The sequence below is a fragment of the Falco punctatus genome, assembly GCF_963210335.1.
Source record: "Falco punctatus genome assembly, chromosome: 3".
Lineage (NCBI taxonomy): Eukaryota > Metazoa > Chordata > Aves > Falconiformes > Falconidae > Falco > Falco punctatus.
Window position 1 is genome coordinate 95,683,632 of NC_137582.1, and position 251,720 is coordinate 95,935,351.

Genomic DNA, 251,720 nt, shown 5'->3' on the forward strand with positions numbered 1-251,720 from the left:
AGACAGATATTTGTATCACCCACTGATTGTAGAATCAGTTTTAGGTAAAAACAAAAAGTAGTGAGGTCTCCTGGTAGCGAGACCCCCCCTGACGTCAGTGGGGGCAACTAGCTGATCTCCTGGGGGATGCACTGGAAAGGAAACAGGAGCAGTTATGGAGCTTGGCCACCCTGTGCTCCACAAGTTATGGCCTCAGGTGCCGGGGTGCTGGCAATACCCCCTGCACCCCAGCAGCACAGAGGCTCCAGAAGCAATTTTCTCTCTCCAAGCAGGGCTGCGAGGGGCATGTAACCACAGCAAGCCACCACTCTCCCCTGACTTGCAAGAGCTTCTCCTTGCCTAGCTGACTTATCTGACTCACTCAGAACCAAATTCAGAGAAGAAAGACTGATCATGCCCTCACTTGCCTGGGAGGCATTGCTGAACCATCATCGGAAATGGCCTGATTGCTATGAACAAGGGGAAGCACATTTTGAAGAGGCCTAGGCAGGGATGCCAAGACATATCACGCTGCTCACTATGTTCGGAGTCCTTTTGTGGACTTTTGTTCACAGGAGGCGCTTAGGGACAGGACGAAGGGCAATGGTTGAGGAGCCACAGGTCTGTCCATCACTCAGGGGACCCTACGGAAAAGGCTGCCAGGATGTGTTCTGCCAGCAGAATTCATGTTGAAAACCGGAGACTGGGTCTGGGGGAGGCCACTGAGTTTAGGGGCAAACAACCCTTGTGAGGAGCATCCAGAGACATGTGACAGAGCTGCAGAAGAAATGCAGCAGTAGATGCATGCAACTGTTCCCACCCTGGACACTGCCAGGGCAACAGCAAGAAGGGAATCTGAAGTGACAGTACTGCTTTCTCGCTCAACAGGGTGAATCCAGGACACAGGCACAGCTTAAAATGTTACTTCCCCGTCACTTTGGGTTCAAACCTTGGCATTATTTGTAAGCAGGGTTGTAGGGTTTGCTCCCTTTCCCTGAGAACTTTTCCTTCTCATGAATTTTATCAGTAAAACCAGAAGAGAAGGATCTGCTGGTAAGGGTGTGAGGCATGACTCGATGCCTCAGCAGCTCAGCCTCTTTGTCCAGATCTCCAAAGGCCAAGGCCTGGGAGCGGCTTTCCTGAAGTGAGGAGTCCCCCCAAACTCAGTGGGTACAGACTGTCCCGCGTATCGTCATCTGCAGGATCCAGCTCTCCATCTGGCACTATTAGATGCTCCCCCAACAAAGGTAAGCTTGAATAGCATAGACTCAAAAGTATCCTTTTTGTCTTTATTTTCTAACTTATACTGAGAAACAGGCCAGTGAGTATTTTTGGTAAAATTTTCATCTGCTTCCAGGTCAGTTACTCTGATCTTAAGATAAGGACACAGACACACAGGGATCAGATTTTTAAAGCACTGAAGTACCTGAAAGTGCAGAGAGACACCTAGCTGTTTCCCATTGCTCTCAGTGCAGAAGAACTGGGAACAGACTAGTGAATTTAATCCCAGTACCTCTATACTGGAAAAATGTGAAAAACAAATCATAGATTACAGAAGAGACACAGTGCCTTTCGTTCCTCTGAAGTGACAACATCTTGCAAGTCGTGTTTTGCAACTTAATTCACACCAGCCAGCCACGTGTGTTGGGGACAATCTTAGTAAAGACTCAAATAGACAACAAAAGCATGGTACTTGTGTACCGTGTTATTGATGCCATCTCCTCCTACCTATTCCCTACAACAGAAGTAACAAAAGAGAGTGTAGCTCTCCCAGGTCCCAGTCTGGTTCCCAGTCTCCCTGCCTCCATCACCTCCATCACCTCCATCCCCATCCCAGCACACCCACCAAGTCATCAAGCTGGCCAAGAGGTGAATGAGCAGCCCCACTGAAAAAAAGCACTGCCCATGCAGAACGTGCCATGAGTGTTCATAGTAATAAAAATGAAATGTAGACAAGTTTGGGCCCTAAATATGTCAGCATTTATTGTTATGGTTTAACTAATAATTGTGTATAACATTGGTTAAGAAAATTTACATTTATCTGTGAGTAATGCATAAACCAATACTCACGAGAGAAAATTTTTACAAAATAGAAAGCAGTAAAATGCCTCAAAATTATACTGGCAAGGGAACTGCAACCGTCATGGCAATTAGACACAATGTTAATCAGATACAAGCAAAATGAACCAGAAGATTATTCTATTAGCCTGGGAAAGATGGTCAAGCTCCTTCTGGTTCTCATTTACCATTTTCTTTAAGGTGAGATGATGATGATTTTATTATTAGATGAAAATTCCTCCTGTTGTTTTATTTCGAGAGTCTGACTGGCTTTACAGCAGGGTAGTTACTTAAGTCCCTCTCTCAAGGAATTAACCGTGTACAAAGCTGCTGCTGCACAGAATTCCTTTTATTTTCAAATCCATCTGTGCATTGCTATTTTTAATGTACTCACCTTGATGAGAATGACACCCACACCACTACAACGTGCCTTACGCAAAGGCGACTAAGGAAACACACGTCAGCTTCTCCCAAATCAGCATTCCAGGCTGCGAGCTTCGCTTTACCTGCCTTTAGGAGACAGGCAGGGTGCTGTGGGCACCCTCGTGGCTTCCCGGTCAGTTCCTAAATCTCTTGGGCACCCTACCACAAAGAAAGCCATCACAACATCGGGGCTGCCTCACAGCACACAGGATGCTTGAAGCCCTGACCAAAGTAGGGTTTCTCCCCTAGCAAGACCTGACAGCACATCAATCAGCTGGGTGCAGGAGCCTGCACGCCCTGGAGGGATGCAGAGCAGCATCAGTTCCAGAAGGTGTGTGGGCAGCAGCCCTGCAATGCCAAATATCAGGGTTCAGCTCCCCTGGGGGCACTAGCCAAAGACCACCGTGGGATTCAGTAGTATGAACCTACACGTGCAAGCGGGAAAAGCAGCAACAGCATCCCTCCTTCTCCAGCCCTGCCAGCGCACCCCGCGAAGGGCGGCGGGATCGCTCTGCAGGTGTTCACTGAAAACAGCACATAAATGTTTCAAATGCTGCCGCATAGGTGTCACACCAAAGCCATAAAGAAAATGGAAGGTGGAGTACCCCAGCTCAAGCCTCAAATATCGGATATCCTTCTCGCCCCTGTATGATTTTGCAGGCTGAGGAGCGATGCGACTTGAAACCTCCATTGGACAATTTTTTTCCTCAAAACCTCAGCATAAAACCGGCCTCAGAATTGTTAGCGATGTTGCCTAGAGAAGACCTCTTGGATTTACAGGCAGAAATTAATGGTTAACCTTCAGCTCCAGCGAGGCAGCTGTGCTGCGGGGTTAGTAGGAGTCACCATGTTGGTAAACGATAATTGCTCTGCACACACAGCCCTGAGCTGAGCATCCTACAGTTAGGGGGAAAGGTTTCCTGGGCCTCTTGCAAAGGCCCTCAGGTTAGGAAGGTCCCACCAGGCAAGCTGGAAACACCCTTCTCCCTGTGAGACAGACTCTAAGGCCAGGGTGGCCTGGGCAGCAGAAGCCTCTGAGGACAAGGCACAGACAGGACCTGAGAAAGAAAGATTCATCAGGCCACCCATGCCCTGCTGGTAGCAAAAGCAGGGGGTGCTCTCTGCTATGTTTATATTTAATACCTTAGGTTGATCTATCAGACCAGTTGAGGGGGATTAAATGGGACATTGAGCTCAGGTGTAGTTTGCTCCCATGATCGCCATGGAATGAGAGAAGCATTACTGCCCTCTCTGTTTCGTCTTCCACCCCAACTATGTCCCTTCTCTGGGGTGGGAGTACCATCCGTGGGTCTCCTCAGCTGCTTTGGCTGAAGGAACCGCTTCACATCGCTTGCTACACTGGTGGATGGGAATACCTTGGGTGCAGCCCGAGATGCCTGCAGGCACCGAGAAAATCTCCTGCAAAGATGAGCAAGGGTCAGTGGAAAGCAGCGACACTGGTGACTCTTCACAGAAGACCCGTCTTCTTGACGCATGGCCAAGTGTGGCTCCTCTGGAAATAAACCAAACAAGCATTAAGAGAGGCTGTCTACCCTAAGAGCCAAGGAAAAGACAGTTTGCCTACTGTTAAATATCAGTAATACCAGCCAAAGGCCAATACCAGCCAAACACCACTGTGAATAAGGGGCCAAATCACAAAGCCCTGAAGTCGTTCATGAGTCTCGCATCTGACCTCCCTCATACTGCAGGCTGTCGTGTTCTACCACATCATCTCTGTATCGAGCCCAGTCACTTGGATTAGACTCAGTCACATCTTCTGCGGGGACATCCACTCCCCTGCCAAAATACAGCGAGGAACTGACCCACTGCTGCCCTCAGAAGCTTATTCACATGGTTAATCGCCTGCATGTGCCTTATCTTGCATTTGAATTTGCCTGGCTCCAGCTTCTGGCCTCCAGTTTTGGAGAAGGTCCCTTCTGTGAGAGGTATTTTCTCCCCAGGGAGGTATTGTCATGCAGGGCACTTGTTGCTCACCCCAGGCTCCCCCTCCCAGCCATGGCACCAGCCCCAAAGGCAGGAGCCCAGTCACAACCTGACACTAAGTAAACACTCTGGCTCCATCTGAATGGAAGGGCTGTCCCAGTGGCCTCCAAAAAAAAATTATCTTTTTTTTTTAAAAAAAAAAAGGCTTATAGGGCTCTGCCGTATTTGTTTTAGCCTCCCTTTGCTGTCTGAGGGAAGGAGGGGACAAGGGCCCCTCAGCCCCTTTCTCCCAGCCCTTCCAGCCCTGGTCGGGCGTGCGTCCATCCCACCCTCATCCCTGTGCCGGCTTTCGGCTCCCCTGGAGCTGAATAGCAAATAAGACCTCTCGGATCTGGCCTCTAAGCTGATAATTGCAGCCCCTTCACTGGCACAAGGCGGCTCTCATGCCATTTTGACCCAAACTATGTCTTCTTTCTGTATATTTTTAATTAGACTCAAGAATGCAGAAAAACCAGCGTGAGACCCTTTCATTCCCCTTTGTTTAATATCTGTTATTATGACATTAAGTGTAGGGTTTTGTTGTGGTGGAGAGTTCAAAATCCCCCTCGGTTCTGCTGCTGTAGCCATGGGTTCGTGTACATTAAAGTGGTCATTTTCGGATTAGCTCTTGCTTTCCCTTTGATGCGCATGAACCGCTGAGCCAGTTAGTTGGAGAAGGCATTTTACCTCTTTTGTTGCCCTTCCTCACATCCAACGGCAGGGAGAGGGCGAAAGCCCCCTGGCTCTCTTAAATCAGAAAGGAATTTCCAAAGGGTTTAAAGCTTTAGTTGCCACTTCTGTCTGGGGTTGCCTGACAGAAAAAAAAACCCCAACACTCTGTTGTTTTGGTTGTTTTTTTTTTTTTCCAAAGAGGAGCAGGCGACAAGGAGCCTCGTGTTTGCTGCTGCTGTTGTCGTAATTGCTCCTGTGCCTGTTCCCTGGGAATTCAGGAGTCCCGAGAGCAGGACCCGGGCTGAGCAGCAGCGCAGCTCCAAACTTTTCTCTGGGATACACATTTTAGCGGTAGGAATCAGCATTTTAGGGCAAGCAAAGTTATGGGGTGTTTTGGTTTATTTTTTCTCTTGTCTCTTCCTTTTTTGTCTTTTTTTTTTCCTTTTATTTTTGATTGCCAGTTAACGGGAAGCAGAACAAAGGTTTCGTTGAACAAATCCGAGATTTCATTACACTTTACAGATTACACCGACAGCCCTGTGATTTCTTCCCATCTATATTAGACCTACACTCTGAACGGTTACTTCTGGGGGATGTCTGATATTTTCTTCCAAGGAAAGAACATTTTTCCAGCCTTGAGCCCTTCCCACCTTAACCATTCATATCATTACAACTAATCCTAAGGGCTCTCGATTAAAATAAAATTGAGTCAATTGGAAAAAATGATAGGGAAAAAAACGGTTAATTAGAAAAAAAATAATAAATTCACGTGAGCAACTTTTCTGCCACCCTGGAGATCATCCCAAATATTCGTGTGAAAGCCGGGCTAAACGGGGGGAGGGGGGGGGAGTAGGAGGTCGCGGGGGGGGGGGGGGTGGGGGTGTTTATGTCAACACCGCTCGGTGCTGGAATAATGCGCCCCAATGTGAAGTCGCAGCCGCGGGGCATGTGAAGTCACAACTTCTCCAGGTGACAGGTGCTGCAGCAATTCTAATGCGAGGGAGCCGCTCCTGGTGTCCCCTCCCCCCCCCCCCCCCCGCCCCCAGGCATCAATAACAGGGGGCCGGGGGCTGCCCCTGCAAACGCGGCTCCTCCGCTTTACACACAAACGGGGGAGCAGGGCTCAGGAATTATTCCTGATCCACCAGAATTATTGAATTATTTTTACCTTGAGAAACCTGCTTCCTTCCTTTTTTTTTTTTTTTTTTTTTTAGGCGCTAATACATGCCTAATCAGCGAGATATGTTTTAATTTAAAAGCCAATAGACTGCAGCTGAACTGCGCTGCAGAAATCCGATGTAAGGATAATTTGGAGTATTCAAAACCGCTGAGTCAGCGGCGGAGCCCATCTCCGTGGCTGGAATATTGTTACTAACTCCCGCTGCTGTGTTTCGCTTACTGTTATACCGATTGTATCGTGTAATTATTGTTTGTTTTCCAAAAATGTAATTACTTTTTTTTTCTTTTGTTTCCTTTGCAACGTTAAATCTGCCAAACGCCTGACTAATATAGTTGCAGAAAAGAAAAAGGAGGAAAAAAAAAAAAGAAAAAGCTGGTGAAAGGGGAGGAGGTCGCTTTCTCTCTCTTTAGCCAAAGATTTTCTCTCTCGGGCACCTTCTTACATCGACGATTTAATAAAAATACCGGCACGTGTAGGACTAAGTCTTTGGAAAAGCCCAGCCCGGTGTGAGGGAGATATCGGCTGCCGGGCAGCCCCACGCGTTTCTCGGGGGGCTTTTCCCCCCGCCGCGGGCCCGGGGGCGGCCGTTCCGCACCGCGTAACCTGTGCGGGGTTTAAGAGTCATAACAGCAATAATAGCGCTATTGACAATAAAGTTGTAGAGCTGTTTCCAGCCTGGCGCTGGGACCAGGCTGCACGGCGGGACCGGGTGGCCTGGGGCTAGGGGAGCGGAGGGGGGTTGGGGGGGGTCCTCGTGCGCCCGCCTCCCCTCGCCGCAGGCACACGAGGGGGGCGCGAGGCGGCTGCCCGCCGTCCCCAGGCGGGAGGCGACGGGGATGGGCGAGTGATGCTGCCTCGCAGCCAGGACAGCGGGTCCCGGCACCGGCCGCAAGTTTGGCTCCCGGGCCGAGGAGGAGGGGGGATGGAGGATGCTGACCTCCCGCCGACACGGCGCGTCGCTCTCCTTGAGGCAAGTTTAGAGGGGCGGCAGCCTGGGCGCAGAGAAGGAAGGGGCTGCCGAAGTACAGGGGGTCCCTCGGCTACCCCAGCGCCGCAGATGTCCCGGCGGCAGCCGGAGGTGTAAAACGCCCCGGGCGGTGGTCAGCATTGCGCCAGGAGAGGTTACTCGCCCTTCCCTCTTCTTTAATGTGGGATCCGGGAAGAGTGAAACCGTGTAAGGTCAGCTCTCCCCATAAATTACACCTGCTTTAATCAAAACGGCGGAGAAGGGTCAGATCCCCACACACACCAGAAAACCTCCCCGGCGACCCTCCCTCCAGAGCTTGCGGAACGCACCGGGGGACCAGGCGGCGGGCGACACCGCACCGCACCAGCACCGGATCGTGCTGCCGGGATGACTTTGCAAAGGGGATGGAAAGGGGATGGAAAGGGTGGGAAAGCTCGCCCTCGCCTTGCCTGGGTAGGAGGATCAGCCGCGGTAACTCCTGTCCTCAGGAGCGTGGGTCTGGGGTTCCTCAGCATGGAGAAACAGTCCCTGAAACCGCAGATTTGATTTCTGGCAAACAATGCTCCCCCCAGCCAGCGTTTGTGTGCGAGACGAGTAATTGTGCTCCCTTGCTTAAATAAATCATTGATGGGTGAAATTACACATGCTCACTTAAAATGTAATGTGATTAAGAGATTATGGGATCGCAGTTAATATGTTGCCTCACAGCTTCTGGACCCAATTCCTGACACCAGAAATCTATCAGCCACAACTGTCCCTCCGTGCGGGGAGGCGGCTCCTCCTGCCACCGGCAGCCGTGAGGGTTGGAGGGGGGTCCTCCGCCGCTGCCCCCCGCGGGGGCCAGAGGTGAGAGGGAGCGTCAGGTTTGCGTTCAAATAAATAAATAACTTGTTGTTGTTGTTGTTGTTTGGGGGGAGGAGAGAAAAAAAAAAGTTAAATGGAAAGGCAATGGAAAGGCAGGAGATGGGGGGGGGGGAGAAGAGTGAGGGGCTGGGGCTGCGCCTGCAAGCTGATTACCTCTCATCTGAAAGCTGCTCCATTTCCTCACACATCGGGTAAGTCCTTTATCATGAGGTGGCACAAGCCCTGCCGGGGGCTATTGGTCGCCCCGAGGAAGGAGCCGGGATGGCAAGCGGGATCCTATCATCAGGCTGCATAATAACCCCGGGCTCGCCACAGCTGCGCTGTGACCCTTTGTGATGGAGCCGATAGCGCTCCCGTGAAATAATGTCCTCCTTTTGGGTGTGAAATCACCATGTTTATTAATTGAGCTAGACATGAGGGTTACCTTTTTCTTTCCAAGCCATGAAAATTTGTGATTCAGGGCAAATGGTGTGTGTTTCCCTCCCCCCGACCCCTCAAGTTGTGTTGCCAAGGGGTTGAGAGAGCAGGACCAGCTGGGAAGAGGAGCTATTTTGGAGGGTCAAGCGGGACTGGGCTCCATCGCAAGTCCACGGCAGATTCACGCACAAACACCCCACACCTCGCTGAGCAGCAAAAGCAGCCCCCCCACCACCACCATCACCTCCGGGCAAGCGCAGCGGGGAAATGCAAAACGCACCGCAGAAGGATGGAGGCCGCGTGGGGAGGGATGCGCACCGCACCGCGTGGGGATGAGCGGAGCGGGGTTCCGCGCAACCCCACGCACGCACTTCGGGAGGTGTGTCGTGCCGAAAGAGTACGGCTCTTCTCCCTCCCCACGCACTTTTTTTTTCTTCTTTTTTTTTTTCGTTGCAATTAGGCTTGTAACGAGCTTACTGCAGTATGTGTTTCTGGGCCAATAATACTTGTATTTAACCTAATTAAAGCCGACCTTTTAAAAGATCTGAAATATAAACACGCCTTTTCTTTTTTTTTTCCTATTCCCCCCCCCCCCCCCCCCCCTTTCCTACTCTGGTTTAGCAATTTAACGTTTGAATCTCTGGGCTGGAACACGCAACCTTTCACCAGAGTACAGAGGGAGGGAGGGAGGGAAAGTAGCAAAAACCTGCGAATGAGGCGGAGGGACTGGCTTTGCCCGAGCATCCGCGACAGCCTTCCAGGTAGGCAGCTACCCCCACCCCACCCCCGCCTCCTGGGGCGAGATGTCCCCCCTTCCTCCTCCTCCTCCTCCTCTGGGCGGCAGGCAGGGAGCAAGCCGGGTGCCCCCCTCAGGAGTCGGGGTGAGCACCGCCACCCTGCTGGGGGCTGGGAGCTACCAGCTCCCGGGGAGGGGGGCGGGGGGAGCTTGGGGAAAGAGAAGCGCAACCCGCTGCGCGCCAGCAGCCGCGCGATTTTCAGCTGCGCGCTGCCTGCCGGGGGCGGGCGCAGCTGCGCGGGGCCCGGCACCAGCCTCCCGCCGCCCCCCAGCCCGGGGGGGGGAGAGGCTGGGGCAAAGCCCCCCACACCAGTCGGTGACCAGTGTGTGTGTGTCAGTGCCTTTCACGTCCCTCACGCAGGGACGGAACAAGCCCATTCCCCGCACAAGCTCACCCTCGCAAAATTTCAGCGCGTTTTTTATCCGATCAAGGGGAAATTTAAACTTTTTTTTTTTTTCAGGGCAAAGCCTAATATGCGGATTTTTAAATTTTTTTTATTTTACTTTTTTTTTTTACTGGGTAATCAGAATTATCCTGGGATTTATTTTTTTCCCTGCTGAATGACATTACAAAGAATTTTGTTAAAGAAAGCCAGACTAATTGCTGCCAGAAGAGTCTTTTCATAGAAAAGTCTGGTTTTCATAAGGCAGTTTCTGTGGGTGTTGCGGTTAAATCCTAACCTAGTGGAAAGGGGATTTCCCCCCCCCCCCCCCCCCCTTTTTAAGGCGATTTTTCTCAGCAGCAGGAAAGCCCCACGCTTCAGTAAAAAACTATTCAGGGACTGCTCGGGACTATTCAGTTTCCTCTCATTGCGAGGAGAAAACGTCGGCTCAGTCCCGAGCCGGCGCATGTTTGCCGGGCTCTGCCCCCGCAGCAGCGTCCCCGGTGCTGCAGCCGCCCCCCCGCCCCCGGCCGGTGTGTCCCGGCGAAGCCCCTCGCAGCTCCCGCGGCGTTCCGCCCGGGCCGGGGCCGTGCGGGGTCCCCCCAGCCCGGGGCGGGGAGGATGGGGGGACGGCGGGGTACCAGGGGCGGGCATCCCGGCCGTCCCCGCACACCCCGCTCTTTGGGAAAGCCTGGCTCCTCACCTGCGGCCACCCCAAAGAGCTGGTGGGGGAGGCAGGACCCCCTCGGGCCCCCGCCCCCCCCTCACCTGGCTGCCAGCCCGGCTCCCCAGCGGCAAAGCGGGGTCAGCAAGCAGCCCCCTCCTCAAGGAGCGCAGCGGCCTTCCCGGGAAAGGTGGGCCGGGGGTAGGGGCTGCCTGCCCCCCTCAGCCATCCCGGGCAGCCGCGCAAAAAGAAGGTGAGAAAGAGCTACACAGCCCCACAGGGATGTAAAGATACCGCACATCTTTTTTTTCCTCTTTTCCTTCCCCCCCGCCCCCTTCTCATTTTAAACCTCCCTCAGTTAACCGTCCTGCCTTCCTCTCCTTTCGATCCCTCAGCTCGCCGCTCCTGGGGGGAATTTTTAAGCCCCTTCGCAACATCCACGACCCCCTCGCCTGAAGGCGAAGGGAGGGGAACATAAATACGAGCTGGAGCCCTTCGACGCCGCGGGGCAGGCTGCCCCCCGAGGGTCCCCAGCCGGCCCGGGGGGCAGGGACGTCCCTGCCCCCCCGCGCTGTCCCGCCGGGCTGCGGCTACCTGCGCCGGCCCAGGGGGCCAAGCCAGGGTGAGGGTACAATCCTGCACCCCCCGTCCCTTCCCCCGGCCACGGGGAGTCGCGGGAGTTTTCCAGCCGCTGATTCCCAGCCCTTGGCCTGTCACCAGCACCAGCTCCCGGAGGTGGGGGGCTCACGCGCCCTCCCAGCCCCCCTCCCTGCCCCGGAGTGCGCGGTGCGGCCGGGCCGGCTGCCGGAGCTGCCCCTCCGCCGCGTCAGGGACAGAGCTCCGCCACCCCGCGGGGTGGCTGTTCTTTTTTTTTTTTTCTCTTTCCTTTTTTTTCTTCCTTTTTTCCTTCGTTTTTTCCTTTCTTTCTTTTTCCTTCCTTCCTTCCTTTCTTTCTTTCCTTTCTTTTTTCATTTTCTTTCTTTTCTTTTTTTTTCATTTCTTTTATTTCTTTTTCTTTTCTTTTTCCTTTCTTTTTCTTCCCTTTCTTTTTCCTCCTTTTTTTCTTTCTTTTTTCCTTTCTTTTTCCCTTTCTTTTTTCTTTGTTTTCCCCTTTCTTTCTGTTTTTCCTTCCTTTCTGTTTTTCCTTTCTTTCTGTTTTTTCCTTTCTTTCTGTTTTTCCTTTCTTTCTCTTTTTCCTTTCTTTCTGTTTTTCCCTTTCTTTCTCTTTTTCCCTTTCTTTCTGTTTTCCCCTTTCTTTTTCTTTTTTCCTTTCTTTCTGTTTTCCCCTTTCTTTCTCTTTTTCCTTTTCTTTCTGTTTTTCCCTTTCTTTCTGTTTTTCCCTTTCTTTCTGTTTTTCCCTTTCTTTCTCTTTTTCCCTTTCTTTCTTTTTTCCCCTTTCTTTTTTTCCTTTCTTTTTTATTTATTTTTTTCTTTCTTTTTCTTTTTTTCTTTTCCCCAGCAACAACAACATACTCAAACCCTTTGCAGGCAGAGCAAACTCAGCCCGGTGCTGCTCGGTGGCCCTTTTGTTCCCGGCGGGGGGACGGGGGACCCGGTCCGGCTCGGCCCCGCCGGGGCTGCGGGGAGCCCGGTCCTCCCCTCCCTCCTCTTGCCGGAGCGGGGACGTGATAAAAGGAGACAGGGCTCTGAAAGGATTTGATTGAAATGGCGTGTGCCAAGCTGATGGGAGCCAGCGAGGGACAAAGCGCCGAGGAGCCATGGACACTCGAGCAATTATTCCTCCACGCTGAAGGTGGATTAGTGCAATGGAAAGAAGCATATGTTCGGCCTGGGGCGACACTCCCCCTGGCTGGGTTTAGAGAATGAGAGCGAGGAAAGAGGCTGAACCTGGAATATCAACTATCCGGGAGACAGCCCACCCCACCCCCTCTTCTCCCAGCCTCTCCAAAAGTCTCGGGGATGGAGACATAAATACACACGCCCATGAAGATAAATAGATAGATACACTACGCACATACACACAAACACCCATAAAGACAGATGCGTGCACACCTCTAGACACAGCCGCGCGTGCACGCAGCTCAACACACGGACAGGCAGGGCAAAAGGCGCCCTAGGTGGGAAACCTCCCCGGGTATGACAGTGTGAACAAATAAAACAGCCGGCCTCCAAGAGGGTAGTAGCAGCAGCCAGTACTGCTGGAGGCTCCAGTTTCCCCAGCCCTTTCCCAGGAACTTTCCAAAAGCAGCTGCAGCGATGGACGGGGTGACCTCCATCCCCCCTACCAGGGCCCTGTCCAGGCTTTCCTGGAGACTCAAGGCAAAAACCTCAACTGCCCCTTTGCTAACTGATTGTCTTCCAAGCCACATCCACCTCCTACTTCCTCTCGCTTTCCTCAGCTCCCTGTAAAACCCTGTATTGTCCAGCAGGATAGCTGCAAGCTCTTACAGGGATGGGAAGACGTCCTCACCCCAAACACCAGCACCCCAGGAGCAGCCTGTATCCAGGCTCTGTGGCAATGGGAAACCCATCAGCTACTGGCCTGGGTCATCTACGACCATACTACAAGCCACAGGCTCCAAGACCTGGGCAGGGATGGCTGGAACACTTTTGCAGCACTATTAGAGTACAGTTAATTAGGCCTAATGAGGATAGGAGTACTGGGGCCAGGCACAGACCCTGCCTTGCCCCCCAGTGCTGCCACACTGCCCTTCCCCTGCCAGGGTGCACCAGCATGTGCTGCAGCATGGAGTGTCTCCCCAGCTATCACCCAAACTGTCCTACTTGCAGGGTGGAGCGATAACCTCCATCACAGGAGAGGAATGGCCACAGCATCAGAGAAGAGACAGGACAAGCACCAGGAGCAGCATCCAGCAGCAAGGCAGAGGGCAAGGAGGACGTGCTGGAGGGAGGTGAGACTGCCAGCAGGCTTAAAAGGGAGGGAGGGAGGGAGGGAGAAAGAAAAAGAGAAAGAAAGGGAACACAGCTCTCCCTTTCTGCTGGGAGCTTCAAAAAACACTCTGCTCTACAACCAGAAACATGCCCCAAATATTTCACACCTCCACTTCTTTATCCTCAGCTTTGGGGATCGGGGTGGATCATACACAGAAAGGAGGGGGCCGGCTGTGCCTTAAGCAGTGCCGAGCAGGAAGTTTTGCAGGATCAACGAGCGGGTAGGAACATAACCAAAAACATCGTCTAGAAGCAATATACGTCCATCAGCCTCTGAGTGTAACTGCACAGCCCACACTCCCGCTAGAAAACAACTCTCTATTCAGAGCCCCTGCATCTGCTTTCAATAGAGTGTTACAAAGGGAATTAACTATCCCACAGGCAATAACAGCAATGGGGCTTGAGAGCATCTCTGGACAGGGCAGGTCTTCATGTAGGTGCTGCAGATCTATAGAAACTGGGACGTGTGTGTGTGTGTGCAGCACGCTCGAGGACCGATGTGGTGAAATGGCTCGCACTTCACACCCAGCAGCCCTCTACCCTCCTGCTCTGAACTTGAGATGATTTCTTCCTCACCTAGGCTATGCTTTCCCACTTTACCCTCCCTGCACCAGTTTGAAGATGCCCGTGTAAATAAGCTCCTTACCTACGAACAGGACAATCACCACAGAGCTTGGAGTAACCTCAGGGCCCTGGTTTCAAGAGGGAGGGACTCACATACTTGCACGGGGAAACCACAGGCTTTGGGTGCCGGCACTTGCCTTGCAAAATCAGAGCCTAAAAGAAAAGTGCCACTGAGAACCAACGGGTCCCTCCTACCCTGCCGGAAAGCTCTTGTTAGTCTTACTTTGATTTCCACACTGCCTTCACTCAGTGAAGCTGCTCTAACCACCCTGTTGGTTAGTTAAGAAATTTTGGCCCTTTGGGCCACCAAAGTTGAACTCAGCATCAGAGAGAATGACTACAGTGGTTGTAAGAGGGAATAAAAGACCACAGGTCTGTCGCCTTTATAGCTACAGCACTGGGCACCAGAACAGAGGAGTGACAGTTCGGGGACACAAATATCTACTGCCATCATAAGCTATATTTCTGTTCAGCCTGCCTGAAACATCAACTGTTTTAGCCATCCAAGAAAGCCTAGGAAGTTCATCTAGAAGAGAAACAAGACCATTTTGCTATTCTGAAGCCTGTAAGGCTCCACTAGTAACAAGTCATGAAAGACTTTCACTTTTCCTCCATTTCCAACCGCTTGCTTTAAACTACTTATTTCAGGGAGTTTGGGTTACTGAACTAAATATTGCAAATAAAGAGGCTGTAACCTATGCAGAATAAATGATTTAAGAACTGGCCTTGGCTGATTTCTTTTCTCCTTCGTATTGGAGATAAAAAGAAGGAACACATTCTAGTAATCCCTGCTCATTTTCACAGCCATTCTTGCACCTGTAACTCAAATAATGAAGCCATTTGTTATTTATATTGCACTTCCCACTCCATTCTAGATTTCTAACGATCTGACCCTGTTTTATGGCCCTGACAAAGCCTTAAACCGGTGTGGACTTCCAATAATTGAACGATATAGGGAAAAATCTTTAGCTAGAATGAAGCAGATGTTAGCTTCATGCAGTCCCCTAACTTGATTATTCTTTGGACACGTTAGACAAGCATTAGTGATTGATAATGACGCTAATTAACCCCTTTGCTTTCCAAAACAGCAAACCAACGCCAGCAGGATTCTGCAAACAACACACACAAAGTACAGCATATATCAATATCTGTTCAAAGTGGATCAGTGACACAACTCCAGCGCCCAGTGCTCAACAAAAATCTTCTCCCACCAACACCGAGCCGGCTCCAAATCCACCCTAAGAGTTAAGAGCCACTTGCAGGGCAGGGAGCAGACATGTAGCCCTTCGATTCAGAAAAGGTGCACAGGACAGAATCAGAGGCACCATTTATTTTTTACGCTCCCAACCTTTCACATTTGATTATCGAACTGGTTTAAATCACTCTGCCCTCACTAGCTAGAATGGGATTCCCGTTGCTCCCCATCGGAAGGGCATTTGTTACTTTAGCTACACTTTGCGAACGCGAGGGCTGATGCTCTGGGAATCTGGTCTGGGCTGAGACATGCACGTACCGAGGAGGGAAAGGGAAGTGCACATTCTGGAATTTAAATGCGAGGCAGAAGACGAGTAAACAAACAAGGAGCTGATCTGATTACGCATGAATTTATCATGGACAATAAAGAAATCGCCTTTAAATGTAAGGGTTTGGATAAATGAATACTCCTAGCAAGTGAATAAAATGTATTCAATTAACTAAAAACCTTGTGCACTTCTGAACTGAAGTGGAATCGACTGTAATTGATTTATTTGAAACCAGAGGTTAAGGACTGAATTAGCTAAGTACAACTGGGTATTTCAAGCCACTGACTTCTCAAATGTCAAATCCCTTCTATTTTAAATATTATTTCAGCTGCGGGGCATTGCTGTCCTGATGGCTGTTCCACCAGTTAAATCTCAAATTATATTAATATTTGATTTTTGGAGGGTGGGGTAAATTATGGTACAAAGAGGAGGGCTGTCCTTGTTCACGGCAAAAGAGCACCGAGCTGTATTTTGGTTCACATGGAGGAATTAGCTTAGCGTGGCAGCAAGGGTCTAACATTCAGCCACCACTCACCCTCATTTCAGCCAGTCTGGGGGGGGGAAAAATAGCAGATTTTTGTTTAGTGTATAAAAGCATGACCTAGAATTTCACTGCTGTGCCTTGATCACAACGTTAAAAACGCATCCAAAGAATGCTAAAGTAATTAGCACATTTTAGTAACTGCATATTGGTCACAGCAGAGGAGGCTGAACCAAAGCTAGTCTGATTTCCATTATCGCCTGTAAAATCCTGCCTTAGAAATAATAGTAATAAAGAAATCTATGCAAGGTCATTTCATTCCTGTTTTCTGGTGGCTTGCTAATGCAGCAGCAGGATACTTAAAATGTGCTCTCCTAGCATAAAGTAGCTAATTATATCTTTAAAACATTATTTATTATGACCTTATAATGTTCTAGCATAAGACTGCTTTATACATTGCCCAGTATAAAACGATTATATTGGGTACAGGTTTCAAAAAGTAACAAGCATCTGTAAATCCAGATATGAATGAATGGTATTTAATAAGATTGTTTTCGTTTAAAAATGAGTATTTATGTGTTGCTGTAGAAAGAGCAGCAATGTATTGCTGTTTATGAATGCTATTGTGCCTGAGGTTAGGATCCCACACACAATCTGAGATGCAGCCAAGAAAAACAGCCCTGATAGACAATGCTTCACTTCACCTGCTACAATACTGTGCATTTCATTTATGTCAAGAATATGTACAGTTAGGGTTCATTCACCTCATTATTTTGTTACATCTACTTTACAGTTAACCAGTCTCTCTTGGAAATAATAAATAACTGTTTTTAAAACAATTGCAGCTTTGCATTCAAAAGATCCACTTTCAATTTATAGGGAAAAAAATATTCACCATTTTTATAAACTGGCTGGCTCTCGAAAATAGAATTTAGACTCCACCAACTCTCTTTCTGCTTGGCAAGATTGATTTTACACTGCCTTCCATAAGTAGATTACCAAAGCAAAATGAAACATCTTGGGCTTTATCTAATGCTTTGCTTCACCAGCCCTACCAAACGTCAAAATATATGAGCAAATGTTAATTCTCTTTGCAGCTTCATTGTAAACACCTCCCTCTTAACCTCCTCAATTTCTGCCTGAGCAAAAAGAAAAGAAAAAAAAAAGGGGGGGGGGGGGGGGGTACGATACATGGACGGACGGGGACAGAGCGAGTCAGGGAGGGCAGGAAAGAGAAAGAGAGAAAAATCAGCTACCACCACCAAAATATCATCAGCACTTAAAGGAGACCATCTCTTTAAAATGCCTTTACATTCTAAAATGCATTAACCTCCTCTCCTATGATATAATATAATATAATCCAGCCTGATCCCGACTTCACCTACGCCCTGGGCCAAAGAAAATAGAGTCAAAATCTGAATTCTCGCATGTTTTTACAGCCCATCTTCAAGACGTGCACTCCATTTTTTTTTAAAGCAAACTTCCCTATTTTACAACTGGTTTCCACAAGAAGAAACTCAAGATAAAAATTTCAGTCCCTTATAAACTGACACAACCATCTCAAAATGTCAGTCTGTGCATTCCACTAAAACACGAACCATCAATCAGAAATAATCTGTCTCCTGCAAGATTTCACTAAAGTTCACAACCGTGAGATGATTTTGTTGGCATCAGCTATGGAGCTTTTCTTTTTTCTTGAGGGGGAGGGAGCACCCAGCTCTGATTCACCAGTATATAGGTTTTTTCATAGCACCTAATTTTCGGTATTTGCTCGGTAATTATTCTTTTGAAAATGTCCTTCTCAAGATTTTTTTTTTTTTTTAATCTCTGCTCTCCATTAGGACAACTACATGTACAAAATTTTATAGGCTTATAATTCTGCATGCTATATATGAACATAAATAAAAACCTAGAGGTCAACATAAATAAAATAAAACTTTATTTTTTAAATAAAACTATGTTTTGGTTAAAGAAAAGATAGTGTGTCATTTTGTTAGTAGTACAGACAATTTTTTATCCAAAAGAATACATTGTGCTTTATTGTGTCATTTGTCTGAATACAGACTCAGTGGAATATCTAAATGATACCCTGCTCTGAACTCCAAGTTGAAAGTAAGTTTTTATTATACTTGAGGGAAACAATGGGTTCAGCTGCTTATTGCAAGGAGCAATTGTCAAGGGAGAGTTAAACTCAATTACTGTAACCATACTGAATAAAAAATACTGCCAAGAACAAAAATACGCCTGGGTAAAGACAGCCACTGAATAAAAAAATCGACATAAAGCGTATCAAATATTTATTTATCTGGGCAACAAAGGACTATGATACATTGATAGGCATGGAAACTACTGCCGGCACAACTCAATACAATACAACTATAACTGCTTCCAATATGGCCAGTGGAAATACAGGATACCAGGTGGTCCCAAATGTTTAAAGTTCTTTGGGAAAAAAAAAAAAAAAGAAGAAGAAAAAGAAAAAAAGGAGAAAAAGAAAAACAAAAGAAAGGGAGAAAGAAAAAAAAAAGGGGGAAAAAAGGAGAGAAAAGCTAAATCTTGTTTTAAAAGACAATATTAATTTATTGCTCTGATGGTGCTTTCGGGAGGAGGACAGTGGATGAAAATAACTTCTTTCATTTTCCACAACACATAAGGGTTGTAAAACCACTAACATGTTTAAAAACCTTGCCAGGGTCCAACATCACTTTATTTTATCTTCAATGAGAAACTAAATGTCATACTAATTATATATAAAAATTCATGGTTTTTTATTTGTTCAGCTGCTTCATTGTCGCCTTTAACATGCTACAACAGGGCTAAAAATGATGAATCCCAGAGAAAAACCCCCAAAAAACCTCTGATATCTAAATAAGTACCATGAACCACATGATGAACTAAGAGGGGAAGATTTAAAACCCACTAAACAAGAGGTAAACGAGATCACCAGATAAATAAAAAAAGGCTTAAAACAGACTCACCATATTTACAATTCCCATTAAATTACACATAAATAAATATATACATACATGAACACTGATTCCCTTATATAATAACCGTGAATCGTGTTGCAATAGAAAGTTCAAGTTGGTCGCTTTACCTTGGACAGGAAAAAGTTCTACAACTGAAGATATGACATGGAACTGCTTGTGTTTTGTGTTCAAGTTTATTCACAATACTGATAAAATGTCATCAGTCCTTTTTGCCTTTTGTCTGTTTGCTGTTGCTGCTGTACCTTTATCGCTTTTTTCATTTTTAATATGGCTACAATCTTAACTGAAGTTTATGTAAGGGAAGGTGGTGATTCAGTCCGGTGAAGCTCATAGAATTTTTTAAGTATTATTTATTTCTTTTTGGTTTTTTTTTTTTTAATTTTTTATATATTTTTAGAAAAAAAGTCCTTTTCTTTTTTTGTTTTCTTTTTTTTTTCCTCCTTTTGTTTTATTTAAAAAAAAAGTTCACAAACTCAAGACAGAACTTTTTTTCTTTGCTGGCTCCGTCCCCCTGTTCTGTTCTCTTAGGCTCCAAACTGGGGTAAAACGATGGTGGCAGCGGGGAGAGGGGAGGAAGTTAAAAGGGAGCAAATGGAAATGTGGATGCTGGGAAAGGGTGTGGGGAGAGGGCTGAGCAGTCCTGCAGAGTCAGAGAACAGGATTGGCAGAAGGATGCTCATTCTGTTGCTGTAGCCTGGGGTGCTGGGTGCAGGGGAGAGGGAGGAGGGAGATGAATGGATCGATGGGCTATGAGGGGGGAGGGAGAGGAGTGTATGTGGGGGGGAATCCTCACTTTCGGTGCTTCTCCTCTTTGTCGCCGCTTTTGGTGCTGTTGTCTGTGTGGCTGTTGGGATTGTTGCTGAGGTACATTTTGTCCATGGCCTTGAGTGCCTCGGTGAGATAGTTCTGCAGGGCAGTGACGGCAGCGCACACCGCCGGGCTCCCGAAGCCGTGCGAGATGAGGTTGAAGTGGGTCAGGCAGCTCTGGATGCCCGGCTCCAAAATGGGGTTGGGCCGCGAGTTCCCCAGGGGAGATCGGTCCTGAGCCAGCAGGTCGGTGAACTCTTTACAGATCTGTCTGTAGCACAAATGGAGCAGAGAGACAGAGGGAAGGAGGCAGGGAGGGAGGGGAAGACAGAGGGAGAGAAATGAACCATCACTGGCAGCAGCAAAGCCTGTGCATTCTCCCTGCTAGATTACACAAGCCCCTGGATCAAGGGGGCTGCTGCCCTCGAGTGCACACACGCTCCGCTCTCTCTCCTCTCCCTCTTCTCTCTACACATCCTTCTCCCTAATTCTCACACTTTGCCAGCACGCACAAACCTCTTCCTTCACCTCGCTTGCCACACACATCACGCCCCAGCTACAGCCAGCGCATGGGCAAACAGGCACGCAGATACCCACACATCCCAACTGCCCCCACCAGTCCCCTTATCGCAGCCCCCTACACCCTCCCCACAAACACCCATCCTTCCTGCCCAGTTGGGTTTTGGAGCAGATACACAGTTCAAAGTTCCCAAGCAGAACAGAAGGGAATAGATGGGGTGCAATATCTAAAGGGAGGTTCAGGGATTTAACCATGTCTTGGAAGATTATTTTTTTATTATTTTATTTCTTTGAACTGGAAAGAGGCACGAGCCTCTTCCTGCACAAGGCTAAAATGCGGCTGTTTGTCAGGAACAAAGAGTGAGGGCAGAGAGGGGAATCGAGGCTTTAAATTAGGATATTCTGAAACATTTATACATGTACGTCTACATCTACAAATCCAAAGGGACCTTCCCACAGAGGGGAAAGCTGATGCTAACCCAGGTCTGGAAATTTCCTTCCAGGGAGGTGGGAAGAAAGGCTACAAAGGCATGGCACAGAAGTTCAGTTATATCATCCACTCCCTGCACAAATGGTTGGGGAAATAACACACCTTAGAGCAAGAGAGCTCAGAGGCGTGTTGAAACAGTTTGTATTCTAAAACCCATGTTAATGTCTTCCAGTCATAAAGCGGCTCCCATCTTCTGCCTGCGTCCTCTGGCACTGTGCCCTTTGGTGACACCTCCATTGGTAATTAAGGGCTACTAAACAACCCTTTTAATTTCCAGCAAACATATCAAAACAATCATTTTCTTTTCACGCACCACCTGGAAGTCTAGGCAGCACCACCAATGATAAACTCCACTAGCACTTTAACTGCGTACAGATTGTCATTTAAAATATATTTTTAATATCCCCATATTCACTAAGTAACAGAGCTGCTTAGGCAGAAAGAACCATTGCCGATTTTAATGAACTGAAATCAGTTTAATGTGCCAGTTTTATTTTACTGTCAATGGGAAGCCTTCCCCTTCTACTTAAATTGATAAGCTAAGTGAAAAGGCCCAGGAAATGTTTTGCTCTGAAGAATTACTGCTTTTTCTTTAACTAAACATCCACCCACAATTTTCACGACTTGCTTTCAAGGTAATCTGCACGAACCGACTTGATAGAAACCAAGCTGGGTTATAGAGTTTTCCTATAGCAGGAGAGCAAATACACCCCCTCACAACGTGCAAAACTATCAGCCACTGGCTATGTGGCAAATGCTCACAAATAAAAGCCCCAAACCCAGGTTATTTGCCCTCCCCTGACTTCTGAGCAACATGCCAGGAAGGTAAATGTCTTACTTTGTAGCTAGAAGCATGTTTTTTCTTGTAACTTGCTCGTTTGGATCGGAATGTTGTCGGTTGAGAAATTCAGCTACTGCTTTGGCAGGAAATTCTGTCTCACAAACGTACCCAAAATCTCTAGCTAGATGTACTGCTTCTCCTGAAAAGGGAGGCACGGGTGGGGATGGGAAGGAAACACACAGCTCATCAGTACACATAGCACAGAGGCAAAAATCCATTAGAAAAAAAAAAAAAAAAAGGCACTAGATTCTACTCGGGCTTTTCTTCTAAAAGGCTTGGACTTTCTTTGAAAAAGGTAAGGTAAGAAATGCTAATCACATCTTATCTTGCAGGAGTTTTCTCTGCTTCAGTCAAGGCAATGCAAATGTGTATTTTCATGACAATCGTTACAAGTGAAATCTCGCATAAAAAATTTGTAAAGTTTACATTGACTAACAGATACTTTTAGACAGGCAGGCTCCATCCACCTAGTATGTGTGCTTAGATTTACATATCCATACCTATACGCAGCCATTTAGGTACATTTCATTCACAGCTATTGACTCTGGAAATGTTTGTTCACCTCAGCCCCATCTCTATATTCTTTTGCAATGCATCAATGATTAATATTGATCATAATTACTCCTAGAGCTCTTCTAAATAAAATGCATTAAACAGCTAAGTGTTTAAAATTTAACTTGATCGCATATAATTATATGTTCACCCCCAAACGATTAACCATGAGAATTTTAGGGTCATTCCACTGAGTCTGTCTGTTTTGTTGATTTTCAAATCTTTGGTTTTAATTTCCTGAACCAGTTGGTTTTTACTGCAGGGCTTCCTGCCATTAGCTCTAGCTCCGGAAGAATGCATGCGCCAATTAGAGCTTCAAAGCCTCAGTCCAGTGAGCTTGTTTCCATAAAATGGAGCGGATCATAAACAATAACAGTACTCTAGAAACTGTCTCATCACTACAGGACTCAAAGCCCCAGCAATGTTTACGCTATCATCCCCCCCAAAATTAGCCACCATCTCTAAATTATCTGGAGATCAGGCCTCTAGTTTTGTTTCTCAAAAAAATCATCCTTTTAAAGCCATTGTATGTGAAAGCCAAACAGAACAATAGATTACCATAAAACCTTCTCCATATTCATTAACATCACAAATAATGTTAAGTATCTACCAAATCTAGACTTTTTACAAGTTTTCCCCTTGTGATTTTTTACTACAGTGCATCGATGCAATTGCAAAGCTTTTCCAAAGACACGAAGACACAGTAATTTTCACGCAGTATAAATATAGTGCAGCCACTAATCCTGATGTTTAAAAAAATGAAGCCTGGCATTGCGCAGCGCTTCTTTCCCCATCCCTTTGAACATGAAACATTTCTTGCAGAATGCAAAGCGACAACAAAACAAAGCAACACATTTCCTCCTACACAACCAAACTTAAGTTAAACCTGCACAGCCCAGGCTGAGCTTAAAAGCACTTTGCAGACTGAACTGGTCTAAAATGCACATAATAAGTGAGGGGAAAGGAGGAGGATCTATTTGCTGGTCTTGGGCTTACTTTGTGCCAGTGTGACACAGCAACTGCTTGAAAACTAAATGACTGCAAACTCTTGAGCTTCCCACCTTCCAGTTCTAACAGCATAGGCCGTCCCAAGGCTTTAAAAGTAAGTTGCACCTTTTCTGGCCAAATGAGAAAAGAACAATATAGCCAAGGGAACACGTGTCCTGAAAATGAGAACCAAAAGGGGTGGGGGGGTGCAACTTTGAGGCTTTCAGGACACCATTAATTCATGGCTGAGGTCAAGGATTCCCAAATGAATTCAGGAAGTAATGGTCACGCATTTCTCAAATGCAGATGTCAGAAGACTTAAATGATTTACTGTTACGTGGCTGCAGGCTGGGAGGGAGAACATACTTAAAGTAGCTGCAGTTTCTGACATTTAAAATTGGTTGGCTGTCCACCTGCGGCAGAAGGACAGCAGTGAAGCATTACGAGGCTCTGCTCCCCGCAATTTCCAACTGGATGTTCAGGGGTCTTGTACGGCACTGAGCCCACAGCCCCTGTTTGCAGTGATCTGGCCCATGCTGCTCCCAACGAGATCCGGGTACGCTGGGGAGGGATTGCTCACCTGAACAAGGGAGCAAGACGGGGCCTTGAAAACATCTAGCTCATAGCCTTGAAAGCAAATACATGGTAGAATGCAATGCTGAGTCTGCAGGACTCATGGAAGCCCACTTGGGGTTAAAACAAAAAGCAAAGGCAGACATTTAACATTTTTTTCCCCAAGGCATAGAAAGTAACACCCTTCCAATTTCCAACAAGCAGCACTGACTTGAGGGGGGGGACAGGATGACCAACCAACCCAACACCATAACTTCTCCCATCAGGCAAAAGCAACAGGCCATTTTCCAAAGGAGCCCTCCCCGCTCTTTGAGTCACTTACCCTCCACCAGCGACGTGAGCAAGGTGACGTTAGCAGCTTTACGCCTCCCGGCTGGCAGGTTTAATCCTATTTTGTCCAGTTTCTCCCTCAGAGATCTCCCTCCGTTTTTAGACTTCGCCCTGGTCCACACAGACAGGCATTGAGAAACAGGGCTGGCTTCGGCTCCCGCCCAGATCGCCCCGACCCATCGCCTTCCCGCCAAGGGGGTACAGGGGTGGGGGTGCTGGGGGGCTGGGGGGGGCTGAAGAGCGAGCACAGCTGAAAGCTGTTTCAGACATAGGGATGGGGCTTTGGATGGCTCCATGTCTCGGCAACAGGGGCCCTCGCTGAGGTCCGGATCAGCCCCCAGCTGGCGGGCCAGCTCAGAGGCGCCTTGGGCCTGGGGGCAGCTTCTCCTCACAGCGCCGGGGCAGCGGCCCAGCCTCACCCCGCTCCCGCCGCGCAGCACGGCCGCCCTCACGCTAATCCCTGCGGCCCATCTGCGGCTTTTCGGCAGAGCCGGACGGAGCCGGGCCGTGCAGGTGGGAGCTGGTTTAATTAATCGTGGATATTATTCCCTACCCGGGTGCTGCGTAATTGCCTGGCTGAGGCTGCAGGCCCAGGGCAGTGGGTGGCGGGGTGGGTGCCCATGGCGGAGCACCCACCACTAGCCTCCCTGCTCCTGGGGGTGTGGTATGTAGGGGGGTCACCCCCTTGATGGGACAGCATGGCGCGGGGAGGGGGGAGACACGGGTCCTGCCGGGGGGGGGGGGGGAGGGGGGCACACCAGCACGTTGCCATGGCTACAGCGCCCCCGCCTCGCAGCGCTGCCCCGCCCCCTAGCGGCGGGCGCCGCACGCCCTCCCCCACCCCCGCCGCCCCGCGTGGGCTGTCGCCGTGCTCCCACACCCCGCCCGGCACGGCACGGCACGGCCCGGCCCGGCAGCGGGCGTTATTCGCCGCCGCCACCCCGCCTCCTGCGTTCCCCCGCCCCTCACCTCCGGAGCACCCCGCCCAGCAGGGAGGCGTTGAGGCACTCGGGCGGCGAGAGGCGTCTCTGCACTTCCGCCACCGTGACCTTGTATTTGGAGGTGGAGCTGAGCAGCGAGAGGCGGCCCGGCACCGAGCAGAAGACCTCGTTGGGGTTCACCACCCCGCCGAAGAGCGTGTCCTTGTTGATGGGGATGGAGGAGACGGCGTTGTTGTTAGACTTGGAGAGGGACACGGGGCCTGCAGGGAGGGAGGAGCAGGGAGGTGAGGGTGAGGAGCGGGCGGGGAGGCGGGAGGGGGGGCGCGGCGGGCCAGCCCCGGTCCCGCACCGCCTACGGAGGGCAGTGCGGCCGGCGGGGCAGCCCTCGGCTAGCCGGGGGGAGCAGGGGGAGACCCTCGACCCGCAGCAAAGAAATTAAAACAAAAAACCAAAACAAAATAAACCCCGACCCTGCGCCCCCCCCCCCCTTCAGCCCGGTGGGGGGCTGGCGGCTGTTAAAGCACGTCAGCACCGGCCGTGTCACACGCCGCGGGCGCCGCCGGCCGCCCTTGCCGCGGAGGGCGGGCAGCGCCCGGGGGGCGGCGGCAGCAGCCGGGTGGCACCGGGGTACGCGCCGCCAGGCTCCCCCCGGGACGGCGCCGGCCCGCCCGCCCCGCCGCCTCCCCAGCGCGCAACTTTTGACGTGGAAACCCGTCAGGCGGCGCGGAGCCGGGACGCGTGTGCCCCGGTGGCGGGGCGCGCACCGGGATGGAGCCCGGTCTCTCCCCGCCGGCTGCCTTGCGGTGCCCGCTGGCCTCGGGTCCCGGGCGGGTCCGCGGCCGCCTTTGCCTTCCTCCTCCGCCCGGGCCACGGCCCAACCGAGCGGGGGGCTCTCTGCCTTTTGGATAGATCACTTGTGACATTAATAGCTCTGGGAAGGCTAATAGATACAACAGGAGTTAAACGAACTCTTGAGATTACTAATAAAAGAGCCAATTATCATGTCGACTTGGAAAGAGCATCTCTTAAGATTTATCCCTTGCACATCTAATTTGACGTGACAAAGGCTTTACGGGGGGGGGGGGGGGGAGGGAATGAAACTTTGAGCTCCTTGGCTGCACAGCGATTAGGGTTGGCAGAGAGGAGAGCGGCCCTGCTCAGCACCTCGCTCCGGTGGCGGCCAGGGTACCCCTGTCCCGGGCGGCCGAACGGCCGTGGCACCCCCCGGCGCGGGCAGCAGCCGGCGACCACCCGCTCAGCCCCGCGAATTTTGCTCCAGCAGCAGCTCCCGACAGAGGATCCAAACGCAAACCGACCGCTTTCCACCAAGCAAACCTCGTTTGCAAACTGCCCTGTGCCACCTTTCCCAATCTTTCGGTCTTCCGAAGAAAGACGGGAAAAGGAAATAGATTGCAAACACGCCATAAATATTTTGTACGATTTGAGGACCAGCATCCAAGCAATTCAATTCCAAATGAAGCAAGCGCACAAAGCCAACGAAAACCAAACCACCCTGACGGACAGCCATCAGTTTCCAGAAACTCGCCCCTAGTTCTCCCGACAGCCCACCTCGTCACCGCCGTGATTTAAATAAGAAAACCCGAAGAAGGAGGAACAACGTTTTCTCTTTCACAGCCCAGTTTACCAACAACGATTACACCTCGCCGCTCAGCCCGATGCAAGGGGCAAACCATGAAACAGAATTGTTTGCTAATGCACTAAAACACCGGCTCGGATTTTCTAGATCATCTGCTAATGTTTTTTTCCCTCCCTAATGACAACAATAATTAAAATACCCGGCAAACGCGGCCATTTAAGAGGGCAGTTTTCAACCCGCATCGCCCGTTTTCTTTCTCTGCCTCCACCCTTTTGACCAACAGTACGTGCCAAAGGAAGGAGCCCGGGGCCGGGGGGCTTGGGGGGGGTGGGGGGGGGGGCGGGTAAGTCCTTCCCGCCAGCAGTCCCCAGCCTGTGACGACATGTTTGGTATGCGCAAAACGGCTTACCTTTCTTAATTACAGTTTGATCTGGGATGTTAATACCGGGGTCTTCTACGTGCTGCAACAAAAGGAACAGGCAGGGATGTAAATGTACAACCACAACAAAAGGCAGGGAGGGGTGGGTTGGGATGGGGTGCGGGAGAAGTTGTGTACCCCCTCCCCAGGCAAGCTGCGAGGAGGGAAACAACAGATCCTGCTGGGGAAGAGAGGGGGGACGGGGATGGAACACGGGATTTGGGGGGATTTCCTTTATCGGGAGGAATCCTGCATCCCTCCCCGCTCTTCCCCCGTTCCCCAAGAAATAGAAAAAAATAGTAAACCACCCCCACGCCCCCGGGGCTTGCCCGGCCGAGCCCGACTGGCGAGTGGCCTCCAGCTTCTGCGGGGTCTCTCCTCCCTTCCCTTCTTTTCCCTCCCCTCCTCCCCGGGAAGCGGCCCCGGCCCGGCCCGGCCCTTCCCCGCCGCTGCGGGCGCAGAGCACAAAGGAGCGGGAGCGGTGCGGAGCCGGGGGGGGCCGCACCCCGCGCCCCCCCACTATTGTCCCCTCGCAGGTTCCGCGGTCGCGGCTACAGCTGGGGTTCGCGCGGCGGAGCCACGACGTGATTAGAAAGTCAAATGAAATCATGTTTTCTAATTCCAAAAACTGACAGGCAATATAATGTCTGGCTGTGTTTACAAATTAACACCAGTGCTGCTGAGATAGAAGATTTCGCAATCGTTACAAAACCCAGGCATTACCATTTAAAAAACTATTACTTCCTTCTCTAGTCTTTGTCCAACAATAATACTGATTCTAACATTTTCCATTCTGTCTTGGATTTATGCTCCTGTTAATTGTGCCTGATCTCAATGATTCCGGGTGGATGGTACTAAGTTGCTTTATTACAGGTTTTATTATACTCAATGCTCTCATTTGTAACTTGCCTAAAGTGCTTCTGGATTTAAGTATAATTAAATTGAGAAATGTTCAGAAATGACTACTGCTGCAGTTCTTGTGTTTTAACTATATGGGGAAATATGATCCCTTTATGCATGCACCCTAAACCCATAAAGTAAATGTAGTGTGGCATAATACTTTTATTTGTGTTATTTCTACACATATTCCATACAGGGAGGACTGTTAAGTTTAAAATCCCACAGAGATATTTATGATTAAATAATTTTCACCGTCTACTTGATTTTCTTAAATATTTAGCGGTCGTTTTTATTAAAGGTTAACTGTTGCAGCAACAGAAAAATTCAAAAACGACTCTTTCCCGACCCAGATTTCTGTAAAGGGCAGTTTGGTTGTTTTGTTGTTGGCTTTTTAATTTTTTTTTCCTCCATAACTAGATAAAATATTCTTAGAGAAGATACATCCTCTTATTTTTATGCTTTCCTTCATGCAGCCTGCTGATTCAGTTTTACAGAGAGAGAGAGGAAAAAAAAATGGCTGGGCTGGTTTAAGGATTTAAACCAGATGGCATTTGGTTTTCACGAAGTATAGCAATGCTATTAATTCATAGATCTGCAGAGGAGGCTTCCCGAATCAGCCCACTGCCATGGAGCACAATTGAGGAGAGGGAGAATTCAACAGAATATTTTAGGTCATGTTCCTCCTACAGCAATCAGGGGCTTGCAGTCAACAAATTAGTTTATTCTTACTATTGCCTTCATGTTATTTTATATCAAGTTTAAAGAATCGACCTGCTTTTAACGGATCCAAATTGCTGACTAAATCCTCCACTTTGGGAAATGTATGCGTTTATTGCAAAACTGCTAAACATAACCAGCAATTTTCTGTGGCTAATTTAGCCAGATGAGGGCTGTAATAAATTCACTATTTTCCCCGAGTATAATTTACAAAAGATTTCAAAATGACCCCCAAAAATAGGTAAGTTCATCTGAACATTATCCTTGCAACACGAAACTGTACTCATTAAACTGTCAGCAAATATATTGTTGTAATATTTGATCCTGTAATTTGGGATGGCATTTCAGCAAAAATCACATCCAGATACCACAGTTCCCTCCCTCCTCTTTCCTCCTGCAAGTCGAGCAGCTTTAGTCCCTCAGCACAAGCTCTGTGGGCTTTAATAAATTTATTGCCATGTTCTAATTCCATTTTCAGGGAGAAACCCTGAAACATGAACTTTGATCACGACCTATCACATTGCATAAGGCCACTTTCCTAACCGAACAATAGCCCTGGCTTGCTTTGTAAATAGCCCACGCGCTAATGTCATGCTTAATTAGAAATCATTTTTTAATCTCTATTTATCGATAACAGAATTAGGTCCCCCAAATAATGCATCCTCCAATAGGCTCCCAACATTTAATTTAATCTAGGGTGTAGCAGGTCTGGCTCGAATTTGATAACCTATAGCTAATGATTTATGAGGTCATCCCTTTGCACCGCTGCTAAAGGGAGGCGGCAGCGTTTTAGTATACCTCTTGCCTGATTTGTCAATTAATTCCTTTAGAGAAGAGGATCTGCCGGTACCCTCTTACAACTTTGGATGTCGTTATCCCAGATGCCGATTCTGTAATCACGGGAAACCGATTTTTCCTTCTTAGGCCACTTTCACCCACTTTTTCTTTTTTTTTTCCTTCCCCCTTTACGTTTGCCTGGGAGGACATTTAATGAGATCTCGCGTTTCAGACTCGTGTTTTTCCCAAGGCAGCGAGAAATCCCCATATGCACGGCCCTGTGGTGATATTATATATTCTTCCAATCGTAACAGCTTATTGTCATTGAGAAGGAAAGATATTGTTAACGATGACAGTAATTTGATTTATTTATATTTTAGCGGGCACGTTAGCGGGGAGGCGTCGCGCAGGGACGAGCTGCGAGAACCTATTGTTCTAGGTGGGGGCTTCGCCTTTCCCGGGGGGGGTGTCTTTTATTCCCTCCCCCCCCCTTTTTTTTTTTCTGGGGGGAGGGGGATCCCCCTCCCTCCCCTCCCCCCTTCGAAGTTCAGCTCCCGCGGGGAGGGGGCCGGAGGACGAATGGGTCGGGGGGCAACCCCTTTGCTTACCGGCACGTCCTCGATGGCGTGGGGGATGGAGTGGAGGGGCAGGTCGGCCAGCCCCGAGCCCAGCCCGTGCGGGGCATGCAGCAGGTCGTCGTGCCGCCGGTAGTCCCTGCGTGGGTCGAGCCCCGAGAGCTGGTGGGGCAAACCCCGGTGCGTGTGAAGTAGCCCCGTCTCCTGGCTCTGCCTCTGTCCCGGCCATCCTGGGTGCTGGGGCTGCGGCTGGGCATGGAGGGGGTTGAGGCTGTAGGGGTCGTTCACGTGGGAGTAGGGGTCCTGAGACTGGGGGTAGATGGGCTGGTAAGGGGGGGGGAAGTAGGGGGGCTGGAAGTCGGCGTTGGGGGTGTGGGAGAGCGGCGGGGCGCTGGTGTAGGGAGACTGACCCACGGTCCCCAACTGGGGTAGCCGGGCTGTCCCATTGCTGGTACTGTCGTGGCGCTCCTGAGGTGGGGGGGCGGCGGGGGAGCGGGGGGGGAGGAGGGAGGGGGAAGGAGGGAGAGAAAAGAAAAACAAAGATAATATCAAACTGTTTCTCCTCAAAATCGACTTGCGAATTTCACCTATGGGGCAAAGATGGGCAATCCGTCCGCTCCGAGGTGGAGAGAGCAGATCTGAGGCTTTCTCTGCCTCTCATTTCCCTTCGCACGCAATTAAGAGGCAGTCTCGCTTTTTCAGTAATAATAATAACGGCAGTAATGATAACAGCAATAACAGCAATAATTATAACAGGACTGCTTACAATAATTAATAAAACATTGCGGCGATACAGAGTGTGCTCCCGACAGATCGCGCCCCGGCATTTCAGGAGCAGGTATTTCCCGCAAATAAAAAGAATAATTCATAATCAGGTATTATTAAAATCGTAATTCTACCACGACCCAAAATCCTCCCGCTGGCCCTGGCTAGAACCGAGACAAATACTGTCGCTAGGATTACCGGCAACGCATCCCAAGAAAACCCTGGAAAACCCAAGCCCACTGCCATTTTGTTACCAACAAACGCCGAAACAGGCTCTAAACAAACCGGTCGTTCCCCCCGCGAGTTTTACAAATGTTTGGGGGCGAAGGCACCGCCGCGGCCCCCCACCTACGGGGAGAGCGGCCCCGGTGCCTGGCCGAGCTGCCCGCTCGCCACCGGGCGGTTTCGGCGCGGAGGGGGCGGCGGCGGCGGCAGCCGAGGCGCCGGGGAAGCGGAGGAATGTGCCGGGCAGGGGGGGGGAGCGCCGCCCCGAGTCCCGCCGTCCCGACGGGCCAGCGGCACCGAAACGCGCCCGGCTGGGTCGGCACGGCTCGGCCGGCTCCGGTAGCCGGGAAGAAGAGACTACAGGTATGTCCGGGGAAAAAGGTATGGCCTCCGAGGAGGAGGAGGAGGATTCAAGGGAAAGAGCCACGATCCCGAAAAAGGGAAACGAGAAAACTGAAAATATCCCGTTTGCAGGTGGCAAGGTGAAGAAATCGAAGCGGTAGGGTCCAAGCAAAGCCTTTTGCCTTTTGCGCGAAGCAGACCGAAAAAAAAAGGGGGGGGGGGGGGTAAGAAAAAAAGAAAGCGAGAAGGGGGGGGGGGGAACCAAAAAGGTACACCAGCGACTTTATAAAAAAGAAGGAAAGGAAAAAGCAAAAAAAACACCCTCTCTGGAAAGCTGAGTGCGAAACCCCGACCGCCACCGCCGACAACAATAGCAACATCCAGCACACACCAAACCCCCTCCGAGAGAAACGTGAAGCAACTCACCATAGCCGAAAAACTGTGCACTAACATCTGCGAAGAGTCGGGGGTTACAAGTCAAGGTAGAAAAAAAAAAAAAAAAAAAAAAAAAAGGCAGAGGAAAGGGACCGGCGAAACGCGCAACCCCCGGCGGAGCCCCGCGGGTGCGGGCGCGGCGCGGGCGCGGAGGGAGCGCGGCCGGAGCCCGGCGCTAGGCGCGGGCGGCGGGACCGGGGCGCCGGGGCTGCTCCTGCACCGCGGGCGCGCCACTATAATCCATCAGAACTTGCACCGATCTCTGCTGCCCTTCATCGGGTGTTGCCAAGGCGAGCGCTCTATCCTGGCGTGGTGTGAGGAGTCAAAGTTGGTTGCTTTTTTTGTTTTGCTTTTTTTTTTTTGCGTTTTTTTTTTTTTTTGCCTTTTTTTGTTTTGTTTTTAGCGTGTGTGTGTTTGTTTCTTAATCCTTTTTTTTTTCCTCTGTCTCTTTCTTTCTTTTTCTCCTTTGACTTAGCTGCTGCTTCACTTGAGCTCCTAATAACAGATCTGCTGCCTTCCTGGAGACTCCTAATAGCAGATATTCATGACTATTAATATTACACGAACACTTAATAAGGGAAGAATGGCTGGAAATCGAGCGTGAAGCGAGAAGGCAACTCAAGGCAGAGCCTGTTCTAAATGACGTCCATTGAATGAAGAATCAGTGTATCTAATCAGAGATGGGGGAGAGGGAGAGGGAGAGAGAGACAAAAAGGGAGAGAGAGGGAGCGGGAGAGAGAGAGGGGGGACATGCTGCTGCGTCTGACGAATCACAGGAAAGGGGCAACATTTTAAAAGGTTGCAGGGCATGCAAAAGTGAAAGAGAAAGAGATCCGGAGAGAGGGAGAGGGTGGGAGCCGGGGGGTGCGGGGGGGTGGGGGTGCGGGGGGGGGTGGGGTGGGTGGGAGAGACGGGCAGGAGAGAGGGGAGGGGGCGCGGGATCCCCCCTTCCTTCGCTTCCCTTCCCCTCCCTTCCCCCCGCCGCCGCCGCCTCCCCATGCCCCCAGCCCCGCGGTCCTTCGCGGGCGCACCTCGGGCTGCGGCTGCTGCGTGTAGCCGGCCTCAAAGCCCAGGGAGAAGAGCGGCTGCTGGCTCCCCGCTTGGCTCTTGCCGCCCTCGGCCGTGCCGCCGCCTTTGCGCGGGGTGGGCTCCGCGGAGCCGCCCGCCGCCGCCGCCCCGTCCATGCCTCGACGGCGCCCCGCCGAGGGGCTCCCCGCGCCGCTGCCCCCGCGGCGGCCGCCCCGCGCCGCCGAGCCGGCTCGCCTCCGTGCCCCGCGTCCCGGAAACCGGCTGGGAAAGTTTTTTTGGGTGTCTCCCCTTTCTGGGTGTCAGCCCTCCTCCTCCTCCTCCTCCTCCAGTCCGAGCCCAGCACCGAGGCCGGCGGGCGCCCGGGGTGGGGGGCTGGGGAGCCCAAGGAGCATCCGCCGGGCTCCCCGCGGCCCCCCTCTCGCAGGATCCGGGAAAAGACGGGGGGAAAAGGCACGAGGCGGGGAGGGAAGGAGGGCGGGGGGGACGCGGGGGGGAAGAGGGAGCCGGGAAAAGAGGCAAGGCGAGCGCTTCACCCGGCCCAGACAAGCCGGGGCTCCGGCGCAACCCGTCGGACTGGCTGTGCAACTCCCAAACAACTCCCTCAAACCGGCACCGCTCCGCTCGCCGCCGCTGCCCCGCCGCAGCCTCCGCGCCGCCGGCGCCCGGCCCCGCGCTCCGCCCGCTCCCGGCCCCCGGGCGCTCAGCGCGGCCAGCAGTGCTTCCAGGGCCCCCCCTCCTTTTTTTTTTTTTTTTTTTTTTTTAAAGGCAGGTCCCGTCCCCATCAGGGCGCAGCCACCCTCTTTACCATCCTCCCTACAAGTCCCCTCGCATCCGCGCCCGGGGAGAGCGCGCAGAGCCGACCGCACACGCATGCACAACAGCCAGCGGGGCTACGGCGGAGCGGCCGCTGCTCCCCCCGCGGCCGGTAGCACCTCGGTGCGAAGTCCCATTAGCGCAAGGCAACAAAAGCCATTTGCGATGAAATCCACACGCTCGCACGTGTGCACACTTGAACACCGATCCTGGGGGGAGGGAGGGGGAGAGACACGCTTTCCTCCCGAAATCCAGCCGAGGAATATGTATCTCTATTTTTTTCCGGCTTAAAAAAAAAAAAAAAAACACCACAAAAAACAAACAAGAAAACAAACCAAAACCAAACAGAACACCCTTATCAACTCATTTCTAGAAATCAAGCATCCGCCAGCGAGTGGATCTAAGAGCTCAGCTCCCGCACCAGGAGGCAGCTTTTATCCCAAACTCCTCGATCCGGGAATAAACCACCAAAACCATTTAGTCGGCGGTGAGTCTGGCGAGTCCTCGGTCCCTTTCCTAAGCTACAAGCATCGCCCAAAGCAGCGGCAGAGTCGAATGAGAGCGTGGCCCCCCTTCGTCCCAGACATGCATGTCGGCAAGGCTCCGCCAGGCTGGGGGGAACCTTCCCGCGTGGGTCACGACCAAATAACTGCGTTCATTTGCCAAGTGGAGTCCTTTATTGAGAGGTTTAAACGCACCGCACCGCACTGGCAACTTTTGCGAAACGGGTGACAATGGTATTCGTTGGTTTGAGACTAGGCATGGGGTCCTGGGCATCGCTCTTCTTTTTCCTCTTCTCCTTTTTGTCAGATTAAAAGACACTCGCCTCTTTCTAAAAATATGGATGCACACACAGACACAGAGATGCGCGCACACGATCTCTGCTGAACGGCTCCCAGACCAAATTAGGTGGATTTTAATTTTTTTTCCAAGCGGTTAAAATATTATTTCTCAAACCCGTGAGAGTGTGGCCCTGAAAATTACGAGGCTGGGGGAACACTGCTCCCAAACCCGTGATTTCAGTTCGGCAGCTGACCCTTGCAAATTTGTGCAGCTCGGTATAATCGACCCGCAGCTACATCGAAAAGGCTGAATTTAAGCGTCGGTCCTGAGCCAATTTACCGGGATGCCTCAGGTACCTGGCGTGTAAGAATAATTCTCTTCCCTTTGTCTCTTTGCCCTTTCATTCATTCATTCATCCGTCCATCCATTTCAGTCATGCATCCATATGGATGAGTGTAGCGTCTTACAGAGCCTTATCTACGCAGGATCTACCTATAGACCAGACTGCTGCTGGATCCTGTTTGCCTTTCCTCATACACTTCCGACAAAGCCGGGTTTCCACAAGCCCCGAAGTTCCTGGGGAAGGACCCCAGCCCCTCTCCAGCTGCAGGACCGCAAGGAAGCCGGGCGAAGGAGCAGAACTTTTCCTAAACGAAATTGAGAGACGGAGGGATGCTGCAGGTTCCCGCTCGCAGCTGCGGGGCCGGGGATCTACCCCGGCCGGGGGAAGCGCTTACCTCACATTCCTCATACTTGATATTATCCGTCAGTTTCCAAAGCATTTTCATGGATTGGCGTGAGAGAGAGGATTTGATTCTCCCTGCCTTTCCCTACGGTGGCGGTGCCGGGGCGGCGTGGGGAGCGCGGCTGGCGGAGGCTCTGCAGCTCCCGTTCGCGCTCGGAGATCTCCCTCTAATGGTGGAAACTTTTCCCTTTTCCAGCTCTTTACCCACAGCCTAATCGCCTCATTAGCATATCAACAACAGCCCAATTGCTCGCCAGCACAACAACCTGCAGCCATGGACACAGGTAGAAAGGACCCGCGAGGAAAAAAAAAAAAAAAAAAAAAGAGGGGGGGGGGAAGAAGAAAGAAAAAAAGGAGGGGGAAAGAAAAAAAAAAAAAAAAAAAAAAAAAAAAAAAAAAGGTTTCTCCAACCCGCCGAAGACCCGGCACGGGGGGGGGGGGGGGGGGGGCAGCGGGCCCTGCCTGGGGCGGGCAGGCGATGGAGCTGGGCTCATCGGCCGCCGCTCCCCCCACGCCTCTGCCCACCAGAGGGGAAGGAAAGTGGCCAGCGAAACCAGAGGCGACCGTCCCTTCATCTGCAGAGTTTGGGGCTAGCCATGAGGGCACCCCCGGGCGTTCTCCCCCCACACTTGGTTTGTTTTTTGTTTTTTTTTCCACCGGGTTTTGAGAAACCGAAGCGAGGAGAAACGAGACTCGGGTCTTGCTCTAACGAGGTTATAGTCTGCGGAGGCTTCTGTTGCCCTCTGCATTTGATTTGATCTTTTTGGTGGATATTTGAAAAGCTTCTTTCTTTTGCAAACTATTTCGTTCTTTTCGGCTCTGCTGGCTATGGGTCTTCAAAACCAACCCAAACAAACCCCATATAACCTCCCAGATAGGAGTGGGCGAGCGGTAATGGGAATGTAGCAGGAGGCAAACCGTCTTTTGCAAGCACTTGAGCAAAGGGACAAAACAATGACCATCATAAAACTTTGGTACTTTCTTAGGTGGAGCGCTTCGTTTGCTTAACAATGCAAGCGCTCAGCCCGCCCTCTCGGGGGGCTGCTTTTCCACCCTTCTCCTCCTTCATTCCCCACGGTGCCCAGCCTGGATCCATCCACCGAAAGGGTTCTTTTCCCCCGATTTTCTTCTTTTTTTCCTCTCGGATCCCGCGCCGCTCCTAACGCCGAGGCGCTGTCCCCTCCGCGGGGCCGACGTGTCGGGCCTGGCGCGGCTCCCCACGCCCGTCGAGCCCCCCAGGCGTCCCCCGGAGCCGGGCATCCCCACGCGGGGCGAGCACCTGGCTGCCCTGCCGCTCCCCGAAACTTCCTTCTGCCAACCGCAAAACCTGCCCTGTCGGCCTGGGAGACCCTCCCGGGGCCACCCCCACCCCCCCCACCCCACGACGTCGGAGGAAAATTTACTGCCTGCAGCAGCGAACGGCCCCTCCACGCCGCGGGGGGCCCTGGGGGGGGGGGGGCACGGCACACGCGTCCCCACGCCGGGAAGGGCGGCAAAGCCCCCAGGCTCCCGGGCCTGCTCCTCCACACACACATCTCTACATCCCCAAAATAGTTTTTTTCTTTCCCCTTCCCCCCTCCTCCACCCCCCGATGCTCTTTTTTACCAGCGTTTTTGTCTGCAAGTGGCAGGAGAGTAAATTGTTGTTTTTACTCCCATTTAGGTTCAAATAGAGCTGGCAGATTAAGCCTAGTTAATGCCCCGGGGGGGCTGGGGTGGGTGATGAGAAAAAGAGGAGGGGAGGAGGTTAACGAAGGGGCCCATCGCCCCTTGGCACAGCCCTGGTGGAGCCGGGCCGGCAGCGAGAGCCTCCCGCCCGGGACAGCTTTCCACCCGCAGCCGCTCGGGGCTCCCGGCTCTCGCCCCTCCCGTCCCTCGGCCCCGGGCCTGGGGTGCGGGGGCAGGTGGGGAGGGGGAGGCTTTCCCCGGGGAACCCGCACGGGCAGCGGGCGGTGGGTGTCCCCGGCCGGGCCCTGTGGCCAGGCACGGCGCGGGGGGGCGGGGGGCAGCGCCGGGGAACCGGAGCTAGGAGGGCCGGGGTGTAAGGAAAAGTCGGGAATAGATTTCAGGGCTGATAGCCCATAAGAGTGATTACTTAAGAGTTGATTCAGTGAAATAAATAAAAAAATTAAAAATCCTGGTTTGATCGTTTCTTCGCCCCGACCTGATAAAAAGACGCCAGTTCTAACTTTAAAAACAATTAAAAAGATACTTTTGTTTACTGCATTCCCCCCCCCCCCTTTATTTTTTTTCCGATGACTTACTGCTACCCCCAAAAAAATTAAATAAGGCGGTCGGGAGAAAGACTTAGTCGAGAGATCCCAAAAGTTGGGAGCAAAACCAGGAGCTGGGCTCCCGCCTGGAACTGGACAGTCCTGGGAGCTGGGGGGGGTCGGTTTTGGCGATGAAAGCCGGGGTGCCCGAACAGGGCGGTTCGCCTTCTCCTCGCCCAGCCGGCGCAGCGCGGCCGCCCAGCCCAGCGGGCGGGCTATAGGGGCTATGGGGACCCCCTAGCGTCCCCCGGCCTGGCAGCCGTCGGGATTCCACACGTGTCGCTTCGCCCGTGGTGCCAGTGGGTCCCCCCGGGTCCGCGGGGCTGGGCGAGGCCCCAGCGGGCCGCGCTTTCCCCGCCCGGCCCTTTCGCTGTTGGGTGCCGCTTGCCCCTTCGGCTCACCCCGCGGAGCGCTTCCACGGACCCTCCCGGCGCGCCTGGTCCCACCCGGCAGCTCCATTTTCCCGCAGGACGGGCTCGAGTGGGAGTTCGCAGCGACGCTGCAGCCCCGCGGCCCTTCCCCGAGGCGCGGCGGGGCCCTGCCACGCGTGGGAGCCCGCCGGCTGTGGGGGCAGCCCCGGGGCTCCGCAGCGAGACGGCGGCCGCCAGCCCCGGGCCGGAGGACGGCGGGCAGGGGGACAGCGGGACGGCACACGCCGCCCCTCGCCTGCCCACGGCGCCGGGCTGCTCGCCCCCGGGCCGGGACACCCCGAGCAACCCTCGCCCCCCCCGGACCCGGCCGGCCGCTCACTACCTGTTGCGGCCGGGCCTCGCCGGTGGCCGGCGGCGGCTCCCGGCACGGGCAGCCGTGAAGTCGCCGAGCCTGGCGCCAGCTCTGCCCCCGCTCCCAGCCCTGCCTCCCGTCCCAAAATAACGATACCCCCCCCGGGGCAGGAGGGTCGCCTTACCTGCCAGTCTCCCATTTTGGCGAGGATAGACATCCTGGCTGCGGGCTCCGGGTCCCCAGGGCCCTGCTGGTCATGGACTGCGAGGGCAAGCCGCCCGCCCGGGATGCCTGTGGGTAAATCCTCCCCTTACCTGCGCCGGGACTCTCTCACCTGGCCATAAAGAGCTGGGTGCTCCTGCCCGCGCCTGCGCGCTGCCTCCGCGCTGCCTGCGCGCTGCCCCCAGCCACCGCACTCCCACGGCACCCGGCCCGGCCCCGCGGCCCCCCGGGGTGCTCCGCCGCCAGGCCCCGGGCAGCCTCCCGGGCGTGCTGCAGCCGCCGGGCAGCTGCCCGCCTCGCTGCCCCCCGAGCCCCCCCACATCACCCCCGACCACCCCGAGCGCGACCACCCCGAGCGAGGGGCAGCTCTGCCCACCCGGTGCCTGCGGCCGGCGTGCGGACAGGCGCGCCCCCCATCCTCACCTTCCCCCGGGGGTGCGGTAGGTTTTCCTCGGGGCCAAGTTGCCAGCTCGTAGTAATAATCATCATCATCATAATAGCAGCCCCAAAAGACAAACCACCAGGGGGGCTGATAATGGGTAACGGAGGAGCTTGCAAGTGGCTGGGATAGTCCAGGGGGAAAGGAAGAGCCCCCCCCAAATGCAGACGGTCTTCCCAGCCCGTGGTACGCGGGCCGGGGGGCTGCAGCACCCAGGGTAGCAGCACCTGATGGGCCGGGGTCTGGCCGCTGGGCCGTGCGGGGTGAGGGGTGCTGCGGTCCCCCCAGGGGAAGCCAGCCTGCCAGAGTGTGACCCTTGGACCTCTCGGTGTCCGCACCCCTTGTCCTCGCCCGTGCTTTTTTTTTGCCCTGGGGGATTCAAGTGCCAAAGTGCCCTGGAAAGCTGCCAGGGTGTAGCAGAGCTCTGATTTCACAGCCCGAAAGAGAAGGAGCACTGCTCCTGCCTCATGTCCAGGGGCGAGGCACGGGGGGAGGGGGTGGGGTGGGGGGTGCAGTACTCCAGCTATGGGATTTCGGGGAGGGATGAAATTAATTTCCATTTTGCAGTTGCACAGCAAGACCTTCGCATTTCAGAGACGGGGAAAGGTGACATCGTGTCCCAGGTGTGGGTTATTTAGAGGCTTCTTAGGAGTCGGGGTGCATTGCCCCCCATCTACGAGGCCGTGGTGAGTCGAGTCCTGGGGTCCTGGGCTGATCTCAGCCTCCAGTAGAGGGAAGCGGAGCGCACCCCATTGCCCCGCCCAAGAGCTTGGGGTCAAGGACCTTGCAGAAGAGAGGTCAGGCCCTGTCTCCAGGCAGGTGGGAAGGGGGAGGCGAGAACCGGCACCCGCAGCCATGCGGCCCCGGGGGAACACCAGACCCGCGGGCAGGTGAAGCCTCGGCTCCTGCGGGACTCCTCTTCCCGGCCCCGGGCTCGGCGGGGACCGGCGGCTCCTGCGCGGTGGCGGGGCGGGGCGCGGTCAATGGGCCGTGCGAGGCGCGCTGCACACCGCCGCTCCCAGTGCCTGCCCGCGGTGTACAGTTAGCGTCAAATTACAGCAATTAGCCGGGCACCGGAATTTAATTACCCGGCCCTGCCCCTTTCCCACCCCCTGGGTCCGCGGGGAGGCTCCTGCTCGGGGGAGACGCGCAGCAAAGACAGCCCCGCGCAAACTGGGAGAGGGAGATGGGGAAGATGCGCGAAGATGTCGTGGCTCTGGGACCCTGCCCCTCCGAGCCCTCTCCGGGAGTCGGCAGTTTTGGCCCCGGAACGATTATTTAAAGTGCTACTTTTTTATTATTATTATTTTGTCGGAAGGGGTGGGGAATAAATGCAATTTGAAGCTGGCCTTCGGCGAAACGTCCCCGGTAAACTTGGGTGTCGCGTTTCTGTCGTCCTCCCGGTGGGACCTTTCCCTTCTCCCTGCCTCCATCGCTCCCCACGCAGGGTTAAACCTCCCCGGGCAGCGCAGCCCGGCTCTGCCCCGCGGTACGTGGCAGAGGCGGCCCCAGCACAGCCCACCTGCGGGGCGGGAGCCGCTATTTTGGGGGGTACGGGGCAGCCCTTGGGCTGGCATCGGGCTTATCCCTACGTTTTTTTTAGCCCAGGGAAGGAGGGCACGGGCTGGGCGTGCTGCAGAGCCCGGCGTTGTGGGGCGCTCCTTTTCCCCTCCCTGGGGCGCTTGGTGACCGCACTTAATTCAGTTAACTGGCCCGGGCGTTTGGAGGACTCCTCTCCCTCGCAGCCTTGAGGGCAAATCCGGCACGTTAAGGTGTACGGAGCTGAAGCCACCGCACTCTGGGCTACTGCCATCCCTGAGGTGCCAGCTCTGGGTGTCCTCGTCCTGCCTGCCCTGCCTCCTCCCCGTCCGGAGGGAAGATGAGGCGGAGGAAACATCTCTCCCCAGGCAAAACAGTCTCTTTTAAATCAAAGACACAAGACACATGACATGCAGGTGGATTTTTTTTCTTTTTTTCTTTCTTTCTTTCTCCTTTTTTTTTTTCTTTTTTTTTTTTTTTTTTTTTTCCCCATCCCTTTCTTTCTCTCTCCCCTCTCTTTGATACACCGTCTGGTTCACAGCTCGGCAGTGACTTTGGCGGGTGGATCGGAGAATCACCGTGGAATCCATCCCCTCTGATTTATTGCTGATGATGCAAAGCCCTGCCCGCTCGCCTTCCCCTCCACCAGCAGCACCCATTTGGCTAAACCCTTCCACGCATCCCTTCCAAGCCAGGAAGGGGGGAAGAGATGCTCGGGGGAGGGGGGGGGCTTTCTCCTGCCCACCGTCGAGTTTCCCCAGCCGGTCTGTTACCGACCTTACACCCCTGAACTGGGAGTATCCCCAGCTGCCGGCCAGATCCTTCCTTCTCCCTCCTGCTTGTGCTGCCTTGCCCCCGGGGCGAGCCCGCAGGAGCAGGGGGAGAAACCCGGCTCCCGATGCTCCGGTTATTCCCCGTATTGCTGCTTCTCCTTGCCCCAGCCCCAGTGCCATCCGGCTGGGGAGAGGCTTGGCGCAGATCATTTCCACCGCCTCGCTGCCACAGAAATATGTATTCATTTTTTTTAAATTAATTTTTTGTCAGTGGCCGGCTGGGGCAGGGGCAGCCCAGCCAGCCCCGGGGCGGGCAGGGGCGCAGCTCCGCGGGGCTGCGCGGTGGGCTTGTCCCCCGGCGGGGTCGGGAGGGACCCTCCCCGGCAGGGAGCCTCCCCCGTCCCCTGCCCAGGTTGAACTCCCGGCCTCGGAGGGAGAAAGGAGAGGTGCAGGTCGGGGTGGGTCTGCTTTGGCTTTACCGGGGTGGGGGTAGCGGCTGCCCCCGGGATGGGGTTCGCCTCCTCCCTGGGGACCAGGCGTCTTGCCGGGCACACCTTTGGGCAGAGGGGGGAGCCGAAGGAAAAAGGCAGAAAGCGGCAGAACATATATATAAAAGAAAACACCACAAGCCCGACACGCCGAATTCTACAAAGCCAAGACAAAAAGGAAAAAAAACAAGAAGAAAATAGACACTCCCCGCCCTTCCTCGCCTCGCACTTTGCGGTCCAGTAGGATTCAATTAGTTTTGGGATGCCGATCCCGGAGAAGGGGAGGTGCTGCAGGTCGGCTGTTAGCGGAGAGGTTGTTCCTCGGTGAATGTAGGGGTCTGTGTCTCGTTCTTATGCCCTGCTGCGGGGGGGGGGGGGGGGGGGGGGAGGGCGGCTCCCGGGGCGGAGCGGCCTCAGCCCTCTCGCCGGTGGACCCGGGGAAGCCCTCCCCCTGCGCTGCTTGGGATGCTGTGGAGGAGGATGGTGTGAAGGAGGGGAAAGAAAGGGTAAGAGAAGAAACCTGCCTGCGACCCGACCCGCCTGCCCACCGTGCTGTCTCCCGGCTATTCATTTTAGCGCAGTTTGTTTCCTTTCAAGCCCGTTTCCCACGGGAGAGAAGCTCACCGAGTGCAACAGGTCTCTTCAGCCGCTCCCGGGACCTCACGAAACAAATGCTCCTTCCCTCCCCTTCCCTCTCCCTGTCGCCACTTTGCTCCGGGACGCGCTTTGGAGGGGGATGCGGGGCGTCACGCGTGGAGCGGGAGGAGGAGGATGAGGATGCTGTTCCCTGAGTACGGCACTGCGGTACCTCTCCGCGCATCCTTGGCTGCCGTCCCTGCTCAGAGACCCCCAGGACTCCGGCGGCGTTTGAAGCCCCAGAGTGTTGTTAGGGGGCTGATCAGTTTAGAAATCAGCTCTGCATATAAATAGCTTTTTTTTTTTTCTCTCCAATGCCAAATGAAGGGGCAGGAGGGGCGTCTGAGTGCAACTTTTTGGAAACGAAATGAAAAGTTTGTTGGGTTTTGGTTTTTTTTTTGGGGGGGGAGGAGGAAGAAAAGGAAAGTTTTTCCAAGAAGGACGTGGGTCTCACCTGCTCCTTGAATATTTATTTGCTAAACTAACTACACTAAGCAACTAAACAAGCAAACCCGGGAAGTAACTGGGAGTTAAAACTGAGCGCACACTGTGGTGCCAATGCAATCCAGCTCCTAAGGACTGGCCGGTATTTGCATGAGCAACCACACGGTCCAAATTCCCATGCTGTAGGTGTCCTACGGAAATGTAACAGGTACATTCTGCTTCCCCAGATAATTCTTTCTCAACCTAGACCCTTTAAGGCTAGGTACAGTCATTGCCATCTCCAGAAAAAGAACTCCTAAAAAGATCATCCCTATGAATAAAAGCATAGGTGCAGTAAACCTTTGTGCTTCAGCTTGTTTTTTGGGATAACTCAGGGAGCAGATGTACGGTCTCAAATACAAATGTTTGTGAGGAATTTCTCTTTTTTGCAAAGCACAATAAATCCATGCTAAAGCCACCAGGCACTTTTGTCTTTAGAAAAAGAAACCACCATAAGCATGTCAAGATCTGATTATTTATTTACTCCAACCTATCCACTTCTGTTGTACATTTAATTTCCTAAACAGAAAAATCCACCCAGTTTTAAGAAAATAGTTGCATTTGCAGGTGGGACATAAAATTGGAGTATTTTCTGGGCAATTCTGACTGCTCACATGACATCTAAAAAAGCTTTTGCATTTGAAACACAGGCAACTCTTTCGCCAATGATCTCATAGCTGCAGCAGATTGCAGTTTCACTGACCATGCTGCCCAAAAATAATTACAAATAAGTTTTATTTGACATTTCTTTTTAATTTTTCATCAGTAAAGTTGTCATGTGAAATCCAGGAAAGAGTATATTACCTAAGGTCCTTCAACATGACCTGCCTGATCAAAGCATTATTGCTAATATCAACGTTTTAGGAAAGGCTGTTTTTCTTTAGGCGAAGCTTCACTGCCTTCACTCCCCCCCTGCCCTAAAATCCACTGATGCAACTGCACATATCCACCCAACTGCACAGATCCTGAGTACGAAACACAAAGTTATGCTCTAGTGTTAAGTCTCTACGTGGGGAGTTTTGCTTGGATTAAGATTTCGAAACTGAGCCCATAATAAGATATGCCATAAAACCTCAAACAACCCTCCTCCCCCAGGGATATTTATCTTACACATTTAATTGCCCAGTAAAATAAATTCTGTATGTGTACACTTATATGGGAAGGATTTTGATCTGGTAATTTCAGTGTATCTTCTGATCTGTAGCAGCTTAGAATGAGTCTGTACTAACATCCTCAGAAACTGTGCCCTGCTAAATAACACCTATTCAGCTGCTAAATATTTACACATAGGCAGGAATGAGCTTTCCTTGTAATGGTATCTCGTAACTACATGTTAGCATTCAAGAAGAAAAACAAATGCAAGTCATTTAAGCATAGGCCAAATCCCTGCTTCTGCTAAAGCAAATAACAGAGCTCCACTGACTTGCATGGAGCAGAATGGGGCTCCTTCATGTTACCTTCATGTCATATTAACGCTGTCATTTTTATAATGACTTCCCTCTCAGAGCACTCGCTACTGTATAATAAGCTTCAACAAACCCCCAAGAGGTGCAGTGTTATTAGTTTATCTGCTTTACAGATAAGTAAACTGATGCCAGGGGAAGATAAGGAATTTCCCCAAGGTCTTGCAGCTGGTTTGCTGGAGATCAAGGGAAGGAAAGGAAAGGGAAGGGAAGGAAACCAAGAATTGGGACTGAACTAATGACCAGACCGGTATCCGCTCCTCCTACTGCTGGTGACAACTTGTCCCATTGCCTGGAAAGTGATATTAAGAGGAGCAGCAGGTGATCAGGATCTCTATAAAACAGGTAATTTCCAGTCAGGTGCCTGATTGTACCCTTTGATAGCTAAACTTGGACACCCACGTTTGCAATTCTCAATTTCTCTAATGATACTTTGATGTTGCATCCATCCCGGCATGATATGATATATTGGAAGTGGAATTTCATTCTTTAGTGCATTGAATAAAACACGCTAATAATTCCAAGGCATGTTTAAAAAACAAAGCCTGGTATTACCCACAGCAGAGTTTATATAAAATCTACTTTGATATGTCTATGCTAACATTGGAACTGCTGTCTGCAAAGCATATATTTAAAAGTGTTGAATAATTACGAAAAGCCATATTACCGGAAAATGACTGTTGGAGGCTCTGATGTCCAAAACAAAATTAATCTGCACAAAAAACTTCTTAAGTAATTTTTTTAACAAGAAGCTTCCAGGGCTGTAGTCTTTAATCTAGCCCAGCTTGCATGCAGCTGCAATGCATTTAGCCTTTAACATTAGCTCTAGCCATTGTCCTACCACATGCCTACACCCCACGACACTGTACGGTATTAAAAGCTATGCTGTATGGCTAGAGCAACTTGTCACTAAGATATATCACTTGGTGGAGAGCAAAACAAAACAAAACAGGGAACAGCATGATTTTTTTTTTCTATGTCAGCCTATACTATGGTTCTAGTTTGCTTGGCTTAGTTGTGTTTATGTGGTGTTTTATACCAACATGTCCTACCCGCCTCCCTGACAACTATGGAGCAAAACCTCTGGAAGTGAGTGAAAGAGCAGGCTGTGTACTGGATAATCCAGTATAATCATTCCATATAGCCACTGAAGAAATACCAACCCGCTATATGTATAACCTAATGGCAGCTGAGAGCTGATGCAATTGCCCTTACACTAGCCTCCTCCCTATGTTGCAGGGAAACGAGGGTGCGGGTGGAGGTTACGGCTGACGTGCACCCACATTACAGTCGTCCTGGGGATTTTCACCTTGGCCTTCATCACAGCAGCTGCAGCCACCACCACACCAGGTTCAGCCCATAAGGACAAGCTGCCCAAACAGAGATGCCGACCACCACCATCACGCCCAGCAAAGCGTGCAGTTACTCGGACACTGGACAGCAAACGCTTTATTTTCCAAAGGGTGGTATTATCATCCTGATACAATGGTGCTTTTCCAGATTTAGCTGGGAAATTTGTTCCGAGCAACTTTGGGGCTGTTGTGGCGAGCACTGTGCAAGGAGGACCAAAGCGATGGATGCACCAGCCTTGGTGGGGACCAGGCCCCCACACCCGGGCACGCAGGGACCCCTCGCTGGCAGCAGCTCCCGGGGCTCCACAGGGTTGTGGGCAGCCAGCAGCCACCCAGCCGGGTGACACCGGGCGAGAATAAACGATTGCGAAGCCCCAGCACGTTTGCAAATGGAATGAGGCCCAGGCTGATAAGCTGCTCCCTGCACACCCTCCGCTCCGGAGCAGGAGCAGAGCCCTCCGACCTGGCAGGGTGAGGAGCCTGCCCAGCAAGGAGCCATGCAGAAAAAGGCTCAGGTATAGCTTTCTTTTTCCTAAGTCTTTGGCGCCCCTGTGTGTCTCCTTTTTTGGGAAATTCTGTGGCAGAACAACCCAGACTTACCTTCCTTTAGCAGCACAAACACCGGGCTTGGACATGGGATTGCTCTGCCAGGGCAGCCTGGACAATGCAACCCCACAGCCTGACCTCAATTCGAGCCATGCGATTTCCACACTTTACCTAGCCCCCTTTGATGCCAGAATTGCCCTCTTTGGCAACTTTATGCAAAGTGACTAATGTTTTTAAAGCACCACTTCCTGAAGTCACGACATTTATTATCGTCTTTTCTACATCCCTATATCTCCCAGCATACGTGAAGAGTAGACTGGAAAGAGCCTTACAGATAAGAAATAAAAATAAAGTATTTGAAGTATTCTAGGCTCTCAAAGGGTCAGATTGACAACCTGGACAGGCAATACAGTATTAGTGGGAAATACACATCTGTATCTCTACATCAGGATTGCAATATAAACCCCTGTGCTCTTCAAAGGTGAAGGCAGAAGAAATTTGGCATAAAAACTTAGGAAAAAACTAAGAGAAACTGTAAATATTTTTCTGTGAAGTAGGTGGCATTATTTGTCCCGTATCTTCAAGATAACTGGGACATAAAGGAATGAAGTGAGTTGCCTAAGGGTGCAGGGCTGTGGTGACACCTGGACAAAGAGGAAGGAAACACAACCAGCCTGAGTTTTGGTGAGATTTACTCTGTCAGAGCTCCTGGTATAAACGGGCTCCGCAGAAGTGCGTCTCCTTTCCTTGAGACAGTCTCCAGCTGTCAGTACTTATTTCAAAACGTGTAAGAGATGTGCATGTCTGAGGGGTGTGGTGTTTATTTGGGGCTATTCAGAAAAAACACACGCACACATGCACACACTCTGCAAATGTCACTGGAAAAATATGGCATGCAAATGCAGACAGGCTATCACATGCCCCAGAATCAGCATCACCTGCTTCACACTTAACCTCGCTAACCTGAAACAGGCCCTCCTCTCCTGACACCCTTCCCTGCTTTTAGACAGATGGCCCCAGCTGTAGGCGATGTAGATGTAGGCATGCCCTGCCTATATTTACGGGTGGGTGGGGATGCCCTGATTTTGTTTCCCACCTGGAGTGTTTATTACTCTTTTCACCAGCTCTTCCAGGCCAGCCTCCCTTGTCGAAGGTAAATTGGGCCCCTAAGGCCACAGTTTCCCTATGCCAGGAGGAGCTGTCCTAAAAGGCATCTTTCACTCCCCTTTCCCCTCATTTCTTGTTCTGTTTCCACTCTTCCCTTCCCCTGGTGCTGTATTGTGTTGCCCCACCAAAGCTCTTCATAAGGCTTGCTGCTAAAGTCAGGCAGCCACCTTAAGAATAACCCTAGAGAAAAAAGGAAGGGGGTACTTAGATCAGGGGACTTGTCCTGTGCAAGGACCCAAGACATTTGCCTGTTTTCCTGCTGGAGATGGGCATGTCTTAACCCCTTGCCTGGTCTTGCATGCCGTGGGTTGTTTCAAAACTTGAGAATAAGCTAATTCTTAATCTCTGTTCAGACCTATTGAGGAACCTGAGCTTTGTTCATAGTCCAGTGCTCATGTGGAGCCTTCCCAGGAGGAAAGCCTTTCCCTGTGTTCCTGGGAATCCCATTAGTGGCAGCACAAATGGTGGGAGAATAGCCTTCACATCAATGGTGTGAAGCTCTTCAAGCTTCCCTTCGTTTGTGCTCTTCCTGCACGGTGGGGAAGTGGTGTTCCTTCATTTCAGAAGGCCAGCATCGCTTGCAGAAGCTGGTGGCTAATTGAGCAGGTGAGTGTGGGGTCAAGCTCAACCCTGTGATTGTGTGAGCCTGATTTCCAGTGCAGGAAAAGGGTTTCTATATTTTTCCCCTAGAAGAGGGCCCATTAGCTAAATGGGGGATATATCCTGCTTGTGAGGGAGCACAGCGCAAATACAGCTTCTAAGGGCTGTAAGCCCCAACTGCTTACGCTAATGGGTCATGTGTTGGCTTGACCCGGTTTACAGGCTGTTGATTGAGCATAAGAATTTAGAGCAGGAACAAAAAATTGTCCCATAAATAGGCTGTCTGCATTTTAAACTAAATTAGCCCCACAGTGAATGGCCTCCTCTACTGAATTACAGCATGACTGAGCCTGTGTTGGGGATTGAAAGGGATTCATGTGGCTGGTTAAGAGCAGCATTATTAAGACTATTATTGGGGGCTGGATCAGGCCCAATATGAATGCAATTATTCAGGACCTTTGAGCTACAATTATGTGTGACAGAAGAAGTCTAAGTAGCTGATGGCATGGAGTATTTGGCCTTCACGGCCATGTAACTCATATACAAGCAGACAGGGCTTAGGGCACTGACAGACGGGTTGTGGTGAAGCTTGCTGTGCTGGTTGAAGATGTTTCCATCTCCAGCCGCTCACTCCAATAAAAGAGCTGGCAGAAGGGAATTGGTTCCTGAGCCCCAGTTGCTCCAGGGAGAAGCTCAGCACCTCAGGCTGTGGTTTCACACCATGGAGAGTTCAATGACAATAGCAGCCTTAAGGGATTCACACCCTCTTCCTCAGACTCTTCTCAACTTTTTGCAGACCTGCTGGACTGATTCAGTTTGTTAAAGAAAAAAAAAAAAAAAAGGTGGTGGTGGTGATTACCCTCCCTGCCAAGTTTAGGCAGATCAGTTCCTGAATCTGACTACAGTCTGGGTCAAGCTCTCCAGCCCATGGAGCTGAAGGTGTAGGATGGGGTCAACCACCAATTTGGAAACAAAGACCTTACCTTAAATTGCTGCCGATGGTGTTTTTCTCCCAGTCTCCCTTCCACTCCTGTGCCTGGAAAGTAGCTTGGCTGCTGCTGGAGAGGCTGCCCACAGCCCTTCTTGGAAGACAGGAGCAGTCACCCTTGCAGGCAATCTCTTCTGGCTGGACTGTGTCCTGCAAGCAAAGAGACAGAAAGCATGTATGAAATAGGAGTGGAAGCAGCATGGAAGAGAGTGTGTGGAACAGCATGAATTTTCGCATGTGTTTTCATCTCCAAGTTTGTCCCAGCTGGTTTACACACAGCATAAAACACTACCTCTTTATAATGGGTGACTACCTACAATTTATTGGAACTGAGCTGTTGCTAAACACATGGAGTAGCGATGTATTAACACATTGTAAAAGGCTGTTTGATCACCATGGGATTCCAGATGAGCTAACAACAGAAAATAAGCCGTGATTCACAAATGACTCATTTCAGCATTTCTCTTTGATGCAGCAGTTCAAGCAAGCCCTGTCTATGCACATTCAAATGAGTTCACTGAATAGTCATTGAGCCCAGCAATGCCATGCTTACAAAGTCGTTTTTACAAAGTGTAAGTACAGTTTTTAAGTATAAAAATTGGGCAATTTCTAGCAAGCCCAGCCAATCTATGACTCTTAGTCACCCCTGCCGGCAACCCCTTCCTACACTTAAAACCTCCAAACCGAATATTAGTTTTCCATGATTTAAGTCCTCCAGCTGTGGGTGTGCTGAGGAATCACCCCCCTGTGCTTCGTGCATCCCCTGGCTGGTTGGGAGTAACAGCACAAGGTGCGATGTTCCAGCGGGATGCTCTTCCCACGAGCTTGGCACGAGGGTGCCCGCTGCTGCCTTGCCCCTGCCCGTCTGCCAACCCTCCTCATCCTCCTCCTCACCCCGGTGTCTCCGCTCCCGGCCCCGAAACGTCGGCGATACGTTAGTCAGCATTGCCATCCAGTGGCACAGGGGACAAATGACAGCGGAGAGGCTTGCGGCTGGGAGGGGGGACCTTCGTCGGCTGAATCGCGATACCCGGTGATGATGCGGCTCGGCAGGCGGGCAGCGACCTAATGGCTGGATGTGACATGTCACGGATCGATGGATGACGTTATCGAGCATCGCGGTCCAGCGCGGCGTGCTGGGAGCTGGGATGCTGTGGAGCAGGCGGTGAACGCTTTGTGTAACCAGGGGGCGGAGGGCTAACTGAGGGGCTCCTGGCTCAATTCAGAGACTGGTTGTCAATGGATCCTAAATTCTGCCTGTATTTGGAGTCTTGGTGGGCTTTTTGGTTTTGCACCCCGCCCCCCGTAAGTTCTCAGTGCTTTAGTAGGCAGAAGTGTGCTTTATTACTACTCCATAGATTCCAGAGCTGAGTAAATTACAAATGGTCTCTCTAATGCACTCATCTGGCCACAGAATTTTTTTTCTGAGATGCTGCTAGCCAGGATGCTCCCCAAAACATTAAGCATTAAGTAACCAGTGCAGAAGACTATTGGTAAAAATAATCTGCAAAAAAATAGGGTCATTCTTTTCCCAAGAAAGCTTATAATATTTACATTAATCTAGTCTGGGCTTTGGAACGTATCTGTCACTCACCTGCTCTTCATGGCTTGGCCACGCTGCTATTTCTTGTTGCCCAGAGGGAAAACCTCTAAATCAGCTGGGTTGCAAGGGACCAAAGCCTAACCCAAAGGAGCCAATGACAGTCATTTGTCACTACTAATTAGATGAAAAAAACCCAAACCCAACATTTTGGGTTTAAGTGGCTGGGTAAGAAGAGTCAAAAGGACTGTTTTCTTTTTGCAGACAGCACAGAGGTTACTCTACAAGCCCCAGCACAGCTGCTGGCCCCACATGGTAAAGCAGGTCCTGCTGCCATAGCAGAGGTCATCACCATGGGGCAGAAGGGGCTGGCTACCGAATGCCAAGGACAGACTGCTTGGGGACAGTATGGTGGCCTGCAACAGTTTTGCCAGAAAGAGCTGATACACAACCCCAGTGTCTATGCAACTGAAACCAGGGTGAAATACATGATACTTAAGACCAGGCAGCTACCACGAAGAGGACCACCCTCCTGGTGTCCCTGTGGAAGCAGTCAAGTCCCAACAGAAAGTGAGAACCTGCAAAGGCTTCAGCCATAGGTTGCCAACTGACTACAGAGTTTTGCACGTTGGTGTGGCGACAGCAGGGCTAGCTGAGGGAAAAGAGAGCAAGGATCCACCTTTGCAAGAGAAAGGTGAAGCAGGGGGACATGGACAGACATGGTGTGCTTTTAGACCCAATTGAGTAGGAGGTAAAACACCACAAATTTCATGCTGTACACACAGTGGCATCACTTGAGTTCAGTCCCCGAGCACGCTGGATATTAAATTGATCAAACTGGTAATGAAAGTGGGAATTACTCCATCTCAGCCGACACAAGGCAGGTGACCTTATTAAAAAATATGCCAATGTATTTAATGGGGTAGGGCAGTTTCTTGGGGAATTCATGATTAATGTGGCTATAACTCTGGAGATCCCACAGCTAATGCCCCTGGAAAAAGTCTTACTTCCACTACGAGATGGCCCGGCTGAATTTTTTTAGATGGGACTGTCTGACTACAAGTGCATGAATTCAGCCACAATTTTCTGGCAGAGAAGCCTAGTCACTGAAGAACTGCTGCATTGATTAGAGGACGTGGTGGTCTCACGCTGGACGCCGCAAGCTGGGTGTGTAAGAAACCTCAGAGCCTGCTGAAGGATGCAATGTGCCTCTGCGGGCTGTTCAGGCTAACCACCGGGAGCAACCCAAACTCCCACACTGTTTAGTCATCACTGAAACAACAGAAGCCACTGTCCGAGACACTGACTGTATGTAATGTCCTGAGCAAGACCTGACTTGGAGAAACCTCAGCCTCCACTGACAAGCAACAGCCTGGAGCAGGGCAGCATTTGCAGCTGTCTTGAGCTATATGTATGCATGTGAAAAGGATGGGAGAGTGAGAAAAGCAACGGTCTGTGCACCTCTGAGAGGGAGCAGGAACTTAGGAAGGTCATAACCTCCCAGCTTAGTATTGTGTCCTCAGCAGGTGCTAAGGCCTGTGGAAGAGCAAAGAAGCAGGGAAAACGAATTGTGGCACTTTTCCTGACACCCTTCCAGCCTCCAACCATTTGCAGACCAGGGTCTTGTGAGACAGACATAGTTGCTGTGTATCTAAGAACGATCTTCTGCCATGAACTTGTCCAGTCAATTGAACAGAGCTCACACACAGATGGAGCAGCAGAGGCTTAGGTGTAAAGCTGCCTGTTTTCCTCTGCTTGCTGTAGGTGCAGGGCAAAGCAGCCTTTATGCACGTTCTTTGTGAATGAAAAGGAGTATAGCAAAAACTAACCTAAATATAGGCTCGGGGTTGAGGCCAAGGCGTGTTATCGATGTGAGCAATTGGCAACAAGCTGTAAGTAGATACCAAACAGAAATTGAGCCAAACTGGAAGGAAAGAAACACACGTTTGCAGAATTTTGAGACTGCAGAGTGGACTGCAGAGTCCAGGCATGCTGCAAAAGGAGAGTCCCAGAAAGCGCTGTGAAATAACCCATCACAGAACAGAAAACCCATGCCAGGGTACCAGCTGCCAGGTATGTATGGTAAATGGGGAACCCAATAAGAAAACCCTGGCCTGGGAGAGGCAGTTTAGCAGGAAGGGACCAGACAAGATGAAGCTGGCTGCTGGAGCTGAGGAATGTGATGTTGTGCAAGGCAGGAGATTTCCAGTAGTTTTCTAGCCTCTTTACAACCTTCCAGTCACCCAATATGGGGAGACTAGATTGTCCCAGCTTCAGTAATGCCATCAGAGTCTGTCTTCCATCCCATGCTGACTGGTGATTGCAGCCACTGCCCTTCCCGTAAGAGAGCCATAAAAAGTTTTTGCGAAAGCAGTAGAACAAGGGACCAACACACAAGCATGAGCCTCCACCCAAAGGAAAAGCAAACAGGAAGGCGCTTGGCCATTTGGAACACCCAGGAGTGGAGTTTGAGGCTTTCACTGAGCACTGTTTTGGATGTGCATCAGCAGCTCTAGAAGATAATTAGGAAAAAGACATGGAAATGGATGTGAAAACTTGAGAGAGCCTGAAGCAGGGCTCCTTCTGAAAAGAGTGATTTGGTTATTTGGCAAGGATGGCAAGGACAGGGATAAAAAAAAACTGTCTTCACAGTAGGACAGTGGCAATTTTAAGCACAAGTTTGGGGCTTACACAATGTGAGGTAGATGGCTCACCAACACAGATTGCTTTGCCCGGACTGTTGGTTATACAAAGAGGAGACCTTGGCATACAGTAAAGCCTCCAAAGGGAAAATGAGGCAACAGAAGTTGAAAATCTTAGGCTAAACCTTAAGAAAAGCATTGCACTTTGGGCTACAAAAGGCAGCATTTCTGCTGGTGGGAAGCAAACTTCTTTCCCAGTCTGACAGCCAGCGTTTGTCACCAGTGACTTCTGCCAGTGCCTTGTCATTACTCACGAAGAATCTAGCAGGCTCTAATGGTCATGGATGTCTAATATTATCTCCTGAGCAGACCTGGAATGCAGTGTGATGGGGATGTTTTCAATCCTAAAGCCCTTTGGGAGGCTCCGGAGCCCCACAAACTAGGTGGCACCTCCCTGCTGCTCACAGCCTGGTAGGGTGGGAAAGAGACTTTTTCAAGGCAGGTCCTGGCTTGGCTCTACTTGAACCTAATAAAAAGTCTGTCCCAGGCAGGAGGACATTAAGGACACCAGATACCTATCACAGCCCTTGGAAAGAGGATCCTGATAATTCACTGAAAGAAAACTAGGAAAAGAGATGGCACAGGCATCAGATTAATTTGTTTTATGATGAGAAAAGACATGAGAGGTGACATGCTTGTCAAGAGATAAACAGTTACATGTTTATCATTTATTAAATTATATTTCTTTATGCTTAAGATGAATCACAAAAGTATCATACAAATGCTTTTCCTTCTAGAGGGGTTCACAACTATTCTGAGCTTACCTAAATTGCAAAGTTTATGGTAATTAGCAGAGATGATGAGCGTATTTCTAAATGATGACAAAATCCTTTTGTTACAGTTTCTAGGTGGAATAGGATCCCCAGCCCAGCTACAGCCAAGCTAGGTGAGGCTGTAATCACAGGAAAGAGAGCTGAAAAGACCTAGAGAATTACCAGGTCCGGACCAGTATGACCTGCAAAACTGCTGAAAAAGCTATGCCTAACTGGCTCCTGAAAACCCTCAGCAGGAAAATTCCAGCCTCTCCAGACAATCTAATCCACATTTAACTGTTTATCACTACAAAGCTTCCCTAGCGTCTGATCCTCACCTCTCCTGATGCTATCTAAGATGATTAGTTCTTGCCCTATGCACAGAGAACAGGGAGAATCAGCTACTCCCTTCCTATTTGCATCAGGATTTGCTTCTGGTTTTCTTTTTTTTTTTTACATATTTGCAGATTTTATGCCCATTTACTTTTTCCTTTTTTCCATTTTAATAATAAAACGACCATGTGTATTTTTCAGTCATTCCTGATGGGTGATGTTTTCTAGATCCCTATGGACTCTTTGCTCACTTCATACCTGGCAACAAGTTATATTGCCAGAATAAAGAGCATGATGATGCTAGCTGTTTAGTGGAGCTATTAGAAATTAAAGGAATGATCCATACAGCTGCTCTCTCTGGCACAGCCAGTCACCTGTACTAGCAGGCAAGGCTGTGGTTAGCCTTGCTTTGTAGAGCATGTTACTCCCAACCTGCAAATGGAGTTACTTTACTCCTCTAGCTACTAAGACACCTGCAGTTGGGAGTGAGCTGTTGGCCAGGCAGGGACTGAGATGCAGGGACACTGCCCTGACTTTGCACCTCCCTAAAGGTCTGACACCAGCTGCCCCACTTCACCCACTGAGGGGAACACCTTGGGTTCATGTTTATAAAATTAGTAAGTTCCCCAATGTTTGCAACATCCAGTATATGCTACCTTTGGACACTCCTCCGGTGCAAATAATAGCTGCACACATCCATTTGTACTTTACTGTACACTGATGAGTACAGTAATCTGAAAAAAAAGAGAACAGGTCTCTCTCCATACCTTGACTACACCGGCGTCACCTATAGAATCAGTCATATTTAACAGAAGAAACCCAGCTTCACCACCACAGCCTGCCCGTTCTATTAGGACATGTTTAATTACGTCTTGCTTTCCCTGTGCTGGAGGATAAATGAGCAGGGAAGAGAATGCCATGCTGTTGCTCCTGAGCAGCTGATGAGGAGCAGCTTGCACAGAGGTGAGTACGTATCCCTGCTGGAAATTAATTGGAGAAGGAAGCAGCAGAGCGCTCTGCTTTGGACCAGTAACAAGTCTGACTTCCCAAAGCGCTCTGCTAGGGACTAGGTAGCTTCCCTGTTCCTGAAACCTTTGTACCTGGAAGTCTGCTGCGGATTCAGACGAGCAGTGAAGCTCCTGCGGCGTAAGAGGCTCTGCATCTGGGGCTTGAGAGCACCGCAAGACAAAAGTGGATGAGGTGGTGTGTTGTCTGGCCCCTGCTGTTTGTGCAGACAGATGTGCTCACTGGCTGCGTACGATTAGATTACTCCATGATTTTACTGGACCATGTGAGCTGAGCTAGCATTTGCCTTGATGTGTCATTTCGTCTCCTCCCATTTGCTGCCAGTGCTGCTGCGTTGTGACTCTCCGGTGTCAGTGCATCTGCCTGCGAGCTCCTGTTTCAGGTAGGTTTTCTGTTTTCTTCCCTTTGAATAGTCAGATTAGGGGCTGGCTGGGAAGTGCAGGAATGGCAGGGACTGCTCTCATCAGGATAAAAGGGAGAGCAAAGGAGAAAAGACAGCAATAAACTTTAACTACTCCTGTGCTCAGACTCTGCTTTCTCTTTCCCTGTGTTATACAGTGCATATAAACCTTCCAGCTCAGGTGGGACATGTGAATAAGGCACATGTTAGAGAAGGCTGCTGCCAGGCAGGCTGCTCCAAGAGGAGGGTTTTGAGGAGACTGTGCACATTGCACGACATCCCAGAGCAGCACAAGACCAAAGAATTTTCATCTCAGTGCAATAAGGTGTGAGGGATGAGGAAATCCTTTGCTTGGGCACAAGACAGTGGACTGTGGCTACCTGGACTTGCTAACCATAAAAGCCACACTGAGGAGAAATTGTTCGCTCACGACAGTCTCACTGTGATTGTAATAATGGTGCCAATTCAAACTGACAGCTTTGCACGAGAGGCTCGCAAAAAGGAATGTCATGATGCAGAGGGTTTTGTCCTAACAATAGAATAGAAAATGCCAAGTGACTCCCAATAGGCATGAAATGCATAATATTGTCACTATTGACCCAGACCAAAAAGGAACTCACATCTGATATGCAAAGCCGTGCATGTTGCTTTTAAATTAACTATCAAATTAGCTGAAACCTATTGCCTATATTTATTAAGGCTAGGAGCAGTTTACTGAATACTAACTATATTCCTAAGATAACATCTTTGTTGTCTGGAAAGGTCTGTTCCCATTCATCCACAAGGAAGACATTTCAATCACTAATTTTACCGGGGAGTGTGTTTCCACTACAAGAGCCACACCAAAAGCTCCTTGGATGCTAAAATGAGAATTACTACAATGCAGGTCCAAGGAACAATAAAAAAGAGCAGCACTGCAAATCTTAGCCAGCAACAGTTTTAGTTCTATCAGCACAGACCCCTTTTACACAACCTCTGTCAAACAGCACAGTAAATATGTTACGTTTTTGTCCAGTAAGTCTGTTCTTGCACCCAAAAGATGCTGAGGTCCAATACAATCCACAGCAGGAGAAGCCATGGGCATCATGAGGTCTCCTGTCACCTTGATGCTTTTTCACTGATACTTACCGTAATATGGTTCAGATTTACATGTAGATCTGGCTGCTCCTTGCAGCTGAATTTCAGATGAGTCTGTAAAATTGACAGCTCACCAATACCTAAGAGTTTTTCCGTTGAGGTGGCTCATGTGACTTGTACACTCTATTTCTTTGTTTTGCTGTGCCCCCCACCCCCCCAGTTTCTGCCTATAATCCAAAGAATGGATCTTATTTCACAAAAAGCAGCTCAAGGTAGAACTAATAAAAAAAGAAGACCACAAAAAACCCACAAAAAACCCCAAAGGTTCTGAGAGCTTGGTTTTCCACAGCAGTCATTTCCATGTGTGTTTTCAGTTTTTTAGTTGTTTCACTGTGCCAGAGAATCACAGCACCAGGATTAAAGAAGTAGCACCAAGCATGCAGCCTTCTTTCCCTGAAGTCTGGTAGTACCAAAAGATCATGGTTAGTCTGGATTGCTGCAACACCCAATGTCTGTGCAAGAAAAAAAAAAAAAAAGCCAAAACACACAAAGCAGAAGTTAAATCTTGCATTTCACTCCTATGATGGTCTATCTCTGTTTTTTGCATGTAGCTTACCAGTTTGTTTGGACCACGTTACTAATGCAAACTTCAACACCTAAGAAAAAACAGTCTCCTTTGATATATATCTTATATATATATATATATATCTCAAGTTCTTAAAACTTTTCCTAGCTGTGTAGCAGGTTCCACAGTGCCCCAGATAGTTTTAAAAGCATCTGAGCAGACAGTTTCAAAGGCATCTAACTGCCTTGGAGTACCTCTCAGCCCTTTGGTACTTTGGAAAAGCTACTTGTGTTCTCTGCCCCCACCTGAGGCTCCTCCAAGGAAATCCTGACTTCTGTAGAAATGCTGGCACCCGCCCCTGGTTTTCCGCCTCCCACATCTTCCTAACTCCAGCTGGAGGGACCTGTTAAGACCATGGCACAGGGGAAGAAATGGTCTTGCAGCCAGCTGGCCCTGTGAGCAGGTAGGAAGGTGTTAAACTCAACGGCCTGTGGAGTGCACAGAGCAGGAGGCTGCTGTCATGGCAGTTTGCATCACCGAGGTGTCGGGGGGGGGGGGGGGGCGAGGGGGTGGGGGTGGGGGGTGGGGGGTGGTGGTGGTGGTGGTGGTGGTGGTGACTGCTGTTTGCTCCTGGGGAGAATTATTCACTGTAACAATCAAATTAGGAAGGAACAGGGGTTTGAAGCAGGTTTGCGCTTCCTAGGACAGCATTCACGAGTAACTGAGCTGGGACACATCTCCCCCTCATGGCAGTGTTTGCTGTGCGTTTCTTTGCTAGACTTGGAGAGTGGTCTCAGCTCAGCGTCTGCTCACCTCTCGGAATCCTTTATTACCAAGCTGTACTGCTGGGCTGTGACAGCATTTCCCAGACGACTTCTCAGCAGTGCTAGGTGAGTCTCCATTACTCCCTGGTGCTTTGCACACCTCCATTCCAGCCCCTCGGCTCTGTTGGAGCCGTCCTCCTTCCAAGGGCGCTGGTGTCCACCAGGCAGGCTGTGCTGGATCTCCAGTGTGGCCACAGCTCTCCCTGCCTGTCCCTGCTGGCTCCCAGGTGAGGAGTGGCTCTGCTGCCCAGTAAGCCTGACTGTCAGGTCTGTCCTGTGCTGGTGCCCCTCTTGGGGGACATTCTGGCCACAAGTCCTTACAAAGCTTCTCCAGCACTCCTCATTGCAGGTAGTGACCTACCTGACGGGCTGAAGCCACAGCCTGCAGCCTGTTTGAATGGAGAATCCCAGAGCCTGTGGCCAGGACAGGAGGAAAGTGCAGCTTCTGGGAGGGACCTGCCAGTGCTTGAGGTGACTTGTCTGCATGAGCTGGAAGGCAGCTGATAGTATTTCTGACTCCGTAGCAGGCTGGATTGCTCAATCAAAACATCTATTGGCATAACCCCAGATCATCTGATATTGCCTCAGCATTACTTCGCATTAGAGCAAAGGAACATGATGTTGGAAAAAGTTTATATGCCCCAAACATGTTGTTTCATGGCAGGAGATCCACACGAACAGACTCACAGCTGGAAGAGAGGGAGTTACCGAGTATTTCACTTTAGTCAGAGCCACGCCACAAGGTCTCATTGCATAAGCATGTTGTTATACCAAGTGCATGCATGGCTTTTAGAAACAAGAATGTCTCATCAGAAAATCTAAGGTTAGCTTAAGTAGTTTAAGTAGCAGGTTTTGCTAACCCAGTTCCTTGTGGTGGATGTAAGCCTGGAGCTCATCACAACTTGTCCATGACACTTAGCAGAAACCATTTGGCAAATTTCAAATTTAGAAATGAAGAAAACATTGCTGCAAAAAACCTGATGGCTCTGACATAACTCTACACAGAGGCAAAAAATTATTTTCCTGCTTCTTATGTGTTAGTGCTGGTGGCCTTGCATGGTAGCGTGGTGTGCTGGACAGCCTTTCATAATTCTGGAACAGTGATGACTGATAGACTTGGGTGGTTCGAAAAAACACCAAGTTCCTGTAAGTGAAAAAATAGAATTAGAGGTAAACATCAGATCTTCCTGTCACAGCATGCACACACAGGAAGATTTACAGCTATATGATAGACACAGGGAGAGTGGGGAGGAAGCAGGTAAGAACATACCCATAAGCTGAATTCAGGGGCACTGAAATATCATATAAATATAATATAATGCTAGTAACTATGGAATATGTCTGTTTAATCTTCAGGGTGCTGTGGAGCAGCTTCCATCTGCAAGCGGTTCACTACTTAGGCTGCTTCCATGTCAACAATGGCAATGCAACTATTAATATCAAAAGTAAGAACAGCAGCTACCTACTATGCATCAGACAGATGCATGCGTTCTGCAGCAGAAAGGAAGCACGACAGCAAAACAAGCTGTTTGTGGTGTGTGATCTGATCTCTTTGCAATATGCCAAGGGAGACTCTCTCTGAGCAGATGACTACACTCAGGTATTGCTTCTTCACTGTTCTGATTCTCAGTGTTTCTCTTCCATTTGTTTTCTATGCTGTTAATTTGCATGCACAAAGATCTCTTCAGAGGCTCAACTTCTCAGTGAGCGCAACTTTAGCAGAAGCCTGTAAAGCACTTATTGAAGACAAGGTGTTCTTTCTGAAGGAAAATGCTTTAAAAACATCATTCAGGGAATCCAGTTGCACAGAGTACGTTGCGCAGAACCACTACATGACCCGCACCCTCTCGGCTGAGGAGGCTGCCTTCCCCATCGCCTATGCCATGACCTTGCACAAAGAGTTTGAGACCTTTGAGAGGCTATTCAGGGCGGTTTACATGCCCCAAAACATCTACTGCATCCATGTGGACGCCAAGGCACCGGCCTCCTTCTGGCAGGCGGTGCGGCGCCTGCTGAGCTGCTTCCCCAACGCCTTCCTCGCCTCCCGGTCAGAGCGGGTGGTCTACGGAGGCATCTCCCGCCTGCGGGCTGACCTCCACTGCATGAGAGACCTGCTGGCCTCGGCCGTGCCCTGGCGCTACCTGCTCAACACCTGCGGCCAGGACTTCCCCTTGAAGACCAACCGGGAGATTGTCCAGTGGCTGAAGGGCCTCAGGGGGAAGAACCTCACCCCTGGGGTGCTGCAGCCCCCCCACATCACCGCCCGCACCAAATATGTGCACAGGGAGCAATTATACTCTTTATTTTCTTTCATGCTGTGGACATTTGTACGCAAGCCCCCTCCCCCGCACAACCTGACCATCTACTTTGGCTCCGCGTACGTGGCCGTCAGCCGGCCCTTTGTGGAGTTCGTGCTGGAGGACCAGCGTGCCATCGACCTGCTGGCCTGGTCCGAGGACACCTACAGCCCCGATGAGCACTTCTGGGTGACGCTCAACAGGATCCCGGGTGAGCACACTTTCACTTTTTGTTCTATAGGTGCACACGTGCACGCAGAGGTGTGCACGTGCACTCGCACACACACATATCTGAGGCTGACTTTGACAAAGCCTTGGTGAAAAATGTGATCAGATCATAACTGATGTAAAAGGCTGATCTATCAATAGGCTTATTGCCCTTTTTGATCATTGAGGGAGGGCGGACTGCACCGTGCGTGATGTGCACTGCCGTTCTGCGTCTGAGCAGCAAGAAGCTCAGGGCATCCAAGTTCAAATTGAAATTCTTGGACATTTCAGCTGGCTTAGAGCTTTTATCAGTAAAAATTGAGATGAAGAGAAAAGAAGGAATAAAGATTCAAATATAGAAGCTGTGTAAACATAGTAGTGAAGGTGTTTTCTGCAGGATATTAATTTTTCTGAGGGGAATTTTATTTTTCCACAAAATTTTATCTCTATCTATTATTCCAGAGCCAGAAAATCTGAGTTCAGGCTAGAACCTTCTTCTAGTCTTCATGTGCTTTTCTGTGGGCACACGTATATGCACACACACCAGCTCTCCCATAACGCCTGCAAAACCCCCAGGTGCTCATAGCTGTTGCCTGAACTCCATTGTACACGGTCAAGGATTTGTTCAGAGAAACAGAATCAGAGCCAGTATTTTCATCTTTGCCTTATGTATCTACAATTAATTTTACTTCGTTCATATGATTGTGAAAGGATCAGAAGATGCACAGGCCTTCTCCTAAACGCACGTTGCTTTTAGAAGCACCTGGTAGGAATTTACTGCTCCTGACTCCCTAGAACTTCACAGCAGCCCAAAGCAGGGATGTGAGGAATGGAAGCAAGGATACATTTCTTCTCTTGACTTTTTTTTTTTTCCTTTCCACTTTCTCCCTACTGTAATTGCGGGAAATGAAAATGGGGCAGTAACAGAGAGGCAGGGCATGTCTACTTTAATCTAAGCAGCAGACACTGGGTTCGTTTTGCAAGGCCAGTCTGCTTTCAGATTACCACATAACCCTCTACAAGAACAGTGCTTGCTCTTCCCATAATGATATTCTGCATCTGGCGTGCACAAGATACACAAATGGTGTAATCATTAGCATATATTATTTGTAGCTAGCTGGCTTTTCCAGGAAGCTGGTTGCTGTGATCTTGTTATAGCTTATTGCCTCAGAAGCAATCAACCTGGGACCAGAGATGTTTTCCACAATCAGAAAACTTTAGGTGGTTGCCATTTGCTGTACTGCACTGTGTACAGTACAACAACATGTGTACAGTACACATGCAACATTTCCATGGCAGGTATGTTTTTTTCCGCTTCCTTGTTTTCCCTGCCATTACATTAGGGATGTAAAATGTGGCCATGAAGCTCTGACAGAGGTACTCAGGAGCTGCTGTTGTCCAGGATTTTGAATCCAATCTTGTAAGTGTAGCACAGGGTGTGAGACACTCCTCTGAATGTGTCTGAGTCAGATCGAGAGCTCTGAGTGATGCTGGGGTGAGAAGTCATCCCTCCCAGTGCATGGGTGTTAGCCTGGGACTCAGTTCCTGGCTCTAACAAAAACCTCTTGTCCAAGTTTAACCAAACCATTTTCTTTTAGCTTTTCAGGCATATCAAAGGGAGATAATGGTATCAGGCAGCGGTCTAGCTGTTAGAACCAATAGCTGGAGGCCTCCAGGCTAGCAGAGAGATCATTTAAGGACCAGTTTGGATGGACAGCATATCATGAAAGATCTAAATCAAACAGATATTTGTGGTTTCAGACAGCTGTGATAATCTCAGTTCAGATAAAAGATTAAAAAAGACTGTTTGGCCCCCAAATCTTTAAATAGCATGCTTATTACCCAGAGTCATGCAATGAAGACCAAGATTTCTTTTAGCCCCCTAAAGGCTAAAGACCTAGAGGCTCAGAGGAGACCTCATCGCTCTCTACAACTGCCTGACAGGAGGCTGTAGCGAGGTGGGTGTCAGTCTCTTCTCCCAAGTAACAAGTGATAGGACAAGAGAAAATGGCCTCAAGTTGGGCCAGGGGAGGTTTAGATCGGATATTAGGAAAAATTCTTCACTGAAAGGGCTGTCACGCTTTGGAACAGGCTCCCCAGGGAAGCGGTTCACTCATCATCCCTGAGATATTTAACAGATGTGTAGATGTGGTGCTTAGGGATGTGGTTTATTGGTGGACTTGGCACTGCTAGGTTTATGGTTGGACTTGGTGATCTCAAAAGTCTTTTCCAACTAAATGATTCTATGATTTTATGACTTTCAATTCCCATTCAGTTGCTTTTCAAATAACAGTCTTATCTTTGGTATTTACCTCAGGCCACTTATCTCCCACATGACTCCCGTGTGACAGAAAATTTTTGAAAGTCACTTTTCAGATAAGCAAGAGAAGCACGGGGCAGTTAAAGAAAAGCATTTGCAAAATATGTAGGCCTGAAGTGGCTGGCCCTAAATGACTTGCCCCAGGTCTCACAAGAAACACATACCACCGCAGTGCAGGTTAGTGGTCACGTCCCAGGCCAGCAGTATGAGCACACAGAGCAGAAACGGGGTTCTGGTTGCCGTGGGAGAGGCGTGCATCCACAGCCCATGCTACAGAGTCCTTCAGGGGAACTTTCCTGAATCCTCTTCCGAGCCAAAGTCCTGTCTCCACTTCCATGCGATATGGTCACAGCATATGCATGACTTGGGATGCAGGCAGTCTCAGGTGATAACCCTTCATACTCACGGACACACACGTTGATGCACACATACGCTGGTCCCCTAGTAACTTACACATTGTTCAAGTGGGAAAATAAAGGTCAGGAGAAGTAATAGCAGCACTTCTCATACAGATGTGAGCGTGCAAGATGCTTTTACAAGGGGGATCGGTACTATTATTTCCCATTCACAGCAGCAGGCAGAAAGGGGTGAAATGGTATTCCCAAGGTCTTCAACCGGCACTGGAGCACTGACACCTGACTCCCAGTCTAATGCACTGGATTCAGCTGCTTTTTGGGAATTGGCTCACCTGCAAGATAACACATGTGGTTGCACCGGCACTTCTGCACTGGCCCCACTCCTTTACCAAGGGTGAGTGTGCACAAGGTGGCTGAGCGCTAACAGCTCGTTGTTGCCAAAACAGGAAATTTTCTCCTGCTCATCTCTTTCCACTCCCTTCTGCCCACCAGTCCTGTGCGAGGAGCTTTGCCAGTTCAACTCACTAGATCTGAGGAAAAACAAGTCTCCTTTTCCTTCTGACTGAGTGTATGAATTGAATTGACTTGGTGGAGGATCTGGCCAGCACTGAAGTCAGCACAAATTAAAGCTGGGGGCAAACACGCAGATGTGAGCAAAAAGGAGAGGAAAATGGGAAGGAGAGGAGGAACAAGAGCCAGACCTTCCCTTTTCAGTGACAGTGAGCCATGAGCCTGGCTCATGCCACCTTCTACAATGCCACCTGTGTACAGATATTTTTTTAACATCTGAACTTGGAAGGGTAGGGCAGGATATTTAAAGGCATTGCACGTGTTTTACCAGTACTAACAGTTTCTCTACAATTTTCACCCCAATGCAGATGAGATGTATTTGGGGAATGCAATACTGCTAACTGAACATATGTTTGTTATTGCATTTAAGACTTTTTCTAGGAAATGAGGATATGGAGATACAAACTTTAAAGTCCCATGGGTTATATCACTCTTGCAAACTTTGCCTGTTTAAAACTCACATGCTCAGGTCTTTGTGCTACAGATTTTGTCTATAGGAAGTTCTTTCACGTTGATCCCAGCGAAACAAGTCATGGCTTTGTCTGTTTTAATCTTCAAGATTATCCCATGCACACCCTCCAACTGACGAGTAAGCTATAAGGAAATATTAAAGAGTGCATCCTCAATGCCAAAATAAATGTTAAAAGGACTAGCCCATAGTCTGATGAACAAATGTCACCTGTGTGCCACAGGTAGTTTACTGCAATATCCTGTAAAAATAGCATCTATTTTCCACTTTGACCTTTCTGCTAGGGGTGCTGCTGGCATCAGGTTCATCTGTACAGATGATCTTTGTCTTAAATGATCTGGGTTAACACCAGCCTGGAAAATGTAAAAGAGTTCATTTGTAATCAGTCATTGCCCTGGATCACTACGTATCCTATAAATGGCTGTGCTGGCAGGACCGAAAGGGCTCGGTGGTTATGGGAACAGCCAGGGTGTTCCAGGGACAGGGAATAAATCAAAGGCCAGCAGTATGTATTTAGGTAAGAGGCTCATCTCCCAGAGTACTTTAACCACTATCTTCATCCTTTCTCTCAAAACTGTGACTGAATACACTTGTGCACATGGCAAATATTTCTCCTAGTCTCCTGCACCTGTTTTGCAAATTTCTTGTTCAGGTTTCTCCCAAATTCAGGCATACCAAGAATGTCCTATATTATCCAGACCCTTTCCGTGGTCCCTCTTGACAGCATCTTGGCAAGCTGGTCTCTGTCCTCTCTGCTCTGTTGCAAAGAGACCAGAACTATTACTGCAGGCTGGGAAACACAGCCGAGATGCTGCCTCCTACCTGCTTCACTAGGTGCAGTGTGTACCAGGCACTGCCTCTGGCTTCAAAACATCACCAACACGCATGGAGACGCTGTACTGAAAAGGAAAATGAGGTCTTAGATATTTAGTCACAAAAAGATGCCGGCAGAGCATTCTCTCCTCCACAGGCTCTCTGACCAGAGCCAGCCCTGAGGTGCCCTTCACTCTCCTCACTAGAGGTTATGAAGGATCTCGGTTCCTAGGGAGAGCTGCTACATCTGAGGCCACGGCTACAGCTGGATTTAGAAGTGAACTGCAGTCAAAACTCAATAAACCAGGTGAAGAAGCAGAGAAGTTTGGGGGAGACTCTTCTGCGAGCACACTGGACAGATGCCATGGAGTGTTGCGTGGCGATGTCCACGCTGGCCAAACACTACAAGCTTTCAAGGCATAACAAGAAACCCAGCTATGACCAGGAGAAATTGGGTTTTGCATCTGCACTCTGATGCTTTTGGGGAAGGATTATTCCTAGCAGGGTGCTGCTCCCCCTGGGGTTCGCTCTGTGGCTCCACAGAAATTGCATCAGGGCAACTGAAGGGCCTGTGCGGAGCCATGAACAAGAGGAGCAAGAACTTCAGGAATATGCTTCATGTGGCGTTGTCACTGAGGGAGCTGAGGAATCACCACCATGCAGCTAGCTGGTGTGCCTCCAAAAGGCACGGCGCTGCTGCACAGACACAGCATAACACTCTTGACGCAGGCTTTGCACAGACACATTTACTTTGCTGATTGTGGAATGAAAATGAACATTTTAGTTGGGAGCAGAAGCGTGCTTCTGAAGTGCTTTCCATCCAGCTGTTCCCCTCTTATGGTACGCTAGTTTTATTCAGATAATGGTCTTAGTGCGCAAGTGGATTCCTTCTTTGGTGGAACCAAACCAAAAGATGTACATTAGCAGCACATCCAGTGCACTGCAGCAGCCAAGAGGGACACAAAGATCTCAGCTGGGGAACAGCCTGCACCACTGCCAAGCACAATGCTGGTCCTAAAAAGCACACTAGCAAGTATGTGCCAGTAGAAGACTCCAAAATGTCATGGGCTCATGTTGCATAAGTAGCTAGGTGATGCCTGCTCTGCCGCAGCTGCTGTCTCCTGCCAGCATGCCATTTTGGTTGGTCCTTATTTAGCTCTACGTTTCTCCTGCTTCAATATCCTTTCTTTGCTCTCCATCTCTTGCCATTTCCCCCATGCTGAACTTCACCTGTTTTTCAATGTTCCCCTTTCCTCTTGCTTTCCTTTCTTGAGGGTAAGTGTAAGAGATTGCAGGTTCTGGCGCTCACCCAGGATCCTTGTTCCTGGATACCACAAAAAACCACCCTGCATGTTGGGGTCTGCAGCAGGTCACCAGGGTCTGACACACGTACTATCTAAGATATAGAAGCCATATGTAAAAATAATAAACGCCATTTTGGCCATTTTGTCAGAACCCAGCCACATAGATACAGTGTTTTTATGTCTGTCTCGACTTGCGTTGCCACATCTGCATGAGAACATTCACATCCAGACACTGCTTCTTCCATCTCATCCCAAGTCCAGCACCAATAACCCCATCCCAGCACCCATGCCTTCCAACTCAGGTGCACGTATGGCAGGGAAGTGTGGCAACACACTAGGCTACTGGGGGATCGCTTGTCTGGGGCATCAGTCTTGGTTTTGCCGAGGTGTGATGAGTGTTGCAAGCCCTAATATAAGAGCTGGTAAATCCCTAGCAAGCCCTTCAGGCTATGAGCTGCAAGAGAAAGTCTGCATGTGGCAACTGGCTGTTACAGCAGTCACCCACCCATTCCCTGCCTGGTACAAGTGCCCAGGTACGTTCTGGCAACTGGGCAAGGCTGCAGATGCATCCTGCCATGTTAGAGCAGCCCTTCTAAGCTTCCATGACAAGACCTTAGCATGTGGTTCTTTTCTCTCCCTGAAAATGCTGGCGATGTAGCAATGGTGCCATGCTCAGCATTTCTTTGTTCCCTGTCACTGCAGAGAGCAACAGCAACTAGCCTGAGGTGGTTTGCCTTCACACGGGGTGCGAGGTGGTTAGCTACAGTAATGCACCTCTCATCCCCACTCATTCTGGCTGGCACAAAATTCACCCAGCCACGCACGGGCAGTACGGTGCCACCTCTGGGTTGTGCCTTGGTCACACACATCCCTCCAGAGAGATCAGGAGTGGTGCTTGGCAGCCACTCGGTGTAAGGGAAGCTAGGGGCTTGCAGGGAAAGTGCCAGGGCAGAACCACATTTATTCCTGGTTTCTACAAGAAGCCTTCAGAATGGGGACCAGGTGTGGATCACGTGTCTTATAGAAGGGGGGAAAAAAAGGAGCACCTTGCCACTTTTGCTCTTGTGCCAGCCCAAAAAGGTCATTGGGTGCACAGCATGCCATCGCTACCTGCTGCAAAACCAGGCAAACTTTCGCATCAGCATGAATACCAGGCAGGTGATTACTAGAGGGGTAGCCCACAGTGTCCTGTGCAAGCCCACAAACCCAGACCGCTCTCTGAGCTCGCTGGGCAGGCCACAGAACCACGGAGCCTCCAGCAGCTTCCCATCGAGCACAGGCACCCAGGGACATTAGCAGCCTCAACCCCCTATCTTTGAGTGAAGTTTTTTCTCCTGTTGCTGCTAATCTGGCACAGAAACTGGGAATCTATGGAAGGTGACGTTGCATTCCAGCTGGTGCTTACTTTTCCAAGAATTCATTCACCTGTGCCAACCACCATTTTAAGTGTTTTGGACGCAGTTGTATATTGGGTCTAAGGGCAATGTTTCTCAGCTCTCTCCAAGCGGGATGAAGGTTGCTGACATCTTCATTCATTTTACCAATGATCGGGAAAGAATTAAAGCAGGTGGATAGTTTTCTTTGGAGTGTTAAACCACCCCCAAACCGTGAAAGTGTATCTGCACCATCCTGCTGGCAGGTCCTCAGTTGGGAGCTGAACAGTAGAGGGAAAAATGAGGAGGACAGCTGGCACAGTGTGTCTCAGGTAGTGGCAGGCATGTGGTGGGTGCTGCTGGGGGTCAAGCTGGCAGGCTGTCACGAGAGGTGGGAGGTGTCCTTGCAGTGTCACTGCAGTGCCTCTGAAGCAGTAGCTTTACACCCAAACAAGAGCTGGTGGCTCTCAAGGAACATTCCATTCACATCCCTTGGGTGTGGATGTGAGGTCCGAGAGTAAGACCGGATAATTCTGACTAGCATTGCTAGCACGTTCATCAATCACATTAGCCAATTCCTTATTTTTAAGTGTTTATATGGCCATTTGCTTGTACAAGCAGGCCTGTGGGGGTTTTTTTCCAGACGATTTAGCTTGCACTGAGTTTCTCACTACAGCAAATCATTCAAAACTACTTTGGTATCTTGTATATTCGGTATATTGTAGACAGGTCTTTGGAACAACCTTCTCCTCAATGCATGCATCATACTAATATGCACTATTGGGGTTCTGTTCTGCCTGGTAATGTTCCTTTTCCTTAGCTTAGTGCCCACCCTTCAAAAGACAGACAGAGACGCAGAAGCTTTTAGTATTGATTCCAGACTGTGATGCTCGCTGGATAAGCCACGTTCTAGAAAAAAGGTATTTTGTATCTGCGTCTGCAGCATTACTCATATAACTAATCCTTGTTCTCTCGTTCATATTCTCCATTATTATAATGAGACTTCCTGGTTGAGCAAGAACTTCTCATAGGAGTAAGGCATAAAAAATAGGGATTTTCCTGTGACTGTTACTGAGTTTCATGCCCACAAAGCTGTTGTAATCTCATAGTTAAAACCTTTCTCCTTTGAAAAACTTACTTAACCGAAGGTGTTGCAACACAGTTGCAGCAGTCACAAAAACTCACCTTCTTCACAGCAGAATTCCCTGAAAAATTACTCTTGTCCCCTGTCCACCAGATATTTGGTTCATCTGAGAAGATATAATTTAAAATAGCCTGTGGTCTCTGTGCAGTCTGCAACCGCTGGATTTTAAGCACTGCTTTCAGTAGGAACAATACTTTGTTTTACAACCAATTGTTTGCTTCTTACTAAAACACTACTTGGTGATGACAAGAGAAGGAAGGGTATGTCTTCAACAGGTCTTTTTGAAAAGTCACAGCTAAGAAATGGGCTTGTGTTCCTTTACTTGATTATCTTTACAACTATCAGACATTGGTATAATAAGATTCAAACAGCACAAGCCCTTGAAGAACAGAATCAGATGGGAGTAATTTAAGGAAGAATTCTTTTCTTTCTAAATTCTGGCATCAGGTAATGTCTGTTCCCACTCCTGCATGTAAGCAACTAAACTTCAGTCCAGCTGCAGTAACAGAGACTTGTCTTGACGTTCCCAGATGCTGAGTTGCCAACATCCCTTGTTTTTGTTAGGGGGGAACTCCAGTCAGGCTGCTTGAATCTGTCTCCTTCCACCTATGAGCAGATTCATCTCCTAAAGGTACGTTACACGTGTTGAGAGACAAACCTGGCTGCCAGCACCCTGCCTGGGCAGCTGAGGTGGAAGCTGGCAGAACCATGCCTCATGGTGCCGGGGTGGGCACCGGCAGCTCCTGTGGAGCAGCAATCCCACCGGCTGTCCTCAGCGCCCAGGGTGTCCCCACAGGTCCAGCTGGCTCCCACTCTGGGAAGCAGGTGTCTCCTGAACAGCCTTGTGGAGTTCAGCTCGTCTCAGGTGGGACTGCAACCCTGCCAAAGACCCTGGGGTTAATCTATGGGTCAATAACTGCTCAGGAAAATGTCTTTCAAGATGTATCATCAAATGAAGCTACTACAGCTGAGACCTTCTCCTTCTTATCCATCAGATGATTCAACACAGGAGCTGCAGTTTGGAAAAGAGCTGGATAGAAGTACAGCGAGCAATTCATGCCGAAGTTTCTGTTAACTTTCACCATCAGCACCACTTCACAAACAAACTGTATTTATAAGAACAAGCCCCCAAACAGTGTACGAATTTGAAATCAGTTGCTGAAACAAATATTTCAAGGAAAATATGGTAAATCCATTTTTTTCCCAGTGCTGAGCTATGCTTTCCCCCGCTCTTTAATTAACTTCCAGAAATGCCTAGTTTACTCAATTTGGGTGATGGTGAATAATGTGGAGTCAGTAGTTCAGTATTTCTGGAAGGCAGTGCCTTCCAGTGCTTTTGTGGATGTCCTGGGGTCGTTCCTGTTTTGTCAGTCATCTTTCTGCTTTCCCACTGTGTCAGCATTTACCAAGTCTATCCACACACCACATTTACTACCATCTGTTACAAACAGGTTTTTAATTTGGGATGGTAATGCACATTCCAGCCCATTTAAAGTGTTTATCCCCTGCCATCACTGCCTCTTTTTGTCTTTTATAAAGTGTTATCTTTAGCTTAATGCTTTCTGTGGAAGAGTAACTTTTTCTGAATTTTCCCCAGGACAAACCCACACTTTTTGGCATGTTATTTTATTTGCTAATGACCCAATATACAGATATACAGAGGGGGAAAAACAGAGTCATGAAGTTCTGGTTACAGCTGCCGCCTATCTCTGTTTATGACAAAGTGTTGTGGTGGTTCTGCTGGAGGATCATACAGTCTTTTTGCATCTGATATAAAAGTCGTGAGTCGGTATTTGCAAACCACCACCCTTACTTACCAGGAACGAGCTATCCTTAAAAACACAGAGCAAAGCAAGCAAACAGAAAAAAACCCAGCCCTGATGTTTAACCTTTCTCCCATCCATTTTCTTAAACCCCCCCCCGAACTCCAACCCCAACCCCCCCCCCCCCCCGACACTGTTCAGTGCCTTTAGGGTCTCATTTGTCCCTCACTGTGCTTCTCTTCAAGCTCACAAGCAAAATAGTTGTTGGGTTATAGTAACTTCAGAGGTACTGTACTTGTTGCCGTCTAGGAAAGGAACAGAAAAAACGCAAAACAGTAACAAAATCTCACTTTGCTTTCACCTTTTATTTTCAGAAAACACCAAGGTTAGGATGATGACACACTCTTGGCTGCTGTTTCAGCACTGAGGGTTTCTTGTGTGTGCTGCAGTCACCAGCTGAAACTGCGCTTTACAGAACTGCTGGCAAATCACCTCATTTAGGATTGTGGTTAACCAGCAAAATAAACAGCCTACATTAGGAAGATGAGCTGATTAGAGTTAAAGAAAGAGAGAGGTCAGAACTGGAGATTAAAATGTCAATTTTATTTTAGTTAAAATCATGTTTGAAGGGCTCAGCTTCCTTGTCTTTGCACAGGTCCCACAACCCCAAACCGGTGCTATTATGCATTTTGTACAAGCTCGGAAAGTCTTTGTTATCATCGCAGAGTAAATCAAGGAAAATGGCTGTCTTTTCTGTGTAGGGAGTTAGTACAAGTGACAGATAATACTACAAATGTTATGAAGACGTCTTCATAAAAAGCTGCGCGGTTCCCTCCCTGCCACTCACACAAGCATTCCCCTTGAAGGGAAAACAGGAGGAACCAGGATTAACAGGCTTTAAATGTCCCTTTTAAAAATCTGGAAGAAAAATACTTGAACGTGTCTAGCTTTTCAAACAGCTTAACTTTTGCATCAGCTACAATTAGGCTGATATCAGGGGTTATTAGTATTTATTAATACTTACTATTGTTATTACTGGTGGAGTCCCCACTCCCTGTGTGTACTACAGATTGATGAAAATGACTGAGTGTTGCCAGGGAGGAGGTGCTGGGGGGGGCTTGGGGGGGTGCTGAGCAGGTGGAGGCAGCTCACCTTGTCCCCCAGCTCACCTTGTCCCCCAGCTCACCTTGTCCCCCCTGCTCCAGCCTCCTGCTGCATCGGGGGGAGCGGGGAGCAGCTGCCTTGGGACAAATCCTGTCCCCCCTGGCCACTGCCACCATCAGTGCTGGTGCACTTGTTAAACAGCTTGAGCCCCAGGTACGCCCCGGCGGTGACACTCGCAGTAATTCTTTGCATTTGAGCAAGTCAGTCTTTTTCATTTGCTTTTCTGCTTTGTTATGGGAAAGCAGAAACGACGCCGGCATTTTTGTACTTGCTGGCATGCCACTTGGCTCGCCACGCCTTGCCTGCTCTGCCTTCTGACAGCTCAGGTGCAGCGGGGGGCACTGCTTGCTGGGCAGGAAAGAGTACAAGATGGGTAGGTTTGTCCCAAGCAGGTGAGTAAGTTGCACGCAGGTGTTTGTGCTGCCGTGAGAAACTGGGGCTTTTCAGCTTTTCTCGGAGAAGCGGCTTGTCCATTGGGTGGCGGTTACAGAGTCTGTATCGGCTCTTTGTTCTCCAGCAACTGATTGAGCCAGTAAGAAAGACAAAATAATTTGTGGAAAGGCATGAGTTCATAGAAAGCTTTTATTATTTTATGCCTTTGTTTTTTTTTGCTTTGTTTTTGGTTTTGTTTGTGGTTTTTTTTTCTTTTTTTTTCCTGTATTCTGACAGCAGTTTTAGGAAATATTTCAATAAACTTCTATCACTGAATTGAATACAATACTGCAGTGCAGATCAGGCCAGGCGGTCTCCTGAGCTGTACTCACCTGATCTGCTCTTGCTTTCGAAGGCAAACACCTCACCCCGTGGGCACGGTGCTACGGTTACTGCCTTGTGCTGAAGGTACGGCAATTCCCCCGACTCACAGCAGCTGCCTACACGTTGCATCCATGTTGCCTGTTTACTCTTCAGCTATTACCAACCACTGAATGTTCGGCGTTTTCCCCTTAATGACTCAAAATGAGTGTTTGCCAGGTTATAGCTGGACAAAGAGAGGCACTCTTACTAGTTTATCTTCTAGATAGGTCCTGTGATCTGCCTAGGCTTGTATACATTATTATGTAACTTTATAGGCTACAATTGAATTTCAGTGGTTCCATCCAGTTGGATCACGCTTGAATTTGTTCTGTTAGTCTCTTCTTAAAAAAAAAAAAAAATTACCACTAAATTCATGTGAAAGCATTTTATGTCGGTGACCCAGTGTTCAAATAGCACTTGGAGGGCCGTGCGGGTTGGGAAGACTCCGTGGGCGACTACACACGCATGTGGTATCGTAGTGAGGCTGTTGCAAAAGAGGGATTTTATTTCTCGTGTGAAATGTCTAGATCTCTTGAGTTGACATTGTGTTTATGTCATGAAAGTTGCTTTCATTGAAGAAACTTGACAAGGTTAGCAGCCAGACATCTGTTGATGCATATTCCTACGTATTGCACCCCAGCTCTGTAGGGAAAGGTCCCAGAGAGCGGACATACACCTGAACACATAGCTGCTGAAAGGATTAATTATCTGATTTTCTGTTGCCTAATTGCAGGTGTCCCGGGGTCCATGCCCAATGCATCGTGGGAAGGTAACCTGAAAGCGGTGAAGTGGATGGATATGGAAGAGAGCCATGGAGGTTGTCATGGTAATGTGTACATTTTTCTCCATTTCTTCTACCTGTTCATATAGTAAAAACCACGTGACTGCTGCCTTTGTATTCCTACAGCCTCTAACCATAATGTGAGCAAGTCTTTAGACAGTGCTTCATCAGCGAGATGACATTAAAAAGGAATCATCTCCTTCATAGTCTGTATGTGAACGATAGCAGCCACATAAACAGAGAGAAAGCTGGAAAGTTGCTTCTTCATCAGTAGTTTTATAAGATATATCAGCCTTGGGAAGGTGGATATTTAGCAGCACTTAAGGCTCACATGAGTTTTAGCCCACTATTTTCTTGAAAACCTTGTGGGAATTTTCTTGCAGGTGGGTGGGAACAGCCCACACGTGTGTTCCGTGCTGGGATGCGGTTGTGCTGCAGCCAGCAGCAGCGCGCAGGACAGGTGTCCTGGGTGAACCTGGACACATCTCAGCTCTCAGCTGGGTACCATGCCTGCTGGAGCCACAGCTGACGGGGAACCTATGGAGCTGTGGGCTGATGGTGATGGCTGAGCTTTGAGTTTTCCTCTGTCCTGCTACTTCAGGACATGACATTAGCAGCAGATCATCCTCTGTACGGCACACTTAATTTTTCAGCCACTGGTTTGTACATTACATGCTGCTACTACTTCTGACATATCCAAGTGCGACAAGAAACGGGATACCAAAATGCTAATGATACAAATTTTATTTCAAGAATTCTTGATCTATAACATAGTTGTTTCTATTAAGGAGAAAAATTTTGAGAACTTCAGTCAGCTTCAATTACAGCAGTTTCACATTGACATTTCTACATTGAAATCAGTGAAATTACACCAATATCACCCAGAATTAATCAGTGGAAAATCTAGTATGAGTAAAAGTATTGGTTTCTCTACACTGAAAGAAGGACATTTCCCTTTGCTGTGTTTTGTCCTTATCTGAGAAAGACTTTCAAGTATTAACACTTTTTTTCTGAGTTACCTCCTTATTTTGCTCATTATTTATTCTGCAGTAACTTTCTTCACTTCATCCCATCGTTCACAGTTATTCTCTCTGCATGCCCAGTAGGCCTGCTAGCGTGTTGGCTCTGTAGGTTATTCCTAGAGGCTTTGCAGATAAAACTTCTCAAAAAGAATGATTTGGATCCTTGCTTCTGACATTGCTTTTTTTCTTTGTCTTTTGGCAGGCCATTATGTCAGAGGCATTTGTGTATATGGAACAGGTGACCTCAAGTGGCTTTTTAACTCCACCTGTATGTTTGCAAATAAGTTTGAGCTTAAAACATATCCCCTGACTGTAGAGTGCCTGGAGCTGAGGCATCGGCAGAGAACCTTGTCCCAGAGTGAGGTGCAGGTGGAACCCAACTGGTATTTTTAGCTAGCCCAACCCCAGGCTACGACATCCATAAAAGCGATCAAGAGAATAGCGGCAGCAATCTTAATTTCGGCTGTGCCGGAGGCATAAACTCATGAGACGGGTTTCTTTAAGATGTTCTGTAGATGCAGCTTGGATTGGCTTGTCCCGCACTGCCTGCGAATCTCACCACGAGGTGCAATTTAACACCTGGAGGCCAAAATGTGAAAGATCCAACAAGAGACATGAGGGCAAAGCTCCTCTTGCAGCTGGAGGAGCTTAGCACTTTTGCCTTTTTGCATGTGCTGTTTTCCAGCCCCAGCTTTTGTCTTGCTCTACTGCCATCGCCACCTTTTACTATCAAAATATAAACAGTCATGCATCTCTAGCGCTTCTTGTGTCTAAAAGACAAGCGTGCACATTTGGTAAGCAAAAAGGTCACAGTCAGCAAGATCTCCCAAGCAGGAACACAGCTGCTGGCCGTACGTACAGATACCGTTTTGTCAAAGATACTGGTATTTACTGCAGAGAGCTGATGGAAAAGTACTGGAAATGGAATAAAGACACTTTGCTTCCCAGATCATACCTGTTCTTTCAATATCTGTCACAGCAAGCTTTGTAAGAGAAAACAGCATCTTTTACTAGATCTGTGGGTGTGACAAGAAAAACCAGACAGGCTTTCAGGCACAGGAGCCCTTCTCTGTGTCTGAAAAATGGGGGCTTCCATATTTGTCTTATTTGGCCAACTAACAGAACTGAATCACTTAAAAAAGCTCTCTACACACAGATTTCAGCTCACCAGTGTCCTTAGATTGTCAAGTGTAAAGACACAGAGGGAGAGATGGAAAGCGGGGAAAGCAGCAGCAATATTTTGAAATTTGAAAAAAATACATATTTTCAGGACTGCAAGAGCAGTAACTGAGCTCTGGTGATAACTCAGTAATTCTTTGTCACCTTTTGGTAAGGCATGAGTGTTCTTCCCACGTTTCCTTCCTTTCATCTTCATATAATGGTTAATGCACATGCTTAACCTTGGGGTTTGCTTCATCACAGCCCTGGTTTTATTCCCCAATAACAGCCACTAGAGGGGGGGCATCAAGTACCTGAGCAGATTTTCCCTTCCGAGTCTGCATAAAAAAAAGCAGACAAACTCTCCACAGACTGGGCGTGCTGCAGCGGGGGAAAAATATCAGCGCTCGGGGGGTTTGAATATGGCAAACAGAAGGTAAAAGTTACGGGTATGGGTCATCGTGTTCTTAAGAAGAAAGCAAGGAAGCAAAACTAGGAATGCTTCTTCTGTAGCTATGATGTTTGTATTTACGGGGCACATCAGCACCCTAGTCAGCCATAAATAGGGATGCCTGAACCTAAGGAGCGTGCGCTGCTCTCCCGTCTCCTGGACAAGCGATGATGGCTCAAAGAACACCTCCTGAATAATAGCACAATTTTACCACCAACTTTATTAAACCATTGCTAATTTCAGGGTCTTCTAACAAACTGGATTGCAAACTGTTCCGAAATGACAGCACATCATATTTTGATGTCCTGAAGCATGGCTGGTGACCCGCAGGGAAGGTTCTGGACAGGTAGGATCTGCCTTAGTCAGCTTGTTCTGCATTTATAGCTCCAACACCTAATAATGCAGATCCCTGCAGAAAGGCACCGAGAATTTACCTCCAGAGCAGAACTTTGGTGGAAATCCTGTTCAGTTTTTTTGGAGGGGAGAAGAGGGCATTGCTAACTTGCTGCCGTGATGGCAGCTGAAGACAGAAGTATTTCAGAGAGAACTTGATCTTTTAAAAAGGGAGTTTTAAGGCATCTATCTTGAGAGGTCTGGACCCAGCTTTCCCTTCCCCAAGCTGACTATCCCCCAAAACTGAAACATCTCAAACAAAATAAAGGCATTCGCACCATTTTATATAAATATTTAAAGCAGCCCAGAGTACAAACACGGTTATATTTCACTGTTCAAACTCCACAGGCAAGTGCCAAAATATCACCCAACAGCAGAAGCAATAAGCGTGGCAGTTTGAAGCCATGGACATAGAAGGGTATTGTACTCTGAGCCTGAATAAATATAGATATTTTAAGACTGAGTTATATTACCTGTTTATGTAAGAACCCAGAAAAACCTCGCAGATTTCTGTCCAGCTGTGGTTTAGAGGCTTTGTTTTCATGAATGCTATTCCAGGTAATTTTTTTTCTGTAAGTAAATTCGTAAGTTTTCATTGTGTGACTGATTTTTGAGTGCAACATCTGCCTCATCAGCCTCTTCTTTCTTGAAAAAGAAAGAATATTACAGTTAGTCACTGTAGGAGAGAGAAAAAGAATTTCTGGCAGCCGAGCTTAAGAAATACATCTAAACCAGTGAGACCTATTGGTACTAGTGGTACTTTGGGATAGCAGTAAGATAGGAAAAGGTGGAAAACTGGAGGAGGAAGGATGGTAGGAAGGATGTTAAGGAGGGTTTGCCTCCCGTGCACAGCAGTAACAACGACTCAGTTCAGCAGCCATGGTGCAGCTCCATGGAGGAAGCTTGGTGCTCTGAGCAACCCATACCCGTACTTCCTTGTTTTCTACAATTTTGGCGAGGGGAAAAAAAAAAAAAAAAAAAAAAAGTAAACTCTTTCCCAGTGCTGCTTGTGCTGCCTTTCTGAATCAGTATGAACAGCAGAGCAAAGTTTTCAGTTCAGTCATTCACTGAGATGCTGACCGGGATGGGACATGCTGTCTCTAACGGGATTTCCAAGCAAGTTGGGCTTACCACTGAAGTCAGTTTGACTCGCTTATGTGACCCACTGGCTGCCTTTCTGTTTGTTGAGCTCCTAGAGACTTTTTATACACCTTGCCCAAGGAGCTGCAATCTCACTGTAAGGTGTAAGGCATGTGCAACCGCAGCCTTTTGACTCCGAGGAGAGTGGCTGCGCAGGGGGGCTGTGCACTCTCCATCTTTGGAGGGGCTCAGGACCCCACAGGACATAGCCCTGAAGTCACAACAAGTACATGGGCACAGGCTGTCATCACTTTGTGATTAGGATTCAGGCCCATGAACAAAAATCATCAGTCTCCTTTCCCCAACCTTTGTGCATTCCTAACATTGAGGATGTTTTTCCATACCGTATGATGCTGTAGCAGCAGCTCCATGACCCTGCAGACTTCTGTGCCTGTTCTAGATACTGCAATGCTTTTCCTCCATTCCCTGGCATCTCAGCTGAATATTCTAAAAACAAAAGAGAGAAGCAGCACTCATTCCTCCTATGGCACTCCATACGTGAGGTAGGGAGGAGAGGATATTTGGAGGAGCTAGCACTGCACCTTCTGTCAGTGGCAGGGAAGAGACATCACCATTGCTTCACCCCTTGCTCGCTGTCACTTGGCCTAGGAAAACTCAGAGTTATCATCAGGGTTTGTTTAACTGGTCTATTAATGCAAGTAGTCGTGCAAGACATGGAGTGCTCCTCTATATGGCTCTACAGCATAGTAGTTGGCTTTGCAGTGGGACATATGAGCTGACACGGCTGGTGCTTGCTAAGTCTCAAATTAAGTGGAACTTTCTCCTACTGGGTTTTAAAGTACCTGTTGGATGTGGGAGTTGAGAGTTTGTTCCCAAGTTTTTATCTTCCTAAGACACACTATTTCTTCAGGTCCAGTAGGCACCACCAGGTGCTCCTTTTCCACCCCACAGCACAGCACGGGTAAGTTAATTGAGAGCTGGGATCCTGGTTAGCTCCCAGGGGCTGAGCCAAGCCACAGGAAGGGCTGCAGCCCAGGCTGAGCTGGGGCAGGTGGTGCTCAGCGTGGGGTGATGAGCAGAGCTGCTGCAGACGGAGACCCCGTGGCCATGCATTCCCCAGAGCCAGCCAGCATCAGCAGGAGCTGCAGCTTTGGGATCAGCAGAAGCTGCAGCTTCGGGCTTACACAACGTGTGTGCCCACAGGTCTGCTTTCCCTATTGTGAATAACTTGTGGGTTTGACGTTATTTCCCTTTCAGCTGAACGCATCCAAATACTTCCAAAAATCGCCCATCCCTAGGAAAATGTATGTTCCATGTGTGCCTGCAGCATCAGAGGTGTGCACAGCAGCCAGGAATGCCTGGCAGTGCATGCCAGGCTGCAGCAGTTGCGAAGGAGTCACTGGGAACACAGCTGTGAGAGTGGATCCAAGAAAAGCCAGATACAGTGCCGTGCCTCCCTGCTGCAGGGCTTCAGCCTGCTATTGCAAACCGGGCATCTGTGCAAATCCTGCCCCAGGGCTCTGGTCTAGAGGCCTGGATTAAATTCCTGGACAGCAGGTGCACAAGCAGGATTTTTTGAAGAGAAGGGAGGGCAAGCCTTAGACCTAGCTCACGGCTTGATATCTGGTGGCAGTGCTGCAAAAGCCAGCCTAAATCAGCAGGCTCCCCGTGCTCCCATTCCCACTCCTGCTAGATTTATCCACATTCTGGCTGTATCCATTCCTCCACCAAGAGGCCAAGCAGAATTTATGCCAGCCCAAAAGGAGCAGCAGAGACAATCCCAGCACTCGCAGCCAGGCAGCTGCTGAAGCTGAGCCTAGTAACAAAAAAGAAAAAAAGGACAGTAAAAGAAAGAAGAAAAAAAACCCCAAACAAACAGAATAAGGAAAAAAAAAAAGAAAAAAGGAAAAATAAAAAGCAGAGGCTTACCAAAATATCCTTTTAAGTGTGCTCAAGCTGTTGTCTGAAAAGTGAGTTTGTTACCCAGTGTGCAAAATCAGGAAAAAAGTTTTAACAATATGAGATACTGCTTTTAATACAAAGTTGTGCAAGTTTGGGTCCTAGGGTGAACTAGCACACCTTGACAGTTTCCAAAATCAGATTTATACAATTACACAAATATTAATTTGGTAACTTCCGAACCTCTAACACTGATTGAACGGCAATCTATATAAGGGTTACGCAAACTTACCAGTTACCTACGCATGCTCATTGGGGAAGGGTCTCTTTGTGGGCCAGGGTATCTGGTGTGAGGGGGGTGATTTTTAGCATTATAATGAAGGTAGCGCGCTTAAGGACACATCTTTGGCTATTTGTCCAACAAGTACCAGATCTATCTTGCTTACAAGAATCTTGTGTTGCCAGCTTCCCAGGATGTAATTGTTCTTCAAAGTTGCCTTGTCCTAAGCAGCAATTATTTCAGTTAATCATCCTTGATAGTTCTTTGCACGGGACATCTTACGTTGAAATAATGTGTGCGTTCTGTTTCTTAAAGAATATGTGCGGACTGTTAAACAAAACCGTATGTCCATATAGTATTTGTTAGTTAGCTCATACATTCTGGTTACAAAATTGGATAACAAAGAAATGAAGGAATGTGGATGTATTCATGTTTTCAGTTTTACCACTACTATTAGTTATCACCTTAGGGGTCATATAGTCCCCAGATAATGCAGGTCCAATACTGGACATCCCCCCTCCAAGTGAAGAACAGAAATGGTATAAAAGAAAGGAGAGGCGACAATAAAATTGCAGAACAGAGCAAAATCCAACACACTTTAATGGGCTCGTGATCTGATTTAATTTGCTCTCTTGCAATATCCCACTCCTCTGTTAAAGCACACTGCCTTGTTCTGCAAGCCTTGTCTCAGTTTATTTGTGGGTGCCACAGCTATGACAAATCCCCTGCTTTGGCACCCACAACTGCAAGACTGAAGCTTTGCTGCACATGAATAAATCATTGCACAGCCACAGGAGGCGTTAAACTAAAGTAGCTGGTAGGTCTATCTTCTCACCAGCTTCTGAGTCAGTTGCTGGCTTCTAATTAAGTTAAAGTGACAAAGACTGGTGAACCTGACTTCTGTGAGCTGTGAAGCCAGCAGTGACATCAACAATGAATAAAGTCGAAGCTGCAGGTGCTGCAAACGTCATCGAGGATGGTGCCAAGATCTGCTCGTTAGCACACACTGAATCAGAGATCAAGACACTGAAGGGGTTATGCCATGATATGCAGGAATACAATAACATCCTCAGCTTCCCCCATGTCGTGGTTTAATCCTGGCCGGCAACCCAGCACCATGCAGCTGCTTGCTCACTCCGCTCCCCCCCCTGCCCCAAGGGATGGGGAGGAGAATCAGGAAGGGATGTAAAACTCAAGGGTTGAGATAAGAACAATTTAATAGGTAAAGCAAAAGCCACACACGCAAGCAAAGCAAAGCAAGGAATTCATCCACTGCTTCCCATGGGCGGGCAGGTGTTCAGCCATCCCCAGGGCAGCCGGGCTCCATCACGTATGATGGTTACTCAGGAAGACAAACGCCATAATGCCAGATGTCCCCCCCTTCCTCCTTCTTCCCCCAGTTTATATATTCAGCATGACATCATATGGTATGGAATACCTCTCTGGCTAGCTTGGGTCAGCTGTCCTGGCCGTGTCCCCTCCCAATGTCCTGTGTCACCCCCAGCCCTCTGGCTGGCAGGGCCCAAGGAACTGAAGAGTCCTTGATTTAGTGTAAACGTCACCCAGCAACAACTAAAAACATCAGTGTGCTATCAACACAGCCAAAACACAGCACTGTACTAACTACCAAGAAGAAAATTAACTCCATCCCAGCTGAAACCAGGACACCCCAGGAACCAGCCTGTGAACACACAAATATCTAATGAATGTAACATCTTGACATAAGGCTTAAAAAAAAAAGTTTTACTGGCGGCACTCCACAGCAGAATGGCACTTTTGCTGACCCTCTGCAAATAAATCCATTCTTCATGGATTTGAATGAAGATGGATTTTTGTTGCTCCAGATTCACGGTGCCACCCTACAGCTAGGGTTTTGCTTGCCATCTCCTCCCTCTCCCCATGCCAGAGAAGCCAGGGAACATTCAGGCCTATGCTCACCAAGGGCCATCCAAGGAAAGGTCTTTGCCTAGCAAATCCTGCTGGCTCATGGTGGCTTTTAAGGTGTCATGGTGGTGGTTTGCTGTGTGAGCATGAGGGCTCACTGGTAGGAATGGCAAACAACTTGCTGGTGTATGAATGCAATTTTTGGGCAGAGCAGCTGAAAAGAGGCACTAGAAACAGGCCTGGAAATAGGCACTCAAGGCAAAACCGTGGCATCAAGTACATAGTAGGTAAACCTTAGCCTCTGATTTGATTAGGTATTTCAAACCAAAAGCAAAGGTCCTACTTTAAGCAAAGGAGCCAGCCTGGTTTTCATCAACAAGTCATTGCAGACAGTCATTAGCACTATACTGGCCAGATGCTTCAAGCTCCACTGCAAACCCTGCTCCACTGCAAACAAGTATTTGCAGCGCATCTAATGTCACAAAAATGCAAATCAAGTCGTCTCCATGGAAGTCCGCAAACTTCAGCAAATGTGATCCACAGTCATCCATGCACCTACTATTAAGGGCAGTAGAGAAGGTCTTAAGAGCTCAGATTATGGAGCTCAGAGCAAGGGGGACCAGAGAATACGGGGAAGAGGAAAACTGAAAAGACAAGAGAAAGCCTTAGAACAAAAGTGGGGAGCCGGTAGGAGAAGGCAAACAAAGATGGGAAAAGTTAAACACAGCACATACGAGAATGAACTGAGAATGCGAAGAGCCGAAAAGCTGAACAGGGTAAAAATACTGTTGCGGTGTCATTTGTCCCGCGTAAGCCTCTTTTCCAGATAACCTGGGGCAAACCGCTGGTTTGCTGTAGAGCTCATAGAACTGCGATAGATGCTCCCTTCTGGTTTGGTTTTGTTCGTTCAGTGAAAGGCTGTCAGCCATTATTAGCTTTATTTTAGTTGAAATGTTTGTGCTACTCTCTTAACCAGTCACATAGAACAGAACAAAGGTCTAGCCTGCCCATGTCTTCTTCATAGTCTTGTATGGAAGCAAGTGTGACAGAAAGTTCATTGCCTTCTGAGGGACTTCGTCTGACCATAGTTTGCGGCATGCAAGCTTCAGATCTGATATTTTTTTTCCTTGCAAATATATCCAGGCCCAAACACAGCTACCATCAGTAGTGCAGTTGGGAAAAAAAAACACCCCACAAAGCAGAAAATATGATCAACAAGTCATCTGGGTTGTTCTACAGGCAGGTCTTGACACTTGCCAGGTTTGGTAAACCTTTGGGTACACATTAATGAACAAGCTCTGCCAGGGGTTTGCTTCTTGTGTCAGATGGGCCTCATGATATTTTCCTTTCTATAAAATACATAAAAGATCTTTTCATAAGCACAGATCTCGGTGCTCAGTTCTCAGAGCACTGCTGGGATGGAAGCAGGCACCGATTGGCTGGAAAACTTGTGCCAATTTCACAGAGCTTGTGTCACAGAGAATCATGGACCAGCTGAGTTTGGAAGGGACCTCTGGAGACCACGGAGTCCAACCCCCTTTCTCAAAGCATGGTCAGCTTCCTCAGGGCTGTGTCCAAGTTGGGTGCTGAGTATCTTCAAGGATGGAGACTTCATGGTCTGCCTGAGTGCCTCTTTGGCCACCTTCACAATTAAAATGACTTCACGTACGCTTAAATGAAATTGCCTGTTCAACTTGTGCCCATATTTAATATGCATTGATAAGATACCCCTGAGCCTCCTCTCCTCCAGGCTGAACAGTCCCAGCTCTTCCAACTACCTCTTGTATGAAAGATGTTCCAAACCCTTAACGATCTTCAGAGCCCTTTGCTCGTTCTGCTTCGGGCTGTCCATGCCTGCACCAGTAAGCCCAGCACCCCAGCTGCGCCTCACTGCAGAGCAGCGGGGAAGAATCACCTCCCTCGACGTGCCTCACGCAGCTCAGCCTGCCACCCACCTTCTTGGCTGCAAGAGCTGCACCCTCCCTGTGGGGCTGGGGCTGCACCCAGCACCCACCACGGTGCCAGGGCAGCTGCTCTGTGTGGTGCCGGGGACTGTGCCCTGTGCCCATCACCACCATCGCTCAGCAAGTGCCCACACTCCTCAGCAGAGTTACTGGGGGATCCAGACGCCTTCTTATTTTTAAGCAAAGGAGCCAGCCTGGTTTTCATCAACAAGTCATTGCAGACAGTCATTGGCACTATATTGGCCAGATGCTTCAAGCTCCACTGCAAACCCTGTGTGCCTAAAACACAAGTATTTGCAGCACATCTAATGTCACAAAAATGTAAATCAAGTCGTCTCCATGGAAGTCCACAAGCTTCAGCAAATGTGATCCATAGTCATCCATGCACCCACTATTAAGGGCAGTAGAGGAGGTCTTAAGAGCTCAGATTATGGAGCTCAGAGCAAGGGGGACTTAAATATAAGCTGCCTTCTTATATTTACAGAAAATACATCTGTATTGGGCTTACACAGCAAGGTTGTGGCAGCGGGGGGTGGGGTGGGGTGGTGGGGGCGTTCAGGGGTGGCTTCTGTGAGAAGGCACCAGGAGGTATCCTCATGCTGGGCAGAGCCAGCTCCAGCCGGCTCCACGATGGACCCACCGCTGGCCAAAGCTGAGCCATCAGTGATGGTGGTGGCGCCTCTGTGATAACGTGCACTGCGCGGTGGCAGCTGTGGGAGAGGAGGAAGAGAAACAGCCCTGCAGCCCCCCAGGCCAGGGCAGGAGGAGGCAGGGGGGCTCCAGGCGCTGGAGCAGAGGTTCCCCGGCAGCCCGCGGTGAAGCCCCCGGCCGGGCAGGCTGTGCCCCCAGCCCGGGGAGCCCCCGGGGGAGCAGATCCCCCCCCGCAGCCCGTGGGGACCCCACGCCGGGGCAGGGGGGGAAGGGCTGCAGCCCCTGGGAAGGGCTCACCTCGGAGCAGGTCGGGGGGGCTGTCTGCCGGGAGGGACCCACGCCGGGGCAGGGGGCGAGTCGGGCTGACCGAGACCCCCTCGCCATCCCCGGGAGCCCCCAGCGCCGCTGAGGCTGGGCAGCCGGGAGAGGGCGGTTTGGGTTCGGGTTGTTCCTGCCCGGCCCGCTGTGTTATTCACGGCGAGAAACCGAATGCGCCTCCCGGAGCGGAGCGGCACTGCCCGGCCCCGCCACTTTTTGTCACCGGTGATTAAAGATCTCAGGCACCCGCGGGAGCGCTGGACCGGGACAAGCAGCTGGCACGGACCCGGCCGGGTGCCCGTCACTGCCGGTGGGCGGGACCTCCGGGGGGCGGGGGGGGCGGTGCCTCCGGGGGCGGGCGGTGCCTGCGGGGCGGGCGGTGCCTGCGGGGGCGGGCGGTGCCTCCGGGGGCGGGCGGTGCCTGCGGGGCGGGCGGTGCCTGCGGGGCGGGCGGGACCCCGGGGCGGGCGGTGCCTGCGGCGAGGGCGGCCCAAGGTCGGAGTGGGGCGGCGGGGCCAGGCCCGGCGCTGCCCGCAGATGGAGTACGACTGGCTGGGCTTCGGCTACGCGGCGCTTGTGGCGGCGGGCGGCGTGGTCGGCTACGCCAAGGCGGGTAGGTGTCGGCGGGGGGTCCCGGTCCTGCCCGCGGGCAGCCCCCCTGCCCCGGCGGCTGCGGCGGGCCCGGGCGCAGCGCTAAACCCTTGCGGCACGGGAGCGCGGCTGGGCTCGGGTCTGCCGGGTGTCTCGGTAATTAACCCCCCACAGGAGCCAGCAGCCGCTGTTTGCGTTGGCTGTGTGGGAGTTGCAGTCGGGCCGCGTCACTGACGGCTTCGTCTTGTATTTCCCTCAAGGCAGCGTCCCCTCCCTGGCGGCCGGGCTTCTCTTCGGGGGCTTGGCGGGGCTCGGCGCCTACCAGCAGTCCAAGGACCCGAGGAACGTGTGGCTCTCCCTCGGTAAGGCCGCTCGGCTCCCGAGCACGGGCAGCAGCGGGAATAGCAGCCTTTTCCCTGGCACGTTTCGGCTGCTCCGTGCCCTTCGCTTTGTACCAACGTCGTAAGCAGTGGCAGGAGCAGGTTTGTGTCAGGGCACGGTACCAGCTCCTGAAACCTCCATCGCTCTCCATGTGGTGTCGGGGACTGTGCCTGTGCCCATCACCAGCATCGCTCAGCACGTGCCCACTCATAGTGAGAAATGTTGGTGAGAAATGCTGACGTCCTCTGCACTGTGCTGAACTACCGGGGGCACGAGAAATGTTGCGTGCGAAATGTTTGGTTTTTCAGCCCGCGGTCATGGCATAAGCATTTTAGCCGTGGTGGCAGCACTGGGACAAGCAGTACTATGGGTTTTATGGGATACTGGTTTGCACAAGCATGTCAGAAGAGCCGTAGATGTTTTAATGCATCCTGCACTGCAGAAGAAACAGTCTGAAATATGTAGAAGGAGGCAGTGAGCTATGCCGGGTGCTTACATACAGTAGATGGGATAAGAAATCGTGGGTTTGGCTTGTGGTTAACTCTTCAGGTGAAGGATAAAATGGCTGTGGACAGTATTACGAAGCACTGGAACACGTGTGTTTTGTGGGATTCCTCAGGTGAACCTCAGGGACTTCCATCACCGTAGGACATTAATAGATGATTAACCCGGTATCTGTCAGGAGTTGGTCCTGCCTTTGGGGACCAGGTTAGTCTAGATGACCTCCCAAGGTTCCTTCTAGCTCTGTAACTGTGCCAATAGTATTATTACTGTTATGATACTGTAGCATTACAGCGATATAAGACTATTTAAAACCAACAGCCTGTCAGCATGTGACATGATGAAGTCCTTTAGGAAGCCCCTGCTCAATATTGCAGAGGACCAAACTGCCTTGCCAGTACGGAATGAGATGTAAAGCACAGCTCAGTGTGAAGCAGTTTCCATTTGTGACCTGGCTCTTCCACTCTGGCATGCCGTGGGGGTGGCTGTGCATCTCCAGCACAGGTTTTTAGGCAGTGTTGTGACAGAAAGATGAGCATCTTCTGTATATCCTGATGTACTGCATTCGAGTGGGCCTCTGGAAAGCGATGCTGTATCCCAGTCTAGTCCAAATCTTCATCTGTTCCTCCTCAGCCCTGCTGCCCTGTGCAGCTCTGGCTCCTGCTGAGCTTTAGGTTGGCCACGCTACATCACGGGTAAAAAAAAAAAACAGAAAAAGAACCTTGACAGACTACCTTTTGCCCTGTCTGATGCAAACAAACTTGAAGCGTTGGAGAAAGGTTCATACACCACCTCCTTTGAAGAAACAATGTTCCTGTAACTTTTACGTGAATATTGATAGGATTTTTTTCCCTCCAGACTTAAGAGATTAAGTAGTTTGGAGTAATATTTAAAATGTTAGTTGCTCTTTCAGTCTGATCCCTTAGGTTGCTTTCTGTTTGCTAATTCGTATTTTCAAGTGGGACTGTTTTACTTCTAGGTGTAGTATTTAGTGCCACCTGCCAGTTCAGAATGTCCCAGAGAAATGGGAACTGTAATAGTATTTGCCTCCCACATAGTGAACTTTGTCCCAGCTTTCTGGCAGTTTTAAGCCCACCAGTATTCAAGGAAATAATAATTCTTCTGCAAATAAGGGAAAAAAAAAGGGCGAATTAGCAATCTACCCAGAGGACTGGAGGTTGTGGGCGATTAGGCAGTGGCCTCAACCCTGATGAGATCTACTCGCCTCTACTGAGTAGAGGAGCGTGATTACTAAAGCTCTTGAGAGGCTTGCAATAGCTCTACTGTTTAACAACAAGTAGTATGTTTGCAAACACTTCTCTGCAGAGAGGAGGGAGTTGTTCCTGTCTGTAGGTGCAGGCCTGTTTGGTTGGCACTGCTGCATGTCCAAACGTTGCAGTGCTGCGCTGGTGTTTCTGTTTCAAATGGTTCTGACTGGGCTTCTTTCCAACAGTGGCGTCTGGAACCTTGACTACTGTTATGGGAATGAGATTTTACAACTCCAGAAAAGCAATGCCCGGGATAATTGCTGGTGCCAGGTAGTCATAGTGTTCTTGTCTGTATTTTTGAATAAGTGAATCCACTTATTTGTGGATTATATAGTTTTAAAAATGTCATGTGGTAAAGTTCTGTCAGAAATGAAACCTTCTGGTGGAGTTCAGCTACATGAAGTCATGGCAATGTTTTCTTCCTTCTTGTTCTTGACGAGATTTTTGCCTCCCCCTCTCTTTTTTTTTTTTTTTTTTTTTTTAAATAACAACTATTCTGTTCAACAGTTTACTGATGGTTGGACGGCTTGGACTGCAGATCATGGAAAAGCCTCTTAAGCCATAACTTGGCATCAAGTCATCTGAAGATATGTCATTGAGAAGCCTGAAAATGCAACTGCCTGAATGTGCTACACAGAGGTGGAAGAGGCACTGCTACCTGTGCATTGTATTTTTCATATCCTAACGCATGTGGGTTGTGTTTTTAAAGGACTGACATTGACAGCCCTCGTTATGTCTTCCAAAATGGTATTTGTCTTAACATTTTCTGCACTATGAGGCAAGAAAATAAAGTGTTTAGCTTCTGGACCTGCAGTTTACTGTAGGCAAAGGCCTCTTGGCACTTGCCTGCAGACAGTTGCAGGATTGAAGCTTAAATGTACATCTGTACTTGTCACTCTAAAATCATCTATACCTCTAAAACAAGGGAAGAGGAGCTGCCAATTTGTTACTAGTAATTACTATAACAAACATGCTTATTACGTTACTTCTCCCTGTCCTTGCCAGTTTATCCGGTCACGATGTTTGTCAGTCAGGGACTTTGTTCTCCCAGCACTGTGTGTTAGAACCTGGTCCCACAAAACACAATCGCGGAGCAGGCTGTCAAGGTAATTAATTAACTGTAATGCAATTAGTGCAAACCTGTTACTTGCAATTACTTATAAGCAAAACTGCCCAGCTAAATGTCATTCATTTAACTTTTACAGATTATTATTCATAAACCAAAAATATGCTTTATTAGATAATGCTGAATTTTAGGCAGAACTCTTGCATTTAATGACAATTAAAATGTTACTCTAAATAAACCAACATATTATTATTACAAACTCTTGTGTTCTACACAACTATTTTTTCTTTCATCGTTCATCTGGATTGATACAGTTTGGTGCCTTTCCCACAGGATGTCTGGATATATTTTGCAAATGTGAATTGGATAAATAATCTCTATTCCATTCCCTGAATTTAATGACTTGTAAATATAAAAATCCCTTGAACTGTGTGGAGGTATAGAGAACAAAAGCATACAGACTGCATATTCAGACAAGTGTTATACTTGAGGTTTGTTTTGGTTTTGTTTTTTTTTTTTTTTTCCTGAGAGGGATCATATATTTAAGATTTGAAAAATGCTCTATGAAAGTTTATTTAAAGATTGAATGGTTCAGTTGATTCTCTTAATGCCTGAAAGAATTCTAAATATAAACCTCAGGGATCAAGGTCAAGCCAGGATGCCAGGTCAGGCAGGTTGGGTTCCAGATCAGCAGGGACGCTGCCAGGCACAGCTCCAGCAAGGGCGAGGGTCTCAGCAGCATTCCCAGGCCACGCAACTTGGGTCAGCGCTGACTTGAGCACAGGCAGCAAGATCTCTTGTGGGGGAACTGTACTCTGGGCTTTTTCCGAGCGCCCTCATTCATCATCCTGCAGAGTTCGGCTCAGTGTGCTCACTCATATTTACTTTTCCCTCTTGCCTCCCTGCACAGAAGCAAGGGGTGCACAGGACAGCAGATGGTGTGTTTACAGATCATCCTTTTGAGTTCCTAAACCCAGGCCATGGACCCAGCATTGGTGGGCAGGTGTCTGAATGTCTTTGCTCTAGCTGGGAAGGGTAAATAAGCCAGACATTAGCATGTAAGACACTTTAACTACTGGACAGGTTATTTGCCTCTTCATACTGCTTTTGAAGCAGTTACTTTCTGTGGAAGTAAAGCACAAATATAAATGCATTTCCTGCAATAAACTGAGAATAGCCGCAATCCTGCAGTTTTCTAATTGTATAATGCTGGTCTCAAATCAGGTAACTTGCAAATTTGGCTGCAATTGTCTTTAATAAAGGCAATAGGAAGCATGGAATTCGACTAGTAAGCTTTTAAACTCAGAGACCAAAGTGTTAAGCCTTGCTGCTGTTTCATGAGCTTTGGGAAGCAGCAGCTTGGACTGAGAATTTGTGGTGGAACTCGAGTTAACACTTCCCATGTTGAGGAGAAACAGTAGCACTCCAGACGAAGGAAGGAGAGGAGAGCTTTAGCCTTTGATACTTGTTACCTCCTTGGAATTTATCAGCATATACTAATTGTCTGAAGCATTAGCTGATGGCATTTCTGCACTAACAGTTCAATGTGTATCAATGAATCAGAGTTAAAACTACTGTACAAAGCCTATTAGCCTCTTATTACTGTTTTTTCTTGCTGTGTGCAAGGAGATTTTTTTAACACTTGTCATGCTTTGATTATGGACAAGTAAAGGCTGTTATTTATGTCAAAGCTCTTTCAATGTCATTAGCATATGGTAAGGACAGCATGTTTCTTCTAGACATATTTAGTGCCATAAATAATACCTATTTATTTTTCTGCTCTAGGAAAGGTGAGACATGGACAGATGTGCTATGGACACATTATTAATTAATTCCTTGACCAGACTCCTGATTTTAGCTAAGTCACTAGCATCTTGTACTGGAGATGAGTGAATCATTTCTCTCTCTCTCTTTTTTTTTTTTTTTAATTATAAAATCAGTGCATTTACATCTGTTAGAGAAAGTCTGAGGTTGTCCTTCACAGCCAGTTACAGACCTATTCTACAGATAAATTAAGATGCACTTAAATGACACAGGGGCATCTGTTAGTACTAAGCGAATGACAAATACTTAAGCCTAGACCAATGGCAATTGAATTAAACTCACTAGTGCATTAGTAACCACAAATCCCTATCCCTATATAGCTCTTCCAGTATTAAAGTAGTATTTTCTTTAGGAGAAATTTTTATAACAATATATTTTACTTTTTAGTACAACTGTTCTAGATTAAATTGATTTCCAGTAAGCTAACATAACCCATATATTAGGCACATTAGGTCAACAACAGGAATTTATATTTTTATATGCAGTTATAAAAGCCATACAAATACATCTCTTTTTTACAATGCTTAAAGTAATCATTAACAGCTTTACATCTTCAAAGAACATAGTCATTTTGTACTTTAAAATGGCAGGTTTAATGTAACTGCTAACTCTAAAGCATCTATTCTAAATGCAGTTGTTACCAGAAGTACCCTAGCTCAACATCCTAAAAGCAATTTATTGTACATTGCAAAGTCCTTTGCAGGCTATTACTATAAAACTTAGCACAGAAGCCAGGGAGAGTACTGAACAAGCATATAAACAGTGAGGTATTGCATTATTAAAGTTTGTGTGTGTTTTCAGATACCTAAGTTGGCCTTTAAGGTCTAAACCATAAAGCAACGTCTTTGAAGAACAGCCCAATATCCTTCCTCACAGAGCTTATGCAACTTCTGTAGTTTAGTTTGATCATCCAATAAAGACATGTAGAAAAAGGAGTTTAATGAAAATGTATGCCTTTTTGGCTAATTCCCCCTTAAAAATCACTGACAGTCTGCAGCGATTCAGGCTCCATAAAATGTCACTGTGCCACTCCCTTGACAGGACAGATATAAACCTCCACAGATCTTCAAGCAGAAATGGTCATAAATTCATTATAACAGCAGAACCGAACTTTTAGACTTCCTACAACTCTGTAAGTCTAGCATTCAGTACTTGTTCAGCTGTTTTCCAGTATTGCTGTATCATTCTATAGGCATATATATGGGCCAGATTTTTAGACCTTCCTTGTGCAGTATTTATCAGCGGATTGCTTATGTCCTGCTACAAGGAGGTCTCATTGCTATTATGAATAGTTGCACATTAGAGACCCTTAAGTAACTCTTAGGTACAAGTGAGTTCTGAAATCCTAGTAGGAGTGCGGTGTTCCTCACAAAGCCCGACCCGACCCATGCTTTCAGTCTCATCTTTCTGGTAAAGAACCAGCCTAATACCTGAAAGCCTGGTGCTGCTCCGCTTTAGCCCTGTTTCTAGCTGCTTGTGTACTTCAAGCATATGCCAAAAGTGGACGTTGCATTAGGTGAACAACCATAACAGATCTTTTAAGAGTATGAGGCTAGGAGATCCATATATAGAAAAGTGTTAAGTGAAATCTACTTCTCAGTAGTTTTGGCAATATATTTTATACAATACTTCAATAAATCCTACTTTATAGCCAGTATTTCATGTGGTATTACAAGTATTATACAGGTAATAGAACACAAGGTCTTTTTTTCTTCTTTACTGTTGCATAGTCTTAGGAAAAATTGGAAGAAATAGGCATTTCAGGTTTCCAGTGCAGGAGAACTGAACACAGCTTACATAATACCTATACAGGATGCCATTTTCTATCTGTTTCCTCCATATTTGGCCACCCAGTCTGTTCTTCCATGTATTGACTGAATTGTTGGTAGGCGAGTTAAAATATTCATGTTTTTTGTTGCTGAATTGAAAGGAGGACCTGGCAACTGAGCACGAGCAGCTTTGGTTTTCCATGAATAATCTGAAAGGAACAAGAACTCTGAATTAATTATGACTCAAAAGGTATTTCACTCCTTTACAAATAAAAGGACAAGAGCTTAAAGACGACTTGTGGTACTTAAGGATGCTAATACAGCAGGATGCTTTGGTCTCTGATATGCTGCCTATGCTTGTTTTCAGATAAGGTTAATGTTTCCTACGGTTTGTGTATCTTATGAGTAATTTTCATCTACTGCATACTTGTTTCACAACAGTCCCTTGAGAAAACATTGACACTGAAATTTAGATGCGTATGTCTACAGCTCTGTATCTCCTATTACAAAACTGCTACAGAATGGAAGTGTTCTTTCCTCGATCTCAGTATGCAATTATAACATTGATAAACTTATTAAGACCCAAAAAGCCTAGACTGAAGGACAGCTTCTGGAGATCCTCTTGTTCCTTTTGAGATTTCATGTCTTTTATTCCCCTACTACTTAGCTGAAAACTCCTTGTATATCTGGTGGTGAGTCCTCTTTATCTCCACTTCCTGTTTCTCTATTAATTTTGGAAGATGTTCCAAGTCTGCATGGTTTTTTTATCCCTTAATATTGACATCCACCTGGTCTCAAGCACTGGGAATAGTACACTACTGCATTTCCAGCCTTCCGACTCAGATTTCCCATTTCTGCATTTCAGATAGTTATTACTTCCTCAAGCTTCATGTGATTAAGGTAACTGCCCTGCTGTGGGGGCTGACAGCTCATGGTTTTCTTCATGTTCATCACCAATTCTGCCATTTTTCCAGTCCTTTAAAGTCGGTCATTTGGGACCTTTCTTATCCAGACTCCTGCTATACCTTACATTGTTTCCTTAGTATTCCATTCCTAAAGTATATCTTGCCCCTCCATTCCTGCTTTTGTAGTTTAGTCTTCTTTTATTAGGTATTATTGGTACATTAAAATAATTTTTTTCTCTGTGTGTGCCTATTTATCATTCTGTTTCTCATGGAAAACCACCTATCTTTGGTGGTATTTTTCAACAGTGTGTTGAACCCATTAAGGAACAGGTGAGGATCAAGACATTTAAAAAAGAGGAATCTTAGGGAACTGAAACTGGGGGTCAGGTCTCCACCTCTTTAAAAACTAATATTGTTCCTTTGTACCGCAGGCTGGCATTCAATATCTTTCATCAGCAAGTACGATTCCAGCCTTCCCTCTCTTGGCAATGAAGGTCACTTTTTTTTTTTGCATCTTGGCATTTTCCTCAGCAAAACTTATCTTTTATACTACATTAAATTATTTAAATTATGGCATTAAAAAACTTAATAGAACAAATGAAGAGAGCAAAAACAATTGAAAGCACAACTTATTTCAGTTTGGATAATACAAAGCGTCACCAAAAATATTAATGTTCAAATATTGACAGATAGGAGATAAAACCTGCCATTTGCTTCATCCTTATCTCTCTTCCCATGCAAGTCTGCAGAGTTTAGGCTAAATGTGAGGGGTTTAAGCAATAGGATGCTTGCTCTTCTCCAGGACATGGAAGAATCTCTTAATTGACCTCCATCCGCCACCCTTTCTGACTTTTACTACACATTTTCCATTTCTAATTACAGATTAACAGTGAATTTATTTCCCTTTGGATCACCATACATAATTCCTTTTCATTCTCACTATTCACAGCAGTCTAGAGATAGTCGCAGATTTTATCCCTCTGTGAACTTCTTGATCCACACACTGTGACAAATCAAAACTCTCACTGTTGTGTTTCAGCAGTGAGTTGATAAGATAATGAAGTGCAGCTCCAGCCTTTCCTGGTGGGCTTCTGATCAACTCAGACTCAGAATACGAATACTTCTAAGCATATTTTATACATGTACCATGTCCTTCCTTCCCTCCCTCCCACATCCTCAGAAGTCACTTGCAAGTTCTTAAGGGGAACAGGTAACTCAAAAGAGCAAGTCAGCAAAAAGGCAACATTATTAAGCAGGACCGTATCAGACTGGTCTGCCATAGGCCCTTTAGTTAATTCACAATTAGTTTAGGGCCTTGCTATTTCCTCTGAAGTAACTGGAGAAGTGTGCTGTTTGGTTTGGACCTAAATCTTCACTCACAAGCCAGTTTCTCCTGCATCCTGAGCACTTTCACTCATCTTCTCTGAATCAGAATCTTACCAACAGAGGGTGCTCAGAATGTCATCCTCACTCTAGAAAATCCACGGTAACAGTTACATTCAGAACAGATTTCACATAGATTTTAACTGATGAATGGAACAATCTTTTAATGTGTTTGGTCACGTAACTTACAGCTACATCATGACTGTATCATATCTATTAAGGTACCACTTGCCTTCTCTTCTGGCTTTTACCTTCTATAATGTAGCAACATCAAAAGTTTCACTTCACAAAGCACCCTTGTGATATCTCATAGGTACAAGAGTAGTGTCACTTCAGTACCCACAGATGTGTACAGCCAACACAGTGAGACGAATATAGTGAAAAACTCCCTTACATGACCACTGCAGAAACCACAGGCCAACTAGATAGGGCCAGCAAATAAGGGAGAAAATAATTTTAGTTTACTGCTTATACCATATCTATAACATTATTTGTGACTTTACTAAGTAACTTAATGAAGGTCTTTGCCTTTTTTGAAATTTTTGAGGTCACCGCAAGCATGGATCAGCATCATTCAGTTGCATTAAGTGACATCAAACTGATTAAAGACCCACACACGACAGCCCCAAGCTACACCAAAGCCACTGTTAAGAAAATTCCTTCAAATCCACTCAAACATAAGGCTTTTTAAAAACTTGAATGTATTTATTTTTCATACTTACCAGTTGGGTGACTGTATCAATTCCTACTAGCTCATGAATAATGAATTTATATTTGTGTCCAATCTACATGACCATTTACACCAGAGATGTGGAGGTACATATTTTTACGATTCTGCTTAGCCCTTCACCGCTGGTGAACAGGATTTTAGCAAACGGTCCAAACCTTCTAGAATTACAAAAGGTTTGCACCCTTCTCTTTGACCTAACAAAATAGTAGCAATAGTTTCTCTAGTTGTCAGGACTGCCTCTAGACAACTACACTGAATTAATTTATGTTAAGAACACTTTATGCCCAAGAATTTTACTTCAAAAACTTGAGGAAAACCTTACTAAGGCCTTTAAATCTTTTAGGATGCATGGGAAACAAACATTCTGCCTCAGCTATGTATGGTAAAAGGATGTTTCTTACCTGATACAGGTGCACCAAGAGGAGCTAGTTGTATCCGTTGTCCTGCTGATCCAACTTCTTTTTTATGAAAGGAAGGGGTATATACTCCTGATGGGTTGTAAGCTGCACCACTTACAAAGCCAGGATTTCCTGTGGATATTACACAGAGTTTTAGTATTTCCAGCTGTAGTCAGGAAACTTTGCCTACTTTTTATAGTCCCTTGAAAATATATTTGCAGTACCACAAAAGTACTAAGTATGAGTGTTCTTTAAGGACTGCCCAGTGCTTGTCAGTTGAAAAAGAGTACATATTAATTCTCTGCTTTGTATATTAGTTGGACCCTTTACAGCACTTGACAGACTTGCCAAGTTGCAGATCCAGCACATCTGATCTGCACTTCAGCTGGAATAAAGACAACAGAGCAGGATGAACATTTCATTAGTACTTTCATTAAACTTAGACCACATAGAAAAGTTTACACTGAGTTTCAGAGAAAGGCAGGGTCTTACCTTTTACTTACAGCTACCTACTTTACTGGAAGCTGGTTTAAGCACTTCAGTATTTGAGAACTAGTATTTAAAATCTTGTGCTCAGCATGTTCAGCCTAAATCTATCTAAAATAATGGAACCAAACTTCTCTTGCAGGAAGTGGCGCACCACCTGAAGTTGACTTTGCCAGTTCCACAGTTAACGGCTTGCTGTAAAAGTCAGACCCTCTTTCTTTAACCCTGGCTATAATTCTATTATACCTGCTTTTGGTCCAGATTCTTCTTTAAAGCAGTGCTACCTTGGGAAGGTTCATGTAACCATCCTCATTTGGAAGCTGAGAAACATTGTGCATTTACACACAAAATTAGTACTGAAATTGTTGTCCAATGGAAGAGGAATCTGTTACAATACTTAGACTCTCTGCTCCAAGAAAATTTCTTATCTACATCTGTCATCATTTGGGACAGTGTTAAGACTGTGCTGGCACAATGTCCAGAGAGAAATGCTCTTCTTTAGTGGTGTGCTTCAGTAGTATTAAATTTGTGAACTACAAGGCCATACACAGTAGTTTTAATTTGACCTTTATCAACTGTGAGCATTTTTATCTTATTAATATTCAGCATGGTTTCAATGGTAGTTGCAGTAAAGCACACAATATAGGATTTGACAGTTTTTCTATTTCCTAAATCTCTGGCCTCTACGTAATCCCAAAATTTTCCTCTTCACACAAATGCTCCCAAGTCCTCTGTGGTAATTTCAGAGCTCAGAGCAGTGGATCTATAAGCTGCAAAACTGGTCATCTACAAACCCCAAAAGGTATCTTCAGCTAATTACAGCTGTGTTGGGTCACTGCATACCTCCCTGTTGAGAAGCACTAACAAAAAGCATTCAACTAATTCAGTTTTGTAAAGTCTCCCCAAACTGTCACTTCTTTCAGTTTTGCAAATAGTTGGGTCTCCATGTGGCTCCCCTGTGTCCAGTTGATGCCGCTCTCCAGCACAGTAAAGAATGACACAGAAGTCCTGGTGAAAAATACAACTTTAATAAAGTATTCTAATAAAATTTAACTTTCTTGTAGTCTTTAAGTTGTTCTTCCTTTTCAGGAATCTGCCTGAAAAACAAAACAACACCGTTTTAGTGGTTTGTCCCCCTGCCTGCGCACCTACACACACATTCTCTTATTCCTCCAGTTCCTAATTATTTCACTCCGACAGCTTGGTAGCATTCTTTAAAATTCTGAGGTCTGAAAATAAGCACATGACAGGCCTCAATTAATACAACATCAAAAAGACTACTTCTGTCTGCTTCTTATTTACAGCTTAGCAAAGCTGCCTATCTGACAAAAATTGCTCAACCATTTTTTGGTTCTCCTTACCCCTTAGTGTCCAATGTCCTTTATGAACCTTTCTGCAAGACATGGTAGAGGGCAGCCAGGAGGAGCAGTCTGGGTGAAACAGAGGGGTCTGGAGGGGTGATTTTTTTTTCGGTTGGATAAGAACAATGAAGGACGAGGGGAAAAAAAAAGTTAATATAAAATAACAGAGTAACTACAAATATAAAAAAATCCTATTGAAAAGCACAGTTCCTTACCTCTGGCCACCGCTGTACAAAAGAAGGGGTTCTTGCTACAGCAGTATTCATCCATCAGGGATCCAGGAGGTCCGGCAGCAGGTGTACAGGCAAGCACTCATGGCCACAATGCCAGCAAGTGTGAGCGTGGCCCAGGCCATACCCCCTACCTCAAACAACACATACCTCATTATTCATGAAGGATAAAGTCACAGAATCATTTGAGCGGGGTAGTGAGTTCAAAAAACCCTATGAACAGTTGCAATAAGACATATCACACAGGCAGGACACATCACAGAGGCCAGAAACTGAGGGAGAGGTGATAAAGTCCAGCAGCTTTACAGTGCTCGCAGCAAACTGTGTTTAGACACAGACTCGTCTGCCTGGAAACCTGTTTCCACCCTTTTACTCTAAGGTAACTCCACCAAAATCTATACAATCACAGTGCTGTAAAATCAGTGCAACAGGGAATCAGAATGCAGTCAATGGTGCAAGTCCCAAGTGCTGTTACGAACAAGCAGTCCTTCAGGAGAGACATATGTGCTGCTGCTTTAGGATTGCTTCTTCACCATTATCCAGCAGCAGTGTAGTGACATGCTGTGGATTATAATTAGGGTAATAAAATATTCTCTGTCTTTTAAAGTACAGTAAGTGCCAAGATTCCAGAAGAAGTCACAATGAAGACAGCAAGGTTTGACAAACCAGATTACAACTGCAAATTAAGTACACGATCATCAGGAATCTGTGTTATAAGTGCAATTTTTACACAAAAATGTAAAACATAAATAGGAAATGTACAAAGAACTAGGCTACAGTTGCTATGAATTACCTTTTGGATCCTCTAATTTTTCATTCAACCTTTCTTTGCATGATAGCTTTTCAATAGGCATAATTAAGTTCTCATCTGTAGACAAGGAAAATGAGAGGAAGAAAAAGATGGAAAGACAGAACTTCAGAAAAAGTGTATGAAGAACCTGGCTAGATGATGTGAAAGAAATGAGGGAAAACAAAGCAAGAAAGGTATCTGACATGCTTGTAACTATAATGTCTCCTTCCTGTGTTTTCTCAAGCAGGAAATGTTACTCTAACAACTTATTTTACAAAGTATTTTCTAATAATGGAATAAAGTGTGGTTTACCAACAATGCAATCACATTGCAGTCACACAAATACATAAATCACAAGTTTAAGCACTCAGGCGTATCTGCAAAGTTGACTGAGCATAACCTTACAATTCTTCATAAATAAAGCATTTGTAACTATTTGGTCTTATCTTATTTCACCTTAGGGCAATGTTTGGATGACAAAAAAAAAGCAGCATGTAAAGAAACTAAACATAGTTATTTAAACAGTAAACAGCACAGTGTCAACTTTCAATTCTGTCAATATGAAAAAAGAAAACATATATAATTTACATGTGTTGTATTTCTTTGATCGGTGCTGCAGCTATCCTGGTTTCATGTGTGTCTGTCTTAAATGTTGCCTCCCCAGTATACGAAACACAACATGCAATTAAGATACTGATGGAAATAATGGCAAGTATTTTCAAACACAGAAAATAACCAGTTTTAGGTTTTTTTTTCTTTAACCTTTTGGTAGATACCCAAGGTAGGCCAGTAAGACAACAGCCGGATTTTTACCATTAGCATTCATCTTAATTTTATTTTCAGTGCAATTCAGTATGTAGGTGGTTAGCTTATTGATGCATACTTTTGGAAACAGCTCTTCGCCTTTTTGTGCCTAATTCCCTTCCAAGACTATTTTCTGAATACGTAATTAATTCTGAGGCACTCACTATATTTTGGAAAACAACAAGGTACATAAGATCATTGCTTAAAAAAGTCTGTTCTATTTCATCAAAATTCTGGTAGGTGCTGTTATTTTTTCCCTTCCTCAAATCTTTCACATAACTTCAGATGAACAACTTACAGCTCACCTGACTTTCAGAGGGAAAACCTGGTTTGTTGACACTGCAGAACGGCTACTGAAGTGCTATTAAAAAGGGGTGCAGCATGTGCATGGAAACAAACCTTCTAAAGTTCCTTCTGTAGAAGCATGTGAGGTGGTTTACTAGCATTACAGTATTTGGGAGTGACTCATGCTAGCTAGGCAATGGCTGCAAAGTTGTTAAGAAGCTAACCTCCCCTTAACGGGGTGATGGACCATGTACTTAAAGTACAGGGCTTGGTGGTCAGAAGACAGATTTTAATCTTGAGTGTGATGCTTTCCTCAGTGAAATCTTAGATAAGCCATTTAACCAGTCTTAGTGTTCACCCTATAAAATGCTGGTAACAGTGCTCTTCACAAAACCTAGTACCAAAAGGCACCTTACCACAAGTTCCTTGCTGAAAATAAGGGGACTTTTCATACTGCAAAGCATTTAGGACAAGACTAGCAGATTGTTAAAAGACCTGTTTAGAATATTAGGCAGCACTTTTATCAAATTAGCACATCACCCACCATCTTGTTTTCAGACTTGAGGCTGCTGTTTGACAGTTCCACAGCACGCTGATCAGGCAGTAAGGAGGTCAAACTATTTGCTTGAATTAAGACAGTAACATAGTGGTCTAAGAGGATTATGGACAAAATATATCTTGACAGAATTTTGCAATAGGGGCTGCTCTATACTGTATGTTCTGAAAGCAAAATATTTAGTTTACATATGAAAAAGATACTTTAAGAGTCTATCGTTAAAACAAACAAACAAGTTAGCCTAGAAGCTAAGCCTGACAACAGAAGTTAAACCAGATGGTCTTATGAGACATAACGTGACCACTTTTAATTACCCTTTTACCTGTAGTATTTCTGTTGAAAGTCACTCCTCCAGCGCGTGCCAGTGGTTTAGAAAACAACTGGTTGTTCCAGCTTCCATGTGATCCTTCCTTATTTACTGCTGCTAAAGAGACACTCTTAGGATTTACACCTTTAGAAAACAAATTATGGAAAATGCTATAAATAGCAATTTTCAAATGTAATTCAATCAATGAAAAATGGACAGTTCTAGAACAGCAAACCAACACTGAATTATTTGTGGCATAACATAAACATCACTAATGTAAAAGAACAATGTCCACCGGTTAGGGTAGTTTTTTCAGCCAAACCATGAATACCAGAGACACTGATATAAGAATTCTCTTAATTCATCCAAGTCAACTTTTACAAGCCCTTTTAGTACAGGTGATTGGTTCCTATAAAACCATAATCTCATTATTGATAATTTCAACTCTCAAGCAATTAACACAAAAAAAGATACCTACCAAAACCTACGGCTCTACAGGCTGAAAATAAACTTTTTCCTCAGGGGTTAATTGAAAAAGTAGGAAAAAGAGGTTCTCATTACTTCAGCATGTTATGAGCACTACAAAAGTTAATGGGATTACACAGCATGAAAGCAGCTCCCAGATCTAGCGGTAACAGGAACTACAGTAAGATGGATAAATAACATATATGATTCTTTGAGCTATTACGCTCTTTAAGTACTGAAATTAATTAATTTTTACGTCTATGCTTTTCTCATTGAAAACTCTACTAAAACCAGAGAGACATTAGAAGCAGGCTTAGAAAAAGATAAGAAATACAGATGAACTTTCCATTTGTGTTACCTTTAGATAGGGAAGTGCCCCCCCTTTTTTTCTTTTGGACTTAAACTGTTGGAGTCTCTGGGCATCCTATTTAATATTCAAGAAATGATTTCATATTCAGAAGTCATCAATGGCCTAATGAACTCCTGGGAAATTCATGATACATTGTAACAAAAGAACTTGCCTGACAATCAGGAATTCCTCTGTGAGCCACTTAAATTCTGTGGATTACAGCAGAAGTCATGATACACTTATTGTAGTTGTGCAAACCATCATGGTATTAAAGAAAAGATACTAAGTGAGAACCCAAGGAAATAATATAATTATAGAAAATATTCAGAATACTAACTGCAGGAAACATTCCCTTTTCCTTCTCCTCCTTCCCATTCTTATTTCTAGCAATTACATAATTTCATGTTATTCTAGTAAAAACATCCAGATTTAGACTAAGCTATCTATTTATTTTTCAGGAGGATTACTGCCTTGGGAAGGGAAGTGAGTATGTGAATTCCTACCAATGTGAGTGGCTCATATTTCTAAACACTTTCTACCAAGAAGGGTAACCGTGCTCAGCAGAACTTTAAGTTCAAAAAACCCCAAACTTCCTGACACTGCAGAGCTGAGAACTACGCAATACATGGATATAGATACACATATGGGTAGTTTCTTTAGTCCTCAGATACACTTGCTTATGAGTCAATCAGGATATATTCCTAGGAATCCAAAAGATGTTGGATTCATATTACTGAGCATTTTGTATGTTACTGGTCATAAAAGAACCTGTGAACTTTCACGGTGTACAAAAGCAGCATTGGGCTCCCTTCTATGTTCACATAGCCAGGAACTTCCCCATCAATTGTGATGAGATACATTCTGGGAAAGGCATTTAGTCCAAAACTTGAAAATTTAGCCTGGCTATGAACAGTAAAATTATCCAGTATAAAATCTAAAGTTTAATTGTACTATACATAGATTGTTGACAGTTTCTATTTTCCGTATGTATTGACTTTTATCCTTACCAGGTAGATATCTTGATTGTCTTAGATAGTACTGTTTTGCTGATGCATTTGATCTTCCAGAATCGTTTCTCATCAGAACCTTGTTTTCCCCTCCTGGCTGAATACAGCATGAAGCTTTTGGTTCTGGCACACTGAAAAATCAAAATATTCAAACAAAGTGATCAACGATTGCAGCTCAGAATACCACAAGCTGACCCTAGCCTGAAAAGTAAAGTGCTCTTCTCTTATCCTACTTTCATCGGTAGAATTTATTCCCACAAAGTAACAGCCAGATCTCATATCTCATGAGAGTCTGAAGACAAAAGCACATCCGACACTATGGTATAAAAGCAAACGTAGATAACTGTGGCAGAACTTAGTACAAACCTTAACCCTCAAAGGAAATGAAATTACTATATCTGATTTTAGTAAAACACATAGTTTCTTCTATTCTATTCTAACACGACAAACAGCTAAATTATACAATGCCTGAAACCAAATTTGATTCAGTTTGGATATAGCGGTGCTATAAAACCAACCCCACACCCAAAGCTAGTCTGCTCATACAGCTCTTGGCGTTCTTGCACAATTTTGGTGACTTAAATTGTAGCAGATTCGTCTCAATCAGTCTATAAACCTACTGAACACCGTTTACTAAAAAGGTGTGATTCTATAATTATAAGACTTACCTAAAAAGACATTCCTTGGTTTTCTTTTCTTTTAGCAGTGCAATGCTAGGCTTCTTTGAACATGAAATTCCAAACTCAGTGTCATCAAAGTCATCCAAGCTATCCACAGCCTTAATCAAAGTCTGACCCCATCGTCTTCTGCAGCTTTTAGGACCTAATGCACCATTCTGAGGGCCACTAGCTGCTTGTTTCTATTTTAAATAGTAAAACAAAGCATCAACTAAATTCTAAAATGTTATACTTTGTACCTAGTTCACTTCCTGACTACTGCTTAAGAATTTTGAGAGAGTTTTTCCCATTCTGTTGTGCCTATTTTGGTCATAGTCTCAGAATGATCTGAAGCACAAAACATAACAGTAATGCCAGCAGGTATTTTGAGTGTAGTTCTTTTGGACTGTCATCCTTAAATCGCTCAAATCTACTTGAAATAGTGAAGTCAATGTTCTATTTGCAGATCCAGTTCAGTGCTCAGCCTCTACTACTGGTATCTTGCGGAATTCATGCTCTCAACAGTGGTAGATGAACTGTCAAGAAGTAGGGCACAGTGGTGCAGAACATTCACAGCAATCACACTCAGGGTTTAGGAGTGTCAGTTGCTGTAGCCCCAAAGTAAATACACCAAATAAAAGAAGTTAGTCAGGCTTTTCCTTAATGTTCTCTTCCAAAGAAATCACTAGATTTTAAAATTGTCCTTTCATTGGACTATGGTTTGCTTTCAGGTATTTTCTGAATACCTATTAACATACTTCATACTGTAGTTCAGCAAGTGTAAGCGGAAAGCAAAATGAAGACTATAAATCAAAGTTCAATATTCATCTTGCTAAAAATCTTACACATTGAATTCTTATAAGCATCGGAATTAGATGAATTTTCTTGGGTATTTTCCTGCTTGAGGCAAGCGAAGTTCTCCCTTTTCACTTGTCTATTATATATTGCCAATATTTTTGTGAACTGTTTCTCAAAGGTCAATAAATGATAGCTGTTGTAACTACATTACCGCATAAGCATTTCAGTTAAAAGCTATTGTAAACAAACACACATTGTTGTTACAAGCAATCTAGTCTTCTGCATTGCTGCAAAATTTCACTACGTGGCAAGTTATATCCTTCATTAGTCTCCAATTACCTACCTGTACTTCCTCTAGTGAAAAGTATGATGACTTTCAAGGGATCACCTCATTGAACGTAGTAAGAACTTTTAATAAAACCAACGTTTTTATTTAATACAACTTACTGGCGAGTTTTTATTGATGGCTGGAAAAAATGGTTGTGCTTGTGGCTGCTGCTGTTTTGGTACTTGCTGGTTAGCTGTATTCTGAGGCAATTGAATTTGCTGGAGAGGCTGGTGGTTAAACTTTGACAGGGACTGTGACTGCGTTTTGTCAGGTACTTCAGGTGAAGACAGAGGTTCTGGCTTGGACACAACTTCCAGTTTAGGTAAAGCTGGCTTTGGCTCTGTTGGTTGAATTGGTTTAATAGGAGTCTGCTTCTCCAGGTACTGTGGAGGAGGTCCTAAAACTTGGCCAACTTGAAAGTAAGGATACTTCAAAGCCTGGAGAAGAAGATACAATGTACTAATGTTACTTCAAAAAGTTGATTTCACCAAGGATCTAAAAGCAGGTGTCTGAAGCATTTGAGCAAACCCTTCAGCACAGATGGATGCATAATGAAATCGTATGTAATCAGTGTGCATTGATAACTGTCAGTTCTTTTAAAAGTGTATTTTAAACAATTTAAACAATTCCCATCGTATAATTTAGTAAGATGCATCCACTTGTACATGTTACAGCAGTCACACCATTCCTTGCCCTCCTTTACTTCTCTGTTTTGTGGAATCTGTTTTGATGTGAATTTTACATTCAACACAGTTCTATATTCATGCAGTAATGAATTTCAATCTTAAAACAGGTAGTCTCCACTACCTTTACCACATGCTTTATTACATGTTTCCATTGCTAACTATGTTCCGGCAACTCAATGAGCAGTTTGCTGGTTTTTTTAATTGCAAAAACCCAGAAGTGTGATGATTGCCATTTAATATAATTGTATGGGTTTTACAATTAGGGGATATTAATGAGCAAAGTTTCTCCTTCATTTTCTTGTGACCAGCTTCACTGGTTTTGTTTTGCTTTGAAGTATGTTCACTGTACTTGCTGTGCCTTTACAGTGTTTATTAGGAAACTATGGTATCCATCTTCAGGCAGATGTATATTTCACTTTTTTTCCTCTGACCTTTTCATGTCCACCACTAGATGCACAGCAGAGACGTACTCTGCTAACACAGCTCCTCCTATGTCAAAACAACACACTGCTACTTCTGGGTACGATACTACTCTTTGTTAGTTCTCAAAGAGATGCTTTGCCTCAGCTGCACTTGTGAATTGCTGGCTTTGTACACATTTCCACATATATGCATTAAAGTCTCCCTTTTGGATGTGGATTACACAACTGGTGCAGCTGCTTCCTTGACAACTCACTTGGGCAAAAGCTGATTCTTTGCTTTCATAAAGCACCATGCAGTATTCTGTGTAGAGATTTATAGCACTAGACTACAGTTAGACCTCAGTGACTTTAACAATAGATATGCTTTATGAAGTGGGGAGAAATGCTTGCTCTGCTTGGTACCATCTGCTTAACCACTTCTGAATCACTTACGTTACATCTACCTAGGATAACTTGCAATATGTCCTTTTTCTTTCCTGTTTGTATTCCCCTTTTATACCTTCTAAATAGGATTGCAAGGACTGCACTAGGTATGAATACTAAAAAAACCCCAAAACAACAGTAGAGTGCAACCGTATTTGTTACTTGAAATACGATTTTTAAAAATAAACTTGGAGAAAACCTGTGACCTTTGGGACCTAATGGTATATTCTTCAAGAAGTTCTTTCCTTATCACATGATACAGTTTATGTCCAATCTCCAAGTAAAAATAATTCTTAGCTCTTTCACACTGCCTTCCATCCATAGCTTCACAAAAAGCAAAGCTTAATTCTCAGTATTTTCCTTTGTACAGATGGGGGAGGAAAAAGAAGGTGACAGAAGTGACTTATAGTTACAATTCAGGCAACTTGCAGCTCAGATTTTTCTCTATCCTGTACACAGAAGTATGTATGAATGTAACCATATAGAAGACAACATTGCAGAAATAACTAAAGACTTCGATGTCTGCTGAGCCAGGCTTAGAACTTTTGCTCCTCACTACTTAGTCTCATTCCCAAAGTGTTCAAAATGCAGAGATGTTTCTCTGGCCATTAGTATTATGGCAATCAATCTGGTTTTGTATCTACAACTTTTTAACAGTACAAGAAAATTCAGTCTTATACTTAATCATTCAGGTGCTCAGACCTGACTTGCCGTAGGTCTCTTCTTTGGATTCCAGTTCAGCATATCATTCATAAGCTGTATTGCTTCGCTGCTTGCATTTGGGATCAGAGTTTTTAAGCTTATAGGGACGCATTGTGGGAAACGGAAATTCATGGCAGAAGCAAGGTGGTGTCCTTCTGGCCAGTCACTCTGTTTCAAAGGAAAGAAAAATGAGTACCAAGAAAGAACAAAGAAGATGTATCTTTGAGGTATTAGATCAAATTTAATTTTATGCAGGTTGAGTCATGCTTGGTCTGTGCAGCTCCTCCCTATATAGTGGAAAACAGGCATTCCTGTTTTCCATTACAATTGTTACAACACCAGTGAATGCAGCATCAGTCTCCAATGGTAGTCCTGTAGGTCTCCTGTAGGTAAAGGTGGAACTATTATTGTGGATACCACACTTGGACATACTGTATCTGAAGGAGAAGGGAGTGCAGCAGTAACAGGAGCAGTATCAAACACCCCCTCTACTACAGAAATAAGTTCAAACAGCTGACTTCAACATGCCTTCTGTATGGCAGTAGCGGAGGTGAGGCCCTTCCACCCAGCATACCATGGTTGTGTAACCATGATGCAGCCTCTACAATATACCACTGATTCCACCACTGAGACATCCAAGGATTAAATTACAACTAGACATTATTACAACAGCAAAAAGCCATGACCACCAGATGAAAACTTTTCTTTGAGTGTTTAACTTTCCGGAAGGTAAACCCTGAAGTCCTTTGTTGCTTGATAATTCCATTGTTTGAATACAGAACCACAGAATTATCAAAGACCTTAAGAGATCATCTTGTCCATACCTTTGTCCCTTCCTGACAGGTATTAGTCTCAGAAGGATTCCAGTTTCTGGCACTCCACAACTGCTCTAAAAGAGCTTAATTCTCCTCAAGATTAGAAAAATGTAGAAAACCCTCATGTTTTACTTACTACTTACCTATGTAGTAAGTAGTATTTCTCTTACTACAATAAAAGACCACTGTTGAGTGTGCTATCATCCATGGATACCAAGGACTATTACTCTTTTCTCTCAAGAAAAGCCTTTTTATACATTAGAAGGTGTATTTCTTCTCCTTTCTGCCAGTCTTCCTTTGTGTAAGCTAAAGAAACCCAAACAATTGAATACCCAAGTCTAGGCTTTTTTTTTTTCTTCTCTGATTTTTCTCTCTGGAAAGGCAAAACTTTAAACTGGATATAATACAGCAAATGGAACAGAAAGATTAGTTCATGTGTCAGTGGACAATACTCCTTTCTCTGCACACTGGTATAGTATTTGTCTTTGTTGCAGCAAAATGCTGTTGACATACGATGCACTATATAGCTCCTACATCCTCTGCTGCAGGTATGTTTGCTGGATAGTTATCCACAGAGATTTATGTGGCTGATTATTCCTGCCTAAGTAGAGCACTCTACACACTGCTAATTTTTTTTTTCAAACCTACATCTCTAATTTTATAAACTCTGAATTCTAATATTGTTTTCTAACATACTCAATCCTTCCCAGCCTATCTAGCAGCTTAAGCAGTAAAATCTATCCTATCAGAAGGCCTTTAAATACATTTTTAAATTGCATCAGATGCAGAACCACTCATGAGTCCTATTCAATCTTTCATTTTGAATGAGAACCAGTAAGGCTTACTCTGTGACTAAGGCTTTCAAAACAGGTATGCACTTATCATGCGGTTTGTTTGTATAAATACGCTGATGAGAATATTACGAGGGACAGCATCAGAAACCTTACTGAAGGCAATGTATGATATTAATGCTTCTCCTCTATCCACAAAGCTTGTTACACTGCTACAGGAGTAAATTGGATTGATTTGATAGGATTTGATCTTAAAATACCATGTTAGCTATTGCTCATCTTTTTATGTACAACAGCTTTAGCTCCGTTAACACAGTCTATGGTAATCAAAGAAAACTCAAAATATAATTATAAACCACGTCTGGTTAAAATAAGTCTCAAGACTTCAAGTAACTTTCTATTACACCTCAGAGAATAATTTGTTCATTTAAATTAATGGAGATGGACTCTTCTCTCCTCTGCTGCATCTCTCTCCTTTATTGGAGTTGGTGACATTCTGTCTGCCAGAGGTACTGACAAAGAAATTATTTAGAACCAAGTAGCAAGGGCTGCATGTTGAACTGGTGAACTGCAGGGATAGGGTGAAAATAGTACAAGTCAAAAAATGAAAAATAAATTTAAATTTCTAATTAAAAAAAAGAATTTGAAATTAGAGTGCCACTTCCAACCTTCAACTAATGAAAATGCATTTCATTGATCTTTCCTTTTCAGATTGTCATCAGTTTTTTCATTAAATTGGTGTACTAGAAGTGCACCATCACTGCCAGTACTTGAATGGTACAACATTTTATAAATAAAGCAACTTCATTTATAAAATAAAGCAAAATAGTTGCCTGTCACTATTTAAAAAACCCAAAATCACAGAAGTCATTAGTATGGTAGTATAGACTTAAACAAAGGAAGGCAAATTGGAATGAATATAGCTTCTAGGCATAATTCCTGTAATTCCTTATTGCAGGATAATGCAATAAATGAAAATGCATGTCTGAAAAAAATACTATTTGTAGAACTATCTGCAAAACCAGACTATTAAAATAACTACTTGTTTTTCAGAATGCAGAACAGTACTTCACTTGTTATAAATGCATCATTTGTTGTGATAATTCCTATCATAATATTTAAGTACTCTTCTTACACAGCAATCTCCCTGAAGAATGCCTTAGCATTGTTGTAAAGGGATAAAATTCCCTAGTCTGCCCAGCAGATGACAGGGACACAAAGGAACTAATCGCAGTGTCCTGATCCTTCGAGGGCTGACTGGCAGTGTCTCTAACCCTTTAGAAGACACTTTAAGTCTTTATAAGAGGGTACAGTTCTCTCTGAAATACTCAGCTGGCAATGCTCCCTCTTTCCCAAGCAATGAGCTTGCTAGTCAGGGAATGACAGAGTATAAAGTCATGATTTGCTTCTGTAAACTGCTTCTAAGGTTACAGAAAAACCACAGCAGTCAACTCAGCACTGCTCGGCTACTTACACACAGTGAAAAATTTCTCTCTGATCTCCCTGCACTTCCAGAACTTGTTTATGCTATACGCTGAAAATGTTCCAGAAGCTAGTATGTTGACATCTTTCACAGATACTCTTAATATACATCTAAAGGTTCTTCTTACTATCCAAGACTCGTGAGCTGCTTAAGAAACTTAACATCTGTGTTTCAAAACTCATGTCTTAAAACACTGCTCATATTACACATTTCTGATGTACAATTGTCATAGCAAGCACTGTTTTACAAACCATAGCAATTTCTCACTTAGACCTCTAGACTCAGTTTTCACTTCCACAACGTATCATCTATAACTCTCAACCTATGACATTCTACTCTCTGCTCTGTCATGAGTTTGCACCTGTTTCTCAGTATGTTCTCTTGGATTTCTTCCCACCACTTCCAGCTCTGCATGTTCCTAGCTAAGCTTAATCTATTTCGGTTTTAAGTTTTCTGTTCCACACTTCTCTGTTTATAACAGCTCCTTTACTGAACAAGAATTAGGATATACTTTATATCAGTAGAACGCTAATGAAATTGATGTTTTTATCTCCCACCCTTAGGTCTTCCAGATCTAAAGACTGTTGAGTCAGTTATTTCACCAAGTTCTGTTTGTGCCCATGAAGTACCTCATACATGTCGGCCACCTCCTACCATATTCTACAAAAAATACTTATATGGTGGTCTTCCAGTTCATTCAAAGTTTTGAAGGTAAGCTTATTCTTTTCTTGCATGATCACATACCATTTGCTAAAACAGCTTTTAAAATGAAGTAAATATAATTGCACACATTTTTTATATGCTCTACCCAAACTTTCCTTGTATTTTTAAATAGTACTTAGCCTGTACAGAAAACACTTGAAAAGAACTGTTTCCTCTCTAAAATACTGCACATTTCTTTTCCATTACTTTTCATTGCTAATAATATTTATGAGAGATCTGTGTTTGAGATCTAGTGTTTCCTTTATGCTTTAAAAATAAGAAAAGCATAATTTGTCTTATTTATGGTATCTCCTACAAGGTCCAAATTCTGGGTGCCAGCCTAGAAGAATTACACTTTCAGGAAAGGAAAACAAATTGGCTGTGGCAAAATTAAATCCTAGGAAACTTCTGATTTTCTTTCTCATATGCATAACTTTAAATAACTAAATTAAACAATTTTATCTGGCTTTCAAAGGAGGCTGCACATAATGGTATGATATACAACAGATGCTAATGTACAGCAAAAGACTAGCATTGCATACCTTAATGGAAACTTAAAAGAAATACAGTGGAAAAACCCTCAAGTCTGCAGGAAACTTACAAGACAGTAATTTATATGTTCATTCCAAGACAGAGAAAAAATTCAATGTTTTATAAAAGATATAACTTTCTTTTTTTAAATACAATTGTGTGAGTTTTTCTATGTTTTACCTTCTTTGGAGTCCCTAATACTTGGCAAATTTTGAAGATTTCATCTACTTCACTTGTGCCTGGGAAAAGGGGTCTTAGTGTGTATAATTCAGCCATTATGCTGCCAACTGCCCACATATCAATGGGTGAGCTATAGATAGACGATCTTAGCAAAACTTCAGGAGCACGGTACCTATCGCAGATGGGAAGAAATGACAGATCAATTAAAATGGTAAGAGAACAGTAACTAGTTAAGATAATGTATTAAATTCTTAATATACTTACCACCTGGTAGAAACATAATCTGTATAAGGTGGCTGAGATCTTAGTTCTCTAGCCAACCCAAAATCTGCTATTTTCACAAGTTCTGGTCCAATACAGAGAAGGTTTTCAGGCTTCATATCTCTATGAAAAAACCCTATAGAAGACAAGACAGAAGAGCAAATTATTGTGTCATCACTTCTTAAACAGCAACCTCTGTTCTGTTAGAGTAATCCAGAATTTGCTGTGGGGTGTTTTTTAAAAAAATATAGCTTTTTTTTTTTTAAAAAAAAATCAACATAAAAGAATGGTAACCCTCTCCCAAACAAGCACACACATTTTCCCTCCAGTGATTATTACACCAAGTGTTCTTAAATTAACAAATGTAAACTGTCATTAACACACTAAGGAAAATGAATTGGCTCTTGCAGCACTATCAAATAGCAAATCAATTTCAGAATGAAATCTTTTGCAAAAACTACAACTGCTTTGTCAGTTTTGGATAATGGAAAATTGAGTATCTGACACACTTAGCTGATATATACAATTCCTTGAACGACTTTTAACAACAATTTGCAGACACAGACATATAAAAGCTATCAAAATTCCGCTCAGGAATGGTAGTATTACTAATGCAGGCACATAAAGTTTCTTTAATGCTTGCTGTTGGCTTGAGCACCTATATACCTCGACAGTAGTTAAGCTGCTAAGCAAATCAATTCTGCAGTTTAATTGGTACACACGATCTGTTATAATTAAATCAAATCAAAATTCACTTGCTACAATAAAACATTTGATTTCTGCATGCAGAAACTGACAACCACTGTAAGAAATTGGCTGAAATTACTACAGTGAAATGTAAATGTTCAAATTTATCACACCTATCATTCCCAAACACTTATGGTCAAAACAAAATATTAATATTGTAACTTAAAAATGCCAGTTTTTCTTAAATTCTGATTTTCTCCCTTATTTCATGTAGAAATAAAGAAGGAAAAGAGGATGCTAATAATCAGAGAACAGTATATGATCTTGATCAGAAAGACAAGAAATAGCAATTTCTGGGTATTTGATAATACCGAAAAGAATTAATTACTTATTTGAATGCATGAACAGGCCTCACCAGGGTACATGAAAGCCAATCAGAGATCACTGGGAACATCGTTTCTTTTTTCATTTTCAGCTAATATTTTATTGTCTTTGGAAAGTTTTAAGGATCCCAATGTGATGTGAAGGACAAGTACAAAATAAAGGAGTTAAGCAGGAGAGCAAATTACTACTTTTTTTAATGCAAAGGAGCTTAATACCAGTATTTCAGAATGCAGTTTGCAGACAGATATTAAACATGAGCATTAAAAGTTTTGTAAACACTTTTTGTTGTTGTGAGCACACAGTACCTCTTATTTAGACTGTGCTTGTTCCTAGAAAAATCCCTTCTCTTGAAATATTTAAGTCCAGGTTGTATTTGATAATGAGACTGTTTGAATTTCTTAGTGAAGAAGTTATTTTAATGGCTTTTTTAGATGTAGGGTATCATATTAGTTATATATAGTATCTCAAGACAGGAGAAACTGCCACCTTTAACATATCAATGTTCCTTAAATAGATCTTTTTTAGATAACAAATGCACAGTACAGCCAACATACAAGTTTCTTTAGCTTGTTTATTCATCTGGTAACCGAGGTGAAAAAAAGTACTGAACAGCATATGAACAATAGCCAGTGCTTTGAAAGAGAAAGAAGAAAATCTGATTATAAAAGAACAGCGTAACTTCAGGAATGGTTTAAAAATGCACCATACTTGAAATAGATAAGGATAATTTTTATTAGATATTATTAATAGCCTTTGCTAGATATTTTCATTCATGTTATTATTGTGCACTATCTTATTTTTTAAAAAAGTGCTACAGTTAAACTCTAGTATGAAACCTACCGTGTTTATGGATAAAAGCTAGCCCTTGTAGTATCTGATACATTATGTTTCTGATGACTGACTCAGGGAACAACTTGTTTCTGCAAAGAAACAGATTAACAACGTCACATAATTAAAAAAAAAAAAATACTGTATTTTCAGAACACACATGCTTCTTCATTTTGCACAACACATCATAAACAGATGAAAGCAGACCCGTCAAGTCTTGCACACAGACAGATGCAGCTGGCTCTCATTGCAAAACTCACTTGCTGCCCAGGCCAGAATTTAACTCACTTAAGTGCTGCAGAGAGACTTCTCTGCAGAGAGGGTCACGATCCCACCTCTTTGTAGAAACTGGCTGGCCAGTAGTGTGCTCGATCAGATGAACACAGAATGTGCAGTAATGTACCAAGGAAGGGACTACACAGCGCAGCACTGTGGTAAGCATGTTAGCCAGTGGTAAGATTGAGAGCAATGCTTCTCAGCTGCAGGGTAACATCGTGCTAATATTGCTCGCAGCTATGTCAGGATGTGAACCTAAGAGCTTTGCACATTAGGAGATAAAGGTGCATGATAATGTCTGAAGGAAACACACATTAAAGGCAAAAGAATTCAGCAAAGAAAAATGCTATTGAAAAGGCAGTTCCTGTTCCAAAGTCCACCTTGCAAGCCTTGCTGTGTGCTGTTTGTCCAAGATTGCAACATCACACACAGGTCTGTTTTATGAGCAAGCATGCATGTACATGCAGATGACCACCGCCACCTTAAGCCAAATCCACGAGCAAAAACAGAACGCAGTGTTTATTCAATCCTTCATACATTAAAGTGAAGGCTAATAAAGAAAAAATAATTACTTGGAATTTCTCTCATGGCTCTACACACCAAAGACATGCAACCTATCGTGTTAACAACTGAACAAACTTTATTTCCAAAAATCATTACAATATGTAATATTGTAATGCAGAGCAATGCAGAATTCTACCCTCAGATAAGCAGGTGCAGCAACTCCTGTTCAGATCAGTGGGGCTGCAAGAAGAGCCAAAACCAGAAATTCCAATGCATTCTTCAAGATAGCATAAGGATAATTAAATGATACCACACTACCTGTCCTGTGAAAGACGTACTGTACCTGTCCTTCATTAACTGATAGAGATTTTCCTTCATGTATTCAAATACAAAGTAAAGATGGTCATTTTCTCGTATGACTTCTTTCAGTTTTATTACATTGGCATGATTTAGCTTCTTCAGAGACTGCAACAGAGCAAAATACGGCTTCAGATAATGACAATGACTTCACTTATCAGAACTAAATTTTTAACATGTAAATTCTGTTTTAGAAGCTTCTATAGAACACGTCCATCTGAGATTTCATATTAATTTTGTAATTTGTTTCAAAGAACAACAAAATAGCATTTGAAATTAATTTCAAAATAAAAGCAACAATGACATTAATAGTAGCTTAAATCTTCTATGTCTAGGGATTAATCTAGCTGGGGTGAAGATTAACACAAACCCCTAATTCCCTACAATGAAAGGCAATTCTGAAGCTCTAACAGCTCTTGCTCACAAAGAACCTAGTAAGAAAACCCAGCAATTTTTTTTTGTTATGCAACTTTCATGAACAAGGATTCTTCTACAGGTGTTCTTTTTGGAGATACTGATTATGCAATCTCCAGTAAGTTAAACCTAAATTATGGATACCCAACTCCTTTATCAGGGAGTTTTGTATATACAGAAAATCAGAAGCCCAAAACATGGGATGACTGGGAATTTAAGCCCAGGATTTGAAGTGTTATTCTACCATTTGGCTAGCCAAAACTTCCAGGGCTTTCTACAGATGTCCCAAATACAAGTTACAAGGACTGGATATGCACCTAGAAATTTGCTGGTAAAATAAAAAACCAGCATGGTCTCACACACACACACTTACACAGCCTCTTCCTTTTGTGCTCTCTCCTTCTGTACCCCCCCTTCTCCCAAAGACAAGAGTCCTGGCTATGGGATGGGGCCACTGCTTGAGAATAGTGGGATATTCCACAAAGCAGCAGGAGCTCTAGGAGTGCCAGAAAACCATGGTTTTGTGGAATCTGCATCCCCATTTAAAGAGTTCACAGAGTATGGCCTTATGCCTGGACATTGCAGATGCCCTTTTCCTTCATGCAGACCCAACCACACACTTATTTTCAAATGTGCTATGTTCAGCACTTTACCTTGACTTCTCTCAAATTCATACATTCATCCCATGAATAGAACTTTCTTTTCATTCTGAAATACAATTCCGAGAGAAAGTATTTTAAGTGAACAGTATAGAATGGTTTTAAAATAAAAAAAATCTAAACATGTTATTTTCCAACTGTAGCATTAGCTGTATTTTGAACTCAATTTAAAACATTCTGGACTACGCATCAGCAACATAATTAAAAACTCAACTCTTAGAATTGCTAGAAATTTAAGTGTTTAATGATTAATCACTGCAAACATATTTTTAGAGGCACAGAGCCAGAAAGACCATGATACTTCAAGGTATCAGGGACAAAATCCTTTTGTTTCATTTGAATTGTGCTTTTAAAAATAAGGAAAGGAACAGCGACACTGCACTTAAACCACCAATATTTCAAACCAGAAAAATCACCTCTTTGTGCCTAAGCTGCATTCTAGGAAAACAAGAAAATTGTGGTTTTGAAATCTGCAAAGTATCTTGACTGCTTACATTACAGCTAAGCATCTGACTCGATCAGTCATTTTTACAAACCTGTTTCAAAGTATGAAATACCAAATAAAAATGATTTCATTTTTTCAAGCAATACTCATACACACGTAGAAGTCTCTAAAGTAATCGTTATATGTAATAGTGTAATACATTTATTTGTAAGTCTTGCATAGAAACAAACATAGATATTTGGTGTTGCTCAGATCTTGGGATGGGGTTGTGAATGTCATTGCTGTGTTTCTGTAAAGTTCTAGTGCCTAGAGCAAAGAGATTTAAACCCAAGATTTAAATTTAAAATAAACATATCTTCAACGAAAACTGTCCCCCCTCAAATCCCAGACTTAAAAATCACACAAAAGCATTCCAGATCCCGAAATCATGAAAAATATTTCACAAAATGTTATTCTTTTTGCCTAAAAATAACGAAAATAAGCAATTGCAGATATTTATTTTTTTTTTAGCTTAGATCAAGACTATTAACTTAGGTAACGGTACTAGCAGTATATGGAGAAACCTGAAATTCTTAAAACAAAATTCAATCACTTATAAGCAGTAAGTCCATAAAAGGAGAAAAAGATCTCAGCAACACATAATTTCTGGTATTTCAACTTATGCTTTACATCCTGCTTGCAATTCTGTAGGAATACAAGAGGAACTTTCCCACATGTCTAGCACAATTTTTATTGTTTTGTAAAAATCTTTGTAGGCAGGTATGACAGCCCTGATGACCACACACAACACACCTTCATTAGATTCAAGGACACAGCCTTTATTTATCTGACCAGATTGTTATCTGGTATTTATCATTGTAGCAATATCCGAAACTTAATGCAGTACCTAAAAGGATTTTCGGGTGGGTGGGAAGGTATTTCAAATTTACCCACTAAAATGGGTATTCTTACAATTCATATAAATAAACTCCCTAATTAATCAACTGCACATTCAGTTTTGCTTTTCCTTTGGTGTTAGCCTAACAACATTTTTGGAACAAAGCATGTTCAAACTGAACAAAAGCAGCATGCAATTTTATAAGCCAAGATAAATCAGTAACTTATACAAACTGTGTCTCTCTATTGATTTGTTAGCTGAAGTCTGACCCATGATCACCTTGTCAAGTATCTAAAAAAAAATTTGTTATATTAATTTCCTTAAAAAAAGGGATATTTTTTCTATGCTACACAGATGGCAGACAACAATAAAGTTAAAATCTTTAAGCTTTTGCAAGTAGCTTTACTGAATTTAGATGCTACATACCTTTTGATAGCCACAAGTTCTCCAGACTCATTGCTCTTCCCCATCAACACGCTGCCATAGGTGCCATCACCTAGTTGCTTCATGATTGTGTAACGGTTCATTTTTTTTAAAGACCTGTATAGCCAAAAACTTATGAAATACTAAACGTCTCCCGTTTTATTAGAGAACTCTATGCACTTTGATTTTCTTAGAGAAATCTTCTTCCAGACTGTTTTACGCCGGTAAATGGCTTCTCACGCTGGAGCAGGATATTCACTGTTCTCCAAATTACAGCTACTTTGAGATCCAGACACGAAGTTTAAGAGACAGAAGAACACGGTCATTCTCACATAGATCCTTAAAAAAACAAAAAGGTAGGGAAATATATAATTTTACAGTATTTTAGGAAAGAGACACTCTACTATTTGTATCTAACAACTACAACTCCCAGATCTGTATGTGTTCTTTAAATATAACATCTCAATATAACTAGTTCTTTTAAATCCTTCAAACCACAGAAGGTTCCCAGTCTAGGATTAGGGTTAGAGAAAGTAGGGACTGAAGAGTTGAGATTACTGTCATAATTCTTTAGAACCAGAGGAGTGTGTTTAAGACTGGTGTCCTCTGATGGAACTCCTTATTCATAATTTGCAGAAAGCAGCAGGTTCCTGATCTGTAACGAAGGCAGGGCTGAAGTTTAGGAAAACAGAAGAACCCAAATTTTGCACAGGGTGTTACAGTAAACCTAGGGTCCAAATGCTGTGTTTTGGACTGGCAGTGCAAGCAGGCTTGCTATGCTTAAAGTTAGCGTGGAAGGAAGGTAAAGCAGCGAGATAAATGCTGGATTCTTCGCCAGTGTAAACAGAGTTGTTACAAACGTACTTGGATATTTTGCTCTGAAGTTCATAGAATTCTTAGTCTACAGCCACTGTTGGATTAGGCACAGTAATGGCTGAAGAGTTAAGTTTGTCGTTCTGTTTCACAAGGCCTGCAGAGACAATTAGAGAGCTCATGTGCATTGGTGTGGAAGACTAGATCTGAACTGCCATTTGGAAAAGAATTCACACTAAACATTGAACCTTCATCTTTGAATTATATGTAAACCTTAATTTGAATTCTAATTCAAACCTGAATACAAACCCTAGCTTTCACTATACACAATACTATCTGTCACCAACAATTCAGATGAAGGCCAGTTCCCATAGATCCTATGCACAAATCCCAATTCTAACCTTAGCTTTGGCTGCCTACTAGATGCAATCCTAAAAACTGATGTTAAGACACTTACGCAAACTCACAATAGTCATCCACTTACTTATGCAGACCAGGGGAAAACCGACAACCAATCACTGTATTATTTGCTCACCGTAACCCAAATAACACAAACCAACCACTGACTGCTAACTGAATTCCAGCATTGTCTCTACCTTTTGCCTCTGCTGTCTGAAAATGTAAAATAAAGTTCCAATCAGCTGGCATCCACTGTCAGCCTGCCTCTATAGGGGATGCAGAATTTGGCATGCAACTCTGTAGTCCTTACCCTTATGCTAGAATTAGCTAAAGGCTGGTGTGGCTGTCCAAACAGATTAAGGAATTCAAATTCAGCTGGTAACAAGCCTCAGGCCCGAGATTTACAGGCCTGGCAAAATGCAACAATAAAACTGGCCTCCTACAAGTGTGAATGCAGCATTCGCCAGTTAACTAGCCTGTTGTGTGAAAGAAATATCTGCCTGGACAATACACTGCTGCTTCTAAGCTGTTATTACTTGAAATGTTGCTTCCTTGAAGTCATAATGTGCACCTTGTTACTCCCTGTTGCTTCTGTTAACAGGGAAGAATCTTAAATCATCAGTCAAGATATTAGTAACAAGTGACCATTTCAACTTAAAATCTTTGCACCAGACAACCGCCAGCTTGGTAGTGAAAAAAATAAAGAAGTTTTTATCCATGCCCCCCCAAAGCCATTGTTACAGTAAAATATGATAACCGGTTAATAGTATATTCTATAACAAAGCTAAACACCAGATTTAACAAAAAGTAAAAATCATAGATAATTCAAATTATGACTTTTTTAAATTGAACTTATATATTTAAGCCTGCTGTTTTTCTCAGAATTCAGTTTTATATCTTATTCCTCAAAGGGCCTGCGTGCACTCTAGTCTTTAATACCTTGAATAATGCCATTTCTTCAACAAGACTATATGTTGACTCCAGTAATAAGCATATGTACTACATACATATCTTGCAAGTTATCATTTGTTATTCTTATATATATACGTTAAAAAACAAAAAAAACTTTCTGAAAGTATTCCAATACACATTTTAAAACACAGCATCTGCACCTAAAGCATCAGCAATGATAAACCACGTGTGTATTTTGTATATAGATCTACATAGGCATGTAAAATAAAGGGAAGCTAAATGTGACAGGATTTGGGTGCCCGCGTTTCTCTGTTGCAACAAATACTGTACATTGTTTAAGACAGAGTTCTCGGAGGGGATTCAGTAGTACCTGACAAAGATGGTTCTAGCCTGAACTCCTAAAGTTATATATGTCACAAATTTGAAACACTCTCATGCCTTTCAATGCCCAACCTTTTGCTCTCTAACAAAGTGGCCCAAAATACCAAGATGAAAACCTCTGTATTTGCAATAAGCAGAACCAGATCTAGACACAAGCCTCAAGTTTTGACCTTTAAGTCCTCTAATTTTGGTGCCTAAATCCTATCAGCTTTCCAAGTAATTTTTAAAATATAAATTAATCACATGCTTTTACAATTATTCCTTTTGTTCAATTCTATTATTTCAGCATGTGCACTTGAAACAGCATCACACAAAAGTGTTTCCCTCTAGAGGTCCTCTGTAATGTAACACATCACTGACAAAACTGCATTTTGTCTGTTCTGTAATAAATGCTATTGCCTTATTTCTGTTCTGCTGTATACTGTAATTTTTAGGGTATGAAAACAATCGAAGTACAGAAACGGCAGCACATTCCTTCAACAGTCAAACAGGAGTGTCAAAATTGCTCGATGGAAATGCACAAAACCCGGTGTGAAAACTATATTCCCTGACAACCGTATCTATGTACCTGGATCTATCATATTTACCACATACATTCACTACCACACTGATGCACACTAGGCCATTCCATGAGTGACTCTCATGACAGAGTTGTCTTGGTCACTTACAGTTAAAAAAAAGGCAAACAAGGGAACTCTTATAGTTAGACATTATCAACTGAAAACTAACCAAATACAGTGGAAAAAAAAGGACTGCGGGTATCACACTCTATTCTAAGCTCTTCTCCAACTTTATACAGAATTTATCCTGCATACAGAAGTATCTAAAAAAATTGGTAAGAGTTCTGTGGACAGCTAAACAGCCAATTTTACAGCAGTGCTATGGCACACAGTAGTCTGTAAGAAATGCTGGAGGGTGACAGGGGTTTGCTGACTGAGAAGTACAGCACCGGATCTGGTGACTCTTAACTGCCACTGTCCACTGGTATTAGAATAAACGATGCTGCCAAGTACTTGTGTTTATCAGGCTGGTGTGACACCAGGGTCAGGGGCTTCTTTTACTTCTACTGGAATTACAGAGCATGCTGAGTTAGAATATAAATGCTTTAGAGATTCACATTTCACTACAACAGACTTTCACACGTTTAGTACTTTGCACCACATGTACCCAGTGAAGGTGTGCAATTTTTTTTCTCTGTGTTTTTCAAATGTGGAGTTCAGTTTTCTCTTTTGTACCAACTTGGGGAAAAGCAAGAGCTCGATCTAGCTTTTCTAGTTAACGCAAGCCTCTTAAGTGGCCTTTCCCATCCTAAAGCTCATATGGTGTTACTTCCTCAGCGATATGAAGCTCTAAAACACCAAACTGAAAAGAGAAATCCTACTGTAAACAACAGCTTGTTTTATACTCCTAACGACATACTGCCCATAATCTCTTCACACAGGATTAAGGAAGGATTAAAGCAGGGGACAAATAGAGGACAAAATACAACAGCTTGAAAGAACGTAGTAATTTGTGTAAATTTAGATAATCTGAACAAGTACTAAATAATTCAAGCAAATTTTCACTTTTACTATACTATTGATGATTTATTTTAAGCACTAGCAACAAGTTTAAATTATTTTAGGTGTCTGAATTAAATTTCAAAAGGTAATTAGTAACAGTAAATCATCTGCATTTCTGCAGTACAAGTCTTAAGCATTACCAAAAGTTTTACATTTGCATGCTAAACAGGCTACTCTCAAATTAAAATACAAATTAGGATTTATGACCCAATAAAGACCTCCCACACAGACAGGCAAAACACAACCTAATTTCACCAACCTGTTTACAGTAACTGCTGAAATCACCAACACTGTTCACAGAGCATGGTACTACTCTCAACAATCAAAACTGGCCATATTGTATATACTGACACAAATTTTAAAAGTTAAAAATTCCAGCAACAACAAACTAACAAATTGTTACTACAAGAACCTCCTTTGTAGTGACTGTATATTAGTAAAGCTGACAGTAATCAGGTCCCACAACAGGTGGATCCAGTTCTTGGGATTAGGTACAAATCCATTACTCTAATCAAAGACCAGTGGTTATCTAAAAACATGACTGCTCAGTTCCAAGCAAGAAGTTAACAACATTAACAATAAACATTTGTACTTTCAAATATATTGCCTTAAATAAGTATTTTTTTTAAAGAAAAGTCTCTTCAGAAATCTAATCTGCTGTTTCACTTACTGGTATCAGGTATTGAGGACGGGGCATATTAAAAAGCAGGAACTTCAGTTTGCTGGAAATATTTTCCCTCATTTTGTTGTTCCAAACCAGCTTTGGTTTCAAACCGAAACGATTCACACCAGCATTTTCAGGATGGTTCAGCAGTGACCTGCCTGGATGCCACCACCCCGTGCCAGCAAGGTCACTTCTTCCCACCCTGGGAAACCTCCTCCCGCCGCGCAAGGAGGGTATGAGGTGTGTCAGGGCTGCAATGGTTTCAGTAAGACCTGCTGCTGGACTTCCAATTGGGTTTTCCAGCCTTGGGCAGCATCCAGAAGGAACACTGATCTTCCAACATGTACACAGCATTGCAAGTTTCAGTAAATGCCCATTTCGGTGCCAGTTTTAGTTTCATTAGTTTCATTGATGACACTGTTGAGCGTGCAGATAACATTGCTCATGGCAAACGGGAGTGCACAGCTCTCCTGTCACTTGCTCAGGCTACGAAACTCAAGGCCACCTAGCCTGGAAGTTTCATGCTGGTTCTCTGAAAGAAGAAATCACCTCATCCCCTCCTCTCATTAACCCTCGACACGCCAGGCCGCCAAGGCCGGCCTGCCTGCCTGCCTGCCTGCCTGGGCAGGCCCCCCCCCGCACACGCACACGCACACCACACACCCACACACCCACACACACACACGCCCCCCCCCACACACGCACGCACGCACCCCCCCCACCTCTCCCAGACCGAGCGGGCTGGCCCCCCACACCGCCAAGGCAGGACGCCAGCCGCCGGCCCACCTCGGGTCAGCCTGGAAAAACCGTCCTGCTCAGGGACGGCCGCCTGGCCCCCGGGCCTCTCTCGCCTAAGCCGGCAGCTCCCTCCTCCCGGTGGGCCCCCCGGCCCCCAGCCGGCCCGACCCCTGAGGACACTGACACCCGCTCCGGCCGCCGGGAACCCAGCCCCCGTCCCACGGCCCACTCACTGCGGCGCTGCGGGCGGTACCAGCCGGGCGGCCCCCGGCCCGCCTCCGCCTCTCGCCGTCAGCCGCCGCCGGGCCGCTCTGCCGCGTCGCCGGGGCGACGGCGCGGGGCCGGGAAGGTGGGAGGGGCCTACCGCTGGCCCCGCCCCCTGCCCGTGGTCACGTGGGGCAGCAGCAGGCGGGCGCGAGGGCTCTGCGAGGCGCGGGGGGAGCGGGTGCGGGGCTGCGTGTGGGCTCGCGTGTGTGCGTGCTGCGCGTGCGCACAGTGTGTGCGTGCACAGAGGGGTGTGCGTGGGTGTGTGCACGTGTGTGTGTGCGCGCACAGGGGTGTGTGCATGTGCACGTGTGTTTGTGCACAGGGGTGTGTCCATGCAGGGGTGCATGCATGGGGGTGCATGCATGGGTGTACGTGTGTGTGGACAGGGGTGTATGCATGGGTGTGCGTGCATGGGTACAGGGTTGTGTGTACTCACAGGAGTGTGTGCACAGGAGTGTGTGTGTGCACAGGAGTGTGTGTATGGCTGTGCGTGTGTGTGCACACACGTGAGTGCACGCACAGGTGTGTGTATGCACATGGGTGTGGCCGTGCAGGGGTGCATGCATGGATGCAGGTGTGTGTGTGCACAGGGGTGTATGCATGGGTGTGCGTGCATGGGTACAGGGTTGTGTGTACTCACAGGAGTGTGCATGAGTGTGCATGTGTGGTTGCACGTGTGTATGCACAGGGGTGTGTCCGTGCAGGGGTGCATGCATGAGTGTGCATGCATGGGTGTACGTGTGTGTGCACAGGGGTGTGCATGCACAGGTGTGTATGCATGGGTGTGCATGCGTGGGTGCACGTGTGTGTGTGCGTGCAGAGGCATGTGTCCGTGCATGGGTGCAGGTGTGTGTGTGCACAGGGGTGTATGCATGGGTGTGCATGCATGGGTGTGGGGATGTTTGTGTGTACAGGGGTGTGCATGCAGGGGTGCAGATGCACAGGGGTGCATGCATGGGTGAGAGGTGTCTGTGTGCAGGCGGGTGCGGGGGTGTGACACGGGCCCCAGGATGCCTCGGTGCGCAGGCGCGGAGCAGGGCGCTCAGCACCGCGCAGCAGAGGTGGCAGGCGGCGGAGGGCCACCGGCACGGGCAGCGGTGACAAGCCCAACCTGTAAGAAATGGAGTGGTGTAAAGCAGGACCCGAGCTAGGCCTGACAGGAGCCATGTCACATGTTTCCTGAAGGTGGCACCGTGGGACACGCGAGCATCCCGAGTGTCCTTACTACCTTTATTAGTAGTAATGCTAATTATATATTAGATGGAGCCACCAGCCAGGCCACCACCTATTTAGGATTTGTACAGAAGTTCGTTTCTCTAATATTCATAAGTGTAATGAAATCCGAAGTTTTTTTCCCCTAGCTTTTTTTTTGTTTTTAATTATTTATTGTAAGCTATTTATTAAAATGCACATTGCTAATATTGATGTGGGGACGACAACTTTGAATGTTATATGTATTCTAAAATACATACGTATTTCTGCTATAGTCATGAAGTCTGTCCATGGTCCTTTGTAACCCCCATTGCCCCAGTGCGTACGGAAGTTACGGTTAATACAAATTGCATATTTAATGTCTGAGGTAGAGAGTAATTTTGGCATTGAAGTCTCATTTGAAGCTTTAATTCTCAACATGAGTATGAACTTCTTAATTTTTAATACTTGTTGAGAGCAAGGGCCAAGGGGAGGAGATCTTTCCAACATGGTGACTACTAGTGGCACCACGGAAAGAAAGGCAGAAAATTTTCAGGTTCAGCTCTGCTTCAATGGGCTGGCAGCTCAGGCTTGCTGGGTGAACGCGGGAAGCTGTCCGAAGGATATTTTTTTCTTTTCCCCTCCCTGTTCCTCATTAACTGGCACGGTAATTTCATGATGGTTTAAGCACTGTTGACAGATTAATTGATTCTACCTCAAGTCAACTGGGTGGAACGTGGGGCTGTGGGAATTGGTTTCCTGGAATCCAAAGGATTTGACCACTCACACCTAGTTTGGTGAAATAAGTACAAGAAAACAAGGTTTTATTTTCTGAAACAGAATATGCCCACTTCCTTTATTGAAATAAAGCATCAGAGGCACCTCACGGGTAAAGTGAAGTTCAAAGGTGAGACTTGGACGTGAGAAGGGAGAAGGTACCATCACCCACGCAGGCAGAATTCAGGCAGAGATTCAACAGGAGTTGAGCATATGTAGCAAAGCATTTAACCATGTCTTCACCTGTAAGGGTGAGTTTGAACACCATTACATGTATACATTATGTAGATTATGGAAGTACCTCTCCACCATCAGTGGAAACAGTGCAGCAGTTGCTCTGTGATGTCCCCCCCCATGCCCTCGGGTCCTTTCCTCTCCCTCTCTTCAGCTTAGCCTTGTTCCATTGCTGCCCCTTCCCAGTGATGGGCTCTCTCCTCCTCTTCTGGTGCTGCCACCCAATTTCATAGAATGATAGTATGGGAGAAATGCTCCAGCCCTCTGATCATCTTCGTGGCCCTCTTCTGGACTCACTCTGACAGCTCCATGTCCTTGTGTTGGGGGCCCCAGAGCTGAGCACAGGATTCCAGGTGGGGTCTGATCAGAATTAAGTAGAGTGGGAGGATCGTCTCCTTCGACTTGTTGGTCACACTTCTTTTGATGCAGCCCAGGATACAGTTGGCTCTCTGAGCTGCAAGCACAGATTGCTGGGCCATTCCGAGCTTCTCATCAATGAACACGCCCGAGTCTTTCTCCTCAGGGCTGCTCTCAATCCAGCCTGTCTTTGTGCTTGGAATTTCCCAGACCCATGGGCAGGACCTTGCACTTGGCTTTGTTGAACTTCATGAAATTCACACAGGCCCACCTTTCAAGCTGTCAAGGTCCCTCTGGATGGCATTCGTCCCCTCCAGTGTGTCAGCTGCAGGACACAGCTTGGTGGTGTCAGAAAACTTGCTGAGGCTGCATTTGATCCCACTGTCTATGTTGCTAACAAAGATGTCAAACAGCAGCGGTTCCAATTCTGACTCCTGAGGAATGCCACTCATCACTGGTCTCCACTTGGACATCGAGCCGTTGACCGCAACTCTTTGAGTGCAGCCATCCAGCCAATATCCATCAAGTGGTCCATCTGTCATATCCATGTCTCTCCAGTTTAGAGACAAGAGTGTCATGCAGGACAGTGTCAAATGCTTTGTGCAAGTCCAGGTAGATGTTGTTGGTTGCTCTTCCCTTATCCACCAATGCTGTAACCCCATTGTACAAGGACAACAATTTTGTCAGGCACAATTTGCCCCTAGTGAAGCCAAGTTGTCTGTCATCAATCACCTCCTTATTTTCCGTGTGCCTTAACATAGTTTCCAGGAGGATCTAGTCCATGTTCTTGCCAGGCACAGAGGTGAGACTGACTGGCTTGTAGTTCCCCACGTCTTCTTTTTTCCCCTTTTTAAAAATGGGGGTTATGTTTCCCCTTTTCCAGGCAGTGGGAACTTCACAAGACTGACACAACTTCTCAAATACGAGCAGTATTACCCACTTAATCCGTTGGTACCCTCGGGACTCATGGTTGCATCTCACCAGGTCCCATGGACTTGTACACCTTCAGGTTCCTTAGATAGTCTCAAACCTGATCTTCTCCTATAGTAGGTCATTCTTCATTCTCCCAGTCCCTGCCTTTACCTTCTGCAACTTGGGTGGTGTGGCTGGAGCACTTGCCAGTGAAGGCTGAGGCAAAAAGGCATTGAGTACCTCAGCCTTCTCCATGTCCTGTGTAACCAGGTCTCCTGTTTCTTTTCAGAGAGGGCCCATAATTTCCCTAGTCTTCCTTTTATCACCAACACACCTACAGGAGCTTTTCTTGTTGCCCTTGACGTCCCTGATCAGATATAATTCTATCAGGGCTTTAGCTTTCCTAACCTGGTCCCTGGCTGCTCAGGCAATTCCTCTGTGTTCCTCCCAGGCTACCTGTCCTTGCTTCCTCCCTCTGTGGGCTCCCTTATTGTGCTTGAGTTTGTCCAGGAGCTCCTTGTTCACCCACACAGGCCTCCTGGTGTTTTTGCCTGACTTTGTCTTTGTTGGTCCACATTGCTGCTGAGCTTGGAGGGGGTGATCCTTGAATATTAAAGAGTTTCTTGGGTCCCTCTTCCCTCCAAGGCTTTATCCCATTGGTACTCTACCAAGCAGACCCCTTAAGAGGCCAAAGTCTGCCCTCCTGAAGCCCAGGGTAGTGAGCCTACTGTGCACCCTCCTCGCTGCCCTAAGGATCTTGAACTCCACCATTTTGTGGTCACTGCAGCCAAGGCTGCCCTTGAGCTTCACATTCCCCACCAGCCCCTCCTTGCTGGTGAGAACAAGGTCCAGCACAGCACCTCTCCTCATTGGCTCTTCCATCACTTGGGGAAGGAAGTTACCATCAATGCATTCCAGGAACCTCCTGGTTTGCTTATGCCCTGCTGTGTTGTACCCCAACAGATACTGGGGTGGTTGAAGTCCCCCATGAGGACCAGGGCTTCTGAATGCGAGGCTGCTCGTATCTGTCCATAGAGGGCCTAATCTGCTTTGTCTTCCTGGTCAGGTGGCCTGTAGCTGACCTCCACTATAATGTCACCTGTCCCTGCCCTCCCTTTAATCCTGACCCATAAGCTCTCGGCCAGCTCCTCACCCATCCCCAGGCAGAGCTCCATGCACTCCAGCTGGTCATTGGCACAGAGGGTGAAACCCCCTCCTCGTCTCCCCTTCCTAAAGAGCCCATATACTTCCATTCCAACACTCCAGTCAGAGGAGTCATCCCTCCATGTCGTCATGAAGACAACAAGATCATAGCCCTGCATGGGTGTGCACACCTTTACCTGTTGTTTGTGCCCCATGCTACATGTGTTTGTATAGAGGCATTGAAGCTGGGCCCCTGATGAAGCTGACTTACCGGCTAGAGTGGTTGGAATTCCTTTGTACTACTCTTCAGGAGCTCTCTGGCTGACCTGGGATCCTTCTCCAAGCTCTGGGCATGAATTGCTGGCATGGGCATCAAACTGGTAGGAGTGGGATGGATTGAAATTCCCTTCCCTGGCAACCTTAGTTTAAAACCCTCCTTACCAGCTTGGCAAGCCTATATCTGGAGATGCTCTTCCCTTTCTCTGAAGGATGGACCCCACCAGCCCCACAGATACCCCTCCAGCCACCTTCACCTGCAGGGCTGGGGCACTAATATGAGACTTCCTGGCATCTTGCTGTGCTTGCATACCCGAGCGTTACGTGGCCTGTAAGGCTGGTTTGTAATCACTTCTCCAAGGAGATTAGACCATGGAAGGGAAGGAAGCTACAGCTGTTTTAGTGCTTTTGCTTGGGAAGACCCTGGAACAATGTTCTTGGTTGCTTCTGGGGCATTTCTCCTCCAATTACAGTCATTTATAAGAGATGTGGCACAAGCAAGGGGTCTGATGTTTAAATAATTCCAGGGTTAGTTTTGCACAGGTGCAACGCTAAGTCTAAACTCTGTTACTGTGTCGTTGTGTCTGTCAGTCGTTGGTACTTTCTGTAACACTCCCCAAACATTTCACACGCATGAAGACAGAAAAGCTGAAGACAGAACTTGCCAGTGTTTAAGCCAAACTACAACATGGTGCGGAGTTGCAGGACGAGCACTTCAACCCAGTCACTTAACACTTCATTTTGTCACAAAGACAGGAGAGGGGTGCTGTGCTGTGCTCTTGCTATGAACCAGGAAACCGAGGGAAAGGCAACAGGCTAACAAAGAGACCCAGCAACTGCAGCGACATTTGTGAGCCTTGTGAAAGGACCTCCAAGAACATCCCCATGCACCTGCTTCCCTGCTCATTTTACACAACACCACGAGCAGCCCCACTGCTAATTTTCTGTTGAAAGAACCTTCTTTGGTTATGGTCCTTAAAGGTGTTGATGCTTTGCTCAGATGCTAGCCTAAGTACCTGAAACTGCCTTCTCCCAAATGCCATGGCGAGTGCCAGCATGCACGTTGAAGCTAATAGGGGTTGTGTAAACTTCGTTTGGTTTCTGTTTGTTTGGACAAGTTTGAGCCAAACGAGCGATGTTTCTGTGCGATACTCACATCTGTATCATCCCACCGATCTTTGCATTGCATATGGACTCGAGAGCCCTCAGAGGTGTGGTGTTGAAAGGCACTCTCCGTTTTGCACAATCCCAACTGCAGCACGACATAAAGCAGTAACCAGTTCACCCTCCCTTTGCTTGTGAGCGGCAGTCAGAGGTTTACACCGCCAGAACACTGAAGGCAGTTATCCAGATGTGGCACACCACTGTGCACCGGTCTCATTACTCCTCAGGCCGAGGGGTTTTAACAGACCTGGATGAACTTTTCACTCTGTGTGTTGGGAGGTACTACTCCAACATTAAATGACCCAGTTCCCCTTTTTTATCTGCGTGTGACTGCTACTGATGAGGGTGGGAATGACATGAACTTTCCTGAATGCATCCCTGGAACTGCACTGTGCATCCTGCTAAACGGTGTCTCTCAGAAACATGATCTACTTCTGTGAATGAGAGTGGATTGGTTGTGTCAGATAGCTTCCCCCTGAAAGACACAAAGGAAAACCCTAGAAATCCAGAAAAAATGCCAGAAAACCCTCAGGAAAAAAACCCCAAACCAGTCTCAGAAATCAGGTTCTGCTCTGCTGCATCATCAGCATCTACAGAGCAGCTCTGGCTCCCACCCACGAAGCTCAGAGGAAAGCTTGCCTCTGTCTTTAAAGATGCTAATCTGTACCCCAAAGCAAGGAGATAAACGACTTCAAGCTCAGTAAGCCCAAGGCAGCCAAGTTTCTGCACACCTTGTCTGAAAAGCCCAGAGGTAACCTGCCTTCGGAAGAGGAGCAAGGGCTGGGCAGGCTGCTCAGAGTCTCCCCGGAGACCTTGGGCAGCACTGGGTGGACACAGGTAGCCATGGAACAGGATAGCGTGCCAGGCTCTGTCCTCCCAGCAGGAAGAGATAGGACCACGGAATGATGCCCACGTGTAGCTGCACCTGTCGGATATGTGACATATGGCTGCGCTTGGTGGGTACAGCATTGAAAAACCTTGTCACGCGGCCTCTTGTCTTTGGGAAGCATCCATTCAGCACTCGACCTTTTAAACTTTGCTGTTAAGAGGCTGCTGGTTTGGTACAAAGGGCAGCCTCAGCATGGGGACAGGTGGCACTTTACTTCAGTAGAGCCCTTGTAGTCCATATGAAGCTGGAGCCACAGGTGGCCAAAGTTTGAAAGCACTTTTTTCCTCCCTCCCTCTATGACTTTGCCATAACAACTGGAATGTGTTAGATGAAGGAGCCTGCCGCAGCACAGGCTGCAGGCTGGCGAGAGGCTCCTCTCATATGCTCAAGGTGGGACCAGAAACCAGGCTTGAAAGGGGCGATTAATGGAAGAGAAGCTGCTTACTTAGGGACCAAACAGAGCACATCATTCTTCAGGATGCTGCTTCACTTGAGACACACTCTTCTAAAGCCAATCTTGCAGCTATATAAACCCTATATAAAGGAGGATTTAGATTTCAGCATTTTTTTTTGTTACAGAAGCTCGCATTGCCTTTACATTTATAGGTCTTGGAGACAAAACTATGTACAGCACTAGACTTTATCCATCTGGTCTTTTATCTGAAAAAAGGTAACGTAAAGATAACTTGTCCCAGACACTTGTGCATGAAAGGCAGCAAAGCAAAGAAAGGCAGCAATAACCTTTACAGTGGTTTTATTCATTCTGGGGCTACAGATGATGCAATGAGGTCATCGCTACCATAGCTTTTACTGTGCTTAAACAGCTGTCACATTTATTAGAAATAAGTCCACACTCAAAAAGTAGCATCTTAACAGAATTGGCTAAGTTTTCTTAACTGATGTACAAAGTTCTGCTTAAAAGGCTGTGTTTAAAAGCATAGCATAAAGATTTAAGCATACAGCTACAGTGACAAGTTTTATACCAGTAATATTAACAGCACAAAACCCCCACAGCTTATCTGAATGTTTTAGTACACTTGAAGCTTGAGTTGTGGTTTTCCAACTCCTCTAAAATCAATATTAAATGGAGCAACTCGCAGCTTTAAAATTGCCTTTGACTTTCTCATCTTCCCTGATTTCCAAATTTTTTAGTCATTTGGTTTGGCCTCATTCCCCTCCAAAATGTTGCTTTTTCTTTTAAACTTAGAGGGCTGTAAATCTTGATTTTTATTCTACATGCCAAATGCTTCAATACGTTTTGGAGTACAGATGAGAAGGCTCCATTCTGTAAACAGGCAGAGCATTATACATTCCTAAACTCAAACTTTGCACCAGTCTTTCTGGGTAGTAACCTTTTTTCTTTTAAGGTTAGTATGTGGGCTAATTCTGAAAATTATGTTGCTCACCTGAATCTGTTCTTCTCAGTAATTTAAAACACCTGGTAATAAAGTTGCCAAAAAAGTTTAACAAAAGCCAAGTCAGATATACAACAAGTACCCTAAAAAACAAGGTAAGCTAGCTGCAGATGAATTCACTTAGTCTTTTTGTAAATTCCAGCTTCACATGGCTTGAATTTTTAAAGTGCTGACCAATCCACTGCCAAAACAGGATGCTATTAGCTAAATTCCTGTGGGGCTCAATTTCACAGATCAGACTGTACACATTGTTTTCTTAAAAATACAAAATGAAAAAAATATACTACACCAGAAATAATTATTTTAAAAACTTGCGTATTTGTGCACTATGCTTTGCAAGTAAGATTTGTTTGCCAGTTTGATGATAGCATTACAAGGTTCTGTGTGTTGAAACCAACTAGCCAGCTGCTCACCTTAACTTTCATGGTGCTTTGCTTTTAACCATGATTTCAAGTTTATTGAAAGGGTACAGTAGCATGCTGTTACATAACAAAAATATACATAAACCAGATTTTTTAAAAAAATATTTCAATGCCCCAAAAGTTAAAGATACTTGGTAACTTAATAATAAATTTTATAACCCTGACCCTGTGTCTACCTAGCTCCCTTGCTCAGCATGCACAGTTTGGGGATGGGTTCCATTCCCCAGTACTAGGCAGCTTTCAAAATATCCCGGTTGTAAACTAGCAGTACTGCTCAGTTTCTTCTTCTTCTTCCTAGCTTAATCAAGACATAATTCAATTAGCTAAGAATTTTGGGACGCAAGTCTTTATGTGTTCTCTGTTTAGCTGAGGGAGTCTGGAAATTTTGTTTTCTGACCTCTCAGTTTTGTTGGTTGCTTCATTTCCAGAACGGTGCTGTCATGGGGAGTTACAATTGCAGACAGAAAAATGGCTAGGTGAAGTCCCTTGGAAGTAGGAGAAAGGTCTAATGGAGGTGCAGTGCAAAAAGACAGCCAGGGAAGGTGCACTCAACGCTGACCTGCACTGCTAAGCAGCTGGGATGTTGCATTTTAGACAGGATGGAGCAGTATTTACAGGTAAAGCACATTTCTGCATCAGTACCTGCGCAGTACTGGTCTGACCAGCTTGCCAGACCCCTTTAGATAAAAAACAATTTCACTGCAAATGGTTTTCAGGGCCACATATGTTAACCCTGACAGCCACATGATGCTGGGCATGCTTGTGGGGGGTCACCTGAGCCTTCTTGCCTCCAGGTTGAGTGTTGCAGGGGAGTGGTTCTCAGGGGCAATGGGGCTATACCTGGGCTCTCCTTTTTGCACAGAAAGGCTGGACAGTCTGTACTCTTGATGCAGGGGATCAAAAAGAAACACAAAGTCAGCATGCAGGTTTTTCACTTATTTCAGAGGACCCTAGCTGTTCTTTCCAAATGCATCATAGCAGGTGAATAGACCATTCAGGTAAATTATTCTGCAGATTGTCTTGCTTTCTTTTATTCCTTCCATTTTCTGTCATTTCTTTCAGTTGACTATAATCTATAGCCACATTCCTTCATTTTTTTTCCCCTCCATTACCCGACAAACTTTTTTTCTTACAGATGGACTGTTTTCTCTCAAAGCTTGAGGCATCTGGCAGAAGTTGTGGCTATAAGGGGACAGCACCCACCGTCAGAGGAGGGTATTGACTTCCAGAGGTGCTGTGCCTCCACGTTGCCTGCTCCCAGGGTGTTAGGGGCTCAGCTCCTCATGCCATTTTTAGAGATTTTGGGGGGGCTGGTTTGAAATTGTATGCAGGATATACTTCACTCAGCACAGCTCCAGAAAGACGTTTTTGGGGAATAAGCTGTTGTGGTGTACCGCTGCTTCACCTCTCCTCAAATCACTGAGCTTAGCATGCACGTGGTTAGCACAAGAATACGTTTTCCCATTTGCACGTATTTGCCATGTAATCAATATTCAGTACTCTCAAACCTGAAGGTCTGGCCTTCATGCTCAGCGTAGCTGTTCCCCAGCACTGGCCCATACCGATAGGTCTCCACACTCTCCACCGGTTTGGACTTTGTGGGGCCTGGGTCATGCTGGTAGAGCAACGCGGACTTTATCATCCCAAAGTCTTCCTGAATCTTCATTCCTGAATAGATAGCGCCCGAGACGTTTTCTGCCATGTGGGTATAGCTCTGAAGATTTTTCATCTCGCAGAGGTTGTCGCTGTATTTCAGTGTGGCTGGCTTGTAAGCCTGGTAGGACACCTTGGTGGTGGTTGTGATGACTGTTTGCAGTGGTGGGGCTATGGGGGAGGGGCTGGGACCGTACCGGCAGGGGTAGTCACCACCGCAGTAAGGGTAGTTAGTGCTTGTTTGCATCTGTCCGTAGTCACTCCGGTCTCCGCTGCCAGTTTTCCCCCAAGCTGGTTTCAGTCCGTAATGTCTACCAGGGGTATCGAAGCTCTTGTCATGGGCAGTCGCAGCACTGCAGTGAGATCCACTCAGACCGAGGGGGTCCGCATCAACGGCAGGGCTTGTCAGGTCTTTGTAAAACGTCGGGTAGGGGCCGGAGCCTATAAAAGTAGGAACTCCAAACTCGTAGCTGGGTGGCCTGGGCACGTAAATCTTTGGATTGGGGCACTTCGGGTATGGTGATAGCTGATCCTCTTGGAAGCTGGCGGAGTCATAAGATGCTTTGTAGAGGTCGGCGTTTTGCAGCGAAGGGTAAGGCTGGGCTGGAATCGAAAAATTGGTGTCTGTGACGATACCGACCCGTTCTGGGCCATCCACGCAGGGCAGATTCTGTAGGTTGTTGGTGCAGCCACCACTGTCGTGGTACCTTCCTGCCTGACAAGGACAAGTAGATCTTTGAGATTCAGGGATCAACTGCCTGCACACACGTATGTGTCTCAACACTTGTGCCATTGCTCATTTCAGCCCAAGATGCACAGACGTAGCATGGCATAAAGTTTTCTTCTGCTCTAGCATCCCCAGTACATGCTTATGACACCTTTTTAATTGACTGAAAATCTTCACTTATGACACCTTTTTAATTGACTAATGACTTTGACTTACCTCTGCGTTTAGAGGTTTCTTTTTCTGGGAATGGTGAAAAGATGACATTTGCTTCTTAATTGCACTTCGTCTTGCCTCTGCCTCCAACTTACTTTCTGGCCTGGGGTGGTCGTGGACTCCTTTAGCCTAAATTAGAATTAACAAAGAATTAGATGCAAACTAGAATGGGGTAAGAGAAGAGAAAATGCAGTAAGTAGGATGAGAGGTAGCCACAACATGGCCTGTGGTTTGGCACAAGAGAACACAGAGGAGAAAACTAAACAAGGAGGGATTAAATGTAAAAATAAATATATGCAATAAATCATGATTTGCAGGTAGGTAGAAGGAAAAAGTAAGGGAGAAGTCAGTGACTACTGCAAAGCTGATGAAGAAGCAAAGGTGTTACCTATGTGTGACATTTGGCAGTAACTAATTAGAACCAAGGGAAAAAAAATATAAATCTGGTTCGGTTGGTTTTCTGCAGTCTAGGATATCTGTTCTACTTTATAAAAGCCGTTGCTAAAATAGCATAAATAAGCTTTAAAGAGGTTTCATGCCACCAGATGAAAAGTGTTCTGTACTCTAAAACCAATAAACAATTCCTAAATAGGACTGAAAAGTATCTCCTGGAAAGCTACTCAAAGATGCTCTGCTATTGAAACATCTGTGGGTATGCAGATCTGTGCATCCAAAGCTACACCAATATATGATGAAACTCTATAGTCTGCATGTCCTTGCCCATGACATTGCCCTGAATGGACCTACATGCAGTCCCTAACACAAAGTAGGAAAGTTAATATTGTTTTTGAAATGCTGGCCTTTCTCAAACAGAAATTAACTTCTAAGCAAGGTTTTATCAATGTTTCGATGGTAAAAATCTTCAGTTTTCACATGTCTAATGGAATATCTGAAGAATAATAATACTACAGGTGAGAATTTGGGAAGGTGGACAGTTTGCTTCCATTTACTGACTGGACAACAGAATTCACCACTGTGTGGGCTGAGGAAAAAAAACCCCACCATCCAGCAGAAAACGTAATCTGATAAAACAGAAGCTTTGTGTGAAATTTTTGTCCTAATGTTACAAAAAAAAAATCAACTCGAAATTTCAGATTTTAGCTTTCTAGATTTCCCTTTTTTTCTGGCAAATTTTTAAATCCTCTTAAAACTGAAAGGTTGTTTTCACATGAAGTAGAATTCTCAAATTTCAGCTTGTGCAATTTAAGTAAAGCTTTATTTTCTATTAAAATAAATAAACAGGGAAAGTAAGTATTAGGTCCTTGGTGAGATTCTGTTGTCAGACACGCAGGACAACCTTTTTGTCCATATTTGTGTACTATGAACAGGAGAATTTTAGGCATCGATAATGATGCTCAAATTGGATATAGTTAACTCTCAAGTACCGCTTTTAAAGACACAGCCAAATGTTACTGTTTTATTTCTTCTTGAGATGCGTGTACTACAGAGGAATTCAGTCATGGACGAGTACTCCACAGCGCTCGCCATGCTTGGTGTTAAAAAAAAAACAAAAAAAACAAGGGAAGGAGAAATCTCTCTGCTCACTCTATATAATTTATGTACATGTGTGCACATATGTATGCATGCTTTTTACCTGGAAAAATATTGCTTTGCCATCAAGCCTCCAGAAGTTAGTGACTGGGTAGCCACTGTGTCCTCGGCAAGGAATCAGCTCAAGGGCTGAGTTGCAGTTGGGGCAGACTTTCTCTGTGAACAGAGGGAAAGAAACTTCTGAAGCCACTGGTTAAAGGTGAGGACAGTGTTCGAGAGTAAACTGAGCCCAAGGGCAATATGATCAGCCCTCACTGAAATTCAAATTGAAGTATGATGTCCAAGGAAACACGATGTAGACCACCAAGCATAAGGAATGATGTGAACTAGAGCTGCACACTCAGTATGATGCCAACGGGTTCGAGTATTTTAGATCCATTTTCCCTCAAGTATTTACAAACAGACATGGGTGAAATTTAGAGATAAATGCATCCAATGAAGTCTTTGCAACTATGCCTTAGTCTGCATGCAAGTAAGGGTGATCCCAATTTAGAAATCACACCCAGCTGGAAGGAATGAGGTCCCTCGGGCATCCCCCCTCCCTTCGGGTGCCTCTCACTTTGTTGCTTCTGCCGAGCCTTGTCACATATGGCAGGGCGAAGCTGCAGCCTGGCCCCGCCGGGCAGAGCACAGCTCCGGGCACACACCACCACCCCCAGGCAGGACTTCTTGAGGATCTGGCAGTTGTGGTTGTTGGTGTTGCGCATGGCCCAGCCGCTGAGGTGTCTCTGAGCGTTCTTCTCCTCACTGGAGTAGATGAGCCGCACGTAGCCATCGGGCCATTCCTGGAAGGCATCAAAGTGCTTGGGCTCCTGCAGCAGGGTGAGCAGGGGTGGGAGGGCAGGGCAGCAAGGGGGAGAGCAAGAGAATATTAGCAGGATACCTCAACCTGATGTTTTTGCCCTGTTACAAAACACATAGTGGGGAAAAAGGGCTTTTTCTGTGGCTACCCACGCAGCAGAAAGTCAGAAATGCTCTATAAAAGGGGAAAGGCAGCCTGAGCTTCCACATCTTAAAGTCAGGATCATTTCCTCTCTTGCATCGTGACCCGTAACAACACGGTCTGTTGTTACAGATGCCTCTTTGCAGCAAGGTTATCCAGCTGTAAGAGATCAGCCTTGTTACCAAAACGTACTGACTAAGCTACCACCAATGCACCCAGGCAGGACAGAAACTGCCCTGCTCATGCAAATTCTTGTTGTGGGACTGTGCACCTGCAGGCTGGAAAAGAGAAATTTTAGCTAAGGAATGGTTTCTTAAAGTCCATCTAATATGGCCATCTGAATAAGGCCTCTGTCAGAACTAAAAATAAATTGCCATTACAAATATACTTTCAATATACAATTTGGGATTTCACTGGCTTTCTGGAGTTCCTTATAAAAACGTAATTACAAGAACAATAAAAGAACTACTAATATTTTAAACTCCAAATGCAGTGTAATTAAAGAGTTCCTACAATACACGTTTAACACAGGGATGGACCACATGTGAACCATCCCAGTGACTGCATGTGAGCTACCAGCACTTACCGCTTTAAGCCATTCTATAATTGCACGGGCTCTGTAAAATTAAATAAACTCTAAGGTGAAAAAAGCTGTGAACTAAAAATGCATGTGGAGCTCACAATTAGAGGAAAGCAGAGTGGAAACTGACAATAAAGTGTCACATCAACAAAATATTTAGATAGCTTGAATGATAGTAACAGAAAATATTCAGGCCAAGCATCTTTTCAACAGTTCTGTGAATGCAAGAGAGAGAAACTGGCCAAAGAGCAGAGCAAAAAATTGTTTGAGGAGTTCATACCCAGCTGGCCAAAGCTGCCTATCAAATCCATATTTTTATTACAATTCCTTGCGTAAGGACCACTGCAGCCCATCCACTTATACATGGAAAAACATGTTGGAGAAATAAAGCAACTGTAAAACGAAGCTTTGCTGGGAGGAGGGGTTCCCCTGGCACCCCAGCCACCAGACCCATGCTACAGCCAGCTGAGCATTTGTCCCTCACCACACACCCCCCCCCCCCCCCCCCCCCCCCGGTACCTGCGGCAGCTTAGGGTCGTTGATGTCCCAGGTGAGCTTCATGCCAGGAAACAACGGCAGGTGGCAACTCCCGCTGTTTTATGCCGTCGGGAGGTGATGGGGGTGGCTGTCCCAGCCGGCCCCGCAGGAGGGGCAGCGCCGCCACCGCCCCTCACCCCGCACCTGGGCGGGGCAGGGGGTGCGCTCCCCCCACCCCCCCTTCCCCCGCAGGTTCCGCTGCTGTTCCCTGCAGGCAGCGGGGTAGCCAAGGGGGTCTTGCTCCAATCCGCCCCCCAGCACTTGGGCTCGTCAGCTCTGCAACTTCCAGCAGGGCCTGGGTCCCGTCCGGCAGGAGCCGGGCTGTGCCGCCCGCTGCCGTAGGGCGGGGGGTGCCCACGGGGTGCCCACCCCCGGGAGCATCCCTGCCAGCATCCCTGCCAGCATCCCTGCCAGCCCGGGGTGCCCCAGATGCTGGGTTTTGAGGGCGGCTCGGAGCTGCCTGCAGCTGGAAGGGGCCCTGGAGGGAACCAAAGGCACAAAATAACCTGCTTTCCCCTACTGCAGGTGTACGGCGGCTCTTTGGATTTAGGTGGGAGCGGAGCGCTCGGTGTCACTGGGCACGTTGTCCCTCCACGCTTTTTTCTGAGAGAAAAAGTTCAAACCCAACATTAAGAGTCAGCAGGTTTTAACTGATTAGTAACTTATAGGTATCATTTTTTTGTTCTTTTGGGGAGAAATAGCTGATGGGTTTGAGGATTTTGTAGGTTTTTTTGCGTTGTCGTGTGTTTGCGGTGTATTTTTTTGTTGGTTTTTTTTTTGGGGGGGGGTGGGTTGGGGTTTTTTTTTTGGGGACCTTGCTTTTATCTCTGAGCAACAGAAAAAAATAAAAAAATGAAAGCATGCTTAACATCACAGAGACAAAACCGCTGAACGCCTGGTGTTGCTATAATCCTTTAAACAATTCTACCTGTTCCGAAGGATTTTTCTCATTCACTTCCATCTCCTCTGATCCCGCTCTAAAAAACCTACTGAACTTTTTACTTTTAGCTGTGCGATGTAAGAAACCAGCCTGTGCCCCCCCTCCCCAGCCGGCAGGGCGCAGCCCGGCTGGGATGCCCACGGCCGCCCCCCGCACAGCTGCGGCTTATTTAGCGCCGGGGGGGAAAAGCCGCTTTTTTTCCCCTTTATCCCCCCCCTCCTCTCCATCCCTGGTTGGGGGGAGTTGGGGCTGCGGGAAGCGCTACGGACTGTCTCCCCTCCAGCCCCGCCGCGGGCGCATCCAGGAGCAGCTGGTGAGGGGTGCGGGGGGGGACCGGCAGCCGCCGAGGTGGGGGGGGGGGGTGCCGGCAGCCCCCGAGGGTCCTTCCCCGCCGCTCCGTGGCCCAGGTGCGCGGCGCCGCCCGGGAGGGGGGCGGCCGGGGGGTACCTGCTGGGCTCCGCGGCGGCTTCTGCGGGGGCTTCCAGGAGCATCGGGGCTGGGAATGCGGCGGGGTGAGTGTGGGGGATATTTGAAACTTTCCTTAGGAATTAAGGAAGGAAAAACCAGCCTTTGGGAAGGGAGAGGGCGAGTAAGCGGTCTTCAGCTTTTGGACAGGAAAAGTGTTGTTGTCTCCCCCCCCCCCCCCCCCCCCCCCTCTTTTTTTTTTTCTCTCAAAGGAAGAAAAAAGTGAAGAACGGCATAGAAGAGAAGTGAATGGTGATATGGCAGCCAGGATGGAAGACTACGTAAATATCTTTTAAATGTATCTTTAGCTTTATCTTACAAACAGTTATATATATTTAAATATGTAGTCTTCACTGGATATGGTGTGACCTAGAATTTTTATTGAAAGGGGTCTGCTGCACCTCCCATATCACATTAATATTTTTGTTAGTACGGGGGAAAAGAGTGATTGTAACAGTTGCGGGATATGGTAAGAATTATAAAATGAATGTACTAAAGGAGTTGCTTGTTAATCAGCATCCTTTGAGATTACTCGGTTTGAAAGGTCCTGTCTCTTTTGGAGATTGAGACTGATGTTTTGCCTTCAGATGTAACAGCAAAATGAAAGCAGAGAAACGAATGAAGCAAAACCAAATAAAAAGCCTACAACTTTAAAAATAGTGCTACTAGTTATTTTCTCATCATCAGTGCTGCAACACTTTAATGCCAGCTGACCTGGCTTGTGAGTGGTTTGCTTCCCCTCCCTCTGCAGCTCGAATCGCTTCTCACCGATGCTTTCAAGGGGAAGGGGTTTCAGAAAATCAGCGAATTGCTTCAAGAGAGAGAAGTAGAACCTCCCCAGAAATACAGCAAAGCTCTCTTCAACCAGCTAGACAAAGCACTGAGAAAGGCAAGTACCATAAATTATCTGAACAGTTGTAATGCCCAGCTCTACAGGTGTCAGAGTAATGCAGCATGGTGCCCTGTGTTTCTGTAGGAGCTGGACAGGAATGAATTCCAGAATGTGTCTCTGCTGCTGAAATGTATTCAGCTCTACTTTAAAAGCGATCTTCAAGAAGGGAAAAGTTTGTTTATTGAGCAAGGACTGGTAGAAAAGATAAGTATTATTCTTACTATACAAGTTACTAATGTGATTTAAGGTTGCCTGTGTGAAGAAGAGAACTCCAAGGAAGTGAGAGCTTGAGGATGGCTTCTGGGCCACAGGGGAAAAAAAAATATTTTTTTAATATATTGCATGAGCTGATGGGAAAAAATAGTTACTTTCATTGCATTACTTTCATTATACAGCAGCTGATATTTGGCTTCACTTATTACCTGACTTATGGTTTTGTGGTGTGGTCGTATGATTTTTTTTGTTTGTTTGTTTTTTAAGCTGACAGTGGAAATAGAGGATGAATTTTGATGAGTCCTGTTTGTGAAATGATATAGAATTTCTAAATGCATCTTAAGTGCTCCAACAAAATACAATTTTAGTAATAGAAATGATGAACAGTTTGTGCTTTTATAATTTTAAAACTGGCTACTCTTTATGAAGGTCTCTTTTTAGGTAGACAGTCAACCAGGTGTGTTTAATTTGCAATTGGATTTTATCGTCTGGCACAATATTGATTTCAGCTGGTAATACTTGTAGTAGCAGAAATGCACTAGTGCTGAAAATGAACAATACCTGGATCTAGCATAGCTAGGAGGGAACAGTTAACATCTCTCTGTTAGCAGAGTCCTATCAAGGAGTCCTCAGTCCAAAATGTTGTAATCCTACCTTGTAATTATGCTTTTTAGGGGTACAGCTGCTCAAGATTCCTGTACAGAGAGATTATTAATGAAGTTTGATTAATCTGAGCTCTGTACCTCCAGCGAAGCATAGATTTCTAGTTAGCCATAGGGGTGTGATGCCATACACTATATTAAAATAACATCAAGTATTAAAATAATGGCTTTGAAAAAGCTGGATTAATTTTTAAAACATTATTTTGCTGTGAATTGATCTTCTAGAAATTTCCACAGGAGTTACGATGCCATTAGCAGTGTGCATTGTGTCAGGGAGGTCCTGAGCACCAAGCGTGGGTGCCTTGAGATGAGAAAGAAGGACAAAAGGAGGGAAGGGGGAGAATAAGTCCAGCTGAATGGGTGTGACGGTGGCGCTTCTCATGCTCTCCTAGCAAAATCCTAGTTCCTTAATGCCGTGTAGCTTCAATGCGGCATATGACTCTGAAGTTTAAGGACTGAAAAACCTGTCTCTGTGCATAAGGTTTCCTGCAGATGTATCTAGTTGAAAGATTATCAACCCTCCTTCCCAGGTTTTAACTGATTCTTTTAACTTTACCTGGTATCTTGGTTTGAAAGAACGAGAGCATTTGTGAACCTCATCGACCCAAACGAGAATAAATCTTTGATGTCGCTTCTTGAAGACTTCTTTGACTCTGCATTGGTACGTATGTGCATTAAGGGGGCAGAAGGGTCACATATATTGGATAAGAAAGCCGTTGTCTGCAAACAGTTCTCTGTTAAAAAACAAATAGTTACACAAACCTTGGTCCTAGGACTGAGCCTGGGATGCAGCTCAGGTGGTGTGGAGGGGCAGCACCCAGCAGTGTGCTCAGGGCTCGCGTTAGGCTGAGGTTTTACACACCTGGGAGAAGCTGCTGTGGGGCTGCACAGGGCTGCAGCATTTTCTTGTTTTCTAACATAAAGCCAAGTGTTTATTTTTTGCAGGAAAATGTGCAAGAAGTTCTGATGTTTTCTAAACAAAAGCTTTTGTGCCAAAGCTCTTTTTTAGAGCATAAGTTACTGACATTGAGCTGCACCTTATGTGCGTGTTTGACGTGGTGGTCCTGGTGATTTGGTCCTATGGTGTTTGAAACAGCAGATTTAAAGAATAATCTGACCTGCTTACAGTTCTTATTTAGGTTTTTATTTTAAATATTTGTAACTTTAAAGGTATCGGAGTCCTAAGTGATGTAAAATTGCAGTAGGAAGGGTACTTCGGACTTCTTTACCCAAGCTGGTCCCCCAGTCTTGCTGTCTGTAGCTTACTGGAACTGTGTCACTTTGTGCATTGGTATTTGTGTGCATATTTATGATTATTTTTAGGAGACTTGATAAAAGATATTTGGGCAAACCCAATATTCTTCTTTGTCTACTAACCACATGGAAATCATATGAAATATTTTAAATTATCGATTTGTCAAAACTTGATCTCTTTTTCTTCCTTTTCCATTTCTTTCATATGCTTTCACTGTGGAGGACGAAACGCTATTTGTGTTGGGTTTTGGTTTTTTTTTTTTTCTTTAATTTTTTTATTTTATATTTAATTTTCCTTAAGGGACTTTAACACTCTTCAGATACTACACGTTATGATATATAGCACTGTAGTGTGTAAATGTAAAACATGTTTTTACATAGGCCCATAGGTGTAATAAAAGTAACAAAGCGATGCCACGATGTGGGTTTTGCAGGTGACCTGAGGGCACCACGCTCTCAAGTGCTGCTGAAATCCCTGGGGGAAGTGGGTGCTTTGTTCCCTTTACTCCCCCTACATAGTGCCCACCTGGGGTGACCAATATGTGACACACCTGCATCAGGTGGCACTGTTTTCCCTGATGTGGGTACACTGATGTTTTATGTTATTTCACCCCTGGAAGCTGTGATGGTGGGGGCATAAGCACCTCAGCGCTATGAGTGCTGTGGTTCTCGGGCTGTGGCGTGTTAACGAAGGCTTCCTTCGCTTTCTCCGTCAGGTGATTTGCCGGTGCAGCAGTGAAGGTCAGTATTTTTTCCCCCTTCTGTTCCTTGATATCCTGAATCTCAGTCTTGGTAACACGTTTCTTAATTCTGCTTGAATTCTATCCCCTTCCTCTTCTCCCTTCTGCTCCTTTCCCCCTCGTCCTCTCTGCAATGTCTTCTTTCAGTCCTCCTGCTGACTTATCTCCCGTTAAATTTAATTGTTTAGATCAGAGCACAAACCCTTTTACCATTCTCTTTACTTGCTTGTTTTGAATATGCTGACAAAAACACCTAGCTGGGGCATCTTGTCTAAATGGGGGGCATCAAATATTTCACTTGCTTGGAGTAAGCGGCGCTTCTGAAGGGAGTTCGGGCGAGAAGCTCTGCTCTTGCACGCCTGTTCATACTGGCTTCAGATGTTATTCCCTTGCTGAAGGCAACCACCGCTGCAGAATAACGTGGTAATTCCTTCAGCCACCCTGACAAGGCAGAGGGAGGGATGTCTGTCCTCGTTCACTTTGGTGGGTAGGTTTTTCTCTGTGGCTGCTGGCTTTCCATTAGGGCAGGGGAGAAGGTGCTTTCAGAAAGCACAAGTACCCATGTGTCCAGACATCCAGGCTCGCAAGGCATGTAAAAATTAAACATTACATTGTGGGCCAGGTAACATGAGCTTATTCATCCTTGTAGCTTGTTCCAGTGGGACCAAAGTGGGCATGAGTGTCTTCTGGTTAATACTCTAGTGGTTTGCTTTGTGGACTTTGACAAAAGCTGTGTATTACGGATTTATCTCTTGCAGTTAGCAAGTAGATTCTCCTCTCTGTACCCATTTAAATAGTTACGCAGGTCAGTAGTTAAAAGTACCTGGAGCGCTTTTTATGGAGAAGTTACCAGTTCCCTTTTCTGGCTAGGATTAAATGGTTGGAAGCTGTGTTTTAATTTAAAACGCATCCGCAGCTGGGATATTTTTACTCCTTCAACACAACAAACTGTAGTCGCTTCAACTGTCTTATATGGAGACCAGCTCATTGCTAGCTGTAACCTTTCCAATGATTTTTCTAGGGAAGAAAGAGCTGGTGAATTTATTTTTACCTGAACTAGGGCATCTAGTGACAGAAGCAAACATTTGCTACTCTCTGCGGCATGAGGTAAGACTTCTACTAGGAGAAGAAAATTACAGATAGGTGTGCACGGAAGTGTGTGTAATTAGATACGAAATGTGAAAAATGTTACTCAATTATTTCACTTTCCTTTCTGCCCCTTTTTCTGTTGGGGGAAAGACTCTGAGGACCGTCAACTCTATACTCGACAGTGTCTCACGGGAACAGAGAAAGAAATTCCCTCTGTCCGAGGAGATGTGCTCGCTCACGTAAGTGGCTTTCCCTCAAGCTCCAGTAGCTAAACAGCATCTTTGCTGCAACAAGACTTAAAGTTATTTCTCTGCTTTAACTTGTTGCATTATGTCGTTTCAGGAAAGACTTTGCAAAAACTATACTGGAGGTTGGTGGTAAGAAGTATTTAGTGGTTATTCTTGTGAAGCTGGGGTTCTCTGGCTTTACTTAATCTGCTTATTTATTATGTTATATAATACTATTACATTATTATTATTATTATTATTATTATAGTAATTTTATTATTATATATAATATTTATTTATTATAATTAAAAATGAATTATAATTTAAATTATTTCCTTGTCAAGAGTTGATTTGGGAGGAGGAAAGTTGGGTGGTACTTTAGGAAAACATTATTCAAAAGCTGTTAGATGCAACAATGCATTAATTCTTTCTAGTCAGTAATTCATATTGGTTAATAAGAAAAGCTAAACTGATGTATGTTGAAAGGTAATGAGATCTGCTTTATGTATGTGTTTACAAAGTATGCTGGCTATTAGTCTTTAAAAAACAAATTTTAACTACTTTGCCATGATATGGACAACCTTCTGTTAACAAGGTTTGCAGTCTCTTGAGTGAAATCTCTTTTTAATTCTCCTAGCAATAACACTTTCTAGGGTGTTAGCATGGCATGTGAAATGGAACTTAATCCTGGGGAGTCAGTGATGAGGCACCGCTCTCATCCCCCCCTGACCCCCAAGAACATCTCCTGACACATGCAGGTGTTGTGGTTAGCGCTCCACACCCTGATCTCACTGAGCTGGGGATGCCTGGAGCTAACGCTTGGTTGTTACCCTCTGCTGCCTTCCTTGGTGAAGCTGAAGCTGGCTGATGAATGTGACTGTAGCATATAAGTGCCAGAGTAGCAATGCTATAACTCTGTTATGCTGGGCTGTGATACTTACCCTGCACTTATGTTTACCACCTAGATTATGACCTTCAGGTTGCCCTTTCAGAAGCACTTTGTAGGTTAATGACAAAAAAATGGAGGGATGACCTTGTTCACCATTGGTTTGAAGATAACTATCTTGCTGAAGCTTTCAAAGAGATCCAGGATAGAGAATTTGAGACGGTGAGGGTCTTTATTTTGAAAACAACATACTTGACAAGTGTGTATAGGGGCTAGTTTTGGTTGAGTTCGGTCAGGACGTCCTTGTAAGAAGTTCCTACAAAACTGATTTTTATTAATACACAAAGCTATTTTTTTTTATTTTTTTTTTAATCTGGCAAATATAAAATGGCATATTGTTAACTCAGAAATAGGAGCTATTTTATTTTACTTCTAAAGCATAAAAAAAATTTTGTGGTTTGTTTGGGGGTTTGCTGGTTGTAAGTTGGGTCCAGCCATTTGTAGCAACTTGAGTGTTTCTTTCCCTTTTCAACTGACCAGTTGAAAGCTTAGAACTGGAATAGAAGTTACACAGCCCAATAGAATAACTCTTTGCAAAGGAAACGTAGCTTCATTTTTAATAAGATGCCATTTGTCTTGAAGGACTGCAGAAAGTTTCTTAACAAGCTAAATGAAAGGCTTGGGGATGAAAGCAGGTAAGCTGTGAACCAACAGAATAAACTGGTGCTGGCATTAGTGCAGAGGGGAAAAACTGGGATTGTAAACTGAGCTGGGTTATATTTTAAAAAAAATAGTAATTTAAATCACATACGAATAATGAAGTTCTTAAGATTTTATTCATTTTAATGGTGGGTTTTTTTTTTTGAAAGTAAAATCAATGAAGACAGTGCATCACTAATAAAATACTGTATTGTCTGAACTTCTCCTAGGTTAATTTACTTTTAGGACTTTATTAATTATTTCTTGAACAATAAAATCAACCAATCTTAATGATTTTATCTTTGATAAAGTTGAACTCTGATGTTGACTGTATCATGTGAAGTCTGCTTTTCTTCCAGAGTCTATTCATTTCCTTGTATGTCTGCTTTTGCTGACGTGAACGAGGTAATTGTCCTTAACACTGTGACACCTTCCCTACAGTGTTATTGCTGTTAAAATGTTGCTTTGTGGTATATGTTGGGTTTGGTGTTTTTTTTTCTCCTCTCCTTGCTGCTGACTTTGCTTTTGTATCAGCCAAACGATGTAGGCAGCACTTCTCTTTGAGGCGATGACAGAAGAGAGATCTCTAAAAAGAAATAGGATAGGACAATGCTGATTCCTCCAGCAGAGCAGCTCCCAGGCTGCCAGAAAACAAGAGCAGCCTGATGTCCATGTAGGAAAGGCTGTAGCCGTAGTTACGGATCCTGCACGTTGCTTTGCTGGTCTTTAAATGTATTTGCGGCACCACTCCTTACGGTCGTATCGAATCAAAACCAACTCAGTGGAAGCCAGTTCCACTGCTTAGGTTTATTTCAAGTGCTGAAAGCTACTAAAAGCTTTTGTAGAGTCTTTCTCACCACAAACACTGAGCATTTGTGTATCGCCTTTCCCTCGGCTGATGCAGAGCCACTTCTGGCTGTGTGGGTATGGCCGGCTGAGCGGCAGGCTGGCAACTCGCAGGTTGATCCCAAGTCTTATTTCTGCAAGGTGTGCATATGTATGCACACACGTGTAGGGCAACACCTTCCAATTTTTTGTTAAAGAAAACTGAGAATGCTGCAGCAGTTGTGTGTGTGTGTTTGTTTGTTTGTTTTTTTTACTGGGAGCAGCAGAGCAGCTGTTTTTCTTCCCCAGGTGAAGAAGCCACCAGATGAGAAGCTGGAGGAGTTCTGGATTGACTTCAACGCTGGCAGCCAGAGCGTGACTTTCTATGTGGACAGTAACGGGGTAACAGCAAAGCCAGGTGGCCTTGGGTTAGCATAACGCTGACTCCGCTCAGCTCTTCTGATGTGATGGCTTTGGTTTTCCAAAGGGTGCTCTTTGGGACACGGTGAGGCTGTCGAAAGAAGCTGTCAGCGGTTACAGCCTGAAGGGTAAGATTTCCCAGCTGGCATTGTATTCCTTTTGGCTGTGGGTCCACAAGAGACATGGAGCCAACCTAAAATTTCACAATCACCAAGGAGAGTTTCTGTGTCTTCTCCTCTCTCCCTGTTGGTCTTGTTGGAGGTCTAGGGGCCCCCTTAGCGCAGTAGCCCACCCTCCCTACACAAGCAGGGTGTGTTGAGGGGTCACTTTATAGATGTATCGGGGAACAGCATAATTGTCTAGATCCAATGAGAAAGAAATGGATGAACAGAGGAATTGGAAATTCAAGGTGTAAGAGACTTTTTAAAAATACCAAACACTAATTAAGATTTTTTTTGGGGTGACACACTGAATGTCTTGCTTTAAAACAGGTTTAACTGTTTTATTTGTTTGGTTTTTTTTTGCCCAGAGGATGGTGGACAAAAGATTGTTACAATTTATATGAAGGTTCCTGCTACTTTTAACAAAACCGAAGCAAGAAAAATCAAAATAACTTTCAGTGCTGACTTCGACATTCTGAGTATACTTAGAAAAGTTCTGGGTGATGAAAAAATGATGGTAAGCTCTTGGTATGAGTGTTTTTTCTTTTCTAAACTATATTTTACTTGATATACACTGGAAAAAAAATCAGTGGTTTTGTTTGGGTTTTTTTGTGTGTGTTTATTTATGCATGTTCATTATATATCTGCCTTCCTCTTGTGGATTTTTGACCCACTGTTTAGATGTTCTTAACTTTGGCCTGAAAGAAATTAGAGACTTTAGGAAAGAAGTTTCAAGGGACTCTAATTTATGGTTTAGAAGCTGGAAGGTTAAATTGGTTTGTTAATCAATTCAACGTGTTATGATTACTTTTGCCGTGTTTCTGAAGTAGTAAATAAAGCCTATGGCATTTAATTGCATAGCTAGAAATACAAATGTGCTCTTACATTAGCTCGAAGCACTAACATTGCACAGGATGAGCAAACTGACACAAAAACCTGGAGAAAAGGGGTGCTGGAAGACTCAAATCTTAATAGTACTTCTAGATTAAAAGTAGAGTACACTTGAAAACCTCAAGTTTTTTATGAGCTATTGTAAAAACGTGGGGGATGTGTGTGATTATTTTTTAAATCTTAATATGCTAATTTCTTATACTCGTGATTTGTTTACACACCATGGGGTTTGCACAAATATTGATGTGACGGTAAATAGCTGTAGCATAGTGGCTGTCATTTACCCTTGTAGGAGCTGAGTCCATTCTAAATAGTCAACTCAATTAGCATCCAATGATTTGCTGCTGGCGTTTAACAATTGTTAGTTTTGTTATTAAGTAGCTGCCTTAACTAGATAAAGACTTTACTGTTTTTAAGGTCACTTCCCATGAGATTAATTCACACCAACAGATAGATATGGCTGAAGAGGAGTCTGTCCATGCTGGGGAGCAAGCCATGCAGAATGAAACAGGTGATTTTTTTTTTTTTAATTATTGTTTTATTTAATGAAATTTAAATTGTTTGGCTTTCAAATGAGTATCTTCACTTGCAGTCCACAGTTTGTGGTTAACCACGTGGCCCCCCCCCCCCAAAAAAAAAAAAAAAGAAAGGAAAAAAAAAAAAAAGCAACCCCCAAGTTCAGTTTTCTACTGTTTGTATCTTATGAGCTTGGTAACTGGTGCTCATGCAAATGCTGAGTCCCAGGGAGTGAGGATGAGGCACCGTGACCATGGGCTGCTGAGGTTGCATGGGAAGGGGAACTGCTCGTGGAGACGGGATCTGTGTGCTGGCAGGTGGCTGGCAAGGCACACCTCTGCTGCTGGCTGACCTCTGACGTGCCAAGCGTGTGCAGTGGTGTTTCTCCATCTGCAGCTGCAGTGGGATGCACCCAGCTCTCCTCCCTTCTTGCTCGCCCTGTGCATGGTTGGTGGTCTGGCTGTGCCACGCAGGTGCCTGTGGGAGATTCCTTGCAGGAGGGGACGGTGGCATCTGTGTCCCCGTGGAAGCACAGGTCCTCTGATGGACCAGTGCTCACACCTTGGCACTTAACGCGCTCTCCTCTGCGCGGTGGGGTGTGTGTGGTGGGACAGCCTCTGCCGAGGCTTCCTGCAGGGATGTGACTTCTGTTCCTTTTCGGCAAGGGGATGTGATAGAGAACGGTGTGCTCCAGTCCTCTTTCCCCACACAGGGTGAGTGATGCCCTGGAGGTGCCTGGTGCTGCAGAAACGCTCACCTGCAGGCCCTGTCTGTAGAGAGCTGAGTGGCTACGCTGATCCTGTCTGCAGGAGGTGACCTGCTGCCACGCGTAGGGGCAGTGCTGCTGGAAATGCCTCGTGTCACAGGGCTGTCCCTGTGTGTGCCCCAGCTACAAATGTGCCTATGTGCCTTACGGTAGGAAAGCCTCTTAGCTGGACCTGGAATAGCCGTTATTTCCTTCTTCTCACCAGCCTAGAGCAAGTGCTTTGTATTTCTTTGAACTGGACACACCGAATTTTCTGTGATCAAGGGGTGCTGTCTCTCTCGCTGCCAGTGACCATCTCCTGCATGACATCTCCTTCCAGCATTGTTTGATGGGTTTCATTTTGATCCAAAACATGCTAGATGTTGAGCGAACACAGAGCCTGAAGTACAGATGTGATGCTTGGGAGCCTGACCCAAAGGAAGGTCCAAGCCTGGCGTTTGTCCAAGGGGAAGAGAAAGTAGCTTCTTTCTTTCCCTCTACCCTGCTCTGCAAGGCTGTGACCCCTAGTCTTGAGGAAAAGCTGCTTTCAGCACAAAGGCAAGAGGCGTGCATGATCAAATTGATCATCAACGGGCAATGTTTCCTTAGCTCAATTTCAGTCTCAAATTATTTGGGAGGTGGCTTTTTTTTTCTGTACAGTGATCTTTCCTTCTTGAAGGCCGGGATATGTCCTTGCTGCAAAACTGGCTGTATTTCAATTTTTGAAGTGATTACTTTTTGTGCAGATTGTTCCTTGGTGTAACTTGTTTAAGAGAGATTTCCACATCTTCTAAGGTTATGAACTCACAGCTCTTTCTACTGCTACCACCCACCGTCTCAGAAATGGATCACGAGTTTGAAGAGCCCTTAGGTTAGGTAGCGTTCTTTCTGTGCTGATATTAAAACCAAATTTTTACTTTCCTCTTAGTTATTGTGTATGTCAGATTTCTCCAGGTGCATAGTAGAAAGAGCTACTTCAGCTCTAAATGTCTGAGGCAGTAACTACTTTGGTAGTACTCCTCATTTTCCTCCAGTTACAACCCAAAATGAGCTAGAATGGAAGTCCTCCAGATCCTGGAGGTACAGGTGAGGGAGAAATTCCTTCATCAGTGTCCACCATGAAACACGCAGAGAGGTACAAGGTGGACACTACTCCTTGAAGCAAGCAAGGAGTACAAAGGGCAGAAGGTAGTTTATCTGTAGCGACACAACTTTTGCAGTGCCCAGTGGACCTTCAGTGGAAGGAAACAGAGGTGGTGGAAGATCCTGCTGGTGTGTTGCTTTAGTTGGACACAAAGGGTTGTTCCATGTCTTCCAGAACTAAGAGCCAAGGTAGAAATAAGGTGATAGTTATATGTATTTATATAGTAAGAGGGGCTTGGAAGGGGTACACTCAAAATGCTGTTGATTTTGCTTTGCAATTCTGTATAATCTGGAGATTTTTGATGGTTCTGTTCTATTAAAAAAATTTGAGATGTTTGTGCCTGTTAAGTTGTATCGTTATGCTTCTGTGCATGTAAGCAAGAACAGAAAAGGGTGGTGGTGTGTGTATTCAATTACTGCAATGACCTTCTCGCTCAACTGCTTTTCTGCAGCAATACCAGAGTCCAGCAAACCACAGATGACGGAAGATCCTTCAAACTTTGGGAACGTGGAGACTCTATCAGACAACTTAACCTCTCAGCACAGCCAGCAGTTAACAGGCACCGTAGCAGTAAGTGTTTGGTGTATGGTGAAACACTCCTTGTGCCCTTTTTTGCCCTCCTCCAGTCTCCCTTTTTTATACGTGTTGTTAAAACCTTCTTTCAAAGAAAACTAGTTTGTACCCAGATCTGGCAATGTTTTCAAACTCCATCTTATATCAATGTTTGCAATTTTGGCAAAAGTGCTTTAAAAAGAAAGAAATTTTGCTACCCCTTGTAAGGGGATGGTGGGATGCTCTTATTGAGAGTTCATCATATCACTTATGTGCAACCTAAAATGTTTTTGTGTGGCTGATGATGAACCTGTCATCCAGCTGTGGCCACAGGCAAGCACTGAAAATCTCCGTTCCTAAAAACCAACCAACCAACCAACCCCACTTCTTTATCGGTCATATGCATGCTCTGTTCATGGTTTCATGTCTCCGAGCAGAAAGTGGTTAACTCTGGTGTCACCGTGAATACAGTGAACCAGCAGCCTTACGTGGAAGATGCTAACCAAGGCTCAGGTCAGGCATGGCTCCCTTCAGTTCCTTAAGTCTGACCCAATTAAGTGTCCCCCAGGTGACATGGTGAAGGGTCTGCTTTTGTGGGCCTTACAGCAAAAAGCAGATAAAGTATTTCATAGTAGCTCCAGCGGGTGAAGCTGCAGTTTCCTTGCCTCCTTCAGCAAAAAAGTCCAAAACTTCATCTTCAAGGACGAAAGCTAAGCCTAGGCGAGGGTCTCGCAGACAAAAAGTTACAAGGTGGGCTTTTTTTCTGTTTTGTTTGTTTGTTTTCCCTCCCCTGGGGTTTTAATGCATGTAATCTTGAAGTTTATTCTATTGATTATTATATGAAAAAACCCCAAAGTTTGTCTTGCTACCCTGGCTAGCAAGGCTGGCTGCTCAGAGTTACAGCACTTTGGAGCTGCAGAACTGTGACGTTTGGTTACTGGCTCGGCTGCTACTTTGGTGTGAATTTTCTTTCTCATCATGAATTTAATTCAAGTACAGGATGAGCGTTCAGCTGTATTACTGGGAGTTTAGCTTCAGCTGTGTAACCAGAGCTCACCAAATATGTAACTGTTCATAAGGGTGATCGTGACTTTTGTGGAAGATCAGGTGAACATGAGTTCACCCCCTGCCCGAACTTTGCAGGACAGCATTTCTTATAGTTAATGAGTTGGACTTTTGTGGAGTGACTGATTAGCTTTCTTCCCTACACACCTTTTAAACCACTGCTTTGATGCTAATTGGTGCAAGTGTTTTTCCCTGCTAGTACCTCACAAACCGACTCTTTGGATTGTAAATGAACAGGCTGCCCAGGGAGGTGGTGGAATTGCCATCCCTGGAAGTGTTTAGAAGACTCATAAATGCGGTACTTAGGCACATGGTTTAGTGATGGACTTGGCAGTCCTGGGTTAACGGTTGGACTTGACTATGATTCTTTCACAAATACCTAAGCTTATTTTTGGCACCACGTGTCCTACAGTTTCAGGATGGTCTCTTTGACCCCTTCCCTCATGCACACACGTGGGTCTGCTGGTGTTTCAAGCCAGTGGCACTGCGGGCAGAGGCAGTGGAGGGTTTCAAGGCTGTATGCAGCGTTTTTGCACCCTCTTGCTGTGCTCTGTGCCCAGTGCTGTGTGCAAGCTAATGTCTGCTGCTGGGCAGGAGAGCAAACGAACTGTACACAAGGATCTCCCCTGTGGTCCTGGTGGTTCCGGGGCTTCCTTGGGCATCCTGCTTCAGTCCACTGACTCAGCTTAAAAAAAACCCCACTCAAGGGTTTTGATGATTTTTTTTATTTGATTGTAGATAAGAATGGGAAAACTTGATGCAGGACTTCATCATTACTACAAGTTCTGTGTTTTAAGACCAAATAACTTGACGCAGCAAATAGAGTTTGTAGTAAAGCAGGAGCAGCAGTGTTGAAGTTAGTTGAAAAACTCCTTAGTTTGGTCATTCTGCTCCCTCTAGTGTTTCATCTGAAAACGAGAGTTCCTTTCCCTCAGGAAGCTTTAACTAACGAGCAGCTCAGTCCTTTTTCTTCCACTAGTAAGTACGCCTCCCGGGTGTGCTGTGTGTTGAGCAATAATTGTAGACTTTTTTTTAAAAAAACATGGTTACAATCTGGAGAAAGAACTGAAGATACGGTCAAGTTTAAGTGTTGAAAGACATGAAAACAATCTAGGTGCATACAGAGAAGCGATTAGAGAGAGAAAACATTTAAATATTAGAATTTTCAAAACAGTTAAATGGATTTTTTCCCCCTTTTAAATGTTTCTGAAAATATTTTCCCATTTATGATTTCTTCCTACCACATACTATTATTGGTGATGTGGGGACAAAATGTCCAATGTAAACAGGGATAGGCTACCTTTTATCTTATTTCTCTTAAAATTAAAATTTTACAATGGAAAGAGCTAGAATCAAGACAGATGATAGAGACTGTGTAGGAAAAGAATGAGTGCTTTTGTTTAGAAGCTGAGAAAACAGCATTTTTAGGCAATAAAGTATCTGTTTACTGTATAATGGAGTTCATAGGGGAGGGGGGTGAAAACAAACCGCACTACCCCCCCATATTCTTAGTGAAGTTCCATAGGGTGATTCTTCATGATTGTAAGTCATTGCCACGTATATGTTGTCTTGCAGGAAGGAAATCTATGACTTTGAAATCTCAGATGCTGCAAGTCATGAAAAGGTAAAGTTGAGACAGAAGCTGTTAGGAGATGCGCTTCAGGTCCCAGCCCAGCAGCTAACAGCAGTAACTTGAAGTAGGGGCTATCTGTTAGCACAGAAATGTGGTAAGGATGGAGACACTGTTAGAGCAGGCTATTGAGAATCCGAGGCTCTTGTTTTTTTCTGCATGGTGCTATACGTGGCAATTTTTTGTTTTGAGGTGGGGAGAATGCTCATCACTACTTGGGTTTTGTGGTGGATAATGTATGATAAAATCAACTGCAGCTTGAGCTGTTGCTGCAGTGAAGCTGTGTGGTCAAAGGCCAGCCTCTGCTTGTGTCTTACTGGTACTGAAAGCAGATTGAGTGTCCTTCACTGTGCTCCTAGAGGCTAAACCAGAAGAGGCTGAAGTCCGTTCTGAGCCATGCTTTGCAAGTTAGAAATCCCTGGTTAAAGCCGGTCTTCACAAAACTTTTCTTGGAAGTTCTGCTTGACTCATATTTGCAGACTGTTAGAAAAACTGAATAAAAACGAATCGTTCTGCCTGATACCAAAGTTTGACCAGTGTGGGTTTTCTCAGGAAGCTGAGAACTTGCTCCCGATGGCTTCCATCAAGACGGCTCCACGCACAAACCCTTTGGCTGTCAGCCTCCTCCCTGGGGTGGGTGCTGCCGCTGCCGCCTGTCAGCTCAGCGGCGATGGGTGCCGAACGGGCACCCCGAATTTCTGTTTGGAACTGGGCACCTTCCAATCCTTGCTACTGCCACTGGGTGTCAGCATAAAGCCCTGCTCCATGGTACCCGGTCCCTCTGTCCCTGCAGCCCTGCCCAAAGGCTGGCTGGCACCTGCAGCTACTAGCAGTGTTGCTGCTTCAAATGACGTCTCTTACGATGCTATTGCTTAAAATAACCGTTATTCGTAAAGCAAGGAAAAGAGAAAGTAACTCTGTTTATAGAAGGCTGATGTTTGTCTGTTATAATTTCTGACACTTCCAATCAACAAATCCCACTGTCAAAAAGTTGATTTTTCCTGCTGGACTCGTAATCCATTCCTCTAGCCCTCCTGAGTTCTGATACTTCTTAATTTTGTGGTTTGTTTTATGGGATAATTTGACTTCAAGACAAATACCTGCTTCTTTTTCAGGTTGCTGAAGCCCAAGAAAAGATTCTTAGCCAGAAGGTTGCTTCGCAAAATCAGCGGTATGGGATTGTGTGTGCACCATTTATGAACTTTTTGCTTTGTGAAAGAAAAGTTCTTTGCCTTAGTTTAACTTGTTTTAAGATGGGATCAAAAAGGCTGTGTGAGTTTCTGATAAAATAATTCCTTGTTTAGCTGTCGCAGTATCTGGATGTTATCAACAGTAATATTTCAATAGTACTTGAGAATACAAAAGCTACTACAGAGAATAATGACTTCTATATGTTTTGACAATAATAAGACTTTAATTCTCAAACACCCCCTGTTCCTTGATCGTATGCCTAAATTACCGATTTTTGAAAAAAGCTTAAACCCTCTGTCTTGCCTTGGCTACCTCCAGTTACAGCAAGCTGCCAGCGACTTGCCATCTCTAAGTACATAGCCTTTTTTTAAAAAAAAAAAAACAACAACAAAAAAAGTGCTACTTTCCAGGTATCCCCAGATCGCTATTTTCAGAAATCAACCAAAGAAGCAAAATTTGGTGAATGACTGGCATTATCAGTTTGGTTCTCCTGTTGGTGTCTCGAGGAGCCCCCTGTCCTTGCTATCTGGCTGTGTCCCTTCTGTGCTGCTGTGATGTGCTATTGCAGTGTCTGCTCGTCTTACTGGGGTCTTTCTCGGTTACTTGGCAGGAGTTTGAAAACAGGAGACAAGAACAAGGAACCGGACAAGCTCAAGAGAAGGCTGGTAGGCGATCTGTCCTTTTTTATCCCTTGAGCCTTTGGTTGCTGTGTGTGTATCCACCTATACAAATTGATTGCACCCTTAAAGAGGCTGAAGTTTGAGGCTTAGCCAGTGCAGAGGTGGAGGAATGTGAGCCTGGTAGCCTCAAAATAGTCTGCTTGTTGCTACCGAAAACAGTGCTTAGGGTGCACCAGGACTGCCAGACCAGCGAGTGAATGTCTGTGCTAATTTTTTTTTTTTTTCTTCTCGCTGCACTCTTGGCTGCAGCTCAGGCATGCTGAGGCTTTCCTCCTTCCAAGAGCTCTTTTATCTAGATACAGAAGGGAGGGGGAGATGAGGATGGAGGATGCTGTGAACCCCATGCTGGCAAAGGGCAACCATCTGCCTCTTGGTGTTTTTTACACTGCTGGTTTGACAGTTAACTGTTGCTGTTTTGGCAGATTTCACAGCTTAAAATGCTTTAGGTGTTGTACTGTGGGAAGGAAGAAATGGAATAATTTGGCAGTAGATGAAGAGGGAATGGCTGGGGGGCTTCTGGGTGAGTGCAGGGAGCTGACCGAGCAGGACTCACTTTTTATAGTGTCTTTAGTCCAGTTACAGGAAACATCTTTTCTCTGAAAGCAGCGATGAAAATAGAAGCACTGGTGAGAGTGAAAAAAGCTGGATCCTTGACTCTCAGAAAGAGCTGTTGCCAAAATCTCTTGACTATACGCGAAAAAGATCCAGGGTGAGAAGTAAATTAAAAGGTAAGCTTGGTCCCCTGTTGATGCTTAGCTGTGCGTGATGTGCTGTCCTGCAGATAAGTAACCGGCTGATGATGGTTTGGAGAGGGATGATTTGGCTGAATTCTGATCCAAGCAGGGGAGAGCAGCGAGGGGTGCCTGATGGGGGAGGTGCATTGTGCACCCTTGTGCTCGAAGGACCAGGCTCCCACCCCCTTCCCGCAGTGGGGCTCAAACATCCAGGTGGAAATTGGGCACCTGAGTGTCTGTGTGGGTACAGCCCTCTGTGCAAGTGGGGCTGAAGAGCCCACGGGTGCTAAGTTGATGCCTGTGTTGGGGTCTTGAACACAAGAAGAGGAAGATCTCTCTGGAGCGGCCATACCTCCTCCCTGTGACTTTCCGTTCTTCATCTCTCCAGGAATACGACTGACTTGGGGAACAGACCTTGAAAAACTACACAATTTGCAGACCATTGCGCTCTGCTCCCCTTTTTAAACACAGATAGGTCAATTGTTCTCTGAGAGATGCACAAAGTCAGACATAGTGTCCTCCAACAGCGTTCTCTGCTCAGGCCTGACCAACAGTGTGCTTCCCCTGTAGCCATGCTCCATGGGTCTGTTGGCTGCTGGAACCTCCAAATCCAAACTGAATTGCCCTGAGAGATTTGTAATGTCTCCATCCCTCTCATGGAGGATAAGCCTTGCTCAGGTGGCTGTTGGCTTCTGTAGGGATGGAAAAGCAAAAGAAAGTTGAGGGAGAAATTATGCTTTATACTGTGTTCCTATGGGAGTCATCGTTCTCGCTGCAGTGATAGCCCATGTGTCCTGGCGGGGACTTGGGGACCATCAGAGAAGCTGCTCAGCTGGCCCTATTTTTGGCAACTGCTCTGGAAGCAGCAAGTGGTGTATGTTTGCATCATGGCATCTAGCCTTGTTAGAAAGGTTGGGGTCTTTTTTGAAGCTTTTGAAGTGTTGCAAAGTGTTCTCTTGTAAATGTCTAGAAAATCAGACTCAAAACAGAGTTAGCTGTGATGCAGACCATAACTGGGTAAGACACACGGTTTCATTGTCAGTAACCAGCTCAGCTTTTCTCCTTGCAGTGCTTCCAGTGTCTTCTGAAAGTAGCGGCGGTGACTACCCGACAAAGAAGGTAAGGAGCTGTCATCCTTAGGTGCCTCAGGTTTAAAACCATGCTGTGTGCAAAACATGCACAAATGAATGGGGAATTAGAAACTGGTTTTATATTTCTTCTCAAATGTTCTGATGAACTGATTTGTCTGCCAAGGATTGCTGAGACTGTATTGATCTACCAGAGAGTGGGAAAACAAGGAGAACTTAGCAAAACATGGGAAACTTCATAGAAACAATTGTGCATGAACCCTAAGCATGTTGTTTTGTAATAACACTATTTACCTTTGATAGACAGAAAATTGGGCAGGAATTGCTTGATGTGACACTTGCTTTGGGGGATGCAGGTGTTGCTCCACAGGAGTGCATTCAGCTCTGGGGTCCTGCCAAGAGCTGGAGCTGCCTATCCACATACCTGCAGAAATCCCAGTTGGGCCTCCCGGGCTGTGGCCCCACACTGTCCTCTGCCCCGTTCCCTGTGGCGCTTTGGGAAAGCTCACATTCCCCTCTGCATTTTGCTGGCAATTTTCAAGGTTTTTATTCCAAGTCTTGTGCTCACGCTGAGCCCTGGTTCAGCTGTCCTTCTCCACCTTCACCTATAGCCCTGGGAAAACTAACCATAGATTATATTGATGGAGGAATTAGCGGACGGGGCATACATCAGGCAAAATAAAACACAGTTTAGCAGTGGCAGACTCCCAGCGCCCAGCCATTAAGTGCTGCGCATTAAATGTTTAGGAAAGGTCCCCACATAAATACAGAAAGTTTGGGACTAAACTCTCCATAACTAGTAGTTGTGTTAAGGCTTCCAGGGGAAAATAAAAGCTTTTTTCTTTTCTCTTGACTAGCATGCTTTTATTCTGTTCATTAAAATCTTTATATGCTATACAGCTTTAATGGCTAAAGGGAGAACTTATGCATGCATTGAACTTCAGGGCGCAGATCTTCTTCGGTGTTGGAAAGACCTAGCATTGTTAGGCATCTTTCAAGTGTATTTCTGCTCTTAGTGTATTTAAAAAAACAACCAAACTAAATCTTTTCCCCCCCAAATCAGCCCAAACCCTTACTTTCATAGTAGTGTTTAAATAAATGCATGCTTAGAATCAATTTTGTTTTAGCAGGGAGCATCAAGGGAAGATGCTCAAGAGGAGATGCCAAGGAAAACAAGCACACCCAGCTCCAAGGGAGGCGATATGCCTACAGTGGATAATGCTGGTATTTCTCTTTTAATCTTCTTCAGTGAGTTAGGGAAGTTGTTTTGATATGTGTGGGTGTGCTTTTTGGGTGTGTTTGGTGGTGTTTGTTTTTAATTTTGCATTTTCTTCATAAGCATTCTGCATTCTGCCTTGTGATATTTCTTGTACTGGGTCTGAGGGCTGGATATTGTTTGTAGATTGTCTATTGACCAGGGAGAAATTTAGCTGGGGCTAATGACATGAAGGAATTAACTGAACTGATGGCCAGAAATAAATTGGTCTTTGGACTAAGTCTGAGCCACTGTCTGTTCCCTGTGTGAAGAGAGAAAGGAGAGGGTGGTGGTTTCTTTCTTTCTTTCTTTTTTTTTTTTTTTTTTTTATATGTATGTCATTAAATTGAGGTTTTTAGTCAGTATAGGATTCAACCTCTACTGCCTGTGTCATTTGGTTGATCTCTTGCACAGATGAAATGCCCTCGGAGGGGCTCGAAAAGGGTCCACTACTACTTAATACACCCACCAGGAGCTATCCCAGTGATGTGGAGAAGGCTATGCAGGTGCAGTGTGCAGCGCTTGAACTCCTCCTAACCTGCTGTCAGGCTACTTCTCGCCTAAAACCAATGCATCGAGTTGCTTTGCTTCCTATAACTGGATGAAACCCTGGCAGCTTGTCTGCAGTGCAGACTTGGATACCTCCTCGCTTTCTTTTCCTTCTCTCCTCAGGAGTTTCACAACGCATCTGGCAAATTGTCAAGAGAAGAAGACAGTTTTAAGCGGAAGGACTCAGGTTTGTCAGTCTTGGTAATGTGGAAGAGCTCTTTAAAAGTAAAAAGGGGTGTTGTCAAAGTTCTCATTTTCTTTCAAAGACAAATAAGTGTTGAGGTTTTAAGAGATACCTTTTGTGTAAGAAATACCTTCTATTTCTCCGTTTCGTATATCGTGACAGACTATGGTAAGATGCTTTTATACAGATGCCGGAATTCATAACTAACTCTTAAATCCTGTCCTTGATCACAGGGGAACTTGTAGCATAGCTGTTAAGAGCTGGGGATTTATAAAGCAGTGACCCAAGAGACACATGAACATTAGTTTTTAATGATTTGGAAGTGCAGTGGCAACTTTGATTTAAAAACCCAAGCATCCCTGAAAACTGTTGATTTTTCTCTGTACCTAAGCATATAGACACAGAACAACATTGTTATAAGCAGTTGGTAAATGGTGACTTGTACTGGTGCTTTATTATTGTTGTAGCTTTTTTTAGGTAAGTGGCACTTAGGGATTTATTTGCTTTTTTTTAAACAAAACTGAACTTGCACAAACTAATTCAAAACTGCAGCGCAGTCTCTTTGTGACTGGAAACAACTGAACTTCAAGGAAAACTGAGGTGGAATGGGCTGTCTTCATCCTAATGCTCTTGATGCTGAGGTAGTTCTGAGAGATTGTCTTAAAGTTGTTGTGACTATGAACGGAGTCACTGAAGCTTTGGTCTTGGCAGAAGCATCCCTTTTCTCAGGAGCTGCCTATAGTCATGTTCCCAATGGGTCTCTTACTTGTCCAGCATTTGCAGAATATACTTTCCCTGCACTCATGCATCTGCTTAATTTTGGGAAAAGATAAGTGCTGAGGACTTTTATCACTCTTTACTCTACAGCCTTACAGTTGGAGAGGAGTTGATACCATGCAATGGCATAAGTAGTGTTACATTCAGAAATTTCAGGTGTGGTTTGCGACTGCATCTGGACTTTTGCTTTGTGAACCCTAAATCTACCTCAACATGCTCTTCGTGATCCGACTGTCCCCCTTGCCCTGGGATCCATCACCTTCCTGCCCTATGGAGGCTCCAGAGAGGTGGTCGGTCAGATGCAGATACCTCACTGAGCTCAGAAAAGTGGACACTGAGGCAATGGAATGACTTTTTTTTTTTTTGTAAGCTTTCCTTAAAATGTGGGCTGCAGCCTTCCTCACAGTGTTCCTGAGGAATTTCCTGGGTTAAAAGAAATTGTGTGCAACTCCAGTGAAGCTGCAGAAAAGGCGGCTGTTATGGGCGTGGTCAGTTTTTCTCTCTCTTCTGTATTTATATGTGTTTTGGTTTGTTTTTTTCTTTTTCTTCTTTATTTTTTTTCTTTTTTCTCCCAGAGCAGATGAAACCAGCTTAGGAACAAATAAGCATAAACAGATTGAGATCTTGGGTTGGAAGAAGGAATGTAAAGAAGCTGGACAAGAGTGTGTGTGTGTTTCATTTATTTATTGTAATGGTTAGAGCAAAATTGTCTTTAGGTTGGAGACATGGTGGCTTTCCAGTTGTCTGCGTAGCGCTAGGCAGTCTAGTTGCCTGCTTTTGCAAGGGAAAAATACTTGCTGGTGCAGTCTTACCCTGTCCTGTAAGTGTGATGCCAGACCCTAAAATGAAGTTGCCCGCTTTTCTGTGGCATTGGTAGTTTCAGTGGTGGTTTCTGCTTAAGTAGCTGGTAGATACTAGCACATACCTCATGCAAAAGAACAACTCTTTTCTGAAACATTTTCTGTTCTCTTTCTAGGTATATTAAGCAGCACTGTCATAAAAAAGCCTAAATTTTCCAGTTGGGAAGCAAGTGATCTGTCCCCTGATGCTTCCTATAAAGCAAGGGATGCCTTTGATTCAGTAGAGAACAAAGCTGAGATCCAAACAGGTAAAGTCAGGTTGACAATTCAGGTAAAGTGTTTAAATGCTTTCAGCTTTTTCTTTTTGATGTAGAAGTCACATGGAAGCTTGAAGAGAGATATCTGTAGGGAGAGTATCTTCTCCAAAAGTCAAAACATAGCATAAGGCATGTGTTGCAGTGCTGCCATTAGGTACCACCTATGTAGAGATGTGAATATGGGATTTTGGGTTCACTAACCATGATCCACTTAAGAAGCCACTTAATGATGTCCACACCTTTTAGTCTTTCTGAACAGTGATTGTCTGGAGCTGTTAAAAAACCCCAACAAACAAATCAAAACAAACAAACCAACCAAAAAAAACCACCTGAAAAAACCATGCAGATAATGGACAAAGTAACTGCAAAACACTGCTAACTCCGAACAGAAGGGGGCTAGGCTTCCCTTGAAATGAATCGGAAGACAGGAAAAGTGGCCTGACTTTTCTTTTTGTTCTTTTCCCCTTCGTGCTGTGCTTTTGCCTCGTTATCTGTAAATACGTTGTGCTCTGTGTTTGGTTAGTATCATGCCTCTACTTCCATGCTGCTTTCTGACAAGTCTTTCTCAATGCCTTTTGGGGCAGTTTCCCTCCTGCTTGCGGGCTGTAGAAGAGCAAGACTAAAATTCTAGCTCTATCACAAATTGCATTCACGTGAATGACAAAGCCTTCAGTAGCAGGAGAGTTTATATTCCAAGAAGCCCTCCAGCATTGTACTAACTGGGCATGTGCTTTCTCCTAGGTCAGGAAAAGGATGATAATGTGGATGATGTATTTTTTGAAATGCCTGAAGACATCAGTGATCCAGGGGTGATTACTGCATTTGAGAGCTTCATCAGCCAACTAAAGAAATTGCTCTGGGTAATGTGCATTCTCTTAATGTGTGCTGTGTGTGGCATTTCCTATAGTATGTGAAATCACCTTTTTATCACCAGGGGAGTTGGTGCAAACATCCCATTTATATTTTGCGTCCAAGAGCAGGGTTTTGGCTGCAGCCTCTGGTTAGCCTGAAGCTCCCAGAGGTGTTCTGCTCAACCTATATACTTTGAGAAGTGTTACAGGAAAGGCAGAAAGGAATTTTTAATAAGGTCTTTCTTTTTTTTTTTTTGTCTTCTCAATATGTTGGAACATCAGATTTGGTTAGGCATTTCAAATACTTTCCTCAGAGGGAATTTCAAATACTTTCCTCAGAGGGAAGGGATCAAAGTTTTTGTGAAAGACAACCCAGTATAGTGACGGTGTACCCGCACTGATCTGTGGGTCATTGTCAATGTCATGGGCATGTATCAAAAACAGAGAAACTCCCTTTTGGAGCACAGAGCAGTTTCACTGCGATGCAAGACTATGCAGCTTTTCCATAATGGAAAACAGACAGCAATACAGGCTGCACCTATTGACTGGAACATGTAAGATCCACATGGACACGCTTGTGTCTTTGAGCTTAGTAGTATGTAGAGGTGCTGGTTGCACGATTGTTAGTATACAAGCTGTGTATTCTTGGTTCACTCGGTTGCATAGATGTGCTTGACATGCAGTGCAAGCAGCCAGCTGCTACTGTTGATTTAGCTATAACAAGTAATGTGGGCATGAAACCAAGTTTGATATGAGAGGAAGTATCTGACCCATCACAGCATCTTCCCGTGTTTAAAAGCTTTGAACAAACCAGACATGGCAGAGCAGACATACTGGATCAGCACTTCATATTGTGCAACCATGATTTTTTTGTTGTTGTAGCTGGTGCTAGGTGTTCACACTAAACTTTGGCACAAAGTCCTTGAGTCAAGGTAGTTACAAATCAGTAGTGAATAAAATGCACATGGTTTGCATTGGTGTTGATCTGCAGTGGTGCTAACAAAGACCTGGTTTTGTGCAGTTAAGTGTGTTGCAGTACGGGGTGAAGCTCACTGCTTTGCTGGCTGGATAAGATGACCCTGACCTGAAGCTGCATGGGTTACATAGGAGTTTGTTGGTGTAACTAGTGTGGCTGAATGAAATCAGTTCATATTTGGAGTACCCTTTCTATGTGTCATCTCACTTAGGCTTAAATGTGACTTAAGATGGTTTCTGCTAAGCTGAATGGCAGCCTGCAGGGGGATTTGTATTCCAGGCAAAGTTTTTGCAAACTACACTTCTAGTTTTTGGCTTGGGCCATTGCCCATCGCTAACGGTGCGTCCTGTGGCTAGTCACGGTACAAAAGGATGGAGACCAGTGCACAGAATGCCCTGAGGATTTCGGAGAAGAACTTGTCCACCTTGCTGAACCAGATCCATGAGTGCAGGTAAGCTGCCTGCTGCTGGCTGAAAACAGCTTCAGCTTTGTGTAAATTTTGATTGACGTGGAAAGGAATGCCTCTTTAAGTGAACCTGACAGTAAGCTACTGCACTTATTATGGTTTGTAAGGCAAAATAGCTTGTGTGTGTCTCTTGCTCCTCTGTAAGAAGAATTCCAGAAGTGTAGATCCTGTGATTTTATTTTTTTTCCTGTAAAGAAGAATGGATGGATTAATTAATGCAAAACAAGCCTGAGTCAGGAGCAGCTGATGAAGCAGTCAGTCCTTAGACTGTCTTCTGATAGTCACCAGTGTTCACAAATCTGTTTAAAACCCCTCTTGTTACACTTAGTAGCTTCTGTTTCTACATCTTTTAAGAAAGAGACTGGACTCTTACTTAATGAAGTGGGGGAGAAGAAAAGTGAGGAGGTCTGTTATAGACCCACTTCTATAGATTGTTTCCGTGTACATGAAATAATATCCAGCTAGTGGACTTCACAGGCACTCACCAGATGGGGCTTTAAGAAGGTCCTTGTGCTTTGCAGGTTGTCGAATTTCTTAGATAGGAGCTAAATAAAAATATCAATTATAATAGAAATCAATTATAATAGTTATGGATTTTTAAGTGAAATACAAGCACAGCCGAAGATATGAGTAAGTCTATCAGGCCTCTGTATCTTCTACACATTCAATTTCCAGGAGTTAGGTCAAATATATGACCTATATTCATATATGTGAAATGACAGCCTGTAAAAGTGCAAAATCCCAGGTATCAGCAGGATGTCCATAAGCAGAATTTGCTTGTTGTTAAGGTACATGGAGAAGTGTGTTTAAAAAAACAAACAAACAAACCCAAAACAACAAACAAACAGACAAAAAAAACCCCAAAACAAAACCAGGGCATGCTTTGGAGTTGGTGGCAGTGAGGTGCTGCTCTGTACGTTGATGTTATTAACCAAGTAACCTGGAGCCAACCAGAGCTGCAGGACAGTGGAGGCAAAACCGCGCTACCCCAGAAGGGTAGTTTCTGAAGTCACCATCAGATGATGGGTTGGCATCCCATCACCAGGGAAAGGTAGCAAACCCAAGTGAGTTAGGGTGTTGCTGGTGAAGGTTTAGAAATCTCTGGCATCCTGTCACAACACTGTATGTGTATATCAGACTCATGGTAGGAAATCCAGTTTTGTGCCAAGATGCTCTCTTTGTCTGGGGAAATCTCTGCTGAAATCCCTGGAGGCCAGGAGAATATGCCCTGGGAACCCTGTTGGGTGCTCTGTCCTGCACCTCTGTTACTGGTTGCTGTTCATGTGCTCTGTGACACACCTGAGAGCAAAACTGCCTCACATAGTTCAGCAAGGACATTTTCTTCTGCCTAAAAGGCAGGTTTGGTGCTGAAAGGGTTGTCATCTGCCTTGTGCTATTGCATGTTAAAGTGTCAAACTTACTTCTGTTCTCCATCACTAGGCTGAGTAAGCTGGAGACCTTCCAGAAGATTGTTGTTTCAGAGCTTGCCAGTCTTGAGAAGGAAACTCAAATCTTGGTAGACATGGAGAAGGATGCAGTGGTGTGTACAACTTCTTGTGTGCCTGCCCATGAAGGTACCTCCTTCCCAAGTAATGGGGGTTTTCTTTGGGGCTCTCTTTAGGACTTCTGGAACACGCAGCTGCTCAAACTGAATTCTTTCTGCAATCAGCAAAAGCAAAGGTATGTCCCTACCAGCTGCCCTGCATGGTCACAAATCCTCGAAGATGGTTAAAGAGGGCAGTACCCAGGCTGGTGGTACCCTCACTGGTATTTCAGGAAGTATTTTGAACCCAGTATGGCACCTCTGCTTGATGGTCATTGATGGAGCCTTTGCAGCCGTGTGAGGGTTTTGCATTGGGACAAGGGTGCAAGGAGGGACTCTGTGTGGGAAGTTGTGCATGACGGGCATGTACCTCAAGAGACCTGCACCAGGATCTGGAATGAGGTGCGTCCTCTGGTCACATCTGTATCCAGGGGTCCAAGAGGGTGGAAGGAGGTAATAATAGTTTCCTATGTAAAAGGTACTGTTGGTGCAAATGCTGGGCCAAAAGCCGCAAAAGGGGGAATCCTCAGGTTCATTTTGATTGGTAAATATCTCTGTTCAAGCTTCATCAGTAACTACTAATGCTTCACAGGCAAACTAGCCAAGCTCACTTTTCTTGCAGAATTCAGTCCATTGACTCGGCCCTGGGTGAAACAGCAAACAGTTTTGCTGATGCTATCCAGAATACAACGGTACGTGTGGTGCACAAGCAGTGCCGTGGGGGTGGTGGGCTCTGAGCTGTGGCCTGACTGAGAAGTGTTGGAAGTGAGAAAATGAAATTGAAGTCCTGGGAGGGGAAACCTTTGGTCAGCCTACCTGTGGGGCTGGTTCTTTGTGAGACCTCCGGTCCTGATGCATGGAAAGCATAGAGAAAGCCATATTTGCCCTGCTAGCATCTAGAGAAAGTGGTCCAAAAGCACTTGCCTAAGGAAGAAGGTGAGGGAAAGGACTATTAGGTAGTGATGCTTTTCCTGAATTCGTATCTCGGGGATTCCTTTGTCCTGAGGCTGTTTTCTGTGTAGTTAGTGACCCCCAATGCAGTTATCTTCTGTCCCTTTGTCCTGCTTGCCCTTGGAGTTGTGCCGTTGTGACACCTGTGTGGCTAGGAGCTCTGCAGCCCCACACCACCTTGTGTGCTTCTGTCATTTGCTTTTTTGGTCTATCAGCATCTAACCTTGATGCCTCCAAATTCAATTTCTAAAACCCAAATTTATTAATTTACGTTGTATCCTAATTAAATATTTTGTTGAAGTTGTTAAACTCTTCAGAGCCTAATCACTAATTTATGGCCCCGTTTCAATTTGTAAAGGAAGCTGCATACTTTGCTAACTTTGATACAAAGCTTAGTTTCCGTCTTTTCCACCCAGTCACATGTGCATGTATTTTTGCTGCTGCTGCTGCAGCTTTTATGCATGGACCTGATGGCTTTGGGGGTTCAGCATTCCTGCCGTAAGACTGATGGATTACTGTGATGTGTGCAATGCTGTGTGTCTGCGCTGCATGGGGCTGATGAAAGCTCCCTGCGTTGATGGAACAGCCTGTGTGTCCCTATGGGAGACTGGGCCTGGCATTTCAGAAAAGGTGCTGAAAACAGAGGGCTTGTTTCTTTTAGCTGTTTAAGCTGGGATCCTGAGCTTTATAGGGAAATGTTTTTATTAGGAGCACTGAGTTGCTCAGGGACATGTGCCTTTCCCTTACCATAGGTGCTCCTGAAGGATGCTCTTAAAGAGGGGCAGGGCTGAGGAAGGAGCAATCGGATCATGGGAGCTGCTCATCCAGCACTTACTCCAGGGTGGGTGCTTGAGAATTAAAACCTGAGTCTAAACGTGCTTCTAGGATCTTTGTGGCTTCTGATCTTATGGAATGTAAACATTTGTATAAACTTTTGAAACACTTTTCTTACCTTTTTTCCTTCCCTGCAGTATGAACTCCAAGGAAGAAGGAAGTAGGAAACAATGTGACCATTCCTGCTGACTAGCAACCCCTGAATCCACTACTGCTCTTAACGTTTGAGCACCTTCTACCGAGTAGAGAAGATGGTCCTGTGAAAGATATTAATTGAAGTGGAAAGGGGGGGGGGGGGGGGGGGGGGAAGAGGAGTGAGGGGAAATAACACTGATGTGGAGTCCCCGTTTCCCCCCCCCCCCCCCCTTTTTTTTTTCTTGTCCTAAAAACAATATACACTGCTGAGTGATCCAGTTTTGACCCCTGTGTTGAAAACAAAGTTTTTTCTGCAAAAATACAAGATAGTTCTTTTTTTATTTCTTTGACATTTAATGGACCAAATTCCATGTTTAGTCATTAAACTGATGCATATACCGGTTTTCTTTGAGTATTCTGCTAATATCTTCATCAAATGTAAAAGCATGTAATGACTGATTCCAAGTAAATATTTTGCATAGGCTAACAATCTCAATTTTTTCAAATTGATGCATTTTGCATGCCTGGAAAGGTATGAGAGTACTGTGTACCCTGCATGGGGTGTGTTTCTTGCGTGCATGCAGCGACGTGGGAACTGCTGGCTTGAAACCAGAGCCACTCAATTCTGAATTACAGAGGTGAAAGCGCAGTGGGATCTACCGGATATTGGCCCAGCTGCCTGATGGCAAACTGGAGACTGTGGAGGGCAAGAAACAGGGAGCATTGCAGAGGAAAAGAGCAAGTGGAGGTGGAGAAACTACTTTTACAACCAGTGACTACTGGCTTCTAAGAGAGTTCAAAGTACAGTGAGCAAAGCTGGGATCAGACAAAATAGCATCAAAGATCTCTTGAAAGTGAGCAGCAGATAAACTGTACTATTTGACATCGTCCTCTACTTTGACAAAGTTCTCTAATTATGATTGTTCGTTACAAACTGCCTTTAATGCCGTGGCAGACACAGCATTAGTGCTGGTGCATCTTAATGAATTTGTGGAAACGTGGCGTGTTTCCAAGTGTTGTGTTTCTGGCTCCTTTATAAACCTGACATCAGCCTCCTGTGTGGGTTGGAGTTGAAGGAATCACCCTCTGCACATGATGTACCTCCATGGTAAAAGCCCATCTCTACCAGGGTTTGTTTCACCACTGAATGTCTCTCGGGAGACTGAAACTCTTCCTCCTTGAGCCAATGAGGCAGGATAGTGCTGGCGCAGAGAGCAGCAAGAAGCTGCTGTTGCCTCTGCTTTATCATTTTCTGGAGATTATGCTTATTCCCTTAGCTTAAATAGTCCTGACCAGAGTTGGTAGAAGACTCCTTCATCCATATCAAGGAGTGGCCAGCACTTTCCTTCAGGGCTGGTTTAAGAGTCAACCCTGCCTTTCCCAAAGCTCCAGATCCACTGGGTCTGCCCTCTCCTATTCACAATGCAAAGGGGTGAAACTGTGATTTCACATCCACGACCTCATGCTTATTTATTTGAGAGCTGGCTCTGGTGACTTGACTACGCTGCATGCTCCTGCTGCTCTTCAGTGCCTTTCCAGCTGCTCTTTGCAGCCCATCTTCTCTCAAAGCACTCAGCCAAAGTGTCTGTGTCTTTTAGAAGATGAAGCTGTAACCCCTGAGCACAGCTCTGCTCGTGCCTGGTGATTCTGTCTGGTTTTGCAGCCCAGTAATAGAGATTTCAGCATGTGTTGTGTCCCACTGGTATTGCGGTGTGCTGTGGTTACACCAGCAACGTCACCAACTAAAACAGGCTTTAAGGTATCAGCCCGAGTGATCTGAGCATCCCTTCCTATTGCCTGGCTGTACCAGATCCAAAATAAAAAACACTTTTTAAATGGGGCTTTTACTACCTGAGTAGTAATGTAAGATCCTAAGCTGAGGAAGGTGATAAGGGCTTGAACTGCCCAGTTGCTTGTTATTGTAACCCAGAGTTCACGCTAGTTGAATGCAAAGGGATACTTTGTGTGATGTTGCTGCCCGTCCGAAGTACCAAAATGAGTCTTCTAGTAGTTCCCAGGTAAATGCCTTTATCCTGTGACTATATTCCCCATGACCTGGCCAGATGTGATGGATGAAGCCAGGCCTAACAAGGTGCTTGATGTGAAGCAGACCTAAGAATTGAGAGGAGAGGAGACTTCCACACTGTGGCTGCTCTTGTATACCAAATTCTGCAAAGCCCCAGAAACAGCATCGATAACCTGCATCCTTGGAGCGCATCTCATCTCCCTTGGGGTGGTGGTTGCCTTGGCCACTTTAGGCTTGCTTACCTGCATCTCCAAGGAGCTTACTTCCCAAAAGGAATGTCTGAAGCAAGAAGAGGGTGAGATGTGATGGCTCTCCTTGGCTTAAGGATTTTATTTATTTATTTCAAATCACAACAATAATGGTTAATCTTTCATTTCTGAGATGTTGTTTGATGGCTTCATTGCTCTCTAAGTTAGAACTGATAATCTTTTAAGCTCTGTCAGCACAATAGAGCAGATGTGTAGCAACGCCTGCTTTGCTCTGTTTCCCCACCCTTCATGTGTGTTGGCAGAATGCTCTCTTCATGTCTCCTATGACTGTAAAAATTTAGGAATGTTTTCCACTCAAGTATCTTTGCTAGATAATATACAGAAACAAGACCGATACATACTGTGTCTCTTACTCTTGAACCCCCTGTGTAACCTGCCACTACAAAGCTTGGAAGGTGAGTGCTGAGCACTTCAGAGGTCATGGATAGATGAGAAAACAGGACCTCTTGTTAAAAATTGTCATAATGTATGTGCCTACACTTGCTTTTAACTTTTATTGGAAAAGTCTGAACCCGAAAAGATGCTTTTACTAATAGATACAGGAAGGCAGAACAGGATGCTACACAGTTTAAGCGTACAGCTTAGATGTCTCCTACCCTTGCACTTCTTTTTCTATTCCTTTATTTTAAACATTTTAATATATATGTATATAATTATATATATATATAAAAGTATATATTATGTGTGTGTATATATATATATTTATATATGTAACCTTTTGAGGAACTTAGTGAGTTCTGGCTTGGTAACCTGCCAAGCTGGGAGGACATGATGCGTGTAATGGTCTTTCATCTGTAGTCAGTAGCAGTTGTGTTTGGAGACAACGTTGGGCAGGAGTGACTTTTTCTGATCTTGGACAGCGTAGCCCACACCACGTCCTGCACTGTTGGGTCAGTTCAGCATGTTTGAGCTGAAAGCCCCTAAGGTGTTAAGTCCATTTGGCTTCTTCAGTTGACACCAGCAACACAGACCTGTAACTGGGTTACCCTAACATTTCCTTTGGGAAGGTAGGTAGTTGACCTTGGCAGCTTTCCTTTGCCTGGTTGCTTACACTCTTGAAGTGCTACTTATCCAGATATTTATTTGATTTTCTTCCTTTCAGTGCAACCAGATGAAGCTCAGTTTTCAGTTTGTTCTTCTAAGCCAGAATGACAAAGATGATGTGGGTGCTGAAGTGCAAGAAACCGTGTGTTCAGTACCCAGAAAAAGATACAAAGTGCAGGTTAAAGCAACTGCTTCGTCCACTTTAAGCTCTTAACTAGTTTAATATTAAACCCTGTTATAACCCCTGCTATCTTTATGCCATATCTCTTTCAGGGGATGATGTCAAGTGCTTGTTTATCTGCATGTTCTGTATCAGTGTGATGGTTCATCCAAGGTCTGAGGGCTACTGTTACCTAGGGGCGACGAAGGCTGCACAATGCCTGTGAAAGGGTGGTTCTTTGTGGCTGGAAGTGGGCAGGGTGACCAGAGGAACTGTGTGTGTGTGCTTGCCCTGGCCTGGGGTTGGCTTGCCCTGCTCTCAGTAAGGTGTGCTGATGTGGGCTGGAGCATGCTGGGGCAGGTCCCACTTCTGCAAGTGGTAGGACTGCATCTAAAAGAGGAAAATAAATGCATTTCTAGAAACAGCTGAGAGCTGTTGAGTATTGGAACCAAACGCAGCAGCAGAGCCTTTCCTGGTCACATACTACAGGGTGTTTTTTGTTTATCATGAGCAAGAGTTGAGAAAGCATTACTTACAGCTGGATTGTGAGAGAAGCCCTGTAAAGCTTTGGCATGCATCAGCAGCCTGATTTCTCTCCTTTAATTCTGGTGTTTCTGGAAGGGCCTTAGTAAAGCATATTCCTTCCTCTTCATTCTTTGGGAAGCTACTAATATCCAAAACCAGTGAATCAAACTCAATAGCTTGCTTTCTTCAGGTTTTCTTCCCTGTCGTCCCACACATACCCTCTGGTGAGCCCAAAACAGCAGAGTCAAGTGTTTGCACTTCCCCCCTGTGTTTGCATTTTCAGCCTGAAAGAAATAGTATTTTTGAGATCGATTCCTCTGTTGTATCTCCTCTCAGTTTTCTACCACCAGGTCCCAACCAAAAACAATCTGAAAATCAAAGGGTGACTTGATGGGATGGCTGGAACAAACAAGTTATTGCAACATTAGCTTTGTCCAGAAAAGAAGTTTTTACACATAGCAAGGCTGTCTGTGTGTGACGAGGAGTTCCCAGCTACAGTACTCTGTGAGGCAGAAAAAAATGCGGATTGGTTTGGTAGTTCAGTCCAGTTTAAAATTAAGTTAGGAGAGGTGCCATGTACGTGACATTTCAAAGGGCACGTATCTAAGTCCAGAAACTAAATTGCCCAGAGGTGGGTTTGTTAGTTAAACATAGCTCCCCCAAATTCCAGTCTCTTGTTGGTGAACAGCCCTTGCTCTTAACAATTGTGATGCCTTGCACAAGTGTTAACTGGTTGGCCATGAGCCTGTAGAGCTATCCTTCTTGTGCCTTAGCTTCTGATGCTGCAGTCTTTACAAAACCGCTAGATATGAGCCTGCCTCACCTGCAGGAGCAATTGCACCTTGGAGTCCACTACAGTGGCAGGGATATTTGATGATGCTTTATTTCACAGTCAATGTGTTGGAAGTACTTCTGAATCTTGTCCTAGTGCGTATCTGGCTGCTTCAGCTTTCATGTACTAAGTGCTGCTGGACTTGTTTCATGCTGGATGTTGGTGACGGAAGGAAGCTTAAAGCTGCATTATCTGGTCCTTTCATTAGTCAATGATCTCTGCTTGGCCAGTGCTGACACCTAAGGGATTCATTTATTGGAGTCTTTAGGCTGGCCATGGGTATGAGCAACGTTCCTAGGCACAGGTGCTCTGTAGGACAGAGGAGCTGCTGACAGCACAAAGCTCTTGTTGCATCCATTCAGAGGAAAGCAATGCCCTGACAGCACATTAGAACAGTGATCGGTATTGCCCTCGTGTTTGGAGTATTGCTGGAAGATGAGCTTGGTAAAACATGATGAAGTAGGTTTGGTTCCCCCCCCCCCGCCCCCCATACAACAAATTTTCCGTAGTGAATGCAGGCAGTCATGCGGTTGTGGTTTCACTTGTTGGGCTGGATGAGGTGCTTTCCCTTTTCCAATTCCTTGGAGTGGTCCAAGCATGCTACTGGGTGAAAATATGCCTGAAAAACTTCATTTTCAGCTGATAAGATGTGGAAATTGCTTCTAAACGTAGCAAAAGAGGAGAGTAAAAACCCACATAACCCTTTAAGGACTGGCAGTCCTTGCAGAGAGTGCTGCTTTCCGTGAATGTGGCTTGAAGCACCCTGTGAACACATAGTTGTTGGAATCCCTACTCAGCCTGTGTGTTTAGATGGGATGCTCTTTGCACCATCAGCTGTTACAGGTCTTGCCTCTTCCCAAGAGTAATACCAACTTTTTTCTGCCCATGGTGCTAGACGCTGTCTCTGGCTGGTAACATCCAGTACAGGGTTTTACGGCAGCACCCAGAACTGCTGTGGCTGTTTCTGAGGTTGCTTCTCCTGCAATTCAACCAGTGTGAAAACCGTGGACTCACTGTCCATTTGGGAGTGAGCATGGTAGCCATGGAGCATCTTTGTTTAACATTTTCCCTTTCAGTATCTTAACGTTTTCCAGGTTTCCCTTTGTGGCTGGAGCTGGGTGTCAAGGATTCCTTTGCATGTGGTTGCTGCATTTTATGGATGGGAAACTGCTGGCAAGTTGAGGTTGAACAGCTCAATCCAGAAATGCTTTTTCAGTGGGCTTCTCCTGGTGAAGGAGAAGGATGCTGCACGATGTTTTTATTTTTCTTGCAGTTGGAATGATTAGCTCACTCATGTGGCATGTGGAGAAACCAGATTTTCAATCTCTAGTGAAACAAACTAAATCCCTGCATCTCCCACCTTTCAGGACAGTGGCTAACTGCTAGTCTATAAGCTATGCGGGTACAGCCTGCTGTTAAATGACTCCATTTGCATTTCCACAAAGCACTCAATCTTCTCCAGGCTCAAATAGTAAGCCCAAAAAGATTGTCCTGGAAATAGGGAGCTGTGGGTTCTGGTCTCCTTGGCCAAAACAGAGCAACAAATGTCCATTTTCCATATTCTTGAGCAAGGGCTGTAAGTGCAACCTGGCAGGATGAGGGGAAAGAGAAACGGAACACCTGCGTCGTTTTGTGGTGCTGAGATTCTAGTCCTTCATTCCATCCATATGGTTTTAGTGAACCTACTCCAAACAGAAATGAATTGAGTCTCTCAGAAATAGTTCAGCATTTTCTCCAACTTGAAACATTTTTCTGATTGCTTTATGAGGATAAAATCCTAAAATTTTCACACATATTGAGGATAATCTCAGCACTTCCTTTTACTGTCCTAACTGAAATTCAGCTGCTGAACTGGGCCAGATTACCCTTTATGTGGGTTTGAAATAATCATTCAAGCCTAGGTTTTGCCTTTTTCTAGTAAATATGCGTCGGTTAAAAGCCTCTCACAGCTGCAAAATCTGCACAGGAGTCACTGGAAATTCACATGCTTCATTCTTGGCTGTGTTGACTGCTGATTTATTTGCTTATTTTTCTCAGATAGAGCTCCCAAAAGAGATGTTTTGAAGCCTTTATATAGCAGAAACAGCAGGCACAAGAAGCTGCATTGCTAGTAAGGGAGTCTGGATTGACTGACAGAATTCCACATCTTGGCACATAAGGGGCGAATCAGGCTCTCTGCCCCCAGGTCGGTAAGTCTGGGTGAAGAGCTGTAAATTGTACCTCCACTGTCTCAACCATGATGCTCCAGTTACGCTTCACTGTGCCCTCACACTGTCATGCACAGCAAAATCTAGAGGTGTTTTTGGTATTGTGTGTAGGGCACCATGGAGTGCATGAAATGTGAATCAAAACCGGAGGTCAAACTCATCTGAACTAATGAGTGAGATGCAATGGTTGTCTTCCTGTGCAACATTTGGAAATTTTCCTCCATCAAAGCCAAGACTGCTATTTTCACCCGTTTTATAATAAATGAATCAAAAGGATCTCACCAGCCGAAGTCTGCAAGGCAAGAGAGCCTGGGAACAGGGAGGTACCAGAGTCCGGCTAATGTTAGCAAGTCTGTTTGGATTGAACGGAAAGTGTTTTTTCTCTCTGATTGAAACAGCAAGCTCAGTATGAGGGACTCACAACATCCACTTCATGCATCTGAGCTAAACCCCAAGGGAGCAAAGCTGGGAGCCTGTTTTGCCTGTAGAACCACTGCTAAAAAGCAGGAATGTCTAGGAGGGGGACATGGATGTCCAGTATACCAGAGAAATGTATCTTAAGGAGGCAGTGTAAACATGCTGCATCTACATGCTATAGAAAACTGTTTCCTATCAACCTAAATATTATGTGTGTGTATATGAGCATGATATGCAGAAATGCCCAGTTGACGAGGAGAACAGAGCACAGCCAACAGCTGTACAAAAACTGCAGGGGAGCTTTACATCAACACCAGGGGTGGCCATGTGAAAAGTGGTGGAGGTTGTTCCTCAGTCTGAGGGGAATGTCCTAAGAACTTTCTGAAAAAAGTTTGAGAATGAAAGTAGCCTCTAATCAGTTCCCAGCAATCTGATGCCTTAAAGAGGAGTGGAGACAGCCTGATAGTAAAATTTGTTTATTTACAGTGTTATGTATTACAGGAAAATCAGTTTAAAAAGTCAATGTTTCTCTCTCTTCAAAGTTGCAGCATTTTGAAGATGTTAAGACAGATCTGAAGACTTTAAAACATACCTGGTTCCAGCCTTCCTGGCCAGTCTGGATCTGCAAGGTGAGACCAGCTTGTTTTTTTCCTTTTTTTTTTTTTTTTCTGTTCTTTTTCTTTTTTTTTCCCCAGCCCTTTGAGTTTCAAGTAAGGCATTTCTTTATTTCTCTTTCTTTCGAATGAGGTTTTAAGAAAACAAAAGACAAGATCTGTGGGTTTGGTTGTCATAGTAAACTTTTAAGACTTCACATGCTGACGCTGTCCACCTTGATAGTCAAATGCGTGCCTTGCCATCAAAAGGTTATGGACTCCACTTGGCCTAAAATCGACGCTGGGCCACTTTTGTTGCCAACGTTACAACGTTACAATGACCATTTTGTTGCCTGCCTTAGATGAATGGTTCGGCTAGTTGCCTTGTGTGCTATATTGTCAGTTCTTCTGATTCCCTCGGCCTTTCCCTTGGTTTCCAGCATCAAGCTGACATCTGCAGAGCTCTGAAGCTCTCCCTTTGCTTAGGGCCATGTACAACACCTTCAGCCAAACCTGCTGATCTCTTAGAACTTGTGAGTTTTACAGATTCAACCAGAAAACCCAAAAACCAGAAAAGCAAAGGTTCTGGAAGGGCTGGTGAGAACTAGTATATGCACGCAGGGGCCAGGCTTTGTGGCTCTGGGTGTTTTGTTTTTTTCTAGTTGTTGCCTTCCCTCCTTCTCAAACATTAAATAAAGCAAAACACTAACTTCCACTGTGGCCAGCTTTGTGAAGGGGGAGCAAATGTGAGCACACACCAGTTAGGTGTATGTCTGTGGTGGTGATGTGAAAGTGTTTGACTATTGCCGGTATTTTGGTTACCCAGTGCGTGACGATGCTGTTTAGCAGCCGGGATGCTCAGATGTGCTGCTGTCTCTCCGCATGAGCTCTCCATGGCTGCTCAGCCCCTCTGCCCTGGCTCCACATCTGCTGTGTCCCCCTCCTGCCCTGGGACCCTGTGGGGTGATGGGAGGGAGAGGACATGGTCCTGCTACAGAATTACTTCAGTCCAAGGGGCCTGCGGTGCTCGGGTGGCTCCGATTGCGGGGCTGGGGTGACTCTGAAAGGTATTTTTGTTGGGAGAATTTACACACATGAGATTGGAAAAGACCAGAGTTACTGCACTGTGAAACAGGGAGAGGAAAAGGGCTGTGCCCACTTTTAGCAGAGGTTTTGAAAGGGGTGAGATGAGAAAAGGGGGAGGGCAGATCCCCAAAGCTAACCCTGGGTATTCTTCATTTTTAACCATTTAAGTTGGGGATAAAAGCAGTGAACTGGAGCAGAGCAGATGGTGACTGGCTATTGCGAGTGACACACCGGTCACAGTTGCAGCCAGCAAACATCTCTGTGCTTTCCCTGCAGAGGGCTGTGCCTCAGTCCCATCTGTTTCTCAAGAGACCAGTCTGAATAAGACCTACCCAGCAGAGAAATTCCTGTATGATGTGCTTTGCTCATTGCTGAATTCACTTTTTAGATTTTCTTCATCTTCCAGTCTGTTAACATGTGGCACATCAGTTTGCATCCAATTAGCAGTGTTTGTATAGGATTAACTTTGTGCACGTTTACACTTAAAGGATTTATCTTCATTAACTTGTTGAGCTCCTATTTCTTTCAAAATCGGTTTACTCAGAACTATTAATTCAGCACATCCCAAGTGACTTGATTTGTTCTGACTGGAGCTCAACATCCCGTATCAGTGAGTGATATTGTGTACTCCAAGTACAATCCTGGGCACTCCCAGGTGCTACCAGCCCAGCCCCCTGAACTAGCAAGCTCCTGGTGTTTGAGTCAGGTTGCACGTACGTGAAGCAAGTAAGCAAGGTGCACGTCTGTCTGCAAACTATGGGATGGAGCACCTGGGCTCTGCCCTAGGTTATGCCCTTCCCCAGGGTTCCCATAGGACCAAAGGGATGGCTGCACCTTCCTGGTGTCCGTGGGAAGGGAGTGTGCTTTGGAGAACAGTGGGGAAGAAGCAAAGATGGGTATGGTGATGGGAAAGGTATGAATCTCACCTTTCTTTCTCCCCCCCCCCCTTTCTTTCTTCCCCCTCCCGTTCGTTGGGTGCACTCAAAGCCTTGCCTCAAGACCACTCACATGCACAGAAAGTTCTCACCACATTAGTCTGAACAGAGTCCCAACCTTTTGAAGGCATTGATGGATTCATTCATTCATCAAGTGTTTTATAAGGCGTTTTTGTGTCAGCATTAGAGATCAGAAAGGTTTTCTTTTTCATATGAGAAAGATCTTGGCCGCCTTTCTTCCAATGGTGATCTCTGACAGGACAAGTAATTCTACTCGTTTTGTTAAAACCTAAATAGCAGTACATTAATAAGTGTCTGGTACAAAGAACTGATAAATGTAATCAAATAGGTTTTAAGCTAAAGCTTGTAATTCAGTCTTTTTTTCTTCTTTTTTCTTTTTTTTTTTTTTAAAAAAAAAATCATAGGAAATACTATACTTATTGTGCTTTCTTATTGTTCAGGAATCCATTGGCAGCAGCAAAGCAGTCCTTATGGAAACCATTCTTGATCTGTTTTGTGTCAGGGGTTTCCTCTATAGCTGTTCTTGAAGGTGCTTTCTGATATGTCTATAAAAGCCAAATCAAAAGTAAGTACTTGGATTTATTTAGTGTCCCCCGAACACTACTTATGGTTAACTGTAAAATGGAGCTGTCTGGTGTTGTTGATGCAGATGTGTATGTTTGCTTCAGACTGCATTAAGAGAACTGTATTATTTTCACTGCTCTGGGTGATATTACCTTACTAGTATTACTGTAATGCTTCTTGATGTCAAAAGACATTTTAAGACATTTTAACTAAAAGCTCTACGTGTGCAGGCAGGCTGGAGCAGTGCCTGCTAAAAAAAAGGTGAAATAAACAATGCAAAGACTCAGCTGCTTCTTTCTTTTTTTCCAAGGAGGGAGAGAAGAACTCAAAAAGTTGCCCAAAAGAGGAAATTCAGACCTCTTAATCCTGAACACACCTCCTGGCTTGCTCTCCAAGTGCAGAAAAGCTGAGCTATGATGGGGAGGTCATCTCTACCGAACAACCGTCTTTTGCAGACGTTGCTGTATTGATCATTGTTAACTGACATATATATTGTAATACAAACGTATTTTAAGTATTGATGCTCATTCTACACGTGAATTCACTAGTGCCACTATCCAAAAAGTTCTTTTTCTCCCCCACCCTTGTCAGAGAGTTCTTAGAAGACTCTTACCTTAATGTAGAAGTTTATGAAGAGAATGACCAGTGTGGCCATGTAGGAGGACTGGAACATGAGGCAGCCAAATGGGAATCCACATGGCTTCACAGCTGCACTGAGCGTGTGTACAATAGTGAGCAGAAACTGGATCTGTGGAGGAACGATCATGCATGAGTATTTGCATCAATACTAGCTAAATCAGATATAACGACGTCACCTAGTCCTGCTCTTGGGAAGTTTGAGTACTCAAAAACTATCCCTTTCTGAACCTGTGCATGTATTGTGAGGGTGAAGTTAAAATGGTGTTCTTATTAAATGAAAGAAAAAAACCCCACACCTAAGGGGTCAGAGGTTTCAAAAAGTCTGAGTTTATAGGTCTAGTTGGCAAAATGTAAGCTCTTTTATTTTAATAGGGGTTGTTCTATCTTCCAGACAATGTCATGCCAGGTACAGTGTTGTCTCTTGCTGGACAGAAGCTTGAGAAAACTCTGAAGACTCCAGGCAACAGCTTTAGAAGTCTAAATAGAGAATGGAAATCCCAGGTCTGAGAAGTTCAGGCAGGCTGGCATTTGCATTGATGGAGTTAAGATGGGGACAAACGAAGCAAAAATGAGATGCAGAAGGAGTGGCAGCATGCTTCAGGGCAGCGTGTTGCAGCTGCAGGGATGGTCTCAGCTCAGGGGAGAAGCATTTGCTGAACACATTTCTACAAGGTGTTTTAAGTTCACTGCAAACATCTGAACTCCCAAATAATATGAAAAGGCCCCAAGATAGAAAAGCGGAAGGAACACTATTTCATATCAAGCCCTATATCTTGTTGATAGAAGTTTTTGATGTGGCTCAGCTCTTTGGGTACAGTACCTGCTGGAATGAAGAAGTCAGAGAACTTCTGTCTTGTCTAAGAGTTTGTTTACATAATTTTGCATTTTGTAGTTGTAACATGGTGTGGTGAGTTAACCTTGGTTGGCTGCCAGGTGCCCACCCAGCTGCTCTCTCACATCCTCAGTAGAGCAGGGGGAGAAAATAAGATTAAGAAAATCATGGGTTGAGGTAAGGGCAGAGTAATTGGTAAAACTTGCCAACTACAGTCACAGGCAAAACAGACTCGACTTCAGGAAGATTATTTATTTAATTAATTAATGGGCTTCACCACGGGCTGCTGGGGAGTCTCTGTCCCTCCTCCCCTCCTTCTGCTCAGACCTGGGTGGCTGCAGGGCTGTTTCATGTTTTCTTGCTCCTCTCTCTCCGCTGCTGTGCAGCACTTTTTACCCTTTATTAAATATGATACCACAGAGGTGCCCCCAGCTTTGCTGATGGGCTCAGCTTTGGCCAGCGCTGGGTCCATCCTGGAGCCAGCTGGAGCTGATTCTATAGGACAGTTTTAATAACTTTTGAATCAGTCCATTTGCCAGGATTAAGTGGTGTCAATTTTGTATGCAAGAGATCAAAAATTGTGGAATTTTATGGACTGTAGACTTTCTACTGTATTGTAGAAAATATTTCAGACCATAATTTCCTTTATTAAGTTATACTGCGCTGCACTAGGGACTTATTCTATATGGTGGCTTTGTTATATTTGAATTCAAACTGGCTTAATTCTGCAAACGACAGTGTTTATCATTCATTTTGCCCCCTCTGGCATTTTGAAGGATTTCTGGTAGTTAAAAATGAGAGTCAAATAGATACGTACCAATTGTGCCTGAGTGAGGTATTTCTTCCACCAGAGATATTTGCGCATGGAAGGGATGACCGACAGTCCGTAGTAAGAATACATAAGCACATGGATAAAGCTATTCAAAGTGGGTCCAAAGAAACCTGTAAAAGTCCATCAAGGAAACATTTTTAGATAACAACTGCTAGAAAGTGAGAGAAAATATTATTCTAGCAATGTCTGTTGCATATGGTAAGTCTTCCCTTTGCACTTGCCCTTTGCTAAAGACATTCCTGATGTGAAGAGGTGCTGTCCTATGGACAACTGACAAACTAAATGATACTTCCTACCAGTTTTTTCTCATGCTGAATATTGTATTTTCATGCCATATTTTTCATTTTCTCTTCAGTTTCCTTTTCTATTCCGTAGTTTACAGGTTATTGCTTTTGTTTCCCTCTAAACCTTCTTTGTGTGAGTCTCTCCGTTATTGCTGTAAGCTTTGAACACTGCTGTGGGTGACTGTGCTGCTGGTACTGCACCTTAGTAGTATTAGTAGCTGCACCTGCTCTCCGGCTCCCTGATGTAGTAGTAATGGCTTTACGCTGAAGCAAACTAGCCTCGTGTGGCTGTGTTTGAGCATCGCTCTCATTTTCTTCAGTGGCTCTTCTGCTAGGTGCGAATTTCCAGAATTTCACCCAAGATAATACCTCATCACTTGAATTACTACATATTCTAGAGCAAATTAATTACCCTCTGTACCTTACAGACTATTGAGAAGTAGCAGCACTACTCTCTCCTATATGCTCATGTATGAGCACAAGGCAGTGCTTGAACACTACAGGATGGTCTCACCAGTTGTTTTGGTTTTTCCACTGATTAATAGTGATTCATTAATTACTTAGCTACTGATTTTTATGCTCTGTTCATTACAATCATGCAAAGCTAGTGTGAAGCATGGGGAATACGTTCAGACACAAAGAAAGCACAAACACCCATCAATTTGTTTACACTTCTGTTGAAACAGTTTCTACTTGCTGTGAAATCCTTGATCTCTGCTTCTACCTGTAACACTGATTTACTTTGATTTTTGTGCTGTCCGTAATGAGTGCCAGCAAATGTGAATTCTGCTTTCTGTTCAGAGAAACACCTGCAGCGGGTTGCTTTGCAAAATATTACAGTGGACTGAGTGTCTTTAAAAGCTCAAAGAAAGAAAACTAATTTTCTTCCCAGCTCTGGTGATAATGCCACAGGAAGCCTCTGGCTGTATGAAGCCCTGGAAAAACATGCATGTTGAGACGCCTGAAGTAGTTCTTTATTTTTTGGACCTAGTATACAAATGCCAAGTGACTGGCTTGTGGCACCATACATCTTCCCTAACTCAACAGGGGAGATGATAACAATTACAATATCCTCCCAAGAGCCAAGAAGTTTAGAGATTACTGTTGTATAAAATATATTGTACCCAAAATATAATAAGGCAAAGGATGCTGCTACTTCTGTTGTTGCAATATGAAATGTAAGACCGTATTGAACAGTTCTGGCTGTCCAGTAGTTCTACTACTTGAATGAGATGTATTCTCATTTAAAACAAAACAAACTCAAACTGGTATTTTAATTAGTGATTTTGTAGGTGTTTTGCTAAATCAGAATGTTGGATTGCTGCATACAGGAGTCAAACGTAAATTTGACTGTAAAAATGCTGTTGAGTTAATTTGCCTGTAAAAATGCTATTGAGTTAATTTGTTGTGATTGACACTGCCTTTACTAAGGTCATGATTTCCTCCCAGATCTGCTTTTAGAGTAGGTTTTGTATGCGATAGCTCTTGTGTACGATGCAGTAGTGTTATCCTGCCTAAAGGTGGTTTGAAGAGAAGTAAATCCAAGAGGCTGTGGCAGCTAAGTGAAAAATCTGAGACCTAACAGTCAGATATTTTTGGCCTGAACTTTTAACCACGCTTTTAATTTTATTGTGGTCTGCAGGTGTTCAGCAGTTCTGAAAGGCAATGAACCTTAAAGGTGCTATCACATAGCACAGCGACACACGTGCTTTGCACAGCGACGTGATTCCCTTCCAGCAACAGGTGACTTATACCCCAGGAGATGAAGCAAACAGAGACTTACTTTGCCCACAGGGTATCCAGTTCAGGACACACCACCAAATGTTAAACATCGTGGCATGGTGATACACGTGAAGGAAGGTGATCTGGCTCCTTTTCTTTCTCAGTACAAAGAAGATAGTGTCCATGAATTCAATTACTTTGGAAAAATAATACCACCACAGCACCTTGGCTACCTGTGCAAGCAAGAACAAAGGAGCAGAAGATCAATATTTGTCTATAAAAAGACTTAAATATTGCTGTACTTCATCTGTCCATAGGCATGAATCTTTCCCAAAGGCATTAATATCCTACTGAAGGAGAAGCACAAGTTCTGGCTTCGATTTTATTTCCCTTTTGAATGAGACAGTTTAGAAATAGTTATTATGTGATTGTATAAATATATAATTTAAGAAATAGGAAACCTTTCCTCAATGTTTATAATCGTTCTATTTTTTTCTTCAGAGATACAGTTGGGGGGGGACGCCGACGACTTTTTGTTGTTTCTGTTTTAAGGGTGCTACCACTTACACTTTCTTGGCACTGAAGTGATTTTGCTGGCAGCTTCTTTTCAAATAATCCAATTTGACACTCAAAGCAATGGAATGTACCCTCCTCTGGGCTTGAGAGGCTTTATCAGAGCTCGGGGTATGTCCTAGGACAGTTACAGACAGGTAAAACAGGGGGAAAACACCTTGTGGATGGGAAAAGGTATTTAACTGACCTTTTCCTTGCCATACCACAGACAAATTTTGAGGGTTGGGTTATATTTTTTATATATATATAATAAATTATGTAAGTTAACTAGTTTTTCTGCGCTTGAGCTTTAACGTTGTCTGGAAAGTAAGCTTGACATGGGGAATAACAGACTTAAGAGATGAAATTTCTGTGATGTAGAAATAAGGGTTGAAACTAGAGTTGAGTCAAACCAGCAAAATGTCACTGCAGTTTTCCAGAGTTTAGGGTGGGGTTTAAATCAATTTCCAGCTATAGCTAAATAAGTGTTACATTTTAGATGGTTGATTTTTGTTCCAAGTTTTTTAACGATCCATATTGTCTGTTCCAATAGTCAGGCAACACCATTTTGACAACAGATCTTGATATATGGCTTTTCAAATTACTCTCTGACGTGCTTTCCACTGCAAGGATGCACCTGTATTGAATCAAAAGGATAATACTTCTTGTTTTCTACCAGCTATTAGGGAACCCGATTAAAAGCCTCGTGTTAAAGATGTCGCCGATAACATCCTTATAACTGCTGTGGCCGCAGAAGTGTTGCACCAAGGACGTGGAGGGAAGGATGGCCATGGATGCTGGGGGCTGAGCTGCTGCTGTGGCTCACCCGCATGTCCGCCTCCCCTGCGCTGTGGAGGTTCTGGCACTGCAAGTTGTAGCCTCCTTCCCATGTGGCAAGGATGAGCTGGAACAGAAAACAGAGCAGTTATCCTCATGAACAGGCTTAGCATTTTTTTACCACTGCAGTTCTGTGTTTGTTGAAAAAAGCAGCACGGAAGTACAGTAGGTTCCCACTCCTTCCACGAACTGATGCTCTTAAACCAGACAACTTGCTAGCGTCTTCTGTTTTGAAGAAGGGCATCACATTGTGTTGGAGGTATACGCTGAAACAGTACATCTTTTACATTTCTCTGGCTTTAGACTCTTCAAGGCATCTATTAAAATCTCTTGTTACTTATGCAGTGATCTTCACTCTAAATCTCATGCTTGAATATTCTGTCCTGAAGCGGTATGAATGGAAACTTAACACAGCTACCTGTGCAAAACTAGCCTTGAGAAATTCCCTGGTGCTAAGCAAAGCAAACAGAAGGTAAATCCGAAATAGCACAAAGAGAGAAATACTTCTTAATGCTATACACTTTTCTCTCTTTATCCTACACGGATAAATGTGGGAGGAAGTAGAGAAGAGCTGGCATAGTGCTGAATGGGGACATGGATAGACACTCAAGCAATTTTTTAGACTTAGCAGATGTCACACTGGGAAGCATCTGAATTGCTGCCCAAGAGGCTGGGGTGAAGGCACACCGGAGTGCTACTGGGGCCATTGCACTTCAACATCAGTAGATGAATAGAGGAACGTACCGTTAATCATCCTTGATTTATCATTAAATCAGTCTTAAACCTAGATAGCTTTCAGGCAGGTGTTCTGGCTAGGACATTCAATTGTAAAATCATCTGTGAATAATATTTGTTGAAGAATATCTCTCTATAGAGGTTGCTTATCTTCAGATGAGCCTCCAAGAATTGCGGTACAATCCCAGATTTTAGATGGCTAGCCTGTGTTTCCAGATTGCTACTCGTGTTTTGAAGATCTCACACAAGCTGTAATCTGGCAAGACCATAATCCTGACAGGGCAAACCAGCATGGCCTAGATTGCTCATCTCAGGACTGGGTAATTCCCAGAGCCTAGTCCCAGCCCTGCCACTTGGTCTGTGCCTCAGTTTCCCCAAATGTAACAACTTCGTAGTGGTGTTATGCCAAACAAGAAACACGTGCTGAATAGGAAATACCCCACAAGATTTTTCCCAATTAAAATATTTTATTGTCCTTCTTTATGATGCAGTTGAGAGATTTTTCATGGGGACAGAAACGTGAAGGGCATGCTTTGGGCTACTCCTTGGTGAGGCTTATCATCTCTCCATGGGTCTAGTCAGGGGTCCAATAATTGCATGCATAGTATCCCCCCCCAAAAGATGGCCTAATTCTGTAATACAGTGACTGGGGTTTGCTATCCTGACCTGCAATATGTACAGCTGAACTCCATGCTGGATCTCTCATCCTGCTGGAGCATCATAATTAGAAGGATACTGGCTATTCCAGAGTGGAAGAAGTAAGCAGTCCCATGCTTTCTTCTTATTTTGAGGTCAGAAAGTTCATATCACAGTGACAAAAATAAGACCCCCTTCCTAAATGAAGTTTTGATAAATTGCTGAATTTTTTTTGTGAACAAAACCTCTTTGAAAAGTAAAGCCATGTTGTGAGAAACTCAGCCAGTTCCATTTAATACCCCTGAAGTAAATGGAGACTGCTAGAAGGATTATTGAGCTAATGACACTTCAAAATGAATTATATCAATATATATATGGATATATATGAATGATAATTACTTTGTGTGTTGCTGTTGTCTGGGATAGTGGAAATGGGCTAAAAGAAATCCCTTCTAGGCTTATTTCCCTTGAATCTTGGATTACATCTATTCTGAATAGCTTCTGTATGCTACTTTGTGCTACCAGTTGTGGTATCAGAAGCTTTGCACATGTGAAAAACCTCATCATACGAATTTTTACTCTTAATTCCCAGTAAAGTTTACTGAATTCTATTTAAATATGCAGGTGAGATCCAGAGCGCTGCCTTTTTGATGAACAGGCTGAATGTTCTACTAAATGCAGAGCTCAGAAAGGTCGGTAGGAAAGACACGGAGAACTCGGAGGGTGAAAACTGAGACATGAGGACAACACGTCCAGCTAGAATAACTGCAGGCAAGGACAGCAAAGTCAGCTCCTCAGCTCTCCAAACAAATTATTTGATTAAGATAAAAAAACACCTGGGAATTTAACTCTATTCAGACAAAGTTCTTAGTTAAAAAAGCTGTTTGCTTTTGTCCTTGCATTTCACTGCGTTACACTGCACTCTCAGTAACCTTTGCTGTCTTTCCCCCCCCGCCTCGTATCTTCCTTCTTCTGAATGATAGAAAATCGCACCTGATCTCTTCTGTTTCCCCACTTTGTTCTTTTCCTCTTGCTCCCCTAAGGTTAAGACAGTCTTTCTGTCCCAGTTACTTCAAAGGAAGCCTTTACCTCAAGTACCAGCCCTCATGGATTTAGAATAATTTCTTACTTCTAACAATTAATGAAGGAGTGTAACCGATCATTTATTACAATCTTAAAAAAATAATAAAAATCATTATGTTGAAGTTGAATTTCTATAGTAAAATTCCAGGACAGTTCAAATCAGCCAGGATCTATATGTCTTTTTTTACCTTTCCTCATCACTTGCATTATTAAGACTTTACTCAGACCTTCTGCTACTCAAATTCTATCTTTTTAACACCTGCACAGTCAGGAAGTAAATTTTTGTAATATCAGCCATCATAATAAAGGAACAAAACAGAGTTTAAGTGCACCTTCTATTTTTGTTTTTGTTTGGTTTTCTTTTTTTTTTTTTTTCCATTTTGCCCACTGTTATCCCAACTCCAGGCATTATACTGGACATTCTAGTAATTTGTGATGTGTAATTCTAGTTGCAATGTATAGAACTAAAACTGGTGGTTGTTTTTTTCTTCAAAAACCGGTTGCTGATTGTGCCAGCATTGTGCTTCTGACCTTTCCCTGCTATCAGAGGATACAGAGAAAGCAATTCTGGTAATCCTGGGAATCCTCACATGGTTTTGGCAACTATGGATCTCAAATCATGACTATAATTCAGAAATTGGAATCACTGTGTGGTGAATTTTCAGCTCCTAGAAACAAGTAAAGTGCAGGTAATTTACTTTTTTTTTTTTATCATGTAAGGTAAAAGACATTTTTTTTTGGCTTCACTAGAAAGGTTAATGCACTGGGATTGCAGTACTTGTGGAGTTCTGCTCTTTCCCCTTTGCTCTGAATCAAGGGGTCCTCACATGCAAGTCCTGCTTCCCCACATGGATGTGGTTGCTTGCTTACAAATCCATAGGATTTGTAATAAGTCTGTGAAGCTACCTGGGGATACAGGCAGTTTGAGACATCACGCCACCCCTATGCTAATGACACGTACCTCTAGATCTCCTTTTTAATCTGACCCAGATGGTGCCAGTGTCCTGGTTTTCTCAGTGCCTGATCAAGAAAAGTACTTGGGTAAGACCTTAATGACTAGCTGAGATTTTAATTTCAATAGGGCAGAGGTGATACTTACTGCCGGGGAAAGCAGCCTAAGACTATGGTAAACATTATGTCTTTTCCTATTAATGGAAGAGAGTATCCTCACCTGAGTAATTTTACAACTTGGAGATCAACATTGGTCTCCTTTGTTTCCAGTTTTAATTTATCATTGGAGTTGTGACAGTTTTATCCTCAGGTGGACTTCAAAACTTTGTCTTGGCCTCTGGCATCTCTGACTGCATCCCTGGAGTGTGGTCTGTGGGTTGACTCACACATGAACTAATTTTAAAAGATGTAAAGACCTGATTGCTTTTCACAGTAAGCTGGTTTTCTGCTCGCAGTTCGTACTTTTAGGATCTTGGGCAGATATTTGTGTAGAGGAAAGGCATATTTTTCTGCACTGAAATTGCTAAAAGTTTTAGGGTTTATTAAAATGAAACAGTGGTGGTTGTTTTTCTGCAGACAGATTTGCGGCAAGGTTACTAGAAATTGTTGGATCAATAAGCCTTGACCTGGGTCTGTGAACACTTCAAGGTACAGAAGAGCACACAACCAGTTACAAACCTCTGATGCAGGTTTCTCTTGTAGCAGCAAGGGTGGAGGGAGCTGCCTTCTGCTCCCCAGCAGTGCACCGGCAGCATGCCTAGTCCGAGCACAGGTCTTGTGTCTATGCGTCAGGTACTTCGAAAAGCTACGCTCCAAAACCAAGTGCCCCACTTCTCCGTTAGGTTCAATGGGGGGAGGTAAGTGCCTTTGACCACTTCAAGAAAATGCATTTGCCTAACTCAGAAATCTAAACTAAGGTCTAAAAAGCTGCCCTTCTGGGAGGCCTTCAGAGGCACCTAACTCCTTCTTGACACAAAAGTTTTGAGATATCTCGGTATGATGAGGGCAGCCGGGCAGAGCTGTTTTCCTTTACACCTTGTCCTTCAGGGATGGTAGGGGTATCTGATCCTATACTAATGACACATCTTAGAGTTTTCTGGGAGCTGTTCCTTCAAGTACTTTGGGGATTGGTTGTCCTCAAAGCTCATGGAGCTAAAAGCAGCTCCCTGGTAGTCCATGCCTGTGGGGCAGTGTGTGGAGCTCTGGCTTGAAAGAGGAATCTGCCCTTGGAGATTTAAAAACGGCCCTTTTGTTATGACTCCTTGCTGTAACCTTTGCCTTCTTGCCTTGAGGTTGTACAAATCAACCGAAGTCAAGGGGCAGCTAAACTAGGTCAGGAGATGAAGGTGAGGAGATGAAGAACTGCGGCACAAGTACCTCCATCAGCTGTTTTACCATGTTTCTCGCTAAAGCCATCATGTGGGACAGTCTGCAGTTGGAGATACACCCTTTCTTTTGAACGAGATATTTTTCTTTTGAATGAGGTATTTTTCTTTTGAATGTCTAAGAAGCACCCACTCCATTCCGGAGCTATCATCAGAAGAGGTGTGTGGCACCTCATAAACAAAACCAAGAAGAGATAAGAACAATAATGCCAATAACTGGGGTTTCTTTGCTGATTTAGTTCTATTATGGAGCTGCTTATTTTTTTATTTACCTGTGTTACAGAGACCAGAGGGGTTCAGGTGCAGTGGGAGAATGGAGGACTAAGATAACTGTTATAGATGTTTCTAACTAGGAATTAATCCTGACTCATACTCGCTGGAGGGATCAGCTGTGTTTACATAAACCACTGTGCAGAATGCTCTAAATATAGGTAACTCTTGCCTTAAAGAGCTTACAGTCCATAAAAGACAGAGAGAATAAGAGCCAGAGAGAAGCTTTGGAAATGAAACCCTTTGAAATGTTGAGTCACCATAACTTTATTCAGTGCTGAAGATGATTTCTGCTCTCCTATTTGCCTGTTTCGTTTCCCTTCAGGAGGGATGTGCAAGCTCCCTCAGGCAGGTCTGCAAGCCTTAACTTTCATTCTGCTCCTTCATGGGAGAAGCTGTGATAGGAAACAGGCAAGTTCCTATCAGAAAAATACAGAAAAATGATGTCTTGTGCAGTATAAAACCAGCCTGGCTGCCAGTCCAGAGCTAGGAGCGAAGGGTGCAGAACACCTGGCAGTGCAGCTCAGTCACCGTATCCTCAAGTTCCAAAAAATGCCAAATGTGGAGCTATGAGCCACTGCCAGCTGTGCCCAGCTGCAGCTCGGGAGGCATAAATCAGCAGCCTCCAGCTACAGAATCAAGATGTAAAGGGACTAATCTGAGGACTGAGGCAACTCAGCGGTCATCTGCATCACAGTTGGCCTCAGAGAGGGCAGGGCAGTGGGGTGGCTGCGGGGAGATGGCTCAACGCAATTCTTACAAGGACATGAAGGTGGCAAGAACCGAGTTTGCTTCATTCATGTAAGTGAGACCTACTAAAATTCTTTTTGCTTGTTTGTGTACTTGTGGTGGGCCAAATCAGCCTGCAAGGGGAAGGGAGCAGTATTTTTGTTTTCTATTCAGTTAATCCTTTTTGCTGAGTCCTGCTACTGAAGAGTTATCTGTATATCTTCAAGCAAAATGAGGATTTAAACATCAAAGTGCTAATTTAAATTTTGGAGGACAGTCCATATGGAGTCATCACACCTTCCAGCGACTGTGTTGGTTTCTCCTTTGCTCTGGGCCTGATCCTGCACTCTGACACCTCCAGCAGCCGCTGAAGCCAGTTGGAGCTCTGACCAGGATGAAGCACAGTTGGTCCTCGGCACAAAGGCATGTCCCTAAACTGCTGTTCAGCCTTTTGACCTGGTGTTTAGCTCAAATTAATTTTAAACTTGAAATCTTTGGGGTCCTGTTTGGCTTCTGCAAAGATTTTTGTCCAGCTGATAGAACAGTCCATCCTTATTTTTCTGGTGGAAGCTGCTCTTGAGGCCGGGAGCCCAGGGAGCAAGGAATGTTGTGAGGCTGTGCAGGCAAGGCAGCAGTGTCAGCTCACAGCCTTACAGGTCACACCATGAAGTCAACAACATCCCTCAGCCAAGGCTTCTCCAGGGGTCACTTTCTAAGCCAAGTCAGAAAATGTTTTGTGGGTTTTATCTTTTAGTGTTTGGGTTTTGTGGCCACAAGTGATGGATGTTAACACTTTAATACTGAGTACCTCAGTTATCACAAGGCATAATGGGGAGCTCCCAAATAATATCAAAATAGTGACTTTTGGCTTCTGCTCCCCACTGGGGAGGTGAAAACACTAATGTCTTTGTTGAAGAGCACTGTTTGAATCCTCTGCTGTTGCAGAATTTTGAGCTGCATTCAAACCTCTCTTCTAGTTCTGAACGGATCCTGATTTCTCTATATTCCTTCCTGATGAGCCCTGGAGAAATAATCTTTGTGACCATGTTCAGCCTCCAAGTCCCACAGCACTTGCTTTTGGTTGAAGTGGTGGGTTTTTAACACCTGTCTCTTACTGTCTGACTATGAGGAAAGCTTCTTAGGAGAGCAGAAAAATAACATTGAATTGCCAATACCATAGATAAATTGATACTTATTCTCACCTATAAATATGTTCACATTTACACGTGGGTATTTGTTCAAAGAAAAATCATTCCATAGACAGTCATAGAAATAAACCCGAATCTGTGGGCATATTTGTGGGTGCTAAGGATGAGGTGTAGTTATGTTTCAGCTGAGGGACTGCTGCAGATTCAGATTCATGCTTGGAGACACTGTCCTGGTAGCAGCCAGCTGTCCCCAGGTGTGGGCTGTAGCTCAGGAAGGACAGGTAAAACTTGCCGAGATCCAAGCTAAGAAGGTTCTGTACAACTCACTGTCCAATTGCTAAGGGACTTTTCTGGATCTTAAATTTACTTTGCCGTTGATGCTAAATTTCCTAGCAAAGTTATCTGTTGGTAAGATTTTTCTACTAAAAACTGTGCATTGCTCACCTTTCCCAGCTGCGCTGCATGAAGAACACTTACCTCTATGAGCATGTACAGGGAGAGCAGTGTAATCCCAAGGTTGTATACAATGAGGTGAGCCCTGAGAGAGAAGGGAGGCCTGTCCTTCATGAACTTGTTGCCCAGCCATATGCAGAGTAGGTATGCTCCAGTAAGGAAAAACGTGGGAAGGTAAGAATCCAAAAGGAACCATCCTCTAACCCTGGCATCTGAAAAGAAACACACACAGCAGGCAATGGAGGTGGCTATGGCAAAGTATTGCTAAAATGAGGTAGATCACATCAGGAAAAAGTCTGGTAAAAGTGTGAGAGGGGATCTGCCACGCTTTGCTCGCAAGAGCAATCCATTGCTTTTACCTCCCCAACGCTGCATACTAATTCAGGGAATGTGTGCTGAAAACTGTATGGAATTCCCTAATAATTTCAGGTCACGTAAATCTCCTCATTTTAACAGGCAAGAGAAAATTAAAAGAAGAAAACATTCCTAGATGCTTTTCAAAATTTAATTTTGTGTTTTGACTTAATAATGAAATCATATCTTGATTTGTTCAATGGACAATTTGTAGGTAGTATTAAGTACAGTGGACCTGTAAAGTTGCCAGTTCATATATTATTTTAATTCTGCATTTGCCATGTAAGTACGAGGGTCTATAACATTCACTAGAAAACATTTATACAAGGGGAGGATTTTCAAAAACATTAAATATGAAAAAAAAAGGCAAATGTTTACTTTGTTAGTTATCAAAGATCTTTGGCTTTCTTACAGTTTCTGTGCCATTTGCCTGGTCCTGAGATGAAATATTAAGGTCAAATCCTGCTTGCCTTATTCACACGAGTAATCCCATTGGCAGTAATCAGATAGTTCAGTGTATATGAGCAAAGCCTAATCCTATATGCCAATCTGGAGGCGCCTGTGAGCAACTGGATGTCATAAGCGAAAAGAGTGGTGGTGGTTTTTTTTTTTCCCCTAAGGTGGAGCAATATTTAGAGTTAATTTTCCACAGCAAAAATCTTCAGACATTTATCTGTCGAAAGAACAAGGGGGACCACTGCTCGTTTTTCCAAAAGGGTCTCTAAAGCTGCCACAATTTACCGAGTAAGTGAAGAACTAAGTCAGTGCAAAGCTATTGCACAGGTCACAGTAGTTCTTCTGCTCTTAGAAACTGTTTTAAAATACTTAGTTTATCTTTTACAAAGACCAAGATTATGTTAGAAATTGTAAAAGAAGAAAAGGTATTCACAGTGCATGACAAACCATTTTACTGTTTTCTCGCCTGTGTGGAATTTGGAAAGGACTGGGCAACGGATGATGCACAAACCAAATGTGCCCAAGCATTGAACAAACACTTGCTGATTGCAGTTTTGCTGTGCTGTATTCTTTCTGACTGTTCTTTCCTCAGAAATACAAGCCTACAGGTATGCATAAAACAAGATTTTAAGTGAGTTAGAGTAATCTTATGAACAGGGCTATGAACATCAGCTTGCTTTCTCATTACCATCTCTCCCCACTTCCCACCTTTCTTCCATCACAGTGGCTATTAACACTCGTCTGTCAGACTGGGGCTCTACCTGGGTTGTTAGCTCTTTTGCAGGAAACTTTCGACCAGACCTAAGCCACCATGGAACATCAGTGCTCTCCTGGTTTTGACTCACCCTTCTGGACTCCCCAAAACCCCTAGAAGAGGAGAGCTGTAGGATTAAAGCAGTCACAACAGCACAACGATTACAAAGCCCAGTCTGTCCTTTAGGGCAGCCTTGCTTTGTTGTGCATTACCAAGCTAGAACGCCTGTTTGCTGTCCTCAGATCTCAATGCCTATCAGGATTGCCTCAGTGTGAGCCCAACAACCCTCTCAAAGTTCACAAGCCACGTCTGAAGCTCTGGAATGGGTGTTTTTGAGGTGATTCTGCTCCCGTATGGGCTCCCAACAGGACACAGGAGTCATAGGACAGGTAAAGGTTGCATGTGTAAGTGTTGATCTAGTGTATGTTTTAGGAGCGTAAGAAGTTAATTTGTTTCATTGGTATCCTAAATGAAGATGTAGAAAGCAGTCATATCTGCAAGACTACTACCTAAAGAAAGGTGTCCCCACCTGAGGATTGCAACACTTGGTGCATAAAGGTTACTTGCACAAAGGCCAGCTGGCATCAGCAGATAACAAAACAGCGTGTTTGCTCAAAAAGGAAAAGTAAGGGGAAGAGTTGAGAATACAAGTTAGACAGCATTAAATTCTGCCCCAGTACATCCTCAGAAAGTTTTCATTCTTTTGTGAGTGGCCACAAGCATGTGGGCTGATCCATACAAAAGCAGAATTCATGGGCTTGCTCAGGTCAGCACATCAAGTATTTTTAAGGACTATACTATTTCCATTTCAAAAGAAATTAATAAAACGTGTACCCTTGCTGATTATTTTCCACCTCAACCTTGGGACCTTGAAAGGTAAGACAGTTGTGGGCAGAAAGTGGTTTGTAAAAGGCAGCCAATTAACATGATTGTTTTATTTCCACTTAGGCTTACCCACGAGTGTAGAAGGAAGGGAGAGGAAAGGGAGTGTATTTTAAAAAAAGGTTGTCGGAAAAAGGAGAGTATTTCTGCTCACTGACTGATCTGCATGTTCAAGTACTGTAAAGGTCTGCTGTTGAAAGGAGAAAGGATTATTTTTACAATACTGGATGCACACAGCATCTGAATTTGAGACCAAGGCAGTGAATAAAGCCGCAGTGGGAAAGCGCTGGACTGCACCAGGGGAAGGAGCAGGCGCCCGCGAGCTCCGACTGCTCCATGAATAAGCTCATTCACAGTCACTGGCCATCATGTGCCAGACCCTTGGGGTGAAATCTTGGCTCCTTCGAAATGAGTGGCAGGCCTCCCAGGCTCTTTAAAGGTATCAGGCTTCCATCCAGGTTTCTGTACAACCTTAGCTAGTTAGTGTCTGAGTCGATTCAGATCTTTTCAGGTGCAGAGGGTAGACAGTTTTGCACCAATGCCTTGCTACTGTTCATACTCAGGTCAGGAGTGCCCATTACTTTATCATAACTTTATTAAAATATATCTATTCTTGACCATCTCTGTTTTTTTTTCACAGATAAAACAAGCAACCAATTAACTAGATTTAGCTCCTGCAATTCAATATTCCTTAATTTTGTGTAACACCAAACAATACTCTGCAGATGACGGTGAGGAGAAAAAAGCGCTCTTACAGAACAACACAGTTATTTCGCTCTTTCTCATTTTGCCTTGAGCCTAGGTAATTTCCTATCTGGAATAATATGGACCAACACCAAATTGTAAGACCACTTCTTATTAAGAGATGCACCTGATGGGCACATATATGGCTTTTATTTCCTGATCCAAAGGACTTGCTCTGCTAGTTCAAAGGCGCAAAATATGCCTATATAAAAATGAAATTCAGATCTTTGATAATACGCCCTTTATTCTAGTAGTGCAGTACTCCAGCTTGTGTTAACCTGGTACTATCGATGGGAGCAGAGGTAACCGCTGGGACCAGCGCATAGCTTTCTGTCTCTTCTCATGCCCTCGGACACATCTGCTAATGACGACTAAAACCAGTATAGTGATACCAGTATTTCAGGAGTTACCACCTACAACATAAACCATAAATATCGGATTTATTTTTGAAAGACTAGAGCATTGTTATCCATCCTTTTAAACCATCTTGCTGCTGAATGAAGTGTGTGCTGTGGGTGAAAATTGGTGGAGAGAAAGAAGAGGAACGATTTGTTGGTTTTAGACGTTTGGGGAAGTTCTCAAGAATTCATTAGATTTTTCATTTCTGGGGTCATTCTATGCAATTTAAAACTGCAGTTTATTGTGATTTATTTATGTGTATAAACACATTGGAGGGAGCTACGTTATTTAGAAAATGTATGATACTGTGTCTTTATACCACAAGTTAAATTACAGAGCATATAGAAAAGGCACAGACAAACAAAGGCTATCTTCAGCATTGCTGTTTGGAGACGGATGGTGATGTGCTTTGCAAGCAATACAAATAATACTCATTTAACTGAAGGGCTTTCTAAAAGCCCAAAGGGATCTGTGTGGTATTCTGCATTGGATTAACTACAGTTTGTTCCTTCCAAAAATTTGTTCTGGACCAATGAGGAAAGGAATGAAGGAAAACATACCAATTTGAAAAAAAAAAAAAAAAAAAAAGTACTTTAATGCTTGTGATCACATCTCTTTGCTAATATTAAAATGCACTATTATAGAAGCTATTAATAAAACTTTTTCCATTTTAATTGCTTCTGTTGCAGTTTCCAAGCTGTTCAGTGTTTGTTTACCAGAAAGCTTTCCTTCAAGCTTTGCATCCACTGCAGAGATGATGGCAGATATTTTTGTAACCATCCAGTCAACTATGAAAAATGAGAATTTCTCGATTTCAAAAATGCTACAGCTTTCTTTCACTTGTCCTCCTAATTAAGCAAGAACTATTTCTGGGACCTGGAGGACATTATTACAACAAAATGAGAATACATAAGCATATGTCCATCCACATGGGCAGCAGTTCTGGATTTAACCGCGGGGAAAAGTTTGCAAGGCTATTCCTGAAGTTGAAAGTTTAAGTCCAGCCCTATCAACAGCAAGGTGGCCTTACAGAGACCTTCTCTGAAGAGTGACTGCTGTCTAAGCTCCTGTCTCACCACCTTCCTCCAGTTGCTTGGTGCTCTTAGCCCTGACTTTGATGCTCCATCCTTGCCTTGTAGCTTTTTCTTTCTGCAGTCCTATTTCTTTTTTTTTTGTTTTTGACTATTACTTCTTTCAGTCCTAACAAAGCATGAGGCACCCCCAAGCTACAGTTATTCAAGTTATTCTTGTCCAGACTGTTAAAGAGCAAGAACAGCAACTAGAAAGATGTATCTGTTCTCCCAGCCTCTCCACTGGTCTGCTGAAATTCTGGATATGATCCTGCAGGGTGCTGAAGGCCCTTTCTTGCTTTTGCTCTGATCATCCTTCTGAATTAGGCTATTTAATAGGAGGCTGGAGCAAATAACAACTGCATTATGAATGAGAATCAGCACCAAAACAGATCTTCCACTTTCAGAAAAATCAAGGCTTTCAAGTTTTTTAATCTACATTAGGATGTAAGACTGAAATCCTTTATAGTCTCAGAAACAAAGGACTCTAAAATCCAGTGATTTTTTTTTTTAAGGTTTCAAAGAAAAAATCAGTTTCATGTCTTCTTTCACTTTTAGTACAATCTGTGATTCGTTTTAATTTGTATTACAGTTAATATTATGTCAAACAGACAAAAAAAATATCTAATGGCTTTCTATAAATGCAATGCATTGATAGATTTCCAACAATAATGGTGTGTTTCTACAAATACTGTGATTCTGCCTAGCCTACATTTTTCAATGAGAAATTATTCACTAGAAGATTTTGACAGCTTCTGTTTATTAGAATATTTTTTGAGTCATAATCTGGACAGGTATTACTACCTAGAAGGGCTATAGGTGGAGCAGCTTACCTCGAGGTCCAAACATATAGTCCACAAGCTCATTTACTCCCTGGTCAAAAGCTTTCAGGTTCTCCTAAAAAATATAAAAAGGATATGTGACATTATCTTATGGCTCACATAGAGAATATAATTAAAAAACCCCAACAAATGTCATGCTTGAGTTATTTCCAAAGTATGCAATATCACGTCTACTGGAAAAAACCAAACCTCTTTAAAAATTAATTTAGGGCAGATTGTGGTCTAGATAACAATAGAGGCCTCGTTTACTGGAAACTGCCCAAACCGGAACCCTTTGGGAAGGGAAATTAAGGTTTTACAAATGAAAAAGAACAAGTATTACAGCAAACCCATCGGTGATGGATATCATCTTCACTCTAATAAAGATGCTTTATGGTTTGTTATGTTTCCTCACCTGAAATATTTTTTTTTATTATTATTACTTCTTTTAGAGATAATTTTGGAGAGGAGCTGGCATTTCCTTTGATAAGCTTCACAAAGCCACCTGGTTGCAACCAGCCTAGTAACAGCGCATCAGCTGCATATCTTGATGCTTTACTCTTAAAGAAGGAAACCTTTGGGGTGAGCCAGCTGAGATTTCTCTATATCAGGCACAGCATTCCTAAAAAAAGGTCTTCAGGAGAACCCAGACCTCCTGCAATGAAAGTTCAGGCCATGTAGGGAGGGAGGAAGAGGAGGCAAGAAAAGGAAGACTATATTAACAGGGACATTGTGTTTTGAGGTCTAAGTCAATGAAGCCGCTAAGTTGGCAGGCTTAGCAAGTCTGTGCCTGTCTGTGACTGGATTGGGAGCTGAGCCATGATCAACACAGTCTTTCCCTTAGTCGGATGTGGTGGCCTTTCAAATATTTCTTCCCAGACTCCAGTTCTGAGTAGTAGCTTCCTGATCACCGGTGCTTGAACCGCTCTTTGCCACGAGCCTGAGGTCAGCCAGCTCTTCTTCTGCTCCTTCCAACATTGCCTTGCTGTGCTTCATGAACTAATTTCAGCACTGAGGAAATGCAGCCAGGCTGAGGAGAAAGGCGCATGGCGATGCTGAGCATCTCCACAGAGCGAGAGCTGCCAAGGGCCGTGTGTGCCTCTGAATGCCTGGGCTGCAGTCACCATTAGCAGATCTGCCTCATGAAGATCCACATTTGCACCCTGGTAGGTCCAGTCCTGGCGTCTGCACTCCCCTGCTGGGGCTGGGTTGTGGTCTGGGCTGGGAGAAGCTCCTGGCATTCCCAAGCCCCTTCTGTTTCTCCTCCTCTTATGTTTTGGTCCTCAGGATGTTCAAAGTGGGCAGATTTTGTGTGAATACATGGCAGCAAGATTTTGCAGTATTCCAGGCTGTAAAGGTCTGTGTCTGCAAGATGCTGCTGTGTTCAGCTTGTCTTAAAGAAAAACTCAACAAAACCCCTGAAACTAAAATTGTGTGTGTATATATACATATATATTTAACAAAAAATTAAAGGACTTGGTCTGAAACAGGAGAGAATGAATCTGATTTTCATACTTTTGCAGCACTGAGAAAGCTAAACTAGTTTTCAGGAAAGGGTCCTGACTGCTGCCCCTGGAGAAAGGTGTTTTCTTAATTTCAGACAATTTCTGCGGCAGGCTAAAGGATGGCTTCTGTCATAGGAGGTAGCTCAGTTTCCAGGTGCTGGACCTGTGCAAAAAGATCTGCTTCCATTTTCACATCCTTGAGCTATGCTGTTTTTTTGCTATTATTTTCATGCCATCTGGGGAGTGCCACACTGCTATTTGTGATGTGCTCACCTGGTGCATTAATTTGAACCAGAGCTACTCCTGTGGTTAGACTATACCGACTGCTTTGGAAAAAATACTTTAAGGGATTCAAATGTCATGTAGGAATGAGTGCGCAAAGCTACTTGCTTTCATGCTTACATTATATAAATAAATCTTACACATCAAGAACAACATAAGAAACCATGTATATTCGTTTTATATTAAAACACTCTAGACAAGTCTACTCTTGGCTGCATTGAGATGGAAATTAGGGACTGAATTCTTCTAACAGTTACATGAAGGAATTAGAATTGTAGAATATTCAGGAGAAAGAGCAGAATGAAGACTTAAAAACAGAATAATAGAATTAGGAATCATGGGAAAGAACTTTTAGATCACCAAGTCCAACTGTAAGCCTAGCACTGCCAAGTCCATCACTAAGCCACATCCCTCAGCACCACACCTACACGTCTTTTAAACGCCTCCAGGGATGGCGACTCCACCACTTCCCTGGGCTGCCTGTACCAGAGCTTGACAGCCCTTTTGGTGAAGGAATTTTTCCTAATATCTGATTTAACCCCCTCTGGTGCAACTTGAGGCCTCCTTTCAGGCAGCTGTAGAGAGCAAACGGGTCCCCCCTGAGCCCCCTCCTCTCCAGGCTGAACACCCCCAGTTCCCCCTGCCCCTGCCCCAGCCCCTGCCCCGCTCTGGTCACGCTCCAGCCCCTCAGTGCCCCCCTGCTCCAGCCTCACCAGTGCCCAGCACAGGGGACGGTCACTGCCCGGGTCCTGCTGGCCACACTATTGCTGACACCAGCCAGGGTGCTGCTGGCCCCCTTGGCCACCTGGGCACGCTGGGGGCTCATGTCCAGCCGCCTGCTGACCGGCCCCCCCAGGCACTTTCCCACTGGGCAGCTTTCCAGCTGCTCTGCCCCCAGCCCGCAGCGCTGCGGGGGGCTGTTGTGACCCAAGTGCAGGACCCAGCACCAAGCCTTGTTGAACTTCATAGAGTTGGCTTCAGCCCATCAGTCCAGCCTGTCCAGATCCCTCTGCAGAGCCTCCTGCCCTACAGCGCATCAACGCTCCCCCGCAACTTGATGCCACCTACAAAATATACCAATATGGTTTTTTGAGCAGGTTACTGTCTTCATTGACGCAGCTGATGACAGCTGACCTCTCACACCTGGCTAGGATGAGCACACAGCATGCTGAGTAGATGAACCACTCTAAATTTAAAGTCTACCTCCTTATGAATGTGCTCAAGTGAGCCAGTGGGGAGTTGTACCAGCTCCCAACCCTGCTCCTGTCTATCTTAATTAGCACTAGATAATTCAGTGCTGGGTTTGCTTTCAGTGGTAATTTGAGAGTAGAATTTCTTCTAGGAGGTGCAGCAGCAGAAAAAATATGCTTCTTAAGAATGTCCCAGCATTTGCCTCCCTTTTAGCTTTTTTACAACTCATCTTACTTTACAGGAACAAAAATAAAGATTTACAAAATATAGATTTAGAAGGTTGTTAAAAACAATATATTTGTTTATATACCTAATACTAGCACTAATAGTTTGGAAAAAAAATATTCTTTAAAAAAAGTAGGTAATTTTGTGTGACTGGTCTTGTCACCTTCCTGTCAACACCACTACAGGAGACCATACCGTATTCCTGGGGTTTAGAACACATCTTAAAATAGTGCCTCTGTGCAGACTAGATGCAAACGTCTTGCTCAAGATGATCTGTTGTGTTTGTAAAGAAAAGCAAATAAAGCCAGCCTGAACAAATCCACATGGCCAGGCAACTCACTTCTCTCTGGCAAATCACTGTAACAGCCTTTATCAATGAAGGTATCAATGAGTTACAAGGCTAAAGATTAACTTGTATTTCATGTTTTTCCTCCTGTTGTACAGGACATTGCTGCGGGCATTGGCAATGCTGAGAGTTTGGCAGGATTTTGGACAGGTTTGTGGAAGACCTATTTAACATCACCTATGAAAAAGACATTAGGTTATCTCAGCAAATCAAGTCACCCAAATGGAAAGATGGGGAGGGAGCATAAAGCCAATTATGACAATGCAACATAGAGATCCCTAATAAGTTTCAGTATTTTTGCAACAGAGATGGAAATAAAAGCCTAAGTAGCACGGCGCACAGACATGAATTATTGTTTTCATGCTGATTGCATGTAAAACACCATTTCCAAGTCAGCAGGTATGGAAAAAAATAACTTCTCATTCTTATATATGCTTATATATGTTTGTTAGTGTTGGTCTTCACTGAGAGACCAATGTCTACTGGCTGCCTGATAGTTTTAGTAAAAGCAGTATAAGTTATGCAAAAATTATGTACCTGCTATCTAAACAGTGCAGGTATCACAATACCTTTGATTTGTCCAAAATACCTTTGATTTCTCAACATACCAATGATCTATCTTTAGGCATTATCTACTGACCACTAAAAACACTGCCTCAAGTGATGTAAGTCCTCTTTATAAAGCTATATAAACCAGGCTACCTGGATCCAATATAAACATTAAAAAAATCCTTTTTTTTTTTTTTTTTACAGAAGCAAGTGGATGGACACGTCCCTGTCGGCTGTTGTTCCCACTGACAACCTTCAAAAATGTCCCAACTGCTACTTCAGCAAATAAATACTGCAGTCTAGAAACAAGGAGTTTATAGCCAAAATAACTTCTTTGATCCTTTGGGAACAGGAATGACCACCAACAGGCTAGGGAGCCCCCCAGAAGTCCCAGGTTCTAGTGGCTGCAATTACAGACCCTTCAGAAGGAGGCTCTGCCCACAGGCATGGGGTCTCCATAACTTGTGTTAGTCTAAGGATGTTCTAAAATTAGTTCTAAAATTAAAGGCTCCTTGAAATTCAAAGACAGTGATACCAGGCTTTCCTGAGCTGGGATGAGGAACTCGTATTCAAAATGTTCCTCATGTGCATAAAATACCGTTACAGACAATAACTGGGATTAAAAGACAAACAAAAGGTGACTATTAAATATAGGCATACATGATGAAGTAAGCTTGTGAGGCTTTTTGTTTGATTATGTGGATTTTAAATGGCTTTCTGAAATAAACTTCCTATGGACGAGTAAGCTGCATTCAATCTTACTTATGCTGGAAATCTTTTGTATTAGCGAGGTTTCTTTTGTGCAAAAGCCTTGAAAATCATTCAGTATCCCAAAAATCCAAAAGAATTTGTTACTTGTTCTTACACAGCTATACAAAAATTATATTCTCTATAAAAAAGACATCTTATTTCAATTCTCAGACAAAAACCAGAAATGGGTGCCAGCCGCTGCTCTCCAAGACAGCTCCAGGAAGCAGATGTGATGTTTGAAGCAATCATGACAGAGAACATATATATTAATTGTACGGTGATTTTTACTGTTTAGATGGCAACTTTTCCTTAATTCCCTGAAGGTTTCTGCTCTGTAAATAGTCAGTGACTGAGCAGTACTGGAAGTAATCTGAATTTATCAGCGTGTTTAAAGTAACTAATTTTACATGCTGCACATATTTGAGTATATATATTAACAAAGTTTTGGAAACCTGTAGCGTTGGCTCCAGAATGGCTGAAATAGGGAATGAAATAAAGCAAAGGGAAGTCAAAGTTAAGTCTCAGGACTGTGTCATAACTGCTTATAAAAGAAATTGCTTAGGTTTTTACTGCCCAGCGCATTTAAAACTAATCTGGGACAAAGAAGCACAATGGGGGACAATTCTTCATCACAGATTGTTTCAGATCAGCTTTTAGTTTTTTGTCATCTTTATCTTCTGTGGGGGATATAGCTGTGGGGGAAATATGTGTATAACAATCCCTAAAGAAAGAATTTATGTAAGGATTATTACATACAAACAGCAGGAAAAGATGAAGATGAAGGCAGAAAGGTGAGCCTAAGGTTGCAATGTATTGTGTCACTATAACAAGGGGGTTATATATACATACATACATACATATATATATCTATCTCCTATAACAGGATATTCAGTGAAACTGGGAGACAGGACACCCAGAAGTTGATAATAAACTATGGCTTTATGTAATTTATAATCAATAGACGGAACTCACTGCTAGATAATCTCATTGAGAGTAGGAACAAGCTGGAGTAAGCTCATGAGAGAGCAGACACCCAGCTGGGGGATGAGACTGCTACTATGTCCCATGGATGCACAGGGAGGGAGGGAGGGAAGGAAACAAATAACTAGAAGGACATTATTTTAGATCATCTTTTTTTAGCATTTCCGATTAATCATTTCAAGGGACAGAAACTGGACTTTTTTATTTTTCATGGTAATTTCTGTATCCCACGTTCTGGAACATTCTTTCAGCTGTGATGGCTGGCCAAGATTAGGGACTAGCTACGTTACAAACCCTCAGCCAGCCTGGCGATGCTGGCAGGAGCACGGCCCACTGGCTGCGGTGAACGGGCTGGCTACAGGGCTCTTCTGCCACGTACCAGGGGCTGTAACACGGGATGTTTTTGCTAGCGTAGCGATCTCGCTGCCTGATTCCTTCCCAACAAGTGGCACTGGGAAGCTGGCAGAATTTTGTAGCTGGATTTGCCCTATGAAGGCACGTAATTTGGTGTGGCAGAAGTGACCAAAGCTGAGCAGCACTGTGGCACGGGAAGTTCTGCTAGTACCCCAGGGCCAGAGAGGTGTCCGTATAATACATGAACAGTCCTTGGTAATGCTCCTATCTTGCAGAAAATAGCCAAGAATTGCTAATAAAAAGAACTATTGATGACTCCATCTAAAGATACAGCTATTCTTTTAGAATTCCAAGAAAAGAGAGAGCTGTATCTTTGTTTCGGAAACACAAGTGGTGTAATACGTTTTAATTTAATGCAAAAATCTCAGGAAAATATGGTATGGTGGAGAAAAAAACACCACAAAAGAAGGCTGTTCCAGCTTCAGCACAGAGAATAAAAAATGAATGGTCTTCATATGTTTCTTTTCTCTTCCTATTTCCTTTCTTCTAAAGGTTTCCATAATAAACTGTAAGCACTCCAGAAAATAAAGACGTTACTATTGTGGTCAGTAAGACTTCAAGAGCAACTTTGAAGGTAACAAAGAATAGTGCTGGTTGTGCTTGAGTAGTATTTCTAAAAGATTCCAGTAAGAGCAGTGTCTTGTCTGAAAACAATTTGTTTGATTTTCAATGTTTTTTGAAGCAGATTATATTTTATTCCTATTATTTTCTGATACTATGCAATATATACTCCATTCCACAGCCAAAGCTTGCACACACGTGCAAATTTCTGGACATTTTCCAGGTGATATTACTAAGTCCAGCACTTTTTGAGATAAAAAGGGCAATATCTTTGCAGCTGAGGGTTATTTTTGCATATATTTGGAAATGATTGACTGCAGGCTGGCATCCTACACAAGGCTGGTAGCTTGCTGGCCAGCCTGTTATCTGGCTAAATCAATAGGGGATCTGATTCATCAAATCGGTTCGTTTTCTCTAAAGGGGATTGAGAACAGCTGTTTGAACAGTGATTACAGCCAAAAGTGCTGAACACCTTCTCCTGTGCTAATTTAGTCCCTGCAGAGTTGATGAGTGTTACTGAGGGTGAAAAAATAAGTAGGAGATAGCTGCAAAGGGGAAGGAGGCTTGCAGATTTTTGCCTCGGTAGCTGCTCAGGTTATGCTACCTGCAAGAAAATGCTGTGCTTTCAGTGAATGCCTCAATAAGATGACTGGCTTGCATTTTCTGATATGAAAAATGAATGGAAGGATGTAAAGTCTGGTAAGTACGGAAACACACAGCTAAATGTAGCCAGAGGTTTCATCTTTAGCTGTTACTGCATTCGGGCTGTCTAGGTGGCTTAACTTGGAACAATAGATATGATATATTTTTTTTCTGAAATATATAGTTTCTTCTATGTCTTTGTATTTTTGAAATGAGGACACTTGTGTCTAAAGGTTCTTTTTCTTTATTGTTGTTTAAAGAAATTCACCATGTGGTTTAGCAATGCCTGCAGGAAAGCAACAAGCTGCCAGGAGAATCTGCATTAAGCCTGCAGCAGGACATTTTGACTTGCCTATGTTACTAGGAGTGTGCTAGAAGATGTCACTTATGCAAGCAAATTGAATTTCTTCAAATTCATCTTGATTTTTAGTTCTGCATTCTCTCTACTCAAACTTATCTTGCAAGGAAGAATTACATCCTCAAAGAGGTCTGGGGTGTGGTGTGTGGTGCTGAGGTGTCTTGACAAGCTCTGTGGTCCCAGGTGAGATGTCCGAGCTCCCTGTGCAAGGCACAAGACCTGGGTAACTGGCTCCCTGGGCTGCAAGGACAGATGGGCTTGGAGAGGACACAGGAGCTCCCTTTCTGGGGGGTGGTACCTAGGCAGCTGCCTGCCTCCCCCTGCTTGTGGCTTACAGCCAGTGACTGTTTTCGGAGTTGGGTACCTACACTGTTAACTCTGGAATTTATTTTCCTTTATTTCTTCATCTGCAGCTCTTGCTTCCCTAAGAAATACTGCAGTGTGTGCCTGAGCAGAGACTAGAATCCAGATGTTGAGAGGAACGATTTCAGTTCCAATTTTTTCCTCTTTCTTTGATGCTGGTGACGACTGACTGTGCTTAAAAATCTGGGGGGGATGTGCCAGCCCAAGCAGTTAAGGAGGTCATAAAAAGATGTGAGATACAAGTTCAAGTCAGGTAGAAGAGTGGTCTGACGCTTGGTGTCCCTTAGAACAGGTGAGGGCTGTATGCACTGAATTAACAGGAGTGGTAAGGTAGTGGGCCTGGTGGCATCCATGAGGGCACAGTTTTGGTCTGTATGTGGCAATCTCAAACCCAAGGCTTAGCAAACCATGTCCCACAGGGGAGGGAGGGCAGGGAAGGCATGGCTCGAGAATGCTCCGGGGGGTTAGAGGCTGAGGCCAGTATAGATATATGCAGAAATGCAGATGCTCTTACTACTGGAGACGTGAACACCTAGAGAATTTAGGAGCCTCCAGCATCACGTGGCAGCAGGGTCCTAAATTTGGAGTGTATGCACCCTGAAAAAGAAGTTTGATGACTGAAGGAATATGGCCAACAAACAACCCTGTGCAGCCTCTGGTTTTCCCTTCACATCCATCCCTGCTTTGCCAGCATTTTGTAAGGTTCAGCAATTTCCTAGCACATGAGCTTCAACCAAGCAAAAATCTAGTGTCAAGATGCTGGTATGTGTCAGATGTAAACTGCAGTTTTGAAAAGGAATCCAGAAAAACAGCACTTCAAAGAGTAAATGCTAGCCTGTTGGGGTTTTTTTGTCTTGGTTTGCTTTGACTTTAATATTAGTGGTTTGCTGCATTTTTATTTTCAAAGTCATTCTGCTTTACCTCTAGAAACAAATGTATTGCTTAAGCTGCTGCTTCCTTCCTACAGTTACAGTCAGTTTAAAAATAATAAATAAAATACAAAAAAAGAAGCTAAACTGGTTAGTATTTTGTTCATCAATTACCCTTACTGCAAGCTGTCCTCATTAGGCCTTGGCTTGTAGAAAAATCTTATAAAGAACAGGAATCTCTCTGTGACACCAATGGAGAGGATTCAGAATATATTCCTTGCTCCAGTCTAGACGGCAGCATTTGTGCCTGTTAATGTTTGAAAATAAGGAACCTCTCCTTTTTTTTCCCCCCACTGGTGTTTTTTTGGGTTTTTTTTGGGATATTGCTGTATTCCAGAGGCACCCTGCACAGTACCTTCAGTGACACTATGATACTACTGATTCTGAATTGTAAAAGCTTTGTGTGTGTCTGTTCGTTCTCAAAAGATACCCATTTTTTTTTTCCCCCTTCCAAACCCCTTGGGCTTTAACTCTTGATACTATAAGGCTTCACACACTGTCATAGTTCTTGTGTCTTTCTGAAAACGCTAGGTTCTAGCTGTAGTGAAGCAGAATAACAAGTTCTGCCTTGCACTGCTAAATTTTTAAGAGTACATGGAGACAACCCAAACCCCAGCACGTATTGCTTTAGTGCAGTTGTATTTGCCGAGTTGTGTGGCACTTCAACTTGGTGTAAAACTCCTGAAACCGGATTGCCTGGCTTTGGGGGTTGCTTTGTGAGCACCTCAGTCCTGCATGACAGGGCTTTACATCCAGGAGACTCCAGAGAAATGCTCTTCTCTCAAGTTTTATCAATTATCGGTTGATGGTTGGTGTGCTCCTGTAGGAAAGAGAAGCCTGAGCTGTTTGTAGCGAAGGAGCCAACGTGCTCCAGGCTTTTCACTTCTGGAGAGATGGCACTAATGTTTAGGGTCCTTCTACTTTAGGACTTTTAGTTTTATTTAACAGGAGGTGTCTCTTCACTCGGTTTTGCAGCACTGCTCAGTGCTATGCACTCATCCCACACATGGGAATAAGGACCTAGGTGGAGGAATATCTGATTTATGGCTTCTGTCAGGACTCAAATCAGGTTGAAGCATCATCAGCACCAAAGGTGAATAAGATCTAAAAGACAGAACAATTTTCATGAAAACATTTAATGTGAGCTATTTCAGACATCATTCTTTGTTTCTGGACTATGCAACCTGCTAGGATTCACAGAAAATACTGATTTCTCAGATAAAATAAAGTAAGTCTTATTTCACCAGCCACACCACTGTCAGATCATATATCATTATGAGATAAATTGCTTTTGCAAAATTGATCAGCTGTTTTTGTGGGTTTTTTAAGTACGAGGAAAAGGCATTTGGAAGGTTTCTGTGCTACAATTGCATGGGTTGGAATAAAAGTGATTTAAGAACCCATTAATATTTACTTGGTTTCTCAAAATTGATTAATATTTTAAATACTTGAAAGCATTCAGCATATTACACGTTTTTCTTTGTTTTATCTTATGAAAGGTTGTGTGTCACATTTTCTCTAGGATGAAAAATTCCCTTTCTGGAATCGCTGCTTGCAGGATTTCACTTCTACAATTCCAATTTTTTTCCCTTTATTCTTTACAATTATATTAAGTAATTGCTATAATAATACATGGGTATTGCACTGCTCAAAATAGAAGTTGTTCTGGCCTTAACAAAAGAGCAGAAAAGGCAGGGTGGCTGCTGTGGCCCAATTTGCAGTATGTGTCAGTCATGTACACTCCCCAGAACCGTATCTTTATAATCCATCCTCTTGCCTGTTATCAGAATTTCAAAATGAAACTGTCACCAAAGCAGATCAGTGCAATCCTTTTAAAAGTAATCCTGCTCAATTCTACTTGCTACACAGGGGAACATCAGCTTAACTTGTAATTAAAGAAGATTTCTCTAGGGAGACCTCAGATGTGGCCTGTCAGTTCCCAAGAAAATGGTAGCAATCGTTGACCTCATTTTTCATTTGCTCTAACAATCAGATTTAAAATGACAGTATGACCTGAGATGGAGCATAATTACCATCAGTGATGATGTGATGAGACTGTATGACTGTGAGGGAATAAACAAAGAGGGAATCAGTCAAAAATGAAGGGGCAGAGGAAAAAAAAAATCTGCCTCTTTCCAATAGTCTGAGTGAATAAATCACTTTCTCAGGCAAAGAAACAGTTCTTGGGAACTGGTCCTGGCTTGAATAAGAGAAAGTTTCCTTTGGAGCAAGAACAATCCAAGTTACAAGCAGAGAATCCCAGTGAGTGGGTGGGTTGGTTGGTTGATTTTGAGAGGTTCATTCCGTTACGCTTGCTTCCTTAATGGTCTGTTCAGCTCTCATTGACTTTACAAGGTGTTGGAAAGACAGATCAGTATCAGAAATAATTTTACGTCAGCAATCTGAAAGCTTGCACAGCTTAACACACCTGTTTCCAAACAATTAGCCTGCTAAAGCATGCCTAACCAGAATATGTAATGAAGCAGCAACATGTTGCTTCTTGTCATATAAGAGCAAGACAGCCAGCTGCACCTTGAAAAGCACGGGAAAATAATTCTACCAGAGCAAGGGAGGGTAATTACCCTTTTAAGACTTTGGATTTACCAGATTATTTGGTTTTGGGACAGAATATTCTCCAAAGATGTGCTTGGGTATACAGCATCTGCCCAACGTATGACATGTATGCAATTACACAGCAAAATGTAGCAAAAAGCTTGAATCCTGAATACAGACCCAGGCAGAGGATAAACGAGATGGGGACAGGGAGCAAAAGAAGTGGCAGAGGAGAATTACAGTGACAAGTTTATAAGGCAGCTCAGTCCTCTCAGTATTCCATATCTTGATACTTTTGTTTTCCTCACTCTTTGCAGACAGATTTTCTCACTGCTGAGAAGATGATTTCATGAGTTAGTGTAATGTATGTAGGGCTTTATACTGTACTCGCTGTACACATTTGCATGTTTTTCTGGTGAAAGTGATAGAGACAGACAACACCTCCTTTCCAGTACTGTGAAAATCCCTTCATTTTCTGCTGTAACAAACTGCAAGATCGAAGATGAATAGAGGATCCTAAGCCTCGGCACAGGATCTCATGGCTTTTTGGACAATGAGCCTTAATAAAATAATAAAATAATAAAAAAGCCAACCCAAAAGCAAGAGCTCTGGCTTTCCCACAACCCTGGCAGCGCAGTGAGACAAAGGGCACTCTATGCTGAAGAAGCAGGTTTCTTGGTTGCCATCCCAGATGTCTGCAACATAACAGTGTGTCCCTGTGCTGGGGATTAACGTGTGAGGGACTGCCTGCCCCTCCTGTTACAGCCAGGGAGGGCTGAAATGGATTTTCTAAAATGTGTTCCCTGACTGGATGGTTTTGCCTGAATTTGTTAAACAGCTGGTGTTAGTGCTGTGGGGTACTTGCCTGCTGGGGCGGGGGGTGAGGCAGGAGTATTTGAAAACCTGTGTTAGTGTTTCTAGTTCCTCTGGGCAGTTGTCAAAGTAGGGCTGCGTGGTTTTATCTTTAAAATACATTAAAATATAAACATTTAAAAATTAAAATAAAGCCTTAGGGTTTTTCTTTCTATCTTATGCTCTTTGACAGGCCACTGTGAGCAGCCCTGCAGAAAACTGTAAATCAGAAACTTGACTTGTAAAATATTAACTAAGCAATTGCTGAATTAAGACTTTTTCCTGCAATGCTAATTCCCCTTATAGACACACTTTTGCCAGCGACAACAGTGTCAGACAGTTGAATACAGCCTGTGAAGGACACAACGAAACAAGAAAGACTCTGAGAGCTGTTGGAAAAATGGACAGCTTTATATTTAAATTTAATTAATACCTGTTCCAAAACAACAACAAATTCACCTGGTCAGGACATAAGAGGTGACATGGGCTTCTAATATATATAATGCTAAAGGTACCGTACATAAAAGGAATGAAATGCAGCACATTTTGTTTGCATCACTTAACTGTGTACTGTATTTATAGTCAATGTATTATGAAATTTGGAAGTTCATTACTATTAATTTCATGCTCCTGAAGTATTTTAAAATTGCTGTAGCTACTGAATGTGTACAGGAGAATGTTTTAAGTATAAAAACACCTGTAAGCAAATAGACAATTACAGTATAGGATACCTTAGCTTTTCAGAACAAATAATGCTCCTGAACATACTTTTATCCCCGTGAGCAAAACTATGTCAAGTCGATGCAGTTACTGAACCTCTTGTAGGCACAAATAAAAACCAAATCAGAGCTGTTGCATTTTGGGTGCTGTGAGCATCACTGTGCCGGCTGGAGAGCTGGGTTCCCACCACCGGCTTCTCAGCTGCGCATCCTTTGGGCTGGGAACGCCGCTGCAGACCTCTCGGCTGTGCTGGTTGTACAGCTCTTGCATATTTCAGATGAAGTGACTCTGGTTAATTGAAACTACCCAAACAGGAGTTCTTAAAAGATGCTCGGCATCGCTCCTCACATGAACTTTGCAGGACGGTGACCTGCAGTAAAGGGATGGTGCTGTGTGGCTGGGAGCGGTGATCTCACCTGCTGGCACAGCTGGAACTAGAGCAGGCAGATGTTCACATCCTTGGTTGGCTTTTTGTAGTAACTTCTTTTGTATAGATCCCCCAGGTCAAGCTCCCTCTGTCCCATGTTTTTACCGAGGGAAAACACTAAGTTCTTATTTTCATAAATCCAAGTGCTCTAGAGGTTACAGTCATAGTTTCAAGTTCTGTATTGGCACAGTAAAACTAGAATTATATTTAAAAGGAATATCTGTAAGTTAAGAGCATTACTGACCTCTGTAAAGTCAGAAAACCCAGAAAGGAACAAAGGAAAAAGGATTAAACCCCACAGAAACACATGTATAATAATGCTTATGTGTTTGCTTTCTTTCCCAAGCCCTCTCCTGAATGTCTTTTTTAATCCTTATGTAAAGTTACTGAGATGAACTCTGCCCAGCTGGATTTCCTTTGTGAAAAATTGTGCTTATAAACATTTAGTCGAACCAGGCTAGCTTCCTTCCCAAAGGCACAACGTGTCAAGATCTACCCTGAGATTATACCCTGTGCAACCTGCTCAAGTTATTGAATTATATGAGGTATAAACCAAGACATATTCCCATTCCCTTGCCACCCAGGAGTGGACCTGGAAAAAGCAGATTGATAAGGGGGCATGTTCATTGCATAATTGTGACCCAACAGGTATGGGTAAGTCCTGTGCTGTCAGCTGAATAGACTGGCAGAGCTCCACAGAGGTGTAACGGTCCCACTGTCAGGGATGGAGCCCTTGTATTTTAATTTCTTTCCAAAATGAAGGAATCTGTCAAAGTAGCTCAGTGCTGCAGGTCATCATACGTGTGCACGTGTTTTCTTTCCATTGCTCTCCATTCAGAGGCTGGTGAGATAGGTCACGTTGTAGCCTGCTTTAGCCACAGCCTTAAAAAGTAACAGCACTCAGTTTAAGATTTGTTCTTGTTCTTCTGGTCTGGGTGAAGGAAATCCTGTTGTGTTTATTTGCCCATTAGAGAAATGGGGGTTTCTTGGTTTGCGGGCATTTGCTACACCATTCCTTGTAGCCACTGCTCAAACGCAGAGACCCTTTCCTGACCTATTTATAGGGATGCAAGTGGAAAAAGAGGCAGAAAAAAATGGAAGGGGAGGAGGTGTTTGTAGCATGCTGCAATGGATTAGAGAATCCAGATCCCAGCCTCTAAGGTTTCAGCCTTAATCTTCCAACACATGCAAAGCCTTTCAATTTCACTTTGAGGTCATCACCCACGTCCAAAGCAGCCTGGCTGCTGTCTGGTGAAGGCAGGTACCAAACTCAGTACAGAAAGCTTTTTGATGGGGTCATTACAAGTATAATTCACTCTGGGAAAGAAACCTGAGGTTTTAGGTCAAAATATTTGCTTATAAAATCTGATACTTGTACATTAAACTTAAAATCAAACAAATGTCAAGCTTATGAGTTTTAATAGACATTTGTCTTCTAATTTATTGTTTAGTGCTAGGTATCATTTACAAGTAACTGCTGATTTAAAGAAGGGAGGTAAAGCCAGAAAAATTCTAAAGGATGGGCATGTCATGATATCTAATATTATGGAAAGAAAGCATGACTAGAAGATATCCAGTGCTTCAGTGGGTATGCTGGCCTTGCAATACATTTTGTGTCTTTCTGATTATGTCCAGTATTAGAAGATCGGCTTTCTGAGCAGAGGCTTTTCACACAGCTTTCTTCATCATTCAGGGAGATCATCTGATAGGATCAGCCTAAGCTGACCTGTAACATCAAGTGTCATCGAAGCTGGGAATTTCCATGTGACATAACATCTACACGAGACCGCTGCGCCACGGTGACAGACACACCCATCTGGATTTAATTATTAATGGATTCTTTGAGCAAGCAGCCATTATAAAGCTGGAGATCACGTGGAAAAATATTGGTTCCCTTGGTGGTTAAGTATTGATAAGGTTCAGCACTGCCCTGTAGTGGACAGATATCGGACAGGAGGAAAACAGTTGCTGGCAAGGTCAGCTTGAGCTGTCTGAGACCTGATATACATCACAGGCACCGATCAAGTACCGCTTTCCAGAAAATGAGCATCCTTATTAGCTCAGCTTTCCAACAAATGAAGCAGATGCTCCAAGTCTCTTTAGTTTTACTACTTTTTCAAAGAAGAAGTACTTTGCACTCAATGTGTGTTGTTGGGAATAGATATGGAGAGATCACAATTTCTTACAAGTAAATGTAATAAATATATTTTACTTTACAGGACAAGTTAGAAGTAGCATTGATGGCACCTGTAGCTGATTTAAGTATCACTACTGATATCCTTAAAGACAGATAAAATGGGAAGCTTCTATCAAAAAAGACCAGACACAATAACTATTTGCCAGCAAAATGTGTTGTCTGACAGATGTGGCAAAGGTCATGATGGTAAATCCAGTTATTAAATAACATAAAGAATTAAGGTGTTACTGAAAAAAAGCAGCAACAGATGACTTTCCCCTGGAAAACAGACTATAGTAAGAAATAAACATCTCTCTTTAAGTCTGGGTGATCTGTAAATGTAAGGGAGCAAATGTATGATAGCCGTGACAGTTAAGTAAGCAAGTAAAATATAAGGTTTGCAAGTATTACTGGTTTTAAAGAAAATCCATCTGTTTGAAATTATTTCTTTTAGGAAGATGCTAAGCAAGAAACTAGGAGGTGATGTCTGAGGATGCCCTTCAGTACTTTTCCCAGCTAGGTATAAGCACTGTGTTATTTGAGGACTCTAATTTAATTGAACGCTTCCTTCATTCTGACTATGCACATTTGTCCTTTGTAATTTAGACTCAGTTACCTGCAGTATTAACCTGAAGGTCTGATCGACTGGATGTTGATCAAAATAGATCCCAAACTGGCTTATTGAGGCAAGTGCAAGATTATTTCTGGTAGCAAATTCTCAAACCTCTTTGAATTCTGGATTGATGAATGAAGTGTCATAAGCAGTTAACGATCTCACTTTGCTTTCTGCAACACATATGCCCATGTTGCAGTGAGTACTTTGTTATTTAGCTCAGTACTGTTAATTTACATGACATCCTTATTTCAGCAATATTGTATCCTTTTCACTTAAAAAAACGCTTTATTGCATTCAACAAGAACTGCTGAGAATCAGATTTGCATCAATGTCTTATCAATGCCGCTTCCATTTGGAGAAGGAGCACTGAGGGGTGGGGGATGCCTTTGTAAAAGAAACACGAAATCACATGAACCCCTAGATTTCCTGAAGACCAGGGGACTGGCGTGAGTTCCTTGTTTTCAGCTGATCAGGGTGTTTCTCATCTTTCTGAGTGTTCAGGAGTTGATGAGTATTTTTAAGCACTTGCAAGCACGTGTGCTGCGTTTCAGCAAGACCCAAGGTTTAATGAGCCAGAATGTTGAAATACTTACACTCCTTTAAACTCATCAAAACACACCTGGAGGCAAAATAGGATGGTGCTGTGTGACATTGTTCTTTGTGACATTGTTCTCTGGCTTGGCTTTTAACTTTGCACCTTTCCATCAAAACACTTTCTGATCTGAATTCTGCCATCTCCCAAAGGTGTCTAGCAAAAAGAAGGAAATGACTTCCTACTTGATGAAAAATAAATTATTTTGTGAAAAAAAAGTATATTAAATGTAGTCCTGAGGGGACATTTCAGTGATACCCAATTTGAAATAAAATTATGCTGATAATCTAGTAAATGTAAAAGGGGAAAAAATGGTGCTTTTCCCTCCAGGGTAGGCTGTGGGGGATATTTTGAGTTTTTCTTTTAGTTATTGTAAGCAAAATAACTGTCATCTAGTTAGTCTTTTATCTTTCAAATTTTTTTGCAGATACTATTGAAATGCTGGCTTACAAAGTCTCCAGCAGTAAGAAAGAAATAACTGCGTTGAAACCAAAAAGGTTCTCAATATCACTTTTCTTTGAAACGGGCAGCTACTAGTATTTTGCAGAGGCATGAAGCTAAATAGTGCCTTTCCCATTTCCTTGCACAAATTGCCTGTTTTTGAGCCAAGTTTCAAATGTGTTCCATCGCCAAGAAATCACAAGCTGTATCTCAGCTTTCAAAGGGGAACTGGAATATCCTGTGATGCTTTTGACACATACCAGGGGTGGGGGAAGGGAAATCTTAGGGAGGATCTATAACTAACCTTCTGCCAGAAAAAGAGAGCTCTGAAAATCAAGAAGAATGCCATAAAACTAGAGACATGATATACTTGGGTTGTCTGGTTTTGGGGATGGACTGATTCAGTGCTACCTTCTCACAGCTCTTAATCATCAAGCTTCCAGGTAAAGCCAGTAGCTTCAGAAATTGAAGAGGAAGATTTCCAAAGGTGGTTTTGAGGGTGGATCCAGAGTCTTCTAATACCTTTGTCAATGGAAGAACCTCATTTGTAGGAGGAGATTTGGATTTCTTGAGTAACTCATATAAAATAAGGTGTCTGCTATTTGGAGGGTGATGATAACTGCTGATATTCAAGCCACCTGCATACTGGCAGGCTGGGAGACATCTCACATTTCTGCTTTCACCAGCAGTAGGAGGTGGGAAGAAGAAAGAGACCTATAAACACCTTGCTAATCTGAACTGGTTTTTGATATCCTTGTTTTCTGATGTCTTTGATTTTTCTTTCCCTTCCATAAACTCAAAAAGATGGAGGTTTTGTTTGGTTTCATGCATAGCCTTCTGCCAATATTAAAAGATGCATCTTGCAAAGAAGTCTAGTCAAGGTGAGAAGGTACCTTTAGGTAAGAAGGGCTGATCTTAAGACTTGAAGCTACAGTACGGCGTCTGGTGTAACAGCAAAGTAACACTGAAATGCTGCTCGAGGAAGGCGAGTAATCCTGACAGCTGAGAGGGCAGATGCAGCTGTTCCTATAAGCGTTGCGTGGGATCTTTTTCATACTAGGCAAGCTTCTGAATTTCAGGAGGAGGGTAGTTCTGAGCAGCCAGTCAGTAGTGAAAATTCATTACATTACTTAGTACATAAAGAGATTTAAAAAATCATTGACAAGCATATAAATATGAAAATAGGCTTCGTGTTTTTTCCCCCTGGAATTGTGCAGGCTGTTGACAAGTACTGAAAAAATTAAACTGTACATAATAAACCACTGTTCTGCCACAAACACCAACTTCTAGCAGATGCAGAACTTGCACGACCTTACACCTGACCTTTTAAACTGTGATAGAAGTAGCTTGGCTGGCTGCAGCCAGCAATTGGAGGGAAAGCTTGTGTGGATGGTACTATTCAGAGCAGCCTTACTGAAAGATGTGCCAATTCCCTGACATGGAAATGACCCTCATCAACTTTGCCAACCATTTATTCCCTGCCAGTTTGAAGGCACTTTGGTTTTTGGAGTGGTTTTATCCATGCTCACAGCAAAAATGCAAGAAACAAAGTATTTTTTTACTTCAAGTTGGCTGTGAAAATGCATGTGTAATATAGAGAAATAAACAGAATCTGATGTGTGTTTTCCAAAGGGTCACTTAAGAACACAAAACAACAATGAAAGAGAAAAATATCTTCTTGTTTCTGTTAACTGGTCCTTAACTTTTTTTTCCTTCTATTTCTCACTTAAATCCCTGAATGTGAAAACTTGGATTTCAAATGCTAATTCATGTTTTGGACTTCAGTCTTGATTAAAGAAGACTGGGTGAGGAGAGGGAAGGAAATGGAAGTTGATTTTCAAGTTTAGTAAGGAAGAAAAAAAAAAGCATGGACGTTCTCTTACGTCTCCTCCTCCTGTTTTGGTCAAAGTTTACCTCTTTTAAAACCCTAAATCAAGCTAATGAACTCAAGGGACACTCCTTCTTAAAAATGTATGGAACCCAAATAATAGAGCACAGTCTGCTGGCACAGGATAAGAGGGTGCACAAGCTAATTAGCTCCCTTCCTCTATTAGCCCCAACAGTAGGTATTCTAGAGTTTAATCCACATAAAACTGGAATTTTAAAGCCCAAAACTTTTAAGCCTATTATACCATGGAAACACCCAGACTGATGCTTTTCTCAAAACCAAATAAGAATGCTAATGACTGTGCTGCGTGGTAAGGCCCTAATGGCACAAAATGTCTGTGAACTGCATCGCTTATTGTCACATAGGGGAAATAAAAGCAGCTGTAGACTTCTCATCTGTGTAAGTTTATCCTCCTCCCATTAGGCTGCTGTATCACATGCTGTTTGCTAGCTGCAAAGTGTCCTGAATGGTAACTACTGACTAACGTACTTCAGGGAGCCTTTAAGAACTAGGGAAAGAATGGGTTTGTTGTGCTTCCTTATGCTTGGTTTTAGGATATTTATTTAAAACTTGGCAGTCCTTCTTCCAACTCCCATTACTTGCTGTGTTTGGTTTTCAAATAATGATGCAGAATATGAAGTAGTACTGGTTTCATTTCCATAACCATCCTTTTTAGGGGAAAAAATAAAAATTTCTCCCAACAGCGATGAAAACAATCTTAATTTTTGGTTCTCTAATTACACATCTTCACATAAAAACTTCTGCCACATAGAGTTTGATTTCCTTCAGTTTGGGATGTCTGACCTTTACCATTTTATCATGGCCAGTTTTGACTGAGGCAGAGGAAATGCAATGCAGTTTAAAAGTCATCATCTAGATGAACTTAATATTTAAAAAATTCACTCAGTTGTTGTTAGATTGACATCAAATCGGAGTACTTTCAGTATTAATGCCAATATAATGGTAATTGTCATATTATTGAAGATGTAAACTGTTCCCTCTTACCCACCTAGATCTGAGCATAACTAGTCCTCAGAAACTAAAGTGGTTTTGCTGTTACTTGGGTCGATAAGAAGCCCCACAGAAGACATAAATATTCACTTTATTTCATATTGAACTCTGCTCGTCATCTGTGCAGCAGCCCTGTGGGTAAAGACCCAGTCACTCAGATATTGTGGCCCTTGTATTTAGCGTATGCTAAGGCAAGCCATGGGGTGTGTGTGCAGATAATGGATTTATAAGCTCAGTTGCTGCCAGCCACTTACAAATGGGCTGATAAATTTGATGTGCTTGAAATGTGGCATTTATAACGTGGCAGAGCTGCAGCCCCCAGTCTCACAAGGTGTTTCTTCTTGGTTGCAGCTGGGCAATCCTTCTTGTGCCCTTCCACCTCACAAGGCAGACTCGTCCCAGGAGCTTTCTGGCTCTGAACAACCAGTGGTACGCTTACTTTCATCCTCCTAATTTCCCTCCCTTCTTCTTTACCTTCTTTAGTTACAAGTCAGGCTGCACTTGTGACATATTACTTTATCATTGGACCTCAGACTCAATTTGTATGAGATCTATCAATGCCTCAGCTTCTAAATCAGTTTTACAGGCAGTGATTAACAAAACTCTCATATAGCACGGCATGAAATTATCAGGCAAAATTCCTGCCTGGTGGGGTTTTGTTGAATACGCTTGAAGATGTCTTACATCAGGGAATAAACCAGCTCATTATATTTGCATTAGTCTGGAGTTTACTAATACCTAAAGAAAATACTAATGCAGGTTTTTTCCCAGCTTTTGAGTCATAGGTTCAAGTTTAAAGTGTTGCATCTGATTAACTTTCTTGTTTAATAAATGAAGAGACACTATTAAACTAAATGAATGTACAATCAAGTGCCTGATAAACAACAGGAGGCTCTCTCTTTTCACAGGTCAGCCTGCTTGTAATGGAGATGCAATGATCTGTCTTGAAGAATCAAAGGATCTTCCTAGAGGTGAAAGAGATCAACACCAAGGACAGCATGCAGGTTTTGATAAGCGGGTATCTATAATTAACTATGCAAATGAAACACTGGACTCTTCCTTCAGGTCCTGGAAGGTTTTTTTTAATCAATCCCATCATATGCAAAAGGTTTCAGGGTGTCGTCTTGACTTTCTGTGGAAGTACTTAGGTCCCTTTGCCTGTTCTATATGCAGTTTCTAAGCATGTTTTCTCATAGCTTATTAATTCTGTATCAGCTGGCACAGCCCTGGCTTGCTGCCATGGTTCTGGATGGCAGGGCTGCTGAGCTCTGCTACCTTTTCACGCTGACAGAGCTGGAGAGGTCTTGTTGACAGTGGGTGCTGTAGCGCTGGCTCCCGTGTCAGTCACGGATTTATGCTGGATTGATCTCTGTCTACAGAAAATGTTCTCTTCCACTTTGTGTGCCAATCTTTGGGGACTGGAACATTGTCTTTGCAATATTCTTTTTCAGGAAGTGCTCAGGGTGATTAACAAATACTGATGGACAATGAGGCAGGATTTTATTTTGGCTACTGCCAATAAAGAAGAAAGGTTTCTTGTTGTCTAGGGCCCTTTCTGTGTGTCCTGCAATCAAAACCACATCAAGCATCATACCCTGTTATGGTGGCCATGACACTTATGAATGCTTGGAAGAGTTAGGTGTCTGTCTTCATCGATTTCAGATTACACCAGTGTCGTGGTTTAACCCCGGCGGGTAATTAAGTACCACGCAGCCACTCACTCCCTCCCTCCTCACCCAGAGGGATGGGGAGGACAGTTGGACAGGAATGTAAAACTCAAGGGTTGTGATAAGAACAATTTAATAATTGAAACAGAATAAAAATCAAAGAACAATAATAACAATGATGACAATAACAGCTATAGTGAAAAGGGGAAGGGGAAAGAATAACATCCAGAGGGAAAGGAAGAAAGGAACACATGGTGCACAATGCAGCTGCTCACCACCCACGACCGATGCCCAGCCAGTCCCCCAGAAACAACCTGGCCACCCCGGCCAACCCCTCCAGTATATACCAGGCATGGCATCCCATGGTATGGAATTTGGCTAGTTTGGGTCAGTTGACCTGGCTGTGCCCCTCCCAACTCCTTGTGCCCCTCCAGCCTTTTTCACTAGCAAGGCCTGAGGAATTGAAGTCTCACATCAGAGCCAAAACACAGCACCGTACTAGCTTCTAGAAGATAATTAACTCCATCCCAGCTGAAACCAGGATAACCAGTTATCAAAGTCTCTCAGGGAATTTTAAAAATATTCCAGCTGCTGTCCATATAACCCCTCTGCAACTGGGTTATTATAGAGGTACAGATAATTGAACCTATTAAACACAGCGTCGCACTGTCCTCATGTTTATGCTTACCTTAGTGTTACCTAGTCTTGTTGTAAGTATTAGTTGCCATGCACTGTGCAAGGTTATGCACTCTCTTACTCTGTCAAAAATGGGATTTGACCCCATGGAAAATACACTGACAAATCAAAATTTATAATCGGTTTAAAGTTCAAGGGTGCAGCCAAATCCTGAGCCAGTGTAATTTGACCTAGATTCACTGAAGCAAGTAGAGCTGCAGTGAACTACATAAACAGAAGAACTGTCCCACTGTAGTGACCCTCATACAGTGGGGATGCCAAAGAAACACTTGAAGCCTGATGAAGGCTGTGTTTTGCTGCTTCAGCAAAATGAAGTTTTAAAAAAAAAAAAAAGTTTTCTTGTGCTACTTGCTACAAATAATAGTGATTACTTGCTCCAGGATGCTGAGCAAACTCTCTCAGTTGAGTTGAAGGGACACTACCAACGTACACCTACTTATTTCTATGCCACTAGAGAAGGGAGTGCTAAAATACTACTCCCACTACTTGGGCCAAAAATTTATGTTTGTTATTCATTTGCTCCTGATACTTTTGGCAGCGTCCTCCCATGTCCATGCATCCCCCTGCCCCCAAGATCCAGGTCCATCTAGACATCAACGTGCTGTAACTTTTAACCCTGCGTTAGCCTCATCGCAACAGTTTTCATCAGTTCAGGTTCTACATTCAGTAGCTAATGTTCCAAGGACACTCTTCCAAACGTTTAGAGCCGAAGCAACCTTCAGCCTTTACACCGCCTTAAGGATTTTCCCAAACTGGCTGTTCTTCCCCCTCCCCAAATGCTTGTATGCATAAGTGACAAGGCTTAGGAAAGCTCAGCAACTTTTCACCACTAAGGTTGTTGGAGATACAGAAGAGCAAAATTTGCTAATAGAAACCCAGGTCTGAATGACGATTACTGGATATCGCTGCCCATTGTTTCAAGAATAATTTCAAGGTTAATTAAAGAACTCTAAGAACCAGAAATAACAGGTTAAGGGTAGGTGTCAGCTATCATTTCCATTAGTACAAATACTAAGTTGCCAATGCCTATGTTACCAATGAATTTTTCCTTGATTTGAACCAGTATAATTGACTTCATCTCAGTCCTGGAAGGAGTCAGCCAAAACCAGGACAAGGGTTTTTTCCTTTCTGTCATCCTAAGTCTCAGCTGATTGCAAACAGAGTAAATAAAAGAAAGAGATTCAGACCGACAGCAGATGGATATGTGAGTGTTAGGAAGAGAACTCAAGTTAATTCATGGAAAGACTATTTGAATATTATTCATGTTTGAATCGCTGGGGCTGGGGGAGGGCGGGGGAGAAATTACAAATTGATTGCTTTGCCAGGAAGGCAGAATTTACTATACACGATGCAAAGACATTTGAAAAAAAGTATTTTTGTTGTTAAATCATATGAAAGGAAAACTAGGTTCTACTGTCAATCATGTCCCAAGCTTCTGACACAAGAAGCTTGGACAGGTTATTCATCCCCGCTGTACTTCAGGCTTTAAGGCTGCAAAATAACTGTATGATACCGTCCTAGTCTGTAAGGTTGGCGTTATACTGGGTGCACGACTGCTTACAACCAGAGTGAGCTCCTTTGGGGAAATTACTATGGCTGCAAAGACACAGTGTGCTGCAGGGGAACGGTCCTACTCATGCAATAGGTGACCGCATTGTTCCACTTTAACTCCCTTAAATGCTAAACTGGAATCTAAACCTCCATTGTTCATTCATTACATAGAAAAAACCAAAATGTTCCGCTGCAGATTGTATGACTTAACACAGGAGCTTCTATTAACACACGGCCGGGAGTAATCCGTTTACGTAACGTGCTCAAACCCACCTCGAAATAGAGAAAAACGCACCTGCTAGGAGAGGGGGAGGGCGGGGGGCTGGGGGCGCCCCCCGGCTCCCGAAAGCCTCCTGCGGAGCTACGGGCACCGGGGCTGCCCGCACCGCCTCCCGCCGCCCGCGGACCGTCCCCGCCTCGCACGGCTGGGACTGCACAGGGCTCCCCCCGCCACCCCGGGTCCCTCGCCGCGGGGTGCGGGGGGGCGGCTGAGGGCATGTGTGTGCCCCCAGCCTGGCCCGTGGGAGAAGGGGGGGCCCGGAGGAGCGGGGCGCGGCGAAGCGCGTCCGCACGGCCCCGGGAGGGGGGCGCGATCGGGCCGGGGGGCAGCGGGGCCGGCGCGGCCGGGGGCACTCACCATGGCGGCGGCGGCGGCGAGGCGCTGTCCAGGGTATCGCCGGGCCGGCTCTGCCGCGCTGCGCCGCGTACGGCCCCGCCTCCGCCCCGGCCCCGCCTCCGCCCCGGCCCCGCCCACGGGGCGGCAGGGATGGCTCCCGGCTCCACGGCAGCGGCCGGGGCGAGGCGCGCTGGGCTCCTGCGGGTCCCCGCCGCGCCCCTCCTGGGGGGAGGCTTTTAAAGAGGAGGATGGGGAGGTGGTGGTGAGCCTCCGCGGGGGGTGGGATGCAGTAGCGGAGGAGGCTGCGTGAGGCTGTCCCAGGCGTCAGCGTAGGTGCAGGGTCACAGCATCGTTGAGGTTGGAAAAGGCGTTTAAGATCATCAAGCCCAACTGTTAACCCAGCACAGCCAAGCCCACCACTAAACCATGCCCCCAAGCGCTGTATCGATGGTTGAACGCTTCCAGGGATGGTAATTCCGCCACCTCCCTTGGCAGCCTACTCCAGTGCCTGACCACCCTTCCAGCAGTGGCCATCGGCCTCTGGCAAAACTGTTGGGAAGATTCCATTCCAAGGGATGTCCACCAACGGGCTGCTTTGGGAGGAGGCAGGAGCCTGGCTGCTCTGATCCTGACGTGACTGTTGCATTGAACAGAGGGTTGGGTCTATGCCTAGCACTCATATTTGCCATTGAAGGTCTCTGACCTGAAGCCCTGAATCCTCCACGCAAAGTGAGACCACTATCACCCCACCGCCTAACTGCGTAATCTGTCTGGAGATCTGTCAATTGGGGAGAAACTGATAAGCAATTGTTTATTTAGGTTGGTTAGGGGAGAGGTAAAAATCACACAGAGCAGGAGCTACTGACCTCAACACAACTCTACCACTGATATAAAACAGGTCAAGGAAGAGGCGAGGCTTTGTGCCTGGTGGAACAAACACAAAATTTCACGCCTTCAAAACTGCTAATGAAACCTTGTATCTCATATAAAACATTTATTTAAACTATCAAACCTTATTGAAAACATCCTGCTGCTTTCCCCTGTTTTTAATAAAGCAGTCTTTGGCATGTGGAATTAAAACCATCTTCCTTAAAATATTAAAATTCTTCGTTTTTATTTTCTAAATGAAAACCTGTCAAAAATGACAAGTTCTACAAGCACTCCCATTGCTGCCCTCTCAGTTCTGTCTGTTCAGAGTTTTGTTGACCAGAGCTTAGACAACAGTCTTTCCCGGTTCCAGTGGCACAAGCAGTGGAAAGAAGCTAAAGGGACCATGTGTGGTGCAGGACAGGTAGCATCTTCACAAGGTAAAGTGTACTTGATGTATAGCCAGCCTATATTTGTCCAAAATGTAGCGCTGACATTCTGAACCTCGAGACTTCCTTCCCAGTAGGTTCTTTGTTCATGTACTCCTTGACCCCTTGCTTTCTCCTGGAGCTAGACACAGAGGGATGCCAAAGGCTGGGAGAATGGCTGTCTTCCCAGGGCTGCCTGCCTGCACAGAAATGACACTGCCAGAAACTTCCTGTGAAAGCGTGCCCTCACCTAACTTCTAGCCCACTTTTATAGATGCAGACTTGTTTGCTTGAGCTTCCAAATTCCGGTGTGTTAGTCTATATGGAACTGCTGTAATCCCTGAGGTTGAGCTGCCAGCCTTTCCTCTAATTCATCTTTTTGTTAGGTTATTCATTTAATTCTTCCTGTGTTACTACAGACCGTCCTGAAATATTGAAGAAAAATACTTTTTGTTATCTGTTCTGTCCCCAGAGTTGTTCCCCAAGCAGAAAATTGTCCTCTTTGCCCAAAAGATTACTCTTTGGGTGCTGTAGAGCAAGATGCAGTTTGGAAGCCGACTAGAGAAACGTGGCAGTGACCCAGTGCATTGGAATGCTTCAGCCTCACAATTTTTCTTCCCATTTCTTTATAGTCCAAACAGGCTGGAGTTAGTACGTCAAGCCAAATCCAGACCTAAGAAAATGGTACGGTTTTTTCTTTACTCTTGTTTTTCTTTGTCTGAAACAGAAAGGAAACATATCTTCAAGTTTGGTAAAGATGTAACATTTTTAATTTCTTGAGTTCCTTGTACATGATACATTATATTAATACTAATTAATGTAGTTTCCTTCTATAATTTTTTACAGTAATTCCTTCTATATATTTATAATAGTTCCTTCTATATATTTTTTTGTCAAAACAATAATGTCTCCAGTGAGGGCACGCATAGGAAACAAATAGGATTCTGGTGGCAGCTGAAAGAAGCTGTAATAGTATTATGGATATTTTTAACACTTATCTAATGACCTGAATTTGGAGATTTAAGGGCTGTGGCAGGATTTGGATTCACCTGTTTTGTGTGGAGGGCAATGCCACGCTTTTAGCTGGATCCCGGGCACTGAGCATAGCAGACCTCTGCCACACACGTTAGCTTTGAGCAGCTGTTGAACAGCATGTTGTGCTGAGAGGAAAGGCAGAAAAATAAGTCAACATGTGAGCAAATGGAATTGCTTAGTTCCAGCTGAAATTCCCTGGAAACAAGGAGAGTAAGTGGCTGCAATTAAAACAGCACTTCATTCTGGGGCGATGCTGTTACACAACAACTACTGTTCACAGTGAAATACCACAGAGACATAGCTTGAGCCTTGCTGGTGTAGGTGGTGTAGGTTGGACCTCATCAGAAACTACCTAACTTACAGAATTACAGAAGGGTTGAGCTTGTCAGGGACCTCTGGAATTCATCTGGTCCCATCCCTCTGCTCAGGCAGGGCCACCTACAGCAAGTTGCCCAAGGCTGTGTCCAGTCAGGTTTTGGATATCTCTGCACCTTAGGAAAAACAGCTTTGAGTTGCAATGACTTTGGAGCCACCAGGTCCCACTGGGTTTGCAGCTCAGCAGGAAACTGTGTGGATAAGGAACCACTGATCAGCCAACTACTGGCAACTCTCAGCTCCTGCTCGGTTTCAATGAGTAGGATAAAGTTTCAGTTTGGGAAAGAAAAGTGAAATCAGACATGTCTACCATTAACAATGACTGCTCTTGGTCATGATCTCCTCCAAAACTTGGAATTTAAACTCAGGACTTTCCTGTTTCACGGAATTGTCCTGTCCATAGCATACGTCCAGCTCACTGGCAAAATGTCTCTTCTTTCCCTTAGCAGCTAGCTCAGGTGGGAGATCATCTTTCTTCCATTGGCCATTCTTTTCCTAATTTTATTGGCACAGGACAATGGTTAAGTACCTATTGATCTCGGGTCTGCTAGTGACATGATGGGGAGTTACAAGGTCCATGTGACAGAAATTTTGTTAGCTCTGAATGCTTGAAAATTGTCAGTAATAAAACTGCATTGAATCAAATCTGAGTAATCAGGCTAAAGCAAAAAGGCCTTGTAATTTACCAAAATGGATCTGAAAGTTTGTCTTCTTATTTTCCTCTGGTGTGGCTAGTTCTTTCTATAATGTCACTTTTTCTATGCTTGTTGTTTTTGAAACTACATCTGGTGTAATATGTCTGTACAGCAGACTTGTATTAAATTGCCAGCTGCTAGGACATAAAATAAGAACTAAGCCACAATAAACTCATACTAAAGTATGAAGTATGGAATGGAGCAACTGGGCAGTTTTGCAGTTCTTGTAATAAATATTATGTTTTAGCACCCTCTTCTGGAACGAAGTAAACTGCTGGTATTTACTTCTAAAAGGCTAAAGCCAAAGCTGGAAAGCAACGTGACTAGGAAAAAGTCCTTGGTTGCAGTCACAGGTACAGTTTAGTTATGTAGTTTGGTATTCTATAAATTTACATAGAGTTTTCTCATCCCTTTTATGCTTATCATCTTTACATAAATAGGCTGTCTTACTCATTTAAGTCAGCCAAAACTGGGAAAAGATGAACAGTTCCGAACCAAAAACTGCAGCTGCGTTGTTACAACAGATTGTAGTTAGATGTGCTGTTCCTTGCTGTCTGCAGGTCTTCTGTGAGGAGCCTGGTGGTATTAACTCGCTGTGAGTTCTGGGTGGACCTGAACGATCTATCTCATACCTGCTAGTATTTAATGGTGGACCTGAATGATTTCTCTCACACCTGATAGTATTTAGTGTTAGGGTAGCATACAGAGGTCCCAGTTTGGGATCATGGTCTTGTATTTTTGAGACCTACACCAAAGAGCTCACAGTGTGATACCTAATGGTGTAACGCAGTGGGAAAGGGGTGGAAGCAAGCTGTTCTCCGTACTCCTGCCCTAAGAAATATAAATGTCTTGATGTCAAAAGAATGGTAGCAGGGGGAAGGTCACCCAGCATATTCTGAATAAAGGGCTACATTTTGCACCTTCTGCATGAAATGTTACTACCTGGCCAGCTTCTGGGGTACAAGTGGCAGGCACTCAAGCTCCTGTATGTTGCTATGGCTCCAGTAGTTGGTATGCTTCCCAGTTACCTTCAAAGATATTGTATGTACCAAGAGAAGGATTAAAAAATTAGGACACCATAGAACAAAAACCACCTGGATTACTTGCTGTTCTTGTGCATATTCATTTTAATAAGCCTTATTTACAATAATAGCCTTTGGCAAGACTCCTGCTTCATCAATGCATGATGCAGATGATAATAAACAAACAGGAAACCATCAGTGATGCAAGGGTCTGCAAAAGAGGAAAATATAATCCTGTTAGAGTGGCTGAAATTCCTTTTCAACACTAGCATACACTCCTTATATAACAAAATTTCCATGTGGTTACAGGATATCATGTAAATATCTTTTTTCTACAGCTAGTCAATGATTTTATTCTTCCTTCTGCTCTTTGCCTCAAGGTAACTGAGTGTAGCTTTGTCAAAGTGCTGAGCACTTGCGGCTGCACTTGACATTAGCAAAAGCTGTGCTACAAATAAATTAAATGCAAGGGAAACATGAGTTTCCCCATATGCCTGATGAAAAGGGGCACATCCAAAATTAGTTGATAGTTCAAATGTGTATTTCAGCTCAGTTAAGTCCTTGGTGAATGGTAGATAATAACATCCCTCACCTCGTCTTGCTACGCAGACACAAACACTAGTTAAATGACTGCTGTGAAACAACTGGTTAGTCTAGATGCATTTGCTCTCACACCCTGAAAATAAGGCTTGTGCCCTCAGCATCTGCAGCGCTCTTCCCTGGCACTAGCCTTTAGCTCTCCTATCCTGAACACAGTGTGGCTTTGCTGCTCTGCAGAAGCACATCAAATGCTGTTGCTTTGAGCCAGCCCATGGTCAGGTGCACTGTTTGGCAGATGCCCTCCACATGTCTGCTCACTGGTCTTGTGCTGCAGCCCCTTTGCTGCTTGATGGCCTGACTGTCCTCCTTCCTTCACCCCCAAAACACATCTCAATGAGTATGTGGTTGTACACACTGAGAGAGAAGATGTGGAAAGGTTGATCAGTGTTAAGTATCATAGGAAAAAGTATTAAATGTAGAATATTGATAGTATGCCATTGTCTTCAGGGAACGGATGAGCTATATTCAGTTCTGTAATTCTGTATTGTACATATACACATAAGGAATTGGATAGAACAAGCTTGGATTTGTATAAACAACCTTATTTCTGAACTTCAGTGATTAGAAAACCTCATCTGTCCAGCACTAATCATTTTTTCCTTCTGTGAAATTTCACAGCCTTTTGAAAAATAATAGCCACATTGTAGCTCACTTATTCCAAATGCATCATTACTGGTATTGGTACAGATTTCTGGTGCATTAGCACGTGAAATGCCATCTAGCGGGACAGATGTGTATGTGTTCATATAATATTGATCTGAAGAAAAGTCTTAGATAAAATGCATACAATATTATGTTTGGTTTTTTTTCATTCAGGTGGAAAACTGTATATATGTTTCAATTGACAACATGTTCCGAGTGCCCCAAATAAAAAGCTTTATTTCATATTAGGAAAAATAGGATAACGAAGATTGTATTTACCAAATGGCTGGAAGAGTAAGTGTTTCTCTTTTTTATCTTATGGCTTGGTTGGAGTGCAACACCCGCAGTTACCCCTTGCCAGTGCTTGTGGGGTTTGAACTTCTACCTCTCATTTAAGTGCTTCAGCCATTACGCTACAAAGTCTTTCCTACTTGTTTGTTGTCTGTCCTGAGGACAATTTCAGCAGTTCATCCACACTGGCCTTCAGCAGTCTCAGGACACCAAGATTACAGGGAGTCTGGGGCAAGAAAGACTTACAGTCAGTGGAGGAGGACCAGGTTAGGGAGCACTTAAACAAACTGGAAATACCCAAGTCCACAGAGCTTGAGAGGATGCGTCTTGGGTGCTGAGAGATGTAGCTAACATCATTGCGAGGCCACTCTCAATTATCTTTGAAACACAGTGGTGACTGGAAGAGGTTCCTGAAGACCAGAGGAGACCAAGCATCTCTCTTGCCTTCAAGAAGGGCAAGAAGGAAGATCTGGAGAGCTACAGGCCAGTGAGCTTCACCTCTGTCCCTGGAAAGGTCATGGAGAAAATCCTCCTGGAAATGGTCTCCAAACACATGAAGGTGATTATGAGTAGTCTACATAGACTTATGAATGGGAAATAACGCCCACCTGACCTGATGGTCTTCTACAACAAGGTGACTAGCTTGGTGGATGAGTTAGAGAATGGGACACTTACATAAATAAAATTAAGTTCTTCCAAACTGAATATAAGTTGATTAAAAGGCTCTCTTAACTGTGTAGTGTAATATGAGAAGTCTAATTGCTACTTGTTTTCATCTTTATTTCCTACTATATTGCCTTGGATGGTATCATGTATATTTGATCACATAAATGTGATCCAAGTGTATGCATATATATGCGTGTATCTATGTTCCAGTTTGGAACCATAGGATGATGTATCTAAAATATTTTAGCAGCCCTAAAATGTGAGAACTGTTTTACAGGAATGACAAAGCGGTGGTCCCATACCCAGAGAACTTACTTTTAACTGTAGATGATAAGTAAAAATTCAGAGAAAGAGAACAGTGTAGCTAGGAGGAAACAAATATTTTTCAAAGGTTAATATGGTAGTAACTGTTCCTGGTTTGCTGTTTGTTTGCAATACAGAAGAAACCTTGCTTAAATATGTGTAACAACTACTTAGGCTAGAATTAGAGTGACATTTAAAGATCAGGAGACATATAAAAGTACAAACTTCCCCAGACATAACAGAAACCATGTTTCAAATTAAATACTTGCAAAACACCTGCTGAGTGGGTTAGGCAGAGTATTAAAGATGGCCAGGAATGTTGGGAGAGAAGGCTAGGAACGGAAAGAAAACTCCTCAATTTGGTGAAGTGACAGCAAATTTAAGGATGTGAATGGAGGACTGCATGTGCAAGTCATTCTGGTTTATGGGTACCTTGAAAGGAGGAAGCACGTGGCATGCTCAATGAGCAGAAAACTGAGATTTTTTTAGCTTCATTTAAAAGGGTAGATTTTTAAACAATCTGTAAAACAAACACAAAGGAGAAATGGATTAGCTTTCTCTGACATCTCACTGCAATGGTGACCTCTCCACAGGAAATTAGGCTTCTGTAGTAGCAAATTTAAACACACATTTTCAGTAGCGTTAGAAACAGGAACTAGTGTCTCTTACTTTATAAAGTTAAGTTACAGCCTTATTCCAGCGCTAACAGCAAAGTCCTTTTCAGAATCAAGATTCTCTCGCACTTATCTCACCATTCCTGGAAGATTGCACTTCCTCAGATTTCTCATAAGTGGGAAAGTCCAGCTTTGAAGAATCACTACAATGTCAGCAGAGGGCAAGAGCCAAGGTCATGGGAAACTGTAACCCCACTGGGGTGGCACAGACGTTAAAACGCTGCCCTGGGTTTAAGGCCTAGTAGTCCTGCTGCCCCCTTATTGATCGAAGAAGGGGAACCAAGGGCAACAATAACAAGAGGGAAAAAGAGTAACTCGAGATCAGGTGGCCTCACCCTCACTAATCCCCCTAGGGAAAGCAATCTGTCCCACACACCTGCTCCGCCGGGCTTCAGCCACGGCCACACCTGTTTGCTACCACACCGGCTGCTCCCCGGTGCCTCACACAACCGTTATAGGCCTTGGCCCGTAGCCGGGCAGCCGCTGCCTGCCGGCTGAGGGAGCGGCGGCGCTGCGGGGCCAGCCGAGCCGCTCGCGGGGCTCAGCCCCCCTCAGCCTCCCCCGGGGAGGGGGCGCCACACTCCCGCGCGAGGGGTCACAGCTGCCCCCGGCCGTTTGGCGCCGCCGGGGCCGGCGCGGGGCACGCCGGGATTTGTTGTTCCCGTTGGCGGGTGGCGCCCGCCCGCTCCGGCCGCGGGGCGGGGGAAGGCGAACTACAACTCCCGGCATGCATTGCGCGCCGTCCGGCGTCACGCCGACGCGCCCGGGGGCCCGCCCCGGCTCTCCGCCGCCGCTGGCTACGCCGGGCTGTGAAGCGGCGGGAGCAGAGGGGGGGCCGGTGCCGCTGCCGGCTCAGCCCGGGTCCTCCCAGCTCCCCTCGCCCTCCCCGCCGGGCCGCGGAGCTGCCCCTGCCTTCCTCGGGGGCAGCGATGCGAGCCGCGGCCTCCTCCCCGTAGCTGCCGGCGGGCCCTTACCTCAGCCCCGCGGTGCCTGAGGCGGCCGGGCGCGGGGTGACCCGCGGAGGGGCCGGCCGGGCCGCGGCCGACGCTGGCGCCCCTCCCGTAGGGCTGAGCGGGCCCTGACGGCCGCCGGTGGGGTTCGGCCCGGCCCGGCCGAGCGGCTGCCGCGGCGGGGAGGCGTCTTCCAGGAGGGGCCCCCGCTGCCGCCGCCGCCGGCGGGGGGGAGGCGGCCGGCGCCATGTGGCAGAGCATCGGGCTGACCTTGCTGGTGATCGTGGCCACCCTGGCCTGCGTGCTGCTCTTCATGCTGTGCGGTGAGTCCCCCCCGCACGCCTCGGCGGGGGGACGGGGGGTGCGGGAGGGCAGGCCTCGCGGCGGTGCGTAGTGCCGGTGTCCGACCCCTTTCGACCCCCACCCCCTCCCCCCCATATCCCCCACCAGCTTTCTCCCCCCCCCCCCCCCCCGCCCCTCCAGCTTTCTACCCCCCCCCCCCCGGTGGTTCCTGTGCTCAGATTGACTGAAGGAAATGAAAGGGCAGCGTGCCCGGGGTGTGGGGGAGCGGGTGCGCTTCGCAGCGCCCCCTTCTCTTTGTTTCCACATAATTTTGAGCCTTGAAATGCTTCCAGAGCTTAATTCGGTGACTAATCTGAAGCTGACAGCTTTTTTACTGAACAGTCTCTGCAGTTTGTACGTCGGTCTGAAATGCCAGTGAATGGAAGAAGTAAACTTCCTGCTGCTATCCCTCACCTTTTGATGTCTGTTTGCCAGAAAAGACAGAGGGCAGCTCTGAAGAGGTTTTTTTCTTATGTGGATCCCTGACTTGCCTTTTTTCCTTATTTTTTTCAATGCAGAGAGAAGGGTTATTTCAATGGGAGGCAGGAGTTGCAGGTCTGTTGGAGTTCTTGGAGGGAATCAGCAGTGTAGTGTGTGTGGATGTTGTGGTCAATACGCTGAACTCTAGAAAAACACCCTGAAAAACACCACCACCACCAAACTCAAACTGCCATAGCTTCTGGTTAAAGGCCTGTGAGAAAGGAACAAATGCCAGGTGGATTTATAAGTGATTTTTGAAAACCAGGGGAGCAAAGTGAAGAGTCAGCTGACATATAATACTAATGTAATAATAAAAACAGCAAAGCATTCTGAAAAGATTTTGCAATATCAGGGGACTGGATAGTAAAATGGGAGGTGAAATCCAATAGTAACATGTATGGAGTAATGCACATAAGAAGTGTGAAATGTATGCATGCATGACCTATGTGGGGAAATACAATGGCTTCAAACTGAGCTGTTAGTATCCCAGAGAAAGGATTAGAATAGCTGAAGTATAATTGCAAGCATTTCTCCAAAATATCTGTTTAATGCTTTGTAGAAAGCAACTAGGCAAATCAAACATTAGAAGTTTAAAATAAAATGGAAAATGTCATTATATTGCTCCAGGAATCTACCATGTGCATGTGTCACAAACAGTGTATTTTCTTGTTAAAGTGTATTACCTTTATTTGAAACAAAGTCCTAATTTCTTTTCAAAAAGAGAGAAGAAACTCTAAATGGGTTAGATCTGTTTAGCCTGGAAAACAGATGACTGGAGGAAGGGTGATGGTTTTATAACAGAGTGGAATGAAAAAGGTGAACTGGGAATGGTTGTGAAATTTCATCATTCTAGAGGAACTGGAGTACATAAAGTTGATCAACAAGCTTAAAACAAAATTTTCTTTTCAATTTATTCCTCCATTGTGTAAAGCTCATGAACAAATAATATTTTGGATGCTGAAACTCTTTATCATTTAAAGTTTATGGAAGAAAGGTCAACATCTTTAAGCCATAGTACTAACACTCAGATGAGGAAACTTCTGCAATACAGATAACTGGGACTGCAAGGGTATATACTTGTATACTTTCCCTGGTCTTGTGCTCTTTTCCTGGGTCCTGTACTGTCTATTTTTACAGGCTAAGCAGTGACCTAAGTCACTTGGTCAAATTTCTGTATGCTCGTTATATGTTGTGTGGCCACTTCATCTTTAGAAGGTGAAATGTGGTACTTTAGTAAAGTTTTTATGTTTTCAGAGAATGCATATGAGATCTTTCCTTACTGTCATGCTGAAAGATTAGAATGATTTTGCATCATGCCATTCAAAATTGGAAATTTTCTCTGTGCCTTCCAGCTTTTGCTGTATGTGACAAATGGAATTGAAATACTAAGGGTCTCTTGCTAACTTAAACATCTCTCTAAGTGCTTTCTTGCTTAAAGACAGCAAAAGTAATTAATAAATTACTTTATTTTTAAGTGGCTTATAAATATGTAGCCGTTTGGAGTTCTCTATTGTACGTTCAACTTGGATTCAATGAATGCTTTGAATCCTTCATTATACTTCAATTTCATCAGTATCAGAGTTTATAAAATGTTTGCTAAAGGTCACCTTTTCAAATTACAAAAAGTCAGCTTCCTGTGTTCAGTACTTTTGAAATCTGTGACATGTTCATTGTTTTTTTGGGGGGAATTGAACTGTTACCCTGTTAGAAGTGGCCCAATAGGACTTGATAATGATTTACAGTATTTGTAGTTATTTTTTGCCATCATACAGCATTTATTAATTAATATTGGTACACTTCTAGTTCTTGTGCCATGATTATTAATGGAAAATATTAAAGAAAACCAGTGTCAAGATCACTGCTAGAAAAAACCTGAGCACAAGCTATTTCCAGTGTAATTGTTTCTCTGTGCCAGTGATGGGCAGTTTCTTACACACCTTCTTACTGACAGGTCCCTAGTGTTTGCAGCCTGTGACTCCCAGGGAGACAGGGTGCTAGGTATGATGGTAAATGCCAGCTAGTGAGACATACACATTAATTAATGGACAAACCTGACACAAGAATGGCTGGATACAACCTTGAGTAAGCTTGATGAGATAAGAATAATTTACAGCCATCTGGTGAGAGGTAATGAAACAGGCTTCTGAAGAGGACTTACAGGGTCAAGAGCGTAAAGAGCTGTAACTTGGATTTTGAGTGGCTTATAAAAGGACTCAGGGTGTGAATGCTTGCAGAGAACAATAGACTTAATATCCAGGAAACATTCTAGGATCATGTGGACTTATGCTGCTTGTCACAGGCATGATGTGATAAATACTCTCAAAAATGAAATAATGGAGGAAAAAAATCATTTTATTATTTTTTCTAAAGTGAAAAGATAAAATTCAAAGCACAAACTATCAGGAGTTGCTTTTTGTATGGCTGTGAAACTGGTTGATATAAATGTGTATGCCTGAATTAGGCATTTATGTCTATAAAAGTACTTCAAATAACCTCTTTTTTTTTTTTTAAACATTTCTGGATGCTTGCAACTGCTACTTTCAATGTTAATCTCAGTTTGTTAGGAAGCATGGAAGGCTTGCAGTTAGCAACATCTCTATTTGTAAACCGATCACATCTGACATAGAAACCATTCAGGGACTTTAAACATAGCAATTTTTCAGTTGCTTTTTTTGAAAAGTGTGACTAAGGTAACTTGCTTCCACTTTCTTTATTCCCACCTTTTCTGATTTCCTTTCTCTGGTTTCTCTCTGGCGGTCTCATTGCTGCTTTTGTATATTCCATGTTCCTCTGTCGATGTGAGAAACTCTGGCACAGTCAAGCTTATAGAATAAGATAAAATACTATATAAATATAAAATAAGGTGAACTCTAGTACTGCTTTCTTCAGTGTGTTTTATTTTTCCCAATATAGTAATGCATGGAGCCATGTGAAATTGCAGAACTGCCTTCAGTGGAACAGATGGAAGCGTTCATCTCATTTGGCAAGAGAGGCTAATGAGATGTGGTTTGAGAGACATGACCTTAAAAGAAAAATCATGTAACTCAAAAGTGCTGACACAAATGTGTGGTTTGCTTCACAGGTCTGAATTCAGTTGCAGATGGGAAAACATCTGAGCCCTAAATTCTGCCCGAATAGCTTAATGTGTTAGTTACAAAACTGTTTATAAACATATTGTATACTTGAAAAGATGAGGTAAGTCATGTTCAATTAGATCTGCAATAAAGAGAAAATAGCCTTTAATTTGAAGTTGAATTTTGAAACTGTTAGAAATGAGATATCAGAAGAGCATGTTTCCTTGTGATGTCAGCAAGCAGCGTGTGGCTGAGTGTTGCATTAAATGAGACCAGGTTTAAGGAGCTGTGCAGAGCCAATGACTGTGTCATCTGATGTCTTCTGTTACTCCAGTGTCATAGTAGTGTATGCTTCTTTCAGTCTGATCTCCATAGCAAAGCTGTCCACTAGGGCAGTATATGTTCTACATCTTAAAAATGGCGCAGCATTGAAGTGACTTGTCCATGGTCACGGAAGACATCTAACACGGCTCAGAGTAGAACAAATCTCAGGTTAGCATCTAGAGCTCAGGGCTCCCTTTCTTTTTCAGCTATAGCTGCTTAAGATTTTCTGTGATGGATGCTTCAGCATTTGAATACAGGCAACATTCATCTTGGGGGTACCCCAGTTCTAAATTAATCTTCATGTGCTGGAATAATAGCATTCTATTTTCAAATCGTTATGGATACAGAGGTAAAATGATCTTGCAAGACTGCACAGAAAGTCCATAGTAGGGTCAGGAATAGAAGTCAGATCTTCAGACTCTGTCTTGTGCCATTTCTGCATCTCCTTCCTTCCTTTCTTGGCTTAATTTGTATTTGACATAAGAGAATTCAGTTTGCTTTACCCCAGCACTCCATATTGGCACCATTTTTTGTTTATTTTGTTTGCTCTTCCCGATTCACATGGAAAAGGAAAATGTGCTCCAGTAAAAAGACCCTCCCTTAGCTTTTTGTGTACAAGCCAGTATAAGCTGAATGAAATACATGGACCTGACACTTGTACCCCTCACCTTTTGAGGGGAAGTAACATTGTAGTCAGATCATTTTGTTTCTTTTTCCCTTTATAAAGATCTAAGAGCTGGTGTGGAAAGGAACAGAAAAGGTAGCTTTAATAAAGCGTAGTCAAATCATAAAATCTGTTAACATCCTGATACTGCATAGATGTTACGTACATCTGTGAGTCAGGAAAAGAGGCTTTGACTTGCGGTCCCATCTTCACAAACACATTGCATCACAATTCATAAGAGGGGTTGACATACTGATGGCACAGTGCCAAGTATGGCTTAAGTATCTTTGGCACCTGGCTGTGGCATTTGAAGTGAGACAGTGGTTCCTAGCTTTTAGTGAGTACTGAACTCTGCAAGGCTGAGGACTGCTATTTTTCCTGCATGCAAAATACCATCTGGTTCTGGTAGGCAGGATTTCCCGGCTCGCTCTGGATTTCGGTGCTTGCTACACCAAGAGCAGGAGCCCCCGTTTTGCATTATGATGATGTAGTGTTGGATCTGGCTTACTTCTCTGAGAGGCAACTTCTTTGGACATTAAACATTGAAATATTATAGTCTGCATGTCATCGCTTCTTGTTTGCTGAAGGTGTGTTGTGGGTATGCTGTTTGACATCCACAGGTTCAATCAAGCTAAGGATGATTTGAAAAGGTAAATCAAATGGCTAAAAACAATAAAGCAAGCACTGGAAGAATGAATAAACACAAATATTTTGTGTGTGGTGAAGTTAAACCAATAGGGCTTCTTTGAGAGTGACTTAACAGAACAAAGTGGAAGCATTTGAGATGCAAACCAGTGGTGTCATTTATGGCTCCAGTAAGAGCTCTACAGCAAAAGAGCTGCAAAGCTAGACTGAGCTCATAAAGGCAAGAATGCATGGAAATGCCCATTTTCCTTTTTTTGTGTATTTTAAATTACATTGCAATTATTTTCTTTTTTAAAAATACACTATTAATGTAATTTTAAAGCATGGCATGATGTCAGGTGTTACCATTCTGCGATGTTCTTAAGAGGTTGAGAAACTAATAGAAAATGCATTGCCTTCTGATTCAGAAGTAACTCAGTACTGTGAATCTGCCTCCAGGCTTTGTGTGTGTGTGTCTAGTTGGTATTGTTGCTGGAGAGAGTTTCTGTTACCCAGAATAACTTGTTCTTTAGTAATCTCGTTATTTCCAAGGAAATTCTTACTTGTGTAGTGACAGTGAGGCGACAGGGAGTCTCAGCTGAAGAGGCAGTCTTGATTCAGCCAAGTGTGTTTGTCGTGGGGATTTTGTTTTTTGAACTTTCTGTTCAAGCTGGCACTGTAACTAAAGCAACTGAAAGAAAGAAATCTTTCTCCTGTGATTACCTTATATGTAAATGTCTTTGGTACAGGCTGGGTGATCTGGTAAGGTCTTGAAACTCTAGTTTTCGGGCTTGGTTACCCTCCCACTATTACTGGCTAAGCCTGTTGTAATTTTCTTTTCAATGCATTGCATTGTGGTTGGTTTCACTTGGCTATTATCATTGATCTGGTGGTTTGTTGACTACAGCCAGTCTTGTTGGCAGATTGTTTACACTGTCTTGTAGTCTTCAGCTAAAGAGCTCTAAAGTCTGTTTATGGTACTTGGTATTTTAGATACTCAGACCATTGTGATCTAAACGAAACCAAACATAGAATAAAAGTAATGCTTTTCTTGAGAGTGTCTGGGAATGAACTGTAAGTGTTCTTTATTATTCCCCTCCCAATAATTCTGTGTGTTAAGTGGCCTGTTTGTAATGATAGAGGAAGCATGTGGTCTGCTTTGTCTAGCCTAAGTTAAAATACTTCTCAATGGAGTATTTATTTATACCAAATATGTTAAATATTTTTGGCTGCTGCTCTTCCCTACCTCCGCCTGTAGCGTTCTCTGGAAGTAATGTGTCTGATTCACAGTAATTAACTTTGCAGATGTTAAGATTTTAAACAACCCTAGCAAAAAGACAGATGCAGCCCCCCCCAAAAAAATTGTGTCTGAGAGTTTCCCCACATGTGCATATGCTTAGGTGGATTTAGTAGAGTGTACTGCATGCTTTTCATGCACTTCTGAGTCTAGTGTCGCAAATTTTGTCTCTTGTCAACAAATTGGTGAGTTGAAGAAACTTTTAAATAGCTTGTAATATTCTGCTTAGGTCTCGCTTTCTTGCAAGTGTCCTATATTCACTTGGAATATTTTATGTGTTTTCTTTCCCACGTGGACGAGAAATGAGCATGGTATTTCTAATGGTGTTTAGATCCATGAGAAGAATGGATTGATTTATGGTCTTCAGAAGGTACCCAGCATTGAAGGTCCCAAAGACCTGAAATGTTCCTCAATGGAAACAACTTTCAGAAAGCTGCTACTTCAGTTTTTCCTTCTAGATCTTAAAGAAAAAAGATGCTAAAACCAGACATCTGCCACTGAGGTGTTTGTTTTTTTTTTTTCTAGGTGCAGGGGGATTTAATGCGTTTGTGGGACATCAGATACGATTTAATCACAAGTCATTTAAAGGTTTAGGTATTGATGGAAAAGGAAGTACTCGGTGTAGGCTTTAGGAAGTAATTTAGATCGTAAAAGGTTGTCATATAAAAGCTTTCTTCCAACTTTCCTCAGCAGCAGAGAAGTTACGGAAATCGAAAGTCTGCAGGAAGTGAAAAGTATTCTAGGAGGGAGGGGAAGGATGGGATCTTCTTTCCTCCTAAGCAATGGCCTGCTCATATTGGTGTGACTGATTACAGAAGAGGAAGAAAAATAGTGGTGCCATGGTTACACAAGTGTCACGTATTAGTCTTTCTTCCCCTTCCCTAATACGTCTCTGTTGTCCACACTTTTAAGTCTGTTTCTGCTGACAGCTGTGTAATTGGGAGGAGGGGTTTGCCTAGCTCTGTAAAATAGGCCTCTTAATATTTGCTTAGGTCATCAGTATAGGCTTAAATAGCTAGCAAGACCTTCTGAATAGAGAATAGGAGTATTAATTTATAGTTCTATGCAAGATAGATGACTTTTTGGTGTTGCAGATGATGCTTATATTTTATTTATTTAGCATGTATTTTCAAATAGCTGTTTAAATTTTATACTACCTGTGTTTCACAGAGAAGTTACATTCCTCTTCTATGGATGATGAAACTTGACTGGTTAGCTAGTGGGAAGGGGCTATCACTAGTTCTCCGGTGAATAAAACTCCAGTCACCCTTGACCTCAATGCTTAGGTAAGGCAGACCTTTTAAAAGCAAGGCGTTGTTTTTTTAGATATATCTACCTCTAAGTTCCTGGCCTGTTACAGAAGCACTTGTACAAGAGAGAGGAGGAACTGAATCTTAAATATTTTTCAAGAGATATTCTAGAAATGTGACCATCTCAACTTCTTACTTGCATAGTTCTGGGACCTAGAGCATTAGCAGTGGAGCAGAACCTAAATTTACCAGAGAATGCTATTTTTACTTTAATGGGATTTGGGTATAGAGAGGGAACACCTTGAATTTGGGTGATTCGGCCTTTTAGTGAACATAAGGAAGACCTTGTGCAGTTTAAAATAGAATTTATCATAAAACTTGGTATTAATTTAAACATCTCCACAAGTGTACTTGATAGTGATTATATAATGCAGCTTTTAAAATGTGATTTCCAGAATGATGTGTTCGCTGAGTGAGGGTAGAAGCCAGTACTGCCTTTTTACAGTGCTCGTGTAATGAATCCTGAGTCCTTGTTCGAAATTCCCTTTCTCCTTATCTGTGCAACCGTGAGGACCCACCTACTGCTTGCTGTGGCGATACAGTTCAGGATGTGTAGGTCCTTGCCTGGTGCTTCAGCGTTTCTTTCAGGATGAGGATGAACTTTATCGAGTCAAATTGGTTTTATAGGACTGCAGAAGGGAGTGGGTGTGTTGTGGAGGGGTATTAGGGTAGAGAGTTGGCAATTAAAGGATGGGAGCTAATCAATTTTTTTTTTCTCACTTTTTCTGGTGTACTTTGCCTGAGAGCTGACTATGAATTTGCGTGAAGTAACTAAGCAGTACCTTTTTTCTTTCTCCTGCAGGCTGGTACGTGGTTTGGCAATTGTTTTTGTCTAAATTCAAATTCCTGCGAGAATTGATAGGTGATACGGGGTCCCAACAGGGAGACAACGAGCCCTCAGAGGCTGAAGCTGAACAGGAAACTCCACCCTCGCCTCAGAGAGGTAGACAGAAATCTGCTCGACAGCGAAGGGCACCTACAGAAGACACAACTTAAAGTACTCCATTGAACTTCTGACTAACTATGAATGATTAAGCACCTCTGCACTGTGTTGTTCAGTGGTTTGATCTTACTGAAAAACTGACTTAAGAGGTAATATTAATACCTGTGGACCTTTAGTTCTGAACTACCAATGTATGCTACTTCAGTAGAGGTTCAGGGAGGGCTTCAGCAGCAAGTCAAAAGTACTGGGAGAAAGGATGGGTGAAGAGAAAACTCCATCAGAAAAATGCTGAGCTGCTGTAGCTCCTGTCTCTGCACGCAGATTAAAAACAGGTCCTGCACCATAGGCTTAGCCTTCATGTTAGTCTGAACATAGTAAGCATTTCAGACTTGAAATGTTTTCTAAATTATTTTCTCTTTACAGCACTGTAACAGCATATAATGAAATTGAGTTTTATTTCCTTAGCTATATATGAATATATATTTTTCCTTCAACCTTGAGAATGCGTGTGAACTTGAAAAATGGTTGAAAGAACATCCCGCTTTAGAAATATTCTAAAGTGAGATTTTAGTTATGTTCTTCTATATATAAAAAGTATAAGCAGAATATGAAAAATCAATATTAGGTGCACATGACTTGGAGGTGTTTATTATCTCCTTAAAAAAAAAAAAAAGACGGCAAAAAAGGAATCAGGTGGTAAGACCTGTTTTCTTGGTTTTGGTATGAGAAGGGTTACAGGTTAAACAGTCCTGCTAGGTTTCTGTATGTTTTTCCTCAACGTTTTACTCTTAAGTCCAACTCGTGTTGGAGAGGGGAAGGTGCCTGGGTTATTGTTTAATATTCTGAAGTGTCATCATTGGTTTTTGGATACTAAACACTTCTCTAGTTCACTTTGTACACCTTTATATCAGGTATATGGTACTCCATGTAACTTCTGTCCTGGAACTAGTTAAGGCATTCTGACCGGTTTGGTAGGCATCACTGTAACACTTTGGTAGTGTTATAGCAATGAATTTGGTACCTCATGTTCGCTGGAGGACTTCCTGATTTTTACTGGTAATAAGCAGTTGCTCCTGTTTTCTTTGAGAATGAGCTATACAGCTATTTTGACATGGCACTTCAGAATGCAGAGCTCCACTTCTGTTGATCTAGCAGCTCTGAAGATTGATGCACAAGGTCTTCGGAAAGAGGAGGAACATGCATGTACCACCTCTGGGGTGTGTGTGTGAGAGAACACTACTAACAGGCCTTGTCATGAACAACTCCAGTTTTCTCTCAAAGCTTGGATATGTGGTGGTGTCTGGATCACTGTTCCCTGTATATAAACTTATCAGGACTACAAAACTGGTGTTATACTCTCAGCTGTTAAGAAGGTTAAACCTACAACTTCCAAACTTGTGGTTTGGTTCAATTATACGGCTAAAAGCAGCAGCATTTAGCTTTTTCTTCAAGTAGGCCTACATCTGGGAAAAGAGCACTCTTCTAGTGCCTTTATGTTTTAATTTGTCATCTGTGAATACTGTTCAAAAGCTAACAAGAGCATTCACATTATAAAATAATTGGGATGTTTCAGTATTAAAATATGTAAGGTCGGCCCTAACCTTCCTTTGGAGTCTAAAAGTCTTTGTTTTGTTTACTAGCATGTATGTATAAGCATGCTTTGTATTACAGGGTTACATTTTCAAGCATGATTAGGCAGTGCTATGCACATATCCTTTAAACACATGTAGAAATATTGATTGTCTCCTTTCTCTAATCCTGTCTGCTGGTAAGGGAATGCCTAAGGATGACTTTTTTTTTTTTATTAGTAAAACTCCTATTTATTCAAACCGAGCAAAAGCAATCGGATTCTATTCCCTGCTGCTTTCAGTTTGCCTTGCACAACTTAATGTCACAATATTCTCATGTCTGTATGTCTTCTCACATGATGAGACTTCCAGTTTAGTAGTGCTGACCAAGTACTGGTACGTTTTGCTTAAGAAGCATCTTCAGCATCTTTGTCTTGAGCTTTGCTAATATAGGCTTACAAATAAAGATACTTTTTTTTGTACTGACATAGGATATTGACACTCCACTGCACTTCACTTTTTACCTAGACTTCAGTGCACAAAGATGGCAAAAGCCTGATGCTTGTAGTATCCCAGGCTGAGATAAGTAACAGTTGACTCAGTCTCTGCTTTTAGTAGCTGTTGAAGAAATGTGAAGTTATAGCAATATACATAGCTAGTCAGGGTAGCTCTAAAGGTGCAAGAATCAAGACTGGAGCAAGATTATGAAGGAAAAATCCACGCGGGTTTGAATGCTGACACTGATCAAATATGCAATAAGATGGACATGGAACCTCTGGGTAGCTCATCTGCTTTAGCCAAACAACTTCTTTCTCCCTTCCTTGCTGTATGTAGGTGTACATTTCACTCCTCCAAGTTATTTTCAGTCTGTTTTTTTGTTTTTAAACAGCTGGCACTATTTTTTTAATGTTGCTGTGACATAGCTGCCAATAATAATGCTGTCTGCCTAGTGTGTAACTTCGATGATCTTATTAGTAGCAGGCCAAAGGGTTTCTATTATGTGGTTTGGAAGAATTTTGGAATGCTGATGTCTTCTGTTAATATGTAATTTTTCCTAAAGGAATCTGTAGTAAAATCTTTGTACAGGGCACTTCATGCAAAACTGTAAAAGCAAAGCTATGTGTGTGAAAGCGTAACTTGTGATAAGACCTGGGTTGTGATTGCTGGCAGTCCGATAGACTCATGTCTTTGAATATTTTTACTGATGTATTTCTGAAATGTTGCTGGTGGGTAAGCACTTAACTTTGAATTGACACATTCAAGTCTGAAACCTTATGGAGGCAGCAGGTTACACGGTTGGTCTGGTTTTGTTTAGTAGGATCTGTTTTTAAAACTGTTTATTGCCTTATTGTTGCAGCCATTATCTTGAATGTATTTTGGGTTCTTGTTTGAAATATAGTCATATCACCTTTGTTGCAGGGGCTGTGTAACTTTGAATAAGCAGTAATTACCAATGTTCTATGTGACAGCTAATTGAAAACTGTTACTGCAATGAAGGCTGGAACAGACAGCATAGACTGGTTGAAAAAATACAAAAGCTATTGCTAAAATTTGAGTTTTGTTCATGCTGGATTGCATAATTCAGACCTGTTAGGGAGCCACTAAGGTTATTATTGTGGTGTTTTAACGTTTGCCCATGAGGCTCATTCTATGCAGTTCATCCACTAAGCACTGCTGCTGTAGCTATTTGCAGTAAATGCCATATACTGCGCTGCAATTTGTGAGCAACTTGCTGCTTAATATCAGGTTTTACACTGAACTAGACCTGTGTATGTACTTGTTTTGTTTGGAAATGACCAGCATAAAGAATGTGTTCAATGCGGTCATTTGCTTCAGTGTTACGATACTGTACTCAAAGCTTCTGTGGTTGTCTGTTTTCATCGTTAACTGTTCTTTTAACTGACTGCACAGATGAAAAATAAAGTAACCAGACTTGATATGAATATCCAACCCAAGTGGTTTTCTGACTGACTTTGGGATTTTGCCTGCAGAATAAGACTTCTTGTTTGAGTGTGCAGCACTGCAAAAGACTTGTCGAAAGTCATGTTCTCGCTGGTGTAATACCTACAGATGACTTTAATATTAAAAGGGCGGGTTAGTGTATATCTTTCACAGCAGTTGTTACTAAAGGTGGCTTTCCTGCCTTATTCTTGAAAGTTGTCGTTTTGTTTTAGCAATTAAAAAAAAAACCAACCCCAAACAAACAACAAACCCAACAAAAATCAAACCACCCTCCTTTATTCTTCATACTTTTAAGGTTGGTTGTAGACTTCTTAGTTTTTCTAAAAGTAAGTATGTTGATAAAGTAGGAAATATTTCTTTTGGAAATGAAGATGTACAGGAGAAAGTAATGAGAACACGCTTCATCCTTGATTGCTTCTGTTAAGTAAAATGCATAAATTGAATCCTGGGTTCTTTTGTTGACTAATAAGGTATTAGAAGTAAAATTCGAAGAAAACAAAGATAAAATCTTTAATCGTGAGAGGCTGAGCTGTTTTGCTGTTGTCCTGCTTTTCTCATCTGTAGAAACAGGCTACTAATAGAGTACAGTAGACGGCCATGGCATGTTGTAACTCAAGCACTTGGGTCTTATCACCTCAAAAAGTTTTGAGTTGTACATGGGCTTGTGTGTTTGGGTGGGCTAATGTAAGTGGGAACAGTTGATGATGGGCTACTGGGGTCAGATCCCTGTAAAACACGTTTGCTTTTTCTGCTTTGGTACCGATCTAAAGGGAACGCTTCGTGGTCTGTTCCAGTAGAATTATACAAGTGCCATTGTACAGCTCTGCTCTGCCCAAAGTTCCACCAAGGGCTGTTTTAACTGATTCTGCTCTTTCCCCGTGGCACTTGTGTGTTGTCAGGTATCTCCTGGGGCCTTGATCCGACATGATTAAAATACACTATCTTTGTAAAACACAAGCAGTGTTTCATATTGCTTGGGTAATACTTCTATGAATTTTATTATATTTTTTTAGATGTGGGATTAGGTTGGAAGTTGGCAGCGTGAACATGCTGGATTTTATCTTAAACCTTTAAGATGTACATCAGCTGTATTCTTCATGTAGATCAGAAGCTCTTATGTTCCGAGTATCTCTGTTCCCCCAGTGGGTGTTCTGTAGTCAGCAAAGCATCATCTCTGAAAGCTGGGTAGGGTGGAGGCTGTTCCACGCTGCTTCATAGACCGCCTGTGAGAAGGGTTTGCATCTGGTCTAGGACTGCTGTTGACGTGTAGCGCAGTGGCACTCTGCTTCGGGCAGAAGGAATGGCAAGATGAACCTGTGGGTGGATGGAGCAGCATCATGGAGCGAACAGAAGGGCTAAGTGGTGCCAGTGTCTGGGAGTTTTTGGGGTGCAGCTACCTTTGGAGAAGTTGCAGCTATGGAAGTCTGGGGGTGAAGTCTCTCAAAGGCGTGAGATCTCCCATCAGTAGAACTCAGACAGAGACTAACATCCTGGTTTTTACAAATGGGGACACTGAGACAAAATACAACTTGGCCTTTATATTTCTGCATTTCTATTAATTTCTTTTCAGCTTCAGCAGTGAGAAATGGGTAACACAAATGTTTCTTTAGCTTTGGTAGCAGAGAGACCTTAATATCCAGGGGAGGATGGGACGGGGCCATAATGTGGTCACTTTGGGGTTATTGTCAAAGTGTTGCTCATGCACCGTTGGTGGTGTACCTCCCTCTGCTGGCATACTTTGTGTGTACTGCCGCAAGGACTCATCCTGAAATGCTAGCAGTGTACTTTGAATGCAGAAGGGTCAGAAGAAGGTATCCCTTGCCAGGGAGCTGTGGCCTGAGAGGTTCTTGGCTGTGGATCCCTCGCAGCTGGGCCTGTGTGTGCTGTACAATTCATGTGACTGACTTCCACGCTGTTAAAGCTTCCAACCTTCTGTGCAGATGGCTGCAGAGTTTTGAAATGAAACTCTTGCCAAGATGTGTGTCACTTGTGTTGTCCTCTGAACTGCTGCAGAGGATTGCTTGCTGTATGTCATATCAATTTCCTCTGTCCTAGAGTATTTTAACATCTTGTATGGGGAGGTGAAAGCCTGTCAGCAAATCTGTGTGTTCAGAAGTAACGCTAGCTCTGGCTTGAAGCAAGTTTCGCTCCCACAGTGTGCTAGGTTGAACTGCTGCTGGGGCTCCGTTGACGCTGAATTTTTATTCTAGTCAGTCTTGAACTTCCTAATGCAGTGCCCTGCTCCTTGATTAAGGACCTAATCAGGAGCCTTCTGTCCTCCTGAGAACTTCTTGCTTTGAGTTAATTGCAGTTCCTGTATCTCAAATCAGCCCTTCAATGCCAGCTCATGAGCTGCTAGCCTTTCTGTGTTTAAAGATGTCAAGCAACATCCTTGACATGGTAGAACGCGTCAACGTGTCTTTTGCACACTGGTAGTTTCTAACATGAGTGATTTCAGCTTCTTAAGAATGCAAAGGGTTGCTACCCTCAAGTTCTGTAAGATCCTGCTTTGAGGACTTCCTAGAAGAAACAGGAGGCGCTGTCTAGGGATGTGAGAGGGCTGAGCTTGGTGCAGGGTGCTGGTGTCTGCAAGGCACAGAGAGGTGGCTCTAGGAGGTGACACGGTTAGCTCAGGCACGCCAGGTCTGCAGCGCTCAGTGCCTTCTCCAGTGCTGATAACCCCCAAAAGCCTGCTCGGTTTTGTGGCTGGATGGCACCGTATCTGCTGTGACTTCTGATCCTGGCACAACTTGGCCTTTGTCCTTCCAGGAGCAGAACTGGTCTGATGGACCACTGGTGCCAGCCGGGTGGGGGCACTCCGGCCACGTGGGGAGATGCTCGGCCTCCCTGCAGACCAGCGGAGGGGCCATGCCAAGGCAGAAGGTAGGGAGCTGGGAATTGCACTTGGTGGCTCTGAGTTGCAGGTCTTCTACAGACTTTCTGTGCTAGCCCCTTCGTTCTCACGTATTTAACAACTGCGACATTTAAGTACTAGCAATGACATTTGTTGCAGCCTTAGTTTTTACGCTTTCCAAAGGATTCATTTACTGAGGGGCAGACGGTTTTCCTTTTCCTTGTGCTCACTTCCAGGATGTCTTCACGTTTCTCCTGGATCCTGGAGCGAGTGTGGATAGAAGAAAGTGCCAATCCCTGGACTGGCTGCCTTAACAGGTGGATTACTCCCAGTGCAGGTCCAGTCTGAAACCCTGGAGGCTTTTAGTACCCGAGCTGGTAGAGAGGGAGCTTTGGGGCTGGCTTCTCACCACTAGATGGCACGGGCCATCCAGCTTTGCGGGTAGCGGGCCACCTCGCAGGAAAAACGTTGAGCATCCACCAGGTCCGATCCCTTGAGCTCCTTCATGTTTTTTTCTGGGTTTAGTAATTCCCAGTGTTTACTGGGGCTGGGAAGTAGAGGGGCAGCTCAGCTCCTTCCAGGGGCTTGTTCAGCTGTATGCTTCGTGCCCAAAAGGCTTGGAGTCCTGTGTCTCGTGCGACTTGTGCGTTGTTCTGTGGCACAGCAGGAACACCGGGTTTTGCTTTGTAAAGGAAAGCCACCTCCAAAATTATCAGCCCCACAAAGAGAAGTCTCAAAAGTGCCAGGAGTGATCTGCTTTTCTTACCTCACACCGTGCTTAAAGAAAAAAAAAAAAACACCCCAAAACACATCACAGCAGCACAACTTTGGATCCCAGGGTTACAAGCATAGTGCAGCGCTGTGAAGGGCAGCTGAAGGAGTGGGTTGGTGTCCTGGGATTTTCCCCCTAGGCTAATCCAAGGACAAGCTGCCTGCTGTCAAGATCTCTTCAAAACGAAATCACAACTGTCCCTGGCTTCTCAGTTTCGCTGCAGAGATGTCAGGTGAAATGCCACCCCACCAGAGCTGGTCTTTGTGCTGCTGGTTACCGAGCGGGTAAAACAGGGGCTCGTGATCGGCTCACTTTAAAAATCTTCTCCCCAAGTCTAATATTCATATTAGACCAATAGTAGTCTAATATTAATAGTACAAGTATAACATTATTAATGTAATACTAATAATATGAATATTAGACTTGGGGACAGAGAGCCTGTGTCCCGTGTTCTTTGCGTTAAAGCCCAAAACCCTTGAGCAGAGCAATGAGATAGAGGTACAGTGGGGGCTGGGTCACCCTGCCGCTGGATCTCTGTGTTTAAGCTTTGTGGCTTTGGAGCAACCTGTTTTCCCTTTATTGAGCCCCTCATTTATTACTTAAGAGTAACAGCTCGTCCCTGTTAGCAAATCTAACATTTACACTTAGAGAGCTGCTGGCGTTTAAAAAAAAATAATTAATTCTTTTCTCAGCCTGTATGACTTGCCAGGGAAACGAGGCTTGTTTCAGCTGTGTGGGTACGTGCCCGAGGAGCCCTTCGTCCACTGTTTGGCTCTGGGGGGCTGCTGCCCTGGTGGTAATGGGATGATCCCTAGTGCCTGGCGAGACCGTCTGGCTCAAAACTGGGAATGAATACATTGGGCCTAGAAATGGGGCTGTGTGTAACCACCTAGCAGGGCTGAGAGTGACACTGGCTCTTACGCCGCTGCTCTGCCTGGCAGCAGGCAGCTCCATGGGCAGCAGGAGCACTGCTGGGGCATGGGACCACCTCTGGAGAGGACTTGCTTGCCCACATGCTGGGCCACTGCAGCTGTGGCTGCCTGCCCAACCCATGGGGGCTTGAGCAGGAGGAAGAAGCCTCTGCCCTGCATCCAGCAGGAGGAACAGCTGAAGCCTGCCTCTGGCATGTGTGTATTTAAGTCCTAAACCAGATGTGGCTTCTGGTTTTTTCTTGTCTGAACTCCACCCTGAGGCTGACTAGCCAGGATCCATCCATCACACCAGGGAAGACAACAATCATGCTGGATTTTCTCCCATCTCCAAGACCTTTCCTCTCAGTTCATGTTAGGTGAGATGTGCTTGTCATCAACGCTCACCAGGACTGGAAGATGATTCGAAAGTGATTGTGAGGGACAGCGGGATGAACCTGTTCTAGGGGAGGGAAGAAAGTGTGTGGAGAAGAAGAGAGCGTGGGGCTGGTGGGGTTCAGTGTGGGCTTCCTGCTCTGAGAAGAGGACACAACAACCCGAGCACACTGTCTCGAGGTACAGGTACATGACAGGAGCGGTGTTTTTTCTAGGAACACCAAGTACTGCAGTGGTAGCTGCAGCACTGGGTTTCTTGAGATGTCCCACAGGGAGATAAAGAAACGTACATCCTACAGTAGGTAACAAAAGCCTGCAACCTGCTGCCACAGGGTGTCAGGAAGATGCGGTTGTGAACCTGCAGATACAGGCTGATGGAGACTTCCGTCCGCATCCCAAGTTCATAGGATGATGGGTGGTATAGGCTGAGCTGTATTTCCTAACATCCCTGGTCCAACGACTGCAAGCACTAGGGAGAGCCAGGTTTGTGGCTTTACCCCGAAATACCCGTCTGCCCCTGTCAGAAACAGAATACAGGGCTGTGTGCACCAGGGCCCAACCCAACAGGGCCGTCCTTACCTTCTCAAAAGGTTGGCAGGCTGATAGTTAGAGATGCTCAGAGAACAAAAACCAGGGGCATATCATGCACACACGCACGTCCCCTCAGCTAAGGAAATCTCCAAAGTCCAGAATGAATAATAAAAAAACCCCTTTGTTTTACAGATAGCTCTTGTGTTCACTGCTAAAGTGATAGGCAAGAAACCAGCATTCAGTACAGTCCGTGGGAGATCACAGCCTTTCCTGCCCACCCGTGGCCTGGGATGCTCCGTGTGCTGAACAGGACCAGCAGGGATCAGAGCCGGGCTCTGCTTTTGGGCTTTGTGCAGCAGTCAGCAGGTACAAGACTGTCCCACCCTCTGTGCAGTTGATTTCACCTGTGTAAGGAAGCTGTGAAAAGCTACTTAGTTCCCACTTGTGCAAAAGGTAGGGTATAGAAAGCCTTTTTAAAAATTTATTTTATTTTTTTGCATTCTTTACCTGAAGTGTAAGGGCTACAGGCAAACCAAGCCTGGAGGACTTGCTGCTGTGTGCATGGGATGGGCTTTAAAAATAGATGCATCTCAGCTGGTGATGGTGCTGCAGCCGTGACTTTCTGTGCATAGGGCTTGTGTCTTTATTTTTGTGTCTGTAGAAAAGAAGCATTGCTGAGGAAGGGGAGTCTGCTGAACTGCTTGCCTGGCTGCTTGTCATACAGTTTCCTCCTGGGAGGCTATGGATGCATCCAGGTAGAAAACACTGTATTTCAATTTTCTACCTGATTGGGAGGGGTTTTTTGAGTTTTGTTTTTTTTTTTTTTAAGGATGGGAAATGGAGTGATGTTCGAAAGGGCATGGAGATTTTATTCTCTGCTGCCTTGCCTGGAAGCAAAGGTTAGCATTTTCTGCCAAAGTTATTCCTTGTGGATGGGTTGCTCCACAGATTTTGGTTTGCTATGGAAGAGATGCCACAGGCTCCTGTGCCACTGCCCTATTATGGGACTTGGAGCAGAAAAAATTTATCTGTAGCAGAGCCCCTATGACAAGTAGCTGCTGAGATGTAATGGTTTTGTGTGAAATACATGGGTTGTGGAATTTCCCCCTATGCTAGCACAGCCTAAGGCAGGTTAATTTGCTGGAAAACTCATCACCTGAAGGAGTCTGGGTTGCGTGGTGATGGTCTGGTATCTCACATTGGCCTCCACGTAGGTGCTTTTGTTTCCTCTAATAGTAGTAGTGTTGGTTTGTGGTACAGGAGCAGCTTGTGAGTATCTTGATGCTTCCCTGTGTGGTTAACTGTTAATTACAGAGCCCAAATACCTGGCTGTTTATTCCTGTGCTGCCAGCTGCCCCTGCAGTTCATTGCACAGGCAGTTCCTTGCTGATACAGGGCTTTGCTTGTGTCATTAGGTAAAGCATCGAAAATAAGCTCTTTGAAGGTTTGTTCCCAAATATTATGAAGAGAAAAGCAAAAACGTGCAAACACTGTAGAAGTGAAAGCTCATTCAGCTGGATGTGTGTGCTTACTGCGTAAGGTAAATATTACTTGCAGTTGTGTCATCCTTGTCCCCATATGAGCAAAAAACGCACAGAAATGGGATGAGGCATATGTGCTGGTAGTGGAGAAGCAGTCAGAGTAAATGGAAAAGAACTTTCACAAAACAGTTCTAACTTGTAAAAAAACAAAAACAAAACCAAAACCAAACAAAAAGCAAGCTTACTTTGTCAGAAAATCATTTTGAAACCTAGACTTCAAAATTAAATGCTGTTTGCTTGCATGAAGCTCCTTTAGTCTTTCTTGGTGATTAAGCCCGTCCCGTGCCAAGGACAGCTGCTCCAGATGTGCAGCCGCTTAGCTCCACATCTGGCACATGCTCCCCCTGAAAATGTGTAATCACAGTTTCAAATACTTTTTTTCCAGCAAGGCAGGGAGGCATGCAGGACTGCTTATCGAAGGGGAGCTAAACATCACCTAAAGAACTCTCCCTGTGACCCTAACCTGATGGATTCTCCTGTCCTGACCCCTGTGTTTCTCTGGCCCAGTATGAGGAAGAGCAGCCCAGCCTGGGAATGCCTTCAGGGTGGGAGCTGGGAGCTCTGACAAGCCCTCCATGACCACCTGGGCTCCGTGCTGCCATGAGCCCAGAGCTGGCAAGAAAGCTGCCGGGAGAGCGGAGGCGCGGGGGTGTGAGCTACCTGTGTGCCCAGCTTTTCCCCATCTGGCACAGAGCACGTTTTGGCTGATGGGACTTCGGTCAGGTCTGATCCCAACCCCCGGAGGCTGCCTGCGCGTGGGGGAGGTGGCTGGGCTGGGGGGATTAGCTCGGATGTGGGTTGTGATGTTTGCAGCCTCAGGCTCCAGGGCTGCTCCCACTCATTGGACCCTCGGGACCAGCGATTTGCCAGTCCCGATACCAGCTCCAGGCTGGTATCCTGAGGGGTTCTGGTGTTCAGGTTGTGGCTTGAACTGTGTACATGGCCACACCAAGTTTCAAGAAGAAGATACGGGGTCTGTGGGAAGGATCCATCGTCCTCAAAATTCAGGAGCCTGTGATGTGGTCATTTGCTGCTGAACTACTTCTCTCGGCCACCTTTGAAGACCTAAGGAGACCTAATCATTGGAGTCCGGCGAGGGTTTATCTCATCCTAAAGTAGATTTAAACATATGGCTTGGTCTCTAATCAGTTTAATGAGGACCCTGATGGTATCTCACATGCAAATGTCTTCAGGTAGGTGAGATGAATCGCATCTGGGTTGTCTCGCACTGGGAGCAGAGATGGGCTAATCCAAACTGGGGCACTTCTGAGCATCACTATCCCCATGGAGAAGAAAGGAGTGAGTGAGAAAGAGGCTTCCTCATTTGTGTATCTCCGGGCCTTCAGCAGCTTTACTCCTTGGGTGGAGCTGGTGGTTCTGTGTGCTGCCCACGGTGAGACAGACAAGTGCCCACCTTCGCGCCGTGCAGAGGCGGCTCCACCTGCCACTGCTGTGGGATGGAAGCGCTGGATCCCGCATCCACCTTCTGCCTGTGTACGCAGGGGAATGAGGTGTCCAGTGCAGCACAGCCCTGCTCGAGGAACGTCCTTTTGGTCGTTGTAGCGCTTCCTATGGAAGTGGTGTAAGTTGCCAGCAGGGCTGTGCTCGCTCCTTAAGTAAATCTGTGCGTGGAAAACGGAGAGCAGCGTCTTGAGCCGTGAGGCCTGAAAAGAACTGCAGGTCAGGCGCTGCAGAGTGCACATGCTCATTCTCATTTATCAAAAAATAATTTCTCTTTGAAATGCAGCATGAAGAAAAGCCAAGTAAGTTAACTTCTCCCCTTCTGGAATGCAAGTTAATTACAGGTACCTGTTTCTAGGTTAAATCACTTGAGATAAAAGGCTTTCGGGTGGGCTGCTCCTTCCATCCTTCATAAAAACAAAGCACAGGGTAGAAAAAACAGTAAAAGTCCATGGTTTTTTTTTCCTTTTTTGTGTTTGTGGCCACTCACCCTTGTAGTTTTTTCTCTTTGAACCTCACTGGGAATAAAGGCAGACTTGAATCACTGCACAGGGAATGCCCTGGAGCCTTCTGCATGCACAAAAAGTTTTTATATACTTTTGATTCCTTCTTGTAAGACAATCTAAAGCCAGAGCAAGCTTTTTTCTTTTTTTTCTTTTTCTTCTCCTTTCTCTTGGCTCTCTTCTTTCAGCTTTTGTCCTTCACTACTTGTCCTTCACTGTAACCTTCATTTAACCACACTTAAGTCTGCCTTCATATAAATAGCAGATGCTTCAGGGACACTTATTGTGCCTTCCTGGTTTGCAGCGGTTTGGGTAGCCCTGCCTGCAGTGTTGTGTGAGATAAAGCTCGTTGGGTAGGAAGCTACCAAGGGCCTCTTGGATTTGGTTTCCTGCAGCTTTGCATCAAAGAAAGAGCTCTAATCATTTTTCCCTGTAATTAAGGGAAATTACAGGGACGGAGAAAAAGAAAAATCCCTCTGATTTCAGGGGACAACCCCCCGACCCAGTAGCAAGATTTTTACATCCTTCCCTTGGCTGACAGAAGCTGATACCCCGTGGGTGCAAGCGTGTGTGGACCCAGGGAATCGTGATTTTTGTTTGGGCTTATGGTATGTGTAGCCTCCTGGGAGCCGACTGCCTGCGGAGGCGGCAGCTTGTGCAGCAACGCTGAGGCAGCGCGTTGCAGATGCGATGAGCTTTATATATCTCCTGGAGACCTGATACTTCGTGCTCCCCCCTTCTGTGATGTATCGACTTGTGGCTTGTACAGAAAAAGACGCTGTGTCTCTCGGCGTGCAGCAGAGGGAAGGCAAGCCCTGGCGGGGAGGTGGTGCGTGTGCCCAGTCCGTG

General features: G+C 44.9%; 8 protein-coding genes across 22 annotated transcripts; 4 read left to right on the forward strand and 4 right to left on the reverse strand.

The window, feature by feature from the left end:
• Positions 1-19,071: 19,071 nt before the first annotated feature.
• Positions 19,072-35,350, reverse strand: TFAP2A (transcription factor AP-2 alpha). Of its 6 annotated transcripts, none has more exons than XM_080380559.1 (8): positions 35,071-35,348; positions 30,352-30,409; positions 29,975-30,250; positions 26,964-27,015; positions 24,986-25,217; positions 24,009-24,127; positions 21,572-21,713; positions 19,072-19,995 (listed from the first exon to the last, which is right to left on the reverse strand). In XM_080380559.1, exons 1-8 carry the CDS (start codon positions 35,082-35,084, stop codon positions 19,707-19,709), a joined length of 1,182 nt encoding a protein of 393 aa, XP_080236685.1. In that variant the 5' UTR covers positions 35,085-35,348; the 3' UTR covers positions 19,072-19,706. The 6 variants fall into 6 exon arrangements, with proteins under 6 accessions (XP_080236685.1, XP_080236687.1, XP_080236684.1 ...); XM_080380561.1 differs by adding an exon at positions 31,700-31,726 and having other exon boundaries at positions 29,975-30,409; positions 35,071-35,124; XM_080380558.1 differs by lacking the exon at positions 35,071-35,348 and adding exons at positions 31,700-32,236; positions 32,740-32,872 and having other exon boundaries at positions 29,975-30,409.
• Positions 35,351-57,782: 22,432 nt separating this feature from the next.
• On the forward strand, positions 57,783-84,623 carry GCNT2 (glucosaminyl (N-acetyl) transferase 2 (I blood group)). Of its 2 annotated transcripts, XM_080379415.1 has the most exons (4): positions 57,783-58,054; positions 59,345-60,496; positions 73,297-73,389; positions 74,569-84,623. In XM_080379415.1, exons 2-4 carry the CDS (start codon positions 59,548-59,550, stop codon positions 74,757-74,759), a joined length of 1,233 nt encoding a protein of 410 aa, XP_080235541.1. In that variant the 5' UTR covers positions 57,783-58,054; positions 59,345-59,547; the 3' UTR covers positions 74,760-84,623. The 2 variants fall into 2 exon arrangements, with proteins under 2 accessions (XP_080235541.1, XP_080235540.1); XM_080379414.1 differs by having other exon boundaries at positions 57,783-60,496.
• Positions 84,622-88,531, forward strand: LOC308060543 (uncharacterized protein). The gene is made up of 4 exons (XM_080379416.1): positions 84,622-85,078; positions 85,317-85,418; positions 87,392-87,476; positions 87,714-88,531. Exons 1-4 carry the CDS (start codon positions 84,637-84,639, stop codon positions 87,769-87,771), a joined length of 687 nt encoding a protein of 228 aa, XP_080235542.1. The 5' UTR covers positions 84,622-84,636; the 3' UTR covers positions 87,772-88,531.
• A 237-nt stretch (positions 88,532-88,768) lies between these two features.
• Positions 88,769-122,384, reverse strand: MAK (male germ cell associated kinase). Of its 7 annotated transcripts, none has more exons than XM_080379406.1 (15): positions 122,256-122,383; positions 116,557-116,892; positions 114,803-114,857; positions 113,722-113,843; positions 112,611-112,690; positions 110,703-110,835; positions 110,439-110,610; positions 105,937-106,104; positions 103,823-104,140; positions 102,590-102,780; positions 101,922-102,052; positions 100,116-100,244; positions 98,152-98,226; positions 95,285-95,413; positions 88,769-92,074 (listed from the first exon to the last, which is right to left on the reverse strand). In XM_080379406.1, exons 2-15 carry the CDS (start codon positions 116,655-116,657, stop codon positions 91,920-91,922), a joined length of 1,959 nt encoding a protein of 652 aa, XP_080235532.1. In that variant the 5' UTR covers positions 116,658-116,892; positions 122,256-122,383; the 3' UTR covers positions 88,769-91,919. The 7 variants fall into 7 exon arrangements, with proteins under 7 accessions (XP_080235532.1, XP_080235534.1, XP_080235533.1 ...); XM_080379408.1 differs by lacking the exon at positions 122,256-122,383 and adding an exon at positions 121,291-121,893; XM_080379407.1 differs by lacking the exon at positions 122,256-122,383 and adding an exon at positions 120,880-121,275.
• An 8,806-nt stretch (positions 122,385-131,190) lies between these two features.
• On the reverse strand, positions 131,191-137,047 carry GCM2 (glial cells missing transcription factor 2; the record flags this gene model as incomplete). The annotated part of the gene is made up of 5 exons (XM_080380636.1): positions 131,191-133,437; positions 133,666-133,791; positions 135,257-135,369; positions 135,773-136,096; positions 137,017-137,047. 5 exons carry the CDS (start codon positions 137,045-137,047, stop codon positions 132,556-132,558), a joined length of 1,476 nt encoding a protein of 491 aa, XP_080236762.1. The 3' UTR covers positions 131,191-132,555.
• A 230-nt stretch (positions 137,048-137,277) lies between these two features.
• On the forward strand, positions 137,278-166,342 carry SYCP2L (synaptonemal complex protein 2 like; the record flags this gene model as incomplete). The annotated part of the gene is made up of 27 exons (XM_080380637.1): positions 137,278-137,286; positions 138,891-138,959; positions 139,388-139,567; positions 139,655-139,778; positions 141,006-141,106; positions 142,416-142,440; positions 143,461-143,546; positions 143,679-143,767; positions 143,871-143,905; positions 144,721-144,863; positions 145,284-145,336; positions 145,700-145,745; positions 146,475-146,567; positions 146,653-146,713; positions 147,115-147,303; positions 150,494-150,612; positions 151,032-151,107; positions 153,235-153,283; positions 155,091-155,145; positions 155,732-155,918; positions 156,964-157,013; positions 158,910-158,973; positions 160,724-160,855; positions 161,582-161,724; positions 163,048-163,142; positions 164,598-164,697; positions 164,779-166,342. 27 exons carry the CDS (start codon positions 137,278-137,280, stop codon positions 164,887-164,889), a joined length of 2,484 nt encoding a protein of 827 aa, XP_080236763.1. The 3' UTR covers positions 164,890-166,342.
• An 8,432-nt stretch (positions 166,343-174,774) lies between these two features.
• ELOVL2 (ELOVL fatty acid elongase 2) lies at positions 174,775-228,970 on the reverse strand. 3 transcript variants are annotated; one of them, XM_080379424.1, is made up of 10 exons: positions 227,022-228,970; positions 226,865-226,950; positions 220,791-225,402; positions 195,880-195,943; positions 190,412-190,599; positions 182,987-183,064; positions 181,670-181,841; positions 179,588-179,712; positions 177,913-178,047; positions 174,775-177,280 (listed from the first exon to the last, which is right to left on the reverse strand). In XM_080379424.1, exons 3-10 carry the CDS (start codon positions 220,791-220,793, stop codon positions 177,152-177,154), a joined length of 894 nt encoding a protein of 297 aa, XP_080235550.1. In that variant the 5' UTR covers positions 220,794-225,402; positions 226,865-226,950; positions 227,022-228,970; the 3' UTR covers positions 174,775-177,151. The 3 variants fall into 3 exon arrangements, with proteins under 3 accessions (XP_080235550.1, XP_080235549.1, XP_080235548.1); XM_080379423.1 differs by having other exon boundaries at positions 226,865-228,970; XM_080379422.1 differs by having other exon boundaries at positions 220,791-228,970.
• Positions 228,971-229,159: 189 nt separating this feature from the next.
• Positions 229,160-241,893, forward strand: SMIM13 (small integral membrane protein 13). The gene is made up of 2 exons (XM_080379425.1): positions 229,160-229,640; positions 238,235-241,893. The coding sequence occupies exons 1-2, from the start codon at positions 229,565-229,567 to the stop codon at positions 238,426-238,428; spliced, it is 270 nt and encodes an 89-aa protein (XP_080235551.1). The 5' UTR covers positions 229,160-229,564; the 3' UTR covers positions 238,429-241,893.
• Positions 241,894-251,720: the final 9,827 nt, after the last annotated feature.

Coding starts and splice junctions, on each gene's coding strand:
- TFAP2A (XM_080380556.1), bottom strand. CDS start 32,892: ATGGACGGGGCGGCGGCGGCGGGCGGCTCCGCGGAGCCCACCCCGCGC. Junction 27,016..29,974: donor ACGCCATCGAGGACGTGCCG/GTAAGCAAAGGG, acceptor CTTTTGTTGCAG/CACGTAGAAGACCCCGGTAT. Junction 24,128..24,985: donor CTGGGCGGGGTGCTCCGGAG/GTGAGGGGCGGG, acceptor TGTGTGGACCAG/GGCGAAGTCTAAAAACGGAG.
- GCNT2 (XM_080379414.1), top strand. CDS start 59,548: ATGCCAAGGGAGACTCTCTCTGAGCAGATGACTACACTCAGGTATTGC. Junction 60,497..73,296: donor GACGCTCAACAGGATCCCGG/GTGAGCACACTT, acceptor GCCTAATTGCAG/GTGTCCCGGGGTCCATGCCC. Junction 73,390..74,568: donor GAGCCATGGAGGTTGTCATG/GTAATGTGTACA, acceptor GTCTTTTGGCAG/GCCATTATGTCAGAGGCATT.
- LOC308060543 (XM_080379416.1), top strand. CDS start 84,637: ATGCGCCTCCCGGAGCGGAGCGGCACTGCCCGGCCCCGCCACTTTTTG. Junction 85,079..85,316: donor GGTCGGCTACGCCAAGGCGG/GTAGGTGTCGGC, acceptor ATTTCCCTCAAG/GCAGCGTCCCCTCCCTGGCG. Junction 87,477..87,713: donor GGGATAATTGCTGGTGCCAG/GTAGTCATAGTG, acceptor TCTGTTCAACAG/TTTACTGATGGTTGGACGGC.
- MAK (XM_080379406.1), bottom strand. CDS start 116,657: ATGAACCGTTACACAATCATGAAGCAACTAGGTGATGGCACCTATGGC. Junction 110,611..110,702: donor GATTATGTTTCTACCAGGTG/GTAAGTATATTA, acceptor CATCTGCGATAG/GTACCGTGCTCCTGAAGTTT. Junction 102,781..103,822: donor CCATCAATAAAAACTCGCCA/GTAAGTTGTATT, acceptor TATTTAAAATAG/AAACAAGCAGCTAGTGGCCC.
- ELOVL2 (XM_080379424.1), bottom strand. Junction 190,600..195,879: donor CTATATGTTTGGACCTCGAG/GTAAGCTGCTCC, acceptor GTTTCTTTTCAG/ATGCCAGGGTTAGAGGATGG. Junction 179,713..181,669: donor CTGGATACCCTGTGGGCAAA/GTAAGTCTCTGT, acceptor GGACTTTTACAG/GTTTCTTTGGACCCACTTTG.
- SMIM13 (XM_080379425.1), top strand. CDS start 229,565: ATGTGGCAGAGCATCGGGCTGACCTTGCTGGTGATCGTGGCCACCCTG. Junction 229,641..238,234: donor GCTGCTCTTCATGCTGTGCG/GTGAGTCCCCCC, acceptor TTTCTCCTGCAG/GCTGGTACGTGGTTTGGCAA.